Source organism: Heterodontus francisci, chromosome 17 (assembly GCF_036365525.1).
Source record: "Heterodontus francisci isolate sHetFra1 chromosome 17, sHetFra1.hap1, whole genome shotgun sequence".
NCBI lineage: Eukaryota > Metazoa > Chordata > Chondrichthyes > Heterodontiformes > Heterodontidae > Heterodontus > Heterodontus francisci.
Window position 1 is genome coordinate 49,630,395 of NC_090387.1, and position 288,358 is coordinate 49,918,752.

Consider the following 288,358-nt stretch of genomic DNA (forward strand, 5'->3'; position numbering starts at 1 on the left):
TAACTCTTTGTGGGCGGCTTTCTTCAAGGTCAGTGGCTCTTCCTGCGCCGGTGACCACAAAATCTGGGCCATATAATCACAGGTCCTTGCCATGGATACGGACAACCACAGCGGATATATATTTCTTTGCCTTTTGGACCAAGTAAATTATTCTTATTCAGTATTTGTGGTCTAAGATCCATCTCTGCTGCCAGATGGACCTATTAACTCATCGCTGTGGTTCCTTATCAAAACTGTTTCACAATCAAAGTAAACAGCAGAATTTTCTCATGATCCTCCTGTTTATTCATGATGTAACTGTGAGGCTACATTAGGAGTGTGAATAATTCTCTTACTTGATTCTATATAATGATGTGTTACCTCACATAAAGCAATCACCAATATCAATGCTGAAAAACAAAAAAAAACTTCACATTGTTACAAAACTCAAATAATCTTTGTATGAAGTGCCCATATGAACTTGTTCAATTTACTGGGATTACAATCAGTTTAACAGTGCTTATGGCTGATCAGGGTGCAATTACTTTTGTCACAATCTTTCAAAATTCACTATTAAACTGGTACCCTGATCTTTTAATTTGCTTAAAATGTTGCTGGTGCTATTTTTTGACTATATACTGAGTACAAAAAAATAACATATGCATGGTCAGCATCTTGTGCATTAAAGTGGGAAGCAAAGTATTGCTTTCTAAACTTATGTCTGCACCTTCATAAGCAGCTCATTTGAATGGCAATGATTTACAAATAAAGGCCGGAATTTTACACCCCCCGCACGAGAGGGCTGGAGGCGGGGGGGGGGAGGGGGGGAGGGAAGAACGTAAAATTGCGCCGGAGCCGAGAGGCCGGGGGTGCCGTTCCCGTCGCCTTCCCACCCCTGCTGCAATTTTACGAACGCCAGTGGCAGCGAGAAATGGCCCGCCCGTCCCAGGCCAATTAAGGCCCTTAAGTGTCCAATTCATTGCCACTTAAGGGATTCCTCCCGACACTGGTATATTACCAGTGATGGGCAGGCAGCTCAAGACCTCAGGAAGCTGCCCAGTAAGACCTGACGGCCTCCTTGCGAGCTGGGGGAGGCCATCCTGTGCCCCACAGAGGGGGCCCCACAGCATAACCAGTGCAGCACATTGCCTCAAACACCACCCACCCCCCAACCGACCCCCCTTGCCTCACTGGGGCCTGGCCGATTGTCCCCGGCGAGGCCCCACACACTTACCTTCATTCCGGGCCCTCCTCCATTGCTGCTCCGCTCCCTGGGTGCATCCCAGCAATGGCCACCCCTCCTGTTGGTACTACTGGGACTGAGAGCTGCCAGCCTGCTGATTGGCCGGCAGCTCTTGAGGGTGGACTTCCTGCCTCAAAGGGGTGTAAGGCCCACCCGAGGCCAATTAAGGGCCTGAGCCACGTAAAATGACTGCATGGCTTCCAGGCTGGGCGGAGGCGGGCTCGCCCCCGATTTTTCGGCTGGTGGGTGGGGCCTCCAGCCCAGCGTAAAATTCCAGCCAAAGTGCCTTTTGAACATAAATCACATCTTGAAATGATGCAAGTTTCTAGATGCTGGTCAAGATTTAGGAAAATTAATTGGAAGCTTCTTCCTTTCTTAAGCATGGCTCAGCCTCTTCAGTTGCCCAAGACACCATTAGTCAATTTACATTTTTTATTCCATCTTGTGGGCCCACTTCATACCATCAGTCCTTGGTTTGTGTCCAGTTAGATTTGTTACGAGATACTCAATGTTCTGCCAAAATCCAATCTTTTCCAGAAGGTAATTCAGCCATCCTGAGTACAACAAAGAAGATTTACACACATCAGATTGTGCAGTCTCATACATGTCACAAACCTTTAGACCTTCCATGAAACCGCACTTCAGTGCCTGGGACAAATGCAGTTTATTTTCCTCATTCAAGCCTGTTCTGTTCTGTTATCAACTTATATACCATTAATGTGATCTTTTTGCGAATTCAATTTACTTAACCTTTTGTTTTTTCATCCACTTACATTTTCAGGATCAGCTTCATTAACATAGAGTAGTACAAAAGACAAGTTCATGTGAGTAGTTCTTATTTCAACTTCCTGTGATTGACCAAAAGCCCAAACACTGTCAGTTTTAGATTACGTGCTCAAACATCAGCCTGATAGTTCCAGCTGGAAATGTGGACAAGACAATGTCGGTTAGCAAGGATAGGGACAATGGTTATTGCAGCACAGGCTACAAGCAGGTGCGTTTTGAAGAAGATGGAATTGCTGGTTATTGTGCATACTTCGTAGGCCTTACACTGACTTTAGGGAGTTCTAAACATAGTATGCCTAGAGTCTGATACTTAACAGTGGAACAGTCAGTTTCTTATGAAGCAGCTGACTAAGAAGTCAGAATACCAGGCTTGAGCAAAACTGAACAGAAAGATACCAATATGAACTTGGAGGGTCATAGAAGAGTATGGCCTCAATTTTAACTCAGGGCAGGATCGATGAACTAACTGTGGCTCAGAGAAATTTTACATATGCATGTTTGAACTCCCATCTAACCTTGGCATGACTCAATGCCTGCGTGGTGGGCGTGATTGGAAATTTGGGCGGCAGGAAACTACAACTGGGCATCATTGGAGAGTAAATCACTAGAGCACTCCGGACGAGAATAATCGTTGCGGGGGGGGGGGGGGGGGGGGGCTGGGGAGGGGGGGTCGCGGGTGGAATGGGTAGAGTAGCCCCAGGTCTCCTGTTCTTCCAGGAAACTATATGTATTTAAAAACAAAATCTTACTTCCGCTGGGCTTCTTCTGGCCCTGGCTGCTGTGGCCTAGGGAGGCACTGTCTCCCGCTCAGGCCTCAGGTTAAAATGACAGACCATCATGATGGTGTCATTGGCGTCCAGCCTGCCTATTTAAAAGGGGCTTTGCATGGGTAAGGTTTTGGGGCAATGGGGCATAAAAGGTGTGGCTGCTCCATTCTAACTGCCCTCCTGGTTCTGCCAGGTAGTGAGAGTTAATAGTGAGGCCAGTGTCTCTGTGAAAGGCTTGGGAGTTGGATGGGTTGCAAGTTTGAAGAGGATACAGTGAACTGGGGCAATGGAGCACTGGATGTCAGAGAGTGACTCACTTCCATGCTACAATTCATTGACTCACTTCCATGCCATAATTCATTGACTAATTGCTGTGCTTTGTCCTCCTCAATTTAAAGTGCAGTGAGACACCTTGCTGTGCACAGGGAGCACTATAGAATTACAAGTTATGTTCTTTACTTTTAATGTTTTTGTATTAAGAACGTTCTATTATTTGTCTGTTTCAATTGCACACCATTATTATCTCAGTAAGTTATGCCACCAGCATACAAGTCAGTCTGTTGTGTTATACTCACTACACATCATCTTCTAAAGATGCAAACACCAACAGTCAAGTGACTCGTAACAACTACTTTTTAGATTTAAATATTGTAGAATAATGTATGGTTTCAAATGCTGAGTCAGAGTACACTTCAAAATACTGGAAAATACACCAAAAATGCATCAAAACTCTAACTTTGCTGGGATGGATCATGACACCAGATCCTCCTAGGAAGTAAATTGCGCACCAACAGAACTTATTTTCCCATTGTAAAAAATTCTAAATTCACCACTGAAAAAATTGCACTCGTGTGCTTCACTGTTTTTCCCCTATAACAATACAGTTGATAAAATGTTGGGTATAACTGTAGCTTGAGTCATGACAGGTTCAAGACCCACTGCAGTCCCATTGTAACTACTTTTCATATGTCTAATGTAAAGCCATTGGATTTCAGTTTTCACAGAAAAACAACAGTGAATTGTGGAATATTATCCCAAAACACGAACAAAAAGGAATGTAACTCATTCAGTGCTTGAGCTGTAATCTTGCCATTGACTTTTATTCAGGTTGTTTTCTGAACTGTCAACGTTTTTGAAGTTGTTCATTGGCTTTTCCAAGTTTCGTTGTTTCCAAGTGTGGGAAAGAAAGAGAGAACAAGAATTGGCTGTAACATAAGTCCCAGGCCTTGAAACAGGACAGGAACAGGGAGTCACATGGAGGGAGGTTCTGATGATGCCAGGACATAAAAAACATGCAATTCCCCATAACCAGTATGTGAGGGATGCTTGAATGATAAGGAAGCATGGATCAATATTGTACCTTTCTAAGACGCAGTGCACTGATGTTCCAAAGTACTGTCCTACCATGCAGCCTAACAACTCATGTCAATTGGGAGTATCATTCACATATTAAATGTATAAGCAGTAAGAAAAGAGAAATAGAAATTTGACTAAATTACAACTATTATGGAAAATACAAGAAATAATATCATCCAAGTGTAATTTGCCTCAATCCAGTCTTGGGGGAGGGAAATATATAATGTTAAGCGAGATTCAAAAAATGGATTCCATAAAACACAAAGGATAATAAACAGTGATAAAACCTTAAATTTCATAAGTGTTGTCACCACAGAAAAAGCACATCCATAATTATGACCAGAGTTTCATTGAGATTCAACATCTGGTAAGAAGGACCTTAAGTAGAGAGCTCCAATACCTCAGAGCCTTCTCAATTAAATTCCAAGAGCTAAAGATACTTTGTTTTTCAATGGATGGAATCCTCAACAGCACCATGTGCCCCTCCCTTACTGTATCATCAGTTTTCTTCGGAGGTGAAGTTATTTGGAAAAATATAGGTAGTCTTATGAATGATGAAATCTGCAAATGCTACCGTTTAAGTAAAGCAACTTAAAAATGAAGGAAGATGAATTTGTCGAAACAGTGGAAATGAAAGGCTTTGATACTCAATGGTCAAGTTAATGATTCTGCTATGGTGTACCTCATTTAGAATCATAAATGAATAAGCTTAACCTGTACTTTAAATTGGGCTCTGGTAATCATCCATTCTTGTGTATTGTAGAATATTACAATCCAATTTTAAACTGAATTTCAACATGTTGCAGCTGAACAAAAGACCTGTGTAAAACATGTCCTTTTTTACAAATGGTCATTTTAAAATGCTGTAACGAAGAAACAGTATTTCAAGTCTCCCTCAAATCCCTGATAGATCCCTGTGCAGCCAATTTTTCTTGTTTTCTGCTGGTTCTGTTGTATTCAGGTCTATTTGTTACTACTGACAGCAGGTTATTAATAATTCGATGTGGAGAGTGTTGCTTACTGAGAACTGAGAACATATCATTCCTGAGAGAAAAGAGGGCTGTTAGGCCACATTCTCGCTTGAAACAGATGCTCTCCCCTGTGGATTGTTCGTAAATACACCCATCGTTGGTGTCCTACAAAACAACTCATCATTTTTTCCAATGGCTGTTCGTGAACCTGGCTTCTTCAACAAGGAGGATGTTGGATTTGATTGCATCTGGATGTAAAACATGGGCCTGGCTTTCTTGTCCCAGTTTGAAAAAGTACTATAACCAAAAGTAAGAATTCTGCAGTTAGCTTAAAGACAGCTCAGTCCTGAATGAGATGATTGGCTATGAACATTTTTATACTCTTCACTGGTTGTGCAGTGCAATTGGTGTTGAACATATTGTTTTATATTCGTTCAGGGATGTGGGCGTCGCTGGCGAGGCCAGCATTCATAGCCCATCCCTAATTGCCCTTGAGAAGGTGGTGGTGAGCTGCCTTCTTGAACCGCTGCAGTCCATGTGGGGTAGGTACACCCACAGTGCTGTTAGGAAGGGAGTTCCAGGATTTTGACCCAGCGACAGTGAAGGAACGGCGATATAGTTCCAAGTCAGGATGGTGTGTGACTTGGAGGGGAACTTGCAGGTGGTGGTGTTCCCATGTATTTGCTGGCCTTGTCCTTCTAGTTGGTAGAGGTCGCATGTTTGGAAGGTGCTGTCTAAGGAGCCTTGGTGCATTGCTGCAGTGCATCTTGTAGATGGTACACACTGCTGCCACTGTGCGTCGGTGGTGGAGGGAGTGAATGTTTGTAGATGGGGTGCCAATCAAGCAAGCTGCTTTGTCCTGGATGGTGTCGAGCTTCTTGAGTCTTGTTGGAGCTGCACCCATCCAGGCAAAAGGAGAATATTCCATCACACTCCTGACTTGTGCCTTGTAGATGGTGGACAGGCTTTGGGGAGTCAGGAGGTGAGTTACTCGCCTCAGGATTCCTAGCCTCTGACCTGCTCTTGTAGCCACAGTATTTATTTAGATGGCTACTCCAGTTCAGTTTCTGGTCAATGGTAGCCCCCAGGATGTTGATAGTGGGGGATTCAGCGATGGTAATGCCGTTGAATGTCAAGGGGAGATGGTTAGATTCTCTCTTGTTGGAGATGGTCATTGCCTGGCACTTGTGTGGCGCGAATGTTACTTGCCACTTATCAGCCCAAGCCTGGATATTGTCCAGGTCTTGCTGCATTTCTACACGGACTGCTTCAGTATCTGAGGAGTCACGAATGGTGCTGAACATTGTGCAAGCATCAGCGAACATCCCCAATTCTGACCTTATGATTGATAGTAGGTCATTGATGAAGCAGCTGAAGATGGTTGGGCCTAGGACACTACCCTGAGGAACTCCTGCAGTGATGTCCTGGAGCTCAGATGATTGACCTCCAACAACCACTACCATCTTCCTTTGCGCTAGGTATGACTCCAGCCAGCAGAGGGTTTCCCCCTGATTCCCATTGACCTCAGTTTTGCTCGGGCTCCTTGATGCCATACTCGGTCAAATGCTGCCTTGATGTCAAGGGCAGTCACTCTCACCTCACCTCTTGAGTTCAGCTCTTTTGTCCATGTTTGAACCACGGCTGTAATGAGGTCAGGCGGAACCCAAACTGAGCGTCACTGAGCAGGTTATTGCTAAGCAAGTGCCGCTTGATGGCACTGTTGATGACACCTTCCATCACTTTACTGATGATTGAGAGTAGGCTGATGGGGCGGTAACTGGCCAGGTTGGACTTGTCCTGCTTTTTGTGCACAGGACATACCTGGGCAATTGCAGGGTAGATGCCAGTATTATAGCTGTACTGGAACAGCTTGGCTAGGAACACGGCAAGTTCTGGAGCACAGGTCTTCAGTACTATTGCTGGAATATTGTCAGGGCCCATAGCTTTTTCAGTATCCAGTGCCTTCAGTCGTTTCTTGATATCACGCGGAGTGAATCGAATTGGCTGAAGTCTGGCATCTGTGATGCTGGGGACTTCAGGAGGAGGTCGAGATGGATTATCAACTCGGCACTTCTGGCCGAAGATTGTTGCAAATGCTTCAGTCTTATCTTTCGCAATGATGTGCTGGGCTCTCCCATCATTGAGGATGGGGATATTTGTGGAGCCACCTCCTCCAGTTAGTTGTTTAATTGTCCACCACCATTCATGGCTGGATGTGGCAGGACTGCAGAGCTTAGATCTGATCCGTTGGTTATGGGATCGCTTAGCTCTGCCTATCGCATGCTGCTTACGCAGTTTGGCATGCAGATAGTCCTGTGTTGTAGCTTCACCAGGTTGACACCTCATTTTGAGGTATGCCTGGTGCTGTTCCTGGCATGCCCTCCTGCACTCTTCATTGAACCAGGGTTGGTCTGCTGGCTTGATGGTAATGGTAGAGGGGTGATATCCCGGCCCATGAGGTTACCGATTGTGGTTGAGTACAATTCTGCTGCTGCTGATGACCCACAGCGCCTCATGGATGCCCAGTTTTGCATTACTAGATCTGTTCGAAATCTATCCCATTTAGCACGGTGGTAGTGCCACACAACACGATGGATGGTATCCTCAATGTGAAGGCGGGACTTCGTCTCCACAAGGACTGTGCCGTGGTCACTCCTACTAATACAGTCATGGACAGAAGCATCTGTAGCAGGCAGATTGGTGAGGATGAGGTCAAGTATGTTTTTCCCTCGTGTTGGTTCCCTCACCACCTGCCGCAGACCCAGTCTCGCTGCTATGTCCTTTAGGACTCGGTCAGCTCGGTCAGTAGTGGTGCTACCGAGCCACTCTTGGTGATGGACATTGAAGTCCCCCACCCAGAGTACATTCTGTGCCCTTGGCACCCTCAGTGCTTCCTCCAAGTGGTGTTCAACATGGAGGAGTACTGACTCATCTGCTGAGGGAGGGCAGTAGGTGGTAATCAGTAGGAGGTTACCTTGCCCAAGTTTGACCTGATGCCATGAGACTTCATGGGGTCCGGAGCTGATGTTGAGGACTCCCAGGGCAACTCCCTCCCTACTGTGCCGCCACCTCTGCTGGGTCTGTCCTGCCGGTGGGACAGGACATACCCGGGGATGGTGTTGGCAGTGACTGTAAGGTATGATTCCGTGAGTATGACTATGTCAGGCTGTTACTTGACTAGTCTGTGGGACAGCTCTCCCAACTTTGGCACAAGCCCTCAGATGTTAGTAAGGAGGACTTTGCAGGGTCGACAGGGCTGGGTTTGCCATTGTCGTTTCCGGTGCCTAGGTCGATGCTGGGTGGTCCGTCCGGTTTCATTCCTTTTTATTGACTTCGTAGAGGTTAGGTACAATTGAGTGGCTTGCTAGGCCATTTCAGAGGGCATGTAAGAGTTAACCACATTGCTGTGGGTCTGGAGTCACATGTAGTCCAGACCAGGTAAGGACAGCAGATTTCCTTCCCTAAAGGACATTAGTGAAGGGTTTTTACAACAATCGACAATGGTTTCATGGCCATCATGAGACTAGCTTTTAATTCCAGGTTTATTAATTAAATTCAAATTCCACCTTCTGCTGTGGTGGGATTCGAACCCATGTCCTCAGAGAAATACCCTGGGTCTCTGGGTTACTAGTCCAGTGATAATACCACTACGATAATACCACTACGCCACTGCCTACCCTAACATATGCACAGAACATCTCCTTTGTTGTAGATTAGGATATACCAAAATGGCCTTATCCTTCAAATCTGATGCTGTAACTGCTAACTGGATCAAGGTCTGGAGATAACCCAGGATATTGCACTGCATCACTCAGGTGAGCCATGTCTTGTCCTAAACAAAACAAAATTCAGTAACAGCTCCATCTCGCTTGGATTATGAAAGATTGTTTCATACAGGAAGATGACAAATGATCGGTCCCATTTTGGGCCACTTTACCCCAGGTGGGAACTAATCAGCATTATTACTCACTTTTCGGATGAAAACAGTCTCTTTTCATTTATGTAGTTGTAAGCCTCAGGCTGGTAACTACTTTTGGAAGGGAATTTCCACCACAAATGATAAAGACATCATCAGCACCTAAATTCTCCCACTAATATTTCACAGTCAGACATGAATACAAAAAAAAATCACAATATAGAGTAGGCAACTATTCATATCTCTCCAGAGTGGGATAGGGTTGATTTCCCTTTTACAGCCATTGCTAACAGGTAAAGTGCCGTGAGTGAATTTTCTAATTCGTCCTACAGGTCTCCTATCAACATCAGTGTTTGGCAGAATGAGCATTTACATTAGCAATGCAGTGTGACTTTTGGGCAAGATTACATTTATAGATTAAACTTGCTACTTTCGAAGTGTTCATAAGCAAATTACTGAATACTAAAAGTAATATAACGAAGGCTCGCTATTTTAATTAAACTGGTTCTAGTTCAAGGAAAAAGGTTTGAAGTAGTTTGTTGACAGTACAATATTCTGCCTGTGTTCCTGGGTTCTGAAATAGCATTTACAACTCTGACCCCCACCTGTGGTAATGCAGAAGTAAGTTTCGTGAGGGGCAATATGATGGATTCGGTGATGCTTTCTGGGCAGGATGATGTGAAGATCCTGCAGGATGACGACCCAGCGAGGCAGACCAAAGTATGTGTGAGACCATTTGTGAATCTGATTGGTCATTGTCACAAATATGCCTAAACAGAAAACATAGGAGTCCCAGGCATAAGCTTGATAGACAGCTTCTGCAAGAGAAAATAAAAAAAGGAATCAAATGAAGCTCCGTCTTACAGCAATCATACTAGCCACTTAAATATTTTCCAATATTGGTGTAATATATTTCCTTTTGACTAAAAATCTGAAAAAAGCTTTCTCTTTGTATTAACTTTCATGAGTTAGGCATGAACTTCAAACCTAGCTACTACATTTTATGATGATTTATGGAATTATATTGTGATGGGAAATGGGGCAGAAGCACACGGTCTAGTAAAATCTTATTAAAAAAACACTAACAGAATCCCAAGGACAATTTTTAATCCCACAGGATTTCCTGCTAAGCTAATGGAACACGAGAACAGAATTTCAAATTTTATCGAAGTGTTCAGTATGAGTAACAGGAGGACTGCTATATTCAAATAAAATTCCAGACAGGCACAATCAACATGGACTGGCTTCCATTTTAAAATGAGGTAGAAATGTCCACCAGTAATTCCTTTTACTTTCTAAGCATGAATTTTCTGTTATGTAATTATGCATTTCTCTCTTCAGACATCTGAACAGTCTTCTCCTTCTTCCTGTTCTCCACTCAGACGTCAAGCATTTTTAAAAACTGCAATTGCAAAAAAAAAGGATGCCTATAAAATCCATACTATTCACATTGGTTAGAAAGTCTTGCATTACTGTCTTGGAGTTCAGTCCGTAAATTTAAGTTTCAATGCCGCATTGCCACATTCTTTGTTCTGTCAGTGATGTTGAATCTAACAATTCAAAATCTGCTCTTCAATCCAGAAATTAAGGATTTCTGGTCAAAAAATTAGAACTATAGGTTTTAAATCAACCTGTCACTAGCGTCGTAGTAATGAATATTCGATGTATTTAATGTTTGATCCATTGAATGACCGATCTCAAAATACATGGTTGTATGATGGCATGCATTACTATTACCAAACGTGATGAATGCCTTTCTTAGCACCAGCACTTTCCCTGTCAGGAGAGTCTATATGAGGAGAAGAAAGAGGTTGCTGACCTGCACAGTGTTTTGGGATGAAAGCACAGTTTGGTTTCAAAGGCCTACTTCATCAACTCTTTATATGGTTAACCTACTGAGTACTGCACGTCCTTTGTAGCCTTCAAGATTCACAAATTTTTTTTGGCCAGGCAGCAGCTGTGAAAGAGTCACTGCAATTTTCTAACATTTGATATTAAAACAAGTGAGCTGTAAAAATCTTCAGAAATATGTAATTTTTAGAATCTAACCAAAACAACTCTTTAGGTTGTAGATGGAGTCAAAATCCTAATTTGGTATTTAATGAGTTAAAATATCAGTGAACATGGTACATATTCTTGTTGGAAACTCTGGAATTGCACACTTCAGGATAATCGTTCCTCATTAAAACCTCCAGCGGTTGCCACACAAATCTGTGGTTAAAACATAGTGATATCTCAATATTTGAAGTACTTTAGTCTTCAGGGAAAGGATTTAACACCCCTTGAAATATCATAGTATTACAAATGGATGGGCTGAGATAATCATTTCAAAGCATCCTATTCAGTAGATTGGACAAATGGAAACTTCAGTAACTTATAGCATACTTAGTCAGGTAACAATATTTAGCATGTGGTGAGTGGGGGTGAGCAGAGATGAGAGAACGCATAAGATGGACCAATATTATCATTTAGGGCTAAGGTGGCACTTCTGCAGAAAGCTATAATTATAACAAGATTATGATGCATTATTTAGCAATACTATTTTCTTCACATTTACATTTCTCAAACTTTACTTTAGAATACACAGTAGTCAACATTTGTAGAAACAGTTCCATTTAACTGGATCTAACAGAAATCATATATCCAATATAATAGCTACACAGAACATTTAGTAGTAAAGGGTTAATAATTCAAGGCCATTAAGAAAGTTTGACTGAAACCCTACTTTCTGAATAGTGTTTCACTGCAAAATATCTGAAAATGAGACTAGTAACAAGCTGGGAAGATATAGAACACTTAATAGAATACTGGTAACTTCCTAAAAATAATTAGAATCTGCTAAGAGTTTAGATTTTAACATATATTTTGGAATGTTTAACCAAACACTCTCATTTTTGACAACTCAGTTATCCTGTCCCCACATCTTCTTGAACAAGTCTCAATGAGCTGAATATTGATGCCCAGTGGCTGTAAAAGACTTAACATTATCAATTTATAAAGTGCATATGATAGATCAGAACCAATTCTATAAAAAGTCAGCCTTTTAAGCAGACTTTTAAAAAGTTACTTTCATTTCAACTCTGCTCTCATCAAATGTCTCCCCATCAAAAATCTCAAATATCACCTTTTTGGGTTAATAAATGGCTGGTATAGACGCAGTAAAAATAAATCCTTTACAAAGATAAATAATCATTGATAGTAAAAATGACAAGCAATTAAATTTAGTGCCAGCCAGAACTTGGACAATTGATGGGGCTTGACTGAAAAGAAATGTTGTTACATCGCCACTAGATGGTGCTATAAAAGAACAATTTGAACCTTCTTGGAGCCGATGAGAAAGTCGGCTAAGTATAGAAATAACTAAATGGATAGATAAATAAAATTATTTCTATTTAATAGTCTGCTTATGATGGAATTCAAAATAACAAGAAGCCAAGCCTGCAAGCATGTTCCCCTCTGCAGGCAAATTACCTACTGAGGCACATTTGCACAGATCAGACAAAAGAGTTATACTCTCGAATTTAGCCCTGAATTAACAAAAACCAGAATTGATTTTGAAATATTTCTAGTAAATATATCAGTGTTACTACTGTAATTAGTTGCAAACCAGTATCAATACATGCTTCCGGATGCTTGCAATGCATCTTCTAATACTGGGGATGTACTGGATATGAAAAGATAATATTGTAACAGGTTTATTGAAAGATTACTGAGAAAGTTTTAAACTCTGAAACCAGTAGTAGTTTTACAGATGCAGTTCATGGCCATGTTTTTTGGAACTCTACTGTTGTGTTACAGAACAAGAGTGAACAAACTGTCATCTTGGATAGTACATGGATAGAAGGTTAGATTCTTCACTTTCTACACACTAATCAGGAGTTATGAAGTTCAGCTCTATAACAGGTTCCATCCACCAGATACTGATAAATTACTTAGAATGTGTCTTGAAAACCGAAAAGGTTAACAGACGTTTTGAGTTCCAAGATTCAGCGAACTGAACAGTCTTCGCTGAATATTACACACTTGTCTGCATTTGGAAGCTTTTCTCCAGTTTTCTTTCCAGATCTCCAACTTTTTGTATTCATCTATTTCCATGCATCCCTTCAATTAAGTGTTGGAATTTCACTCAGCTGTTTGTTTTAATAGGTGACATTTTGCCCACATCTGCAAGTATTCCACCGAAGAATCAGGACAACTCATTACAGACATCAGTTTGAGTATCTTGCTCCGCAGAGTTCATAGAGTCATAGAGTTATACAGCACAGAAACAGGCCCTTCAGCCCATCATGTCTATGCCGGCCATCAAGCACCTAACTATTCTAATCCCATTTTCCAGCACTTGGCCCATAGCCTTGTATGCTATGGCGTTTAAAGTGCTCATCTAAATACATCTTAAATGTTGTGAGGGTTCCTGCCTCCATCACCTCTTCAGGCAGTGCGTTCCAGATTCCAACCACCTTCTGAGTGAAAAAATATTTCCTCAAATCCCTCTAAACCTCCTGCCCCTTACCTTAAATCTATGCCCCCTGGTTATTGACCCCTCCGCTAAGGGAAAAACTTTCTTCCTATCTAACCTATCAATGCCCCTCATAATTTTGTATACCTCAATCATGTTCCCCCTCAGTCTTCTCTGCTCTAAGAAAAACAACTCTAGCCTTTTCAGTCTCTCTTCATAGCTGAAATGCTCCAGCCCAGGCAACATCCTGGTGAATCTCCTCTGCACCCTCTCCATTGCAATCACATCCTTCCTATAGTGTGGTGCCCAGAACTGTACACAATACTCCAGCTGTGCCTGAACTAGCGTTTTATACAGCTCCACCATAGCCTCCCTGCTCTTATATTCTACGCCTCGACTAAGAAAGGCAAGTATCCCATATGCCTTCCTAATCACCTTATCTACCTGTGCTGCTGCCTTTAGTGATCTATGGACAAGTACACCAAGGTCCCCCTGACCCTCTGTACTTCCTAGAGTCCTACCATCCATTGTATATTCCCTTGCCTTGTTAGTCCTCCCAAAATGCATCACCTCACACTTCTCAGGATTAAATTCCATTTGCCACAGCTCCACCCATCTTACCAGCCCATCTATATCGTCCTGTAATCTAAGGCTTTCCTCCTCACTATTTATGACACCACCAATTTTCGTGTCATCTGCAAACTTACTGATCATACCTCTTGTATTCATGAGTTCACCTTATGGCCATGACGGTTTGATTAAGTATTGGGCAGTGAACAGCTGCTTCACATTTCCAAGAGAAAAGCTAAGTTATTGTTCCCTAACATTTCACTGTATCAGAACCTAGTGTTGGTACTAACCATTAATCTGAAAGCGACAATATAATTAAGATTCAGCACCCATATGTGCAGATTGCATTGCTCAGTATTCTTAATGCTGCATTAGTTTGCATTTAAGTGCAACATCTTACTGAATTTGTTCCCTTTTCATTTTGAATGTAAACCTTAAAGTTATTATTCAACTTTAATGATGCTGTCTGTTCCATGATTCAGAAACGCTATGCAGACTAAAGTGTTTTCGTAAACCTGCATCTCATCAGTTTCATAAAAGGGCAACATTCTGTTGTCACGTTTCCTTCATTTAATTTAATCTCTCTCTCTCTCTTTCAGGTATTTCCATGTCACATATCACTCAAAGCCCAATGGGTTGAACCAGCAACCTGAACCCAATACCTCCAGAAATGCAGTTGGGAAGTGTCCAAGAGCAGTCCAAGATAATTACTCCTCCCTGAGCTTCTTCTCACCCTCATCGTTTTGCCAAGACTCTAAACTCAGTTTATGTGGAATGATAACACAAGTACATTCCTACTACTTTGTGTGCACTGCAACACTACATTCATCCGCAGTGCAGCTGTGCTTACCATAATCATTGTTTTTTTCTATTTTAAGAATTTATTTCCAATTTTACTACTATTTACGACAACATCTTGCACTTATCTAACACCTTTAATATAGTAATGCGTCACAAAGCACTTCAGAGGAGCACAGTCAGATAAAAAATTACACCAAGCCAAAGGAGGAGACGGTAGGACACGTGACCAAAAACTTGATCAAAGAGGTAGGTTTTGAAGAGTGTGTTAAAGGAGGAGAGAAAGGTCAAGAGATGGGGAGCTTTAGGGAGGGAATTTGAGAGCTTAGGGTCCAAATGGCTGAATACATGACCACAAATTGGTGAGGCAAAGTAAGGAGGGATACACAAGAGGCCAGAGCTGCAAGAATGCAGAGTTGTAGGGCCAGACATAGGAAGTGGGTGAGGCCATAGAGGGATTTGAACACGAGGTTGAGAATTTTAAAACTGAGGCAACATTGGACCGCGAGCCAATGCAGGTCAGTGAGCACAGGGGTGATGGATGAATGGGACTTGGTGCAAGTTAAGATTCAGGCAGCAGAATTTTTGTTTGAGCTTCAGTTTGTGGAGGGTGGATGGGAGGTTGGCCAATTGGAATATTTGAGTCTGCAGGTAATGAAAGCATGGATGAGGGTTTCAGTAACAGATAGGCTGGCCAGGGGTGAAAACAAATGATAGTATGTAGGAAGGAGTAGGCAGTCTTTGTGGTAGAGTGAACAGGGAGTCAGAAGCTCATTTTGGGGCAAAATAGGCTGTTGAGCCTGGTTCAGCCTGAGACACCAGCCAGGGAGGGGATGGATTTGGTGGCTAAGGAATGTAGTTTGTGGCTGGGATCGAAGACAAAGGCTGGAATTCTACGTGGCGGCAGAGGCCCCGCCCACCAACCAAAAAATTAAGGACGAGCCGGGCCTGGAAACCACGTAGTGATTTTACATGGCCCAGGCCCTAAATTGGCCGCGGGCTGGACTTCTGCCCCTCTGAGACAGGAAGTCCTACCTCCGAGCTACAGGCCAGTCAGCGGGCCGGCAGCTCAGTCCAAGCAGTGGTGTGGTGGTCACTGCTGGGACTGCACCCAGCATGAGGAGCAGTAATGGAGGAGGCCCCAATTCAGAAGTAAGTGTGTGGGACTCGCCAGGGACAATCAGCCAGGTCCCGGCGAGGCAAGGGGGGATTGACTGAGGGTTTCGGGGGAGGGGGCTAGGTGTTACAGTGGGGACGGCTTGTGCCATGGAGGGGGGCCTACGTGGGGCACAGGGCGCTGGATCAGGAGGGCCCACCCCCACCCTGCCAGCCCGCAAGGAAGCCGCCAGGTTTACTGAGCGGCCTCCTGAGGTGCTGAGTCGCCTGCCCTTCGCTGGCAGCAGGAAGAGGCCCTTAAGTGGCAATTATTTGACCAGTTAAGGGCTCTAATTGGCCTGGGGCAGGCTGGCCATTCATCACCACCGCTGCTGCTGCCCATAAAAGCGACAGAAACGGCACCCCCCACCTCCCACTCAATTTTACACCCCACACCAGCCTGCTCCCGCTGGAGTGTAAAATTCCAGCCAATCACTTTGGTCTTCACAATGTTTAACTAGAGGAAATTTTGGCTCATGTAGGACTGGATGTCAGATAAACAGTCTGATGACAGAGAAGCAGTGGAGGGATTGAGAGAGGTGGTGAGGCAGAGCTGCGTGTCATCAGTGTGCATGTGTAAACCAGGCTATCACCGAGGACAGCATGCAGATGAAAAGTAGGAGAGATCCAGGGTAGATCCTTGGGCAACTCCAGAGGTAACGGTGTGGTGACAGGATGACAAGCCAATGGAGGAAGTTTCCTGGTGGAGAAGGGAAGAGAAGCCATTGGAGGAAATTCTCCAGCAATGACTGTATAGGTGAGAATGGAAGCAGGTGAGGGCAGTCCCACTCAGCTGGACAAGACAGAAGAGACACTGGAGGAGGATGGTGCAGTCAACCATGTTGAAGGCTGCAGAGAGGTCATGCTGGATGTAACCAGTTGAATACCATTGTATAGGAAAACCGCTCTACAACTGAAAGAGCTACACCAAGATACTCAGCACAGTGCTGCTCTACAGCCAGACAAACGGGGGCATAACTGTCCCTCACAGTCAGCTAAGCAAGGGGTACACTGCAGCTTCAGAGCAGAATGCTGTCCTGTATTGTGGCAGGCACAGTGCTGTTCAAGAACCTAGATCACCCCAGCAGTAGACAATTCAAACAGGGAAGGTTGGCATATTTTTTCACTTCCCCATGGCAAAAATCGTTCTTGTAATACCTCCCATCTAGCAGCTCACCTGAGGAGAATGAAGATTCACTCTCCAAGGCAAATACATTTGACTGACTGGCATCCCTTGGAATCAGACTTGCATTGTTGTAGTTTGCAGCTGAGCACTAAACCACTGGAGCTATCATCCTGTTTCTGAGTTACTGCATTTCCTAATGAGCACCAAAGGATGCCAGATCCCAGTCAGCAAAGACTATAGAAGCTTCTTCTTCATCTCTTCATTCCCTTACTGGTTGCCAGCTTTTGCTTTATCCCACGCTATATCCCACTGACAGTTCATGTCGCATCTGACTGTGTTACCCCTACCTAATTCCACCAATCAATATCAAGTATGTCAAAATTGATTACCTATTTCAGCAGAGTAGTAGATGAGTCTTGACACACATTCACATTAGGTAGTGAACCTATATTATATTTTCATACATCCTAGTCAATAGTCCAGAGTTATGTCTTTCTCACAGACATTTTCTCTGAACCTTTGCTTGTTCACACACACATACACACACAAAATCAGAGGTTGATCCGATCCTGGTCGGCTCGGATGTTTACAGTTATTTTTGAACATTACACAGTTCTACTTCTCCAAACTTGCTGTGTTAATTACATTCTTGACCTTTCTCACAATACATTCCACTGTCAGGGTTTGGTCATCAACTGTGATCGTGCAAGACTGCAGCAGACTGCAAATTAAATACCTCCCACAACTCATTACAGGGTGAAAAAAGGCAGAGAGCTGAAAAATGTGCAGGTTATACATACATTTGCTCCACACTGTGCTGAAACACACTATTCTCAAATGTACAATTTACAAGTAAAATAGAATCAATTTGTAAAGACATTGTTCAGAATTGAAAAGAGAATACATTCATACCACAATTGCCCTTTGTTAGTTTATCTGGATTGAAGGAAACATAAAAGAAAACTGAATATACAGTGAATCTATATTGTCACTAGGCTATCTTGCACTTGGGTCTTAAATAATTTGATCCAAACACCTATAAATGGAGTTGAGGATTTGATCAGCCATGAACTAATGGAGGAAAAGCTGGAGTAGCTGAATAGCTCATTCCTATGTGTCACTTTTGGATTGCAGTTATCTGCAAGTCCCTTCGTAAGCTGCTACATTACTTCTTTATAATGTTAACAGATTGTTGAAGGAATAAATGAAAAGATCAGTACAGTAGGTGTGAACAGATGTCTGAATCTCTGTGCACAGGAAAGATGATCAGACAGATAAGGTGAGAGTTTGGTGCAGCCTGTAAAAGATTAACATTCAAACGCAAGTACATATTTTTAATCACTACAGATCATAGGTGCCTGATTATCTTTGTAGCTTTCTGGTATTTAAAAAACTGAGTCAAACAGGATAGTTGCAATAATTCATTAATCAATTGCTTTTTTTTTTAATGTGTCTGCATTCAAAAATAGTATTTTTGGCAGATATTTGCCTGGACTTTGTGGTCGTAATGACAGCGAAAAGTGTCAATGTTCATCAATTTTCCTCTCAAACTGACAGCAACTTCTGGAGTATGCACATGTGCAGAATAATGTGGAATTCCAGAAGTTGTTGTCAGTGATTCTACATCTTCTCCAGAGGGCGCGCTGTTGAGGTTCCCCCAAGACTGCAATCAATTGAAATCATCTGAATTGATGAAAACTTCAAATCTTATGCTGGTAGTCTCGCTGTAAACATACTTGGAAAAAGTTACACCTTGTTGCATGAGGAGCAATGAGGTTTTTAAACAGCGTACTAACTTCATAATTCCTACAAACACCCTCACTGATTCTGTGAACTGTCAAATTTCTTCATAATGATAAAAAAAATTCACTTTTTTAAAATAATCACTGCTTTTTTTTTAAAAAGTTGATTTATCTTTATTTTAGTTTCTCTCTTAATCCAATCATATTCATTTATTTTGGTACCTGATCATTTAAATTATATTAAGTGCTTTTAACTTCCTGGTTTGCTGTGTGAATACTTCAATGCAATTGGCTACTTACTGACATCAGTGTTGCTACACACCAAGACATCCTCTTGACGTGACATCAGATTTAAATGGTCATTAGGAGAGGGGTAACCATGCCAAAGAGGTCGTGAGATCTCTGTGGGCAGCTTTCTTTGATGTCAATGAGTGTCCTTGCTTCACTGCTGATAGCGAGATCTGAGTCAATACTGAATATGTGGTAGATCATTGAACCTTCCCTGAAAGTTAACATGCATCACTCCTGAGTCAGATAACAGTTAGCAATTTACTCCCAGGTCCATGTCAATGTCACTTGCCATCAGAAGGTGTATAAAATCAGACTAGGGTGGCCTATTCTCCCATTCACTGTGGGGAGAGGGGCACGAGCTTTGCTTTAGTCTGTCACTGTCTGAACTGAACTCTCCCTCTTAAATCATGCTCATTTTTACCCAGTTGATGCATGGATTTTTTCCACTCGGGATTACTTCCTCTAATAATTGGACAAGGAGCTTCCCAAAGGACTCTGCTGTTTAAGGTAGTAAATGGCTAAACCGACAGATCAGGGAGGTCCCAGGTTTGATCTCCAATCTCTTGGTTAGTTAGTCTCAATTGGGCTAGTGGTAAGAGCTCTGCATTGGGTTTCAGCAACCCAAGATTGGAGGAGTGGGGTGGTGTGGTGGAATGAACAGGATTCTTGCTCCTGGTTGTGTTCCAGCTGGAAGGGTGCATGTATGGACATGGAATGAGGAAATGATTTGTCCCCTTAAGTAAAATATCCTGTCAACACTAACTTCTATGAGCACACCATGAGAATGGTCACTCGGATCATTGGTTTATCTCAAGGTCAGAATAACTCATATACTGAGTACTGAAATGCTGTACTCTTAATATTAGCATTGCCCCCAACTGTTTTGCAAATTGACTGACCCATTCTAATTTTCTTTGACAAAACTATAAACAAACAAGTCAGATCACAGTACATGGTTTTCTTAACACTGCACATCCTCAGCAAATGCTCTCATCAGTTTCACTGTCAGACAATGTTACAAATATACAACCAGTGTTCTAGCAACATCCAGTACACACTGCTCAGATCAGCACTGCCTGTAGAATATTAAGCATGGTGTTACTCAAATACAGAATGCAAACAAGGAGGAAACGTAAGCACAGTTCCCAACAAGAGTACTAACAGCTTTAAAAATTATACCAGTAGATCTCCCTTGACATTGCTCATGGTGACTGAAAATACATCGTTTTATCCCACAGAACATACAATATATCAGTGCCTTGTCCAATTATTACTCAATAACAATGTCAAATCACATTTTTATTACAGAATATTGTAGATATTGTAAATTTATTTTGGCTCAAAGTCTATGACTATATGATAATTCACATGGAAATACAAACATACGAATTAGGAGCAGTAGACCATTCGGCCCCTCGAACCTGCTCCACCATTTGATAAGATCATGGCTGATCTGAATGTGGCCTCAACTCCAGAGTTAGTTTCACCAAGTAGTTAATCGCCTCTCTTTCAAACAAAAAGCAGGATTCAGAGAAAACTGATAGGGAAAATGTTCCAGAATGAGGGGTAGGCTGCAGACATTGTATGTAGCAGTGGTGGGGTCGCTCGCACTGAGATAGCGATCCTGCAGTTTTAAGGCACGAGTCAAGAGGGTGATGGACACTGGAATTTTTGGGTCACAAAAAGCAACAGAGAGGTGTTAAGGGATGCAGAGCAATAGGGTGGGTAGCAGCGATGGCTGCAGGCACTTGGAAAATCCTGTGTTGTGGGAGCACTGGAAGGGAGGGATATGGATATGGCAGCAGTGGAATAATGGTGATGGATTCCAGCAGTAGTGGGAGAAGAGTGGTAGGTGTTAGGTGGATCAGTAATGGGAAAGGCATTGATAGTGTGTGTGGGGGAATGAGGGGTAGCACCAAGAGGTGACAGCAGTGAGTTGGGAAGTAGAAACGCCCAGGTGCTCAGGGTGGCACTGTCCAATGGTAGCAGGTGAAACTACTTGTAGGGTTTTCCCAGCAGTGACTTGTAAATGTTGAATAAATCTACCCTCCTATGCTGCTGCACCTCTGTCCTGTAACCAAACCACAAGTGCGATGGTATCTCCTGTCAGTGCCAAATGCCACGTTCACAACCATCACCAGGATGCAGCTTTAAATGTTCTTAAAATCAATAGAGCCAACATGGATTTATGAAAGGGAAATCATATTTTACAAACCTGTTGCAGTTTTTTGAGGCTGTAACTAGCAGAATAGATAAGGCGGAAACCCGTGGATGTGGTAGATTTAGATTTTCAGAAAGCTTTTGATAAGGTTCCACACAAGAGGGTAGTAAACAAAATTAGAACACATGGGATTGGGGAGAGTATGCCGGCATGGATTGAGAACTGGTTAACTGACAAAAAACAGAGAGTAGGGCTGGAATTTTACCACCCCCCCCCCTACCCCCACACTACCATCCCCACCCGCCCCGCAGGAGCAGGCTGGAGGCGGGGGCTTGTAAAATTGGGTGGGAGGTGGGGGGTGGGTGCCGTTCCCACTGCTTTCCCGCCCCCGCTGCAATTTTACAAGTGGCAGCAGTGAGAAACAGCCCACATGCCCCAGGCCAATTAAGGTCCTTACGTGGCCAATTAACTGCCACTTAAGGCCTCCTCCCGCCGCCACTGGTATATCACCAGTGGCGGGCAGGCAGCTCAGGACCTCCAGGAGGCTGCCCAGTAAAACCTGGTGGCCTCCTTGCTAACTGGGGTGGGGGGGCCCTCCTGATCAGGCACCCAACGAAAGGGTCCCCCATGGCCCAACCACCCAGATTGAACTACATTCCCCCCCACTTCCAAACCAACCCCACTTGCCTTGCCAGGACCTGGCCAATAGACCCCAGCAAGGCCCCACAAACTTACCTTTTTTCCGGGGCCGGTGTCCCTCTTGCTCCTCTTGCTGCATGCAGTCCCAGCAGTGGCCACTGTTCATGGTGGTGCTGCTGGGACTGAAAACAACCGGCCCGCTGATTGACCGACAGCTCTTGGAGGTGGGACTTCTTGCCTCAGAGGGGTGGACGTCCCACCCCAAGGCCAATTAAGGGCCTGGGCCACGTAAAATCAATGCGTGGGTCCCAGGTCTTGTGGAGGCGGGCTCGCCCCAACTTTTTGGCTGGTGGGCAGGGCCTCCCGCCCAACATAAAATTCTAGCCCAGGAATAAATGGATCATTTTCAGGTTGGCAGGCTGTGACTAGTGGGGTACTGCAAGGATTAGTGCTTGGGCCCCAGCTATTCACAATATATGTGAATGATTTGGATGTGGGGATTAAATGTAATATTTCCAAGTTTGCAGATGACACAAAATTAGGTGGAACTGTGAGTTGTGAGGAGGATGCAAAGACGCTTCAAGGGGATTTGGAGAGGCTAAGCAAATGGGCAAAAGTGTGGCAGATGGAATACAATGTGGAGAAATGTGAGGTTATCCACTTTGGTAGGAAAAACAGAAATACAGAGTATTTTTTAAATGGTGAGAGGCTGGGAAGTGTTGAACTTCAAAGGGACTTGGGTGTCCTTGTTCATGAATCACTGAAAGCTAACGTGCAGGTACAGCAAGCAATTAAGAAGGCAAATGGCATGTTGGCTGTTATAGGAGTAAAGATGTCTTACTGCAATTATATAAAGCTATGGTGAGATCGCACCTGGAGTATTATGTGCAGTTTTGGTCTCCTTACCCAAGGAAAGATATACTTGCCATAGAGGAAGTCTAACCAAGGTTCACCAAACTAATTTCTGGGATGGAGGGATTGTCCTATGAGGAAAGATTAAATAGGCTGGGCCTTTATTGTCTGGCCTGTAGAAGAATGAGAGGTGATCTCATTCAAACATACAAATTTCTTACAGGGCTCGACAGGGTAGATGCAGGAAGGATGTTTCCCCTGGCTGGGAAGTCTGGAACCAGGGGACACAGTCCCAGAATAAGGGGTAGGCCATTTAGGACTGAGACAAGGAGGAATTTCTTCACTCAGAGAGTGGTGAATCTTTGGAATTCTCTACCCCAGAGGGCTGTGGAGGCTCAGTTGTCGAGTACGTTCAAGGCTCAGATCGATATATTTCTACATATTAAAAACTTCAAGGGATACAGGGATAGTGCAGGAAAATGGTGATGAAGTAGATCGGCCATGATCTCACTGAATGGCAGAATGGGCTCGAAGGGCCGAATGGCCTACTCCTGCTCCTATTTCTTATGTTCTAATGTCATTTTCACTTTTAACATTTGGGCAGTAAACTTGGCAAGCAGATTGCCCTTCCAGCATAAAGCCCACCTGATTTTCATTTCCACTGATATCTTGGAAGTATGAAAATCAGGCGATGTCCTCCCCAAATCTGCCAAGGCGAAAGTGAAAATTACCCCATTGTGTAGATTTTAATGGGGCTGATTTTCCGAGTTTGCATCAAGAATTAAATTAAAATGGATGGTGAATTTGGGGCAGCATATGACTTTGATACAAATTGAAGCACTTAACAGAATCAGAGATGTCCTAAGTGACCAGAAGTTAATGCAATTCAATTCTCACCGCTGAGAAATATTTGTGAACAGTTACCAAATTAGAAGCATCTTCTGAGTTGTAGGGTACACACCATTTAGCTTAGCACATACAAGCCAGTTAAAATCTGACTAAAATCTTATTGAATGCACTAGATTTGTGCATTCTACAGATTTAGCAAAACATAGTCAGTGTTTTCAATACCAATTCGGAAAAATAAATTCTACTAAACTCTTTCCCTCCCAGATTCAAAGAATCCTGATCAAAATATCACCCAGCAACTGCAGCTTTTATTTTGCACGACCTGCTGACCCATTCCCCTTTCAGGAGCAAGGAGATTTTCTCAGCAGGTGCCCCCATTGATTATCTGAATGCTTTGGAATGACCAAACAGTAGGAATTTGGAAGGCTGAAATCTCTGTGCTTATCAAGCCTATCCAGAATTTCAAGTACTTCTCCTAAGCTGGAAGAGGAGTCTGCTGCCTGCTGAGCTGTTGGCCCTCAATTGAAAAAGCATCAATTCATTCCATGCAAAGAAGATACACTGTGTAATTCAAAGCACCCCTTGGTAGTTAGTTAGTTTGCAGATATTGCTGAAGATGATGATGCTCCTCTTAATTTTTAAATCAAAGCAGACCTGGCTCTGAAAATAAAGTTTATCCTCTGGGGGATGTAGCTGTAAAATTCAGTAAAAATCTGACAGCCGTTTCAATTCTGTAATGTCAGCACAGAAAGATGAAGGAACAGGACCAATATTATACCCACTTTCCCATCTGGGAGCTGGATAAAAGAATTCCATAACACGGCAGGCAAAACAGTACCGACTTTTTATATAGACTTTGCTTACTGGGCGGTCCTGATAATGTTTCCTGCAAAGAGTAGTGGGAGACAGAAGGGGATCAGATCAAAAGTCCATTTGAAACTAGAGGGGAGGAATAACATGTGGTGAATCAGTTTTCCAAGCACATACGGGATTATCCCTGGGGAACAGAATTCAAACAACACCATCTGGATGCTTGTCTCCTGGGAAAAAGGCCTTAGCAGCTGGACATCTGATTGAGAATGCATCCCCTGTTGGTTGTTAATGGGCCAATGGATATGACCCGGCGCTTCTTGCAGGAAATGGCTTCAAGACTCACCCCAATTTTCCTGTGCAACCTGAAATACATTATATAGTCGCATGTGCCGTTCTGAACTGCAAGGAAGACTGTTAGAAAGTGTTTAAGGGTGCAACTGAGCAGTAGCGGATTACTTTGAATCATTCAGATATTAGTTAAAAATAAAGAGGGAAATATCACACACTGCTTGCAATTCGCAGGCAGCCGCATCAAACTATCAGAGCTTTTAAAATCCTCTATCAGCTGACATCATCTGCTGGCACAATGGGTCTATTTGAACTGCTGTTACTCAGCTGACCTGATTGTGCAAGTACAGTATTTCCACAGCAACCTCTCTGAACACAGTATGCTGATAGAAGTGCCAGCTTCATTACCACTACCCATTCCCTTCGGTGGGAGATGCTTTCACCAAAGGACCGCTATTTAAATGGACTTCTGTAGGGAGGACAAAAAGGTTCAATGACACACTACATACTGTAGAGGAGAACAATGGTAAATCAAATAACCTTTCAAAATTAAACAGCTTGGTCCTTCTTTAGAAGGAGTACGATAGCATTTGGTAAATACAAAGCATAAAAAGAATTCATACTTTTAAAACTGCATGCCTTAGATTCTCTTAAATACTTGAAATGCATTAGAATAATAAAACAAGCAGCTACTGTTAGCAAGACCCATCCCTGCAGGGGTGGCTTACATTATAGCTGCTTTTATATTGCTGTTATGTCACGTTACTGCTGCTGGCTCCCAATGCATGGGTCTTACACAGCCTGCAGCAACCCTAAAGCCACTGCGTCAGATTTTCTGAGGCCTGTGAGAGGAAAGAGCTGGTTAAAGAACTGGCCTTGGTGAATTCAACAAGTTTATTTTGGGGCTGCCGCCAGATCTGTGCGCATACACTTGGTTCCCTAACACAGTATCACAACAATGCAAAAGCAACAAAAGTTTGTGTATCTTTCAAAAAGACAAGATTTGTAAGAAGGCCCATCTTACCCTACGTCTTTCAACAAATAAACAAACAAACTAGAGCAGTGCCAGGTCATTTCCATGCTCCAGTTTACATTCTGATTCTTTCTACTGAATAAACAAGCTGAACCAGTGCCAATCTCTAATAAGGCCCATCTCCATGGATCCAATTTACATATCTCTAACAAACAAATTAGACTAATGCCAGCCGATTTTACGACAAACTCCCAGCCTTTGTCATTCTGTCATGTCTATAAAGATAAGGTTATTTTCCTATGTGATATGTGGTTTACTTGGTTGTTTTTCCATTGTTTCATATGCTTCTAATTACATTTTTGATATCAGGATGCAATGCAATGACACCCCATGTTGGAACACCAACATACAATATCACTGAGTGGGAAATGCAGGTTAAATCTCCCATTTCACTAAATTCCAATCTCCCGCGCAGAGTCTTTCGGAGAAGAGTTCTGCATTAAAGAGGCCATTTCAGACACACATCAGGCAGAGAGAAGTGAAAGTTGGTGCGAAATTGCAGGTGACCAAATGTTTTACAACCTATGTGATGTAAGATGGAAAAAAAGCACAGTTTCTAATAGCCCATCAAGGATGAGTGCACAGAATGAAGTCACGTAAACACCAATAGGTAGACAACTTCCATTTATATAGAGCCTTCAATAAAGCAAATCATGCAAGGGTAGTTAGGCATCAGATCCAAGCAGGAAGAAGAGGGGGTTGGTGGCCAAAGGTGCAAACAAAGAGGTGAATTTTATGGAAGATTTGGAAAGTGGAACCGAGCTCCAGAGTGTGGAGGTAGGATAAGTAAAATCTCTGTCACAGAGGGCAAACGAAAGAGAGGGGGCAGTGAGTAGCAGACCAGAGTTGAAAGAAGAGAGAGCATGAGCAGGGACAGCGAGCTGGAGAATGCTGTGACGGTAGGATGGAGTGAGGCAGTGGATGGATTTAAAGATAGGGATGAGGAGTTTGAAAGATATGCTGAGAATGGGAAGCTGATTGAGTTTGGCAAGAATTGTGGTAATGGGTGAGTGAGTTAGGATGAGTTATAGTGGTGGAAGGAAAAACAAATAAGGCCACAGTGATAACACCATGAGCCATTTGCAAAAGTAGTTGTTTCTTTCCCACATTGCTGTGTGGGTCTATACAAAAAGAAACTCCTCCAGGTATCTCTCAAGTTATCCTTTCAAACAGGGCTGAAGTGTCATTTTACAACAGATGGATACATCAGGAAACAAACAGCTCCACTGAGACAGCAAGAAATGGCTCCATAGTAAGTGACCATTAGTTTCTTTCACACCAAGCTCTCACATTTCAAAAATGTGTCGTATCCACAGAATTTATTTCTTAATTATTCATTCAGCTTAGACACTCTGTTGGTTAATAGTATTCATCTATTGCTTATGCATACTGTATAGTCCTGGTGACAGTAACCATGTAAACACCCAAAGTCACTGGTAGAAGAAAACTCTTTAGGATGCAAGTATTTGTCATGCTAGCTATGTTTAAGCAAGGGATGCTCTTTGTTTAAGATAGATTGGTAGACAATAGAGCTTTGGATAAGTGGGGCCTTACAAAGCTGGAATTCGGAAGGGCTAGTGAGGGAAGCATTCGAAAAGCGAATTCTGGAGCTGACAATGACATGGATGAGGTTCCATCCAGCAACAGCAGAGGTGAGGTAGGGGCAGCAATGAAAGATGCTTTGGAGGTGTAGGTATGGAGTCTTGGTGATGTAGATATGAGGTTTGGAGTTTAACTCACGGACATGTAACATGCAGAGATTGGAAATAGTTAGGTTGAGCTTCAGCAGCCATTCTGAGAGGGCGATGAGATCAGAGAATTGGTTGCACAATAGCTGGTGGATTAGACAAGCAAGATGGCTTCAGTCTTGCCAAAATTGAACTGCAAGAAATTCTGGTAGATCCACAACGTGATGCTGGATGGGCAGTCTAGCAGCACAGTAACTAACACAGAGTCAAAATTGGGGGTAGTGAAGAGGCAGAGCTAGGCACCATTGTCATACATATGAAATCTGACTCCATGCTTGTTACTGAAGGGCAATATATTGATGAAGGATGGAGAGGGGACACCAATGAAAGCTTGGGGCACACTGGAGTTGACCACATGGGCGCTGGAGGAGAAATTATTGCAAGAAATGTACTAACTACATTGGGACTGTAGCAATGGAACTATGAGAATGCAACATCATGGTGATGGACAGGCTGTTCCAGAGAATGTCATGGTCGACTCTGTCAAAGATGTAAAGATTGGGGGCAGGGTGGTAGGATTTATAGTGGAGGAAGGAAAAACAAATTATTCTTCCAATTTTTGTTGAGTTTCAATTTCTGCCACATATTTTTGTGGTATTTATATGTTCATATTTCATCTAAGGGCAGAGTTTACATTTAAAAATGTCAATTTATATTGTGATCTGGAAACTGGAGTGCTTATCTTCAGTACAATCTGGTTTCCAAAGGACAATATAACTGGTTGTGATTCTTCCTGATGTGGTGTGAACCAGTTCTTGATGATAACACCACAGTGATAAAACCACGAGCCAGCTGCAAACGTAGTGGTTTCTTTCCCACACTGCTGTGTGGGTCTATACAAAAACAAACTCCTCTAGGTATCTCTCAATTTATCCTTCCATACAGGGCTGAAGTGTCATTTTACAACAGATGGATACATCAGGAAGCAAACAGCTCCACTCTGAGACAGCAAGAAATGGCTCCATAGTAAGTGATCACTAGCTTCTTTCACACCAAGCTCTCACATTACAAAAATGTATGTCGTAGCCACAGAATTTATTTCTTAATTATTCATTCTGCTTAGACACTCTGTTGGTTAACAGTGTTCATCTATTGCTTATGCATACTGTATATTCCTGGTGACAGTAACCATGTAAACACCCAAAGTTACTGGCAGAAGAAAACTCTTTAGGATGCAAGTATTTGTCATGCTAGCTATGTTTAAGCAAGGGATGCTCTTTGTTTAAGATAGATTGGTCCTGTATACCTGTTCCTCCCTCCCCATGAAGGTCACATCTGGGCAAAAACTATTTTTGAATCCTATTGTAATCTCTGGTGGAGGCACTCTTAACCCGAAGAAACCAGGTGCAACTTTTACCTGTATAATAAAAGGAAATATACACGGAAGAAAGGAGGATCAATAATACTTAATGGAGATGAAAAAAACAGGAATAAGACAATTAATGGGGTGATAGTAAAAGTTAATTTGAGAAAAAGACAAGAAAATCAAGTAAAAGAAAAGGAAGAATATTCTATGAGAGATGAGGATGTCTCATTGTATTATAGTGACCCATGTCCATACACATACTATATGATTTTGACAATCAGACCACTTCAAATGAGCTCACTGTTCATGGGCTGCATAATTGTGTACATCACTCCAAGTAGATTTGGAACAGAACCAGAATTGTTCAGGATCATCCTCACTCTCAGCCAGCAAAAATATAACATTGCTTGTTTGAAGTCTGATTACATATAAATGAAAGGTTTTACAAACAATCTGGTATGGCTGTGAGCACAAACAATCTGGAATGATGGCAGCATGATGGTCCTCCTGTTGAGCATTTGGATGGGGTGTGAGTATCACTGCAATGACGGCAGCATGATAACCCCCACTGAGTAGTTGGAATGAATTGTGAATGGCTTTTATGTCTCTCTTTGCCTTTTCTTTCAAGCAGATGGTGATGCAGGGAACCCCAGCTACGCAACACTTTATAAATTAACATGGATGCAGTGGAATAAAATTAAATAAAATGTAATCTGACATTCTTCATATTTACTGACAATATTGTATAGCTTTGCATTCCACTGATTATTTAATGAAGTTAAACCACTGCCCCACCAGAGATGGCACAGGGTGAAAGAACACACAGAAATTTCAAATCCAGCAGCGGTCAAGCACAGGCTATAGCATCCTAGCATGTTAGGTGATCAAGATGAGCTTTATAATTTCCTGGGCCACTACACATAGCCATTACTCAACAATAACTGCATTTGCATAGTGTCTTTAATGTAGAATAACATCCCAAGGTGCTTCCCCAAGCGACAAAACAATATCGAGCTAAAGGAGGAAATATTAGGAGGGATGACGCAAAGATTGATCAAAGAGGCATGCTTTAACATCTTAAAGGAGGAAAGGGAAGCAATTTCAGGGTGCAGAGACTAGACAGCTGAAGGCCACCAAAGGTCCAATAAAGGAATCAGAGGAACAGTGAGTTCTTGGAAGGCTATGGGCCCGGAGCACATTACAGAAATAGGGAAAGGCAAGACCGTAAAAAGATTTAAATATGAGAATAGGAATTTTAAATTTGAGGTGCTGGGGTATCGGGAACCAATGAAGGGCAGGGGAGATGTGAGCAGAACTTAGTGTGGGATAGGACACAGGCAGCTGAGTTTTGAAAGTTTATGGAGGATGGAAGAAAGGAGGCCAGGCAGAAGAGCATGGGAATAGTCTAGGGGTGACAAAGGATGAGGGTTTCAGCAGAAGACTGCCTGTGGTGAGCATGAAGCGTGGAGGTAGATCTTTGTGATGGAGCGTATATGGGATCAGAAGCCCACCTCAGGTCAAATAGGGCACCAAGATTGTAAACAGTCTGTTTCAACATGAGGCAGCAGGCAGGAAGGGGATAAGTTCAGTGGAATAGGTACAGAACGTGTGATGGGAACTGAATATGACCACTTTGGTCTTCCCAATGTTTAAATGGAGGAAACTGTAGCTCAACCAGAACTGGCTTTTGGACAAGCAGTCTGACAATACAGCCAGTACAGGGGCCAAAGGAGATGGTGGAAACCCAGAGCTGAATGTTGCCAGCATACATGTGAAAGCTGATGCAATGTCTTCAAAAATAAATGGAGAACAAAAACTGTATTTCACAATATATAGAGCATCACTGAACCCATTTAAAACCACATTCTGAGTGCCTTGTTTATATTTTAAAGGCAACAGATGATCCAAGTTTTACAGGCCAACTTTCTTATCATTGGAGGGATACATCTCAATCCTGCTCATTCCAAAGAAAGCTGCCTCTCTTTAAAGGAGTAATAATAACTACAGTTGAGCCATCTCGTATTCTTGATGCAGTGTGATGGAATACTCTCCACTTGCCTGGATGGGTGCAGCACCAACAGCACTCAAGAAGCTCGACACCATCCAGGACAAAGCAGCCCGCTTGATGAGCACCCCACCCACCACCTTCAACATTCATTCCCTTCACCACCAACACACAGTGGAAACAGCCTTCCATATTCAAGATGCACTGCAGCAACTCAACTTCAACAGCACCTTCCAAACCCGCGACCTCTACCACCTATAAGGACAAGGGCAGCAGATGCATGGGAACACCACCACCTGCAAGTTTCCCTTGAGGACACACACCATCCTGACTTGGAAATATATTGCCATTCCTTCACTGTCGCTGGGTCAAAATCCTGGAATTCCCTTCCTAACAGCACTGTTAGTGTACCTACACCCCAAGGCCGTCAGCGGCTCACCACCACCTTCTCAAGGGCAATTAGGAATGGGCAATAAATGCTGGCCTAGCCAGCGACACCCACACCCATGAACAAAAAAAAAGGTTTTGGTACTTTGAAACAAAACAGCCTTTTCTTTCAAACATCTAGCAAGTAGTCTCTACTCAGTAAGTTCCCTTTGGAATACCAGTGGTATGAAGAGAACCAGACTACATTGTCTGCAGCTTAAAGCTTTTACCCTGACATACTTTAAGAATCACAATTTTAGTAGAAATAAAAATTGATGGAACTTAGAACATGGTAAGATAGCTTTAAAAATAAAAGATTCCAAAGAACAGGCTTTACTAATAGTGAAAATTGAACAAGGTTGGTTTAATAAAACAGGTCTGTTGCAGCTTCTAAAGCAATAATACAAAATATTAGCCCTCATCTTGGTTGACAGACAGTCATCGCCAACTATTAGCTGTGGCTTAATTCTCATGATTTTGAAAGCAAGCAGACTCTTATCCAAAGATGCAGGCACTCCCAGTTGAGACTCTGGCCCAGAGATTGCAGTATATTTGCCTGGTGCTACAAATACTGCGTAGTTTTTTTTTGGCAACATCAGAATTTTTAGATGTTTTAGTAGCTAAACTATTATGAGCTCGACAGCTGCTGCCAAGTGTTACATACCATATTAGGATAGTAGTCAAAAATACAGCTACATCTGTTACAAAGCTTCACAAATGAATTCTGACCTTTAAAGTCGTCTGGAGGTTAAAGTTTACCTGGACTTCTAGTGGAGTCATGATCTGGCCAGCTGCCCAATTAGGAGGCTCTGGACCCCAGCATCAATGTTTGCAAATTTATTATCCCCAAAGAACGAGGACTTGGTGAAAAAAAAACACCCACAGCTTCTCTATCAGGTGCTTCCAAAAGGGCTCTCTAGCACAATGGAAAAAAGTCCTTTTAACAAAGAAACAACTATAATGTCAAAAGCATTGCACTTCTCTCCTGCTTCCCCAAAACGTATCCACGGGGCCCATGCTGAGCCCTACCTTAATATCTAAAGTTCAATCTAACCTCCACAGCCAGGGACATGGGAGAAAAAGCAGTTGGCTAAATTGGAGCAGTGCTCAATCAATACTGCACCCCTCAAAATTATCAATGCTCACTGACAGTAGACCAGCTGGCTTCAAACAAACTAACAAACACACACACATCCCTATGTCCAGCTGCCAAACCTGAACTGGATCCACTTATGCCAACTCTCTACGCTAGCCCAAAGGATAACAGCAGCTACCCAAGCTAAGATGATGAGCGCAAAAATCTCCATGTGCTCACCTCTTGTCACTTGGTCGACATCTCCAGTGATCACAGTGAAGTTGCCAATTTGCGAAAAGGAAGTAATCCATCCCCAATAACGCTGGAAACTAGATTTGGTTACTTCACCCCCTGCACCTGGAGAGGACCCCTTGTTCCTTGACTCAACTGAACCCCAGAAATCCATGAACATACTACTTAAATGCACAGTGCTCTCAGTGAAAACATCACCACCACCATGCCAAAAAACTTTCTGCATCAATGCACTCCTCTTGTACTGTATAATCAAAATGTATGATGGCTTCATAAAATGGAAATGTGATTATAAAGTCCACAAAATATGCTAAAAAGTTTACCTCAACAATAACCCAGTTTTATTTGCTACTTCAAGCAGTCCCAGCTCATCATAAATTATTGTACTGAATGTCTAGCCAGCATAGATCACAACCACACACAACGTCCTCCAACATGCACACATATACACTTCTTGAGTAAAAACAAGAAATGCTGGAAATACTCAGCAGGTCTGGCAGCATCTGTGGAGAAAGAAGCAGAGTTAACATTTCAGGTCAGTGACCCTTCTTCAGAACTAGCAAATATTAGAAATGTAAAAGGTTATAAGCAAGTAAAGCGGGGGTGGGGCAAGAGATAACAAAGGAGAAGGTGTAAATAGGACAAGGTCACAGAATAGCTGACCGGAAGGTCATGGAGCAAAGGCAAACAATATGTTAATGATGTGTTGAAAGACAAAGCATTAGTACAGATAGGGTGTTAACGGACTGAAAACTGAACAGCCGCAAGTATAAACATGAAAAAAAAAAATTGGGTAAGCGAACTGAACAAACTAAGATGAAATAAAATAAAATAAACACAAAATATATTTTAAAAAAGGGAAAAAGAAAAAATAACTAAAAATAAAAGTAGAATGGGGGGGCCCATCATGCTCTGAAATTATTGAACTCAGTGTTCAGTCCGACAGGCTGTAGTGTGCCAAATCGGTAAATGAGGTGCCATTCCTCGAGCTTGCGTTGATGTTCACTGGAACACTGCAGCAATCCCAGTACAGAGATGTGGGCATGAGAGCAGGGGGGAGTGTTGAAATGGCAAGCAACCGGAAACTCGGGGTCATGCTTGCGGACTGAGCGGAGGTGTTCCGCAAAGCAGTCACCCAGTCTGTGTTTGGTCTCCCCAAAGTAGAGGAGACCACATTGTGAGCAGCGAATACAGTATACTACATTGAAAGAAGTACAAGTAAATCGCTGCCTCACCTGAAAGGAATGTTTGGGGCCTGGGATAGTGAGGAGGTAAATGGGCAGGTATTACACCTCCTGCGATTGCAGGGGAAGGTGCCATGGGAAGGGGACAAGGTGGTGGGGGTAATGAAGGAGTGGACCAGGTGTTACAGAGGGAACGATCCCTTTGGAATGCTGACAGGGGAAGGGAGGGAAAGATGCGTTTGGTAGTGGCATCACGCTGGAGGTGGCGGAAATGGCGGAGGATGATCCTTTGGATGTGGAGGCTGATGGGGTGGAAAGTGAAGACAAGGGGAACCCTGTCACGGTTCTGGGAGGGAGGGGAAGGGGTGAGGGTGGAGGTGCGGGAAATGGGCCGCACACAGTTGAGGGCCCTGTCAACCACAGTGGGGGGGGAGAATCCTCGGTTGAGGAAAAAGGAAGACATATCAGAAGCGCTGTCATGGAAGGTAGCATCATCAGAGCAGATGCGTCGGAGACGGAGAAACTGGGAGAATGGAATGGAGGCTTTACAGGAGACAAGTTGTGAAGAAGTCTTCTTGAGTACTGCTCTAAGGTATTAGCCTATATTGCGTTAGCCTATATTATGTGCTCATGTCTGTGCAGTAGGGCTTGAATTCACAAACTATTCCCGAGCATGGGGCTGAGGCAGCTGAAAGCACTTCCACCAATGAGGTGAAGGGAGAAGAATGCACAAGAAGCCAGAATCAGAGAAAAGAAGCTTTCAAGACTAGCTTTCAAAGCGCCCCCTAGCCAAGCTGTTCCAGTACAGCTAAAACACTGGCATCTACAATGTGGAAAATTGCCCAGGTGTGTCCTGTACACAAAAAGCAGGACAATTCCAACCCGGCCAATGACCCCACCGTCAGTCTACTCTCAACCATCTGTAAAGTGATGAAAGGTGTCGTCAACAGTGCTATCAAGCGGCTCAATGACGCTCAGTTTGGGTTCCAACAGGGCCACTCAGCTCCAGACCTCAAACTTGGCTCAAACATGGACAAAAGAGCTGAACTCAAGAGGTGAGGTGAGAGTGACTGCCCTTGACATCAAGGCAGCATTTGACCGAGTATGGTATCGAGGAGCCCTAGCAAAACTGGACTCAATAGGAATTAGGGGGAAAACTCTACGCTGGTTGGAGTCTTACCTAGCGCAAAGGAAGATGGTTTTGGTTGTTGGAGGTCAATCATCTCAGCTCCAAGACATACAAACATACAAATTAGGAGCACTCGACCCCTCAAGCCTGCTCCGCCATTCAGTAAGTTCATGGCTGAACTGATTACTCCACATTTCCACCTACCCCCGATAACCTTTCACCCCCGTGCTTATCAAGAATCTATCTATCTCTGCCTTAAAAATATTCAAAGACTCTGCTTCCACCACCTTTTGAGGAAGAGAATTCCAAAGACTCACAACCCTCTGGGAGAAAAAATTTCTCCTCATTTCTGTCTTAAATGGGCGACCCCTTATTTTTAAACAGTTCAAGATTCTCCCACAAGGGCAAACATCCTTTCCACATCCACCCTGTCAAGACCCCTCAGGGTCTTGTATGTTTCCATCAGGTCGCCTCTTACTCATCTAAATTCCAGCAGATATAAGCCTAGCCTGTCCAATTTTTCCTCGTAAGACAGCCCATCCATTCCAGGTATTAGTCTAGTAAACCTTCTCTGTACTGCCTCCAACACATTTACATCCTTCCTTAAATAAGGAGACCAGTACTCCAGATGTGGTCTCACCAATGACCTGTGTAGCTGAAGCATAACCTCCCTACTTTTGTATTTAATTCCCCTTGCAATAAACGATAACATTCTATTAGTTTTCCTAATTACATGCTGTACCTGCATACTAACCTTTTGCAATTCATGCACTAACCGACACCCAGATCCTCTGCATCTCAGAGCATCGCAGTCTCTCAATATGATAATATGCTTCTTTTTTATTTTTCTTCCTTAGGGTAGTGTCCTAGGCCCAACCTTCTTCAGCTGCTTCATCAATGACCTTCCTTCAATCATAAGGTCAGAAGTGGGGATGTTTGCTGATGATTGCACAATATACAGCACCATTCGCGACTCCTCAGATACTGAAGCAGTCCGTGTAGAAATGCAGCAAGACCTGGACAATATCCAAACTTGGGCTGAAAAGTGGCAAGTAACATTCGCGCCACACAAGTGCCAGACAATGACCATCTCCAACAAGAGAGAATCTAACAATCTCCCCTTGACAATCAATGCCATTACGATCACCGAATCTCCCACTAACAACATCCTAGGGGCTACCATTGACCAGAAACTGGATTGGAGTAGCCATATAAATACTACATATATAACTACAAGAGCAGGCCAGAGGCTAGGAATCCTGTGGTGAGTAACTCACCTCCTGACTCTCCAAAGCCTGTCCACCATCCAAAAGGCACAAGTCAGGAGTGTGATGGAATACTCTCCACTTACATAGATGGGTGCAGCTCCAACAACACTCAAGAAGCTCGACACCATCCAGGACAAAGCAGCCCACTTGATTGGCACTCCCACCACCACCACACAGTGGCAGCAGTGTGTACCATCTACAAGATGCACTGCAGCAGCGCACCAAGGCTCCTTCGACAACACCTTCCAAACCCGCAACCTCTACTACCTAGAAAGGCAAGGGGAGCAGATGCATGGGAACACCAACACCAGCAACTTCCCCTCCAAGTCAAAGCTGAAGAGATGCGGAGAAGGGAAAATGATACACAGTCACAGAGAATGTTGTTCATGTTGAAGGATTTTGAACTTCTCAGCATGGAATTTTCACTTGCTAAAGAAACAGAGCTTGGTTCAACAAAGGATGGAGCACAGAACTTTTGGACCTGACTGTTCAAGACAGGATTCTGGGAAATTTGACCAAGTCCAAAATTTGTTATTATTGCTTCAGACTGCTTAGAATGCAAACTGAGACAATGTAATTTCGCGGGGTTAAGGGACAAGTTTAAAGGTAAAGTCTATCTAGGCCCTGAACGTCCATGAGAAAGTTTCATCGATATCAGTGGCTGTAGCATCAGCTTGTTTGAACTGTGGGAAAGAGAAAGAAAAGTATCAGCAGTGTGACGGAAATCACACCTGCCAAATGGAAACATATTAATTTTGTCATATAGGACACTACTTGAAACCTTTTTACTAGATATTGCAAATAACTTGTTTAAAAAAAGCAGAGCTGAGCGGCTGAAAACGTAGTTGCACATTTGCATTCCGAGAGACATGAATAGAGAGACAATGGGAGTGCTCACTGATTCAATTAGCGAGATGGGTTTTGTCAATAGTGGTGATCAACATCCACTGTGTAAGAGCCAGAACTCCACTCCCCACTGAGGGTGTCTGGAAAGCTTTGAAATCCAACAACCCTCCAAGAAACTGCTGTTTCAAACAAAGAGATGGTCACATGACCTACCTGCTGATAAGGAAGAGGCTTTTTGAATTGTGCCTCACAGAAAGAAAAAGAGACCGCAATTTGAACACCGAGGAGAAGATCTCTTGCTCTCTGTCTCTCTCCAGCAAAGTCCCAGGGAACCCATGGTGGCAGCGTAAACCTCAAGACTACAGACAAAGTCCCTCTTTGGCTTCTGGTACCAGAGAAGCAAGTCTGAAATTGTGCACCAGACCCCAGCGAGAACGTCAAGACCTTTACTTCAATAAAGGACACTGCTGCAAGGACACTAATAACCATATCTGTATTCCATTTATTACGAACTCTACTTCAACGGCCCCCCCCCACTTAATTCTTTCTCCCCTCTGTATTTATTTGTGTGTGTGTATGCCTCTCGTATGCATACAAGCGTGGTTGTGTCGCATATTTTAGTAATTTTAACGGGTTAGAGTGATAAGGCTAATAAACTTACATCCTTCTTGTTTAAACTCAAGAAAACCAATCTGATTAATTGTAATTGCAAATGAACCAGAGTGCAGTGAGCAAGGGCTTACTGAGGTAGAAAGCTAAAACCACTGACGGGGCAAGAGGGGAGCCTGAGACCCCATCTGGTTGTAACAGCAGCTTGTTTTTTCTGGTGCGATTGGTATATTTAGAATGCCATACCAAAATGAAAGGAGGAGGCAGTCCAGGAAACAGACCAGAAGCTACACCAAGAAAGATGTCAACAAAGAATTAACAGTCTCTCAAAGCAGAAGAAATTAACCATTTTGAGTTTCAAGTTGTATTACTAATTTAAGCTTACATACACCTGTAAACTTAATGTGCTTTGTTAATAAAACTAATTGCTGGGAAAGTTTGATCGTGCCTGATCTTACCTCTGATGGCCCTAAAGAGTGTGTAGGTGGGATGTGAAAACCCAATTGAAGGGGTTCAAATAGGGTGCTCTGGGAAGAGATGGGCATGGATTTGGGAGGTGGTAAAACCTTCAAGAACTTTGGAGAGGAAAGGAGATTGGAGATGGGGCACCAGTTAATGAGGGCAGAGGGGATAAGGGTGCACTTTCTTGGTGACGGGTGATGATTGCAGTTTTGAAAGGGGGTGGAATGGTGCCGGACAGGAGGGAACCCCTTAGAATCACAGAATGGCTACAGCACAGAAGGAGGCAGTTTGGCCTGCTGTGTCTGTACTGGATCTCTGCAAGAGCGACTCATCTAGTCCCACTCCCCCGCCTTTTCTCTGTAGCCCTGCAAATTCTTTTCTCTTCAGATAATTGGCCTATTCTTTTTTAAAAGCCACAATTGAATCTGCCTCCATTACACGCTCAGTCATTGCATTCCAGATCCTAACCACTAACCAACATCAACTGACATGGGGGCCAGAAAGGGAATTTGGGCGGTCAGCAGTTGAGTAGACGTGGGTTCAGGGGAGCAGACAAGATGAACTTGGAGAGGGCATGGAGGTGGGGGGCAGGAAAGGAGAGGGAGGTGAATAATCAGGGAAGAAACAAGAGAGAGGCCGGAAGATAGGGCTCTGGCCCGGGGATATTTGGCATGGTGAGCAAGCAACAGAGACAGTTGAATGGATAGCCGCTTTCTTAGTGACATAGTAATTCACAAGCTCCTCATATAGGTCAAGGATAAACCTGGGAACTTATTGTTCTGACAAAAACCATTCTAACTGTTGTGCCAACAAGTTTCTTGCAGTTTCTTGTAATTGGGTCAGTGGGACTCCTTTAGCCCTAATTCCAGAAATCAAAACATCAGTGTTCAAGAAGTTAAAGACTTTTTTGTCCAATTAAATGACAGATCACAATAAAGAACAACATAATCTCACCTGGACTGTTAGTGATAAACTTGTAGGTCATGTGAGCCAGTGGAATAATGGTAAACATACAGTTATCTCCATTAGTCTCAATTAAGTCATGCCTGGTTATTGCAGTTGGGTCAATATGATGTTCTCGAAAGGGTCTTATAAATGCCTGTACACAAGCAAAAAAAAAGTTTCATCAGAATGCTTGACTTTTATGTATATTCATTGTAAGTAAATTAATCAAGGACACGTACATTTGAACTGCGTCTAAATCACTTGTTCCAATGATACGCTGCTTGGAAGGAAAGGCAAGCTGCTCGTCACAATAATAAAGTAGTTTTGGAAGCATTTTTTGTAAATATGATGCAAATTAGGGTAATATGAAATACAATATTTTACAATTATATGCCCAGTGCCTCTGGACAGCAATATGTTCTGAGAGGCCCCACACTCCACAGCTCCAACCACCCAGCACAATACTTCCAGTTGACACAATTTCGTGCTGGAGGTGGGTCTTCCGGCACCGGGCTGAAAAGGTGGGGGGAACCCCGCCTCTGCCTTTTCACGCACCCCCCCAACCCCGCCGCCACCAACCCCAACCCTCCCAAGCCAATCAAAGGGCCGGCCACTGAACGATATCAGCAATGCCCACTGCCGATACTGCAGAGGCCTCGGACGCAGGCCCAGTGCTGGAACCCCAGACAAGAGGTAGGTGAGGTATGCTCGTCAGGGCCAGTCCAGAAGGCACAGGCAAGTGGGGCCTAGGGGCGGGTCTTGCAGTCCAGGGGGAGGGGTGTCCCAGAGGGTGAACTGGTCCACAGTGGGGATCTTCTGTGGGCCACAAATTTCCCACGGAGGAGGGACCAACCAGCCCCTCCCACCAAGCCCACAGGGAGGGCGCCTCATGTTACAAGGCAACCTCCCTGCGTGATGGAGGCCACCCCACCACTGGTAAGATCTGGCTATGTTCCTTCATTTACATTCTTACATGCATTCACCCCACTAAAAACCTCACTTGGAATGGGGGAGGCGGTGGCGCAGTGGTATTGTCACTGGACTAGTAACCCAGAGACCCAGGGTATTGCTCTGGGGACATGGGTTCAAATCCCACCACAGCAGAGGGTGGAATTTAAATACGATTAATAAATCTGGAATTTTAAAAAAAGCTAGTCTAATGATGGCCATGAAACCATTGTCGATTGTTGTAAAAACCCATCTGGTTCACTCATGTCCTAGCAAGCCACTTAGTTGTACCTAACCACGACGAAGTCAATAAAAAGGAATGAAACCGGACGTACCACCCAGCATCGACCTAGGCACCAGAAATGACAACGACAAACCCAGCCCTGTCGACCTCGCAAAGTCCTCCTTACTAACATCTGGGGGCTTGTGCCAAAGTTGGGAGAGCTGTCCCACAGACTAGTCAAGCAACAGCCTAACATAGTTATACTCACGGAATCATACCTTACAGACAATGTCCCAGACACTGCCATCACCATACCTGCAGAGGTGGCGGTACAGTGGTATACAGTCGGGAGTTGCACTGGGAGTCCTCAACATCGACTCTGGACCCCATGAAGTCTCATGGCATCAGATCCAGCATGGGCAAGGAAACCGCCTGCTGATTACCACCTACTGCTCTCCCTCAGCTGATGACTCAGTATTCCTCCATGTTGAACAGCACTTGGAGGAAGCATTGAGGGTAGCAAGGGCACAGAATGTACTCTGGGTGGGGAACTTCAATGTCCATCACCAAGAGTGGCTCGGTAGCACCACTACTGACCGAGCTGGCCGAGCCCGAAAGGAAATATCTGCTAGAATGGGCGGCAGGTGGTGAGGGAACCAACAAGAGGGGAAAACATACTTGACCTCGTCCTCACCAACCTGCCTGCCACAGATGCAACCGTCCATGGCAGTATTGGTAGGAGTGACGACTGCACAGTCGTTGGTGGAGACGAAGTCCTACCTTCACATTGGGGATACCCTCCTTTGTGTTGTGTGGCACTCTTCTTCTTCTTTGGCCTCCTTGTCTCGAGAAACAATGGGTAAGCGCCTGGAGGTGGTCAGTGGTTTGTGAAGCAGCGCCTGGAATGGCTATAAAGGCCAATTCTAGAGTGACAGACTTTTCCACAGTCGCTGCAGATAAAATTGGTTGACAGGGCTGTTACACAGTTGGCTCTCTGCTTGCGCTTCTGACTTTTTTCCTGCCAACTGCTAAGACTCTTCGACTCGCCACGCTTTAGCCCCACCTTTATGGTTGCCCGCCAGCTCTGGCGATCGCTGGCAACTGACTCCCACGACTTGTGATCAATGTCACAGGACTTCATGTCGTGTTTGCAGACGTCTTTAAAGCGGAGACAAGGACAGCCGGTGGGTCTGATACCAGTGACAAGCTCGCTGTACAATGTGTCTTTGGGGATCCTGCCATCTTCCATGCGGCTCACATGGCCAAGACATCTCAGGCGCCGCTGGCTCAGTAGGGTGTATATGCTGGGGATGTTGGCCGCCTCGAGGACTTCAGTGTTGGAGATACGGTCCTGCCACCTGATGCCAAGGATTCTCCGGAGGCAGCGAAGATGGAATGAATTGAGACTTCGCTCTTGGCTGACATACGTTGTCCAGGCCTCGCTGCCGTAGAGCAAGGTACTGAGGACACAGGCTTGATACACTTGGACTTTTGTGTTCTGTGTCAGTGTGCCACTTTCCCACACTCTCTTGGCCTGTCTGGACATAGCAGTGGAAGCCTTTCCCATGCGCTTGTTGCTTTCTGCATCGAGAGACAGGTTACTGGTGATAGTTGAGCCTTGGTAGGTAAACTCTTGAACCACTTCCAGAGGGTGGTAGCCGATATTGATGGAAGGGGCATTTGTGACGTCCTGCCCAATGATGTACGTTTTCTTGAAGCTGATGGTTAGGCACACAGGCAGCCGCAAACCTGTCGATCAGTCTCTGCAGACACTCTTCAGTGTGAGATGTTAATGCAGCATCGTCAGCAAAGAGGAGTTCTCTGATGAGGACTTTCCATACTTTGGTCTTCGCTTTTAGACGGGCAAGGTTGAACAACCTGCCACCTGATCTTGTGTGGAGGAAAATTCCTTCTTCTGAAGACTTGAACGTATGTGAGAGCAGCAGGAAGAAGAAGATCCCAAACAGTGTAGGTGCGAGAACACAGCCCTGTTTCACGCCACTCAGGATAGGAAAGGGCTCTGATGAGGAGCCACCATGTTGAATTGTGCCTTTCATATTGTCATGGAATGAGGTGATGATACTTAGTAGCTTTGGTGGGCATCCAATCTTTTCTAGTAGTCTGAAGAGACCACGTCTGCTGGCAAGGTCAAAGGCTTTGGTGAGATCAATGAAAGCAACGTAGAGGGGCATCTGTTGTTCACGGCATTTCTCCTGTAGCTGTCGAAGGGAGAACAGCATGTCAATGGTGGATCTCTCTGCTCGAAAGCCACACTGTGCCTCAAGGTAGACATGCTCAGCCAGCTTCTGGAGTCTGTTTAAAGTGACTCGAGCGAAGACTTTCCCCACTATGCTGAGCAGGGAGATTCCACAGTAGTTGTTGCAGTCACCGCGGTCACCCTTGTTCTTATAGAGGGTGATGATATTGGCATCACGCATGTCCTGTGGTACTGCTCCCTCGTCCCAGCACAGGCAAAGCAGTTTGTACAGTGCTGAAAGTATAGCAGGCTTGGCACTCTTGATGATTTCAGGGGAAATGCCGTCCTTCCCAGGGGCTTTTCCGCTGGCTAGAGAATCAATAGCATCACTGAGTTCCGATTTTGTTGGCTGTACGTCCAGCTCATCCATGACTGGCAGAGACTGGGCTGCATTGAGGGCAGTCTCAGTGACAATATTTTCCCTGGAGTACAGTTCTAGGTAGTGTTCCACCCAGTGGTCCAATTGCTTGCGTTGGTCAGTGATCGTGTCGCCTGATTTAGAGTTGAGGGGGGCAATCTTATGATGGTTGGCCCAAAAGCACTCTTAATGCCATCATACATTCCTCTGATATTTCCGGTGTCAGAGGCCAGCTGAATATGACTGCATTGGTGTTGCCAGTAGTCATTTGCGCAGCGCCTGGCTGTTCTTTGTGCAGTGCTTCTGGCTGCTACGGATGGTAACTCGCTGGGGGCTTTCTTGTAGTTCAGCAGTGCAATGCGCTTAGTGGCTATGACAGGTTCCAGCTCTTCAATGTGAGATTGAAACCAGTCTGCATTCCGCTTCACACATTTGCCATAGGTGGTCATTGCTGAGTCATAGAGGCGTCTCTGATGTGGGCCCACTTGATCTCTGCATCCCCTGTGGGAGTGTTCTGAAGGGCTTTTTCAAGTGAATTTAGAAATTTACGTAACAGCTGTGGATGAGAAAATCTGCTAGTGTTGATGCGCGGGCGGCCCTTCCGCTTGGAGTGATGCAGCTTCTTTGGTTTGAGGCTAAACTTGCTGCACACCAGGGAGTGGTCGGTGTCGCAGTCCGCACTGTGGAAGCTGCGTCTGATTTGAACACTGTTTAAGGCGGCTCGCCTTGTGACGATGAGGTCCAGCTGGTGGCAACGGCGTGATCTTGGGTGCCTCCAAGAAACCTGGTGACAGGGTTTAGCGTGAAAGAATGAGTTGGTGATGCAGAGGTTATGATAGGTACATAACAGAAGCAGTCTCTGACCATTCTCATTCATCCTACCAGTGCCATAGCGCCCAAGGCAGGAGGGCCATGAGTCATGGTCGGCCCCAACCCTGGCATGTGTGGCACGACCACTGTGCTAAATGGGATAGATTTCGAACAGATCTGGAAATGCAAAACTGGGCATCCATGAGGCGCTGTGGGCCATCAGCAGCAGCAGAATTGTACTCAACCACAATCTGTAACCTCATGGCCCAGCATATCCCCCACTTTACTATTACCATCAAGCCAGGAGACCAACCCTGGTTCAATGAAGAGTGCAGGAGGGCATGCCAGGAGCAACACCATGCATACCTCAAAATGAGGTGTCAACCTGGTGAAGCTACAACACAGGACTATCTGCGTGCAAAACTGCGTAAGCAGCATGCGATAGACAGAGCTCAGCGATCCCATAACCAACGGATCAGATCTAAGCTCTGCAATCCTGCCACATCCAGCCGTGAATGGTGGTGGACAATTAAACAACTGACTGGAGAAGGTGGCTCCACAAATATCCCCATCCTCAATGATGGGGGAGCCCAGCACATCAGTGCGAAAGATAAGGCTGAAGCATTTGCAACAATCTTCAGCCAGAAGTGCCGGGTTGATGATCCGTCTCGGCCTCCTCCTGAAGTCCCCAGCATCACAGATGCTAGACTTCAGCCAATTCGATTCACTCCGCATGATATCAAGAAACAACTGAAGGCACTGGATACTACAAAGGCTAGGTGCCCTGACAATATTCCGGCAATAGTACTGAAGACCTGTGCTCCAGAACTTGCCGCGCCCTAGCCAAGCTGTTCCAGTACAGCTACAACACCGGCATCTACCCTGCAATGTGGAAAATTGCCCAGGTATGTCCTGTACACAAAAAGCAGGACAAGTCCAACCCGGCCAATTACTGCCCCATCAGCCTCCTCTCAATCATCAGTAAAGTGATGGAAGGTGTCATCAACAATGCCATCAAGCAGCACTTGCTTAGCAATAACCTGCTCAGTGACGCTGAGTTTGGTTTCCGCCAGGGCCACTCAGCTCCTGACCTCATTACAGCCTTGGTTCAAACATGGACAAAAGAGCTGAACTCAAGAGGTGAGGTGAGAGTGACTGCCCTTGACATCAAGGCAGCATTTGACCGAGTATGGCATCAAGGAGCCCTAGCAAAACTGAGGTCAATGGGAATCAGAGGGAAACCCTCCGCTGGCTGGAGTCATACCTAGCGCAAAGGAAGATGGTTGTGGTTGTTGGAGGCCAATCATCTGAGCTCCAGGACATCACTGCAGGAGTTCCTCAGGGTAGTGTCCTAGGCCCAACCATCTTCAGCTGCTTCATCAATGACCTTCCTTCAATCATAAGGTCAGAAGTGGGGATGTTCACTGATGATTGCACAATGTTCAGCACCATTTGTGACTCCTCAGGTACTGAAGCAGTCCGTGCAGAAATGCAGCAAGACTTGGACAATATCCAGGCTTGGGCTGATAGGCGGCAAGTAACATTTGCGCCACACAAGTGCCAGGCAATGACCATCTCCAACAAGAGAGAATCTAACCATCTCCCCTTGACATTGAATGGCATTACCATCGCTGAATCCCCCACTATCAATATCTTGGGGGCTACTATTGACCAGAAACTGAACTGGAGTAGCCATATAAATACCGTGGCGACAAGAGCAGGTCAGAGGCTAGGAATCCTGCAGTGAGTAACTCACCTGCTGACTCGCCAAAGACCGTCCACCATCTACAAGGCACAAGTCAGGAGTGTGATGGAATACTCTCCACTTGCATGGATGGGTGCAGCTCCAACAACACTCAAGAAGCTCGACACCATCCAGGACAAAGCAGCCCGCTTGATTGGCACTCCATCTACAAACATTCACTTTCTCCACCACCGACACACAGTGGCAGCAGTGTGTACCATCTACAAGATGCACTGCAGCAACGCACCAAGGCTCCTTCGACAGCACCTTCCAAACCCGCGACCTCTACCAACTAGAAGGACAAGGGCAACAAATGCATGGGAATACCACCACCTGCAAGTTCCTCTCCAAGCCACACACCATCCTGACTTGGAACTCTCTCTCCGTTCCTTCACTGTTGCTGGGTCAAAATCCTGGAACTTCCTTGCTAACAGCACTGTGGGTGTACCTACCCCACATGGACTGCAGCGGTTCAAGAAGACAGCTCACCACCACCTTCTCAAGGGCAATTAGGGATGGGTAATAAATGCCGGACTGGCCAGCGACACCCACATCCCATTAATGAAATTTTAAAAAACTCTATCATCACAGACATTATCAGTTGCATGCTAACCTAGGTTGTACTGCACATCATGGAAACAAAAGAAAATTCTTATTTTTTGCATCCTTTTTTCAGGGCAAGTTATGCCCATAAAAATCAAAGAGCGATTGCTGTAGCAGTTGATAGACACCCAAATTCTGCACTCTGACCTCCTATGAGGAGGAAGCTCTTCTAAGCCTGGGGAGGGAAGCTGCAGTGGGAGTCAAAAACTGGGTGGTAAGAGGGTTTGTGCCAGCTGTAACATCCTGATGACATCCTGCTTCCTTTTCATCCGGCTGCACTCTGCATTACCAGTCTGCAAACTACATAATGAAACCTTACTATTTCAACTGAAAGAGACACGTAAACTTTGTGTCTCTTGTCCTCTTCCAGAGGTACACAAAGAAGATGAACTACACCTCGCCTATCTGGCCCTGCCAGCACTTCAGAGCATGGGCCATCACTCACTCAGATACACACCAACTCAGAGACATCCATCCCCGCAGAATTAAGACATAGAAGTGTGCAATGGGTGACACACAGGAGCAGCTGTTGGTGACACATGAACAAAATCACTGCTGACCAGAGAATCAGGATATGCTACCACTTGACTGAAGTTGCTTTTAAAAGGATGTTTACAGAGCAGCAAATGTATCTGCAGGCATGAAAAAGCCAAAGCAGATAGTATCCTGAAGATGACTGATTGACTAGTGTTCACTACCTGCATATGTCTGGGAACACACTTCACTATGTCTCTGCCTCCCTGCTTTTTTCCATGGGCTGGTACTATCACGACAAACTGCACCTGCCCATGTTTCCTGCCATTTGCAATTCAACACCAACTTGCATTTATATAGCAACTATAATGTAAAACATTCCAAGGCATTTCACACAAGTGTAATCAGATAAAAACTGACACTAAGCCAAAGGAGGAGACATTAAGTTTTGTCAAAGAGGTACTCTTGGCAAGGCGAGATGAAGCTTCAAGTGGAAGGAGGTGTGGCACATAATCACCAACAAAGGCCAGATGGCCCAAATGGCTCATACCTTGCTGTAAGATTCTATGTTTTAAGGAGCATCTTAATGGAGGAGAGAATGGTGGAGAGCTTTACGGCAAACATTCCAGAGCTTAGGGCCCAATCCACTGATGGCATGCCCGCTAATGGTGGTGTGAAGGAAGGGGTGGGGGGTGAATGGCCAAGAGGCCAGAGTTGAAGGAACACTGAGCTTTCAGAAGGTTGTAGAGCTGGAGAAGGTTACAGAGGTTTTTTTATTCGTTCGAGGAATGTGAGCGACGCTGGCTAGGCCAGAATTTATTGCCCATCCCTAATTGCCTTTGAGAAGGTGGTGGTGAGCTGCCTTCTTGAACCGCTACAGTCCTTATTGTACAAATACACCAACAGTGCTGTTAGGAAGGGAATTCCAGGATTTTGACCCAGTGACAGTGAAGGAACGGCAATCTAGTTCCAAGGGTCAGGATGGTGTGTTGTTTGGAGGGGAACTTGCAGGTGGTGGTGTTTCCAAGCATCTGTTGCCCTTGTCCTTCTAGGTGGTAGAGGTCATGGGTTCAGAAGGTGCTGTCAAAGGAGCCTTGGTGAGCTGCTGCAGTGCATCTTGGAGATGGTACCCATTGCTGCCACTGTGCGTCGGTGGTGAAGGGAATGAATGTTGAAGGTGGTGGATGGGGTGCCCATCAAGCGTGCTGCTTTGTCCTGGATGGTGTCGAGCTTATTCAGCGTTGTTGGAGCTGCACTCATCCAGGAAGTGAATTCTCAGCCTCTGACCCATCCTTGTGGCCACAGCATTTATGTGGCTGGTCCAGTTCAGTTTCTGGTCAATGGGAACACCCAGGATGTTGATAGTGGGGGATTCAGCGATGGTAATGCTATTAAACATCAAGGGGAGATGGCTAGATTCTCTCTTGTTGGAGATGGTTATTGCCTGGCACTTATCAGCGCAAGCCTGGATGTTGTCCAGGTCTTGCTGCATATGTACATGGCTGCTTCAGTATCTGAGGAGTTGTGAATGGTGCTGAACATTGTGCAATCATCAGCGAACATCCCTACTTCTGACCTTATGATAGAGAGGTGGTCATTGATGAAGCAGCTGAAGATGGTTGGGCCTAGGACACTACCCTGAGGAACTCCTGCAGTGATGCCCTGGGACTGAGGTGCTTGACCTCCAACAACCATAACCATCTTCCTTTGTGCTAGGTATGACTCCAACCAGCGGAGTATTTTCCCCCTGATTCTCATTGACTCCAGTTTTGCTAGGGCTGCTTGATGCCATACTCGGTCAAATGCTGCCTTGATGTCAAGACCAGTCACTCTCTGACTGATTCCCTATAAAGCAGCTAGATTTAATTTTGAGTAAATTACATTTTAACAAGCAATCCATTCGGGGAGGATATGATGTTGTTAGCGTTTTAGGGAAGGGGAAGCCACAGAGGAGTTTGAACATGAGGATGAGAATTTCAAAATGGTTACACCAATCATGGGCCAATGTAGGTCAGCAAGTACAGAGTGAAAGAGACATGGTTCACGACTGGATACAGGCAGCAAAGTTTTGGATGAGCTTAAGTTTGCAGAGAGTGGAAGGTGGGAACCAGCCAGAATAACATTGGAATAGTTAAGTATACAGGCAACAAAAGCATGAATGAATGGTTCAGCAGCAGAGGGGTGAGGGATGGGTGGAGTCAGTGATATAATACAGATGGATGTAGATGGTCTTAGTGATGGGGTTGGAAGCTCAGCTCAGGGTCACATAGAACACTGAGTTTGTCAACGGTATGGTTCAACCCAAGGTAAAATTACAGGGGTAGGAAGACAAGCCATTGCAGGAGATTTTCTGGTTTTGACTGGATAGGCAAGAGTAGAACCAGGTGAGGGCAGTCTCACTCAACTGGTCAATGCAGGAGAGGTGTTGGAGGAGGATGGTGTAGTCAACTGTATCAAAGACTAGAGACAGTTCAAGAAGGTTAAGTTGGAATAGTGCACCACAGTCACAGGTACATAGGATGTCATTGGTGACTTTAATTATGGCTGTTTCAGTGTTGTGGCTGAGGCAGAAACCTGATTGGAGAGGTTCAAACATGGAGTTGCGGCAAGATGGGCATGGATTTGGGAGATGACAGCATGTTAAAGGATTTGAGAGGAGAGGGAGGTTGGACTTATGGAATACTGGACAGCATCTTCCAGTATTCAGAGATCAGCAGGATGGGTCCCAGGGCAGAAAATAGAGGATCTGTGCAACACGTGCACAATCCACATTAATAAGATGAGAAATTCTGTCCTTTTTCCCCCAAGTCCAAATCATCAAATATACACACAAAGAACAAAAACGTTCCCAGCACTGACTCCTGGAGGATAATGCTTTACGGATGTCAAGGGGTGGGCCACAACTGATGTCAGACTAACTGATTTATAGAGATTATGCTTCTCTCCCTTCTTAAACAAATAGTGATTACTCTCCCATTCTCTTCACTTGGTGTATAGGGTTATTATTTTTCATTTGGTATACATTGATGTTATTGCTGTAATTTTCATATCTTTGCATTCTTCCCTTGGGTAATAGCATGAAGTAATGGAATGATTTACAGGCTGATTAACAGTCTGAGGCCACAACAAGAACAGTCCTCCCATGGTTGCAACCATCTTTATACCAGCCAATAGGATGATTAGTCCTATAAGGCGGGCCTGTATGAAGAGGTGGGAATGCTACCACTCAGCCAAAGGCTTACTCCTATTATTAACCTAATTGCTTTCATTATCAACCTAAAGTGCCAATTGTACTGAATTTTTGCACCACTTCTCCACTGGATCTCAAATTCACACATTTACCCATATTTAAACTACTGCTTTTTTGGAGGTGATTGATTCCCTATAAAAGTAGCTAGATTTCGTTTTGAGTAAATTAAATTTTAATAAGCAATCCATTCTGGGAGGATATGATGCTGTTCGCTTGTATCTCAAGTAGAATTAACTAGAGTATTTTTTTCATGCACTTTCGTGAATTGGTGATGAATCTTCCAATAGTATCAGTGAATCTCTTAAATGCTTGGCTGAACTGAAAATGAATCCAAATCATACTTTTGAATGTGGTGGGGGAAGGCAGAGAGGAGGAAGATAGAGTTGTTTCCATGCAGGCACTACAAAATATTCACATAAAATGCAAACGATTGGCATGTATGATTCTACAACCATTGAAAATGTCTGTATAAAACATTCCTGAACTAAGTCAGCGCTCTTACAATAAGCAGCAACTTTTACATTAAAATGTAAGTCACTCCAATTACTTGCTACAGGCCTGTGGTATACACAACAGTGTGTAGATCTATTTGATGAGTAAAATAATTCACAATCCTGCTACTGCTCACAGATATGATTTACTATTTCTATATTTATCGTACATCCTTTTTTTATAGTATTGAGACCTGAAAGAGTCATGGCATAGCAAATGCATAAAGTAACCTGCATTAGTGGGGAATGAAATATTGAGTGAAATTGTACCTGTACTCGATACACATGAGAAAATTGGGCTCACATTGTCACTTTCGTACGGGGACACTTGCGCCACATTCCTCACTTCAACAGACATGAGCCTGGGCAGTGGCTTCTCAAATGGTAGTGAAAAGATTCAGCAGAAATATGGGATCAGGAGGCACATCGATAAGGATAACAAATGATTAATGGAGTAAAGGGAGTAAGCAAATTGGTGGAGTATGGAGGTCATGTGGTACTCCTGCACAAAAAAGTTCAAGTCACCTTCTCCCTCACCTTCCTGCTTTGAAATGGAGCATATCCCTCTTGCAACAATTCTATTTTAATGAATGTATTTACTTTTTAAATGTCACTATGACAAAGAGGTGGCGTTCTCCAAGGAAGTTTTCAGCTAGCCCCTTAAGAAAATATAGAATATAAAAAATGATCTATCAGAGCACAAAGGGCAAGCTAAAAGCAGAAGCACATTGGAGTCTGCAGAACAAATAAAATCAAATGTGGTGAAAGACAAACTAAAAATTAGAATGTCAAAAGTACCAAAGAATAAAGAGGCCACAACAGAACAGCTCATAGACCTAGTTTGGTCTGTTCCAACTATTCAGCAAACTTACAATAAGAAAACATTTCTCAAGCCAGTTTCTGCTTTCAGCCCAATTGAGACCGTATTCAGTTTGTGTCAAGACAAATGCCCCAGAGTTTATGCAGAAGTCTGCCCCCAGTCAGTATGTGCATTCATCCGTCCAATAAGCATGTCCAAGGTCAAATACTAAAAGTTGTTATTCCAAATCCCAAAGCAAGTAATAAGTGCAGCATTTAGATAATTGAAAAAGTTACAAGAGGCCAGAAAGCCTCTTTTGCCACTCCCATGCATTATGTGCATTTTGCTTTCCCATTGAATCTATGCCAACCATTAAATCTCTTCAGGGAGCTAGCTTACCACAGATAAAGTATGGAAGAAAATAAAGTTCTTAAGTCTACCAACCCTCAAAAGATATAGAGTCAAAACATAAAGATATCAGTTCAATATTATTACTCAGCCATCCAACTCTAGCCAGTTGCATTCCACAGATGCCTTCATCATTCCTGCAGGTTAGTTGCATAATTTCATTATCCATCTCTATCCTTATCATTATCTTTAAAACCTTCAATGCTATTCTGAAGCAGATATTTATCCAGCATTTTGTTGAGAGTCCATTTTACATGTTCACGACTCCGCCAGTTGAAAAAATTTTAATCTGCAGTCTTGCATGAGGCTCATTACTTTTATGCTCACAATCTATTAAATAAGTTGATCACATTTACATGAGCCATCACTCTGTGTTGAAGCCTCCAATTTTCTCCAATGAAACAAGCTCAGCTTTGCACTGTGAACTCTATCCAATACATCAATATCTCTTCGAAGATGCCTACAATTTCACACAATATTCAAACTTTGACATTACTGATGAATTGTAAATCAGGGGTAAAAAAACCTATTTTGACTCACAATTAATTGTTCTCAAGATGCGTTCCAGTGCATGCTGAGCCTTGTTGATAACCCTGCACACTGACTGGCTACTTTCAGTGCATGGGCAATAATCAGACCAAAAACCCTTTTCAACTTTAGACCAGTTATGACTCTGTTCCAAATTTGTAACTAATACCAACTTGCATATAATTGTAAGTTGAGTCTAATTACTTGATGGTTGGACCCTAAAGTGTGACTCTAATGAATGTAAGAACTGCTGGTGCAGCTCTTCTGAGGCAAGTAGGGATCACATCAAGTCCCAGCTGTGTTAATCTAATGTGCTGGGAGGCTCCAGTGAATTTAGTGCATAGATAGACTGCAACCTCATTACTCAATGTACACTGTACAGACAAGTGGTTTACATACAAAGGGAGCACTTGCAAGAATCCTCTACTGATATAACACAGGCGTTTTACCTAAAACAGAGTGTTACATTCCAACTATCTTTATGGTACCAGTGATCTAGATTTGCTAAAACCTGCTCCCTGCTCTGGTGTCACAATTGATTTTATTCTCCTGCAGCTTAGCAGTTATAGTTTGCAGCAATAAAATTCTACATCTCCACAGTCCCCAAATAGAGTCCAGTAAAAAAAAAACCTCTCCAGAATATGGCAATTTAGAGAGATACAGCACTGAAACAGGCCCTTCAGGCCACCAAGTCTGTGCCAACCAACAACCACCCATTTATACTAATCCTACATTAATCCCATATTCCCTACCACATCCCCACCATTCTCCTACCACCTACCTACACTCGGGGCAATTTACAATGGCCAATTTACCTATCAACCTGCAAGTCTTTGGCTGTGGGAGGAAACCAGAGCACCCGGCAGAAATCCGCATGGTCATAGGGAGAACTTGCAAACTCTGTACCCAGAACCGAACCCAGGTCGCTGGAGCTGTGAGGCTGCGCTGCTAGCCATGGCGCCCTTGAGTTCAGCACCCAAATTATTTTCAGTTTAAAAACATTTACTTACTTGAACTAATTTGTAGAACAAGCTGAAATAAGTGACAGTAGTATTTTTAATGCTACCCTGCTCTTCAGTTCAAATTTTAGCATTTACATTTTGGTTTGAAGATTGAGGAAAAGTACTGTATAATAAAGGGTACAATTCTAAAAAGGGTGCAGGAGCAGAGGGACCTGGGAGTATCTGTGGACAAATCATTGAAGGTGGCAGGGCAAGCTGAGAAAGTGGTTCATAAGGCATATGGGATCCTGAGCTTTATAAATAGAGGCATAAAGTACAAAAGCAAGGACATTATGGTGAATCTTTATAAAACACTGGTTCAGCCTCAACTAGAGTATTGTATCCAATTCTGGGCATCGCACTTTAGGAAGGATGTGATGACACTGGAGAGGATGCAAAAAAAGATTTACGATAATGGTTCTGGGGATGAGAGACATCAGTTACGTGGATAGAGTGAAGAAGCTGGGGCTGTATACCTTAGAGGAGATTTGATAGAAGTATTCAAAATCATGAGGGGTATGGACAGAATCGATGGGGAGAAATTGTTCCCATTGGCAGAAGGCTTGAGAACCAGAGGACACCGATTTAAGGTGATTCACAAAAAAAAAAACATGGTGAGTGGTTAGGATCTGGAATGCACTGAGAGTGTGGTGGAGGCAGATTCAAAAGAGAATTGGATAATTATCTGAAGAGAAAAGGGCGGCACAGTGGCGCAGTGGTTAGCACCGCAGCCTCACAGCTCCAACAACCCGGATTCAATTCTGGGTACTGCCTGTGTGGAGTTTGCAAGTTCTCCCTGTGTCTGCGTGGGTTTTCTCCGGGTGCTCCGGTTTCCTCCCACCACCAAAAGACTTGCAGGTTGGTAGGTAAATTGGCCATTATAAATTGCCCCTAGTATAGGTAGGTGGTAGGGAAATATAGGGACAGGTGGGGATGTGGTAGGAATATGGGATTAGTGTAGGATTAGTATAAATGGGTGGTTGATGGTCGGCACAGACTCAGTGGGCCGAAGGGCCTGTTTCAGTGCTGTATCTCTAAAAAAAAAATGTGCAGGGCAATGGAGAAAGGGCATGGGACAAGCTGAATAGCTCTGAGAGAGCCAGCACGGACACGGCAGGTCGACTGGCCTCCTTCTGTGCTGTAACTATTCTATGATTCTATAGAGAATATCTTTATAATATCTATGCTGGAGATGTGCAAATAAGATGTAAGACAGATATGATAAGCTAGTAAAATTCCTGTTCCAGATTGGATCACACATAAATATATCTATATTAAAAGATTAGTTTATGCACATTTCCTGTTTAGTCACTCATTGTCACATTGGGCTGGATTCTATGTGGCTACCACCGAGTGCGGTGGCGGCAGTAAAAGATGGTGGCCTGCACGCGCGGCATTCCCTCCACGGAGCTGCCGCAATCTTAAACTCGGCGGCTCATTAACATGCCCGGGGCAGCCACCACCACCACCACCCCCCACCCCCCCTCCCGATGATGTGGAGGGAACAGGCGAGCCATCCCCAGCAATGGCATCTGGCGCCAATGCGCAGGCGCCATTTTTAAAGGCCTTAGAGCCCTAAATGGCAGCTTGATTTTTTTTAAAGAGGCAGTGCATTTCAAGAAATTAAAAATAATGTAAAAATTCTTTCCATCCCCTCTCCCACCTCCCCCCCATTAGCCTTACATTTAATTCCTTGCCCGCTCGCACCCCCCCCAAAAATACTTATCTTGACTATGTGACCTTCCCCTGCAAAGTTCATAAACTCTAAACTTTCACCCCTTCTCACCATCCCCCCAACCAATCCAAAGGGTTTGACCCTGCTCCCCCACTCCCGCATTGAGAAAAGTACCTCCTTCCCCCCTCCCCACAGGAGTTGCGCCTCATCTCCCCGGACAGGGATCCAAAGGCACGTTGATGCCGGCCGCTAGGATGAAGATTTCAACCTGCTGTCTGAATCGCAGCGGCCAGCATGCTAATGAATGGTAAGTGCCCATCTGCATATTGTATTGCGGGTCTCATCGCCGAGCAGTGGGGTGGCTGACATGAGGCCTCGCCGCCGCCACTAAGATCAGGATGGGCCTGCCGGCGTAGAGGTCGGTGGCGAGCCTCATCCGGAGTGATCTTCATGTTCCCCCGCCACCGTTCCTGACGTCGAGGTCTCTATAAAATTCAGCCCATTATTTCCCAATGAATCCTCCCAGTTCCACCTTGATTTTTTTCCAAAAATATACTTTATTCATAAAAATCTGTAAAAAATAGATTACAAAACAGTTCAAAACAGCACCAAGTGTTGACATTCCAAAAAGTGCAAAGGAATCAGTTTTCTTCAATACAGGAGTGAGTTGCCTCACAACCCTTCCATTCCATTTTTTATGTCATGTACATTTTACAGCAAACCCATATTTGGTGTATACAGCCCGAGGGGTCTCCCATGGGTCCAGCCCCTCAGTTCACTATGGCAGGAGGACCTGACACTGTGGTCTTTCCCCATTGAGCCTTTGCTGCGGCTGCCCCCAGCTTTAGTGAGTCCCTCAGCACATAGTCCTGGACTTTGGAATGTGCCAGTATGCAACACCTGGTCGTGGACAACTCTTTGCACTGGAAGACCAGCAAATTTCGGGCTGACCGAACAGCGTCTTTCACCAAAATGATGTTCCTCCAGCAGCAGTTGATGTTTATCTCGGTGTATGGCCCTGCAAACAGCCTGTAGAGCACAGACTCCTGTGTTACAAAGCTGCTTGGGATGAACCTCGACAAAAACCACTGCATCTCTTTCCACACCTGCTTTGCAAAGACACATTCCAGAAGGAGGTGGGCAACAGTCTCTTCCCCATCACAGACACCTCGAGGGCAGCGTGCGGAGGGGGTGAGACTCCGGGTGTGCAGCAAAGATCTGACGGGGAGGGCCCTTCTCACCACCAGCCAAGCTACGTCTTGGTGCTTGTTTGAAAGTTCTGGTGATGAGGCATTCCGCCAAATGACTTTGGTAGTCTGCTCGGGGAACCATCTGACAGAATCCACCATCTCCTTATCCCATAGGGCCTTGACGACATTCCGTGCAGAACACTGCCTGATGGATTGGTAGTCAAAGGTGCTTTTCCGCAGCAACTTTTCCACGAAGGATAGGTGGTACGGCACGGTCCAAGTGGATGGAATGTTCCACGGCAATGTGACCAGACCCATCCTTCGCAACACCGGGGACAGATAGAACCTCGGCACATAGTGACACTTAGAGTTTGCGTACTGGGGCTCTATGCACAGCTTGGTGCAGCCGCACACGAAGGTGGTCATCAGGATGAAGGCGGCGTTGGATATATTTTTGTCGCCTTTATCCAGAGGTTTGAACATTGTGTCCCTCCGGACCCAGTCCATTTTGCATCTGCAGATAAAACAGAAAATGGCTCGGGTGACCGCCACAGCGCAGGAGTGGGGTATGGGCCAGACCTGCGCCACATACAGCAACAACGTGAGCGCCTCACACCTGATGACCAGGTTCTTACCCACAATGGAGAGAGATTGCTGCTCCCACATGCTCAGCTTATGGTGTACCCTGGCTGCTCACTCCTTCCAGGTTTTGGCGCATGCCCCAGCCCTTCCAAACCATATCCCCAGCACCTTCAGGTAGTCTAACCTGACGGTGAAGGGGACAAAGGGTCGGTCAGCCCAGTTCTCAAAGAACATGGCCTCGCTCTTGCCGTGGTTAACTTTGGCTCCCGAGGCCGGTTCGAACTGGTCGCAGCTGCTCATCAGTCTGCGAACAACAGCGGATCCGAGCAGAAGACGGTGCCGCTGTTCATGTACAGGGAGATTTTTACCTGAGTACCTCCGCTACCTAGATTTTTTTTTATTCCCAAAATATACTTTATTCATAAAAATATGTAAAAATTACATTCCTACCTAGATGTCATTGTGCTCTACAGGCTACCCACCCGAGTCTAACCAACAATGCACTATCACCCAAAGATTCTTCCCCTGCTGCATCTCCTTCACTCTCAATCTGCCCCAACTGTGCCCATTGGCCCAGGTAGCCTTTTGCTCACCATAACCCACAAAGAGGCCATTTTTCCGCTATCTCCAACTTGACAGCTACAGTTGCAAGTCTGATTCTGGCCCAGTAGAAGTGCTAAAATCACACACTTAACCAGAGGCATTAGATGGTACCATAAACTCTTTGTTGTTGAAAGAAGTATTGATCATTCTGCAAAGAAACGAGCCATAGAAAGGCTTTGCCGAGGCACTGTTTTAAACAGCTAAAGCTGGAGACTTGTACCGGTGTAATGAATTAACAATACCAGTACTTACCCCAGGCCATTAATGTTTTTAAATAAGCAAATATTGTTTTAAAATAAATCCCAGATATAGGCCTCCTCCTTGGAGCAGTGTCCCCATCCATTTCAGTGCAGCCTGCACACTGGATTAAATAACGGCAATCACCTTCAAGTAGTTGAGAATTGTCAGTCTCCACCTAGTATTTTGCACAACTGGGAAGACTCAGAAGGGAAAACACAGTCTCCAAACAATGTCTGAGACAGTTATTGGTTTTAACTTGTTGCAGTTTTAGATGCACCACAAAACACTCAAGGAGCTGATGCTGCCAGTTGTGCTGCAGAAATAGGTAAAGATATTCACTAAATAAGATCCCCCAGTCAAAATATTCACTGCACAGAGTAATTAGATTTACTTTCTATTCAATGAGATGGTGTCAAGTTCTGTTCAAATCAATGGCATTCCAGCCTGTAACGAATACCAGGCTCTAGGAATGAGGCATTGCATTGGGGACTATTCTGCAGTCCAGTCAGAAAAAAAGAACAGTTCAGTGTTGAACTTTAGTCCATTTTTCCTTCATTCCTTCAAACACAAAAAGCTTTGCTTTGGGGCCTGTATTTCTGGCTTTTCTGACATTTTTCTGAAAATTAATCAGCCCCTTCTGCTGCATTATGAACATTTTATTCCCCTCGATTACCAGATTGAGAGAATGAGTGGGTAACATGATCATACCCTTTTAGAAAAAACATGCTGGGTTATCCTGCTAGGGGGTGCACTGAGTCCATGTGGCCATGCCCTCTGTCTCAGCTGTCACTTTTTGAAGGAAGGACTCCTTTTTAAAACTATTTGATTCCCCTTCCCTGCTTGGGCCTCCTTGCTATACAACATCCCTGGAAAAGAGAGTGGGGGAGGGGCAAACAACCTGTTCCGAGGCCTTTATCAACACTACTTTGAAACCAGCCCATAGTAGGTGTACAAGGATGGTCCAATGTCCAATTACAGTTAATTTTCCATCCCTGTGGGGCTTTTACTCAGTACCTCCCCTAATGGTACAACTGAGATTAATTAGTGCCTGTTTACTACCCAATTAGATTATTGGATCTATAACTATACACAAAACAATTCAAAGAGATCATCAGAAGCACAATGCAAGACAAAAATTCCACAAACCAAATTTAAGACATCAAACATTGGAAAGGTTAAAATCGCAATTTTCAAATAATTTCAGAAATGCAAAATAATCACATCTTCAAAAACAGAATTATTACAAAAACAATGCTATATAAAAACCAAATGTTACAATGTTGACCCATTAAGCATAGCTTGCAAGATAACAGCTGTTTTAAAAGCTTCATCCTAACTTCACTACATTCTAATACTGCCTCTATTCAGCAGCTCTCAGCTGTGCCATTAAGCCATAAGTTGATTTCAATTAATCTGATTCAAATAAAATCTTTGGGTCATTTAAAATACTCTTTTAAGAAAGATCCTCTCAGTGCAGGACCTTCCTCTGTATAGTGCAATTCTCCATGGATTCCAATGTTAGCTCACTTGGAGTCACCTGTATATTTGGTTTACATTACTTCATGCCCAATTTACAATGAAGCTCTCTGAATTAGCGTTCAAGTGTAAATACTGGATCAGAAACATTTGCAGTGTGTGTGTGTGTGTGAGAAGAGAAAGTAACATTGTGAATGGGTCACAGAAACAAAGCACTTATTTTTAGACACAATTTTTAATTGTGGCCCAGATGTCAGCATGCTCACAAGACAATGCACACATTAAATGCTATTCATCCAGTCGGCCCTCACCTTGCCAATGACAGGGATATCAACAGAACCCCAGGTGTCTGCTCCCCAGTGAACCAGGCCGGAGGCAAAATCCGCAGTAACAATCCCAGCAACTGGAAAATATGGAAAGGATTGGAAGATCCATAATGAGCTCACAGACTGAAGCTATGACTGTTTAGATAGAATTATTTTATCCAAAGTACTGTACCTGAATTCAAATTTTAAAAACTAGCAAATTACTTTCGGTTATTGTATTTATTCTTAATACCACAACAAAAACAAACTTAATTTTCATTTTAAAAAAACAAGACATTGAATTCATAAAAACAGTAACTAGACATTGAAATCTTGAAACATACACTAAAATTATTTTTTTAAACTAGAACATATTTACATTTTTCAAGTTAATGGAGTCACATTAACAATGGACACACATTCCAACAAAGGAAACAAAGCTTTAATGCAACTAAACAAAAAAACTGAAAAAAAATGAAGACTTTTTGCTGTAATTGGTTAGCTTGGCAGCACAACACGATCAGTTCACTGAAGAACTGACACGTTGAAAGACATGGGTTTTTAGTCAACCTTGTCACCTACCCTAGTTGTCTACAAACACATATTATCATAACCCGTCTTGTAGTTTCAGATGCTGACTGATCTGCTGCTTTTTTTCCAGGATTTTGTGTTTTTATTTCTCTTCTTTGAGAATTCTTGATCTCAGGTAGAGAGCAAGTGGAGCCCTCCAGAGTGCAAAGCTGCAGAACGGGAGAGCGATCAATCAAGCACTGCATAAAGGGTGCAACTACACAGCATTGTCATTGGCTGGGCATCAGAAACCCACTATTCCATTGTTAGTATAAAGTGGAAGGATAGAAGAGGTAGTGGGAAATCTTTAAAAAAAGAACTTTTGTTAATCAAATTTGTAAATAAATGACAAAGCGCCTTATTATTATTTAATTGAACAGTGTGACTGCTTGATCTGTAAAGAACTGCACCATTCTTAAACAGCCTCAGCTGTTTACAGGTTTTAAACAACGTATAAAGGCACTTCTCCATTTGCAGCTCTGTGGCTCAAATCAAAGAATGATAACCTTTCTGCCTACCTGCTGTCTGCAGTAACAAGTCCCCTTACCTCCACGGCAAATAGCAGTCCTCCCTTCCCAGTTCCATCATTAGTATAAGGGAGCGTGTCCAAAATATAGAGGTTGCACTGGAATGGCCCACACAATTCAATGTTTGACTTTTCCTTCTCCTCCTTCTAAGGAAGCATCCAGTCTTTGCTCAATGCCTCAATACAGCTAAGATCAGACATTTCCCATGGAAGGGAAGTCATAAGTAAAAATCTATAGCCAACGTCAACGTGTGCTGTGGCACCTTAACACCTAACACTCATTGAAACACAACTGTGCAGCAGAAGACCATCCCTCCAGCATAGGCACCAATGTTCACTGTGAAATATTCATGTCAGAACTCACTGAAATACTTTGCAGTAGTATTTCTAAAAATGGAGAACAAGGTCCCAGCCAGATCATGCCTGATGTAAGTTAGTGAAGTCCATTGTGAGGACTCATTTGATGAATTTAAACACAATGCCAGCCACTTAAAGCTATGTGGCCACTCAATTGGAACCTTTTCTTTCAGATGCCCTGATTAAAATACTTAGTGTTTATTTGGAATTTTTTTTGAAGACATCTTTATTGTATTAAAAGTTTTGTGTAGGTACACAACCTGTCCACAAACTTCTCTTCCTGTTGGCACAACTGTTGGCCGCACTTTTTATTCCAATATTCAACATTATAATTGTCTATGTAATCAGGTTTAATGCAAATTCCCTACGTAAACAGGTCCTGGTGGCACTGTTGTTGCAGATTACAGGGCACCAGGTGGTGTTGTAGTCCCACTATATCATGTACCACATGATCCTCTGATGTGCCATAAGCAGTACCACAGGAAATCTACTAGCATTTCACAATAATCATGGGTTGATTGATTATGCTCCTCCTGGCAAAAGAGGGGAGGAATCCATGATGTTTTTTTTAAACCACATAGCAGCTCCAAGGTAAGGCGATTTCAGCTAGGCTTTCCAACGTACAACCATAGTCCACTCAATTTATAAATCAAAGACAAATGCACTTCATAATACTACTATTTATAGATCGTTAAAAGCAAACCAATATTTGTTATTATTTCTAAAATAGCTCATTATTTTAATGAGGTCTTCTGAAATAAAAAATGTCAGTTGTAGGGTTATGTGGATTTAAAATAATGAGACATGCAACTGTGTGGGAATCGTGGGTGCCAACCTGCATCCTACATCTCCGTGTCACCACAACATCCCTGCTGCTACACCGGCATACTCGTTCTGCCATGCTGCTTCGACTCTTATCATTTTCATTAAAATGATTCAGCTGTGCATAGCTCTGTGTCTGGTCCCAATTCATCTGTTTATTTTTTTCAAAATGCATTTCAATATTCTCTATTTTAGTAGCAATGAAGGTAAACACTGCTAGATTTAGCCAAAAAGTCCATAAAATATTTTATTTCAGGATTTAAAAATTTAATTGCAACCAAAGGAAAATATAATTCTTACTGACATCTTTTTTGATTGAGTGGAACAATGTAAGATAACCATCACTTAGACCTATATCACACAACCAACAAACTGGTGATCAGCATCAGGAATTGACAGTATGAAAGTGGAACAACTTCTTTTTAAAAATGAAAAGACAAAAAAATAAATCAGATTTCTTGCCCATATTTGGAAGTTTTAAAGAAACCTGCTAAAATCTCTAAGCCCCATACTGTGGCAATTTCCTATAAATATAAAATGCAATGACCATTATACATTCAGACTCATTTACAGCTCTAACCACAAGCACAGGACATATTTCCACTTCTGTTCAGCAGGCAGGTTGGAGACTTGTAAGTGATGGTTCCATTAGTGTATGGATAAAAGTTGCTGAAATCATGGTTATACATGCTGGACATACAGCCAACCAAATCGGAACTCAGTGATGCCATTGATTCTCTAGCCAGCGGAAAAGCCCCTGGGAAGGACAGCATTACCCCTGAAATAATCAAGAGTGCCAAGCCTGCTATACTCTCAGCACTACATGAACTGCTATGCCTGTGCTGGGACGAGGGAGCAGTACCACAGGACATGCGCGATGCCAATATCATCACCCTCTATAAAAACAAAGGTGACCACGGTGACTGCAACAACTACCGTGGAATCTCCCTGCTCAGCATAGTGGGGAAAGTCTTTGCTCGAGTCGCTCTGAACAGGCTCCAGAAGCTGGCCGAGCGCGTCTACCCTGAGGCACAGTGTGGCTTTCGTGCAGAGAGATCGACCATTGACATGCTGTTCTCCCTTCGTCAGATACAGGAGAAATGCCGTGAACAACAGATGCCCCTCTACATTGCTTTCATTGATCTCACCAAAGCCTTTGACCTCGTCAGCAGACGTGGTCTCTTCAGACAACTAGAAAAGATCGGATGTCCACCAAAGCTACTAAGTATCATCACCTCATTCCATGACAATATGAAAGGCACAATTCAACATGGTGGCTCCTCATCAGAGCCCTTTCCTATCCTGAGTGGTGTGAAACAGGGCTGTGTTCTCGCACCCACACTTTTTGGGATTTTCTTCTCCCTGCTGCTTTCACATGCGTTCAAATCCTCTGAAGAAGGAATTTTCCTCCACACAAGATCAGGGGGCAGGTTGTTCAACCTTGCCCGTCTAAGAGCGAAGTCCAAAGTACGGAAAGTCCTCATCAGAGAACTCCTCTTTGCTGACGATGCTGCTTTAACATCTCACACTGAAGAGTGCCTGCAGAGTCTCATCGACAGGTTTGCGGCTGCCTGCAATGAATTTGGCCTAACCATCAGCCTCAAGAAAACGAACATCATGGGGCAGGACGTCAGAAATGCTCCATCCATCAATATTGGCGAGCACGCTCTGCAAGTGGTTCAAGAGTTCACCTACCTCGGCTCAACTATCACCAGTAACCTGTCTCTAGATGCAGAAATCAACAAGCGCATGGGTAAGGCTTCCACTGCTATGTCCAGACTGGCCAAGAGAGTGTGGGAAAATGGCGCACTGACACGGAACACAAAAGTCTGAGTGTATCAGGCCTGTGTCCTCAGTACCTTGCTCTACGGCAGCGAGGCCTGGACAACATATGTCAGCCAAGAGCGACGTCTCAATTCATTCCATCTTCGCTGCCTTCAGAGAATACTTGGCATCAGGTGGCAGGACTATATCTCCAACACAGAAGTCCTTGAAGCGGCCAACACCCCCAGCTTATACACACTACTGAGTCAGCGGCGCTTGAGATGGCTTGGCCATGTGAGCCGCATGGAAGATGGCAGGATCCCCAAAGACACATTGTACAGCGAGCTCGCCACTGGTATCAGACCCACCGGCCGTCCATGTCTCCGCTATAAAGACGTCTGCAAACACGACATGAAATCGTGTGACATTGATCACAAGTCGCGGGAGTCAGTTGCCAGCATTCGCCAGAGCTGGCGGGCAGCCATAAAGACAGGGCTAAATTGTGGCGAGTCGAAGAGACTTAGTAGTTGGCAGGAAAAAAGACAGAGGCGCAAGGGGAGAGCCAACTGTGCAACAGCCCCGACAAACAAATTTCTCTGCAGCACCTGTGGAAGAGCCTGTCACTCCAGAATTGGCCTTTATAGCCACTCCAGGCGCTGCTTCACAAACCACTGACCACCTCCAGGCGCTTAACCATTGTCTCTCGAGATAAGGAGGCCCAAAAGAAAAGAACAAAAGAATATAAAAGAAAGGCTGAACATAAGCAAATTTCACTCAGACAACACAATTCCTCAGTAATTTTTCTAAAACTGCGACCCTCTCCCCAAGCTTTTATATTCTCCCTTGGACAATAGTTTTGTGAAAGGCATAAAAGTGAAGCAGTTCAGATGTTTTCTGCAAATTCCAGTTCAGGAAAAGGTTATCAAATCTCCTGATTTGGAATGGTTCTCCAGTGGTGTAGGCCTTATTAGGGCATGTTTATACAACAGCACAGTATTACAGTATTGAAATGCATTTTGAAAAAAATAAACAAATGAATTACAGGTGTGCTTTTCCGGTTGATGTGATGCGTTGAGCGTGTTAGCGTAGTGGATGCTGCATAGCGGTTAGTCTGCTTGTCACCTCTCGCTTTCAGCCCTCACCGCTGGCTAGCAGTACAGGTACAAGTATTGTGAAACAGAGAGCCGAGTGCATATGTCTCTCCCTGCCAGTACACAGCCTTTCCATAAGCAAGCCCTATGTAGTGCCTCCCCATGGCGACATACTTAAACTGGGTACCCCTCAGTCCCAGGCTAAAATACAAGGGACTCAGAGGAAGCGCAGTGGTTAGCACCGCAGCCTCACAGTTCCAGTGAGTTGGGTTCAATTCTGGGTACTGCTTGTGTGGAATTTGCAAGTTCTCCCTGTGACCGTGTGGGTTTCCGCCGGGTGCTCTGGTTTCCTCCCACAGCCAAAGACTTGTGGGTTGATAGGTAAGTTGCCCCTAGTGTAGGTAGGTGGTAGGAGAATGGTAGAAAATATGGGAATAATATAGGATTAGTATAAATGGGTGGTTGTTGGTCAGCACAGACTCGGTGGGCCGAAGGGCCTGTTTCTCTCTATGAGGCCTGGCCCCCAAACATGTGCATGCAGGCCCACTGGCATGTGGTTCCGCCCTGGTGCCCATGAACCAGACCCCAGCTATGGGTAAATAGCCTCATTGCCTTGTGGGTGTCTTGGGAGAGAAGAAGGCTAAGGGAGTAAACCCCAACAGAAAATCCAGAATGGAGTCCCGCAGGTAGTAATGTCATTTATCAGAGAACTTTCCGGCAACTCCTGCAATAGAGCTGGTACCAAACGGTACTGATTTCTTCCTTTCCTTTAGACATTACTAGTAAAACTGAGAGGGGTGTCCTGATGGTTGGGTAAGTCAGGGTCTCCAGACTATTTGCCCAGCCTGCGCCCTGGAAAGGACACTCCAGCCTTGTGGTTTACGTTGGCACAACACGGGAAGCAACAGTTACTGGTTATAAGCTCTTGCTTGATTGATGTAGAGCATGAGCACCAGGGGTTACTTCCGACAGTGGGAGAGATCATCGCGTCTCATTGGAGTTACCGCCTGCACCAAGCTGGGCATTCCCCATCAGTTTGGTGCTGTCCTGCCACAACCTGCTTGCTTGGAGCTTAGAGAGTCATCTCTCGACTGGCGGGTCGATAATCTATGCACCAGGCAAGACAAACTCAACAAAGAAGACACCAGTCTTTCGCATCACAAGCTGGAACATAAGGACTGGCCTTACCAACAACCTTCTGCAGGTCAATGACACATGCAAGACAGCTGTGATCAACAAACAACTTACAAAGCTCAATGTGGACCCTTAAAGAGAAACATTACATGTTCTTCTGGCAGGGGAAAGCCCATGAGGAAAGACTTGAGCATGGAGTGGGTTTCGCAGTAAAAAAAACACGACTTGCGATGATTAAACCCCCACAGAAGGCTCAGAGAGAATTCTTACTCTTTGCTTGTCATGGGCCCAGTTAACCTCATGTGCATCTATACCCTGACACTCACCTCCACCCTAGATGTCAAGGATCAGTTCTATGAGACATACGACGCTGCCATCAGCAGAATTCCCAGAACCGAGGGACTGTACTTTCTAGGGGACTTCAACACAAGGGTGGGTACTGACTACACAGCTTGGCCAATGTGCACAGGGCACCAGTGAATCGGCGAGATGAACGAAAATGGACACAGGTTGCTGGAGCTATGCGGTTACCATGGGCTCTGTGTGATGAACAGCTACTTCAAAACCAGACTGTGCCACAAGGTGCCCTGGAGACATCAGAAATCACTCCACAGGCACCAACTAGATGTCATTATCACCAGACCTACCACCCTCAACAGTGTCCTCATCACTCATAGCTGTCACAGCGCTAACTGTGACACTGACCACACCCTGGTGTGTAGCAAGGTCGGGTTTCAGCCAAGGAAGTTATACCACTCCAAGAAGAAAGGTTTCCCTTGGATCAACACTTACCATACTACTGAACCAGCAAGGACCCAGGAGTTCCTCAATATCTTTGATCAGGCTCTTTCAGACAACAATGCCCAAGGCCAGAGTGCAGTGTCAAAGTGGAATCATCTGCACGTCACCATCTATAACTCTGCATCACTGCGTACGGGAAGAGAGATTGGAGGAATGCTGACTGGTTTGAGACTTATTGGACTGAAATGCAGTCAGTTACTGCAACCAACTCATGAACTACAAGCAAGTCCCCAGCAAACAAAACTAGATGCTCCTAGAGCTTCCAGAATCAGACTGCTCAGCACTGCGCCAATCATTACTGGTTGGAAGTCTGCAACGGCATACAATCAGCTGGTGAATCCAGGGATGCTAGAGGGATGTATGAAGGAATTAAGAAAGCAACGGGCCCAACAGAAACCAAATCAGCTCCCTGAAGACAAAGACAGGGGTGATCGTCGATCATCACTGAACCTAGCGAGCAGATGGGAAGGTGGGTGGAGCATTACCTCGAACTCTATGCGACAGAGAACATTGTCACTGAAGAAGATCTCAGCGCCATTCCAGACTTTCCTCTCATGGATGAGTTGGACAGTGAGCCCACCATACTGGAGCTCAACAAGGTCATTGACCAGTGGTAAAACTCTGGGAAATGACAGCATCCCACCTGAAATCAGCAAAAGTGGAAAACCGGCACTGCGACAGCATCTCGACGACTTTAGATTAGATTTGATTAGAGATACAGCACTGAAACAGGCCCTTCAGCCCACCAAGTCTGTGCCGACCATCAACCACCCATTTATACTAATCCTGCACTAATCCCATATTCCTACCAAACATCCCCACCTGTCCCTATATTTCCCTACCACCTACCTATACTAGTGACAATTTATAATGGTCAATTTACCTACCAACCTGCAAGTCTTTTGGCTTGTGGGAGGAAACCAGAGCACCCGGAGAAAACCCACGCAGACACAGGGAGAACTTGCAAACTCCACACAGGCAGTACCCAGAATTGAACCCGGGTCCCTGGAGCTGTGAGGCTGCAGTGCTAACCACTGCGCCACTGTGCCGCCCTGTGTCTCTGTTGGAAGGAAAGATCTGTGCCTCAAGACATGCATGAGGCAAACATAGTCCCTTAGACAGAAATAAGGGGGATTGTAGTGACTGCAACAATTACCAAGCCACCCCTTGATAAGTATTGTGGGGAAGGTCTTTGCTCATGTTGCTCTGATCAGATTGCAGACCCTGGTGTCACGCATCTATCCTGAGTCGAAGTGTGGCTTCAGAACAGGCAGATCGACAGTTGACATGATCTTCTCACTTCAGCAGTTACAGGAGAAGTGCCATGAACAGCACAGACCACTCTGCATTGTCTTCACAGACCTCCTTACCAAGGCCTTCGATCTCTTCAAACTGCTGCGGAAAACAGGCTGTCCTCCAGGAGAACATGCACAGTACCATCAGTTACAATGGAGCAACATCAGACTCTTTGAAGATCAGCAGCGGGGTAAAGCAGGGCTACCATAGAACCAAACCACAGAAAAGCTATCGCACAGAAAGAGGCCATTCAGCCCATCAGGTCTGCGTCAGCTGAAAAAACTAGTCACCCATTCTAATCCCACCTTCCACCACCTGGTCTGAAGCCTTGCAAGTTACTGCACTTCAGGTGCAGGTCCAGGTACCTTTTAAATGGATTGAGGGTTTCTGCCTCCACCACCGATCCAGGCAGTAAATTCCAGACACCCACCACCCTCTGGGTGAAAAAGATTTTCCTCATATCCCCTCTAATCCTTCTCCCAATCACCTTAAATATGTGCCCCTGGTAATTGACCTCTCTGCTGGGGGAAACAGGTCCTTCCTGTCTACTCTATCTAGGCCCCTCATAATTTTGTACACCTCAATTAAGCCACCCCTCAGCCTCCTCTGTTCTAAGGAAAACAACCTTAGCCGATCCAATCTTTCCTCATAGCTGCAATTTTCCAGCCCTGACTACATTCTTGTAAATCTCCTCTCTACTCTCTCCAAAGCAATTATGTACTTCCTGTAAAGTAGTGACCAGAACTGTACGCAGTACTCCAGCTGTGGCCTAACCAGCATTTTATATAGTTCCAGCATTACATCCCTGCTTTTGTATTCTATACCTCGGCCAATAAAGGAAAGCATTCCATATGCCTTCTTCACCACTCTATCTACCTGTCCTGCCACCTTCAGGGACCTGTGGACATGCACTCCAAGGTTTCTCACTTCCTCTACCCCTCTCAATATCCTCCCGTTTATTTGTGGATTATTATTCCGTCCTGTCACCAACTCTCTTGCAGATTTTTCTCCATGCTGCTATTCTACCCTTTCAGCGACTCAAATGAGGGAGTTTACCTACATACCAGAGCTGATGGCAAGCTGTTCAACTTGGCAAGACTGCGCACCAAGACCAAAGTGCATAAAGTCCTAGTCCATGAGTTGCTGTTTGCTGATGACGCCATACTAGCATCCTACACTGAAGTTCACTTGTAGATCGGTTCTCCCGGGCCTGCAGGGAGTTTGGACTGAAAATCAGTGTCAGGAAGACCAAAGTTATGGGCCAGGACGTACAGACTCCACCTTTCAACAACACTGACAACCTCACTCTGGAGGTCGTTGACAGCTTCACATACTTTGGATCAACTATCACCAGCAACCTGTCCCTTAATGCCGAAATCAGCACCAGGAGATGAGCAGTCGGAAAGGCTGTGGAAAAAGCAGAGAACAAAAGAAACGACCAGATGGCGCAAAAGAGAGCCCAGCGGAAGGAAACATTCGACCTCAGGCCAACGTTATTCATCTGAGCCAGCTGAAGAAGGAATCGCCAGTCACAAGTCAGCCTCGACAGCCACAATAGACATTGTTCAATCCAGAAGTGAGATACACCCCAGGCACAGTCCATCATCTCCTGAGACAGACAGATGCCATCATCAGTACTACAGATGCCGGAAAACTGAAATAGGGTTTTTTTTTTTCCTGTTTTTATTTATTTAGAGATACAGCACTGAAACAGGCCCTTCGGCCCATCGAGTCTGTGCCGACCATCAACCACCCATTTATACTAATCCTACACTAATCCCATATTCCTACCACATCCCCACCTATCCCTATATTCCCCTACCACCTACCTGTACTAGGGGCAATTTATAATGGACAATTTACCTATCAACCTGCAAGTCTTTGGCTGTGGGAGGAAACCGGAGCACCCGGAGAAAACCCACGCAGACACAGGGAGAGCTTGCAAACTCCACACAGGCAGTACCCAGAATTGAACCCGGGTCGCTGGAGCTGTGAGGCTGCAGTGCAAACCACTGCGCCACTGTGCCGCCCTTTGCAAGATCTGTAACCAATATCTTCATCTTCCCATAATGTGACTAGAGTGAAGCAAATAGTTTACACTTAACCCCGGTGACATTATGGAAGCTGAACCAAGCATCAAAAGATGCCCATAAAATCTTCAAAACTGCAATAGAATTGCATTGTTATGTGCAAGTAATACTTGAATACACTGTGATGGTAACAGTAGTTGCATCCTGTGTTAAGTTTCCCAGCTAATTCTTATGCAAAGTTACATTTGCAACTATAGTTTTAACATGACATATGTATATTAAAATTAATTGGGAAACATTTTCAGGTGCATTTTTGCTTCCTCTCACAAGAGTGCAATTGCGAGAAAATAACATACATTTTAAACAAAAATGGTGCCAAACAACAATGAATTACACTAGTTTATGCTACTAATCAGATATGCAACAGAGAGTCAATAAATGTGGGTAAAAATTAAAAGGATTTAATCAGGAAAAATGATTAGGTAGCTGGCAGTTGCAAATCACATTCCTTAAGCACATCAGCATTACCTTGGGAGAGCTCAAGTAAATATACTTGCATGTAACTGTTGTTCTGAAGTGATGATTTTGCCAATCTAAATGAGTCTATAAACCTTCAGAGTCCTGAATGTAAGTAAAATCTTTCCCTGATCTACACTATATCATGTTAAATAATACCTGTAAATATTCCATGTCTAAGAATTATCCTCAACTGAGGCAATTAGCTCAAGACACAATCACGATTACTATCACACTGTATATTTTTTAGGTTTTGCATTTAAATGGCTAATATAGGAGTGCTACACAGCAGTATTAGGCTATTTATTGCAGGTTTTAAAGCATTTAAAATCAACAGAAATGACATGCCATAAATGAAAGGAATTGATAAACTTCCTGGGAACCATTCATAAGATAGTGAAAAAGAAACCATTTTTGTCTTGGTAAGGTAGGAATTACCAAGGTTTTTATTTATATCTCTCTATCACATATGGAAACAATTAGGTAGAGATCAAGTATCAAACCTCACTTAAAATAACGGACTGGGGAATGAAAATCTTGCAAAGATGCACTTGGCTTTTCATTTTGCAACTTAATACTTAACACTGAAGTCGGACAACAATTCTGAATAAGAGATCCCTCGCAGGATTAGCGATAATGTTATGTTAGAATAAATGCGGTTTCATAGAATTTTTGCCACCGTACAAAAAGAAATTGGGCAGGGATTTTAGCCTCTTCCAGGTCCAGGTACAAGGCGGCCAGGTCCTAAAAATAGTACCGTCAGCCTGTGTTCTGGTTCCCCGCAGGTGTTGGGTAGCCAATTGAACTAATTAAAGGCCTAAAGTTGGTCGGAGGCCAATTGGGATTTTCCAGTTTGTCACCAGATCCCCTCAGGAGGCAGGGGACAAGTTAGCTGCCTAGAGGCAGCCTCCCAGCAGCAGAACAGGGGGCCAGCACTCCAGGCAGACTTAGAGGCCCTCCCTGCCTGCCTAGGTTCAGCAGCAGCCAGAAGCCGCCCTATGGGGACCCACAGAGGGGGACCGGCTGCAAAGATCTTCTTTATTTCAAATTTCAAAAAGTTGGAGAGATGGTGCCCTCTTTCTCTCTCACTTACCTGCCATGGCATCTGGCCATTACTTCCATGCTGGAGGGCCTCCTATAGGGGCTACTGCTGGATCCAGGAGCTAAGTGCCTTTCCATTTACCTACTGGATCCAGGATATCCTGCTTCACTAACTCCCCCAAATCAAACACCCATCCCCACCATCATTCTGATCTTCCCCCACTGCCCTGACTCTTATGATCTCCTTCATGGGGCCTCTGATCTCTCAACAAGGTCCTTCTGATCTCATTCCTGTCTCTGTCCTCCAATGTTACCTGGTTATGGACCCTGATGACCCTCTGCTTTTGCGTCCCTGATCTTCCCTGGCTCCAGCCTCCCCGATCTCCCTCTCACATGGTCCACTACTACCACCACCCGCCCAACCCCAATCTTCCCAGACTCCCATCTTCCTACCCCCGCTCTCCCCCATATGCAATCTTTCTCGCAGCTAGCCTAGCAGTAACCTGGCTGGGTGCATCTGGGAATCTGAAACAAAAAAAATGTAATCTGGTTGTAACGTTAAATTGGGCAGGACTGCGGGAAACCCGTTTTTCCAGGTTTCGCAACCTCACAACAGGGATCCCCTTCCCTCCCCAACTCTGAGTTAATACCCAGCCAATATTTCGGAGTGCGAGAAGCCAATCAGTAGAGCAAATCCCACGGGAGAAAGTGGAATCTGTTAGTATCGATTCATTCAAATTGTCAAGAAAACCCCATATGCCAAATGAGAAATATTAATTTCATCGGCTGAAAACTTACATTACTCTTTTAATGAAAAAATCCTACAATAACGTATAAAAAACTAGCAGCCAAAATGTCCACTGCAATTAACATCTGAAATACCAGGAGACTGAACTGGAGACAAAAGTCTAACAAGACGCCCAGCCAGGGCAATGACTTGCTCTAAGTGACTGAATTACCTAAAATGGCTTCATTAGCACGATAGTCAAGGTAATCCTGACATACTCACTTTGAAAGAGCAAACCCCCTTCAAGTGTAAATTGGCATCCTGGGGCATGTGGAGCCAATTTCTAACCTCAAATTTCATTAGAAGGTTCCAGAAAACCTGAAGCAGCCATGTGACCGTCTGTCCATCTCGGGGGGAGCTGGTTTTGTCGCCTTTAGGCAAACAGACAAGCAGAAACAAAGACTGCAGCAGCAGAGAAAGCTGTGGGCTTCCCTTTCTCTCTATTTCTCTTTCCCCAGGAAACACCAAGTTTGAAAACCGTCTGTGACTGTGGACCCTCCAAGCCTACAGACTGCCCTGAGCAAAGCAGGCCAGCCACAAAGTACACTTTGAATCATCCAACCTCAGACTGTGTATTTAACATTTATTTATTCTGGACTTTAATTCAAGCACCAAATCTGTTTTTCCCTCTGTGATCTATTTGTGTGTCTGTGTGATTCTTGTGTGAATGTGTGCGTGAATGTGTAGCTTTTTTTAGCATTTTTAAAATCAGGTTAGAATGTTAAGTATAATAAACTTACCTCTTTCTTGTTTAAACTCAAGAAAACCTGCGTAATTGGTTCTTTCACAATCACAGTAAAGGTAAAAAGGTAAAACACTCATGGAGGTGGTAAGCACATTCACTGTTTAAAAGGAATAAACCCTGTTGCGGTCAAATAAGAGGAAGGGCAAGAAAGGAACCTGAGACCCCCTCCTCACCTGGCTGAAACAAAATGCAAATTAGATATATTTATTTCAGAAAATAACATTTTGGGATCTAGTGTGTGTAATTTGAGACATGACATGCTAAGTGTGGCATGCTTTGGAGGAACAGCTGGCTTTGAACCTTTAGTTCCCAAAGCTCGTCACCACTTGGGTTTTTTTTTGTGTCGTGTCTGGGTCTGTTTTGGATTAATTGAGATTGATTGCTATGATTAGTGCAATATCATTGTATATCATTTGATGAACAGGATGGTAGAAGCTGAACTAGATGGACCTCGGTCTTTGTTGATCTAACAATTCCTATGTTCCTAAATTAAATTTCATTTAAAATTCCAAAGTTAGTATGTAATTTTATTGTTGCTGCTTTGAATTCGTCAAGGCAACTGATAACAATGCTGGGAAATGCAATTTTTTAAAATTTTGTATCAAGATAGGACAGTGTCAGGAACCCTCGAGGCTGCAACCATGACAACATTGATGAATGCTGCATTGAAACCCCTCACCCGGGTTAAAACTTTTCCCCCAAAAAAGCTATTAGCTGAAGTTGTGCATGAACCTCGTTCATTCATTGTCTCCAGGCAGAAAGTAAGTTTTTGAGTCAACAGCAAGTCAGCAGGGAAGAGCTGACTGTACAATATTAAGGTTATATTAAAACTAGGACCTTGATTGGAATTCTCAAAAAAATGAAACATGCTGACTGGGAAAGTTACAGAAAATGAATGAAAAGCAGTGGAGGAGGAGGAAACACCTCTGGACGTGTAATTATCATTTTGATATTAAACAGGAACGATTGTCAGATTACAAAAGCGTTTGTATTTCCTTTGACAAAATGCATCATTTGTGCCATTTTAAGTGGGAGGGGCTGCTAACTGTGAAAATCTACGACATCTGTGTGATGAATTAGAGATCAGACTTGTTGTTAAATCATGAAAGACTTTTAAAAATCTATTTCCTTATGAAATCTTGGTAGCTGGCCAGCTTTTGGCCACTTTTGTTTATTTACCGCTTGCAGTGTGTGTGTCTCCCAAACAGTGTGTCAATGTCACTTCAAATGGAGGAAATAAATCACCTCTATCCATGTGAACTGCCTAACGAATGTCAATTGCCAAGTCCACATAGTTGGCATAAATAACTATTATGACCGAACTGCAAGGAGTCAAAGCTAATAAATTTTGAATACTTGCCCACCTGGAGGGAAATCTAACCTTGCTCTATATGATGTTAAGACAGCGGCGGGAGCAAAGCACTGTTAATTCAGTCCCGTTACTCCACAGGTCGCAGCATATTATTAAGCACACCCAATCGGAAAACAGCCAAATTAAACACTCTAGTAACCCCCAGAATGAAACATAGAAATATAGAAAATAGGAGCAGGAGTAGGCCATTCGGCCCTTCGGGCCTGCTCTGCCATTCAAAAAGGATCATGGCTGATTGCCTAATTCAGCACCCTGCTATTTCCCCATATCCCTTGATCCCTTTGGTATTAAGAAATATATCTATCTGCTTCTTGAATATATTTAATGATTTGGCCTCCGCTGCCTTCTGCGGTAGAGAATTCACATGAGAAACAGACCAAACCAGGTATCTTTAGACAACAACAAATTAACTATTTATTTAAAAAAAACAAAATCTTAAACATTAAGATAAACCCATGTCTAAAGATCTTATAACTTCTCAACTTAATCTAACTCCCGCATTCACACACATACATTCAAAAACTAACAGTTAAGTGGTTTTAAAAGTGGAGTTTTTAAGAATTAGCTGTCTCTTAAGAATAAATAAAATAAGAAAGTCTTCCCTGTTACGTTCCTGGTGAATGAGGTCTTCTAATGTGAAAATAGTCCTTCAGAAGATAGGCATTCAGATCTTCGGCTTCAGTAGGCATTAAACAGTTCTTTGAATGATGAGCACAACAATACAAATAATTTCTTGAGAAAGAACAAAGAACAAAGAAAATTACAGCACAGGAACAGGCCCTTCGGCCCTCCAAGCCTGCGCCAATCCAGATCCTCTATCTAAACATGTCGCCTATTTTCTTAGGGTCTGTATCTCTTTGCTTCATGCCCATTCATGTATCTGTCCAGATACATCTTAAAAGACGCTATCGTGCCCGCGTCTACCACCTCCGCTGGCAACGCGTTCCAGGCACCCACCACCCTCTGCGTAAAGAACTTTCCACGCATATCCCCCCTAAACTTTTCCCCTCGCACTTTGAACTCGTGACCCCTAGTAATTGAATCCCCCACTCTGGGAAAAAGCTTCTTGCTATCCACCCTGTCTATACCTCTCATGATTTTGTACACCTCAATCAGGTCCCCCCTCAACCTCCGTCTTTCTAATGAAAATAATCCTAATCTGCTCAACCTCTCTTCATAGCTAGCGCCCTCCATACCAGGCAACATCCTGGTGAACCTCCTCTGCACCCTCTCCAAAGCATCTACATCCTTTTGGTAATGTGGCGACCAGAACTGCACGCAGTATTCCAAATGTGGCCGAACCAAAGTCCTATACAACTGTAACATGACCTGCCAACCCTTGTACTCAATACCCCGTCCGATGAAGGAAAGCATGCCGTTTGCCTTCTTGACCACTCTATTGACCTGCGTTGCCACCTTCAGGGAACAATGGACCTGAACACCCAAGTCTCTCTGTACATCAATTTTCCCCAGGACTTTTCCATTTACTGTATAATTCACTCTTGAATTGGATCTTCCAAAATGCATCACCTCGCATTTGCCCTGATTGAACTCCATCTGCTATTTTTCTGCCCAACTCTCCAATCTATTTATATTCTGCTGTATTCTCTAACAGTCCCCTTCACTATCTGCTACTCCAGAAAAGCTTTTCTTCTTTACTCAGGGAATTAACTTGACTTGTATCTCCTTGTAGAATTTTCTGAGAGAGAATAAACCAGCTCCTTTCTTCAGTACACCTTGCTGGAAAGTCTCTCCGAACTAACTGGTTTCAGCCAGTGCAATACACAAAGTGGAAACATCATACCATGTGATTGCTCTCTCCTGCTGTTGCCCAGGATAACAAGAAATGCAGCTGTGACACACTGTGTCTCAGAAATTCCAGAAGTTTCTCTCCCTTAAAGATGCATTGTTTTTAACAGAGTCTTAAAAGGCACACATACTGTTTTTAATCTGAGGAGAAAAATAAATACAGGTCCATGACAATGAGAAAAGTAGCTTTGTCTTACAGGTGTAAATATTCTACCAGGGAATCCTGACAGGTCAACTGCTGCTTTGGAATCCTATTTTGCTTGGCCTCTTTGACTATTGTGAAGTTAGCCCTTTTGATCTTCCTTTACTCCAATTTAGGCTTCAAAGCCATAAGGGATATAAATGGGGACCCAAATCAAGGTTTCTTTAGTGAACATCTGGTTCACAAGGCAACTGATGAACTCAGACAAATGGAAACACATGTCTGTTCCTAATTGTGAGAATGAGTGAAGTTTTGAGATGTTGTGTGAAGCAAGTTTTTAAGATAAATAAATTACTGCACATTAACTTTGTCCTGTTAATTGACTTTTGCTTCTGCTAATTTCCTATCTTAACAAATGTGATTTGCAGCCTGAGATACTTGGTCTGTCAAACCTTGCGTTACTTGTCTCTCTTTCAGAGGAACCAGAAGAATAGGAGGTATCTCATATTACTTCTGGTTAGCCTATCAGCAGAGTAAGGGGTTTATTGCTCACTTTGAACATGCAACACTATTGGAGGTAAATTGTGCACAAGAGCATGCTTTAGTTCATACCAAGAGTTAGCTTTTGGAAATGGTCCATACGGGAAAAATATCTTGCGGGAGCCTGAATCATAAACTAACAACCTTTGCACAATGCCTAATGAATTAAATCAGCATTCGCATAACAAGTCTCCTTCAGGTTTTATTTTATGAAAAAAAAAATTCAGTGTTTGATGAAAGAACATTACTTGCAAGTTTAGTTAAAAATCTATTTGAGGCATTGATTTATTTAAGTGACATTCTGTATTTCCAGTGACAACGGCTTAAGCAAATTGTTTCGAGCATTTCTAATATAAAATGAATGAAGGGTTTGATTTTTTAAAATTGGTAAGTGAAGTTAAAAAAAAAATTCTTCCTGTTCTCCATTCCAATATATGTTATTTGCACCCTAGCCACATTTTTTCCCCAGCTAAGACAATGGATCTCGAACTGGTCATTGGGAGGTGATAGAGAGTTGATTCAGCAACAGATGCTTCCTCACTTCCTGTGGAGAAGCAGTAGCCTCTGCTCAGCACTTCCTCCGGATGACATGGCCAAGATCAATAATTTGATATGTGAGGAATCACAGCACAGAACTAGAGAATCACTGCATGGGACTAAGCACTGCAGAACCAATGATTAATCATTAAGGCAGTAAGTTAATATTCAAACGTAAAATGTTTCCAGATACATCATTCAACTCACTGATTTTTCTGTTAGGTGTTTAAAAGAAATTACTTATGATGATCTAAACAGGAGTTTTTAAAACTTACGAAGCAATATATTTTCTTGACCTTTATTACTAATGACCTAGACTTGGGTGTACAAGGCACAATTTCAAAATTTGCAGAACACAAAAAATTTGGAAGCATTGTGAACTACAAGGAGAGGATAGTGATAGACTTCATTAGGACATAGGCAGGCTGGTACGTATGTGAGAGCAGCAGTGAGAAGACGATCTCAAGCAGTGTAGGTGCTAGAACACAGCCCTGTTTCACGCCACTCAGGATAGGAAAGGGGTTTGATGAGGTACCGCTATGCTGAATTGTGCCTTTCATATTGTCATGGAATGAGGTGATGATACTTAGTAGCTTTGGTGGGCATCCGATCTTTTCTAATAGTCTGAAGAGACGACGTCTGCTGACGAGGTCAAAGGCTTTGGTGAGATCTATGAAACCAACGTCGAGGGGCATCTGTTGTTCGCGGCATTTCTCCTGTAGCTGGGGAAGCATGTCAATGGTGGATCTCTCTACTCGAAAGTCGGACTGTGCCGCAGGGTAGACACCCTCAGCCATCTTCTGGAGTCTGTTTAAAACGACTCAAGCGAAGACTTTCCCCGCTACGCTGAGCAGGGAGATTCCACGGTAGTTGTTGCAGTCACCGCGGTCACCCTTGTTCTTATAGAGGGTGATGATATTGGCATCACGCATGTCCTGTGGTACTGCTCCCTCATCCTAGCACAGCAAAGCAGTTCATGGAGTGCTGAGCGTATAGCAGACTTGGCACACTTAATTATTTCAGGAGTATTGACAACATTTTCCCAGGAGTACAGTTCTAGGTAGTGCTCCACCCATCAGTCCATTTGCTTGCGTTGGTCAGTGATCGTTTCCCCTGATTTAGACTTGAGGGGGGCGATCTTCTTGAAGGTTGGCCCAAAAGCTCTCTTAATGCCATCATACATTCTTCTGATGTTTCCAGTGTCGGAGGCCAGCTGAATACGACTGCATAGGTGTTGCCAGTAGTCATTTGCACAGCGCCTGGCTGTTCTTTGTGCAGCGCTTCTGGCTACTTTAAGTGCTACGGCTATTAGCTTACTGGGGGTTTTCTTGTAGTTCAGCAGTGCAGTGCGCTTAGCGGCTATGACAGGTTCCCGCTCTTCAAAGTGGTCTTTAACTTCAGGTGGTGAGCAGAGTGTTGCAGCATAGATGCTGAGTAGGTGTACTGGACCAGAGGCGGTGAGCAGTCGGATGGACAGTATGCATTCCCAGCCATTTGAAGGTGGCTCTATCATGCTGAGCAAAGAGTTTCTGATGGCGAAGTCCACTCCATGCTGTCTTGGTTCTTCAGGATCCCTACCCTGCCAGTAGAAGGTGTAGTCTTGCTCTCTTAGCGATCCGCTCACAGGGAGGCGTGTCTCCTGAGTGCTGCAATGTCCACATTGAATCTACTGAGCTCATTGTTAATGATGGCGGTCTTCCGAGAGTCGTTGATTTGTATAAGGTCTTCCGATAGGCTAGGACACATCGTTCTGACGTTCCAGCTTGCAAAACGAAGGGCTGGTACCTTCTTTCCTTTTTTTGTCATGCTGTTGGGTGCGGTGTTACAGTCCACTTGTCAGGCAATGACCCTGAGCTCCAAGCACCCACTGAAGCAGGTGGACTGTGGCGGGACAGAACCTTTCTGACCGGTTTGAGGCGGGCAGTAGCTGTCCAGTGAGGTGCGATGACCTCTCCCACCAACAAAGGCAACCCGTGGCGCCCAATCTCTACGCCAATTGAGCTGGACTTCTAACCCGTAACTGCTGCCTTCCGTGTTGTTTTGGCCGCTGTGAGGCGTCTATGGAGTGACCTCTCCGTGGCGCATGCCTGGGCGGAATGTGTGGAGGTTGTGTGTTGCCCAAGCGTCAAAACCCCCCTCTCGGCCTTCCTAGTGGGGTCCAAATGAGTGCAGAGCACGATGCTTGGCACCGGTATTGGCTGCAGGAACTGCCGGAAACATGCCAAAGGTGACACATCCGCCTTAGGGATTCTGCTCTGGATTTTCTGTTAGGGTTTACTCCCTTAGCCTTGGTCACAAGGCAGTGGGGTTGTTAGCTCCTATCCCTAAACAGGGGCCCTAACAAGTAAACTGCACGATTTCATGGTGGGAGAGGGAAGGGGGGAGGGGGTTCGAGGAGGGAGGGGTGTGGGGGAGGGGGGGAGGGGGTGCGGGGGGGGAAGAGTGTGCGGGGGAAAGGGGTGCGTTGGGGGAAGGGGGAGCAGGAAAGGGGTGCGAGGAGGGAGAGGGTGAGGGGAAGGGGGTGCAGGGGGTGCAGGGGGAAGGGGCTGGAGGGGAAGGGGGTGTGAGTGGACAGGGTGCGGGGGGTGGGGGATGAGGGAGGGGGGAGGTGTCCGGCGGGGGTCGTGGCCCTGGCGAGTGGGCCAGCCCACAACCTGCACAGCCACCTCGATGGCGGCGTCCTCCAGGTCCTCCAGGCTGATGCTGCGCTCGTGGTCGTCATCCAGCTCACCGTGAAACTTCTTTCCCGGCTCCTAGCTGTGACGGCAGAAGGGCGACCGAGGCCGGATTGACGCCCTGAGCCTCGACAACCGCCTCATGGGCACTCGGGCCACCTGCTCCTCCCCCGTCGAGCTCCAGAAAAAGGAATTTTTCTCCACACAAGATAAGATGGCAGGTTGTTCAACCTTACCCTTACGAAGACCAAAGTACGGAAAGTCCTCATCAGGGAACTCCTCTTTGCTGACGATGCTGCATTAACATCCCACACTGAAGAGTGGCTGCAGAGACTCATCGACAGGATTACAGCTGCCTGCAACGAATTTGGCCTAACCATCAGCCTCAAGAAAACGAACATCATGGGACAGGACGTCAGAAATGCTCCATCCATCAATATTGGCAACCACGCTCTGGAAGTGGTTCAAGAGTTCACCTACCTAGGCTCAACTATCACCAGTAACCTGTCTCTAGATGCAGAAATCAACAAGCGCATGGGAAAGGCGTCCGCTGCTATGTCCAGACTGGCCAAGAGAGTGTGGGAAAATGGCGCACTGACACGGAACACAAAAGTCCGAGTGTTTCAAGCCTGTGTCCTCAGTACCTTGCTCTATGGCAACAAGGCCTGGACAACATACGTCAGCCAAAAGCAACGTCTCAACTCATTCCATCTTCGCTGCCTCTGGAGAATCCTTGGCATCAGGTGGCAGGACCGTATCTCCAACACAGAAGTCCTCGAGGCGGCCAACATCCCCAGCATATACACCCTACTGAGTCAGCGGCGCATGAGATGGCTTGGCCATGTGAGCTGCATGGAAGATGGCAGGATCCCCAAGGATGCATTGTACAGTGAGCTCGTTACTGGTATCAGACCCACTAGCCGTTCATGTCTCTGCTTTAAAGGCGTCTGCAAACGCAACAAGAAGTCCTGTGACATTGACCAGAAGTCGTGGGAGTCAGCTGCCAGTGATCGCCAGAGCTGGCGGACAGCCATAAAGGCGGGGCTAAAGAATGGCGAGTCGAAGAGATTTAGCAGTGGGCAGGAAAAAAGACAGAAGTGCAAGGAGAGAGCCAACTGTGTAACAGCCCCGACAACCAATTTTATCTGCAGCGCCTGCGGAAGAGTCTATCGCTCTAGAACTGGCCGTTATAGCCACTCCAGGCGCTGCTCCACAAACCACTGACCACCTTGAGCTCTCTCGAGACAAGGAGGCCAAAGAAGAAGACAGGCTGGTGGAATGGGTGGGCATATTGCTGATGAAATTTAATGAAGAGAAGTGTGAACTGATACATTTTGGCAGGAAGAATGAGGAGAGGCAATATGAAATAAAGTATACAATCCTATAAGTGGTACAGGAGCAGAGGGACCTGGGGGTATATGTGCACAAATCGTTGGAAGGTAGCTGGTTGAAAAAGTGGATAATTAGGCATACGGGACCCAGGCCTTTATAAATACAGGCACAGAGTATAAAACATGGAAGTTAAGGTGAACCTTTATAAAACACTGGTTTGGCCTCAACTGGTCTCTAATTCTGGACACCACACATTAGGAAGGTTGTAAAGGCATTACCGAGGGTGCAGAAAAAATTTACAAGAATGGTTTCCTCAATGAGACATCTGTTATGTGGATAGATTGGAGAAACTGGGGCTGTTCAGCTTAGAGAAGAGAAGGTTGAGAGGAGATTTGATAGAGGTGTTCAAAATCAAGAGGTGTCTAGGCAGAGTAGATAGAGAAAAACTGTTCCCATTGGCAGAAGGGTCGAGAACCACAGGACACCAATTTAACTCTAGCCAGACAGATTCTGTACCTGATTCCTCCAAGACATTCTCTGTCTCCAGCACTATAATATTCTCCTTAATCAATACTGCCACCCTCCTCCTTTCTTTCCTTCCCTATCTTTCCTGAGCTCCTTGTAAACATGAATATTTAGTACCCAGTTCCACACCTTTTTGAGCCAGGTTTCCATTAACACCACAACATCATATTCCCATGTGGTTATCTGCACCTGCAGCTCACCAACTTTATTTACCATGCTTCGAGTGTTTATATCTATGCTCTGTAAATCTGAATTGGGTCTTATTGTATTTGCACTTAGTCTGACCCTATGTCAGACACTGGTTCGGCTTGAACTGGCAAATTATGTCCAATTTTGGACACCATACTTTAGGAAGGATGTGAAGGCTTTAGAGAGGGTGCAGAAAAGATTTATGAGACTTCACGTACATGGATAGATTGGAGGAGCTGGGGTTGTTCTCCTAAGAGAAGGTTGGGAGAAGATGTGATAGAGGTGTTCAAAATCAGGAGGAGTCTAGACAGAGTAGGTAGGGAGAAACTGGTCCCATTGCCAGAGAGGTCGAGAGCCAGGGGACACCAATTTAAGGTGAATGGCAAACGAACCAAAGGCGACATGACAAAAAACTTTCTTACTCAGCAAGTGGTTGTGATCTGGCACGCACTACCTGAAAGTGACGGAGGAAGATTCAATCGGGGCTTGGATAAGCACCTGAAGAGAAAAGATTTGCAGGGCTACGGGGAAAGTACATTGGAGTGGGACTAGCTAAACTGCTCTTGCAGAGAGCCGGTACAGACTTGACAGGCCTAATGACTTCCTTCTGTGCTGTGACCATTCTATGATCCTGGCCAATATTGCTCCCTCAACTACCATCAAAAACAGATGAAACAGTCTTTCATCTAATGGCTGCTGCACTTTTGCTGGTGCCACCTTTTGGATTTAAACTGAGGCCATCTACCCTATCAGGTGGGCATAAAAAAATCCACGAGAGCAGAGGAGTTGTTCCAGTGTTCTAGCCAATATTTATCCCTCAATCAACAGCAGTAACTTCCAGCAATCAAAAATCAGGAAGTTGTTATCCAAGATGCCCTGCCCTCCAGAAGTTGCACTGGAGCAGCCAGAATACACTTTGTGTTCAGGCACAAGGTCCAGAGAAACAGTGAATTATTATTCTGTGCATTAGATATGAATCTATTAGTATAGGATTAACTCAGTGGCTTTTAGGAGAGGAAAATGTGGTGGGTATGCACGTGGTCTTAGATGGAATAATATGACAAATGAGGAGTAATTATTAATTCCATTCACAGCATGGATAAAGGCACAGGTTTCAGTTTATGGAAAAATTAGCCTGCTTAATGAAACTGCCTTTCTGTTGTGAACAGAACATAAAAACGAACAGTAATAGGGATTGATGAACAAGATACTTAATGGGATAGAGAACATGAACCCTAAACAATACAATTAGCTACACCAGGACAAGAGAGCACAGACACAGAGTCACAAAGAGAAAGTTTCAAACTACTAAATGAGTGCCAGATAGAGTGGTTGTGACCAGAATACAGGATTCATTTAATAGTTAGATGCTGGAATGGGAAGACAGCATAACTGGTATTCTGGAAAAGGGGAATCAAAAGGGCTGAAGGGCCCACTTCATCTGAACCTATCCTGTGTGACATCACTTTGATGGACAATTTCTTCCTGCATAAAACATGCAGAGTGCCGGAATTTGCTGGAGTGGCCATCTCACGATGTGGCCAGCAAGGATTTGAATTTTTTTTCCCTCACCCTTCAGCTCGAAAGTGCAAGCCGATAACAACATAGCAACGTCAACAGGGCATCTGGGACCCGGATGTACAATTGGTTCAGGAGATAGACTGTTGGACCTATGAAATTTTAGGAAGTAAAAAGAAACATGACGAATGGAGCTGAATTATAGTCAAATCAGATACAAAAAGAGAGGGAAAGAAAGATTGGATGAGAGAAAGAGGCAGCAAGGAAAATAAAGAAAAAATAAATGAAATCCTCTGGGAATAATTTACGACTTGTAGGAGTGAGACTGCACAGTTTCATTGCTCCCTTGCAGAAATTGAGTTCAATGGGGAGGCAGTGGCCGAGTGGTAATGTCCCCAGTCTAGCAGTCCAGAGCCCAGGCAAATCCTCTGGTGACAAGGGTTCAAATCCCACCATAACAGATGATGAAATATGAATTTAATTTTAAAAAATCTGGAATTTAAAAAAAAGCTAGTCTAATGGTGACTATGAAACCATTTTCAATTTTTAGAATCATAGCACTATACAGCACAGAAACAGCCCCTTCAGCATGCCGTGACCATGCCATCAGGACTATCTATTCTAATCCCATTTTCCAGCACTTGGCCTGTAGCCTTGTATGCTATGGCGTTTCAAGTGCTCACTTCTTAAATGTTGTGAGGGTTCCTGCCTCTGCCACCCCTTCAGGTAGTGTGTTCCAGTTTCCAACCACCATCTGTGTGAAAAAAAAATTCCTCAAATCCCCCCTAAACCTCCTGCCCCTTACCTTAAATCTATGCCCCCTGGTTATTGGCAAAAAGTTTCTTCCTATCTATGCCCTCATAATTTTGTATACCTCAATCAGGTCCCCCCTCAGCCTTCTCTGCTCAAAGGAAAATAACCCTAGCCTTTTCAGTCTCTCTTCATAGCTGAAATGCTCCAACTCAGGCAACATCCTGGTGAATCTCCTCTGCACCCTCTCCAGTGCAATCACATCCTTCCTATAGTGTAGTGCCCAGAACTGTACACAGTACTCCAGCTGTGGCCTAACTAGCGTTTTGTACAGCTCCATCATAACCTCCCTGCTCTTATATTCTATGCCTCGGCTAATAAAGGAAAGTATCCCATATGTCTTCCTAACCACCTTATCTACCTGTGCTGCTGCCTCCAGTGATCTATGGACAAATACACCAAGGTCCCTCTGACCTTCTGTACTTCCTAGGGTCCTACCATCCATTGTATAGTCCCTTGACTTGTTAGTCCTCCCAAAATGCATCACCTCACACTTCTCAGGATTAAATACCATATGCCACTGCTCTGCCCATCTTACCAGCCCATCTATATTGTCCTGTAATCTAAGGCTTTCCTCCTCACTATTTAGCACACCACCAATTTTCATGTCATCTGCGAACTTACTGATCATACCTCCTATATTCTCATATAAATCATTAATGTACACTACAAACAGCAAGGGTCCCAGCACCGATCCCTGCGGTACACCACTGGTCACAGGCTTCCAATCGCAAAAACAACCCTCGACCATCACCCTCTGCCTCTAAGCCAATTTTGGATCCAATTTGCCACGCTGCCCTGGATCCCTTGGGCTCTTACCTTCTTGACCAATCTCCCATGCGGGGCCTTATCAAAAGCCTTACTAAAGTCTATGTAGACTACATCAATGGCTTTACCCTCATCTACACACCTAGTCACCTCCTCGAAAAATTCAATCAAACTGATTAGACATGATCGCCCCCTGACAAAGCCATGCTGACTATCCCTGATTAATCCCTGCCTCCCCAAGTGGAGATTAATCCTGTCCATCAGAATTTTTTCCCATTGTTTCCCAACCACTGATGTTAGACTCACTGCCCTGTAATTACCTGGTTTATCCCTACTACCCTTCTTGAATAATGGTACCACCTTTACTGTCCTCCAGTCCTCTGGCAATGCTCCTGTGGCCAGAGAGGATTTGAAAATTTGTGTCAGAGCCCCTGCAATCTCCTCCCTTGCCTCACATAGCAGCCTGGGTTACATCTCATCTGGGCCTGGGGATTTATCCACTTTTAAGCCCGCTAAAACTACTAATACCTCCTCCCTTTCAATGCTAATTTGTTCAAGTATATCACAATACCCCTTCGTGATCTCTACACCTACATCATCCTTCTCCATAGTGAACACAGATGAAAAGTAATCATTTAAAACCTCACCTACGTCCTCCGGCTCCACACACTGATTGCCACTTTGGTCCTTAATGGGCCCTACTATTTCCTTTGTTATCCTCTTGCCCTAAATATACTGATAAAACGCCTTAGGATTTTCCTTTATCTTGCCCGCCAGTGTTTTTTCATGTCCCCTCTTCGCTCCCCTAATTACTTTTTTTAGGTACCAACCCCGCACCCCCCCCCCCACCCCCACACTTTCTATACTCCTCTAGGGCCTCCGCTATTTTCAGCCCTTTGAATCTGCTTGTTGTAAAGACCCACCTGGTTCACTAATGTCCTTTAGGGAAGCAAATTTGCCGTCCTTACCTTGTCTGGCCTACATGTCACTCCAGACCAACAGAAATGTGGTTGACTCTTAAATACCCTCTAAAATGGCCGAGCAAGCCACGCAGTTTGAGGGTGATTAGGGATGGGCAGTAAATGCTGGCCTAGCCAGCAACGTCCACATACCACAAACAAATTTTTTTTTTAAATCATTGTTCAAAGGGTCCTCAAGTAGTTCAATACCAGCCCTAACTTTCAGTGGTGAGTTTAATTTGTTTTATCAGTGAAAATTCAGCAACACAGAGGATGACTGATGGTGAGCTCCAGTTTTCACGAGGCTAATGGCAGAGCAGTCCAAATCATACAGAAGGTTCTGGTGATTTGCAGCTCATGGGAAATCGCTTCCTCACCACAAACTGCCGGCTTTCTTTAAAAATCACTAATAACTGCATGTGCATTTAATTGGCCATTATTTTCCAAGCAAGTTCTGGGCCAATATGCTGTCACAGTTGTGAGTCCTTATCAGAAAAGAAGAGGCAAATGTAAAATGATTGTAGCTAGGGTTGCATTGCACTGCCATAATGAAAAAAGTGGGTTTTTTTATACAGCAAAATCCAGTGGCAGGTATGTTAACTAATCCTTTTGCAACCTGACAGTAGATTAGCATATGAGAAGTTAGCAGGTTCTAATCTGTATGCCAACACCCTCTTTTATTTTCCTACTTTCAGCATGGATGTGCTATAAGAAGCTATAATCAGCTCATTGTATTTCAGTAGAAACTCTGACCGTGGCCACAGGTTGTGGTTATAATGAAAGATATATTTGAATTTGACTGGAGTTGTTGTACATCTCTTTCATGGCATTTAAAAGAAGCACACAATTCAGTGTCCATCTCTCCCACAATCACTGTCTGAATCCTGCCCCCATCCCTTCAAACCCCCACACCCAACCCAGGCATCTCTTCAAACCACAACCCCCACTCCCCCACCATGATCTCTCCCTCCCTCCCACCTCACTGATCCGCTCCCTGGCTGTGGCCTCACAGCCTTCCTCTCAATCTGGCTGGCTACCAACTGGGAAACACAGAAGAAAAATTCAATGAGGTCCTGCTGTTCAATTCTGCATATTACCCACATTTCCGCGATGACACAACACCACCCCCTGCAAATATTGGGGCCCTGCTTTCTGAAATCTGAATTAAATATAAAAGCATCTTCAGCTGTGTGATCTGTGGCATAAAATTTTACTGCATGTGATTTACTGGGGGGTGGGGGGGAGGGGGCTGCGATCTCTAGAAATCCTTGGTAATTTCAATGCTATTTGACTGACTGACTGTATTTACTTGAACCTGGACAGACATTACAACATAGACACTTGTTTCCACTCAGCCGATACAAGTCTTTGTGAATTTAATTGTACTCTGTGTGCACAATACACATGTAGCTAATTTGACATTACAGATTATGCTTCAAACTCATACTTCCAGGCCTCTGCAATGCAGCCCTTGAGCCAGTCACTGATCAATGTGCAAAAGCAGCTCATGGTTATTTACAATCAAATACAGTCCCCCCTTCTTGGTCTCTGCTCATTAACTCCATTTCAACCACCTATGTTGAATATAACAAGACCAAGATCAAAAACTCACCACATAAAGAACTATTGCAGCAAGCAAGCATCCTGCTACATTGCGACACCAATAGACCACACTATAATTCCAAATATAGAAGCCTTAGAACTAATAGAAGCCAGAAATCACTGACTAAAATGGCCAATGGAGTAAAAAGAAACTTCTGCATGAACACAGAGGGCCAGAGCAGGCACTTCTGTAACAGACAAGATGTTTCTCAACCTGACAGAGTGAGACATGGTCAATCGTGAGACAAAGAGACAAACTATGCAGATAGTGTGTTTGATCCAAAACTTTAACTTCATTAACTGCATTTATACAGAAAGTCAATACATACTCTGGCTAAAAAAGATCAGGAATAGTTTGAAAGGTTTAAGGGTTATGGGAAACCGTCTCGTGTGCAAAGTTTCAAGCAAATTTTATACATAACTTTTCATGGTATAAACTTCACTTTTCTCTGCCATCCTTCAGTATGTACAATCTTAGTACTGATCTGATGCAATGTCACCTCATTGCCCCTCCCATCACATCTGTCAGATAGAGTTAACCTGAATAAGGATAGATTAAGAAATTAGCTGAAGGGTACGGAGCAGAGATACTTGTTCGGAGTTATATTAGGATTGAGTGTGTGCCTCAACATTGCTATTGGGATCCTTATTTTACGAATTTACATAAACAAACTGGATTCAGAAGCTCAGTGGAAATTGATCAAATTCTCAGACCATAACCAGCAGGAGCAGGATAATATAGAGACAGCAGCTTGGGAATTACAAAATAAATTAGTCAGAATAGCAATGCAGGCAGAACAATGGCAGACGAAACTTAATGCAGACTAAACACAGGAAGAAAAATGGGTGGCATAATGACTACATGAACCTCATTGAAATGAAATTTAGGACTTTCAATAGACTTTACTGACATTCGATGTGTCCAATCAATTCACATCAAATAGAATGATGTTATGCAGCCAAAATAGTAGAATGCAAGTCAGAGGTGTCATCCTTAAACTGTATAGTGCTCTAGCCAGACTTTTCCATAAATTCTCTAGCATGTTCTGATTACCAAGACACAAAGGAGAAGTTCAGACTCTTGGAGACCATTCAGAAAAAAACAATTTTTTGAGCCTGAAGCCTAACATCAAAAGACCAATTGTGAGGCACGAATGAAGAATGTCAGGTTTTCATCCTTTTGGGTGATGGGGGCAGGGGGGGGGGGGGGTGGGTGGGAGGGGGGACGTTACTGAGAGTTGACCTTATAGAAATATTTAACTGCCACTTAAACTTCTATAGCTTTTCACATGTACAGAGAAACATCTCACAGCACTTTAAAGGGCATTGTATATTAAGCAGCAAAGAGAGAGAGGATGGTGAGCAGTGTAGGGGGCCAGCAAAGGTGAAAGTACAATCAAGGAGAGGACTCTTTACAAAGGTTTTGAAAGTGAAGAGGGCATTCTAAAGGATGTAGCATAGTGGCTCAATAAGCAGGCACAATCAGTAGAGCAGAGAATGAGGAGGAGGGAGACTAACAGAGCACTGAAAAAACTGAGTTGAAATATTAAAGGACTAAGGTTTCTGCAGTGGAACAGGATCAGTAAGTGCAGAAGCAGGTGACTTCTCAAAGGTGGTCATCTGATCGACAAACTGGATATCAGGGGATAAAACTGAGCTCATGATCCAGCGCTATATCTCTGGACTTAGCTTGGGAACAGTAAATAATAAATTTGAAACACTACTTCAAACTTACCACTGGTAGTAGGGCAAGGGACAAAGTTTCAAAATAGTACACAGCAAGTGTAGGATTGATGCCAGAAAGTCCTTCAAACAAAGCATGATCAACAGCTAGAATGGATTAAAGAAAGGATAGTGTAGTCAAAAACCTTGGCATTATTTAATAAGCAGTTAAATGATCTGATAGACATGCCACAGCTTCATCTATATCCAACTTTGATCTTGCAAAGTTAAATATTACAGTTGATTGATGTCCCAACCCATGTTTAATACATGAAATATCGCTCATCAACACTTTTTGGCAAACGTTTCTCTCCTTCTTCCCTAAAGATACTGACTCTTTGAGCTACAATGTCATAGGCAATGGCAGCCTGCAGTGTCTGGTCCTTGTGCCTAATCTTTACATGGGAGCTGAGACAGTGAATGTCAGCATCTTATTTGACCATGGAGGATATTGCAGCAAAGCCCATTCTTGTCATTATCCAAAGTCCACACATATAATAGTCAGGAGCAAGAAACGTAACTGATTATCCTCTTCCCAGTCCAGGACCACAAACTCCGAGGCCAGTTGTATTACTAAAATGCTAACCAATAGGAGGTCAGCTAACTCAGCACAGGTCAGGAATCAAACCAAGGAATTCAGGTCAAAATAAATCACCAATATTTAATTTCCTGTTCTGAATTCTAAAAGTTTTCACTGCACCGCACACCAAAGTACTGAAAAATTATAGAATTTCCCCATATTTGACTGGGAAAGGGTTAAAGGGCTTCATCTTTTAGATTAATCAAATAGATGCAAAGCATTTTGCTCCTTTGAATAAACAACAAGGGTAAGGTCATTGTAATTATGTCAGAAACATATGCACAGTATGCAATTATATCTTTCTGGGTACTTTAAACTGCCCAATTTAGGTCAACTTGCTATTTGTGGACGGTTTCCCGCAGATGTTCAGAAAATGTCGTCTTATAAGCTTCAGTTATTCAATACAGTGAATATATCAGACGAGTAAAGCTATTCTGACTACAAATGGAAGCAACGTTGAAATTATCTCCAGGCCGTCCTCCTAATTTCATTAACAACTTTACAGTTAAATGTGTTCTATGAACTGGAAAAAAAAAGGCATGGAAAGCAGTTTTTTAAAAAATCAAAGAAAATGATCCAGTTACATCTCTCAAGGATATAGGAATTTTTAGGAAGCACGAAACATCTGTGTCTAGAAGCTTAACTTTATAAAAGGAGTGATAGAAAGCAGAGGAAGCTCAATCATAATCAGCATTGCTAAATTGGTGACAAAAGAATCTGTTCACTGGTCAGAGACCTGCATATTAATCGGCTCAAGGCACTAGAACAATAAGGTTTAGGTGTGTTTCTATATTAACTCCAGTTACCTATGGCTACAGGAGCTATTTCACATGGAAACATTACAGCATTAAACGAACTGAATGATATGTAACCAAATAGGAAACTGTTAAGCATTCCAGGAGTTGAGTGTTAATGAATTATGACAGAACGCAGTATAAGAAGTGGATTGACAGCATTTTTTCTATTCATTCGCGGGATGTGCGTGTCGTGGGAAAAGCGAGCATTTATTGCCCATCCCGAATTGCATTTGAGAAGGTGGTGGTGAGCCACCATCGTGAACAGCTGCAGTCCATATGGCGTAGGTACACCAACAGTGCTGTTAGGGACCCAGTGACAGTGAAGGAACAGTGATATAGTTCCAAGTCAGGATGGTATGTGGCTTGGAGGAGAACTTGCAGGTGGTGGTGTTCCCATGCATCTGCTGCCCATGTCCTTCTAGGTGGTAGAAGTCACGGGTTTGGAAGGTACTGTCGAAGCAGCTTTGGTGAGTTACTGCAGTGCATCTTGTAGATGGTACACACTGCTGCCACTGTGCACTGGTGGTGGAAGGAATGAATGTTTAACACAGTGGATGGGTTTCTGATCAAGCAAGCTGCTTTGTCCTGGATGGTGGCGAGCTTCTTGAGTGTTGTTGGAGCTGCACCCATCCAGGCAAGTGGAAAGTATTCTATCTCACTCCTAGCTTCTGCCTTGTAGATGGTGGACAGGCTTTGGGGAGTCAGGATGTGAATTACTGGCTGCAGAATTCCCAGCCTCTGATCTACTCTTGTAGCCAAATTATTTAAATGGCTGGTCAAGTTCAGTTTCTGGTCAACAGTAACCCCCAGGATGTTGATGGTGGGGCGGAATCTGCAATGGTAATGCCGTTGAACACCAAGGGGAGATGGTTAGACTCTCTCATGTTGAAATGGTCATTGCCACTTATCAGCCCAAGCCTGGATATTGTCTAGGTCTTGCTGCATGCAGGCATGGACTGCTTCAGTATCTGAGGAGTTGGGAATGGTACTGAACATTCTTCAATCATCAGAGAACATCCCCAATTCTGACCTTATACTGGAGGGTAGGTCACTGATGAAGCAGCTGAAGATGGTTGGGCCGAGGACACTACCCTGAGGATTGCCTGCAGTGACATCCTCTAGATGAGATGATTGACCTCCAACAACCACAACCACCTTCTTTTGTGCTAGGAATGACTCCAGCCAGTGGTTGGAGAGTTTTCCCTCTCATTCCCATTGACTTCAATTTTACTAGGGCTCCTTGATGCCACACTTGGCCAAATGCTGCTTTGATGTCAAAGGCAGTCACTCTCACTTCTGGAATTCAGTGCTTGGTCCATGCTTAGACCAAGGCTGTAATGAGGTCAGGAGCCAAGTGGCCCTGGCAGAACCCAAACTGAGCATCAGTGAGCAGGTTGTTGCTGAGTAAGCGTCACTTGATAGTACTATCAATGACACCTCCAATTACTTTGTTGATGATTGAGAGTTGACTGATGGAGCGGTAATTGGCAGGATTGGATTTGTCCTGCTTTTTGTGGACAGGACAGATCTACGCAATTTTCCACTTTGTCTGGTAGATGCCAGTGTTGTAGCTGTTCTGAAACAGCTTGGCTAGGGGCACAGCTAGTTCTGCAGCACAAGTCTTCAGTACTACAGCTAGGATGTTGACGGAGCACATAGCCTTTGCTATATTCAGTGCGTTCAGCCATTTCTTGATGTCATGTGAAGTGAATTGAATTGGCTGAAGGCTGGCACCAGTGATGCTGAGAGCCTCAGGAGGAGGCCGAGATAAATCATCAACTCAGCACTTCTGGCTGTAGATAGGTGCAAATGTTTCAGCCTTGTCTTTCGCAGTGATGTGCTGATCTCCTCCATCATTGAGGATGGGGTTGTTTATATTGCAATGATATGACTATTTGGTGTCTCACAGTTCAGTAAGAACTAAATATTGAGGTCCAAATTTGATAATATCATTAAAGGTGCCAACAAGGAAGGGAAAACTGAAAGAGGAATTACCCTAACGGGTATCATCTACACCTCTGGTGACCCATCTCAGGACCATTTGCAGTGTCTTTAGGAGGAGGCCTAAAGTACTGGGTATGGTAAAGTGCACATTACGGAGAGAACTGAAAGAGGAGAGAATTTTTAAAAATATATTATCTGTAAATTATTTTACATTATTTTGTATTCCCTCTTGCTCTTTAGATCACCCTAAACAGCATACCAATCTGAGCTATAAAGATGGGTTCACTGCTCTGATCCCAGACCAGTTTCAAAGGCATTGAACCAGCCATTATTAAGAGCTGTACCACAGACATAATGAGCCAAATGGCCTCCTTCTATGCTGTAACAGTCTATGAACAAGAAAATTTCATTGTGGTGATAAAGCATCGTGTTTGTTTTTATATTTCTCTCATTTTCTCCCTCCTGGCACACTGAACTTATCTCTGTCCCTTGGCCACCAACATCAATACACAATTAGATTTTAAAAAAACTTTGAAGAGGAATGAGTCAGGTCATGTAATTGTATCCTTCTTCCTCACTGAGGATGTTGTGACATGCTCCATCTAGCAATAGCAGCCTGGTCAAAAACTGTCAAATTGCACATCAATGCCAGCAGGCCAAATTGATATTACAAAAGGAGGAACTGAAATCATTGGACTGCTGGCTCTCCTGTCTAAAGATATGTAAGCCTTGCATTCCTGTAGGCCACCAAGACCCCAAATTTTGTAGGCCACACATATCTTTATCAGTGCAAACTAAGCTTTGACAGAAAGGTCATTCCAAATTTGAATTTCCTGAAATAAGAAAAACAAATAATATTGGGGATAAAAAGAACAAATGTTGCAGCTGATAGCCATTAGCAAACTGAATGAAATAATTTGAAATTATGCTGATGATCTGCCAGGTGGTACAGCTCAGGTACATTTGCTGCTATGTTAACATTTGCTTCTCAAAGACCTCTGTAACTAGTGAATTGACGACATAGTTACAGCACTGTACTATATATAGAAATAAAAGACATTCTAATCTTACATTACGTTAGGTAACGAATGACACCTCACAAGGTCAACGAGGTACAGTATCAATATGCACACTCTTCATTAGTAATGGAATGAAGTTAGTATTGCAACTTGCACCAGGGACAGTGATACTGCAAATGGCATCACACTGTTAAAATTTTAAAAACTGTACAATATGCAACCTTTAAAAGGCTGAAATTCATTTACACTTTGTCTCCTCCTGTCAAAATGACAGACATCCCAGTTGCAAGTATTAAGTGGGATACTGCAGGTGATGTATCAAGAGAAGTAGGCTGTCAAAACCTCAGTCAATGAGTTAATGAGCAATGTGGAAATGCTTATCTCAATTGATGTTGGCAGGAGCAAACATCCAGATGGAGACTCGACAACTTTTTTTCCCCCCCCCACAGTATACCAACCAAATATATAGCAGCAACATCTGTAGGAGCCAGGAATACCGGATGCTACTTATTCATGTAATATAAGGACATGCAAGGGTTAATGTCGGAGACAGGATGAGCAACTCCTCCCACTGTAAGGGTGATGATGTAACAATCACTTGGTACTGGGCTTTGGAAGAAGTGAGTAGCGGCACGAAGCCTGCGAGCTAAGGAGGCTTGAGGAGAGTTTTTTTTATTCGTTCATGGGATGTGGGCGTCGCTGGCTAGGACAGCATTTATTGCCCATCCCTAATTTCCCTTGAGAAGGTGGTGGTGGTGAGCTGCCTTCTTGAACCGCTGCAGTCCATGCAGTCCTCCCGCCACCCTTTGGGAAGAGAACCTCCCCGGTTTCCCTCAGGGCCTCTAGCATTAGATCCAGGTGGACATTAATGAAGTATCTGGCGAGAGTGAGGAGCGTGTAAACAGTGTTGTATAAATAATAAAAGAATTAGTTGACCTTATCCAGACTCCAAGACTTTCTCTACAACATCCTTGCTACATTGCAACTACAACAACAACAACATGCAATATGGTGGCAGTGATTAAAACGAACAGAAAATAGTGAAAAGCACCTTACCTTGTGCAGTAGCGCCAGGAGAACAGCAGATCTCGTCGGGAGAATGCAACAAGCTCCAGAGCTGCTCTGCACCCGAAGAAGAGGCAGACAGCCAGTGAGTCAGCCTTGCAGGCTTTCAGACTGCACCACAGAAGCGTGGTGCTCTGCAACAAAACATCCAGATCACCAAGTCCAGGATTGAATAAGATAATTTCAAAGGGGCCATTCTTGGTTAATGGCACACTGGGTCATGAAAAAAACGGGGAGAGAGGTCGATCGGACAATGAGGTGATTTGGAAGTCAGGCACAGCTGGCAGCCATTACTCAACCAGACTGTGGAGAGAAAGCGCGTGAACTGTCAGAAAATGTGAGAACTGTCTGAAAGCACGGGAAATCCCTAGAAAGACAGTGAGCACCTCCTGCAAAACCTCAACCATTTAAAGAGACAGAGGAATACCCTAAAATAAAAATAAAGGAAATTAAAAGCCTAACCAAGCCTAGGGAGGAAAAATGGACCCGAAATTTGGAATGCCTGAATGCTTCCAGGATCGGGGGGACCAAATCAGGTACAAAATTGGTCCTTATGGAGAAAAAGATTTCTACAATTTAGGATTGCTACCCACCTCCATGCTAAGTCAAAAACGGAACAAGTAAATACCTTTTTATAGTCTATGGGTGCAATTGTGAACAACATGATCGTGAGGCAAGAGACAAGAAGGCTTCAGGGCTCGAGGGGTCGAATGACCTACTTCTGCTCCTATTTCATATACTCGTATTCAGATAAATTTTAGGATATACTTCAAGCCTTTGACAAATATTTCAATTTACGCAGCAACAAAATTATGGAAAGAGCAAAATTTAACAAGCGAGTCCAGAAGATAGGCAAATCTGTATATTCTTCTATAAATGATCTGTACCGAAAGGGACCAAGGGATGTGACTATCGAGTATTAAAGGCAGAACTGATAAGGGACCGAATAGCTGTCGGGATAACTGATGAATCCAGTTCTTGAAGCCAAAGACGGAGAGGCAATCTATAGAGAAGACGACACACACAGATGAGAAGGTGCATGGATACTGTGCCAGCACTGTGAAGCCAGGAAGACCCACAGACAGGAGCAGTGTCCTGCTCATATAGCGGAATACTTCAACTGTAAAAAGATTGGGCATTATGGGAAAATGTGCCAGAGCAAAACCTCTTCACTCAAAATTGCAAAGCAAAAGACCTTCACACAAAGAGCAGTGAATGAAGTGCATCAACTTCTGGAAGAAGAGGAACCAGGAGAGTTCCAAGGAGAAAATAAGAACCAAAGCAAAGATTTTGGGCATCTACGTAAACGGACACCGAATGAATTTCAAACTAGACACAGGCATTATGGTGTCACAGTCCTGTTAGACCAAGAGTAATGGTTGATGAGACATTGCCTACAATCGGCGGACATACAGTTGCATGGTCCAGGCGGGACCCAACTGAAAGTGAAAGGTAAACTTCAAGCAGCTCTCCAATATAGAGGGAGACAAATTATGGAAACCTTATACATCTTGCAAAACCAGGAATTTTCCCTCCAAAGCAGAAGAGAGTGCTTACTGCATCTGATCGAAAAGGTCGATGAAGGCAACAGCCACAGGTAAACAGTCGCTTTCAAGCAGACAATCCAAAACTTTTCACAGTTCTCAGAAGACTCAGGACAGAGTATAGAATCATAGAAAGTTTACGGCTCAAAGAGTGGCCACTTGGCCCATCGTGTCTCCGCTGGCCGAAAACAAGCCACCCAACCAAATCCCACTTTCCAAGATTGGGGGAATAGCCCTGCAGGTTACGACACTTGAGGTTTAAAGGAACATTTAAAGAAAATGCCAGGCCAGTGACTATCTTCACACCAAGAAAGATACCTCACTCATTGATGAGTTCAAGACCAGTTGGAAGAGATGACAAGAATAGAGTTCATTTCTCAGGTTACACAACTAACGGAGTCGGGTTCGGCCATGGTTCCTGTCCCAAAACAAAATGGAACTCTATGTATTTGTGTGGATTTGACACAGCTTAACAAAGCAGTAGCGCGTGAGATTCACCCCATGTCCACAGTTTAGCAAAACTCACTCAGAGCACCATGTTTACCAAACTCGACGCTAATTGTGGGTTTTGTCAGGTGCCCTTAGATGAGATCTCAAGATTACTAACCACATTTATAACATCCTTTGTGAGGTTTTGTTTCAATTGGTTACCATTTGGGATAACTTCCACCACCAGAGACCTTCCAAAGGTCTATGTCTAACATCTCAGAAGGGCTCAAATGAGTTATTTGTCACATTGAGGACATCCTGATACATGGGCAATCAGTAGAGGAACATGACCACAGAGTTCGAGCAGTTTTACAACGAATTCCAGAAGCAGGGCTAACTCTGAACGAGAAGTGTGAATTTTCCAAGACCTCAATTCAGTTCTAGCGACACAGTGTAAGCAGTAAAGGTATAATGGCAGACCCACAGAAGGCACGGGCCATTACAGAATCCCCTACTCCTATTTCCATTCAACAGCTCCAAAGATTCCTGGAAATTAGCCAAATTTCTACTAACTTGGCACAGGTAACAGAACCACTAAGACAACTTCTCAAAAAAGAGAAAGCGTGGTGTTGGAGTTCACACCAAGAACAAGCATTCCGGAAGATTAAAGATATGCTCATATCACCAGACATCTTGGCGCACTATAACCCTACACTACCAACGACAATAGAGGTAGATGCCTCCTCCACTAGGTTAGGGTTTGTGACAAGAATGGGATTTCAACATCTCACAAGCTCACCACGTTATCCACAGTCGAATGGTGAAGTGGAAAGAGGTGTAAGAACCATCAAGTCCTTATTGAAGAAGAATGAAGATTTTCCAACCTCACTTCTAATTTATTGATCTACACCATTGATGTGTGGACTATCACCTGCAGAGTTATTGATGGCCAGGAGGATAATAGCGCAACTTACAGTGTTGCCTAAACAAATTAAATTTTGGGACTACGAGAGAGTAAGGGACTGAGAAAACTCTTATAGAAGGCAACAAACCTGAAATTACAACAGAAGATTTTGTGCCAGAGACTTGCCAAAGCTGAACAACAGCCAGAGTGTATGGATACGTGACCTAGAAAGGGGAGGTACTGTCATCCACTGAGACAAAAACTACCAGAGATCGTATGTGGTACACACAACTGAAGGAAACATACTTAGAAATAGAAGAAACATTATCCCTAATCCCCAGAAGCCACAGTCAATCATTCATTTGGAGGACCCAGATGAAGATGAACGAACCCAAAGCAACAGAATACTACAACCCTTAGTAAACCAAGTCAGTGATCCAGGCTTAAAAGGAAGACTACTGATCGTCCCAGTCCAACTACAACCAGATTGAGAGAGTTGTGAAACCTCCGAACAGACTAAATTGGGGGAAGAAAGGGTAGTAGATAAAGTCAAGAATATATATATGTTTAAGAAAATGTTAGATAAAGACTTGGAGGGAGATGTAGTATAAGGACATGTAAGGGTTAATGCTGGAGACAAGGTTAACAACCCCTCCCAGGGTGATGATGTAACAGTCACTTGGTACTGGGCTTTGGAAGAAGCAAATAGTGGCACGAAAGGTGCTAGCTAAGGAAGCTTGATGAGAGTGTAAATAGTGTGTAAATAATAAGTTATTAGTTGGCCTTATCCAGACTCTGAGACTTTCTCTACAACATCCTTGCGACACTAGAACTACAACAACACGCAACAATTCCAGTCCACACAGGTGAACACTACGTGCCCATAGACATCTTTGCAACAATTTGCAGCATGTATTTGAATGGGTTTATGCTGGGTGATGACCAGTCAACCGTAAAATGAGTTTGATGTCTCCTGTGTGTATGTTGGGTCATGTTACTCTTGGTTTAATGTAAACAGATAGATAAAAATTGGAGTCTTTAGAAGAAAGCAGGCTGTCAGTACAATTTCTTATCCTTTCAAGATGATACTTTCTCCCCTTTTTTTTAAAGGAAATACTGGAATTGCAAATCCCAGACTCCCTAATAGTGGAAGAAGCAAAGAGGAAACAGGTAAAATTATTAGAGCAATAAATAAATAATGCTCTAAAAATGCATTATTCTTCATAAAAGAAATGGTATTTTTTTTTACTATTAGAAACCATGTAAGACAGGGTGATGCACTCGCGTGTATTGTTCCTAGCTAACAGCAAAGAGGAGCTCACAGAGCTGGGATTTATATAATGGATTTTTTTTCTACATTCTCACATCTCTTCTGAAAGTGTTGTTTTCTTGTCAGCTGCTGTCCCACAGGCACCAATTGCCCTTTGGAATCCCACCAAAGTGGCCATTCTTCATGTGTGAGCTTTGACAGTGAATGTGAAAGCTATAGGAACAGGAGAAGGCCATTCGGCCCCTCGAGCCTAAAATCTATTGATGTGTCTTGAACTGACCCTGCATCCACAGCCTTTGAGGGAAAGAGAGTTTGAGATTTCAACTACACTTTGTGAAAACGTGATTCCTGATTTCACTCCTAAATGGCCTAGTTCTAATTTTAAGATTATGTTCCCTTGTTCTAGATCCTGCTACCAGAGGAAATAATTTTTCTGTATCTACCTTCTGAAATTGTTTTAACAACTTCAGACCATGACTGCCATTTTGATTGTTTTTTTTACCATGTGCCAGTCTTAAATTTGTTTTTCATGTTTTTGCTTTCAGAGCTGTTCATTAATCTGCCATTAACACTCTCTCTGGATGAATGTTTACTAGGGCCTTTGCCTTTTATTCCATGGCATCTTTGTCATTTAATCTCTCCTGCCCTCTGCCCCATCACGACCTTCTCTTTTATTTTTCTTAACTCCTCCCCCCTTTTCACTTGCTCAAAGCCAATTACATTTCTAACCTTTGCCAGTTCTGATGAAAGGTCACAGACCTGAAATGTTAGCCTGATTGTTATGTGGAGATGGAGGCCCCGCCACGGACTTAAAGGTCGGGGGAGTGCCCGCCTCTGCTGGGCCTGGAAGCCACGCAGCAATTTTGCAAGGCCCAGGCCCTTAATTGGCCTTGGACGGGACTTCTGTCCTCTGAGTCAGGAAGTCCCGTCCAAGGGCTGCCGGCCATCAGCGGGCCGGCAGCTCTTCAGTCCCAGCAGCGCCATCGGGAGCGGTGGCCCTGTTAGGATTGTACCCAGTGTGAGGAGCAGCCTGGATGCCGGCCCCAAAAAAGGTAAGTGGAGTTTCAGGGCTTGCCGGGGACAATCAGCTGAGCCCACAGAGGGGGATGGGGGTCAATCAGGAGGGCGGGGGGGAGGTGCACTAGCGGGAGCGGCTTGTGCTGCTGGGAGGGTCCTTTTTGGTTACGGGGCGCCTGATCAGGTGGGTCCCTCGCCACTGGGCCTGCAAGAAGGCCGCTTAGTATTATTGGGCAGCCTGCTCAGCTGTCGAAGTGCCCAGCTGCCACTGGTAAATTGTCAGCGGCAACGGGAGGAGGTTCTTAATTGGCCTGGGGTGGGGGTCCATTTGCCACCTCCCCCGCTGCTGATAAAATGGCAGCAGGAGTGGGCAGGCAACATGGACGGCATTCCACACCCCATCCACTCGATTTGACGCCACCGTCCACCCCTCCCAACCCACTGCCTTCTGCCCGCTCCCAGGAGGGGTGTAAAATTCCGGCCGTTAACTCTGTTTCTCTCTCCACAGATGCTGTCAGATCTGCTGTGCCTTTTAAGCACTTTCTGTTTTTATTTCAGATTTCCAGAATCCATGGTATTTTGCTGTTATTATGTAACCTTTTCTTGTAATTTAACCCTTTCAGCCTTGGTACCATCTTGGTGAATCTGTGCTATACCCTCCAATGTGTGTGGCATCTCGGCTGTGTCCAATCCGATCCTCACATCTATACATTCATATTTCTAGCAGAGGTCAGTACAGCAATCAGTTCTGGAAATTCTAGCTAATTTTCTCCTCTTTAACCCGGGAGCACCAAGGCTGATTGCAGCCTCATTACTGTTGCCTCTGCTGAAGTCAGTTAAATTAGCACTGTTCTGGAACTTTGTGACTCAGTTCCTCACTGGATATAATTGCTGAGCCATGAAGGAAGCTTGTGGTTTAGATCTTACGACAATATATAACTTGCGAAATCTAACAGCACTCAGCAGCCACTTACTTTCTCCATACTTCACAGAGGTGGAAGTGAACAGATCATTGTTTGAAATCAGTGGCTGAAGTTTACCTATTCAGCACTTTCTACTGTCTGATCTCCAAGCAGCACTGTTGCTGCACTACCTGACCTCCAACACCTGAGGTAATAGCTCACAGAGATAATGGATTAAAACAAGGACAACATTAAGGAGGAGTCAAAAACTCATCCTAACACAAACTGGCATCTGCATTGCAACAACTTCCCCAAAAGAACTGGCTGCTGCCTTCGCATTTTTAAAAAGCTTTCAATACTTTTTTGTACTCAGGAGGATTTGATCTGCATGCACTTGACCTCAACCTAAAACAAGAAAGGAAAAACATAAAAAGTACAAAGATGCAGAAAGATTCTTTTGCTATATTCTAAAAATTTATAGCTATATGCAATATCAGCTTAAAACCTTCAAGATTAAAAAAACATTGCAATAAACTACAGTTCAAAGAAACTAATGGTTTCATATGCAGCCTGGATCTAATCCACACAGTAGAAGCTGCGTTGAGAAGAGCACAGACACTTTGCCTTCTGATGATTGATTGCAGTACTCCTGTGCTACTAGTCTGAAGGCATTACCTGCCGTCAGCTTCTGGCAAATAAACTTGTTTAACGCCTATTTACTCCATAGCGTTAATGTTATAATAAACAGTTCTCATAGTGCAGAGGTGCCATTCCCATCATGTTGCTGTCAGAATGGCACTGGATAAATGCCATATGTTATTCTGCAGCAGGGGATGCAAAATGAGAAGTATTGTCCTCGGACTGTTTTTGTGCCTCCTGGCACCTGGCTCATGACAGTCACTTGGCTGAGGTCTCAACTAGAGGAAATGCACGGCTCAGGGAGACCAGAGGGGAAGTTAAAGGGCAACTCAGCATAAATAACTGCTCATATATACAGCTATGAATTCTTGGGTTATGAATAGATTGCACAAACTGCATTTTGTTTGGCTGAATTTAACATAGTTTTTTCTGTGTTTGAGGGACTTTAATAGAAGCTGTTGCGAGTTGTGATGTAGAGTGGTTGTGGGCTTCAACTCTCTTGAAGCCTCAGGAATGTTCAAAATAAATAGAGAATCAAGAAATGCAGTTGCTAGGAGTCAAATAATTTCTAAAAACTAGATCATTCTATCCCTTTAGTAACGTATGCCATGACGTTCAGTATCATAGTAAAATTACCTTTAGGTAACACTTAGGTATATTATGCTATAGGAAGGAATGTTCAAGTAACATTCATTCCAGGGCCTAGATTTTCTTCTGTTACAATTTCAGGGTGCATTTCCAGTGCGGTGGGACATCAGCCCATCATAAAGATGCACCCCAGACCCCAGCTAATCATCTTGCTTCACAATGCCTCCGATGTTGTTTGTGGGTTCACTCAGCCTCCACAAGGGAATTAGCCCAGACAGTAGCTGGGAGGCAACAACACATTCAATGGCTGTGTAGAAAAAAGTTTGGAGATGGGGCAAGAATTAGCGACGGTAGAAGGGTGGGTTTTTGAAAAGGGAGTTGATGACAGTTGTTTTGAAAGTCAGTAAGACAGAGACTGAAGAGAGAGAAACATTTACAATATCAGCTATCATGGGACCCTGGAAGGAAAGTTGAGTGGTCAGTAATTTAGCAGGGATGTGCTGAGTGACCAAGATGTCAGTCATGAATGAGATGATCTTGGAGTAGGCTGGTAGGGGGAGAGTAGAAAGAGATGGGGGTTTAAAGTGAGAGTAGCGGGGTTAGTGGAAACAGCAGAGGTATCTGGACAGATGGTCTCTCTGAGGGACAAAGAAATCCTAAGCTTCTCAAAATTGTTGGTAGAGGTAATTCTAGAGGAACTTACAGTTTAATAAAAAGGGCTTCCATTTGTATAGCACACTTCACATGCTCAGGACATTTGGCACTTCAGAGGCAATAAGTATTTTTAAAGTGTAGCCACTGTTGTAATGCAAGGAAACACCACAGCCAATTTGCACAAAGCAAGATGCCACAAATAGGATTGAAATAATTGACTGGATAATCTGTTTTAATGATGTTGTCGAGGGATAAATGTTGTCCAGGGAACTGAAAGAACTCCCAAGCTCTTCTTTGACAAATACTATAATATATATTTACCTCTAATGAGAGAACATGCAGATTTGGTTTCATTTCTCATGTGAAAGATGGCATCTTTGAGTGCACTCCCTCATAATTGTACTGAACTGTCTGCCTGGATTAGTACCTTTAATGCAACAACATTTCTCAAAGTGCTTCACAGCATCTGGGGAGTAATTTCAGACAGTGAGCAGGTATTGGGAAGGTGACTGAAGGTGAGGTAGCAGTGATGGGTTTCCAGGAGGCTTTTGAAAATAGCTACAGATGAAGAAAGCTGAAGGGTTTTGCAAAGGAATTCCAGAGAATTTGGCATGTGTGCAGCAGGCTATGTCTTTGGTATTGGAGCAGGGAGAGGTTGAGACATACTGTAGCCCAGAGGTAGAACAACAGACCGTGTGAGGTGCAATAGAGGTATGGACATTACAGAAATAAGATGCAACAAGACCAAGAGTGGGGGAGTCCAAAATTAGGAGGTCATAAATATAAGATAGTTACCAATAAAACCAAATGGGTAAAGAGAATTCTTCCAAATTCCCTAAGAGTGGTAAAATGTGTAGCATGCTACCACAAGGAATAACTGAGGCAAATATCATAGATGCATTTAAGGAGAAGCTGGATGAGCACATGAGGGAGAAAGGAATGTAAGTATGTGCTGATAGGGTTAGATGAAGTCGAGTGGGAGGAGGCTCATGGGGAGCATAAACGCTGACATTCGCCGGTTGGGCCAAGTGGCCTGTGCTGTAGACTATATGGCCTGATATTGACAAGGGCAGTTTGCATAGGGGCGGAGTTTCAGACTGGAAACCCAGAAGTCCAGGTCTCCCTGCCTGGAAATTAGCCTGATTGATAATCATGGCTCCCAGTGGGGCAGGAAAGACTCTGGAGCAGGCCGCAGGGGCAGGTAGGTCAGGTCCCAATCCAGACATCTTTGTATGGGAGCAGCGAAGCACTTCTGCTCCTCCTGGCCCACAAACAGTGCTGTAAAGGCACTTTCCTGCTCGCCGAAGCAGTCCTCACTTTCCCCAAGGCCTTGGAAACCCAGCTGGCCACTGTTGAACCTGCAACGCAGGTTAAATCAGAGGCTGCCAGCCTCATTAAAATACTTAAATTGCCAACCAGCCTCCTGGGAGTGGGATGGCTGCTCACCCCTTGTCCAACCTCTGCTAAACCCAGAAATGGGCAAACTGGGAGTCTGGTTTGAGACTTTGTAAATTTTAACATCTGATCCAGCCCACCTATTTTTGAGGTGGGGTTAAAATCTACCCCATGTAACTCTATGCAATTTACTTCTTGGTGAACAGTGTTATGGAAGTGGTTTTCTGTAATTATAAAGGTGGAGGTGATCAAAAATAGCAGTTAGTGTTCTAAATGGAGAATAATAGATACCTGGGAGTGATTTTAAGGCAGTAGTCTAACCAAGGAATTCAGGTGACTTTATAAATCCATGACGAAAATGGTCTACTGTATCCAAAGATGGGATTCCAGCCTTCAACATACTTCAGCATATTAAGTTATCAGAATATGTGCTGTTAACTCCACAGGGTAGTTTTAGTTAGTTTTAAGTTTGTTTTTGTGATGACAACAGCTCGCATTGTGGCATCAATAAGGCAGGGCCCTCTATGGCATTCATGTGTGAAGACACCCACACATCTAATGACGGTGATGTAATCATGGCACGCTTAATCACAAAATAATTAACAGTTGATTGCAAAGTGAGAACTGCATATTATTATAGATAGTGGAAGGTCTCCTGTGGAATAACTCACAGCATGTCAGAGATTACACTGTTGCAAGGGGTGTGGGGAGCTAAATGTATGAGTTGGGAATGCACACTGGCTGGTGAAAAGATTTAGAAATTAGTTTCTGAGAGATGCACACAGAGACAGTGATCTAAGTGTTTCTAAGATTTGATATTTAAGCCAATCAATTTTTCCTTAGATCATGATAATAAAGAATAGCAGGGAGCATAGTGCAAGTATGCAGCAATCGAAGCATTTGCATGATATCATGAATCATGAATTACCCAAAGAATGGTAAAATGTGGAACAAGCTACCACAAGGAATAACTGAGGCAAATATCATAGATGCATTAAGGGGAAGCTAGATAAGCACATGATTGAAGTTTAGGCAGTTCATCACATGCCAAACACAAGAGCTAGTTTCACCTGTAAAAGCACTGCCTGTCATTCTTTGCTTTTCTAAATTTATACAGTTGAGCACGATTTGTCCAGTTGCCAGTTTTCCATTGAGCTTTAAATTCTGATAAACTCACTTAACTACCTGCATTGTGACAGTGTATTCTATGTGGCTCCACATTACACAACAAGAAGTGGGAATGTTAAGACAAGGTTTATATCTGGATTGTGTCATCAAGGGCTATGGGGATACAGTGGGAAAGTGGCGTTGAGGTGGATGAACAGCCATGATCTAATTGAATGGCAGAACAGGCTCGACGGGCTGAATGGCCTGTTCCTGCTCCTATGTTCCTATGTCCTTCCTAAGGTTTATTACCCAAGTCAGCCAAACGGAAAAAAGGGCATGTTTTACTTACAAATATTAGACTCAGTTTGACTGTATACACTTCCTCCCTTACTAAAACACTTGATCAACTCGGTCTTCAGAAACCACAATAAGGAAGCAGGAAAAGGAATGAGCCATTCAGCCCCTTGAACCTGTTCTGTTATTCAATCAGATCATGGCTGATCTGTACCACAACTTCATTTGCCTGCCTTTTATCCATATTCCCCAACATCCTTACCTGACAAAAATCCATCAATCTCAGGATTGAAGATTTCAATTGACCCAGCATCTACTTACTGTCTTTTGGGGGGGGCGGGGGTGGATGACAGAGTTCTAGATTTACACTACCTTTTGTGTGAAAAAGTGCTTCCTGATTTCACTCTAATTTTAAGACTATGTCGTCATGTTCTCGATTCCCCTACACAGAGGAAATAGTTTCTCTGCATCTACCCTATTGAATCCCTTTATTATTTTAAGTACCAACGTAAACCAGTGGTTCTCAAACTGGGGTCCGCAGAGACTCTCTAGAGGGTCCACAAAATAAGCAGTCATTAGCAGCACGTTCGTGAACCAGTGGGTTAAACAATTACAGCAGTGACTGCCTTTCGTCAATGAACCAAACCCAGCAGTACGTTCTGGTCATGTGGGACCAATTTGAACATGGCCCCACACCCTTTCTTGTGGGCATGAGCGTTTGCAAAAGAAAATAAACAAAAATATTTGGCTACGGCAGCTGATAAGAAAGTATCGTCTTTGTTATAGAACATCTAAAGTTTAGCCAGCCAGGGTCTTTGAACCAGATTGGAGCTATACCGCCTGCTGAGAGTTTAAATTGATGTTCTGCATCTGGAGAATTTACTGTGAAATAAAGCCAGCTGCTGTTGATCATCTGTAAAAGGAAGAGCGGTTAGTCTTCTGTGGGAGGCCATAGGCCAGGACCTTGTGGTACTCAGTAACTTCATAAGTTATGATAGTGTGTGACTAAATTATTCTAAAGGAAACATATTTGAAATGACCTCATACTGCCATTGCAAGTACTTCAACTGAAGCCATGGGCAGCACTGAGTCCAGTAGCAAGAAACAAAAGAAGGACAGAAAGTATGAGGAGAGTTATATAGAATTTGGATATATGGAGCTCAGTGATGGATCGCAGCAATGTGTTGTGTGTTTACAAATGTTATCCTGTGAAGCAATGAAACTTGCAAATCTCAAGCGATATCACACTACATGACATCCAGACTATAAAGATAAATTGAAAGAATCTTTGAATGATAAAAGGAATACAGTTGTCAGAAAACATAATCAACAAATATAACATTAGTTCTGGAAAAGGCCTTGATAGCGTCCTTAACAACATTTCGGATTGCTAAAAGCAAGAAAGCCCACACTATCGGAGAGGAGCTGATTCTTCCAGCTGCTGCAGAAATGGGCAAAGTGATGCTGAGCAAAGGCACAGAAGTTGAAGGCCATCCCATTTTCTAATGACAGTCAGTTTCAATTTCAGTTTTCATTTCAGAACTTTCAAGAGATATGAAATGCCAATTGACAGAAACGCTTTGTGAATGTCAGCAGTTTGCAATTCAGCTCGATGAGACAACTAAAAGATTTCCTTCTTTGTCTGGTATTATTAGAACAGGAAATGGGTGAGGAAATATTCAAGTTATTGGATAATTTCATGGAATTAGAATTGCTTAAGCAGTAGAACTGTGTTGCTATTTGCACACACAGCGATGCACTATGGCAGGAAATAGGAGTGGCGTTGTTGTAAGAATAAGAGCCATAAGCCCACAGGCAATCGCGATGCATTGTACATTACATCATCAAACGCTTGCTTCAAAAAGAATGGAACCTGAATTACGTGCTGTGTTAAATGCAGCTGTCACAGCTGTGAATTTTGTCAAGTCCAGACCTATAAATTCACGTTGTTGCAAAATCGTGTCCATAAATGGAGTGCAGGATACAAAACATTATTGTTTCATTCTGAATTATGTTGCGGCAGACTTCCCCACATTGAAGTCCACCTGCCACAGTTTTGCCCACACACTTAGTCTATGCACCTTTAAAAAATTCTTGCTCCTATATACACAACTTACTGTGCCTCCTTTCAATTGTATATCAATAGTGTTTGATTTTATGCAGGCAGAGGACCTTAATTGGGGTTTCACTTGAGCACATATAAAGAGACACTTACTGAAACTGTAGTGTGGTTGAGTTAGGAAGTGTAAACTTGCATTTATTTACAGAGTGAGACATTACAAGTCTGAGTAGAGTGGTTCCAGTATCATCAATCACCAGCTGGCTTTCTGGACTAGAGCACCTCATCAACAAACTTGGATATGCAACTCTCTAAGGCAAGAGTTTACAAAATGCCCTAAAGTTTGTTGCAGCTCATTACAAAGTCCTAATCATTTATGACTTATTATGACAAATACCCTTCAACTAGGGATTTCTAGAAAAAACATTGCAATTATTAACATTTTGTATACCAGATATATATTTTGAAGTAATTCTTGATTTCAAGACAACAGTGATACCAGTTGTGTATGCATGGATACCATAACTACACTTTTTAGGAAGCAAGTCATTCAGGTACCTTTACGAACTGACACAACTGTTAACTTTGCATTAAATGTGGTAACAAATTCAAGCCCTCGTCACAGCCTGACCCTCAAGTGCACCAGCTGCAAAGCAGGAATTCTATGTTTTCAGCAGGCAAAACTATATATGGAATCTACTCCTTGTGGTCTCATCACCCAGGGGAGGCAAAAATGGCAGTATGTTGATGGAAGAACAGAACTTGTGCCAGTGAATGTAGCGAAGTTGGTTCTCCCTATTGAATGAAGGCCAACGATGCCTAGGGCAGGGAGAAATCAGTAAAGCGTATTTATTCCTCTTATTAGAAATTAAGCATGCTGCAGTTCTGGCATCCTTCTCCAATTTTACTGCATTTAAATAAACACAACAATGAATGCCATTATCAGTTCTGTAGCTTTTGCCTGAAAGGAAAAGCGTTCTCCTTGAAAGCTGAAAAGATCTCCAATAACTTGAAGGCAGAAAAAGCAAAACAGTAGGTGGGGAACTGGGTGGATTACAACACTCCACCTTTGCTTCTGGAACAGAGTTCAAATCATGGCCAGATAAATATGATCAACCTTTACTTGTTAAAGATTCACTCTGAAACGACTTTGCCCAATTTGAATTAAATCCTCTGTAGGCATGAACCCATTAAATTACATTTTATGACTCACCAAAACCTAAAACCTAGCAGCAGAGTGCTACAAAAGAAAACATACCATACTGTCCCTTATGCATTTTATTTTACTTCTGTCCAATACTAAATATGATACAATTATTTACACTATTCAAGGGTACTCTCAGAGAATGGTAGAACACATACTGTGGAGAACAATTTCCTTAAAGTGCGTTTCCAACGTTAACCAGTGTATACGAGAGAGGTGCCAAAGGGAAGCAAGGTTCATTCACACGGGAAAAATGTGAGCAGCAATGCACCATGGCACTTCTCCCATACCTCAGGAGCAGCATCAGAGCAGCACTAGCAAGTCAAAAAGTGATGCATTGCACAGACAAGGTACCCATCCTCATTAACATGCCAGCAGTCCACTCCAGCCTGGAACGGGTGGGAAGTGTGTGGGAAGTGGCTGTCGGCCTCTGGAAAACTGGGCAGTCCATGGTCACATGCCGGTACTCAGGAGGGAGGGGGAGGCCTAAACATTGCTAGTGGGGCTCAGAGCATTACTCCCACTCCTCTTGGCCCAACAACTAAATGTAAAAAACATGAACTGTTTTGGGCCTTTTCATCTCCTTGGAGGATCCCAATTCTCTTCAGTGTGACGGGAAAGCCACTCAGTTAAAATTGCAATCGGAACCTGATGCCATAAGGACAGCCATGCTTCACATCATAAGAATTGTTCAGATGATTGTGCCTTATCAACACCACATTCCCACCATCGCTCCGTTACTGAAAATGGCATTTTCCCTGTCACAGTGTAATTTTCCAGAACACCAGAGAATAGATATCCTGCAGGCACCGCTGAATACAAAAACGTATTTACATGTAGGACTGGTCATGAGTTGACTATCTCATGTGTTTTCACGTGTGTAACTGTGTCCTGAAGGATATTCCATTTCTGCCATCTGTATTCTATTCAGTTGGGGATTTTTTTTCATATCAATGCTTTAATCATTTTGCTCTTTCTGTGAGAATAGACTCCTTACTGAGTCCTAGACATGTGTGCGCGATGGCAGCTCATTCCAAAAGCAATTTTATTTCAGGGCTAGAGAACAGATCAAGGAAGAGCTGTTGCTGAATGGCTGTGCTCCATAGGGAGGCCGAGGAGAAACTAGGGAGGAGCTGGAGGTTGTGAAGAAATCATGGTCAATAAGAGAAGAGAATCGGTTTCTTCCTGGGACTTGGGGTGGTGAAAGGCAGCAGAGGAAAGCCTTTGTAGCACGCAAAGGAAAGACTGTCATTTTTTTGCAATGATAAAACATCAGCTAAAATATTTAAGCTTTATCCATACATATTTTAATAAAGCTTGATATATGAAATGACAGCTTATTTAAAAATGAATTCATTTTTTTTTAATCACTTTGTTTATCAGAGCCAGTAGCCGTGAGGTGGCACCTTGAGGATGCAACACATGAGAAAGAGGTCAATGCAGAAAAACGTTCTGGAATCCAAAATGTATTCCATGAGTGGAAATCACATGGCCCATGAGCACCTGGCGATACAGTATACCATTTACATCATGAAAGTGATCAAGTTTTGTGACATACTGTTTTAAGACTTTTTTTAAATTATGTTTTACAAAGTTTCTTGGAGGATTTGAGTAAAGCACAATGTGGGGTGCTGGTACCCAGCATATGCAATTCTCACATTTTGTGGGAGAGGCCATTCCAAAATGTTGCCGCATAACTTCATTTTAACCATCTAAAAAATGATTACACAATTACTGGATTCTGAGTATATACCAAGATCAGCAGAGGTCTTGGAGCAGTTCTCAGCCAGTTGTCCTGATTCGTAAAGATAATTGTTGCAGTAAGAATCTAAAATCAAAAGTACTTCACACTGAAGCAGAGTGGGGGGTGGGGGAGAGGGTAGGTGCAGGGGGTGGGTGATGAGAGAATGGATGAGAGCCATACTGTCTGTGTCAAAGTTAGGTTCACAAAGGGGATAAATGCTGCAGCAAAACAGCACAGAAACAACCCAAAACAAACTTTCATTATGTACAGTTCATCAGCATTTATAAAATATTTCTTTACTGTGTCACTGCAGGACTTCATATTTCTCCCCCACCTGACCTCCGATTCAAAGAAACTATTTTATTAAATATTTCTTTTTAATGATAGAAAGCTACTAATAATTTATTCTACCGTCTTTTTCCACTAAGGAAGGAACATATACTCAGGACCAGTTGAGCAGATAAATCAATCTGCACTCCTACTGAAATTTTGAACAACATATTTGATCCAGAACTTAAGTGTAATTACTTCCTTATCATTACCAATGAGAGGAGGCTGATGTAGAGCGTCCCCCCAAACTAAAGACACTTCTACATTAGCATTGTTCAGTTCAGATTATAGGGAAGCGTGTCCAATTTGTCACCATCCTGTGCTAAAACTGGCTTCCTTTTCCCAATGATCGGATCACAGACACTCATTTTCACTGGTCTACTATTTTGATATCAGGACAAGAGATGCTAATACAGGGAGCTGTCCGACTGTTACCACTCTCCTATGAACCAAACAAAATAAATGCCAATCCAAGAAAATGTCTTAAAATTAATTGTGTGATGACACTGTAGTTTATAAGTAAATTGAAAGAAACTGAACAGTGAGGCCACTTCAGAGCAGAAACTGTTGCACGATAGTGAAGAATAAACCAGGTATGTTTAAGCAGCTTTGAAATACACATTTTACTCGTCAAGTATTCCTATTCTTTACTGCTAAAACCCAGGCATTTTAATAACTTCCTGTGTAAACTGAGGTTGGTTTCTTTAAGATCCTACCCCAATTGATCATAATTGCTTAAACAGTTTTGTGGAATCGTACATTTAGTGCAGTGGATCCTGACTCAGTCACAGCTATCAGAAGGGAACTGGAATACTTCCTGATTCAATGAAAAGCAGAGGTATATAGGATTGTGGTTGGGAAATGATGATAAATGGTAAGACTGGATACTAAAACAAGACTTGAAAGACCAGAGCTGGATCGATTAAATAGCTGCTTCTCCTTATTCATGGTTTTATTCTGATTACAGGAATCTGGGATTGTGAGAGACGGTAACCGTTTGATCCAACGGGGGTCACTCTGTGCCAATTAGAAACATAAAAGGCCAAAGCAGCTAGCAGTTAAATATGTTGGTGCCAAGAATTTCTTCCGTAATTGGTTAAAAACATGGAAGTACTGATTACCAGAGAAAAATGATCATCACAATTCTGCTGAAAGTGCCGCTAGAGGTAAAACACAAATACCAGTTTCCCAGAAACACCAGCATCTTGTAACAGTGCTGTTACACAACATGATGCAGCCCTCGGTGTAATTTATACAGCAGCAAACAATCGAGTGGTGGAGGAAATGTCTCGTGATTCACATTTACAGAGGGGAGGGGGACCAGGACTTCCACTTAAAGAGCTGCAGTCTTATCGAAGAGCTGCAAGTATAATCCTACTCTTAGCCTGTACTAATCCAGCACACATTCACACTACCTTCTGCAATTCACCAGTCGTAACGATTCATTCAAATGATTAACGTGCAATGCAACACAATGTTGCATGCACAATACTTACAAATGGCTATTATTAATTTGAAAAAGTGATCCATGGAAAAATGCAGCATCAGGAAAAAGAAGTTGATCGTCACCAAACATATACATAGGATGACGCAGATCCATTCTTGTAACCGTTTACCTGAGAACAAAGGGAAAAAAAATTGATTTTTGGAAATTACAGTAGGTAAAACAATGTTAAGAATTAACCATTTAAAACCTGTCAAGCCATAGTCAGATTCTCCTCATTACATTGCAGTAGCTTCCTTCATTGGGAGATGATTTTTTTTCTTACATTAAAAGTTTGATTTTAAATGATTTGAAACTTCCTGAAGTTTTATTTATTATACTAGGGTTTTAATTAAATTTGAAATCAAACACAATCTACTTTAAGCAATCTAAAAACACAATTTCCAAACACAAACAGCACATATTTGAAGAAATGAAATATAAAACCTTGCTGCCCCTGGAGTTTCTGGACCAACTGTTTCCCTGTATTCCCCTGCAGTGTCACTCCATTTAGTTTCCAAACTATGACAAAAAATACATCAAGCTTTTTTTAAATAAAAGATTTAGAAATCAAAAAAAAAAGCAAAAGCAAAACCCCATTTACATCTTTCATTTTCAGCTTTACTGCTTTTTCTGTCAATACAGAAACAGTAGATTTTTCCAGAATATTTTGAGTTAAGTCAAAGAAGCAAAACATTGTTCTTGTATTAGTGATTCCAGCTGTCAGAGTGGGCTGGTTGAACACAATGGATTTTTTTCTGCCTTTTCATGGTTACCAACCAAGTCCTTTTGTTTGGAGTAGGTTTGAACACAGCAGGAAAACTGCAGATAGCCAGATTTATTTTATTTATTTAAAAAAAAAATGTACTTTCACCCTCACGTTATGCTTTGTTATGCACAATCCCTGATTGAGAAGCAGGGCGTCATACTGCTTCCACACCTCCGCCAACACCATTCCAACCAGGCAAAAGGAGACTCGAGACGATGGTCCAGGTTAACTAATTGACCATTTTTTCTACAATGGATTGCCTCGACAGCACTCAATGCCTCCTGCTGAAGCCTCATTTGACACCATGAATCACAGATGCAAATATGCTGATATAACCAGGCTTAAAAAGAAATATGAAGCAAAGTCAATGACAAACCAGGTCAAATTGCCTCAGATTAGGCATTCTATGATGAGGCATTTCACCACAGTTATTGTTTATAGCTAATAAACCAGTCCTAGTCCTGTTAAGCTCTTCAATGAATTAACAGGGCACTTCAAACTTCAGATATTTTGTCCTCTTTCAATTTTTTTAGAACAAAAAACTGCCGGGGCCCAAAACCATTAGAAATTATACAGGAGTTAACCCAAAAGCTGTCTAACTAAAATGTTACTCAAGGACGTACAGCGTTGCCTCGATTTATCAGTTGTCTACAGATAAAAATTAGGAGGACTAATAGCCTCCAAATACAACACTTGCAAGCAAAGGATCAATATCATCTTGTAGACCTTATTATGGCGCCCTGAACACTGAAACAAAGATGCCAGTATTTTCTTTAAAGGGGAGCCTGGTCTGGCATTTCCCCCACTCTACCATTACCATCAAGGCAGTGGATCAACTCTGGTTCAATGAGGAGTGTAGAACAGTATGCCAGGAGCAACACCAGGCATACCTAAAAATGAAGTGCCAACATGGTGAAGCTACAACACAGGACAACAAGCATGCTAAACAGCAGAAGAAACATGTTATAGACAGAGTTAAACAATCCCACAACCAACAGATCACTCTAAGCACTGCTTTCTACCACATCCATTCTTGAATGGTGGTGGGCAATTAAACAATTAATGGGAGAAGGAGGCAGTTCCATGAATAGCCCATCGTCTATGATGGCAGAGCCTAGCATGTGAGTACAGAAGACAAGGCTGAAGGGTTTGCAACCATCTTCATCTGGAAGTGCAGAGTGGATGATCCATCGCACCCTCCTCCTGAGGGCACACCATCACAGAAGCCAATCTTCAGCCAATTCGATTCACTCCACATGATATCAAGAAACAGCTGCGCTCATTAGATACAACAAAGGTGATGGGCCCAACAACATCCCAGTTGTAGTGCTGAAAACTTGTGTTGCAGAACTAGCTGTGCCCTTGGCCAAGTTATTCCTGGACAGCTACATTGGCATCCACCCAACAAAAACCTGGTGAAGCTACAACACAGGACTACTTGCATGCGAAACAGCGGAAGCAACATGCAACAGACAGAGCTAACTGATCCCACAACCAACGGATTGGATCCGAGCTCTTCAGTCCTGCCACATCCAGTCGTGAATGGTGGTGGACAATTAAACAACTAACCAGAGGAGGAGGCTCCACAAATATCCCCATCCTCAATGATGGAAGAGCCCCACACCTCAGTGCAAAAGACAAGGCTGAAGCATTTGCAACCATCTTCAGTCAAAAATGCCAAGTGGATGATCCATCTCAGCCTCCTCTTGAGGTCCCCAGCATCACAGATGCCAGTCTTCAGCCAATTCGATTCATTCCACATGATATCAAGAAATGGCTGAAGGCACTAGATAGTGCGAATGGTATAAGTCCTGACAATATCCTGGCTGTAGTACCGAAGACATGCTGCAGAACTAGCCATGCCCCTAGCCAAGCTGTTCCAGTACAGCTACAACACTGGCATCTACCCGACAATACAGAAAATTGCTCAGGTATGTCCTGTCCACAAAAAGCAGGACAAATCCAATCCAGCCAACTACTGCCCCATCAGTCTACTCTTGATCATCAGCAAAGTGATGTAAGGTCTCGTTGACAGTGCTATCTAGCACCACCTAAACAGCAACAACCTGCTCACTGATGCTCAGTTTGGCTTCCGCCAAGGCCACTCGGTTCCTGACCTCATTACAGCCTTGGTCCAAACGTGGACAAAAGAGCTGAACTCAGAGGTGAGGTGAGAGAGATTGCCCTTGATATCAAGGCAGCATTTGACCATGTGCGGCATCAAGGAGCCCTAGCAATACTGGAGTCAATGGAATCGGGAGGAAATTTTCCGCTGGTTGGAGTCATACCTAGCACAAAGGAAGATGGTTGTGGTTGTTGGAGGCCAACCAGCTCAGCCCCAGGACATCACTGCAGGACTTCCCTCAGGATAGTGTCTTAGGCCAAAGCATCTCCAGCTGCTTCATCAATGATCTTCCCTCCATCATAAGGTCAGAGTGGGGATGTTTGCTGATGATTGTATAATGGTCAGCACCATTTGCAATGCCTCAGATACCAAAGCAGTCTGTGTCCATCTGCAGTAAGACCTGGACAACATTCAGGCTTGGGTTGATAAGTGGCAAATAACATTTGCACCACACAAGTGCCAGGCAATGACGATCTCCAATAAGAGAGAATCCAACCATCTTCCCTTGACATTAATGGTATTACCATTGCTGAATCCCCCACTATCAACATCCTGTTACCATTGACCAGAATCTGAACTGGACCAGCCATATAAATACTGTGGCTCCAACAGCAGAGGTTGGGAATTCTGCAACGAGTAACCCACCTCCTGACTCCGCAAAGTCCATCACCATCTACAAGGCACAAGTCGGGAGTGTGATGGTTTACTCTCTACTTGCCTGGATGAGTGCAGCTCCAACAACACTCACCAAGCTCAACGTCTTACGGGACAAAGCAGCCCGTGTGATCAGCACCCCATCCACCACCTTCAACATTCATTCCCTTCACCGCTGACGCACAGTGGCAGCAGTGTGTACCATATAAAAGATGCACTGCAGCAACTCACCATGCTTCCTTCGACAGCACCTTCCAAACCTGTAACCTCTTCTACCTAGAAGGACAAGGGCAGCAGATGTGTGGGACCACCATCTGCAAGTTCCCCTCCAAGCCACACACCATCAGGACCTGGAAATATAGCGCCATTCCATCATTGTCACTGAATCAAAATCCTGGAACCGCCTCCCTAACAGCACTGTGGGTGTACCCTCACCAGATGGACTGTAGCGGTTCAAGACAGCAGCTCATCACCACCTTCTCAATGGCAATTGGAAATTAGTAACAAATACTGGCCTTGCCAGCGATGCCCATATCCCATGAAACGAATAAAGAAAAAGTGGAAAATTGCCTAGTTAAGTCCTGTCCACGAAAAGGACAAATCCAATCCAGCCAATTCCCACCCAATTAACCACACTTAATTATCAACAAAATGACGAAAGTGGTCGTCAACAGTGCTATCAAGCGGCACTTACTCACCGATGCTCAGTTTGGGTTGTGCCAGGCCCACACGGCTCGAGACTTCATTACAGCTTTGGTGCAACATAGACAAAAGAGCTAAAACCCAGAGGTGAGATGAGCGTGACTGCTCCTAACATCAAGGCAGCATGCCATTAATGACTGCGTGTGGCACCATGGAGTCAATGGGACTGGGGGGAGACTCTCCACTGGCTGGAATCATACCGAGCACAAAGGAATATGGTTGGGTGTTTCTCGGAGACCCATCATCTCAGCCCCAGGATATCACTGCAGGGGTTCCTCAGGACAGTTGGCCCAGGCCCAACCATCTTCAGCTGCTTCATCATAGACCTGAGCCGGTCAGAGGCTGGGAATTCTATGACAAGTGACTCACCTCCTGACTCCCTAAAGCCTTTCCACCACCTACAAGGCACAAGTGAGGAGTGTGATGGAATATTCCCACTTTTCTGGATGAGGGCAGTTCTAACAACACCCAAGAAGCCAGACACCTTACAGGACAAAGCAGCCTGCTTGATTGTCACCCCATTCACCACCTTAAGTATTCACTCCCTCCACCACTGGTGCACCGTGGCTGTAGTGTGTACCACCTACCAGATGTACTGCAGCAATTCATCATGGTTTCTTTGACAGCATCTCCCAAACTCACAACATCTACCACTTAGAAGGACAAGGGCAGCAAGAGCATGGAAATACGACCATCTCCAAATCACACACCATCCTGACTTGGAAATATATTGCAGTTCCTTCATCACTGCTGGTTCAAAATCCTAGAAGCCCCTAACTAGCAGCACTGTGTGGGAGTACCTTCATGACACAGACTTGAGCAGATCAAGAATGTGACTCATCACCATCTTCCCAAGGGCAATTAGGGATGGGCAATAAATGCTGGTCGTGTCAATGTTGCCCATATCCTGTGAATGAGTTAAGAAGTAAGTTGGCAACCGTAGTTTTGCAACCTTAACTGTTCAAAACCTTAAACAAAAAGGGGGTTGTGTACATCACAGTTTCATTATGGCTGCTACTCGTGCTGGTAAACTACAAATTTACAGTGGAACCAGAACACTCAAGTAGGAGCATACAATTTTTCAAATTAGCCAAAGAGACATAATACTGTAGCTAAATCCAAATTCAACTGGAAAGCAGCTGATGAAATGCAAATTTCTTTTCTACCTGATGTGGACTTTTTTGGACATTTTCTTTTTAGTTTTTCTGTACAGCTGACTCTGGTCCTGACAGATACTGTCATGTCACAAGGTAGAACTGGATATATACAATCCTCAAGGGAACCAGGATTCCATCCTCACCATCAGACAAACAGTTCGCAAGCTCCAGAGAGATGACAGCCAAACTGATTTTAAAATGTTACCCAGCAAATCCTTGTTGTTATAACTTGAGACAAAATATAGCTTTCGACAATACAGTTCTTCACTTTCAAGCATTACATAAATTAGCTGAATCAGAAATATGAACCAAGAGTCTGCAAAACTTAAATTTTACAAAGATGTGGATCTCAGGCAAGGATGTTTTTAAATATCTTTTTGAATTTCAGAAGTTAAATACAACAGAATATTGGAGTTTTAACGTGCTCAACAGTCTCAACCAGTTGGCTCCAGCAAGGGGTGAAGAACAAGGCTTCAATGCAGGTTACCCATCAATCTATAAACCGCTGCCTTTTAAACGGATGCTCCTCTCCTACAGTTCCACTTACTCTGTGACCAAATCAATGTATGATTCAGTACAGGCTAGTAACTACTTCAGGTGGTCCAATCCAAATGGGATAAGTTTAGATTCCTTTGCCAATTTATTAATTCGAGAAGTTTTGTCTGCACAGCTCCATTTTCCAAAAGATTTCTGCTGTAACTGATTAGAATCCCCAAGATCATCTATCCGGCCTGGAGCCACAAGGACATGAATTTCACCTGCTCCAGAGTAGGTGGCAATGACACCCGCCCAAAGCTTAATATGAGCTATGTCAGGTCCCAATGTCATCAAAACCTGACTGCAATATTTACCAGGAGGCTTGAGTGGGGAACACTAGTCAATTCCTTGAGGTCACAGCACTAGATGTAGCCAAGATCCTCTAAACAGAAATGGACTAAAAACCAGTATTAACTTGTTGATTGCTTGTATTCGGTATAAATTTAACTAAAGATTTAGACAATGGGATAAGAAAATATTTTCTTTAAAATATTGCACTCTGCTCCAAAGGGTTACAACACTTGTTATATGAGTTTATTAATAGTAATGTATATAATATTCAGCAGTAAGTTGAAGAAATGCTGTTATAACAAAGCAATATTATCAGGTGATGCTGATTATGAATAATATCAACTGCTGTGATACTCTTATACCCCTTTTATTTCTGCACAAAGAATAGACTATTTCTATACCTGCCTTGGAAAATATGATGCAATTACATACAGCTTACTCTTTCTGTAGACTGTTTATGTTCACAGCCCAGTGTGAACCTATCCTCACCTGAAGAGCCAGCTGGGATCAGCACCTGCATGGAATATTAATGAGGGGAAAAGGGAAGAGATCTGGTGCCCAATGCTTACAGCTTCTGTCAGTGCGGCAGTAAAAGGAAATCTAAGAAGATTCATATGGACTTGAAATGGTTTGATGTGCCATCCATACACGAGGTCATGCAAACAGATCTTTTCAAAAGGCTTTGCATACACTGGCATGGATTTTGTGGTGAGAATAACAGTGAGGCTATCAGCCTCCCCATTAATTATCAAGCAAATTGGACAGCAAATTCCAGCATCCACACATGTACAGTTACATGTGGAAATCAGGAAGTTGTTAGGTGCTCCCCTGCACTTCCACAAGCTTTGCTCTACCGGTTCCTCATCATTCACAAACATGCAACATTGTGAAGTGGTGCTACTTACCCACTGAATACCCATTAAACATGGCAGAAAAAGTTAAGACATGTCCATTCAAGTATAAGTGAATTTTTAACAGCATGATAATTCTTAACTACTGCCAAATAATCGTTAATGCAACACTTTTTTTTACAAATGTGGAGTCTCATTCCTTCAGGTTTTAATTACAGTTGGAGACTTTTTTAAAAAAATTCTTACTTTTCTTTCTATCTCTTACCACTCTCCCTAATCCAATCCCTCTCTTTATTTTGGTTTCTGTACTTGATTTTACATTGAATTAAATATTCTAGCTCATACTTGCTGGTTTAGACTCCATGGGGGGAAAATCTGATTAAGCCTAATATCAGGCACGGGTATCACAATACTCGATTACCCCACTCCCGGTCCCACTGAGGCAGGCAACACAGCAACACGTGCTGCCTGCTCATCAATATGATCGGAACGTGCATCCCAGCACAAAACTGGCTCAGCAGGAGGCCCAGCAGTGTGCATGGCTAGCACGACGTACAGCTAGCCTGCATCCCTTAAAGGCAGACTGCCCCTTTTTAAGGGGAGGTGCATTCAGGCTAGAACTGTGTCAGCAAAGTTCTGGTGGAAGAAAGATGACTGGTAATGGAGCTACAGAGCAGAGGGCTCCCAAGTTCTGAGACAGGGCAGGAAGCCTTAGTAATGAAGATTGAAAGAAAGAGAAGAATATGACCCCAAGGGGCCAGGCGGCCCTCAAGGCACATCCTTTAAAGGAAATGGGAGTAGATGGGCAGGAAGTTCAACACCCAGAGTCTGGCCACAAGAATTGACTTCAGTGCTGGAAAAGTTCAAAGACCTCACAAGGAATGGTCAAGGTCAGTGAATGATCTTCAAATGACATCTACCCACTGCACCACCAACCTCTCAAATACCACAGCCCCATCACTCACCCAACAATAATCAGGTCTCATGCCTAACATTCAGATATTCCACCTCACCTTCACACACTTAATAATACTGTCAGCCTCACAACCACCTTGCCCAGCTTCTATATACCTCCAGCCATTCAGCTGTGGCAGTCACATCACGCAAACACATTGCAACACACTCAATGACATTCTTCCCACTCTCCTGCAGAACAAGGTCACATGTAACCACAGAGAGCAGCAGAGAACGGATGGGGGACAGGCACACCTGCATCAACTGAGCCCTTTGATGGAGACAGTGCTTCACATCATGGTGCCGGTTGTGACTGAAGACATTGGCGTTCTGAACATTCAGGATTAAGGTATGTTCCTCCGTTATGTCCCTTCTCAAATTCCACTTCACCCTTATCCTGCTGTCTTCATGAAGTGCAAGTTGCAGATGCTTGCTTTCCACCATGCCCCCACCACCCACATTCGCTCACCTCAACCCTCATGTTCCGCATTTTTGCTTTCAGATACCCAAGATTTTGCTACCTGGCCAGCCAGTGCAGCCTCACCAATGAATTGTGAGCGCAACACCAGACCTCTCTGGCTAGGGGTGTGGCGGTATCAGAGGACCATCATTTACAAAGGGAGAAAGGGGTAGACCAAGCAATTAAAGACTAGTCAGCCTAACCCCAGTGCTGGGCAAATTATTCAAAAAAATTCTGAGGCACAGTATAAATCATTATTTAGAAAGGCAAAAAATTATCAGAAACAGTCAGCATGGATTCATTAAGGGAAAGTCGTGTCTGACTAACTTGGTTGAACTTTTTAAGAAGCTGACAAGAAAGGTCGACGAGAGTAGCTTATTTGATATGGTCTACATGGATTTTAGTAAGGCTTTTGACAAGGTCCCACATGGCAGACTAGTCAGAAAATTAAAAGCCCGTGGGATCCAAGGGAAAGTAGCAAGTTGGATTCAAAATTGGCTCAGAAGCAGGAAGCAAAGGGTAATGAGTGATGGGTGTTTTTGGAAGGCTGTTTCCAGTGGGCTTCCACAGGCCTCAGAGGTACACCCCTTGTTTTTCGTGGTATATATCAATGATGTAGACTTAACTGTAGGGGCACGAAGTTTGCAGATGATACAAAAATTGGTCATGTGATTGACAGTGAGGAAGAAAGCTGTAGACTGCAGGAAAATATCAATGGACTGATCAAATGTGCAAAAAGGTGGCAAATGGAATTCAATCTGGAGAAGAGAAGTGTGAGGTAATGCTTTTGGAGAGGGCAAACACGACAAGGGAATACACAATAAATGGTAGGTTACTCAGAACTGTAGAGGAACAGGGGGCATTGGAGTGCATGTCCACAGATCCCTGAAGGTAGCAGGAAGGGTAGATAGGTGGTTAAGAAGACATACAGGATACTTTCCTCCATTAGCCAAGGCATAGAATATAAGAGCAGGAAGGTTATGCTAGAACTGTATTTAGGCCACAGCTAGAGTACTGCGTACAATTCTGGTCACTGCATTACAGGAAGGATGTGATCGCACTAGAGAGGGTATGGAGGAGATTTATAAGGAAGTGGCCAGGAATGGAGAATTTTAGCTATGAGTAAGATTGGATAAACTATGTTCTTTACTTTGGAACAGAGGAAGCTGAGGGCAAATTTAATTGAGGTGTATAAAATTATGAGGGGCCTAGACAGAGTAGATAGAAAGGACGTATTTCCTTTAGCAGACTGGTCAATAACCAAGGAGCAAAGATTTAAAATAATTGGTAGAAGAATTAGAGGAGTAGAGGAGAAATGTTTTCACCCAGTGGTGGGAGTCTTGAACTCACTGCCTGAAAGGGTGAAAGAGGCAGAAACATTCATCCTATTTTAAAAATACTTGGATATGCATTTGAAGTACAGTAACCCACAAGGCCTTGGACCAAGAGCTGGAAAGTGGGATTAGGCTGAATAACTGTTTTCTGGCCAGCGAATGTGCCATACATTTCCTATGCTTCCAAGCCCCATCACTGATCTGACACTCGCATACATCACACTGCGCATACCTTAGAGGATAGTGTAGAGTCGGGATCAGCATGTGATGCACCACCAGGCATTAGTGGCCTGCGGCAAGGCCAGAAGATAAGGATACCGCATGTGCCAACTCACTGGAAGGCAAGGTGGCAAAAAAGCAGAGGACTCCCAAGTACTTCGATGGGGCTGTGTAAAGGAGAACGCCGATGGACATGCACACCGAGATGTTTGGTGCATTGGCAGGTCTGCCACAGAGCCTCCTGTCACTGTCAAGGAGCATAAAGGAGTCTGGCTCCAACTTGGCACAGGGCTTTGAGCAGAGCTGGCGCCCATCCTTACCAGCATAAAAGCAGTGCCCAATTCCATGACAGCACTTGCAGATCCAGCCGTGATGCAGCGTCTGGTGACCGATGTCTCAGCTTCCATTGCAGCACAGGCAGATGCCACCCAACATCTCACTGCTGCAGTGGAAGCTCCGACTAACGTCATGAGAGCCATGCTTGTGGTCATGCAGGCTCCAACAGCTGCCATCATGGCTGTGGATATCAGTGCTTAAAGGGACATGCAGTTTCTCACAACTGTCCAGCAATCTGAACTCCAACAGATTATTAGGATTGCTAAGGCACTGCCCCTGGGAAGGGGCAGGGGCTCCCTGGTGCACAAACCTCTCCAGGATAACACTATTTTGCTCCCACCACTACCACTCCACTGGTGCTCCAGCTGAAGGCCTTCAGCCAGCCAGCCCAGGCTGCTGCCGCTCAGGCCAAAATGGTGCAGTCCAAAGTCGGGCGCTCAAGGCCCACAGCTGCTCAAGGGTATCCTGCAAGGCCATCGGCAGTCCCCCCCAGTGAAAATCAGCAGCCTTCCACCAGCCAAGCTGCTGCCACTGGGATATCACTGCATAAGAGCACTTGGTCAGGCAAAGGCACCAACAAGACAGGCACTAAGAGAATGCACAAGGTTGATTAATTCAGTTCTGTATACGGTATTGGAAGTGTTGTTGGATAAAGTTGTTATAGAATGCTTTTTTGGTGGTGGCTTTTATTTTTTAGGATTTTGGCCAAGAGGATGCTGTGATGGCCCGTAGCATATGGATCGAAAGGTGGGGAAGTCTGCAGTAACTGTGATGTGGGGATGAGGTCTCAATGAAACCAAGTGTGTGAGTATCCGCTTATGGACAGCCCGTCCAGAGTGAAGGGCTCCTGAATGCCTCCTCCTGAGGTGTGCCCCGAAGGCCTCGTGGCAAGGGCTATGCCCCCATGACAGCTTGGATGTGGAAGACTCATCAGACTACCACGAACTTGAAGACACACTCTGGGAAGCATGGAGGGCTCCTCCGAGGGGTCCAGGCAGCAGAATCATTGTTTCAGGACGCCGATGGCTTACTCCATGATATTCTTGGTAGGCGCGCTGTCCATACATGCTTGGGTGGGGGAGGGTAGTCACAAGCCACGTGTAGAGCAGGTTAAAGTTGTCACCCAGCAGCCAGCCTCTGGTCCTTTGTAGTGGCTCAAAGATGGCAGGTATAGCTGACTGGTGCAAGAATGAGTTGTGACTGCTGCTAGGATAGCAGGTATTCACCGACTAGATCTGCGCATGGGCACACACCAAATGCACATTCAGAAAATGGTATCCCGTGCGGTTGCAGTACATTTCCATGTTAATATGTGGAGCCACAGAGTCACATGCTTGGAGTCGATGGTACCCTGAACCCGTGGAAATCACACAAGTGTGGGATAGCCACATGACCACTCCTGCTGCTTTTCTCTTGGCTTGGTGATGAAGTTGCCTCTCCTTCTGTACAGGGCCTGGATAAGATGCCACATAAAAGGTTACTGAACAAGCTAAGGGCTTGTTTCAATGCGATGAAAAGGAATGAAAGATTGGAAAAGGGCTAGTTTCAATGCGATGAGAAGGCATCTAGCCAGGGTAATTTGGAACCAAAGACTGACAAGAAAAGCTGTATCAGAACAACAGGTTATCTTTAAGTTAGAGAAGCATCAGGTACAGGCTAGGTAGAATCCAACAAGGGCAAAAGGTAGGGGAACCAAAAACAGGGCTCCTTGGATGATGAGGGAGATAGAGATTATGATGAAACAAAAAAAAGAAAGAGGGTGTATGATGCATGTCAGGTGAATTCTTCAAGTGTGAACCAGGGGATATACAATGAGAGAGGAGGTGAATAGGAAAATAAGACTGGCAAAGAGAGAACATGAGAAAAGAATGGCAGTCAAACCCAAAAATCTTCTACTGGCATGTAAATAGTAAGCGAGTAGTAAGAGGTGGTGTGGAGCCGATTAGGGGCAAAGAGGTAATTATATGGTTAGAGACGCAGGGCAAGGCTAATATACTTAATGAGTACTTTGTATCATTGTTCACTAAGGAGATAAATCTGCCAAAATATTGATAGAAGCGGAGTAGAAGCAATGGATAGGGTAAAAATTGAGAAGGGGAAGGTACTAAAAAGCCTGGCTATGCATAGGGTAGATAAGTCACCTGGTCTGGATGGCTTGCATCCCAGGTTGCTCAAAGACGTGTGGGTGGAAGTAACGGATGGGCTTGCCATAATGTTCCAATCTTCCCTGGATACAGAGGTGTAGGTCCTAGAGGTTTGGAGATTGGCAAATGTGACACCCTTATTCAAGGAAGGGTCTAAGGACAGTACTAGTACAGGCCAGTTAGAGGTGGGTAAGGTTTTAGAAACAATAATCATGGAAAATTAACGGCAGACACTTGGACCAGGATTTTATTCTGGCAGCAGCGGGTCTCAAAAGCAACGCCGAGATCCCCGCACTGCCTCTTCTCCAGAAGGCCAGCCAAATCTAGTGCCAATCAGGCACTTCAGTGGACAGCAGTGGGCCTTCCACAAGATCAAGGACTCCGGTGCTGTTGGTCCTGCCCTTGGAAAGCTGCCAACCAATAAGAGGCGTAGGCGGTGGCTGCTGCTGGAGGAGCACCTACTGGAGACCAATGAGCATCGCTGGATCCAGGCTTCAGGTAGGTCAGGGTGGGAGGGGTCTCATGGGGTGGGGGTCACAGGGAAGGGGATGTAGGGGGGTGTCAGCAACAAGGGCAGATGCCAGGTCCCTCATTCAGGCACTAAGTGCCTTTCAATGAGGGGACGCCACCCCCGCAACGCGAGCTGTGAAGCAGCCCACAGTTTTTCGTACCGTGCTTCCTGTGCAGCGAGAAGGCTGCCTGCCGCAAGGCTAATTGTGGCTGCGGTAGGAAATGACTTTAATTGGAGCCCATTCTGCACACTTCCGAAGCACGCACAGCCTGCTCGCGCTAACGCCCATACAATCAGGGTGCACCACATTGGCCACACCAGAAGTGGTTAGAAGCATTCCAGCCGACATTTTTGCAGTTTTGGGCTTCTGTAGCACCGGCACTAAGGGCAATACAGAGGCAAATTTTGTATCCCACAGGTCTCAGTAAAGATTCTTCAATCTGATTGGTTGAGGAGACACGCCATTGCTTGCTCTGTTCACAAAGGTTCCCGATCCCCTATAGAGGGCGCCGCACTTTTTTGGCTCTCCAATGACTGCAAACTGCCATGTGGAAGTCCTTGGAAGGTCTATGGGCGAGTGTAAGTAAAATGAACAGTGAGCAGCATTTGTTCGCCACTGACTGCAAAATCCAGGCCTTAAAACATTCGGATTATGAGGTCACAAAATAGTCTAAGCAATGCTACTCGCACCGTATAAAACTGAAATATGGTTCAGTGGTTGAAGCCAGACTTCTACACTGGAGTTCTGATGAAAGATCATTGACCTGAAACATTAACTCTGCATTTCTCTCCACAGATGCTGCCTGACTTGCTTAGTATTTCCAGCATTTTCTGCTTGCGTTTCACCTTCAAACTAAACTGCTCAAATTACTACGGAAAGAGTAATTAATTTTATTTATTTTTTATTTAGAGATACAGCACTGAAACAGGCCCTTCGGCCCACCGAGTCTGTGCCGACCAACAACCACCCATTTATACTAACCCTACAGTAATCCCATATTCCCTACCACAAACCTATACCAGGGGCAATTTATAATGGCCAATTTACCTATCAACCTGCAAGTCTTTGGCTGTGGGAAGAAACCGGAGCACCCAGCGAAAACCCACGCAGTCACAGGGAGAACTTGCAAACTCCGCACAGTAATCATCAGAGCAATTGTTTGCTCCTTAAGATGGAAGCTAGTATTGACACAAAATTATCACAACACTCAGGAATTTCATCAGCCTACACAGCCAACTTAAAGCAGAGTGTCAAACAAGCCAGCAAGGTGTACATGTTGCAGCTATAAGCATAACACAATGCTATAATTATTGCACGCTTTCTGCTAGGATGGGCAGATGTCATCTAACCTCAAGTTATTTTAACAAACCCATTGCTTTACACTGAAGCTTCAACACCTTCTGCAGATATTTTGATTTTCCACAAGCTTCTCAATTAGATAAGGGTAGATTAGAGTCTGCTGGACTTCCACACCTCCACTACAACAACACCTGCAGCTGAGATATAAAGATGACGGACATCGACACAGACAACTAAAAGACAGCTGCCGATGGCCAGGATCTCTGGAGCCTGACTATTTGGAAGGGCATCGGAAGAGGCAAGGAGAAATGGAAAACCCAGCTGGCTGAGAAGAGGACCCAGAGAAAACAAAGGCCAGCGAATCCTGCACCTTCTCAGCCCACTGCCTTCATCTGCAACAAATGCAGTAGAAACTTCCATGCCAAAGTAGGGCTCCTGAACCACACCAGGTAACGTTTAACACAGAGTTGACCACCAACGCGCAAACCACCATCTCACGAGACAGAAGGCTGCCAAGGATTAGATTCTAGCAACATCTTGAGGAAGCTGATGGAAGAGATTTACAATCAGCTGTCCCCTAATTTTCATAAGAAAAAAGAAATTCTTGCATTTATATAGCACTTTACAGCCAATGAAGTACTTATAAAGTAATAAAAACTCAGCAGGTCTGGCAGCATCTGTGGAGAGAGAAGCAGAGTTAACGTTTCAGGTCAGTGACCCTTCTTCTGTTCTGACCTACCTTTGGAAGCTTTTCTACCACAAAGGTGCTATATAACTGCAAATTGTTGCACCATCTTGTTGCTCTAAGGACGGCTGGCATAGACTTGATGGGCCAAATGGCTTCCTTCTGTGCCATAAGTGTCTTTATCTCCAAGAAATTCATCATTTGACTGATAATGTGAGAAGTCTACTCAACGTGGGTCATAAAGAGGAAAGCACAGACATTGCCATTAGGCATAGTGCAGATATTTGAGAAGGTTGAATGCCAGACTTATGTTTAGTTTTTAAAGATTTATTAATGCAGTGCACCGTATTGCAGCAGGATTTATACTCAAATCTCTTCAATTTGTGGCAAGAACAATTTTACCTGGAAATGATTCCAATTCAGCAGAGGCACTGAGGAAACTTTACTCTGTGATTAACTAAATGCAACAAGAATGAGGTCAAAACTCAATATATTAGTTTGTTGGATCGATGCAATGACTTTCTTGACTTTACAGCCTGTGATTACCTTACCTAACGTATTCTCGGCAGTTCTGAAATACGGCTCTAATCAGGTTACAAATTTACTAAAAATCTGAATGAGATAGAAGGATCTTTTCAGTTAGTAAATACAATGGTATGAATTTATTTTTTATAAAGTGCCCATAAGGTATGGAGCAAGCCTCACTTACATCTGTATTTTTCAAGAACATTATCAGCAAAATTAAAATCTTCTGTCACAATCTATCTGATGCAATCTGATCAAGTGTTGCGTCCTGCTATGTACCCACTGCAGCTGACAGCTTTCCTAGCAAAGCATCAATGGCTTCCTACTACAAGGTGGGGGTTCTGTGGACTTTCTGAATAACAGAAATTGCCAAACTCCTGGTTACCTGGTTCAAGCTGAGATTAAGATAACTGCATTATACTCAGGAGAGCAAGACATTTGTTATTGTCTCCTCTGATTGACATCAAGTCTAATTCCATTCCCTATTCAAGTATAACATATCACAAAAAGAGGACATTCAGCCCATCGTGCCTTTGCCAGCTCTTTGTAAGAGTTATCGAATTAGTCCCATTCCTCTACCTTTTCCCCATAACCCTGCAAATCTTCCCTTCAATTATTTATCCAATTCCCTTTTGAAAGTTATTATTGAATTCAACACCCCTCTTAATTTTTTTTTGTTCTGCACAGCCTATTTATTTAGGTGCATGGGGCCTTTAAACTTTTTTATGTCATCGCACACGCACGATAATTTAGAGGAGCCAACCTGTGCTCAGCCTGCTTGGGAACTTCCGGGTTGCTGCGCGGTCGTGTAGTTTAGAAGGAACATTGACTGAATCTGCTTCTATCACCCTTTCAACCAGTGCATTCCAGATCATAACAAATTGCTGCATAAAAATAGATTCTCCTCATCTCGCCTCTGGTTCCCTTGCCAATTACCTTAAATATGTGTCCTCTAGCTAATAACTCTTCTGCCATTCGAAACAGTTTCTCTTTATTTACTCTTATCAAAACCTTTCATGATTTGGAAGACCTATATTAAATGTTCCCTTAAATCTGCTCTAAGGAAAATAATCCAGCTTCTCCAGTCTCGCCACATAATTTCCCTGGTACCATTCTATTAAATCCCCTCTGCACCCTCTCCAACACCCAGGCAACCTTCCTAAAATGTGTTGCCCAGAATTGGGCACAATACTCCAGTTGGAGTCTCACGAGTAATTTATGACATTTTAGCCAATATTTCTTGCTTTTGTACTTTATGCCTGTTTAGAAAGCCAATGATCCTGTTATTCAACTGTCTTCTCAACTTGTCCTACCGCCTGAAAAGATTTATGTACGTACATCCCAAGGTCTCTGTTCCTGCATCCCCTTAAAAATAGTACCAATTAGTTCATATTGTGTCACCATGGCTCAGTTGCTAGCACCTACATCTGAGTCAGGTGGTCGTGGGTTCAATGCTGACTCCAAAGACAATGCATAAATATTTAGGCTTACATTCCAGTGCAAAACTGAGGAGCGCTGCATTGTCAGAGGTGCCGGCTTCTGGATGAGGCGTTAAACCGAGGCCCCATTTGCTCTCTCAGGTGGACTTAAAAGATCCCATGGCACAATTTCGAAGAACAGTGGGGCAGTTATCACTGTTGTCCTGGCCAATATTTATTCCTCTATTAAAATCACTAAAAACATCACTATCTAGTCATCATCACATTGCTGTTTAGGGGAGCTTGCATTGCACAAATTGGCTACTATCTTTCCTTTATTACAACAGTGACTACATTTTACAAGTGCTTATTTGGCTCTAAAGCACTTCAGGAAGTCCTGAGGTCCTGAAAGACACGATACAAATGCAAGTCTTTCTTTCTTTTCTTGTCAGTCTTCCTACCAAAATGCATCACTTCACAATTCTCTGCATTAAGTTGCATCTGTAATTCCTGTGTACCTACTTCACTGGTCTACATCCTCCTCACTGTTTATTATATTTCCAAGTTTCACATAATCTGCAAACTTTGAAATTATGCCCTGTGTACCCAAGCCCTGTTCATCAATATATATCAAAAAGAGCAGTGATTTGATACTGACCCCTGGGGAACACCATTGTATACTTCCCTACAGTCTGAAAAAATGTTCCCCATTACTCTCTGCTTCCTGTCTCAATCAATTTCGTACCCATGCTGCCTCTGCCCCAGTAACCCCACGGATTTCAATTTCGCTAACAAGTCTATTATGTGGTATTTCATCAAATATCTTTTGAAAGTTCATATGCACATCAACCTTCATCGACCCTCTCCATTACTTTGTCAAAGAACTCAATCAAGTTAACCAATTAACCTTTAACAAGTTTGTGCTGGCTGTCATTGATCAACCTGCATTTTCAAGTGACAATTCATTTTTTTCTCAGAATATTGTCATTTAAAAGTTTCCCTACCACCTACATTAGGCTGATTGGTCTATAGTTGCTGGATTTATCTATCTCCCCTTTTTTGAACAGGGGTGTAACAGTAGCAATCCTCCAGTCCATTGGTAGCATTCCCATATCCAAGGAGGATTAGAGGATTTTGGCCGGAGCCTCTGCTATCTCCACCCTTACTTCCCTCGGCAACCTAGGATATATCCCACCTGGACCGGGTGACTTTTCTACTTTGAGCCCTGCTAACCTTTTAAGTACCTCCTCTATTTTTATCCTCTCCAATTTCTCTACATTACGTCCTCCTTTACTGTGACATTGACAGCATCCTTCCTTTGACTATCCTTTTACTATTTATATGTTTCTAAAAGACTTTGGGTTAGCTTTTATGTTGCCTGTTCTGACTCCTGGAGAACACCTTTTAAAATATTCTCAGTATCAGACAGATATATAAAGCATTAGTGCTAGTTCCTAAATAGTTTTTCCAAAGAAAATGTCACTTTCTAACCAACATAACCCTATCCGATTAACCAAAATAGCTGCCATTTTCTTTGGCTGATAGTGCTCCACTCTGCCTCTGCAGCCTAAATACATAAAGGGAGGAATCATCCCAGTCCCAGTCCCGGCAGCGGGGGGAAATTTTGAAATGACAACGTCAGGTCAGTAGTTGATGCATTCCCACCTCTGGGCAATCTTGCTGGAGGCGATTCATCAGAGACAACAGCTACCCCGAATATCCTGGCGTTGGAAAGGCCCTCAGTTGAGGCCAAAACCTGGCAGGTGTCTGGAGGCAGCTTGCCAACGGCTGGCCGGGGGGCATGTGAGGCTTCTTTCAACTGCCACCACTGCCCACTGCCCAACACCCCCCGCCCCAACTCAGACTGGAGATGCAGGGATAAGGGGGTTTCCCCTCCACAGGCATGGCCTGGCAGCTGTGACCACATTTTAATTTAAAAAAAGTAAATACCTCCTCAGAGGGCGCCTCAAGATGGAGGCACCCTCGTGTACACCACCCTGTAGCAGCAGTGCCACCTCTGCTGGTAGGGCTGCCGTCCTTCCAAAGCTACAGACTCTCTGATTGGGCCTGCAGCCTCAGGAACCCACCTGCCATCCTCAAATCAACAGCGGACGCGGAGGCAGCCTCCCAGAAGATCGCACCAGCGGGCTCATTGCCAGTAAATGCAGGGTCAGGACTTGAAAATGGTTCCACCCTGCAATTATTTTTAAAGGGGACAAGATTCTGCTCTATGTAACCAGCGTTAGCTTGAGCATCCAAACATCCTACTATCCTAAAGCCCAGAATCCCAGGTTCATGACTTCAAAAGGAATAAACACATCAATTGTGTAAAACTTCACAAATTCAATAATTTTAAAAAACAGCACATAACTTTGATTATAATACACCATCCCAATATGTTTATCAATCACAATTTTAAAAATTGTGTCATAAGTCCATCACATACTCAGCAGGTCCTATATAATTAGGCTGCTCACTTAATCGATCCTGTACTAAATAGGCAGCATCTTGTATTGAATTTCTGAAGCATTGGAGAAAAAGGAGGCAATTGCAAACTGGTAGGATGTCATTTGACACCCTTGTAGAACATGACGACTTAAGTGAAAGATACCTAAAGTTACATCTCCACACCACACAAAGCTTAAGATGCTTATGGTATGAGGTCATGCTTCAATAAATGACTTTCAGATTGCAACTGTTCAGTGCTTAGCTGAGCTCCACTCCTGAACCAGTCACTTGTTTTAATTAAACACAGAACTTCTGACTAGGACCTGGTTAATAGTTTTTTACTGACTACCAAAGGATGGGAACTGTAATAAACTCAGTCTACCTACAGCACACTGGATTTAGAAGCAAGTAATAAAGTTGGTCAAATCAATTTAATTGGTATAAAAATGTTTTTTTCTCATTTTTATGCAACTTGTCAGAAGTTTCCTCTAAATTCAGATTTAATACTTTAATCATGTAGGCTACCTGCTGTCACATTCTTGGGGTTTTTAATTGATAGTTTTTTGAATTCAGCATCACCAACTCCTCCTGTAAGCAGGATTCATGACTTCCACAATCAAGAGTTTTTCTGCCCAATGTCTGGGTAAACAATGGCATGACACCAGATTGCATTAGGAAACCCTTACTCTACACCAGCTTCTAAAAACAGTCAGTCGTGTGTCACCATGTGATCCTCCTCTCTTTGAAAACTGGGCTGAATATACAGTTTTATCAAACTGAGACTCAAGTTCTAAATCGAAACAATGGCATATTTGAATAAAACAGATAGACTGTATACAGGATACAGTGAATCATTCACTTCACTGTCCTTCTTGATACATAAAATAATAAAGACAGCACACTCTTCTCTATCGACCTTTGGAATGAAGATACTGGATGCAAAGTTATCCTGGTGTTAATTATTTTGCATGCAAGAACATAATATAAATAGTGGCTCATGTACAACACAATCATTGTGGCAATATGTGAACCCTAAAAATATCTTGAAAGCCTACATGAAAGTAATCACTGCATTGGGAAACAGCATATTAGTGTATCTTACATGAAGCTCATTTTAATTACTAACATGTAAGGTTCGATTCCTTACATACAGCACCAAACCAATACAAAGCCACTGAACGGCCTAATCAGTTTAGAAATACTAGGTAAAGGTTATTAATCTGTTACAGTGTTAGGGGGTTCATTTTATCTAGGTGTACATATGTGGTAGCTCCAATGGGAGGGCTATCTGCAGTCTACAAACACATTCAAGTATGCTTTATCCCAGTGTAAACTCAATTGTTGCACACCTGAAAATCTTCCAATTTACACAATATCTCACTCTGGCTTTCTCAGAATTAGTTTTTCTTTTGTTCCTTCAATTTTTTTCTCCTCTCTAAGGTGCTGATTCATACTGGTGTACAGTTCCACAGCTGTTCCACAGGTAATCTCTGGTACTTAACCTAGGCAACCAGTCTTCATGTGTAATGCAGCTCCTTGTACATGGAAAGGACAAGTGGCAAACGGGTATACCATGCTTGGCAAAGAATGTTGAGTGTGGTCTTTTGAGCGAGAAAGGAACTTAACATTATAGTATACAGGTCTCAGAAGGTGCATGACTAGGGCCGAGAGGCTATTGTGGAGGCAAGTACAGCAATAGGATATATAGCAAGGACAATCCAGTATAAAGTAAAAAGAAAGTGTCCCTGTACAAGACCGGGTTAGGCCTCATCTGGCACACTGGTTCCAATTTTGGGCCCCTCACAATGAGGGCGATAGAGATCCTAGAAAAAGTTCAAAGGTGGGCCACTAGAATGATCCAATAGGCGTAAGAGAGTTGGGTGATTTTACTCAGGAATAGCACAGACTTTGAGGTGATTTAATTCAAGTATTGAAAATGCTGAACATACGAGACTCTGTATGGACAGAGTATTTGAACTAGATGGATTAAGCAAAATGGGGAGGGAGTCGGGGTGGGGGGCGGGGGGGGGGGGGAGGTCTCATGCGTTAAAGCTGTGTAAGCACAGACCAGGTTACATATCAGAAGGTTCTTTTTCCAGAGGGTCATTGTTGTAGGGTATTCCCAAGCGCAGAGGCACCTGCCGTAAATATCATAATGTTTAAATATTATTTGAGTAACCAGTAACATATAATATTAGTGAACAGTGAGGAGGTTGCAAAACACCATGGGGCTCAGTTAACTTGACCACATTCCACAGGAGCTGAGTAATCCAATCTCAAATAGGCTAATTAAAATGAAAAGCAGACGCCCTTGTGGAATGCTAACAAAGGTGCTAGCCTGTAACGAGGTGAAGATAAGGGATATGGAAAACATCATGAGTAATCCCCTATCTGTGTATGGGCCGGTCATGCAGCCCCTTTATGCCTAGTAACCGCTTCTATTGGCTCTAATAATCAATGTATATAATCGATAATCGTTGTGATTGGACCATGTCCGGCCAGGATGGGCTGAGTAACTGTTTGAAAATGTATAAGTATGGATGATTTTCCTTTGTTCAGTGGAGAGGCATCTGGACAACCTAGTGACCTGCTCCCCGCTGGCGTAACTAAATGAACTGTTTGACATTGGAGCAGACCTGAGTGTCGAGTGATTCTTCTAGATTCATTCCCGCTAACAGTCATCAATCATTGGAACAAGTTGCAGGCTCACAGTGAGTGTGGATGCTCTGCAAGTACTGAACAGGGAGTTGGATTAGCTGCTTGCTGCGGGTGATATCACTGCGTACCGAAAGTCGGTGGGATATTGAGTGATGTACCTCATAATTACCGTGATCTCCTGGAACTTGTTTTGATCACCTTCAGGGTTCACAGACGAATTTCCCAAATACATTTTACACCCTGAATTGGCTTGTGTTTTTTTAAAATCTGTTTCTTTGCCTCTCCCAGGTGATTACATGACTGCTGACGGGGATCCTGATGTTTAGTTGCATCATGACTGTTTGTAACAGGCTCAATGGACTACCCAGTCTTTTCCTGTCCATCTTTTCATACACTCATATGCGTCACCTGAACAATGAGGGAGTTCAGTAAGTTATTTGACTGTATGAGGCATTACAGCCATGTCTGATCCTATTCTTGTCCGACATCCATACATGTGCTTTGTTCTGGGAGAGGCCCTGGAATTGCAATCAGGAACTAGATTAACTAGATTTTCCTCTCCCTAGCCAAAGGATGCTGAGGCCAATTATTGTGCCCCAACTATTACCCCAGCTGACATCATTGAATTCAGCACAGATTGGAAATTAAACGTGGTCTCTGTAGTCTCACTTCCACAGTGTGCATTGAATTAACTTAACGGCAACATTGGGTAGTAACCCTGTAATTAGTGACATCTTCAACTACATTTAAAATGCTAGATATCTAATCTTAGTTAAAAGGCAAAACAATTCTCATGCCTGTTGAAGAAGCCTAATTTAATCATTATAAGTAGTATTTGTCTTGCTCTATATTTAGGCTCTGTATTTAAATAAAATTGTTAGTTTTAATTTAGGTTCTTTAATTAGATAAAGTTTGCAGCTCTTAGTATTGAAATTTACAGTCAAAAGTCAGAGCCTAATAATTTAATACAGTGAAATTCTGTCAGCCTCGGATGCTTGATACACCAGCTGAGGGATGCTAGAAATCCTCCAACACAGCATAATTTGGGACAGAACTGCTCAAATCCAACTCAGAAAAGTATCTAGCTCAGCTACAATAGTAACTTCTAAAAGATTCAAAGCAGAAGGTAACTGCAGGGGTTACTCCGAGATGTGTAGCCAGTAGTTAGTTATTTCTTCAGATTATTTGTTTTATAAATAATCATGTTTATAGGACTCCTCTCTGGAGTCCCGCACCTGTACGCTCTCCATTTTCTCAGTAAAGTCAATGTATCCTGCAATAATAAAAAGTCACTCATTCACTTCCCACTCCTGGTGTTAATGCAAATTGACACCAAAGATAGAAAGGGACAGAATTCAAGGTTATTTCTTTACAGTTATGCCAATGGAGTGAATCTACCTCACACAAATGTACTGTGGGAAGGCAGAATATAGAGATATATATCTGTACAGGTTCAAATTCATATTCTAGATGACCAGAAACCCAATTTACACTATTCTTGCTCAACAGCACTGGCTGTGTCTATTTTTCCTCTTAGCATTCACTATACATTATCCACTGTGTTCATAAATTTATGATATAGTTCATTTTATTCATCATTTCAACAAAATATACAACAAGGTTTTAAGTAGGTAATCTTCGGTCCCTGCCACAAACTCCACTCCCTTGCCATGATTCCATCCCTCTCCCTTGCAACTATCCAAGGCTGAGCCAGACTGTCCACAACCTCAGTGTTAGATGTGACCCCAAGATAAGATTTCAATCACAAATCTGTGCCATCACTAAGATCGCCAATTTACCGAGGTCAGTAATATTGCCCGGCTCCATCCCTATCTGAGCTCATACGATGCTGAAACCCTCCTCCATGCCTTTGTCACCTCCAGTCTTGACTATTCTAACATACTCCCTGACCTGCCTCCCACATTCTACCCTCTGTATACTGGAGGTTATCCAAAACGTTCCTACCTTTGACCAAATGCCAAGCACCCAAGGTTCTTGCTGACCTACACAGGCTCCCGGTTAAACAATGCCTCGCTTTAAAATTTTAGTCCTTGTTTTCAAATCCCTCCATGGCCTGACCCCTCCCTAACTCTAATCTCCTCCTGTCCTACAACCCTCAGATATCTGCATTTCTCTAATTCTGGCCTCTTGAGCATCCCTGATTTTAATCTCTTCACCATTGGTGGTGGTGCCTTCAGCCGCCTAGGCCCTAAGGCTCTGGAATTTCCTCCATAAACCTCTCCGCCTCTCCACATCTCTTTTCACCTTTAAGACACTCCTTAAAACCTACATCTCTGACCAAGTTTTTGGTCATCTGCCCTAATATCTTCTGATATGGCTTGGAGTCATATTTTGTTTTATAGTGCATCTGTGAAGCACATTGGGTCATTTTATTACGTTAAAGGTGCTATATAAATGCAAGTTGTTATTGTTGTAATAGTCAAGGAGGTTACATGCCAGAACTATTCCATTAATGTTAATCAATAGCATGCTCAGGATCCGCTTTCTGTCAGCAACATTAAGAAAGACTTGCATTTATATAGAACCTTTCACAGTCTCAGGTCATCTCAAAGCCAAAGTACTTCTGTATTCACTGTTTTAATGCTGGAAACGCAGCTGCCAATTTGCTTACAGCAAGCTCCCACAAACAATGTGATAATGATAAGATCATCTATTACATACAAACATATGAAGTAGGAACAGGAGTAGGCCACTCGGCTTGAGCCTGATCTGCCTTTCAATAGTTCATGGCTGATCTGATTGTAACCTCAACTTCACATTCCCGCCTACCCCCATTAACCTTTCACCCCTTGCTAATCAAGAATCTACCTACCTCTGCCTGAAAAATATTCAAAGACTCTGCTTCCGCTGCCTTTTGAGGAAGAGAGTTCCAAAGACGCACGACCCTCAGAGAAAAAATTTCTCCTCATCTCTGGCTTAAATGGGCAACCCCTTATTTTTAAATTGTGAGCCCTAGTTCTAGATTCTCCCACATCCACCCTGTCAAGACCCCTCAGAATCTTATATGTTTCAATTAAGTCACCTCTTACTCTTCTAAACTTCAGCAGATTCAAGCCTAGCTTGTCCATCCTTTCCTCATAAGATAACTCACCCATTCCAGATATTAGTCTAGTAAACCTTCTCAGAACTGCTTCCAATACATTTACATCCTTCCTTAAATAAGGAGACCAAAACTGTACACAGTACTCCAAATGTGGTCTCACCAATGCCCTGTAAAGCTGAAGCATAACCTCCCTACTTTTGTATTCGATTCCCCGCGTGTTAAATGATAACATTCTATTAGCATTCCTAATTACTTGCTGTACCTGCATACTAACCTTTTGAGATTCGTGAACTAGGACACTCAGATCCCTCTGCATCTCAGAGCTCTTCAATGTCTCACCATTTAGATTATATGCTTCTTTTTTATTCTTCCTGCCAAAATGGACAATTTCACATTTTCCAAATTATACCCCATTTGCCAGATCTTTATTTCTATGATGTTGGTTGAAGAATAAATATTGGTCAGATCACCTTGGCGAACTCTCCTTCAAGATAGTGCCAGAGGATCATTTACACCCATCTGAGAGGGCAGATGGGACCTCAGTTTAATATCTCATCTAAAAGATGGTACCTTCGACAGTGCAGCACTCCCTCAATAGTACACTAGAGTGTCTACCTAAATTATGTGCTCAAGTCCATGGAGTGGGACTTGAACCCACAACCTTCTGACGCATACAAGTTGCTATAGAACCGACCAGAGTGCATATTGGGATAGCTTAGCTATGTGGAGTTCCAAAGCCAAATGTTTTATATGCAGCAGGGAGGGGCTGAGACATGGACCATTGCATCTTTTCGAGGAAAGTTGGATAAATATCTGAAGCAGAGAGAAGTACAAGGATATGGAGCAAAGAATGAGACAGTAGGGTTATTTTTGGTTTGCTCTAGCAAAGAGACAGCACAGCCAGATGGGCCAAATAACTTACTCCTCTGCTATAAACTTCCATAGAGTACCTGTTGTAATGGTGTTCTTGCACTGCACTGTTCTACGGTTAGCCAGGCTTTCCCAGCTTTGTAGCTATGTATCCCAAGTGGTACTTTTTGGGTGTGGTCCAGGCTCACCCAGCTATGTAGTGATGTGGCCAGACTCCCCTGTCTCTCTCCCAGCTCTGTGGATGTACCAGGTTCTGCTAGATGTTCCCAAGTGGGATTTTTGCCAATAGCCCAGGCTGGCTCTCCCAGTTCTGTGGATGTAGCCAGACTCTCCCTGGATGTACCCAGTGGTACCTTTACCGGGCTCTCCTGCTTACCCGGCGAGTAGAGCTGTGCCAGCTCCATGGCCCCAGCGTGCTGCGGTCCCCAGCGGGGCACTGTGCTGCTCCTCGCCCCGGCTCCGTGCTCGTTGCCGTTCGGGTCCTCCTCTGCCATGGAACGCCGCTCGATCTCCATCTCCGACAGCAAGGCAGTGGCCGTCTCCTCCATCCTGCAAAAAAAAACACACTGACGGGAAAGCCGGCAGCTCGACCGGGTTGCAGAGGCTCGAACCCCCGGGGCTGTGCTCCTGGTGAGCCGGGAGTTTGTGTCGAGCTGCGATCAGCTGGGGCTCAGAGCCCGCATCTGACAGACAGGCCGCGCCGCTCTCAAACCAATCGGCCGGGTGTGAGAAGGCAGCCGGGCAACAGGCTGAGGATCAAGGCAGGCAGCTCGGAGGAGACTCCCAGCCTCCTGGTACGGAAGGACGTGCAGCCCTGTACGTGCAGTCCAAGGGCGGAGTGTCTGCTACAGCAGTAATTGCGTGCATTCCTCACCCTGCCAGGTCACTGGGTTCCTCCACTCCAACTCCAAAACTTAAAAGATCATTAATCAGTAAATGCCTCCATTGTCTTTCCCATTGGATAAAGAGGTCGAGTTCACTGAAGTTTCTACCCAGTTTAATGTATTTGTACGTTTTCATTCTCCAACCCACCCATGACATTGCATACCAAATTAAATGCTGGTTTTGATTTCATAATATAATGTCACCTGATGTAAAAGGAATCAAAAAGGCTGATGGATTGTTGGCCTCAATGTCGGGATAGGTTGGACTAAAAGAACGAGGAATCGATACTTCAGTTGTAAAGTCTTGATCCGGTCCTATCTCAGGCTGCCGACCCTCTTGACTTGCCCAGGAGTCTCCCGGAATTGGGACACAGGTCTCTCGGGCGCTGCTCCCAGCAGCTCGGGAGATTTTCATGCTTTAAATTTCCTGCCGCTACAGCAGCCTTCCACCAGTCTGTGATGTCACCGACTGCCCAATAATGGGGTGAGGAATTCAGGCAGGGTGGTCAGGAGAATGGGACCGGAGGGATGGCATGAGGGATGTAGTATAAGGATGTAAAGGGTTAATATCGAAGTCAGTGAGAGATCCCTCCCACTGTACCAGTGATAGTCTAACAGTCACATGAGATAGGCTTGAGTAGAAGATATAGCAGCAGGAAGGATGCTAGCTTAGGTGGCTTGTGGAGAGTGTATATAGTAACTGTAAATACAAGAGTTGTTAGTTAACCTTTACCGGAGTCTTAAGACTTTCTCTGGAATGCCCTACAACACTAATAATATAAACTCGACAATACACTGGCGAATCAGGTGGGCATGGGGAGCAGTATTTTCTGCAGAGTTGGAGCAACCAGTATAAAGGTTGAGTGAAACCTGGGGACCTTATCGTGGGTAAACAGCAAAAATGTTTCATTTGGTGGGACAATGGGGATAAAGGGGACGGAGACTGAAGATTCTTACTCGAAGAACTGGGGGAAGGAGAAAGAAAGTGATTTAACTGGGGCTATTAGCTCATGGGGTGCTTCACTACATGGGTAAGGTGGCATACTGTTATTGGACTAGTAATCCAGAAGCCTGGACAAATGATCCAGGGGGCATGAGTTCAAATCCTTCCATGGCAGCTGGAATTAATTTCAATTAATTAAATAAATCTGGAATAAAATCCTAGTATCAGCAATTGTGACCATGAAATTAACAGACTACAGTAAATGTATATCTGGTTCAATAACGTCTTTAGGGAAGGAAATCTACTGTTCTGACCTGATCTGGCCTTTACGTGACTCCAAACCCACAGCAATGTGGTTGATTCTAAACTTCCCTCTGAAATAAAAACAAGAAATGCTGGAACCATTCAGCAGGCCTGGCAGCATCTGTGGAAAGAGAAGCAGAGTTAACGTTAAGGGTCACTGACCCGAAACGCTAACTCTGCTTCTCTTTCCACAGATGCTGCCATACCTGCTGAGTGGTTCCAGCATTTCTTGTTTTTATTTCAGATTTCCAGCATCCGCAGTATTTTGCTTTTATTCCCTCTGAAATATCCTAGCAAGCCATTCAGTTTTATCAAAACACAACGACAAAGTCTAATAAGAATAAAACTGGATGGACCACCCAGCATCAACCTAGGCAATGGACAGGACAAAAGCACACACAACTCAATCAACCACACAAAGTCCTGCTGACTACATCTGGGGACTTGTGCCAACCTTGGGAGAGTTGTCCCACAGAATAGTCAAGCAACAACCTGAGATAGTCTACTCACAGAATCATACCTTTCAGTCAACACCATCCCTGGGTATGTCCTGACCAACCTCCAGAAAAGACCCACCTGAACTGGTGGCACAGTCAGGAGGCAGTGGACCTGGGAATCCTCAATATTGATTCTTGACCCCATGAAGTCTCATGGCATCAAGTCAAACATGTACAAAGAAACCTCCTGCTGATTACCACCTACCGCCCTCCTTCAGCTGATGAATCATAGTTCCGCCATGTTGAACAACACTTGGAAGAAGCACAAAATATACTCTGGGTGGGAGACTTCAATGTCCATCAGCAAAAGTGGCTCAGTAGTACCACTACTGATCAAGCTGGCTGAGTCCTGAAGAACACAGCTGCCAGCTGTTGCTAATTGTGATGGATTCAGAACAGATCTAGCAGCTCAAAACTGGGCATTCATGACGCACCAGCAGCAGCAGCAAAATTGTATTCTACTACAATCTTTAACATCATGGCCCAACATATCCCTCACTCTACCATTACCATCATGCCAGGGGATCAATCCTGGTTCAAAGAAGAGTTCAGAAGAGCATACCAGGAGCAGTACCAGGCTTACTAAAATATTAAGTGCCAACCTGGTGAAACAACAACACATGCATGCTAAATAACAGAAGCAAAATGCTATAGACAGAGTTAAGTGATCCCACAACCAACAGATCAGCTCAAAGCTCTGCAGTTCTGCCACATCCAGTCACGAATGGTGGTGGATACTTAAACAACTAATGGGAAGTGAAGGCTCCATGAACATCTCCAGCCTCAACAATGGCGGCACGCAGCACTTATGTGCAAAAGACAAGGTTGAATTGTCTGCACCCAGCTTCAGCCAGAAGTGCCAAGTGAATGATTCATCTCAGCCTTCCTGAGGTGCCGACTATCACAGTTGTCAGTGTTCAGCCAGTTTGATTAATTCCACATGATATCAAGAAATGGCTGAGTGCACTGAATGCAGCAAAGGCTATGGGACCCGACAATAACCCAGCTGTAGTACTGAAGACTTGTGCTCCAGAACTAGCCATGCCAGGCCTCTAGCCAAGCTGTTCCAGTATTCCAAGCTGTTCCATTTACCAGACAAAGCGGAAAATTGTCTAAGTATGTCCTGTCCACAAAAAGCAGGACAAATCCAATTGGGCCAATTGCCATTCCAGCAGTCTACTCTCAATCATCAGCAAAGTAATAGAAAGTGTCATCAACAGTGCTATCAAACGGCACTTACTCACCAATAATGTGCTCAGTTTAGGTTCCGCCAGGACTACTTGGTTCCAGGCATTATAATAGCCTTGGTCCAAACATGGACAAAAGAGCTTAATTCCAGAGATAAGGTGAGAGTGACTGCCCTTGACATCAAGGCATCATTCAAATATATCTAGCACCAAGTAACCCTAGCAAAATTGAAGTCAATTGGGAATAAAAAGGAAAACACTCCACTGGCTGGAGTCATACCGAGCATAAAGGAAAATGGCTGTGGTTGTTAGAGGTCAATCGGCATAGTCCCAGGACATCACTGCAGGAGTTCCTCAGAGTAGTGCCCTAGGCCCAAGCATCTTTAGCTGCCAGATCAATAACCCTCCCTCCATCATAATGTCAGAACTGGGGATGTTCAGTGTTCAGTTCCATTTGCTACTTGTCCTATAATGAGGCAGTCCATGCTCGCATGCAGCAAGACCTGCACAACATTCAGGCCTGGGCTGCTAAGTGGCAAGTAACATATGTGCCACAGAAGTGTCAGGCAATGATTACCTCCAACAAGAGAGAATCTATCCACCTTTCCTTGACATTCGATGACATTACCATCGCTGAATCCCCCACTATCAGCATCCAGGGCAGGTGGGCTGAGATCACCATGCATTGACCAGACACTTAACTAGACCAGCCACATAAATACTGTGGCTACAAGAATAGTTCAGAGCTAGGTATTCTCTGGCAAGAAACTAACTTCCTGACTCCCCATAGCCTGTCCACCTTCTATAAGGCACAAGTCAAGAATGTGATGGAGTACCCTCTAATTGCCTAAGTACAGCTCCAACAATGCTCAGAAAGCTCGACACCATTTAGGACAAAGCAGCTTGCTTAATTGGCACCTCATGTACCACCTTAAACCTTCACTCCCTTGACCACTGTGTACAATCTACAAGACGGACTGCAGCAACTCGCCAAAGCTTCTTCGACAGCACCTTCCAAACCTGCGACCTCTACCACCTAGAAGAACAAGCGCAGCAGGTGCATTAGAACACTACCACTTGTAAGTTCCCCTCCAAGTCACACTGACTTGGAAATATATCACCATTCCTTCATCGTCGCTGGATCAAAATCCTGGAGTTCGAGCACTGTTGGGAGTAACTACACCACATGGACTCCAGCGGTTCAAGAAGCTGACTCACCATCACCTTCTCAAGGGCAATTAGAGATGGGCAATAGAATCACTGAATCACAGAACTGTTACAGCACAGAAGGAGGCCATTCAGCCCATCATGTCTGCACCGGCTCTCCGAGTGAGCAATTCACTTAGTGCCGTTCCCCTGCCTTCTCCACCTGTGCATTCTCCCTTTTCAGGTAACTATCTAATTCCCTTTTAAATGCCTCAAAAGAACCTGCCTCCACTGCACTTTCTGGCAGTACATTCCAGATCCTAACCACTCGCTGCATGAAAAAGATTTTCTTCATGTCGCCTTTGCTTCTTTTGCCAATTACCTTAAGTCTGTTCCCTCTCGTTCTTGATAATTTCACGAGTGGAAACAGTTTCTCCCTATCTACTCTCTCCGGACCCCTCATGATTTTGAATCGAATCACCTCTCAACCTTCTCTTCTCCAAGGAAAAGAGACCCAACTTCTCCAGTCTATCTTCATAAATAAAGTTCCTCGTCCCTGGAACCATTCTCCGGAACTTTTTCTGCACTCTCTCCAATGCCTTCACGTCTTTCCTTAAATGCAGTGCCCAGAACTAGATGCAATACTCCAGCTGAGGTCGAACGAGTGTCTTATACAAGTTCAACATAACCTCCTTGCTCTTGTACTCTATGTCCCTATTAATAAAGCACAGGATACTGTATGCTTTATTGACTGCTCTCTCAACCTGTCCAACCTTCAATGAGTTATGCACATATATACCCAGGTTCCTCTGTTCCTGCATTCCCTTTACAGTTGTACCCTTTATTTTATATTGTCTCTCCATGTTCTTCTTAACAAAATGAATGACTTCACATTTCTCCACATTGAACTTCATCTGCCACTTGTCAATAAATGTTGGCTTTGCCAGCATCGCCCACATCCCATGAATCAGCAAAAAAATTGATAGTTCAGGAAGAGACTAGAATAGCATTTGAAAGGAACTCGTATAAGTATTTACAAAGGAAGAATATAAAAGCATCTGGGGGAAATGGGGTTACAGGAGAGAGCTCCAACACCAGCACAAATGGCCTCCTCCTGTACTGTGATTTCTATCATGCTAGTTAAAATTCTCTATTGAGTTTGACCCCAAATGATTGTTTGCAGATGTTGGTGTAGAGCTGAGTTTAGAATGATATGCTCTGTGAGAAGAGCCCTAAACACTGCGTCTCTCAGTTTGGTTCACGTCGATCTGTGCTGGACAGTTTTGACATGTGAAATCCACATATAGATTGGCTCTGACAGAGGTTCCCAGATCAGAGTTGTCACCTTTACACGGAACCTGAGTCCAAAACAGACAAGCAACAACAGCAACAACAAATTGTATTTGTATGGCACCTTTAATATAGTAAATTGTCCCCAAGACACTTCATAGCAGCGTTATCAACTAAAACCTGACACTGAGCCACATAAGGAAATATTAGGGCAGTTGACCTTAGGCTTGGTCAAAGAGGTAGTGTTATCCAGGTGAGAAAGCTTTCTAGGGGTCCCTCTCAGCCTTCACCTGGTCTTACCGTAACAGGGTTTAATTTTAAACACATCGTGTTTTTAGCTCCCCCTTGGTGAATCCTTGTTCACCGCTTTCCAATTATAACGCAAAGAAACCAGCACAAACAGGTTTTCTTAGGTTTAAAGAAGAAAAGTTGAAATGTATTAAACTTAAACTTTAATTCAGTTGACGCCTACGGATGCACAACACGTCCACGTTAGCATGCGTACACGATACACACATGAAAATAGAGGCAGAAAAGAGCAGAAGAAAAAATAAAGTGAAAAGTTTGAGGCAATATCTGAAGAGTTTTTGTTATGGTTCGTCGAACTCACTGTAGAGTCCTTGATTGTAGGTAGATCTTGCTTTTTGTTGTGGCCCAGTATTCTTCATAAACCTTGTTCGCTGTAGGAGACTTTTCTCTCCTGCGGTTCATATGGTTTCAGTGGATTCAGAGGTATGTGAGAGAGAGATGGGAGCAGACAGGAGAGATCTTCTCAGTCCAGGAGCAAACAGACTTTCTGAGTTCAAACTCTCTGTGGCCAGTTCAAAAGAAAACTCTGGAACAGCCAGTTAGTCATCTGACCAGCTGGTCTAACCAGTCCTGTCCCTTGTGGATTGTATCCTCCTTAGCAGGCCCTGAAATATGCTTCCTCACCTTTGATGTCTGTTAGTATGTAAATGTTTTTTTCCAGCCATGGCTGATCTGTTTAACAAGTCATTTCCTCACTCCAACAACAGTTAAAAATCAATGTTCATGACAAAATTGATGTGCCTCATTCTTGGCAGGCGGGGGCCTAGCATGACACCTCCACACCCAGTGGAATGAAATGCGATTTGAGAAAAGCGCATTCATTAAAAGGATCAAGAGAAAATATAAGATACAAAACAAAACATGCATTTCTCTCATTCATTCACATTCATTCATAAATCCTAAAACTTATTACAACCTGTCTTTTCTTGGTGCCAGTGATGATTTAATTGCCCCCTTTTTGGCATCCCAGTAAACATGTGGTTCTTTGGGGAAGTCTTTTCACTTTGCTCATTTCCATGTCTGCCTAGGGTCTTTGAGATGGTTAGGTTTAATTAGCCCTGAGTTGGAATTTTTTTTCAGGAGAGTCAGTCGTGGACAGGTCTTTCCTGAACTCTCTTTCAGTGCTTTGCTGAGTCATGCAAAGGCTTTTGACTTCAGGGGATGGGTGGTTCCCTTTTTTTCTGACTGTGAGGAAGGATTCTTTGCTAATCTCCCCTTTGCCCTCTGGGACACTCCTGTCTGCAGGTATTTGTGCAGACTCTACTGCACTCCCCTGTGGCACCTCACCCTCATGGTTTCTCTGCCCCCTAGAGGTCTTTCTTTGTCTCTGCAGGTTCCTGTAAATGCTGTTAGCAACTCTGGCGGGGTGCTTCTTGTGTCTGCATTTATATAGGAGGATGTGGGGTCTAGCTTTTCACCTTTTTCGGGTTTGGTTGGCTGGACAGTAACGGTTTTCATCCAGGATTCCTCCCGGACTTCCTTTAACCTTCCCTCTTGGTCGCTTTTCCCCCTTCCCTTTCTAACCTTTTGCCACCCTGTCCCCTTTTGTTCTCGGCCGGGGTCCCTTACAATTCACCAGCCCTCTGTTGGAGGGTTCTCCTAACACCGGTACAGGACTTAGGGGTGCAGGTTTCACTGTAGGTTGGGGCTTCCCCTCAACCTGGCACACGTGACAACTCCTGCAGTACTCCACCACATTTCTGTGGCGTTTTGGCCAGTCAAACTGCTTTCTAATGTGGGCTTTGGTCTTTCGCATACCGGCAGGTACCGCCACTGTAATCTCGTGGGCCTTTCTTATTATTTCTCTCCGGTACCTCTGCGACACCACTAACTGGTGAACTACTGTTCACTCCTTGCTCTCAGGTCTCTGAGGAGAACTCCATTTCCTCATCAGTATCTCATTCTTTAAATAGTAGCAATCAGGGACTCCCTCCGCTTCAATTTCAGACTGGGCAGCCTGTGCTAACTCTTGTAAAACTGGAATAAAAACAAGAAATGCTGGAACCACTCAGCAGATCTGGCAGCATCTGTGGAAAGAGAAGCAGAGTTAACGTTTCGGGTCAGTGACCCTTCAGTTCCGAAGAAGGGTCACTGACCGAAACGTTAACTCTGCTTCTCTTTCCACAGATGCTGCCAGACCTGCTGAGTGGTTCCAGCATTTCTTGTTTTTATTTCAGATTTCCAGCATCCGCAGTATTTTGCTTTTATCTTGTAAAATTGGGTCACCTTGCTGAGCCTCAACTAGGGAAAATCCATTTAATTCATTCCCTGGGTCTCCTAACTTTCCAAAGAAAGTCTCACACAGACAGACCTCATGGTCATCTGCCTGTAGTGCCAATGCAGTCTCCTCTGGGGGGGCTGGTTTGATCATGGCCTGATCCACTACACATTCAGTGAAACCGCAGGGGTCCATCTTCTGCCACTGCCCTGTCTCTCTAACCTCCTACGGCCTTTCTTTCACCACTGGAGGGGCTACCACCTTCACCCCCGCCAGACCATTACTTAGGAGCAGGTCAACCCCGTCCACAGGCAAACAAGGGACAATTCCTATGGTCACCGGTCCCGATTACTCTCTCTTCAGATAACCGGCAGGAACCCTATTAAATTTCCTGCACTTGCAGCGGTAGACATCCTGGGTCTCACTCTTACTGCAGTTATAGCCACAGCTTGTTCTGCTGTGCTTTTCGTCAGGGTCCCTTCTTCAGTGAGCGGATGTGCCCTGATTAACCCTACCGGTCTTCCCTTTAATTTCCAGCAGTCAGCTTTTAGATGCCCTGCCTTATTGCAATGGAAGCACACAGGTCTCCGGGTCTCACTCCTGCTCACAGCACCTTCTTTTTTGCCTAGAATTAGTCGAGCTAGCTTTACCAATTCTGTACCCAGCACTGAATTTTGCTTCTCCATATTGGTCATGCTTTCACTGGGGTACTCTGTCGCCCCCTAGTTAACTCAAGTTGTCTCAGCTCTCTTTCTTCACATTCTTTCTGGAAGGTTCTTTCTCTTGCTCTCTCCTGCCTCTCTTCTTCTTCAGGTTTCTTCTGGAAGGCTCTTTCTTTCTCCCTCTCCTGTCTCTCTCTCTCTTTTTCCCCTTCCTCAAATTCAAGTTTCCTCTGTTCCAATTGTATCTTTGCTAACAATACCCTGTTGGAGTTGGTTTCTAACCATGTTTCTGCTTCTTCAGATTCAAGGCAAAAATGGTTGGCCACTAGTCTTAGGAGTTCAGACTTCCTTGCATGACAGGTAGGTTTTAAAAAATGCCTTAAAAGAGGAAATAGAGGAAGACAGGTGCAGATGTTTAGAAAGGGTATTCCAGAGCATAGGGCCTTGGCAACTGAAGGCACGGCCACCAATGGTGGATCGATTAAAACTGGGAATGCCCAAGAGACCAGAATTGATGCAGCACAGATACCAAGTTGGGTTGTAGGGCTGGAGAAATAGGGAGGGACGAGGCCATGGAGGGATTTGAAAACAAGGATGAAAATTGTAAAATCAAGGCATCGCTTAACCAGGTGCCAATGTCAGTCAGCAAGCACAGGGGTGATCAGTGAGTGGGACTTGCTACAAGGGACAGCAGAAGTTTGGAACAGTTCAAGTTTTGGGGAGTAGAAAATGGGCAGGAGTGCATTGGAATAGTCAAGTCTAGACGTAAAATGCATGGATGTGGATTTCAGCAGATAAATTGAGGCAGGGATGGTGTCAGGCAGTGCTGTAGGGGTGGAAATAGGTGGAGTTATTGATGGTGTGGGTATGTGGATCGAGGTTCATCTTGGGGTTAAATATGACATCAAGGCTGCAACCAGTCTGGTTCAGCCTCAGATAGTTGCCGGGGAGTAGGATGGAGTCAGTAACTAGGGAATAGAGTTGGCAATGCTTCGGTCTTTCCAATATTTAATCAAAGGAAATTTCTGTTCATCCAGTACTAGATATCAGCCAAGCAGTCTGACAATTTATTGACAGTGGAAGGGTTGAGACTGGTGGTGGTGAGGTAGAGCTGAGTATCACCAGTATATATGTGGAAACTGATGCTATGTTTTCGAATGATGTCACCAAGGGACAGCATGTAGATGAGAAATAGGAGGAGACCAAGGGGACACCAGAAGTAACAGCGTGGGAGTGGGAAGAGAAGCCATTGCAGATGATCCTCTGGCTATGTCTGTGTAAATAAGAATGGAAGCAGCTGAGTGCACTGCCACCCAGCTGGATGACAGTGGAAGGTGTTGGAGGAGCCTGAACCTGACTATGCCTTGTGCGATACAGGGAAATTGTGCAGTGTGCTTCAGCTAATGTGTCCCATTTGTTGTAGCCTGCTGCACCCTGCACAATTTTGACATAAAAATAAGACGTAGAATTGGACATTTCTAGGGAGGTGACCTATCTGCTATATAGGCAGAAGTATATGGGGGACAGCATCAAGATGACCATCATCGAAGTTAGTGAGCATTAAAGCAAGGACTGAATGCTAAGGATTTGAATGGGAACAAGGTTAAGGGAGCAGCAGCTGGGTCTCATGTAGATCAGCTGCTGACAACTAGGGGAAGGTTGGAGAAAAATTGAAGAATGATATGATATCAAGAATGGATGGAGAAAAGGCTGTACTCGGAAGTGGATAGAGAGAGGAAGAGGAGACGGTGAGTTGAGGCAAACAGTCTTGATTTTCCATGCAAGGAAGTCCCTAAGCTCCTTGCACCTGGTGCTGAAGGAGTGGATAAAAGGAGAAGAATTAAGGAGTCAAATTAGGTCATTGGTTGTTAGAGTATGGGATTGGCTTTACCCTCAACTATGATCCTGCAGTGGTAGAAAGTTTTGGCCATGGAAAGGAAAGTATGCTATTTCTTGAAGTGTTGAAGCCAGATCTGGTGGACTTCAGACTTGAAGGTACAGAGGTGGGAGCTGTACCAAGATGAACAGAAGAATGAGAGATTGGGAGAGAAGACAAGGACATCAAAAAAGTCAAGGGATCTGTTGGAAAGTCAACAGTGGTATCAGTGTCATGGAAAGTAGCGGGCCAGAGGACAGGGAGCTGTAGTTAGAGGGTGTATTGATGACGGAGCTGCGTAGAATTTCTTTCTGGGGGATTGGGGGGGTGGGGTGGGTGAGAGTGAAGGTACTGGGAATTGTTCAGTGGGCTTGGACATGTGGATAGAAAGAGAGACAAATGCAGAGGTCAGAGATGGCCAAACCAATACTCAAAACCTTAGATATGGAAAGGCTTGTCCCTCAATAGCATGGGTGTGGGTAGGGTGTATATTTGGAGGATATAGCTTAGTGAGTGCAGGAGGGAGAACAGTAAGTGGAAAAGGAACTAGGGGAGTTTAGATAAATGTTGAAGTCATGGAGCAGAAGTTGTTCAGTGCAGTGTCTAAGAGTAAAGAATAGCAGGGAGATCAGTGAAGAAATTGCAATAGAGCTCCAGAGGGTGGTAGATAACAAGGACTTAAAGTGGAGGCAGAAGGGTTGAAAGTGGGTAAAATGTAATGAAGCAAGAAAAAGGTGTCAAAACTTGAGAGGAAATGTCAAGATGGTGCTTTACAACGGCAGCTCAAGTAAATTTCATGCCACACATGCCAGGCACCGACCATCTCGAACAAGAGAATCTAACCATCTCCCCTTGACATTCAACGGCATTACCATCGCTGAATCACCCATCTTCTCTGGGGGTTACTATTAACCAGAAACTTAACTGGACTAGCTCTATAAATACTGTAGCTACAAGAGCAGGTCAGAGGCTGCAAATTCTGTGGTGAGTAACTCACCTCCTGACTCCCCAAAGACTGTCTACCATCTACAAGGTACATGTGAGGTGTGTGATGGAATACTCTCCACTTGCCTTAGCATCCCATCCCCCACCTTAAAAATTCATTCACTCCACCACCAGCAGACAGTGGTCGCAGCAACTCGCCAAACGTCCTTTGACAGCACCTTCCAAACCCACGACCTTTACCACCGAGCAAAACAAGGACAGCAGACAGTTGAAGTGTTTGCAGGGCACTTTAGCAGGTCACCATGCTCCTTTACTGAAGTGTTGCAACACAGAATTTATTCTAAGAATGAATTTGATGAAGGTTCAACCTTGAATGTTCCAGTGTGACTTTTGCTGGAGTCAAAGCCAGAGAACTGATTGAAGCAGAGCACATGGTGCAGAGACTAATGTGTAATACAATCACAAGTTCAGTTGGCATCATAAATCTATACTCTGAGATTAGACTACTGGCTTCTAAACATCTTCAATTTTTTGAGACTTCAATTCTCTCCATTACTGTGGACTCCCAAAGTTAAACTGCATTATTTAGTTAGTCCAAAATGGCACATAAGCACTGAAATCTTTTTTGTTTGCATTTGGAAACCTGTTTAACAGTAAATAAAGCTGTTGATTTCTAGCTGAGCTATAGCCTGATTTGGGTTATATGATTCTGCCTACTGAAGTCAAAGTAAATATGTAGTAGCTCACATTACTTTTCAGTAAATTGGAGCACAGTGCCTAAGGTTCTCTGCCTGATTCCTGGATCTCGGTCCATTTGCCTAGATATTTGACAAATAAAGGCTTGCAGGAGTCAGTGACTTGAACACATGTTCTGGTGTAAAAAAAGTCACATGCCCCTGCAAAGAGTTACAAGTTTAAATATAGTAGGCTCAGTGATATCACTGTAGATACAAGTACAGCATCCAAAAAATTATGAGACCTAGTTCAATCATGTGACAGTTGGCATGTTTTGGTTCCAATTTTTAAAATTATGATCTGCATTACACAGGCGTTTCCCACTTACTCTATTTCGCCAGTCTTATTCAGTCTCTGATATTCTGTGTCTCACAAATTGATTTCTTTTATGATCCAATCCTACATACGAACATATGAATTAGGAACAGGAGTAGGCCACTCCGCTCCTCGAGCCTGATCCGCCTTTCAATAAGATCATGGCTGATCTGATTGTAACCTAAACTCCACATTCCCGCCCACCCCCAATATCCTTTCACCCCCTTGCTAATCAAGAATATATCTACCTCTGCCTTAAAAATATTCGAAGACTCCACTTCCACCACCTTTTGAGGGAAAGAGTTCCAAAGACTCACAACCCTCAGAGAAAAAAAATTCTCCTCATCTCTGTCTTAAATGGGCAACCCCTTATTTTAAAATAGTGACCACTAGTTCTACATTCTCCCACAAGAGGAAAATTCCTTTCCACATCCACCCTGTCAAGACCCCTCAGAATCTTATATGCTTCAACCAAGTCGCCTCTTACTCTTCTAAATTCCAGCAGATACAAGCCTAGCATGTCCAACCTTTCCTCATAAGACAATCCGCCAATTCCAGGTATTAGTTTAGTAAACCTTCTCTGAACTGCTTGCAATGCATTTATATCCTTCCTTAGATAAGGAGACCAATACTGTACACAGTACATTCCAGTAGCTTTCCTAATTACTTACTGTACCTGCATACTAACCTTTTGCGATTCATGCACTAGAACGCCCAGATACTTCTGCATCTCAGAGCTCTGCAATTTCTCACCATTTAGATAATATGCTTTTTTTATTCTTCCTGCCAAAGTGGACAATTTCACATTTTTCCACATTATACTCCATTTGCCAGATCTTTGCCCACTCACTTATCCTATCTATATCCCTTTGTAGCCTCCTTATGTCCTCTTCACAACTTACTTTCCTACCTATCTTTGTGTTGTCAGCAAATTTAGCAACCATACCTTTGGTCCCTTCATCAAAGTTATTTATATAAATTTGTAAAAGGTTGAGGCCCGAGCACAGATCCCTGTGCCACACTACTCATTACATCTTGCCAACCAGAAAATTACCCTTTTATGTCTACTCTCTGTTTCCAGTTAGCCAGCCAATCTTCGATCCATGCCAAAATGTTACCCCCTACACCATGAGTTTTTTTTTTCAACTACTACCATCACCCCATGTGTATGTCCTAATTTTTTATTTTTTGCCCTGTGTAAAATTTTCAAAAAGTGATTTTATTGCCTTTGATGTGGCACCTTATCAAATGCCTTCTGAAAATCCAAGTACAGTACATCCACCAGTTTCCCTTTATCCACAGCATATGTTACTTCTTCAAAGAACTCCAATAAATCGGTTAAACATGATTTTCCTTTCACAAAACCATGTTGACTCCACCTGATTACCTTGAATTTTTCTAAGTGCACTGCTATAGCTTCATTAATAATAGCTAACATTTTCCCTATGACAGCTAACTGGCTTGTAGTTTCCTGCTTTCTGTCTCCCTCCCTTTTTGAATCAAGGAGTTACATTGGCTATTTTCCAATCCAATGGAACCTTCCTTGAATCTAGGGAATTTTGGAAAATTAAAACCAACAGATCAACTATCTCACTAGCCATTTCTTTTAAGACCCTCGGATGAAGTCCATCAGGACCCGGGACTTGTCAGCCCGCAGTTCCAACAATTTTCTCAGTACTACTTCCCTGGTGATTGTAATTTTCTGGAGTTCCTCCTTCCCTTCCATTTCCTGATTTACAGCTATTTCTGGGAGGTTACTTGTATCCTCTGCAGTCAAGACCGATGTAAAATATTTGTTAAATTCATCTGCCATCTCCCTATTTTCCCTTATTAATTCCCCAGACTCACTGTCTATAGGACCAATGCTCACTTTGTTAACTCTTTCCTTTCTTAAATATCTATAGAAAGTCTTACTATCTGGTTTTATATTTCTAGCTAGATTTCTCTTGTACTCTAATTTTTCCCTCCTTATTAATCTTTTAGTCGTTCTTTGCTGCTTTTTATATTCCGTCCAATCTTCTGATCTGCCACCTATCTTTGTGCAATTATAGGCTTTTTCTTTAAGTTTGATACTATCTTTAACTTTTTTAGTTAACCATGGATGGTGGGCCCTCCCCTTGGAATTTTTCTTTCTCGTTGGAATGTATCTACTGTATATTCTGAAATATCCCCTTAAATATCTGCCACTGCATCTCTATTGACCTATCCCTTAACCTTTGCTATCTCTGCTTTCATGCCCTCATAATTGCCCTTATTTAAGTTTAAAATATTTGTCTTAGACCCACTCTTCTCCCCCTCAAACTGAATGTAAAATTCAAGCATATTATGATCGCTGCTGCCTAGGGGTGCCTTGTATGGGGAATTAATAAGGGAAAATTAAGACATTAATTAATGAGGTCTAGTGTAGCCTGATCTCCAGAACATGCTGTTCTAAGAAACTATCCTGAAAACATGCTATGAACTCCTCATCTAGGCTACCTTTGCCCATCTGATTTTTCCAGTCTTTTTGTAGATTAAAATTCCCCATGACTATCGCTGTACCTTTCTGACAAGCACCCATCATTTCTTCCTTTACACCCCGTCCTACTGTGTGATTACTGTTAGGGGACCTGTACACCACTTCCACAAGTGACTTCTTGCCTTTATCATTTCACATCTCGACCTAAACTGCTTCTACATCCTGGCTTCCTGAACTTAGGCCATCTCTCTCTATTGTGCTAATGCCATCATTAATTAACAGAGCCACCCCTCCACCTTTTCCAAGGTTCCTGTCCTTCCTAAATGTCATGTACCCTTCAATATTCAGATCCCAATCTATGCTATCCTGCAGCCATATTTCTGTAATGGTTACCAGATCGTACTTATTTATTTCTATTGCATCATCAGATCATCTGTTTTGTTTGCAATGCTATGTGCATTCAGATGCAGAGCCTTTAGTTGTGTCCTTTTATTATTTTTGTTACCTCTAGCCTGGTCTGCTGATTTACTCTTAGATTTGTACTCACTGTCCCTCCTGTCACGATCTGTTTATCTTTTCCCATATTAATACCTTACTCTCTGACCTTGTCTCTACTCTGTGATTTACCACATCTTCCCAAACTTGATCCCTTTCCCCCACTATTTAGTTTAAAACCCTCTCTACTTCCCTAGTAATGCAGCTCACTAGAACATTGGTTCCAGCATGGTTCAGCTGTAGGCCGTCCCAAACATATAGCCCCCACTTTCCACAGTACTGGTGCCAGTGCCCCCCAAACTGGAACCCACTTCTACCACACCAGTCTTTGAGCCACGCATTCATTTCTCTAATCTTATTTGCCCTACTCCAATTTGTATGTGGCTCAGGTCATAATCAAAAGATTATTACTTTTGAGGTTCTGCTTCTTAATTTGGTGCCTAGCTCCTCATACTGACAATGCAGAACCTCTTTCCTTGCCCTGTCAATGTCGTTGGTACCTACATGGACCACAACAACTGGATCCTCCCCCTCCCACTGAATGTTCCTCTCCAGCCCTGAGCAGATGTCCTGAATCCTGCCACTGGGCAGGCAACACAGCCTTCTGGACTCTTGCTCTTTGCTGCAGAGAACAGTGTCAATCCCCCTCACTATACTATCCCCTACTGCCACTACCTTCCTTTTTGCTCCCCCCACTTGAACGGCTTCCTATACCATGGTTCCATGGTCAGTCTACTCATCCACACTACAGCCCTCCCTCTTGTACATACAAGCTGCATGAACCTCGAACTTGATGCTTATTTGTAATGGCTGAATCTCCTCCACTCCCATCTTTTCCATCCCCTTAGCTGCCTGACTTACAGTCACACCTTCCTGTCCCTGACCACTGACCAAAACAGACGACCCTATCCTCGGGGATGTGACTGCCTTCTGGAACAAAGTATCCAGGTAACTATTCCCCTCCCTGATGCATCACAGTGTCTGCAGCTCGGCCTCCAGCTCAATGACTCTAAGCCAAAACTCCTCAAGCCGCCGAAACTTACCACAGACATGGTTGCTATGGATTACCATGGCATCCAGGAGCTCCCACATACTGCAGCCACGACACATCACCTGTTGTCCTGCCATCTTTATTGTGTTAAATTTAATGAAATTTATTTTTTCTTGATTAACTTATTGTTCCCCTCCTTACCAAACTCCCTCACTTACCAAACTCCCTTCTTCACATGCTGTGCCCTCCAGCAGCACTCAGTGCAGACAAGCAGCAATGAGAGTCCCCTGAATTTATACTTTCTGAAAACACTGCTGTGTCAGCTTTGTTAGAGTTTAGAAACCAGTTTAAACTAGTTACCTAATTAACTAGCTAAGCTACTCTCAGAGAGCTTGGATATTCTTGTTTAAAACTGTAAGAAACTTAACTTGCCTCTTAACTAAAACAGTAATTTCAGTTAATTGTAAAATGTAAACAAAACAAACACTAGACTTTAGAGAGACTAACCTTTAAAATCGCCTCATTTCCCAAACTCCATTCTTCACACTCTGTGCCCTCCAGCAGCACTCAGTGCAGACAAACGGAACTGAGAGTCCCCTGAATTTATACTGTCTGAAAACAATGTGTCAGCTTTGCTAGAGCTCAGAAACCAGTTTAAGCTTGCTACCTAATTAACTAGCTACAGCTGCTCTCAGAGAGCTTGTATACTCCTGTTTAAAACTGTAAGAAACTTAACTTAACTATTCCATCTGTCTCTCTCTCATTCCCTCTTGCTTAATCTATTTTCCCCTCCTTGTCTCTGTCATTTCCTCTCTTTCGCCTCAATCTCCAATCTTTCTCTCACTTCCTCCCTTTACAATTGCCAGCATTGGCAGAGCACCTTTCACATCACTATCTGGCTTCTTTTCTCATGTACCAGCAGTGTTGTTCCATTTGGACCAAAATTAAATCAATCAAAAATGATTCTACAAATATTGAAAGAGAAACTAATTTATTTTATGGCAGGTGCATTATAGAATTGTTACTTAAAAAATAAAGCCATGCTTTGTGCACATGCACTGCCAAATGATCATTGTTTATGGTAAACAAGTTTCAACTGACAAGAACATTTTGAATAATATCACTGTTCAGTTTTTTATTTAAAACTCAAATTGTCCTGTGAAGGCCTTTTGGGGGCATAGATCTTAGGCATAGCAGAACTTCCATCCAGCTATGGGTGAGCCTCTAATTCCAGCCCATATTCCTGAACCGAGGCACTTACATGTTACCAACAGAGCAGCTGCCTCAAGTGGAGAAGGGAAGGATTATCATTACCACAGCATAAGTGAGTCCAAGGACCATTGAGAAGTCAACAAAATGTGATTAGATCTGCCAATCGAAAATAATGGGATTAATTGTGCTATGGATTGTCTGCATTGCTGAAACTAGTGTTTAAATTTAAATCCCTCAGAGTCCCTAGGCAGTTCTGGATGCAAGGGGCTGTCACAAAAACATGCTAGGTTGAAGGATGCATTTTTTAAATTCACCGGCTGGAAACTTGAATATCAAACTGATGGAAACAGACCACTCAAACCTTGCAAGCTTCGAACTCTGTCTGCTCACTGTGTTTACTTACTTAAGCCTGAGGAAGGAGCTAGACAGTTTAGCAAACTTTCTGGAAAGAACAAAGATCTCCCTCAAAGGAATTCAATCACATTGCTGTCTTCCGGAGAACCACCGAATCAGCGTCCAGCTCTTCAAACTGGAAGCCTCAGGACCACCAAATTCAGCCTGAAGCCAGTCAAGTCACCAACCTCCAAAGATTGTATACTCCTTTTATTTCTCTGGGCTCTAATTCGACCAATCTATCCTTTCCCACTCTGTCACTTATTTGTGTGTATTTGTGTGAGAGAAAGTTGGAGCGTATTTTATTTTACTTAGATTGGTTTAAGTACAACAAAGTCAATAAAGTTTGTTAAACTCAAGAAACCTGTCCGATTGGCTCTTTTTATGATCACAGTGCGTAAAGAAACTAAACGCTCACAGAATAGGCAAGTATGTCCACTTAAAAACGAAATAAATCAGTTGTGGTCAAACAAGGAGAGGGAAAAGGGGGGAGCCCTTCAACACCTGCTCATCTGACACACAGCCATTTCTGGTGCACAGCATTATTACAAGTGATAGAAAATACATTTTTTCTGTGACCAGATGTATTATGTGACTGCTCCAAATTCCAGCTGAGTTTTGGATGAGCAGGGGAAGGGGTACGACCCCAAATCTTGTCCCTGCCTGTTCACATAGCCTCTTCATCTACTGTAGCTTCATGAGATCCACAGCAAAGTGGTGCAGGGAATGGGAAAGTGCAGCGTTGTTTTAGCAGAATGATACCCGGAATCCAAGGGTTAAATTATGAGGAAAGATTACACAACCTAGATTTGTATTCCCTGGAATTTAGAAGGTTAGTGGTGATTTGATTGAAGTTTTCAATTATCTCAGTCCCAGAACATTGATGCAGTTGTTCCTGAGGGAGTGACCGAGGTCCAAACATCTTCAGTGCTTCATCAATGATCTTCCCTCTCTCATAAGGTCAGAAGTGGGGATGTTCGCTGATGATTGCACAGTGTTCAGTACCATTCACAACTCCTTAGATACTGAAGCAGTCCGTGCCCGCATGCAGCAAGTCTAGGACATTGCTGTTTCTACCACCCTTTCTGAGTAGAAGTGTTTCCTCATTTCTCTCCTGAAAGGTCTGGCTCTAATCTTTAAACTTTGCCCCCAAGTCCTAGATTCCACAACCAGCAGAAATAGTTTTTCCCAATCTACCGTATCAGTTCTCCTTCATATTTCTGCTGGTTGTGGAGTCTAGGACTTGGGGGCAAAGTTTAAAGATTAGAGCCAGACCTTTCAGGAGAGAAATGAGGAACGAGAAATGGGTAGTATAAGTTTGGAACTCTCTTCCGCAAACAGCAATTGATGTCAGATCAATTGTAAATTTTAAATCTGAGGTTGATAAATTTTTGTTAACCAAAGATATGGAGCAAAGGAGGTATGTGGAGTGAGGTTGCAGATCATCCATTATCTCATTGAATGGTGGTAGAACTGGCTCGAGGGACTAAATGGCCTCCTCCTGTTCTTATGCTCCTATGAAAGTAGGAAGCCTGGCCACAGTTCAGGGTTTGTACTAAAAGTCTACTCTTTTGTTCTTACTCAGTTACTTATTCGTAGATACTAAAGCACACACAGCAGGACTATTCCATGTTATTCTGCTGAAATCCAGGTCTGAAGAGTTCTCATCAAGGCACCATTGCAACCACACTCATCCTTCCTCATTTAGGTGAGCTGCATGAAGCTGAATTTGGGACCAGGAAGTCAGAAGAATTCAGCACTTCATAGCATGCAGTGTCCCTCACCAACAAAGTATCATTTGCTGATCCATCCTGGAGGATTTTTAGATTGAGGTCGAAGAGCATGCGGTAGGTAATACACGGCTAGTGCACTCTCCTCTACACTAGTGAAAGCATGAAGGAGCAGGTAGTGGTGAGAAAGGAGGAGCAGAAGATTCCTTCTGGAGGGTCAACTTTCATCCATTCTTAACTGAGGAGGACACAGATCCTGACTTCCAGACACTCACTCTTAAAGGAAGTACGATTTCTAAGCATCAAAGATTGTTACAGTCATTGAAGACAGTGCCAAAGCAACCTGAACAAGTGACAGCCAATTGGGAAGAATCTACTATCCACATCTATGCTATGCTGCACTGTGTGCTGTTCATCATGGAGTGTGCATAGCAACAACTGGAACTTCTGTAGTGCAGCCACACTAGTGAGATCCTAAAGCCAGTTACAGCATTTCCCATGAATGCTCAGACAGCAGTGCTGAAGGGTCAAGGGCCCCAGTGTGCAACAAGCTCTCTCATCTGCACTGGATAGTTTAAGACTATCCTGGAAAGAGCTATAGATGGGGACTTCAGCAACATCTGGTTTATTGCCATGCAGATCATTGGCCTTATGATGCAGTGTCTAGTAGCAGAAGAATGCCCAGATGATGTAACTCTGCCTCAGCATGATAACACGTCCTGATCCTCTTGCTTCCCCCTCTCCAATAATTTCACATAGATCAAAAAATGAGCAGGGGTTGACTACCTCACTCTTGTAAATGGGACAAAGCCTAAACTGTGCCATCCCAGCCTCCCATGTCCCTTGGAACAGAGTGTGATAGCATTCCAAGAGCCTTTCATGGACACTCAGTGTCATATATTTGATTCTTTATGCTGCCACCATATAGAGTCTAGCCAGAGAGTTTCTTAAACTGCAGTGTTTAAACATTAATCTTTATTGTATAGTACTCTATCCACTCCACACTAGCCTGTGTGTCTCCTTCAAAAGCTATGCTGTAACTGCTCTTGAGTCTCTCTTATGACCTCTTACCTCATCCTGGTGGGTGGTAATGATTACATTTTCTCAAGATTAACCCTTTGATGCCCTTATTCTACACTCAGCAGCCTATCAGCACATAATGCTGGCACTAGGAAGAATGTATAGAAGCACTATTAGATTAGGTTATAGAGTATATCAGTCATACATTGCAACCAAGAGGAAGCATTGGGTGAGGAAATATTAGTAATATACTGTCACATTACAGAATGTTTTTGCAAAATGTTACATAGGAGAGATCTGGGGGGAAATGTTGGTTTTAAATATTAGGTTTCAAAGCAAACTGGGATCACACACAAGTTTAAAATAAGGTACCTTGAGAAAGGGTCGTTAATATGTTAATGAAGATTGTTTATGCCAAAGACTAAACAATAAGTAACTTGTTAGTTTGTCTCAGTGTTACTAATTCTGGCACATAAAAGAAATTCTTTTATATGTATTATTTTATCATTTATAAACAGTGAATTCCTTTACACTTTCTATCAAACAGGAATTACAGAGTTATACTAAAATCTCAAGCTGGTCACTCATGCATGGTTTGTCAGAGTTGGTGATTTCATCAACCTTTCTTTTGGAGAAAGCCCTCCATCTACTGGGTGGTAAGATTCCCACAAGTGCAGGGCATAACTTATTCTTATCGTCATGTGTGCCCCTACCATGATGCACCTCTAAATATGAATAGAAAGGACTACACTCCATGAATGTGCAGGTGTTTGGGAATATGAGTAGAAAAGGGTTAATGGGTAGCTTAAAGAACAGAAGTTGTACATCAGATAATTTCATGCTTGGGAGACATGTTCAGCATTTTGAAATGGCTACATTATACAATGTCACGAAAGAAACAATACATTGTTAGGACCGAGGCGGGAGGAGTGCACTGTTAATTCAGTCCCCCTATTCCACAGTTAACAACATATCAATAAATGTTCCCACTTACCGAAAGTCAATTAGATACTCTATTTGTCCCCAGAATAAAGCACACCAACCAGGTTTCTGTAATAAACAACAAAATTATCCGTTGATTATTAACCAAGTCTTAACTAATAATGAAGTAAATATATACATGAATTGAGATATTAAAGCCCCTTATTTTGTATCCTAGTACTCACATACACAACTGGTTAACCGGGGGAAAAAAGGGAGTTTTGTTTTCAGTTGTTCCAAAGAAATGGAAGGAATACAAAAACTCAGACTGAAGAGAAGAGATGGAAGTCCTTTGTTTTGGCGAGGTGTCCCAATGTCAAATAGGTGGCTGCCACTAGGAATCTTTCCAGACGAGGTTGATGAACAGTTTGTTTGGGTAGGCATTCAAAGAAATTTAACTACAGAAGGCTTCACATAGGTCTTACAGCATGTGTGCAGCAACAAAGGTTTCAGTTCTCACACATTAAATGCAAAGTCCTTTTAAAGATGCAAGGTTTCTGCAAACATTCAGGATGTCTTCAAAATACAGGAGGCAACATTACAACTTTATACAGGCTTTTGCTTTTCAAGAGCAGGGATTCTACCAGGAGAGGTAACAGTTGTCTGGTTTTTCTTCTGATCTCCTGGTAGGTCAATATGCAGATCGCTAACTGCCTCTTTTGGTCCAAAAACCAACTGGCTTTTAACAGTTCAAAGTGAAACTAAAAACAGTTCAGTAACAATCCTGTGACAACCAAATGTCATGGTCTGACATTTCCTTGTAAACATCTGTCCCTTCAGGTTAGAACACCTGCTGTGTTTACTTGAAATCACATGTTTTCCAGTACTTGTTTACTGGTCAACCCCTTGCTGACCTTTCTTTTAAAGAAAAACACAAAATTCAGCAATCTCCAGATGATTCAATGTCCGTAAAATCTTTTTCAGTTTTTAAAAATATGGATTCTCAAGTTTTAACACAAAAATGGAAACTCTCGTAACAACATCCTTATGCATTTAGAAAGATGAACAGTTTGCATTATTCCTCTATGATGGTGTACCAAGTTTATAATGAACAGCAATAAAGTTGTTTTACAAGATTACCTATTTAGATGTTGACTCCTGCTTAGCAACTTTGTGTAGGCCAGAAAATGATTTGCTCATCTGTTCCCAGGTTTAGGCCATAGGTTAGACACGCTCCATCACCAACATCCACAATGCTCCAATGATCCTCTATTGCAAGGTGGTCCTTTCCTCCAAATGGGGTCATCACTTGCTGTAGGACTTCCTGCAACAACATTTGTAATGCCTGATTGCTTAACCAGGCTAAACTGCCCCCAACCATTTTTCACATATAGCAGAAGCACAGCTTTAAGAGATTCCAGCACTACCTAATACACCCTGATATAATAGGGCAAGCCCAACTTTTTCCCAATGCAGCAACAAACTGGACTGTACCATTGGCCCTGTTGACACTTAAGGCCACATCTGGTGGATGGAAAACATCTTCACTCAAAGAAACATCGAATGGAAACTTCAAACTGGCAGAAAACAAAACAACATCTTATCTTTGAATAGTGCCTTCATTGTAGAAAAAAGTCCCAATGCTCTTCAGAGATGAAAAAAATGAACACCAGAGAAAGGGAGGGGTGAAGGCATAAAGGGCTTTAAACACTAGAAAGAGAAATTTAAACTTGAGGCACTGAAAAATAAAAGAAAGATTTATGAGCAAAGTCCAACTTTCTGTGGGCAGAATTTACTGATACCTGGATATTAGCCTTCAAATAATGAAGCACAGTGGCCCTAAAAATCCATGGGCAGGTTGGGGGGTGTAAATGAATAGATGCACCTACTCGCAGCTTCCACTGCTGATCCCACCAAAGTCCACAGGATCAAGAGAAGGTCCCGTTTTAAATGGCATCAGCAAGCACTCATGCCACTAGGGGTGTGTCTGGAGTGTGCACTACAGAAACTAGGCCAGAGGTTTGAGGATGTTGACCAATTAAGGCAGGTTTCCTCCGCAATCCTCTTGCACAGTAAAGAAGTTGTAGCTGCCCCCTACAGCCCTCTTTGTAATGCGTGCTGTACAATTATTTTCCCTTCTTTAAGGGTTTTGACCTTAATCCTGGCCTGGATGTTGAGGTAGGGAGTATAGCTCCAATTGTCAGGGAGGTATTTTGGGTCCGATCAATGCCTCCACTGACTGTACACCAGGTTCCACTTAGGCCCAAGCTGCCTGGTGTAGACAGTCTCCGTTCCTTGACCTGGCCCTTGATTACGACCCTTGCCCATGGACAGAGCTCCTCCCCCAACAAGCCATTTCAGTTACTTCAGCACACAACTGGGAACCCAGTGTATCCAGGTCCTCGCCTACTTTTTGGTTGTTCTGATCTGCTGCTGTTGAAATTATGAGGGGAATATACCAGAATGGCTGTACATTTTTCAGGGCCAAAAATCCTGTGTTGTTTTTAATTGCACTGTTTTTCTATACTTTTTTTCCCCTTTTCCTCAAGGCTATGGCTCAGACAGGAGTATGGTTTCGCACATCCCAGCAGTCCTCCACTACTTCATCCAAGACACAACGCAACCTTGACAGTGAATGTTACCAGACTATTTGATCATGGGAATCCAAATTGTGTCTTGATCTGGTTTCCAATCATGCATACTGGATAGCAATCAGAAGAGTTAACATTGGTCATTTTTGTGAACTTCTAACAATGCTGAGGTCAATTATGCAAGCCCAGTGCCAACCTGCTTGAGCCCCGTTAAGTCTCAAGGCAAGCTATGAATTGAATTTGGGACCTTCCCTATCTGTAAAGCTTAGTACCACATTACGTGCTACATTTACTCAACATGGTAGACAGGCCTTCCGATTTAAATTTTATACCTAACTAAATATATCTCAAGATAGCAATGCACAACTTGCTAGGCTTGGAAATCTAATCAATTATAATATAATCGTTGACAGACAGCATTATGTTATTATAAATGTTGTTTTCTGCAGTTGTTTATGTATTTTTAAGCAAATATAAAGTATTATATAGCGGAGCCCACATTTGCACATAGGAAAATATAGTGAAAAAATTCCAATATACTAATTAACTTAGTTCATAATGGAATGGCACTCCTGTTGTAATTAAATTACTTTCCATTTACACTGAAAAATCAAACCATTGTTTGATCGACAAGGAACAGAAGAATTTGTTCATAGATCAGTAGAAATCAGTGCCTCCAGTTATGTAACACCTAATCTCTGTCTGCACACTGACTGATTCTCTTAATTGCACTTTTTTTCCAGTTCAACTACAGGAAACAATCAGTCTCGGGCTGTTTAACTTACTCTATCGACTCCTCACAGATTTTCTGCTCCCCCTGTGTCATCTCGAAACCCCGCAGCTAAATTATGACCAGTTTTACAGTCTCCTGATCCTTGCTTCCTAGTGATTCCTGTTATACTTCTGGCCCATTTCTCCATCTTTTCTCCTCTGAGCCTGATTTCACCTCTGCCCCTTTCTTTTTATATTATCTTACCAGCCATTTTCTTCTGCCCTAATTAGCAGAAAAGGGATAAAATGTTAAATATAGAGAAAGGGTATATGTCTGGTTCCATAGAGGGCCGTCTGTTCTCCACATGGCAAGTTTCTGATGTCCTGCCATTGCCATCAAAGATCTTTGGGTTAATTGTTCGTTAGTGTCTGTATATATCACTAAAATTTACAACTGCATTTGCTTCCTGTCTGCGCAATCTAATTTTCCATTATTACATCTCTGCCACATTTTTTTTAACTTTTTCCTGTTATAAATTCCAATGTGCATATTAAGAATGCATTTTGCCTATGTAAACTCATCACTTTGTCAGACACAGAACAAAGAGAGACAGAACAAGAAACACACAATATTTTTCCTTATTTAATTTGTTTTTGCAAATAAAAAAGAAACAAGCTGAATTTTGAAAGCTCTAATTGCTACCTGTGGTTTATTGATAGTTATTAATCAGAATGTCCACATTTTTTATAGCTGTCTGAGAGAGAGAGTGAGAGAGAAACAAACACAGAAATACATGTCTAGGAGCCAATCACAAAACACCAAATTCAATGCTTAAAAGTTACAAAACAGTGCCGCCCGTATGGGATACTAGGAGACCCATGCCCTGACAGACACCATGAATACAACAATACAATAATCAAAACCTCACTTCATAACCTCAGTTGTCCCAAACCTCAGTTTCTCTGACCATAATTCTGCCAAATCCCAGATTTCCTCTTCACAGTGATACCACAAAGAACCTACCCATGCTGCTGAACGGTAGCAGCCCGAAGACAAACTCCATGATCCCCATTCCAGTTCTGCTAAACCCTAGTACCATTCTCTAATGCTATGAAAGTCCAGGACAGCTCCCATTATTAGTAAAGCACAAGACTGCCACCAACTGCATTTAAAGCGCATTTTCCCCACACCCACCATCCCCCCATACTGCTAAACACCAGGGGTTAGAACTTCTGTGGGGCTTCACCCATTCTCCCACTATTTCCATAGTTTCTTAGGGGTTTTTACCAATCTTCCATCAAAGCTTTGGTGGGAGATTGGGAGAACTCCTACAGATATTTTGGGGTAGAAATTCATTTGCGCAGTATGGCTGCAGAATGACCCTGATTCCCGGCGACAGACAACATAGTAGACTGCTACCTATATGGCCCACATGGAGTTCTTCAATGAAATCAGTGAGGAACGCTGCATGGTCCACACAGGTTGCAGCCCATGGCACTGCCTGACCCTGGGAATTGAGGTAAGTCAGCAGCAGAGCTACACGAAAAGATTTCTCCCCCCTTATCTCTAGATACTTACCTCCAAATGGTGCATCTTGCATACCATCTTGCTATGTATTGACATATGGCAGAAATAAACAAACAATCGACTGACTCACCATGAGCAATCAGACCATAGGCTGCACCATATAAACCCTGGGATATTATTCATTAAATGTCAATTTCTCTTCCCTCTCTTCTTCTGTCTTGAAGGTATGGACTCTGGGCTGAGGCAGTGGGGGGAATTTTACCCCCCAAAATGTGTAGATTTGGGTTGGATGGGAAGTAAAAACATAAGTTTCACCCAAACCCAACCCACCTCAGATCCGCTATTATCCAGTTTTAACAGAGGTGAGGTTGCGGGGGAGGGGCAGGTGACGAAGCCATTCCCAGAAGGCAGGTCTCTCATTAAAATATTTTAATGAGGCTGCATGTCTCACACTTTCTTCTCTGTTCCAGCTTTAATCCTGGCTGGTTGTGTTTCCTGGGTCTCAGGGAGCCTGGCAGCTGAAGGGAAGTGAGAATTGCTGCATAGAACAGAAAATTGGTTTTCCAACATTGCTTGTGGGCCAGGAGGAGCAGGGTGCTTGCCCCTACTCCACCCTGGCCCCCAAGCAACCTGTAAACCTTCCCAGTGATCAGACCCCTTCCCCCCGCCACCGCAATCAGATACCCTCCTCATGTCCTCCATGGGCCTCCTCCACAATCATCTTCCCCAATATGTCCACTTCCCTCCTATCATCTTCTCCTCTCCTCCCTCCTCAATGCTTCCTCCATCTCCAGACCATTGATCTCTCGCTCCCTTCCCTACACTTCCCAGCCATGGCCTGGTACCATAGGCCTACCTGCCCGACAGCCAGTCAGCCTTTCAATCTAATAATAAAAGCAAAATACTGCGGATGCTGGAAATCTGAAACAAAAACAAGAAATGCTGGACTCACTCAGCAGGTCTGGCAGCATCTGTGGAAAGAGAAGCAGAGTTAACGTTTCGGGTCAGTGACCCTTCTTCGGAACCCCCTTTCGGAACCAGCCTTTCAATCTGGCTGGCTAGGGCGAGGATACAGATTCCAAAAAAGGTAATGGCTCCCGTAGGGGGAAACCCATTCTTCTTGGCTTCCTGACTGCAAAATTGCCTCCCTCTTACCTGTTGTATCTTCTTGGGAGGAAAAGTCTTTTCAAAGGTGCAGACTTGGAAGTTTGTAGTTGTGAATTTGCTAAGGTACTGAAGATTTCTGGTGGTTAAAATTTCAGACTGGAGGCAGTTGCCACTTTAAGTTCTCTGCTGCAGCAAGTTGAAGTGTAGAGTCAGCAGCAGGACTTAGTCCTTGTGCTAGTCTGGTTTCTCAGCCTTTGGCAGAACTGGCTTTCATTGTTTTTTTTCTCGCTCTCCCCTCTCTCTCCAGAGGGCTACCTTTTAAAGTAAAACTCCATCACCTTTGACTTCCTGTTCGGTAACACATATTCTCTCCCCTTGCGTGACCACATAATGGACCAGGATATGGAAACCATGGCTATCTGTTGATGTCTGAATGGGAACCTTACAGTTATAATGGTGCACGTCCTCACCTATTCATTTTGTTTTGGGCTGTGAGTCAGCTTGTCTCCAGAATCCTTTGTTAGTTCGTTCATGCAGGTAGGATCCATCAATATGCATTGGTGCTCCTTTCAATTTCAATGGATTCTCCCCAGAGCTATTCAGACACAGTTAATGAGTTTTGTCTTTGCAGACAGGTTTGTTGATTTCCAATACAGGAGGGGTCACGTGACCACTACTCCATTTTGACTGTGGTACAAGTGTCCATGCTCTTGTGGTTTAGTTTAACAGTTGACTTTTTATTTTCATAATTCCTCCAAATCATTGTTCATTTTACCACGACTCCTTCTGTGCGTGACAATATCTAATTCTCTTTTCAAAGTAACTATTGAATCTGCTTCCACCACCTTTTTAAGCAGTGCCTTCTAGATCATAACTACTCATAAATAAATTCTTCTCAACTCCCTTCTGGTTCTTTTATCAATTATATTAAATCTGTGTTTTTTGGTTAGAGACCCTCCTGCTGGTGGAAACAGCTTCACTTTGCTTATTCTATCAAAACCCTTCATTATTTTGGACACCTCTATTATATTTCCCCTTAACCTTCTCGACTGTAAGGAGAAAAATCCCAGTTTTCTCTAACCTCTCCATAAGGTCTTTCATGCCTTTTAATGGTTTTATCTATCTGCATTTGTATTTTAGTCCTTAGGACTGTCTGTTCGCCCAAATACCTCAGCATCTTTCTATTGAGTGAAGATACTTATCTGCAAGAAATGTTTTGTTTATCACTGCCTGAAAATTGTAACTTTCTTCCTTATTGTTTGCCAAACCCTTTAATTCTGTACTCATAAATTTCAAGGTGTTGCTCCCTGTGCCCAGGCACAAATTATCTAGATAACCAGGAATAAACATTGACTTAGCACTGATCCCTTGTGTGTACAACTTTCAACCAGTCCCTTCTTCCACTACATGCTTGACTATTTCTAACAAGCGTCATATAAAATACCTCATCAAACACTTGCCGTGTATACTAGCACAAGTATAAATGTGATTGAACATCCCTATCACTGTTTGTGAAAGCATGCACCCTATAAATAGAATTCCTTGAGGAAGTGACAAAGTTGATTGATGAGGGAAGGGCTGTAGATGTCATATACATGGACTTCAGTAAGGCGTTTGATAAGGTTCCCCATGGCAGGCTGATGGAGAAAGTGAAGGCGCTTGGGGTCCAAGGTGTACTAGCTAGATGGATAAAGAACTGGCTGGGCAACAGGAGACAGAGAGTAGCAGTCGAAGGGAGTTTCTCAAAATGGAGACGTGTGACCAGTGGTGTTCCACAGGGATCCGTGCTGGGACCACTGTTGTTTGTGATATACATTAATGATTTGGAGGAAAGTATAGGTGGACTGATTAGCAAGTTTGCAGACGACACTAAGATTGGTGGAGTAGCAGATAGTGAAGGGGACTGTCAGAGAATACAGCAGAATATAGATAGATTAGAGAGTTGGGCAGAGAAATGGCAGATGGAGTTCAATCAGGGCAAATGCGAGGTGATGCATTTTGGAAGATCCAATTCAAGAGTGAACTATACAGTAAATGGAAAAGTCCTGGGGAAAATTGATGTCCAGAGAGATTTGGGTGTTCAGGTCCACTGTTCCCTGAAGGTGGCAACGCAGGTAAATAGAGTGGTCAAGAAGGCATACGGCATGCTTTCCTTCATCGGACGGGGCATTGAGTACAAGAGTTGGCAGGTCATGTTACAGTTGGATAGGACTTTGGTTCGGCCACATTTGGAATACTGCGTACAGTTCTGGTCGCCACATTATCAAAAGGATGTGGATGCTTTGGAGAGGGTGCAGAGGAGGTTCACCAGGATGTTGCCTGGTATGGAGGGCGCTAGCTATGAAGAGAGGTTGAGTAGATTAGGATTATTTTCATTAGAAAGACGGAGGTTGAGGGGGGACCTGATTGAGGTGTACAAAATCATGAGAGGTATAGACAGGGTGGATAGCAAGAGGCTTTTTCCCAGAGTGGGGGTTTCAATTACTAGAGGACACGAGTTCAAAGTGAAAGGGGAAATGTTTAGGGGGGATATGCGTGGAAAGTTCTTTACGCAGAGGGTGGTGGGCACCTGGAACGCATTGCCAGCGGAGGTGGTAGATGCGGGCACGATGGAGTCTTTTAAGATGTATCTAGACAGATACATGAATGGGCAGGAAGAAAAGAGATACAGAACCTTAGAAAATAGGCGACATGTTTAGAGAGAGGATCTGGATCGGCGCAGGCTTGGAGGGCCGAAGGGCCTGTTCCTGTGCTGTAATTATCTTTGTTCTTTGTTCTTTGTTTATAACATTCTAAATGGCATTTTGCATCAGTAAAAATGTTACTGCTGCCTGTTGCTAGAGAACTGAAGTGCACTTAACTTGTATTCCTGAACAGACGTCAAGCAGAGGTTAGGGGAGGTTACTGGAGGTATGCTTGAAGAGCTTTGAAGAGGATTTTGCAGATGAAGGAAGATGTATCAAGGTGGAGAGTTCCAGAGAACAGGAGGATGATGCCTGCAGGACCAACTGTACAGTGTGGGGAGGGGACATATTATAGTCCAGCCTAGGAAAAGATGAGGAGCCGGTCTTAAGTTTGTTGCTGAAGTAAGGTGAGGTGGGACCAGGAAGGGATTTATAAGTAAAGACAGTTCCAAAACTCAATGGCTTGGAGATCAACAAGGTTAGAGGTGATGGGAAGGTTTTGGATGTTGGATTTTGTAAACGGTTGAGGTCCTGAATCAGGTGAGACATCAAAACTGGAGGCGATGAAGGGTGGATGATAGTTTCAGTTGAGAGGCAAGTGACAAGAGACAACGAGGTAATGTGTTTTTGACTGCTGTCTGGGAAATTTGAGACAATCAATTTTTTTGGTGATATAAAACACAAGTTTGATGAACCCATGCTAGACATAAATTATTTTCTTTTATTAAAACTTACTGGTAGTCCTTTGTTATGCTTTTTGCTACTGGTAGAAAGCCTACTTAAGGAAACATGTTTTGCATAGATATGACAGCACAGTTTAGATGAAACACTTCCCCTGTAGCTTTCAATATGCTTAAAAATAAAAGTTTACATAAAAGTGACATGCCTGACTGCAGTTTTACACAAGTGAACCTCATGATAATTTTGTCATTGTTTTATGGAATTTACAGGTTTAGAGTCCCAGCACAAAGGTTCGCTCACTGGATGAACTTACAGGACTGTAGTAAGCATATACTGCAGGATTTTCAGCACAAATTCATCAAACCTATCCTTCTACCTCCATTACTTATGAGTGGCTTTCTGAAAATTTACTTTCACATCAATGGAAAATCAACCCATAACTGTATGACTCAATAAAGTATGCAGTCACCAGTGAGGTCATCAGCTGAATGGTCATGTTACAGCTCAAAACACAAGCTATCTGTGGTGTTTTGCTGTGCTCTTCATATAGCCACAGGCTTTATATTCAGATTCAACACAAACACTACTTATTATCTTACTTACCTACATTGCATGATTTCAGGTCCAAGTATTTTCCTCACTGGTCTGCGTATGTTCTGTTTGCACACCATGTACTGAGTTTGTCTCTCAAAATGGTGTCTCCTTATATATATCTGATGATGTCATCAGTTGCATCAGTGGCCTGGTCTCCTAAAGGTACAGTTTCCAAAAGGTGAAGTCACCACTACATTATATTACACTGTCACAAGTAAATAGTAATACAATGGCTTTTTCAAATAAAGTTGCTGGCTGCTTGAATCTGCAGCAGTTCAACTGTGTGCTTGACCATGAGGGAGAGGGAGAGGGTGTAGTTTCAAAACAATAAAAAAATTCTTTGAAACATCAAAATGGTGCTAAACCACAAGATAAAAATGTGAGGAAAAGGCTGCATCGTCTGTGCTCTGAGAACTTTTCTGAGGCGTTTCTCTGGCCACAAACGAGACTCCAGGATGGTACGTTGCCTCCCTGGTGCTAGGGTCAAGGATGTCCCTGAGCAGCTGCAAGACATTCAGAAGAGGGAGGGTGAACAGTCAGAGGTCGTGATACACATTGGTACCAATGATATAGATAGAAAGAGGGATGAGGTCCTGCAACAAGAATTTAGGGAGCTAGGTAGCAGATTAAAAAGCAGGACCTCAAAGGTTGTAATCTCTGGATTACTCCCGGTGCCACGTGCTATAGGAATAGGAGGATGGAGCAGATGAATGCGTGGCTGAGGAGGTGATGCAGGAGGGAAGGCTTTAGTTTCCTGGATCACTGGGTCTGTTTCTGGCAAAGGTGGGACCTGTACAAGGTGGACAGGTTGCACCTGAACCGGAATAGGACCAACATCCTTGCAGGGAGGTTTGCTAGTGCTGTTGGGGGGGGGGGGGGGGGGTTTAAACTAATTTGGCAGGGGGATGGGATACAGAGTGGAGGTACAGTAGGGGGTGATATTCAGTCAAATAAGCGCAAATTTAGACCTGTTAAGGCACAAGTGAAAAATGCAAGGCTGGATTGCATCTATTTTAATGCAAGGAGACTTACGCGTAAGGCAGATGAATTGAGGGCATTGATTAGCACATGGAATTATGATATTATTGCTATCACAGAGACATGGTTGAGGGAGGGGCAGGATTGGCAGCTCAATATTCCAGGGTATAGAATCTTCAGGGGAGGGGGTAAAAGAGGAGGTGGCATTGCACTGTTGATCAAGGAGTCAATTACTGCAGTAAGGAGGAATGATATCTTAGAAGGTTCCTCAAATGAGGCCATTTGGGTAGAACTTAAAAACAAAAAGGGGGCAATCACTTGGCTGGGAGTGTACTACAGGCCTCCAAACAGTCAGGGAGAGATAGAAGAGCAGATAGTTTAGTTTAGAGATACAGCACTGAAACAGGCCCTTCGGCCCACCGAGTCTGTGCCGACCATCAACCACCCATTTATACTAATCCTACACTAATCCCATATTCCTACCACATCCCCACCTGTCCCGATATTTCCCTACCAGCAACCTACACTAGGGGCAATTTATAATGGCCAATTTACCTACCAACCTGCAAGTCTTTTGGCTGTGGGAGGAAACCGGAGCACCCGGAGAAAACCCACGCAGACACAGGGAGAACTTGCAAACTCCACACAGACAGTACCCAGAATTGAACCCAGGTCGCTGGAGCTGTGAGGCTGCGGTGCTAACCACTGCGCCACTGTGCCGCAGTGGTTAGCAATAGTGGTTAGCCGCAGTAGGTAGGCAAATCTCAGCGAGGTGTAAAAATAATAGGGTAATAATAGTAGGGGCTTTCAACTTCCCCAATATCAACTGGGATAGTCTTAGTGCAAAAGGTTTAAAGGGGGCGGAATTCTTAAAATGCATACAGGAGAGCTTTTTGAGCCAGTACATAGAAAGTCCGACAAGAAAAGGAGCGGTACTGGACCTAATCCTAGGGAATGAAGCCGGACAAGTAGTAGAAGTGTCAGTGGGGGAGCATTTTGGGGATAGTGACCATAACTCTGTAAGATTTAAGGTAGTTATGGAAAAGGACAAAGATGGACCGGAAATAAAGGTACTGAATTGGGAGAAGGCCGATTTTAATATGATAAAACAGGATCTGACCAAAGTGGACTGGGAGCAGCTACTTGTAGGAAAGTCTCCATCAGACCAGTGGGAGTCATTCAAAGTGGAAATAGTGAGAGTTCAGAGCCAACATGTACCCGTTAAGGTGAAGGGTAGGACCAACAAGTCCAGGGAACCCTGGAGGTCAAGGGATATAGAGGATTGGATCAGGAAAATAAAGGAGGCTTATGGCAGATTCAGAGGCACTAGAGGAGTATAGAAAGTGCAGGGGGGTACTTATAAAAGTAATTAGGAGAGCGAAGAGGGAACATGAAAAAACACTGGCAGGCAAGATTAAGGAAAATCCTAAGGCATTTCATGAGTATATTAAGGGCAAGAGGATAACGAGGGAGAGTAGGGCCCATTAGGGACCAAAGTGGCAATCTGTGTGTGGAGCCGGAGGACATAAGTGAGGTTTTAAATCATTATTTTTCATCTGTGTTCACTATGGAGAAGGACGATGTAGGTGTATACACCAGGGAGGGGGATTGTGATATACTTGAACATATTAGGCTTGAAAGGGAGGAAGTATTAGCTGTTTTAGCAGGCTTAAAAGTGGATAAATCCCTAGGCCCAGGTGAGATGTATCCCAGGCTGTTATGTGAGGCAAGGCAGGAGATTGCAGGGGCTCTGACACAAATTTTGAAATCCTCTCTGGCCACAGGAGAGGTATCAGAGGACTGGAGGACAGCGAATGTGGTACCATTATTCAAGAAGGGTATCAGGGATAAACCAGGTAATTACAGGCCAGTGAGTCGAACATCAGTGGTTGAGAAATTATTGGAAAAAATTCTGAGGGACAGGATTAATCTCCACTAGGAGAGGCAGGGATTAATCAAGGACAGTCAGCATGGCTTTGTCAGGGGGAGATCGTGTCTAACTAACTTGATTGAATTTTTCGAGGAAGTGACTAGCTGAGTGACTAAATGAGGGTAAAGCAGTTGATGTAGTCCACATGGACTTCAGTAAGGGTTTTGATAAGGTCCCGCATAGGAGATTGGTTAAGAAGGTAAGAGCCCATGGGATCCAGGGCAATTTGGCAAATTGGATCCAAAATTGGCTTAGTGGCTGGAAACAGAGGGTGATGGGCGAGGGTTGTTTTTGCGAGTGGAAGCCTGTGACCAGTGGTGTACCACTGGTATACCACTGAATACAGGAGGTATGATCAGTAAGTTCGCAGATGATACGAAAATTGGTGGTGTCGTAACTAGTGAGGAGGAAAGCCTGAGATTACAGGACGTTATAGATGGGCTGGTAAGGTGGGCGGATCTGTGGCAAATGGAATTTAATCCTGAGAAGTGTGAGGTGATGCATTTTGGGAGGACTAACAAGGCAAGGGAATGTACAATGGATGGTAGGACCCTAAGAAGTACAGAAGGTCAGAGGGATCTTGGTGTACTTGTCCATAAATCACTGAAGGCAGCAGCACAGGTAGATAAGGTGGTTAGGAAGGCATAGAGTAGCTTGGTAGCACCACTACTGACCGAGCTGGCCGAGTCCTAAAGGACATAGCTGCTACACAGGGTCTGCGGCAGGTGGTGGGGGAACCAACACAAGGGAAAAACATACTTGACCTCGTCCTCACCAATCTGCCTGCCGCAGATGCTTCTGTCCAAGACTGTATTGGTAGGAGTGACCACCGCACAGTCCTTGTGGAGACGAAGTCCTGCCTTCACATTGAGGATACCGTCCATCGTGTTGTGTGGCACTATCACCGTGCTAAATGGGATAGGTTTCAAACAGATCTGGCACTGCAAAACTGGGCATCCATGAGGCACTGTGGACCATCAGCAGCAGCAGAATTGTACTCAACCACAATCTGTAACCTCATGGCCCGGCATATCTCACACTCTACCATTACCATCAAGCCAGGAGACCAACCCTGGTTCAATGAAGAGTGCAGGAGGGCATGCCAGGAGCAGCACCAGGCATACCTCAAAATGAGGTGTCAACCTGGTGAGGCTACAACACAGAACTATCTGCATGCCAAACTGCATAAGCAGCATGTGATAGACAGAGCTAAGCGATCCATCACCAACGGATCAGATCGAAGCTCTGCAGTCTTGCCACATCCAGCCGTGAATGGTGGTGGACAATTAAACAACTAACTGGAGGAGGTGGCTCCATAAATATCCCCATCCTCAATGATGGGGGAGCCCAGCACATCAGTGAGAAAGATAAGGCTGAAGCATTTGCAACAATTTTCAGCCAGAAGTGCCGAGTTGATAATCCATCTCGGCCTCCTCCTGAAGTCCCCAGCATCACAGATGCCAGACTTTAGACAATTCGATTCACTCCGCATGATATCAAGAAACAACTGAAGGCACTGGATACTGCAAAAGCTTGGGCCCTGACAATATTCCAGCAATAGTACTGAAGACCTGTGCTCCAGAACATGCCGCACCCCTAGCCAAGCTGTTCCAGTACAGCTACAACACTGGCATCTACCCTGCAATGTGGAAAATTGCCCAGGTATGTCCTGTATACAAAAAGCAGGACAAGACCAACCCGGCCAATTACCGCCCCATCAGCCTACTCTCAATCATCAGTAAAGTGAAGGAAGGTGTCATCAACAGTGCCATCAAGAGCACTTGCTTCGCAATAACCTGCTCAGTGACGCTGAGTTTGGATTCCGCCAGGGCCACTCAGCTCCTGACCTCATTACAGCCTTGGTTCAAACATGGACAAAAGAGCTGAACTCAAGAGGTGAGGTGAGAGTGAATGCCCTTGACATCAAGGCAGCATTTGACCGGGTATGGCATTAAGGAGCCCTAGCAAAATTGAGGTCAATGGGAATCAGGGGGCAAACCCTCAACTGGCTGGTGTCATACCTAGCGCAAAGGAAGATGGCTGCGGTTGTTGGAGGTCAATCATCTGAGCTCCAGGACATCACTGCAGGAGTTCCTCAGGGTATTGTCCTGGGCCCAACCATCTTCAGCTGCTTCATCAATGACCTTCCTTCAATCATAAGGTCAGAAGTGGGGATGTTCGCTGATGATTGCACAATGTTCAGTACCATTCGTGACTCCTCAGATACTGAAGCAGTCCGTGTAGAAATGCAGCAAGACCTGGACAATATCCAGGCTTGGGCTGATAAGTGGCAAGTAACATTCGCGCCAAACAAGTGCCAGGCAATGACCATCTCCAACAAGACAGAATCTAACCATCTCCCTTTGACATTGAACGGCATTACCATCGCTGAATCCCCCACTATCAACATCCTGGGGGCTACCATTGACCAGAAACTGAACTGGAGTAGCCATATAAGTACCGTGGCTACAAGAGCAGGTCAGAGGCTAGGAATCCTGAGGCGAGTAACTCACCTCCTGACTCCCCAAAGCCTGTCCACTATCTACAAGGCACAAGTCAGGAGTGTGATGGAATACTCTCCACTTGCCTGGATGGGTGCAGCTCCAACAACACTCAAGAAGCTTGACACCATCCAGGACAAAGCAACCCGCTTGATTGGCAACCCATCTACAAAATGCACTGCAGCAATGCACCAAGGCTCCTTAGACAGCACCTTCCAAACCTGCGACCTCTACCAACTAGAAGGACAAGGGCAGCAAATACATGGGAACACCACCATCTGCAAGTTCCTCTCCAAGTCACACACCATCCTGACTTGGAACTATATCGCCGTTCCTTCACTGTCGCTGGGTCAAAATCCTGGAACTCCCTTCCTAACAGCACTGTGGGTGTACCTACCCCAAATGGACTGCAGCGGTTCAGGAAGGCAGCTCACCAACACTTTCTCAAGGGCAATTAGGGATGGGCAATAAATGCTGGCCTGGCCAGCGTCGCCCACATCCCATGAATGAATTTTTAAAAAATATGGGATACTTAACTTTATTAGCCAAGGCATGGAATATAAGAGCAGGGAGGTTATGATGGAGCTATATAAAATGCTAGTTAGGCCACAGCTGGAGTACTGTGTACAGTTCTGGGCACCACATTGTAGGAAGGATGTGATTGCACCGGAGAGGGTGCAGAGGAGATTCACCAGGATGTTGCCTGGGCTGGAGCATTTCAGCTATTAACAGAGACTGAAAAGGCTTGGGTTGTTTTCCTTATAGAAGACAAGGCTGAGGGGAGGTATGATTGAAGTATACAAAATTATGAGGGGCATTGATCGGTTAGATTTTTTTTTCAGAGATACAGCACTGAAACAGGCCCTTCGGCCCACCAAGTCTGTGCCGACCATCAACCACCCATTTATACTAATCCAATACTAATTCCATATTCCTACCACATCCCCACCAGTCCCTATATTTCCCTACCACCTACTTATCCTACGGGTAATTTATAATGGCCAATTTGCCTATCAACCTGCAAGTCTTTGGCATGTGGAAGGAAACCGGAGCACCCGGAGGAAACCCACGCAGACACAGGGAGAACTTGCAAATTCCACACAGGCAGTACCCGGAATTGAACCCGGGTCGCTGGAGCTGTGAGGCTGCGGTGCTAACCACTGCGCCACTGTAGGAAGAAACTTTTTTCCTTAGTGGAGGGGTCAATAACCAGGGGGCATAGATTTCAGGTAAGGGGCAGGAAGTTTAGAGGGGATTTGAGGAAAAAGAATTTTCTCCCAGAGGGTGGTTGAAATCTGGAATACACTGCCTGAAGAGGTGGTAGAGGCAGGAACCCTCACAACATTTAAGAAGTCTGTAGATGAGCATTTGAAACACCATAGCATACAAGGCTACGTGCCAAGTGCTGGAAAATGGGATTAGAATAGTTAGATGCTTGATGGCCAGCACAGACACAATGGGCCAAAGGGTCTGTTTCTGTGCTGTATAACTCTATGACTCTATGACTCTAACTAATTTTCAAAGAGCAGAAAATACTGCAGTGAAAATTCATCAGTGCCCGGTTTTGAGCATGAATGCAACAATGTTCACAATGTGTGCCTAAATCGGGAGGCCCATGGCCAGCCAAAAATGGACCTCAGACTACATTTAAACAATATGGACAAGCTGCACCTCCACAGGCAGCTTTCCCTCCTGCTGGTTCTAATTTCAGACCACCTGCCTTGCAGTTAAGTACCGGGGTGGGAGAAAGAGAACGTGAGGTGGCGAAGGGAGGCTGGGGGTGGGGCAGATCACAGGCCCCAGGACCTCAGGAAAGTTATGGAATCAGAAGCACTCCTGCATCTCCTGGCTCTGCAAGAGGATTTAAAAATAATTTTCCTCACCTTTTGTTGCTCAGGCCATGAAGAATCCTGAACGGGGCAGGCCCCACAGCTGCCCCTCTCGTTGCAGATCCATTTTGGCAAGGTGGCTTATAAGAGGCATGTGTCACATTATTAACAGAGGTAAGGGGCCCATTGTCTGTTTCAATAATTGTTAAAGAAGCACTCATTTTATGCTGTAGACGTACAAGGGCTGATTCTAACTGCCCACGCCTACCCCCTCCCCCCACCCCCGTTCTTATCAGTGGGAGGCCCGAGCCATTCAGAAGCTGGCGTCTCACTTACATTATTCTGGCAAGCTGTGAGCACCAAAATAGCACCACACTGCAGATTGCCACCAAAAAAATAGACTTTCCCTTGGCCCTTTTGTGAGTGTCCTCCAGCAGTCCTTTTAAGGAATGCTGGTTAGGCCATTCACTCACCCAGCCAGCCTGGAGACTTTTGTACCTCTAAATTGTAATTGGAGTCCTCTGTATGTCATATTCCCTGATTTTCAAGCTTTAGCATGTCTCCTGCCTGCTTCAGGCATGTGTTTGGACCAGACTGGTGAAGGGCCCAGCTAGTGGCGGCAGACGATATCAGAGCAGGAATGTGGTGGTAAGTGCAGCCCTAAAATGTTACCGCCAATATGTCCCCATTTCTTCCAGGTGGACCAATTTAAAATCAGTCCTAAAATGTCTCATTCTGTCCAACATAGAAACTGAGGCCCTGATCTCGGAGGTGGGGAGGCATGGATAGGAGGCAGTTTTGCAGTTGGGAAATCTGCATTAATGGGTTTCCCCCAGGCCCTGCCAAATTTAATGGCAGGACCTGATTGTCATTTTTTGTCTATTTCTTGGCCGCAGCCAGCCAGATTGAGAGGCTGCTGTTGTGAGGTCAGGGGGAGGTGGGTAGGCCTTCAGCACCAGGCAGGGAGCAGAGAGGAGGGAGGGAGGGATCAGAAAGGCTGGGGGTGGGGGGTGGGGAAGATTGGAGGCCAGAGGAGAGATCAGAGCCCAGGGTCAGATAGTCAGGGTCTGGAGCAGAGAGGAGCTTGGAGACTGGGGATGGGGTATATTGGGGTCTGGAGTAATGGGGAGATTAGAGGCCAGAGGGGAGATTGGAAGAGTGGGAGGCAGTTTGGAAAGGTCAGGAAAGAAAGATCGATAGGGCCAAGTCGAAGTCAGAAGGGTTGGTGGAGAGTGCAAGGGGAGATCGGAAGAGTTGGGGGGAGAGCAGAAGGGTTGGAAGTAAACAGAAGGGTCGGTGAGAGGGAGATTGGAAGGATCGGGGTAGATCGGAAGGGTAGGTGTAGATTGGAAGGGTTGGGTAGATTGGAAAGGGCGGGTTGGGCAGGACGATCAGAAGGATCGGGGTTGATTGGAATAGTCGGGGTAGATTGGAAGGGTCGGGGTGATCGAAAGGGTCGGTGGGAGATTGAAAGAGTCGTTGGGGGTGTCTGATCATGAGGATAGGTGAAGCTGGTAAACAGGGACACAGCAGGTAAGTGAAAAAGCACTTACCTGCTGGATTCAGCAGCCCTCACCTCCCTTTATCTGCTGGGTTTCTCAGGGTTAAAATTCCCCTAACATTGTATGGAATGTGTGTTGTGTGAACTATGTTGCACCTTCACCTTTGCTCTCTAGAGAACCGCCAGCACGACAACAAGCCAAAATGGGCAGACACCACCATGAGGCCAAGTACTCCTCCCCCAACAAGTCCTCAAACTTGGGTCCCAAGCCTTCAGATGCAGAGGATGAGGAGAGGCGAAGGAAACACGATTCCCTGAGGAGGCAGAGGAGGAATGAATTGAAGCATTGCCTGTTGGTTCTTCGAGATGAGGTGCTGGAACTTTCCAAGAATGACAAGGCTCCAAAAGTGGTCATCTTGAAAAAGGTAACAGAGTATGTTAGCAGACTGAAGGCAGAACAACAGAGACTGAATGCAGAGAGGAAGAAACTTCAGAAAGAACAGTAATAGATGAGACACAAATTCCCCAAGCAAGAGTTGTCAAACCACCGAGACGATACAGGGTCTTTTGAACCTCTGTATCTGTAAACTTCACAATCTCTTTCCATGTGTAACTAATTTTGATGTTATCTAATTTTATATGTTTTTGCTTTTAGCATATGCGATATATATTTGGAAAGAAAGGGGAAGTTGTGTGATTGTCTATAAGAGTGATATCCCTTTAAAATCTTAGTATGCTAATGAGCCAAGTACCAGGATGCAGTCATGTGACTCGAAGCCAGAGGCACTCTGTAACTGTAACACCAAGAGGCAGGTCCTGTAAATAGATTACTCTGCACTGTATATACTTGTTAGCTGTTTAATAAACCTGTTTTGAGATCTTCAATCAATTGAAGTCCATGCATCTCATTTATGTTGCATCAGACAACATAAAAAGCTTTTCATTACAATGTGCTGAATCATATTAATATAAAGATTTTGGAAAAGAAAACTGAGATCAAAAACTTGCAAATGAATTAAAATTTTATAAAGACTGCAAACCTGTTCGACAGAGCTATTCAATCCAACTACTGTTGACCTACATACAGGAGCTCATCAAGGCTGAGTCAACAGGGAGAAACAACTTCTGTTTGAAAGTCATGGGATGGATGCTTATAAAATTGGAACTTTTATTAATTAAAATAGATTTAGGTAGTGTTTAGCTTGCCACATTTGGAAGACAGACATGCCAATTAAAACACAAGCATGGGCATGGCAAAGACACAGAGACACAGAAATTTAGTTGTGCCGCTCGGTTGTTAGAGAACTAATCGGGCACATAAGCCTCCAACATAGCAGGCAGAAAACTCACCCTTATTTCGAGCTGGAAATGTGGCGCCTGCCTAATTGGATCAGGCCTCTACATAGGCTTCAAAAGCTCTTGGCAGAATTACAGAAAACAACACTAAATAACTTATTCAAATTAGGGTCCTGTGCTTTCGAACAGAATAGTCTATGCTCTGTGCGAAGCCTTAACACAAGTTGGAGCCCACCGATTGCATGATTATTTTTGCGTGAGAATGAATTTCTCGGCCAGAGGTTTTGCAATGGATATTTTGCAGGATTTTCTGGAATAATTCTTACTTTTGGATTTGTTACCTTGCATCTTCATTTAAGAACTGAGAGAGCTTGATAGAATCCATAAAGGACTATGAGCAAGAAGAAGCAGTGGAGACTGCTTTGCAGCTGCTGAGGTTTTACCTGGATGAAATTAAGATTGACAATCCCATATCCTGGATGTGGCTCTTTCATAGTCTTCACTTTCTTGCTCTCATCTCGCATCAAAAAATGCCCTGGCATACCATCTTGCTGTCCAGTGGAGGCAGAGGCTAACAACGGAAGGCTCTCTATTTGGGTATCTTACCTTAGACCATTGGGGATCTCAATTTTACAGTGTTACACAGAGCAGTAGCATCTGACATAGTACTGAGCCACTTTAATGAAATTAATTTCTGTGGCCTGGAAGAAATGGCAATCCACTTGTCTGAGAATTTTACAGGTTGCATTCCCCTATTTTGCTACTTAAGGGTGCTGCTCCTCAACTTCTTGTTCCATTTTAGTCCCACACTCCTGATGTTCGGCTACACAGTTTAGTGGTTCGGTAAGTAGGAGGACATTCCTATAGGTCTGCTCACAGGCGTGGTCAAAATAACCATCCACAGGTGTAAAATGTGAGGACCCCACAGAGAGGGTCACTCTGGCTGTCTTCCACATTTTTGTCCACGGGCAGGTGGCCCCAGAGAGGGAACTTCTGGTGGCCACTTGTTTCCTCAAGGACTTTACGACCACTGAGCACCACAGGATGTTCATTGTATAATTATCAATATAATAAAATACTGATTTGTTACATATTCAACTTCTACAGTGTCCTGGTGTCCTCCTACAGCAACACTTGTCGCATTAATTTCTGTCTGGTGACATTGCGGTTTCCAGTGCCACCTCTTCTGGTTCAATTTATTTGGCATCACTTGAATGTGTAGAGCTTCAATGCACAGATCCATCACTTGGCAGACAGCCAATGGCACCATGCACACATTACTTTTTAGATCAGTCATGTGGATCATGAAGATACAGAAGTGGAGTATCTGAAAGCCATCAAAGTTGGGGTCACCTTAACTGGGAAGTTGTGTTCTCTGTTACTGACAAAGTTCTTTTAAAATACATGGCTCATGCCCAGTTGAACACACTACTTCTCATGATTGTTAATGGACCTTCTGTCAGGCAATATGCTGTGTGGATTCTATTGTCATGAACGCCCTCATTACAAAATATAGGGATAGCCTTACATATCTCCTTGGTATAATCGAAATGCTGTACAACCAATTGTAGTCAATTGTTCAGCTGCACGTGCAGTGTCACTTTTTATCTTCATTCTGACTTCAAGGAATGGCCCAATGACTTGTCCCTTCTCCTTATGTACCCTATTTTGTTTATTGAGTACATTAGTAAATATTATTGAGAGATAATACACTAGCCACAATCTCAATTAAATATTTTTGAATGACTAAGTTACCATAGGCTGCCAGTCCTGAGCTGTCAGTCTTAATAAGTCCTTGTAGTTTTACACTTGGCTTCCAATCAGCTCTGCAACACCCATTCTAGGGGAACCCACATGTACTTGCACAATATAAAAGCACCTTTAGTAGATTTTAATTCTGCTTTTATATTGCAAAAGGTCCATTGGGGAGATGGTGGCGTAGTGGTGATGTCACTGTACTAGTAATCCAAAGGCTCAGGCTAATGCCCTTGGGACACAAGTTCAAATCCCATCAGGGCAGCTGGTGGAATTTAAATTCAATTAAAACCATAAAACTCTGGAATTGAAAGCTAGTATAAGTAATGGTGCCATAAAACTCAGCAATTGTCATAAAAACCCATCTGGTTCACTAATGCCGTTTAGGAAGGAAATCTGCTGTCCTTACCTGGTCTGGTCTACATGTGAGTCCAGATCCACTGCAATGTGGTTGACTACTAACTGCCCTCTGAAATGGCCTAGCAAGCTACGCAGTTGTTACGACCAGGTGAGACAGGGGTCTAGGGCTCTCCTCTCAGCCTTTTCCTGGTTTGGCCATAACAGGGTTTAATTTTTAAAACCCCATGTTCTTCACTTCCCCTCAGTGAGTCCTTGCTCACTGCTGTCTAATTGTGTTTGTCAAAGAAATCAACCAGACAGATTTTCTCAGATTTCAACAAGAAAGGTGTAAGATTATTAACCTTAAAACTCTAATTCAGTTAAAACTGCTAAATATACGCAACTCGACCACGCTAGCATGCATATGTGATAAACACACACGCAAATTGATACAGAGGAGGAGAAAGAATTAAAAGGTGGGGGGAGGAAGGTTTAAAGTAGTAGATGGAATTTAGTTACTGATTTTGGATTGGATGTAAAGTCTTTGATTGAAGGTAAGTCTTATAGTTCTCGTTGGGGCCCAGTGCACACTTTCAAATTTGTTTCGCTGGTCTTCTGTCTTGAGGCTTAAGTTACTTCCATGGATCCCTAGAACTTTGCATGAGAGAGAGGGAGAGAGAGACAGAGATTCTCTCTTCTTGATGTTTAGTTGCAGTCTCTCCCAAAACTGTTTGTGTCAGGCACAATTCAAAAAAACCCCAGGTTGGCTTGCAGATTAGTCATGTGACTAGCTCCTTGTATGGAGCAGCCTTGCCTGTGAGTTTTGTGGATTCCTCCAAGCTTACCGGACACTCTCAGTGAGGTGGGGGGGGGGGGGGGGGTGCTGCTGTGGAATGCTGGCTCAAATACTCTCAATGTCTCTTGATCATCACTATTAACAATTTAATCTGGCTAATTTAATCAGGGAGTATTCCCATTGTCTTCTTCATGCAACTGTCTTTTAGAATGCAGATATGCAGCCATGTTTTCAGCCACTGTTGTGGTCTTTTTAAACAAGTTATTTCGATGTCCAGTAACAGTTCAAAATAATGTTCCATATGACAAAATTAATATGTCTCATTTTGGCAGGTGTGGTTTCCGTCACACCTCCACATCCAGCAGAATGAAATGCAACATTCGGGGAGCATTTCATTATAAATTAGAAAGAAGAGAAAGTACAGGAAAACACACATGCATTTCTCTCATTCATTCTCCTTCATTCAGAAAACTTAAAAATTGTTACAGCCTCTCTTTCCTTTGTAGCAGTGTTGCTTTAAATTGCCCCTTTTCCCTTGATGGGTCTGAGATAATTATGTATTGCCCAAAGGGAATTGAAATTTCTTCACAATCAGCCTGCAATACGTTGGGAACGGGCATCCCAGTAAACGTGATTTTTTTGGGAGGATTGAAGTTTGCACATTTCCATGCTGCCTAGGGTGCCTTTGCTCCTGTTGATGTCTGCAAGAGGAGGGTTAGATTTAATTAGCCCCGGTTTGGAGTTCTGCTCATGAGAGTCAGCAATGGGTGAATCCATTCTGATCTCTCTTTAGTGGTCTGATGAGTCATGCAAAGGTTTTTCACTTTACGGTGGGGCTGGTTCCCTTTTCTCTTGACTGTGGGGAGGATTCTTTGCTAATCTTCCCTTTGTCCTCTGGGACATTCCTGCTTTCAGGTATTTGTCCAGATTCTACTGCACTCCTATGCGGCAATTTGACTAGGTGAAGCATCACCCTCACAGTTTCTCTGCCATCTTGAGGACTCTCTTTGTCTCTGCAGGTTTCTGTAAATGCTGTTAGCAACTCTGGTGAGGTGCTCCTAGTGTCTGTATTTACATAGGAGGATGTGGGGTCTAATGTTTCCAACATTTCGGGGTTGGCTGACCAGACAGTAGGGGTTTCCATTTGGGAATCCTCTCGGATCTCCTTTAACCTGTCCCTTTTGTCCCTTTTTCCCCTTTCCTCTTGAACATTTTGCCAGCTCTGTGCCTGTCTGTCCCCTTTTGTTCTCGGTAATGGTCCCTTACAATTCACCAGCGTTCTGCTGGAGGGTGCTCTAAACACCATTACAGGACTTATGGGTGCAGATTTCACTGTAGGTTGGGTTTCCCCTCAACCTGACACATATGGCAACTCCTACAATACTTCACCACATCCTTGTGGAGTTTTGGCCAGTCAAACTGCTGTCTTGTACGGGCTTTGGTTTTTCGTATACTGACATGTACAGCCACTGTAATCTCATGGGTCATTCTTAGTATTTCTCTCCAGTACCTCTGCAGCACCATTAACTGGTGAACCACTGTCCACTCTTTGTCCTCAGGTCTGTGAGGATAGCTCCATTTCCTCATCAGTACCTCATTCTTTAAATAGTAGCAATCAGGAACTCCCTCTGCTTCAATTTCAGACTGGGCAGCCTGTGCTAACTCTTGCAATACTGGGTCGGCTTGCTTAGCCTCAGCTAGGGAAAATTCATTTAATTCATTCCCTGGGTCCACTAACTTTTCAAAGAAAGTCTCAGACAGGTAGACCTCATGGTCATCTGTCTGCAGTGCCAATTCAATCTGTTCTGGGGAAGCTGGTTTGATCATGTCCCGATTCACTACACATTCAGGGAAACTGCAGGGGACCATCTCCTGCCACTGCCTTGTCTCCCGACCTCCTGCGAGCTTTCTATCACTACTGCAGCAGCTATCACCTTCACCTGCACCAGATCATTACCTAGGAGCAGGTCAACCTCATCCACAGGCAAACTAGGGACAATCCCTACGGTCATTGGTCCCGAAACTAGGTCGCACTCCAATATGAATATGGAGCAGCCTTGCCTGTGAGATTTGTGGATTCCTCCAAGTTTACCGGACACTCTCAGTGGGTGGGGTGGAATGCTGGCTCAATAACTCTCAATGTATCTTTACCATCTCTATTGACAAAACCCATCTGGCTAATTTAATCAGGGAGTACTCCCATTGTCTTCTTCATGCAAATGTCTTTTAGAATGCAAATGTGCAGCCATGTTTTTAGCCACTGTTGTGGTCTTTTTAAACAAGTTATTTCGAAGTCCAGTAACAGCTCAAAATAATGTTCCATATGACAAAATTAATATGTCTCATTCTGACAGGTGTGGTTTGCGTCACAAGAGCAATTAGGGATGGGTAACAAATGTCAGCCTTGCCAGCGACGCCCACATCCTTTGAAAGGATAAAAACAATTCTAGTGCTGCTGGCTGCTAATCTGTCAGTCTTGTGTGGCTGCTGGCAATTCCACAGTAAATTTAGCAGATTTCAGGAAGTTTACTTTGGGAATGGGTGCTGGCTGCATCAAAGCTGAGCTTCCAGGAACCAATAGCATCAGAACCAGTCTCAGGCATCATAGAAGTAGCTTTTGCGAAGATTGTTGCTTCCGAAGGAGATAAGCTGAAGAGAAATTGGCTCTTAAGTGAGCATTCTCGATGTATGTTAAAAATAAATGCTGCCTTATGCTGTATAGTATGTTGCCAAGTTCTGATGCTGCATTGTTTAATTCATAAATAAATATTGTACATGTGTGATTTGATTTGATATTTTCAGGACTGAACAGATACAGTGAGAAACCTGTGTAAATTCTGGTGTGCAGTGTTACTTACCAATTTCCAAAAGTTAACCAAAGCCTATATAACTGTAAACTATATACACCCAGATTACATAAGGAACATGATTCACTCAAAGGTACAAGTCTTCAAAGAAAAGGCAGCGTTTTAAAGCCTGTGCAGTATCATTCCTCACCCTGATGAGTACAAAATTCACAAAAAGAAAGTGGAAAACCACTGAGAATGGTAAATTTTTGTATCACAATCACACAGCTATTGTAGCAATTAACAAGAAAAATGGCACTTGGTTCTGGGAGTGGAAACGTCAAACTGCACTTGAGACCCTAAAGAACCAATTAATAAAGAACACAGTGATTTTGATGGAGTCCAAATGACTGAAATTAAATGGATGCAAGTCCACATGGAGAACAGGTTTGTTTAAACATGCCCATTTCAAGATAGAGAACTTAAGCTACTTTGTATTGTTCTTTCTCCGCCAGCTGCCAATGTAAGTGGCTTGTGCAATTGACAACAACCAAAGTTAAACACACAAGACATTTTTAAAACTGGTAGACTGGAAGACCCTTTTTTTGACTGAGCCACCCTGACTGCCAATAATCTTTCTTTGGCCAGGAACCAGGTGTTTTCCACAACAGGATGATCATGTCATGACACAACTTCACTAGAGCAGCACCATAAGATCACTTGTTGCTGATGTCAAAAAGACAGTACTTGTGCAGTTAAGGCATAAATGAAGGAGAGTGATACAGCTAGGTTTTTTTTTGCAAGGGGTGACCTGCAACATTAAAGCAACTGAAGGCAATTAAAGCGTGCTACTCACAAACAGAAAGTAAAGTTTGAACCATTATGCGGAACTAGACACACTTGCATTTATACCTATCTGGTGCTCTGCTTATAATGCTCACTGATCACTCACACAAAGGGCTGCATTTTACCAGCCCCCCAATGTTGGGGGAGTGTGGCAGAGGGACCCAGAAAATCCTTCCGGGAGAGGTACGCCATGGGCCACGACGCCGAGAAGGCCCTGCCCCATTTTACCGGCGGCGAGGCCTTGTGGTGGCCTCCGCCCCCACCCCACCACTCCGCGCCGGAACCATAATTTCAATATTTAAATAAATATAAATCATACTGAATACTTACTTACCTTTCCACGACGGCCGTCCCACACTGATATTCCGGCCGGTTACTGGAAGCCCCATGCCTTCGGATCTTTGGAGATCCGAGGCGGAATGCTGGTGGGGTGGGGGAAGGAGTGAAGTTTTCAGGGCGGGGGGCTGGGGGGGAGCAGGCTGAGGGGAAGATGGGAAGGGGTTAAAGGTCAAAGATATTAAAGTTTAGGGGTGAAAGTTCGGGACCGGCAAAAATGTTTTTTCGGGGGTCGGGGAGAGAGGGAAATAAATAACTTGTTTGATTATTTTAGGGGTGGAAGAGGGGCTTCAATCTTTTATTGAATGTTTAAATTTAAATGCAACTTGCAGCTCTCTTTAAGAACTTAAATGACTTGTAAAGGCTTGAAGCCCTTTGAAAATGGTGCTGGCGCCTACGCGGTGATGACAGATGCCATTGCCAGGAACAGAGCACCCGTCCCCTCAATGTCATCAGCGGCAGGCATTCCGCTCCCTTCATGTTAATGAGCTGCCACATGAAATATCGCGGCAGCTCCCGTCTCGCATGTGCGCCGCGCAGTTTTTGAAGCTCGCCGCCGATCTTGGCGGCGAACTGTAAAAATTCAGCCCAAAGGGGGAATTTTATGTTGTCCCCTGCAGCAGGTTTGGAGGCAGGGAGAGCATAAAACCGGGTGGGATGGTGGTGGGTGGGGGCAGGGTTCCCACCACCATCCCACCTGCACCAAAATTTATTCTGAAGCAGGAAGGCCTGAGAGCAGCCTTCCTGCCCCACCACCAATTAAGGACCTTAACTGGGCAACTAACCTCCAATTAAGGGCCTCTTCCCACTGCAGTCACAATTGGCTGTGCGGTGGGCAGCCATGTTGCCGAGTGGAAAGCGTAGCACAGAAAACCGTGCGGGATGTTTCCTGGCTCCGGGTTAGGGGGGACCCTCGGTAAAAGACACTTAATGCCTGAATGAGGGACCCGGCATCGGGAAGGGGTGGGGCTCTCTGAGAGACACCTCCCTACTCTTTCTGCCGACATCCGCCTCTCCCGCGACCCCCACCCTGCGAGACTCCTCCTGCCCTGACCTACCTGTGGCCTGGGATCAGTGATGTTTCTCGACCTCTGCTAGGTGCTCCTTCAGCAGCAGCCACTGCCTCCGTGGTGGTGCTGCAGCTACCGGCTTCTGATTGGCTGGTAGTTCTCCAAGAGTGGGATTTCCAGTGACGAGGTCCTTGATCCTGTTGGAGGCCTGCCGCTGTCCACTTAAGTACCTGATTGGCACTAGATTCAGTGGGCCTTCCGGATAAGAGGCGATCCAAGGATCTTGCCATTGCTTCTTCCAGACATTGAGATCCCCGCTGCCGAAATAAAGTTCCCCCTAAAGTGTTAGAGCACATTTACAACAACCGAAACCAAAACTATCAGCTTGCATGGTTTCAAGGTTGTCAACAAAGCAGGTGAAAATACTGGACTGGGTTTTACTGGGCCCCCGACATTGGGCTCCATAGCGCAGGGTGCCGGCAGAGGCCCGCCATCAACCCAACGCTAGAAGGGCCTCTGTCACTGGGTGACGGGACCTGGATTTAAACATTTAAATGAATAAACTGAAATAAATTTAAATAAACTTACCTCCGATCTTACAGGCCCATGGCAACCTTCGGCATGGCAGCCGGCCCTCCCCCGCCTTCATTTCCCCATCTGGGGAAAGCAGGCATGACACTGGGTGGGGAGGGTGGGGGAGTTAAGAGTTTTAGTGCGGGGGGGTGGGAAAAGGGGTCAAATAATCATAATGAGTGTAGGGGATGGTGGGATGGGCTGAACTTTAAACTTTGTAAAGTCTGGTGGGGGGAAGGTCAGATTTCAAAGGTAAGTGTTTTGTGGGGGAAGGGCAAATACATAATGTCATTGGTATTGGGGCATGGGAAATGGGGCGATAGGATTTTTATTACAACAATGAGGGGGTGTTTCTTTAAAAATTTAAATTTACGGCCAGGGCTGACTGCTCTTTAAAAATGGTGCCAGTGCTTGTGCACAGGCAGCTGACAACATTCACCGGCGTCGGACAGCCCTTCTGCTCCACGTTATTTGGGGGGGGGGGGGATGGGCTTCCCCGGCTATTTAAATGAACCACCGTGCGGAGATTGCAGCAGCTCTGCGGCCTGTGGCCCGCACTTGCAGGCCTCTTTTTTTTTTGCCTGAATCCACCCCTGGAGGCCGGTTCTTAAAATCCAGCCCACTCTAACAGGCTTTATTTCAAGACATCATTCTGATCAAACCCTGCTGAACAGTGGAATTGAAAACATTCCATTCATATATTAATTTCATTGCCACCAATACAATCTGCTAAACAATGAGATGGAACTAAATCTAATGTGAGAAAATGAGTGATCCTATCGTGCAGTCCTTGATAGAATCAATCAAAACTAGGAACTGGTCTTAAACATTGGTTTAAAATGTGTCTACTTCAACGCCAGGAGCATCCGGAATAAGGTGGGTGAGCTTGCAGCATGGGTTGGTACCTGGGATCTCGATGTTGTGGCCATTTCAGAGACATGGGTAGAGCAGGGACAGGAATGGATGTTGTGGGTTCCGGGATTTAGATGTTTCACTAAGAACAGAGAAGATGGTAAAAGAGGGGGGGGTGTGGCATTGTTAATCAAGGAAAGTATTACAGCGGCAGAAAGGACGTTTGAGGACTCGTCTACTGAGGTAGTCTGGGCCGAGGTTAGAAACAGGAGAGGAGAGGTCACCCTGTTGGGAGTTTTCTATAGACCTCCAAATAGTTCCAGAGATGTAGAGGAAAGGATAGCAAAGATGATTCTTGACAGGAGCGAGAGTAACAGGGTAGTGGTTATGGGGGACTTTAACTTTCCAAATATTGACTGGAAATACTATAGTTCGAGTACTTTAGATGGGTCTGTTTTTGTCCAGTGTGTGCAGGAGGGTTTTCTGACACAGTATGTAGACAGGCCAACCAGGGGCGATGCCACATTGGATTTGGTACTGGGTAATGAACCCAGCCAGGTGTTAGATTTAGAAGTTGGTGAGCACTTTGGTGATAGTGATCACAATTCGGTTAGGTTTACCTTAGCGATGGGCAGGGACAGGCATATACAGCAGGGCAAGAATTATAGCTGGGGGAAAGGAAATTATGATGCGATTAGGCAAGATTTAGGATGCGTAGGATGGGGAAGGAAACTGCAGGGGGTGGGCACAATCGAAATGTGGAGCTTATTCAAGGAGCAGCTACTGCGTGTCCTTGATAAGTATGTACCTGTCAGGCAGGGAGGAAGTTGTCGAGCGAGGGAGCCGTGGTTTACTAAAGAAGTTGAAGAGCTTGTCAAGGGGAAGAAGAAGGCTTATGTTAGGATGAGACGTGAAGGCTCAGTTAGGGCGCTTGAGAGTTACAAGCTAGCCAGGAAGGATCTAAAGGGAGAGATAAGAAGAGCAAGGAGAGGACACGAGAAGTCATTGGCGGATAGGATCAAAGAAAACCCTAAGGCTTTCTATAGGTATATCAGGAATAAAAGAATGACTAGAGATAGGTTAGGGCCAATCACGGATAGTAGTGGGAAGTTGTGCGTGGAATCGGAGGAGATAGGGGAAGTGTTAAATGAATATTTTTCGTCAGTATATACAGTGGAGAAAGAAAATGTTGTCGAGGAGAATACTGAGATACAGACTACTAGGCTAGATGGGATTGAGGTTCACAAGGAGGAGGTGTTAGCAATTTTGGAAAGTGTGAAAATAGATAAGTCCCCTGGGCCAGATGGGATTTATCCTAGGATTCTCTGGGAAGCCAGGGAGGAGATTGCAGAGCCTTTCTCCTTGATTTTTATGACGTCATTGTCGACAGGAATAGTGCCGGAAGACTGGAGGATAGCAAATGTTGTCCCCTTGTTCAGGAAGGGGAGTAGAGACAGCCCTGGTAATTATAGACCTGTGAGCCTTACTTCGGTTGTGGGTAAAATGTTGGAAAAGGTTATAAGAGATAGGATTTATAATCATCTTGAAAAGAATAAGTCCATTAGAGATAGTCAGCACGGTTTTGTGAAGGGTAGGTCGTGCCTCACAAACCTTATTGAGTTTTTTGACAAGGTGACCAAACAGGTGGATGAGGGTAAAGCCGTGGATGTGGTCTATATGGATTTCAGTAAGGCGTTTGATAAAGTTCCCCACAGTAGGCTATTGCAGAAAATACAGAAGTATGGGATTGAAGGTGAATTAGTGCTTTGGATCAGAAATTGTCTAGCTGAAAGAAGACAGAGGGTGGTGGTTGATGGTAAATGTTCATCCTGGAGTATAGTTTCTAGTGGTGTACCGCAAGGATCTGTTTTGGGGCCACTGCTGTTTGTCATTTTTATAAATGACCTGGATGAGGGTGTAGAAGGGTGGGTTAGTAAATTTGCGGATGACACGAAGGTCGGTGGAGTTGTGGATAGTGCCGAAGGATGTTGTAGGTTACAGAGGGACATAGATAGGCTGCAGAGCTGGGCTGAGAGATGGCAAATGGAGTTTAATGCGGAAAAGTGTGAGGTGATTCACTTCGGAAGGAGTAACAGGATTGCAGAATACTGGGCTAATGGGAAGATTCTTGGTAGTGTAGATGAGCAGAGAGATCTTGGTGTCCAGGTACATAAATCCCTGAAAGTTGCCACCCAGGTTAATAGAGCTGTTAAGAAGGCATATGGTGTGTTAGCTTTTATTAGTAGGGGGATCGAGTTTAGGAGCCACGAGGTCATGCTGCAGCTGTACAGAACTCTGGTGCGGCCGCACCTGGAGTATTGCGTGCAGTTCTGGTCACCGCATTATAGGAAGGATGTGGAAGCTTTGGAAAAGGTGCAGAGGAGATTTACTAGGATGTTGCCTGGTATGGAGGGAAGGTCTTACGAGGAAAGGCTGAGGGACTTGAGGTTGTTTTCGTTAGAGAGAAGGAGGAGAAGAGGTGACTTAATAGAGACATATAAGATAATCAGAGGGTTGGACAGGGTGGATAGTGAGAGCCTTTTTCCTCGGATGGTGATGGCAAACACGAGGGGACATAGCTTTAAGTTGAGGGGTGATAGATATAGGACAGATGTCAGAGGTAGTTTCTTTACACAGAGAGTAGTAGGGGCGTGGAACGCCCTGCCTGCAACAGTAGTAGACTCACCAACTTTAAGGGCATTTAAGTGGTCATTGGATAGACATATGGATGAAAATGGAATAGTGTAGGTCAGATGGTTTCACAGGTCGGCGCAACATCGAGGGCTGAAGGGCCTGTGCTGTTCTCCCTTCGTCAGATACAGGAGAAATGCCGTGAACAACAGATGCCCCTCTACATTGCTTTCATTGATCTCACCAAAGCCTTTGACCTCGTCAGCAGACGTGGTCTCTTCAGACTACTAGAAAAGATCGGATGTCCACCAAAGCTACTAAGTATCATCACCTCATTCCATGACAATATGAAAGGCACAATTCAACATGGTGGCTCCTCATCAGAGCCCTTTCCTATCCTGAGTGGTGTGAAACAGGGCTGTGTTCTCGCACCCACACTTTTTGGGATTTTCTTCTCCCTGCTGCTTTCACATGCGTTCAAATCCTCTGAAGAAGGAATTTTCCTCCACACAAGATCAGGGGGCAGGTTGTTCAACCTTGCCCGTCTAAGAGCGAAGTCCAAAGTACGGAAAGTCCTCATCAGAGAACTCCTCTTTGCTGACGATGCTGCTTTAACATCTCACACTGAAGAATGCCTGCAGAGTCTCATCGACAGGTTTGCGTCTGCCTGCAATGAATTTGGCCTAACCATCAGCCTCAAGAAAACGAACATCATGGGGCAGGATGTCAGAAATGCTCCATCCATCAATATTGGCGACCACGCTCTGGAAGTGGTTCAAGAGTTCACCTACCTAGGCTCAACTATCACCAGTAACCTGTCTCTAGATGCAGAAATCAACAAGCGCATGGGTAAGGCTTCCACTGCTATGTTCAGACTGGCCAAGAGAGTGTGGGAAAATGGCGCACTGACACGGAACACAAAAGTCCGAGTGTATCAGGCCTGTGTCCTCAGTACCTTGCTCTACGGCAGCGAGGCCTGGACAACGTATGCCAGCCAAGAGCGACGTCTCAATTCATTCCATCTTCGCTGCCTTCGGAGAATACTTGGCATCAGGTGGCAGGACTATATCTCCAACACAGAAGTCCTTGAAGCGGCCAACATCCCCAGCTTATACACACTACTGAGTCAGCGGCGCTTGAGATGGCTTGGCCATGTGAGCCGCATGGAAGATGGCAGGATCCCCAAAGACACATTGTACAGCGAGCTCGCCACTGGTATCAGACCCACTGGCCGTCCATGTCTCCGTTATAAAGACGTCTGCAAACGCGACATGAAATCGTGTGACATTGATCACAAGTCGTGGGAGTCAGTTGCCAGCATTCGCCAGAGCTGGCGGGCAGCCATAAAGACAGGGCTAAATTGTGGCGAGTCGAAGAGACTTAGTAGTTGGCAGGAAAAAAGACAGAGGCGCAAGGGGAGAGCCAACTGTGCAACAGCCCCAACAAACAAATTTCTCTGCAGCACCTGTGGAAGAGCCTGTCACTCCAGAATTGGCCTTTATAGCCACTCCAGGCGCTGCTTCACAAACCACTGACCACCTCCAGGCGCGTATCCATTGTCTCTCGAGATAAGGAGGCCCAAAAGAAAGGGATAGACATATGGATGAAAATGGAATAGTGTAGGTCAGATGGTTTCACAGGTCGGCGCAACATCGAGGGCTGAAGGGCCTGTACTGCGCTGTTATGTTCTATGTTCTATCACTGATAGCAAAAGAGTCCATGTAGAAGTGAGTATTTTTTAATTAATGCCAGGATTTAATAACTTTACCAAATAATAATATTCTTTCTAAGGGGATCTGGATTCTAAATTTTTCAGGCAGACGTGAGCATTAGTCTTAATGCCATAGGAAACCAATGCAAAATAAAAACAAAATAATTATTTAGGTATAGGTCATATGTTAGTGCTTTTTCTACTCTTCTTATTCTCGTTTTTTGGCTGACATATTCCAGGTCACTGTCAAAGTTGAGTCCCACCTCCTTTGGACATGCATTTACAGATAAAACATTTCACATTTCAGAGCATCCCAATGTAACACCTCCACAGTAGCTTCACCAAACTTGATATCTTGAAAAGCTTGCAGTAAAATGCCCAGGATAATAAATTTCCATCAATTACTTCATCATTGAAATTATCCGGTGCATCCCTGGGATAATTTCTCCCATCTATGAAAAGCATTGTTTTGCTGAAATCGCCGATTACATTAAAAGTCTGTTACCTTCATTTTGCCAAGCTACACTTCATGATAATAAGTGCCCATGACTACAGATGTCATTATTATCTGAAGGAGAAAGGCAAAAAATAGATTGAAGGATAATTGGATAAAGTTTGCTTGACATAAAAAGAAAGAACCTTAACACAGAAAATCACAGGTGGCCACTATGAATTGCTTTATCAGTAAGAAGCTAACAGCAGCATGAGGTCACCATCAGATAAGGAAATGGTGGACCTGAGGGTTAGCTGAAAGAACGGAGATAACAGAACATGGACAAGAGATGGCACTCACCACACTAAGAGTCTGGGCTATGAATAAGACACTTCATAATTTACTACTCCAAACAAGGTTAGGGCAACACCACAATCTATGCAAGTGAATAAGAGTTTAGGATTAGAGAAGAACATACAAGTGTTCATGCATTGAGCATGCAGTCAAAAGTGAATATAACAAAACTGTTTGACCCCTCCTCGAGTCTGCAGTCAACAGTAAGAAACGACTGCTTAAAAAGACAGAAGGCGTCAGGAAGCAAACCATTCAAAAACCCTGGGTCCAATCAACTCTCTGTCTTCAGCGCTGAAACTCTCCATACAAAGGTTGTATGATGATTAACTGTTTGTTACTCAAAATGAACATTAATAAAAACATTGCTCAGTTTACCAAGAGAATTAGCTTGTGTCTATGACTTATAGTCCCTCCATGTCTGACCCTAAATAGATTGAGGAAAAAATGTACAAGGCATAGACTTTATTGGGCCCTTTTACTCTAACAACTGGTTTGAAGCTGAGCTCTGGGTTAAACAGCCTGAGTGAGCAAACAGGGAGGGAATGGATCTAAGGAAAGGGGGCAGAGGTTTTGACATGAGCTGTAAACAATGGTCTTCCTAATGTTCAATTGGAAGAAATCCTGGCTCATCCATAACTTAATGTCAGACTGATAGCGCAGAGTTGGTTGTAGGATTGAGGGAAGTGGTGGAGTGGCAGAGTTGGGTGTCATCCACATACATGACAAAGCTGACTTTGTGCATTCAGAAAAGTAGCATTTAGATGAGGACGAGGAGGGACTGGCATCAGGAAGGGGGGTGCCTGCTGAGGGCCCCTCCCTGCGACCCCCACCCTGTGAGACCCCTCCCACCCTGGCCTACCTTAAGCCTGGTTCCAGCGCCACTCCTTGGTGTCCGATAGCTACAGCTACAGCAGCAGCCATCGGTTCCGTGTTGGCGCTGCAGTTGCCGGCTGCTGATTGGCCGGCAGCTCTGCAAGGCTGAGACTTCCGGCGACGGGGCCCTATATCCTCCACAAGGCACACCACTGTCCAGTTAAGTGCCTGATTGGCACTAAATTCGGCGGTCCTTCCGTAGAAGAGGGGACGCAGGGATCTCTGCATTGGTTTTCTCGACGTTGAGACCCCCCCCACCCCCCGCTGCTTACATAAAATTCCCCCCAATGACACGTTCAAGGACTTTAGCGAGGGAAGGAAGGTTACGAATGGAATGGTAATTGGATGTGACAGACAAATCGAAGGTGATCTTTTTGAAGAAGGGGTTGTTGAGTTTTGATATGGAAATCAATAACACCTGAGCATAGGGAACTGTTAACAATGTTAATCAGCACTGGTACCAGGAAAAGTAATTGAGTTCATAGCACAAAAGGAAAACAAGATGATATGGTCCTGAATTAATAATGCTAGAGAATTCCTTAAGTTATTCAATACAGAACCATAGTTAACCGGATCTCCAGTTGCATTGTTTTATAGCAATAGAGAAGTTATGAACCGTGTAATAGGGGAAGTACCACAAGGAGCAAGTTACAGGAAATGCACCCAATATACAAAGGCATATATTTTTAAAACATATTATCGAAAGTTCATATCAAAGGTTTCACAGCCATTGCAAATAAGCAGTTTTATCTGTAGTTGTAAAATTCACCATAGGATAGAAATGCACAATTACCCCCAAAAATAAATTAAATGACGAAAGCACTCTCTGCTTCAAGATGTACAAATCATCACCTCTGAATGACATTGTCTTACAATGGTGTAAAAGAAAAATATTGGGCTGGATTTTACATTTCGGTGTCGGACGTGAACCATGGTGGTCTGCTCATCTGGACCGCACGTTGCAGAGCCGCCGTGATATTAAACACAGCGGTTCATTTAAATGATCGGGACAGACTGGCCCCCCCCCCCCCCCCACCACCCACCACCGATGACATGGAGGGGGCGGGAAGTCCGTCCCTGGCCATGGCGTCAGACGCCACTGCGCAGGCGCTACCACCATTTTTAAAGGGCTTCGAGCCCTACATTGTAATTAAAATGTTTAAAGGAATAATCATTTTAAATAAATACATAAACAGATCCTGACCCTATCCCCCTCCAATAAGCATAGAAGCCCTCTCATTCCCCCTCAAAAAAACACTTATCTTGTGCTGCTGACCTTCCTCCCCAAAGTCCATCAACTTTAAACTTTACCCCTTCCACCGCCCCCTAGACCAATGAAATTAATCTGACCTCATTCCCCCCATCCCTGCACTGAAAAACTTACCTGCTTTTCCGTCCCCATCAGTGTCCCGCCTTGGATCTCCAGACAGAGATCTGAAGGCCCAAGAGTGCCTGCCACTGGCACCAATATTGCGCCAGAAAGGATGGCGGGAGTGGATAGGTCATTTATTCATTCATTTACATTTTTAAAATATGCAGATTTGGCTCCCGTCACCATGTGGCATGGGGTCCACCACGAGGCCTTGCCGCCGCCGCCGCCAATATCAGGCCGGGCCTCCGCTGGCCGCACTCCCCCACCACGACCCCCGATGTCGGGGGGGTCTGTAAAGTCATGCCACTCCAACATTTACAGGATTAGCAAGGCACAGATGAAAATTTAGCATTTTAATAAAGGAGTTGTAATGTTAATATATTGTAGGTAGTTTTGGGGTGGTTACAATTAGCATTACTTAATCCTTAAATCTGATACTAACACATTAGTTAAAGGATATTTTATATTTTACACTACTGTATTAAAAGTGATCTATTAGTCACAATTAACCCAAAAATCTTGATTGAGTTATATAAGTTTTAAATATATTAAATTGTGCATGTCTTAATTCTGTAGCTTTGATAATGAATGTATGATGGCATTAAGAGAGCTCTTGGGCCAACCATCAAGAAGATTACCCCCCTCAAATCTAAGTCAGGGGTCATAATCACTAACCAACGCAAACAAATGGACCGCTGGGTTGAGCACTACCTAGAACTGTACTCCAGGGAGAATGTTGTCACTGAGACCGCCTTCAATGCAGCCCAGCCTCTACAGTCATGGATGAGCTGGACATACAGCCAACCAAATCGGAACTCAGTGATGCCATTGATTCTCTAGCCAGCGGAAAAGCCCCTGGGAAGGACAGCATTACCCCTGAAATAATCAAGAGTGCCAAGCCTGCTATACTCTCAGCACTCAATGAATGCTTTGCCTGTGCTGGGACGAGGGAGCAGTACCCCAGGACACGCGCGATGCCAATATCATCACCCTCTATAAAAACAAAGGTGACCGCGGTGACTGCAACAACTACCGTGGAATCTCCCTGCTCAGCATAGTGGGGAAAGTCTTTGCGCGAGTCGCTCTAAACAGGCTCCAGAAGCTGGCCGAGCGCATCTACCCTGAGGCACAATGTGGCTTTCGTGCAGAGAGATCGACCGTTGACATGCTGTGTTCTCCCTTCGTCAGATACAGGAGAAATGCCGTGAACAACAGATGCCCCTCTACATTGCTTTCATTGAGCTCACCAAAGCCTTTGACCTCGTCAGCAGACGTGGTCTCTTCAGACTACTGGAAAAGATTGGATGCCCACCAAAGCTACTAAGTATCATCACCTCATTCCATGACAATATGAAAGGCACAATTCAACATGGTGGCTCCTCATCAGAGCCCTTTCCTATCCTGAGTGGCGTGAAACAGGGCTGTGTTCTCGCACCCACACTTTTTGGGATTTTATTCTCCCTGCTGCTTTCACATGCATTCAAGTCCTCTGAAGAAGGAATTTTCCTCCACACAAGATCAGGGGGCAGGTTGTTCAACCTTGCCCGTCTAAGAGCAAAGTCCAAAGTATGGAAAGTCCTCATCAGGGAACTCCGCTTTGCTGACGATGCTGCTTTAACATCTCACACTGAAGAGTGCCTGCAGAGCCTCATCGACAGGTTTGCGGCTGCCTGCAATGACTTTGGCCTAACCATCAGCCTCAAGAAAATGAACATCATGGGACAGGACGTCAGAAATGCTCCATCCATCAATATTGGCGACCACGCTCTGGAAGTGGTTCAAGAGTTCACCTACCTAGGCTTAACTATCACCAGTAACCTGTCTCTAGATGCAGAAATCAACAAGCGCATGGGAAAGGCTTCCACTGCTATGTCCAGACTGGCCAAGAGAGTGTGGGAAAATGGCGCACTGACACGGAACACAAAAGTCTGAGTGTATCAGGCCTGTGTCCTCAGTACCTTGCTCTATGGCAGCGAGGCCTGGACAACGTATGTCTGCCAAGAGCGACGTCTCAATTCATTCCATCTTCGCTGCCTCCGGAGAATACTTGGCATCAGGTGGCAGGACCGTATCTCCAACACAGAAGTCCTCGAGGCAGCCAACATCCCCAGCTTATACACACTACTGAGTCAGCGGCGCTTGAGATGGTTTGGCCATGTGAGCCGCATGGAAGATGGCAGGATCCCCAAAGACACATTGTACAGCGAGCTCGCCACTGGTATCAGACCCACCGGCCGTCCATGTCTCCGCTTTAAAGACGTCTGCAAACGCGACATGAAATCCTGTGACATTGATCACAAGTCTTGGGAGTCGGTTGCCAGCGTCCGCCAGAGCTGGCGGGCAGCCATAAAGACAGGGCTAAAATGTGGCGAGTCGAAGAGACTTAGTAGTTGGCAGGAAAAAAGACAGAGGCGTAAGGGGAGAGCCAACTGTGTAACAGCCCCGACAAACAAATTTCTCTGCAGCACCTGTGGAAGAGCCTGTCACTCTAGAATCGGCCTTTATAGCCACTCCAGGCGCTGCTTCACAAACCACTGACCACCTCCAGGCGCTTATCCATTGTCTCTCGAGATAAGGAGGCCAAAGAAGAATAATGAAAATGTTTTAAATGGTTTAAAGAATGTTTAAAATGTTAGAAGAACCATTTTCTGTTACGCACTGTAATACAAATATTAGCAGAATGGCATTGTGAGCCCTGATAATATTCATCAGTTTAAAACTAACAATGCATACAGTTTCTGTACAAATGTCATGCCGTCTATATCAGCATGAGGAGATAATAACTGAATAGAGCTCCTCATAGTGTTTTTTATGATTACTGGGAGGTATCCTATCACTTAAGTTCCAAATAGAGTAGGCTAGCAACCGACATCACAGGATCTGAACCAACCATCAGGCTAAGCACAGGGTGGTTTGATGGCCTAGAAGGGTTTAAAGCCAGGGTCCACAATGCTTTGTTATGCAGATTTCAAAGATGAACTCCAGCACATGAAAAACCATCAACTCCAGCACATGGCAAAGGGAGGACAGAAGAACTAAAGACGTCTTCATATCATCTGTGACCTAACCCCTATGAGAAAGTGCAACCACGACAGCTGTAAAGTCACAACCTGAATTTTGTTAAGTATAACTCATTATTTCTTAAAGTTTTCCTGAATTACTACACCAGGTATCAGTTAACTTATTGGTCATAGTCTGTCGAGACAAGAATTAAAAGTAAGGAGGATTCGACAAAAAGAGAAATCTCACTTATAGGGCTGAAATTTATAGACCTGCCGCCGAACAATGGCAGTCCACCCGTGTGCACTGCACGTCACGATATTAAGTGCCACAAAGCCTCTCCACTGCCGACAATATTGGGCGGGCCTTCCCAGCATTGAGGTACATGGTGGGCCTCTCCCGGAGGCATTTTCCGCACATCCCCCCGCCACGACCCCCCGACGTCAGGGGGATCTGTAAAGTTCAGCCCATAATATTCCAACTCCAGTTCATCTTGCACTCTGCTGCTTATATCCTATTCCATGCTAAGTCCACACGACGAACCACAACCACCATTGGTTTTCTGCCTCCCATTAAATCAATTTAAAAATTCTTAACCTTATTTTTAAAGCCCTCCATCGACTTGCTGCCCCTACCTCTGCAATCTTCATCCGTTCTTTTTCTATGAAGCACTGCCTTCTTGAGAGGTGAAAGAATACTTTTAAAAAAATGGAAGAGAGAACAAAGGTGAGGCTGATTAGCATCAGAGTTATGAGAAAAGGATAAAAATCTTGAACTCTTTACCCTTGAAAGGAAAACTTATAGAGGTATATGCTACTAAGTGGAACAAAACAGGTTAACCGGAAGAAATACTTCAAGTTAAATCATGACTGCATAACAAGGAGATGGACATAGGCACAAACTAACAAAAGACGAGTTCAGGGTTGATGTCAGAAAGAAAGTGATCAATACCTGAAATAGTCTTCTGGATAGGGAAGTAGAAGCAAAAACTCTGGAGTCATTCAAGGGGTAATTGAATGCTGTAATAAGGGAAATACTCTAGGTTTCAACAGATGATGAACTAGATGAGCTCCCTCATCTGTACTTAACTTTGTGATTTTCAGGTGTTACCATTTATAGCACTTATATAAATATAGATAAAAAATGGCAGCAATCTTCGCCTCAAACAAGCACTGTGATCAAAACTTCATTGTGAGAAATACAGAGGAAGGAATTGGCTCGTGTCCGTTCCCAATTTCTGGGCACTAAACATATCCAGGGGATGAATTTTGGGTTGTGGTATCATATGCCCTGGCCCATCAAACACACCCCTCTACCAACCAATCCAGGAGTGCACAAGCTGCCAAATTAGAAACTGGTGACATCTGAGAGTCCAGAGCACCCATCTAAAACAAACTCCTTCAATGTACCAATCAGGGGCCCAATGCCTGTTTAGGACCCAGCTCCCAAATTCAGTGGAAGCTGGGCAGAGTTACTGATGGCAAGTTTTTTTCAACGTAGAGGCAGGAGGAGAAACAGTGATCCTGTGAATTGGCTTGGAGGCTGAGCCAGCCAATTGTACAAAGACCCAGACCAGCAAGCTACATTAAGAGGACGGATTGGCGTTTGCAGCTTGCCGGTTTTATGGAAATGAGTCCCAGAGCTCAATTTGGAGCAAGCTTCAGGTCAACGTCTTTGGATGAGCGTTACTTCTGTGCCACATTTCAGTGCAAAACCAATTTCACAGCCACTCTTTCTTCTTTAGAAAGGCATAGATTTCTGCCCTGTGTTCTATCAATATAGAATACAGGATAATAACCAATATATAGGTCTCTCTGACTCTGCAAGAAGTGTGTACAAGTTTTGTGGTGAGCTTAGGTTTGACAGCAATCCAATTCAGACAATACTGTCACGCCAACTTGCTTTGTTGAATGATAATTTACTTTAATCCGTTGACTGGAGATCTGAATTTATATCTTTTTAAAGTCATTTTAAAAAGAATGGATAAAAGATGACTTTGCTAACAGCTTAAGATGACAACCTAATTTGCAACACTGTATCCTACATTTCAAGGCCTGTGAGGAGGGAGACAAAATGTCAGCTCATCCCAGCAAGAACCAAGACCCAGGAAGTTTAAGGGAACTGCTTGTTCTTTTTCTTTTAGTAAGAAGAAATACTGCTAACTACTATGCTTGAATCACTGAGTGACTGTCATGTGACAAGCCCCTCTCCATTTGTGGTTTTAAGCTTGTATTTCTCTGCAGCAGCTAGGAGAAGCATCTGGTCTCTGACACATGCAGACCCAAGTGGGCGTTTCTTTCTCCCTCTCTCTGTCTCTCCATTCCAGCTTGAAAGCTTCAAATCCTGCCTATTTACTGACCACCTTTGCATACTTCGCTACAATCAGAAACCATCCGCATCGCTGTCTCCAAGAGTCCCACCGAACCAGACATCTACCTCTTCAAACTAAAAGCATCAAGACCACCAAATTTAGCTAGAAGCCAGCCGAATCACCAAACCCCATTGACTGTATATCCCATTTTCCTATGGACTCTAACTCAACCAATCTACCTTTCCCCACTCTGTAACCTATTTGTGTGCGTGTAACCTCTAGTGTGTGTGTGCGTGTGTGTGTGTGAGTGAAAGTTGGTGTGTAGTTTATTATTTTAATTAGTTTGGCTTTGGTACCATAAAGTTAACCTCTTTCTTTGTTAAACTCAAGAAAACCTTCTTGCTATGATCATAGCAAGTAAGTTTTAGTTTAGTTTTTAGTTTTTAGAGATACAGCACTGAAACAGGCCCTTCGGCCCACCGAGTCTGTGCCGACCATCAACCACCCATTTATACTAATCCTACACTAATCCCATATTCCTACCACATCCCCACCTATCCCTATATTTCCCTACCACCTACCTATACTAGGGGCAATTTATAATGGCCAATTAACCTATCAACCTGCAAGTCTTTGGCATGTGGGAGAAAACCGGAGCACCCGGAGGAAACCCACGCAGACACAGGGAGAACTTGCAAACTCCACACAGGCAGTACCCGGAATTGAACCCAGGTCGCTGGAGCTGTGAGGCTGCGGTGCTAACCACTGCGCCACTGTGTCGCCCCTACTGAATACCTACCGAATTGGCCAAGACGTCCACTTTAAGAAAGAATTAAACCTGTTGTAGTCAAACAAGGAGGGGGAAAAGAGAGAAGCCCTTTCGCCCCTCCTCATTTGACCATAACAATATCAAGAACGATCTGAACACCCAGATTACAAGCAGACAAAGCAAGGCCATCGCAGTAAATAAAGGTATGCTTGCTTTATATTAGTAAGACTAAAATTTGCTTTCTTTACAGTCATTAGTGCTCAATCACCTGATATTTTGCAGTGCTTCGATTTCTGTTTTCACATCTAATAAAGTATAAACTGAGTTAGTCGTTGCGACAATTCCTCCTCATCCTGGAAAGAATATCGGAAGCTCTTTAATTTCCAGTTATTCACATGAATATGATAATTGAACTCAATTGATACTAATGCAATATAAAGTGCATCACATACACAGATTAATCATTAGTTAATACCAAAAAAATTACTGAAACAATTACTACTCTGTAGAGAAAAAAAAGTGACTAATTATATCATTACCTGTTCATTGCTCCAATCAAAGCTGAAGATTGGAGCAGAGCTTGTAACATTAAACACTGAAAACAGTAAAACACAACAAAATATCTCAATTCCAAAGTAATATTACAGATGCAATCTAAATAATGCCACATTAATCCTATATATTATAGATGACATGATTTGCCCACAGATAGCAGTTTAATGGGATGTTTTAGGTTTTGGTTGTTGAATTGCAAAGTGCCTTCAGTTACCTCTGTACTTTCTTGTCTAATTCATCCTGCTACATCTCCCCTTTATAAATCATTAAAATAATAAAAGTCTTCCCCTCTGCACCTGTCTATCTGCTATTATATTAAGAAAAGATCTTGGTAATATATTCTGCATTGTAGGAAAATGTTTCTCACTTCTTGGTGAAGGACAGAACTTCAGGAGTCTCAAGAAGTGGATTTTGGAGTTCTTCCAGATTGCCCTAAAATTACTAAAAACAAACACTCAACCCTTATATTACTAACAATAGCATGTTTAAAACAAGCGTTAACTTTTTCACAGAGCCATAAGAGTACTCACGGACACGAGCAAAGCCATTATAGTGATTTGTTTTCACCAAAGTCATCCTTAATATAACAATTGCTATTTTTAACAGGATCTGGTTTTGTACAGAGGATTGTATCTCAATTACTGTATCATTGTTTAAATCATCAGTAAGAAGACTCAAATCATTTGAGTGACTCAGAAATTAAGGAAAACACCTAATATCTGATGGCCTGACCGTTTAACTTAATGGTTTAAATTTCTATTATGTAACTAATAGCAGGATAATTAGATCCTATACTTGGTGTTGCATTAATCTACTGATATTGGGGAATAGAATGTACAAAAAAAGGAGTCGGAATTTTCTGATCTTTATTTAGCATCTTTCAAAGCATTTCGAGATTAGAAATACATCACAACAATGTTTTATGCTTTTTGTAAGCAGGAGGTGATGCTAGTTAAATTGTATATTATGGTTTTAAATAAGAGTGTTTTTCATCCTGAGGTGTGCGAGGAGAACTTTGTCACCTTATAATGTTTTCTTCTTATAATGTTGTCAAATGTGAAATTTAACATTACTCTTGATGGTATTTGTTTCATTGAACTGTGCGACTAATAAAATAAAGTGCATACCACAGCCAAGTTTAAAAAATCTTAAACCTAACATCTGTTTATTCTATTGTCTTATCATCATTTTTTAAAGAAAACTATTGTTTTAGTAAAGGGACTGGAAGCCAAAATCCCTGATTATTGTTGTGTACTTAAAATGATTCTCATCAGGGAACTCTGGCTGAGTTAATCAAGGAGACAGAATAAGGAGGTCAGAACTCCTGCCTTCAGATTAGCCTCTTGAATCACTTTTACTGCCTGTAATATGTCCTAGCATCTGAGACGACCAACTGTCCTACTTTAGAATGCTTTTAAATAATTGGTGCTTATGGCATAGTCGTCTTTCCTCCCACTTGGTAGATTTAGTGAAGCATGAGAGCTTATCAAATGAGAAAAGGGTGGTGATCATTTGGTGACTTGTCCTGATTATTGTGTAGTCTTTGATGCTGTTATGAATAACAAGACAGCAAGAAATTTATTTCTCCTATGCATAGTGTTCATTGGACGCTAACTGTATGAAGATGGCAGACAGTGAGGCAGGGGATCTGGGTAAGGAGTAAGTGCAAATAATGTTAATGTCCTTTCAAGAAAGTCATGCTCTCTTCTCAGGGAAAGGAGATTTTCCAGCACTCTCGTTATCGTCACCATTGCCTATGGCACTGGCAGAACTACATTACATCCGAGCAATAGGTTTACAGTCTTGAACAGTTGACATCAATGAGATGAATCATGTGATTAGTTGATGACTTTTCTATTAATGAGGGTGAAAAACCACAAAATGGGCATGAACGAATTGACAACCTGTTTTACACTTTGCCTGATTTTTTTCAATTGTTTCAATGAAGAGTAAAACAGGCTGCTGATCCACTATCGCTGTTTTGCTCTAACATCCATAGCCCTTCAGTTTCTGCAATGTGATTTGCTCATTGTTTCAAACATATCTCAATTGGATTTCCAGCAGAATTTCCATGTTCTACCAAATGCATGTTGCTTACATCCAAAACATGATTATTTTGCCTTCCATTGTAGTTTTTGATTTATTTTTTACAGAGTATTGAAAATCTGCCGCTGCTCCATGTTATTTAATTGGGGATGCAGCCTTTCCCATCACTGACATAGTCAGTCACCACCCTGCTGCTGGCCATCTCGTCCATCTGCTGTTTTCAACAGTGTGTCTGATATGGGAGGGCGGAGAAATTACAACAGAGTAAGTACATCATGTGTGTCAGCTGCAACTGCTTTTAAAAAAGCACAAAATAAAACAGGAGAAAAAATATGTATGTTGGATAAACTTTACACAGTATCAATTGTTAATGCCAGATTATTCCACATTATTTCTGTCCACGTAATTTTAGTGAAGAATACCAAATAATCACCTCATGTTGCTGAACTGAAAAAAATCTTCTTTAGATAATGTCACCAATATTTAGCTTTTAACAGTAACAAAATATAAACAGCCCTAATATGTGCAAAGACAACACATTTAAAATGGGGCCTAATTTCTATTCAGTTTTGATAAACTTAAATTCAAGATTTCTTTCTCCAAAAAGGAAAAGAGCAGGAACATAAAAGCCAAATAAAGGTATAGCCACATTATAAATGTATAAAATTTTCTGTCGGGGAAAGGGTAAGGCAGCTAATGTGTCCTAATCAAAGTCTAACTAAAGGCATCCCTGGCATCTCTGGGTTAGCTCACGAAGGAAACCAGGAAGCCCCTGGGGGGAAAAAAAGAAAGAAAAGGAATAAAGGCCACAGGGAAATGAGTTGCCTAAATAGTGTGGTAGATGGAGAAATCTTTAAAGAGAGGGTGAAGAAAGGATACCTTGGTAACCTTTAAATAGTTGCACTGCGATGACTCAATGAGATGACATGATGGCGGTGGGGGGGGGGGGGGGGGGTGGGGGGGGCTGGTGGTAATAGTATCAAACTGCTGCCATTATTCCAGGAAAAGAGGCTATGTTGTTATTTGCTTGCCTTGGTCAACAGAATTATGGGACAAAGCACACTCAAAGACAATCTTACCTTGGATTTTAAATACACAAAAATGGAACTGAAATATATTTTGGTCTTCAGTCTCATTCTGATGAAAATTCTGCATGGTCCTAAAGTTTCCTAAAATAAAATTTTTTTAAAGCTTTTTCATAATGATGAAGCCTTTCATTTGCTTCAGCCTGACAATATTATGTTACTTGGATCAAGCGCAGCTGGGTTATTCTGTAAACATTGGTAAAATCAGTAGGGTGTCATAAAATAGCATTATTTGTATTTAATTGATAGCAAACGGTATTTTAATTTTTTATTTCTGGACAAACCATTTCCATTATGGTCAATGTGCTTTAAAAATGAATAAGCTGCATTTCATTAACTGTTCTGCAAATTAACTGTATTCATAATTGTACATATCACAGCAATTGTACATACAGTTCATAATGCAGCCCTCTGCTGCTAGACCTTATTTTATTACCTCCATCGTAATATTCATACCACCAAACATAAAAACATAGAAACATAAAAAATAGGAGCAGGAGTAGGCCATTCAGCCCTTCGAGGCTGCTTCGCCATTCATTATGATCATGGTTGATCATCCAACTCAGTAACCTGTTCCCGCTTTCCCCCCATATCCTTTGATCCCTTTCACTCCAAGAGCTATATCTAACTCCTTCTTGAAAACATACAATGTTTTGGCCTCAACTGCTTTCTGTGGTAGCGAATTCCACAGGCTCACCACTCTCTGGGTGAAGAAATTTCTCCTCATCTCCATCCTGAGAGGTTTACCCCATATCCTTAGACTATGACCCCTGGTTCTCGACTCCCCCACCATCAGGAACATCCTTTCTGCAACTACCCTGTCAAGTCCTGTTAGAATTTTATAGGTTTCTATGAGATCCCCCCTCACACTTCTGAACTCCAGTGAATACAATCCTAACCGACTCACTCTCTCCTCATACGTCAGTCCCGCCATCCCAGGAATCAGTCTGGTAAACCTTCGTTGCATTCCATCTATAGCAAGAACATCCTTCCTCAGATAAGGTGACCAAAACTGCACACAATATTCCAGATGTGGCCTCACCAAGGCCCTGTAGAATTGCTGCAAGACATTCCTGCTCCTGTACTCGAATCCTCTCGCTATGAAGGCCAACATACCATTTGCCCTTTTTACCGCCTATTGCACCTGCATGCTTACCTTCAACGACTGGTGTACGAGAACACCCAGGTCTCCTTGCATATTCCCCTCTCTCAATTTATAGCTGTTCAGATAATAATCTGCCTTCCTGTTTTTGCCACCAAAGTGGAGAACCTCGCATTTATCCACATTATACTGCATCTGCCATGCGTTTGCCCATTCACTCAACTTGTCCAAATCACCCTGAAGCCTCTCTGCATCCTCTTCACAACTCACCCTCCCACCCAGTTTTGTGTCATCTGCAAATTTGGAGATATTACATTTAGTTCCCTCATCTAAATCATTAATATATATTGTGAATAGCTGGGGTCCTAGCACCGATCCCTGCGGTACCCCACTAGTCACTCCCTACCATTCGGAAAAAGACCCATTTATTCCTACTCTTTGTTTCCTGTCTGTCAACCAATTTTCTATCCATCACAATACACTACCCCCAATCCCATGCACTTTAATTTTACACACTAATCTCTTGTCGAAAGCCTTCTTAAAGTCCAATTAAACCACATTCACTGGCTGCCCCTCATCAACTCTACTAGTTACATCCTCGAAGAATTCTAATAGATTTGTCAAGAATTATTTCCCTTTCGTAAATCCATGCTGACTCTGTCCAGTTCTACCACTGTTCTCCAAGTGCTCTGCTATAAAATCTTTGATAATGCACTCTAGAATTTTCCCCACTACTGACGTCAGGCTGATTGGTCTATAATTCCCTGCTTTCTCTCTACCTCACTTTTTAAATAGTGGGGTTCCATTAGCTACCCTCCATTCTGTAGGAACTGTTCCAGAGTCTATAGAATCTTGGAAGGTGACCACCAATGCATCCACTATTTCTAGGGCCACTTGCTTAAGTACTCTGGGATGCATACCATCAGGCCCTGGGGATTTATCAGCCTTCAACCCCATCAATTTCCCAACACCATTTCTCTACTAATACTGATTTCCTTTAGTTCCTCCCTCTCAGTAAACCCTGTGTTCCCCAACATTTCTGGTATGATATTTGTGTCCTCCTTTGTGAAGACAGAACCAAAGTATGCATTTAGTTGGTCAGCCACTTCTTTGTTCCCCATAATAAATTCCCCTGTTTCTGACTGTAAGGGACCTACATTTGTCTTCACCAATCTTTTTCCCTTCACATACCTATAAAAACTTTTACAGTCAGTTTTTATGTTCCTTGCAAGCTAATTCTCGTACTCTATTTTCCCCTTCTTAATCAATCCCTTGGTTCCCCCTTTGCTCCCAATCCTCAGGTCTGTTGTTCTTTCTGGTGAATTTATATGCCTCTTCCTTGGATCTAATGCTATCTCTAATTTCCCTTGTAAGCCATGGTTTGGCTACCTTTCCCGTTTTACTTTTGCGCCAGACAGGAATAAACAATTGTTACAGTTCATCAATGCGCTCTTTAAAAGTTTGCCATTGCCTATCCACTGTCATCCCTTTAAGTAAAGTTTCCCAATCCATCATAGCCAACTCGAGCCTCATGCCTTCGTAGTTTCCTTTATTAAGATTCAAGACCCAAGTGTCAGAATCAACTACGTCACTCTCCATCTTGATGAAGAATTCTTTCATATTAAACAGTTATGTTATGACTTTCAGCTACCCATCTACTTAGTCCTGCGCCCTCAGGATCTGCTCTTGGGACTTAACATGGTAATAGTTTTTTTTAAAGAAATAACAAATTGCTCAAAAATGTAACATTGACAACAGGAGCATTGCATTAAACATTGAAACAGTATTGTGAAGTACTTCTCAGTAGTACAGGTTTTGGTGTTTTGCTGCATGCAGTGTAAGACACCTTCTCTCCTCAGTTCAAAAACTGAGCTAACTGGAATATGGCGCCACCCACAGTCCTTTATTAAAAGGGTTTGTAAAACTCCCAGTATCAGTGGACAAGTGAAATAAAAATCATACTTTCACATGTATGACCCAACAAGGACACCGGGACATCACTAGTTGGCTTTTGGCCAATTTCCTTAAGCTAGGGGCAAATAAGCCACATGGTTCACATTAATGGAATAATCCACATTCTGTCGTAAAAACAGAAAATGATGGAAACACTCAGTAGGTCTAGAAGCATATACGGAGAGAGGAAAGTAGGCTTAATGTTTCAGGCTTATGACCCTACATCAGAACCTTATCCTTTAGCTGCCTTAGCTCAGGTGGTAGCATTCTTGCCCCTACGTCTGAATATTGTGGGTTCAAGCCCCTCTTGAGCACATAATCCAGGCTGACATTTCAGTGCAGTTCTGTATTTTGAGAGATACTGTTTTTCAGATGCGAAATTAAACTGGAGCCCCTCAGGTGGACCTAAAAGATGACATAGAATTATTCGAAAAAGAGCACGGCAGTTATCCAAATGCCTTGGCCAATATTTATCTCTCAACCAACACCATTAAAATAGATTAGCGGTTATTTATCTCAATGTTGAGATGCTGCGTGCAAATTGACAGCCACATATTTCACAGTGACCACGGGCTGGATTTTATTCCAGCCACATGCGTCCCTGCAGCAGGCCAGAAGATGGGGGGGGAGGGGGGAGACCCACCATTGGACCCCCATTGCAATTTCACAGTAGGAAGCAATTAACTGCCCGCCATCAAGGATGCTGCCCCTTTAAGAGACGAGCTCCTTACTCCAGAGCTGCTGGCCAATCGGAGGGTTGGCAGCACTGCAGTACCGGCAGCGCTACCGGGAGTGGTGGCAACTGTTGATACTGCAGGAGGCCTGCAGTCCCAAAGATGAAGGAGACACCCGGAATGCGCCCAGAATGGGGTCGGGGTCGGGATCGCCGGGGCCAGTCAGGCAGGCCCCAGTGGTGGAGTGTGTAGTGGGGGGTGGTGGTTGTTGAGGGTGGGACGGGTGGGGTTTTGCTGGAGTGGCGGCCATTCCCACTTAAGGAGCCCCTAGGGGCCATGGATTGCCACTCCGAGCTCACTAGGAGGCAGCCAGGTCTCACCTGGTGGCATTTCCATGCAGCGGTAGGCCCCTTTATCTTCCATAAAATCATTAATTGACCACTTAAGGGCCTCAATTGGCCTGAGGTGGGCAGGCTGTCCTCGGACTTCCCCGCCCCAGACAAAATGGCAGTGGGCCCGGACAATGTCGGGCACACTACCCCTTGTCATCCTGCCCAATGTGTCAAAACGTCAAAAGTACTTAATTGGCTGTGAAATGCCTTAGCACGTCCTGGGGTTGTGAAAAGTGCTATATGAATTTAATCTTTTCATTGTCTTTTTGAATACATGTCTGTCCCATACAGCATGAGTTAATTTTCTAGTCACCACTTTGAACTGGAGAAACTGCATGAATTTGGGTTGAAATTCTGTAAGTGATCTTTGCATAACCTTCGCATTGCGTACATACCTTGTTCAGCACTGCAGCTTCTCAGTTATGTTTCAATTAAGATGGCAGGTGGTCCTTACCTTGCTCAACTAATGAATAAATACTAACAGCATTGACACATAAAAATGCAACTTGAGCAATTGTGATATAGTTTGTGGCTTCTGGTTATAGGGAAACAAAGACATGAAAAAGATATGAAAGTAGCTGGGGCAATCACGTTAATCCAGAGGAGACCTTGAAAATTAAGAAAAATTAATAAAGTTTTCCTTTTCTTTTTCATTTTTAGATCTCCTTCACATACATAACTGACCTTTGGCTCAGCTAAGTATTAAGAATAGAGATTACATTTTATTATCAACCTGTTTAGCCTATTTGAGAATTGGGCACTGAAGACTGTGAGCTCTATAAGAAATATTAGCCATTTTTGAGCCTAACAAGATAAAAACATTGCTCAACATAGAGAAGCCTACATTCCACCTTTGACTGATAAGGGTGATCTTGTTCTTGGAAATCTGGAAGAAGTGTGGTCTTGCTGCTTGAACAAGAACTGACTCACTGTCCGAGCTGAGACCAGTGGCCGCAGAGGGTCTGTTTGCCAGCAGAGTCACAACTATTCGTGTGCTCAAAACCAGGACTGTGAATTGTTAAAATATTGGTCCAGTCTCCACGTGGAGCAGAGTTTGAGAAGATGTGATGGGCCCGACTTATTGCATAAGCTGTAGTAAGGGATTGAACATGCAGGAATCTTCCAGCTTTTATAATTTCTATCACCTTCTCTTGCATTCAACAGTGCAGTCAACAAGTTTCTTATGCAAGAAATGTTGAAAATGGTGACTCTGCTCACCATCATTCAGGCAGTGTGCCTAAAATATTGGCCATGAGCCACAGAACTCAAACCTGCATCCTTTCCCCACATAACCATCAGGGAAAGCCACAGGACATTCCTCAGAATCCAGGTGGTGAGTACCAGGGATGCCAACTGTATGATCAGAAAAACAGAGACTGAACTGCTGACCAGGGTGAGGGAGTGGTTTTTGCATTAACTAATATAGTAAATTGTCAAATACCAGCTTCAGTTGAGTAAATTATTTGGCGTGTTTTCATTCTTCTATTGTTTTCTATTTTTGCAATTTTTGAAGTTATTTTCACTTTTCTTCATACAATTTACAGTTTCTTGGTAATTCAATGAATTTACAGTACATTTCACTTCTAGTGAGGATAACAGATATATAAATCATAACTACAGTGGCAGCATCAAAGTACCTGTTTATAAAGGAAAAACTCAGAAACTATAAAAATGACCATGTCTCTGGTTGAATACAAAATACAGCCTGACTATTAATTTCCAGCATCATCTCAGTCTCTCGTTGACAAAGCTGTTCCTCGACTCTTTCAGTATTTCTTTGTGACTAAATAATTACCAGTTGGTCACAAAGGAATGATGATCCTTAATATTTAAATCCTCCTCAGGCTCTTGATGTCAATAAACCTCAAATTTACAGTAGTGCCAGTCTTTCCTGAACTATTACCCACCATGGTAATGTCCCTGTAAGTGCCTTGAGATGTTTTTACTAATTAAAGGCACGGTACAAGTGCAAGTTGTTGTTGTATTCCATTGCCAACTGCTCTAGTCTTCAATCTTTGCATCAAAGGACAAGTGTATGTGTTTTTGTGGTCCAATTGTATCGAATTGACAATTATTGCTAGTTTTTACACATAAACAAATCTTTCCCAGTGTCAATTTTCTAAACATAGGTATACTACATGTTTACAAATGATAGCATTTCTAAATTATACGCAAATAATTCACTAGGAGGCTTGTACATGCATAATACAACACAGAAGTACAACTTCATTTCAAACCAATAATGACAGAATTCAATCCCCCAAATGTAGTTAATTATGCCACCATCATCAGGTTGGCATCCCTGGAACACCTGTTAATAATGCATAGTGTTCCCCTTTGCTCTAGCCTCAACACAAAAGATCTCTTGTCTTGCCAGTAATGGTAGCCCATTTACATCTTTAAAGATGCCATGTGTTTATACATGATCCGAGATTAATTTAGAAGGTGCTTAATCACCCTAATAGTGATTTCTCAATCCACTGTTTCCAGTGATTACTCTTAACTGGCCAGTGAGACACCCCTTCCCCCTTCTAGAGGTGGCGAGAAGACTAATAACACACAGGGTACTTTAGTAGATAGGTTACTGTGCAGGAATCGTAACCCACCAGTTGTGAGTTAAAACCCTACAATGGTACGTAAAGCAGGATTATTGTAAAAATCCATTTGAACAACATGCTGCCCCTACTTGGTTGATGCTTAATGCTCTCTGAGTAGCCTAAGAGAGGGTAAAACAGCCCAAGAACAAATTATTTGAAAAAAAGTCTCACACGCAATAATCTCAGACCAGGAAACTGGCCAAATGACCTGTCCACATAAATGTTTCCTTGCCAGATAGGCAGAAATAGGTAGGATTACAACATCGGCACAAGGGCTTCATAAGTGAAAGCTCCTGTCAGCTATTTTTGTGGCCGAGCACACAAACTTGTTCACAATGGGCGGCACAGTGGCACAGTGGTTGGGTGGCACAGTGGCCCAGTGGTTAGCACCGCAGCCTCACAGCTCCAGCGACCCGGTTTCAGTTCTGAGTACTGCCTGTGCGGAGTTTGCAAGTTCTCCCTGTGTCTGCGTGGGTTTCCGCCGGGTGCTCCGGTTTCCTCCCACAGCCAAAGACTTGCAGGTTGATAGGTAAATTGGCCATTGGAAATTGCCCTTAGTGTAGGTAGGTGGTAGAAGAATGGTGGGGATGTGGTAGAGAATGTGGGGTTAATGTAGGATTAGTATAAATGGGTGGTTGTTGGTCGGCACAGACTCGGTGGGCCGAAGGGCCTGTTTCAGTGCTGTATCTCTAAATAAATAAATGTTACTTCAATCTAGGTCCACAACCATCTCTTCTCTCCCAGCTGCCAGACAAGACCGAAGAAAGGTTTAATCCAAGTCTCCCTCAGGTGAATGCCGAGAACTAAAAACAAGTGATACCATACATCAATCATTACCTTCTTTGACATTTACTGCAAATGCTTCCTTTACTGTATGCAAAGCACATCCATAAACCAATTGTGTGCAAGTGACTTCTTAGGAAATAAAGTAGCATGTTAAGAGACTGGAGTTGACAGCACTCGAGCTACCCCTTGAGCACTTCCACTCCCATTCCCACTGTCAGACAATTCAGCCCTTCAGTGGATGGGTAAAACAGGTAAGTAAAGGGAGTGCCAAGGCACTGATGGAAGAAACAGAGCAATTAGCAGACCATCTTTCTCCAAAGCGTCTCCTTCGTTGACAAGCTGAGTGGGACTGTCCTTGCCTGGTTCCACTCTTACCTATTTAGTTGTAGCCAGAGAATCTGCAATGGTTACTCTTCCTGTCCCCTCAGCATTACCTTGGGAGGCCCCCAAGGATCTATTCTTGGTTCCCTCTAATTCTTTCTGCATGCTGCTGATTGGCAATATCAGTCAAAGATATGATGCCAGGTTCCATATGTATGCTGATGACACCATACTGTACTCCACCACCTCTAGCAACCTCTCCACAGCCTGAGAGTCCTGGATGAGGCACACTTTGCTCCAATGAAATGTTGGGAAAAGGGAAGCTATGTGGTACAAAATTTGGATGTGTAACCTTAGAGTGGCCTTAGAGATCCAAAATGGCATCCTTGGGGCATGTGCACATTCTGGTGTGACTCACACTGAAGCCATATTGGTCAGGATGTTAGAGCATGTGCAGATTAGGCAGATCATGACGTCAATCATTATGTAACGCTGATCTGGCGGCGCTGCCATTTTGAAGCTCAATGCTCCAGCTAACACAGTCTCTTAGTCACACAATTAATCTCAATCTCATTTTCTATTTTCTCTAATGCCTTGATTTCTCTGTTCGGCATTCTCAACCTTCTACATATCTCAAAATTTTGCTTGCGTAGGCCAGAGAGTTGCAGATGCTGTGTTCAGCGCTATTTAAAGGAATCATCAACTACTTTTTACTACAGAAATTTCTTCCAATTAAATATTGGGAAGACTGAAGCCATTGTTTTCAGTCCTTCTCCAAACTCTGTTCTATATCTACTGACTCCATCCCTCTCCCTAGCAACAATCTGAGACGAAACAAGTCTGTTCGCAATCTTGGTGTCATATTTGACCCCGAGATGAGCTTCTGACCACTAATTTGCGCTATCACTAAGATCACTTATTTCCATCTTTGTAATATCACCCTTGTCTCAGCTCATCTGCTGCTAAAACCCGATTTCAGGCCTTTGTTACCTCTAGTCTTGATTATTCTAACATACTCCTAGCTGATCTCCCACATTCTACCTTTGTAAACTAGAGCTCATCCAAAATTCTGCAGCCCATGCCCTAACTTGCACCAATCACCCCCGTGCTTGCTGACCTACATTGGCTCCCAGTCAAGCAACATTTTGATTTTAAAATTCACATCCTTGTTTTCAAATCCCTCCATGGCCTCTCCCATCCCTATCTCTGTAATCTCCTCCAGCCCCACAACCCCTCGAGATAACTGCGTTCATCTAATTCTGACCATTGGTGACCGGGCCTACAGTTGCCCTGCCCGGACGCTCTGAAATCTATTGTGATATTGCTTTAACTGCTTTAATACTAGATATTATACTACTGAATATGGAAATAGTTTAGTATACATCATCACAGGAAGTGATGCAAGCCAGCATGTAATACAAACATTGGAGCAGTGTTAGTCAGCAGGCAGCACATATATCTCAGAGCACTCCTGTGACTTTGTTATTCAATAATAAAGAACCCTTCATTTAGCTTACCAATCATTCTCATAGTGTTTGGTATGTTTGTGTTGAGAACCAATAACACAATATGTTGGCAGTGGAACATAATACGGTAGCAGCGATGAAGAGGAACGCAATGTGTTAGTAGTGGTGTTCGACACTGTGATGGTGATCACAAGTGCAACATTGTGGACAATGGCTTCTCCTATATAAAGCCATAAAAGCTTTGGACAATACTGAGAATAGCTGGAAGAAGCAGCGGCAGTGTGACATCGGACCACTCTTGAGAATCAGTACTCCGAGAGAGTGTGAATAATCAAAAGGAGAAGTTTTGTCGAATGGAGTCAGCCAGAAAGGAAGTATTCCGGTGGGATCGGGCACAAAAAGGGAAAAAAGAATCGATCTGAATGGAGACTGCGAGACTGCACTGCCATTAAGCGTCATGCTTTTCCTGTCAAAAACAGCTTCGTGGGCAGAGTTTCCCTATGCAGAGGCTGAAAGCCTGCGCTGCAACCACAGAGATCAAGGCATGACAGAGGTTCAATGCTGCAGGCACAGTAAACTGCACTGTTTTTTCCTTGAAGGAAAGCTGTTAGAAAGGAAATAATTTAAGAGGCATGCTCTGGCAAACAATTCCTTCAAGCAAGAAGTTTTGACACCATGAACACAAAATACACAGTGATGAATTGGAAGGTTCTGAATCTCCTTCACAAATTCCAAGAACTCGACAAGCAAGCAATAAAAATACTCCATAGCGTATGGAGCTATGCCTTTTAGATCTTGCGGTCAAAGAACTCGACAAGCAAGCAATAAAAATAAAAATGGCGATTGGCAATGAAGGTCTGCAATTGCATCAACACTTCTGAGCTGTCAGAAGCAGACCAGAAAGACCCATCTAAACTCTGGACCATGCTGGGAAGACCAATTGAAAGGCAAGATCAATTTCAGAATCCATTGACTCGAAGTGATGGCCTACAGACAACAGCCCAAAGAAACTATTGACCAGTTTGTCAGTAGATATTGGAAAAAGGCAAAAATTGTGATTTCTCAGATGCAGGACCCTCCAAGAGGATAATGGAGCTGGTAATCCCATCAACTCCAATAGAGGCATCACATCAGGATCTGCTTGATAATGAAAAAAGGATACGACATTGACAGTCTCCTCAAAGATGGCAGAAAATACAAAGCCATAGCTGCAAGCAGGCAATATATCCAAGCACTTGAAGCAGCAACAACCATAGGTGAGGTAGCTAAAGCACCTCGACAGAGCAAGGACAGTGTAATGCATCATCCACGTAACTGTCCTGCATTCAGAGATACCTGGAAGGCGAGTGGTCTAAAGGGACACTGGGCAAGACTGTGTAGAAAATCTGGCAGCGAAGAAGTGGTCAGACCTCATCAAGCCACAGTGCAATAAAAAAGACAGATGCCACCTAGTGGCAAGAATAAAAAAGAATTCACCAAGTACCAGTTTAGGCACAGGCATGTCCATCAGGTAAGCAAAGACCTGGTCAGCAAAGAAAGCACTGAAGGTGAACAAGCTTTCCACATGGTGACAGTCACACAGCACATGGATGCAATCACACAGTTAGAAGCCTTCACCACAGTTGGAATTCTACTTCCTAACAAAAGTGGCAAGCACAAGTTACAACTGAAGATAGATACGTGGGCAAGCACCAACATTTTACCACTGCATGTACTCAAAGACATATACCAAGCAAAGTGGGAGTCTATGTTACAGCCAACAAGAGCTAGGTTCACCGCATATATCAGTTCACCAATCTACTTTGTGGGAGCATTTATGTTGAAGTGCAGAAATGGAAGTTCTGCATGGGTACCACAAGTCTTCTATGTTGTTGACATCAGTGGTCCAGCGGTAGCCAGACTACCAGCACGCAGTGAACTCAGGATAGTGACGATTTATGAGATCAGTAAAGCGCCAATGCTAGGCAATCAAGGCAAGTGTGACCCATTGAGTCTATTCAAGATCAATAGCAGAAATACCCGGATAGATTTGATACCATGGGCAGTTTGATAGGAGATGGTGTTCTTCATCAGAAAGACGAAGCAGTTCCCTCTATAGATCCACCACAGAAGTGCGGTGTCCATGTAAAGGACAAGCTAAAAGCTGAGCTTGACATGATGGATCGACAAGGGATGATTCACTGTGTTCAGCAACACACCAATTGGTGTAGCTCTATAACCACTGTAATTAAGAAAGATGGTATCATTAGAATATGCTTAGATTCCAGAAGATTAAATGGAACACTCAAAAGATGTCCTCACAAGATTCCTACTTTAGAAGAGCTCAACCCAAGATTTGTGAGAGCCAAGTTCTTCTCAAACTTGAACATGAAACATGGATACTGGTCGGTCCACCTTTTTGAAGATTCACAGGAATTAACAACTTTCAGAACACCATTTTGGAGGTATGTGCTTTCTTCAATTACCATTCAGTCTGTCAGTGAGTCAAGACCTGTTCCAACAGCATATGGATCGCATTACTGAGAGTGTTCCTGGCTGTGTTTGCAGTGTGGACAACATAGCGGTCATGGAAATTACCAAGGAAGAGCATGACAATAATCTACACATTCTAATGGAGACGGCTAGAAGAGAAGGTCTCGTGTTTAATAGCAAAAAATGCGTTATCAATGTGAGCCATATTAATTTCAATCCATTTTGACACTGGAATACGACCAGATCATAGTAAAGTTGAGGATGTACAATCAATGTCTACTCCTCAAGACAATGAACATTTACAAGTGTGTGTGGGCCTGTTTAACTTTTTAGCAGCATATATCTCAAACTTCTCTGAGAAAGCATCATCACTGCATGAACTTATCAAGAAAGACACACCATTCTTGCAGCACGAAGATCATCAGCACGCGTTCGATCCGTTGAAATAATCACTTTCTGCTGAAGCATGTTTGCAATATTATGACCCAAGGAAAGAAACTACACTCAAAGTAGGTGCTTCATAAAAATGTCTCGGAGCATGTCTGTTACAGAAAGTTAGACCAATTGCATTTGGTTCTAAAAGTCTGTCATCCACTCAGCGGAACTATTCAAAAATAGAACAAGAAACATTGGCATTAGTGTTTGGTAACACCAGATTCCATATGTACCTATTTGGCAAATAATTTGCTGTCAAGACTGATCACAAGCCATTGGCAGTGATCTGGCAAAAACACTCACCAGTGCGCCACCTCGACTCCAAAGACTATTAATCAAGGTATGATTGTGAGGTTCAATAGAAGCCTGGAAAACCTCATGGTTACGCAGGGGGCAGCAGCGTGTCTGTACACAGATACCAGTGTCTGTGATAAAAAAATGTTGAGGTCCATGACTGGTAATTTCAAGGGTGAGAAATTTCCCATTGGTTGCTTCTTTCTGACCAGACAGGCTTTACAAAAAAAAATCGCAAGTGTCAATTTCACGGCTGACAGGTGCTGGGAGCAGGAATGGTGGCTTCTGAACTTCAGACAGCTTCAGGGTTTTCTGGCAAGTTCCGATTTTTTTTTTAAAAGCCTGCCGGAAAACCCCGAAGCTGTCCAAAGATTGGAAACCACTGTTCCTGCTCTCAGCAATGGTCAGAGGGAGGGGGGTGGACAGAGAGAAAGAGAGACAGAGAGAGAAAGGGGGCAGAGAAAGAGAGTGGACAGAAATAGAGAGTGGGCAGAGAGAGAGAGGGGGGGGCGCAGAGAGAGACAGAGAAAGGGGGAAGAGAGAGGGAGGGGGCGGGGGTGACAGAGAAAGGACACAGAGAGAGAGAACACAGAGAGAGAGGGGGCAGAGAGAGAGAGACGGGACAGAGAGAGAGAGTGAGAGAGAAAGGGTGGCAGAGAGAGAGGGACACAGAGTGAGAGGGGCAGAGAGAGAAGGCAGAGAGAAAAAGAGAGGAGGGGACAGAGAGAGAGGGGGGAACAGAGAGAGAGAGATGAACAGATAAAGAGAGGGACGGGGGGGGGACACAGAGAGAGCGGGCATGACAAAGATGGGGGAAGACACAGAGAGGGGGGATGACACAGAGAGGGAGAAAACACAGAGAGAGGAGGTAACAATACAGAGAGGGGGGAACAATACTGAAGGGATGAACACGGAGAGAAGGGAACATGGGGGAGTCACAGAGTGGGAGGGAGAGGAAGACAGATAGAGAGAGAGAGAGAGAGAGAGAGAGGAGGGAGAGACAGCAATCAAGATCACTCCTGACAGATGGACATCTATCCTGAATACGCCACATTGCTACAACAGTGTGCCGCCAGACATTGACTACTTGTACATGCAAAAGAAATGCCAGGTATCTCTCTAAATCATTGTCGAACATAACGACGAGAAAATAAGTCAATAAATTAGTCTTCTCATTTAAAGCTCCTTCACAAAAATGCACATTTGTTGTTTTGATTAACAGTAAGACAAATTTTTAATGTCTTTATCTTTCCAAAATGTTCTCACCCCTACGTAAGACAAAAGTTATAATGTGAACCCCTACGCGAAAAAGTTGGACATCCCTGCTCCAAGCCTTTAACCTTGTGTGTTAAAGTAACCTAGTAGCTAGGTTATTTTAAGACACATGCTTAAAGGCTTGTGTTGTGTAAACTCATTTTAAAATGGCAAAAGTCATTTCAGGAATGTCTCGATTTCTAGACTCTAGCACGCATTACTTTTAGTTGGGACACAAGCTCAGTGACATGTTGAAAGTTGCTAGACTTTTACTTCTATATAAATGTTGCAATTCCCTTGCTATCCATTTGGAATCACATTGCTTCAGAACTTGTATTGAGAGGACAACAGGCAAGACAACATGCGAACATACAAATTAGGAGCAGGAGTAGGTCACTCAGCCCCTCAAGCCTGCTCCGCCATTCAACAAGATCATAGATGATCTGATTGTAACCTCAACTCCACATTCCAGGCTACCCACAATAAACTTTCACCCCCTTACTTATCAAGAATCTATCTACCTCTGCCTTAAAAATATTCAAAGACTCTGCTTCCACTGCCTTTTGAGGAAGACAGTTCCAAAGACTCACAACCCTCAGAGAAAAAAATTCTCCTTATCTCTGTCTTAAATGGGCGACCCCTTATTTTTAAACAGTGACCCTAGTTCTAGTTTCTGACACAAGAGGAAACATCCTTTCCACATCCACCCTGTCAAGACCCCTCAGAATCTTATAATTTTCAACCAAGTCGACTCTTACTTTTCGAAACTCCAGCAGATACAAGCCTAGCCTGTCCAACCTTTCCTCATAAGACAACCTGTCCATTCCAGGTATTAGTCCAGTAAACCTTCTTTGAAGTGCTTCCAATACATTTATATATTTCCTTAAATAAGGAGACCAATATTGTACACAGTACTCCAGATGTGGTCTCACCAATGCCCTGTATAGCTGAAGCATAACCTCCCTACGTTTGCATTCAATTTCTCTTGCAATAAATGATAACATTCCATTAGCTTTCCTAGTTACTTGCTGTACCTGAATACTAACCTTTTGCGATTCATGCAGGAGGACATCTCAGAGCTCTGCAATCTCTCACCATTTAGATAACATGCTTCTTTTTTATTCTTCCTGCCAAAATGGACAATTTCACATTTTCCCATGTTTGCCAGATCTTTTCCCACTCACTTAACCTATCTATATCCCTTTGTAGCCTCCTTAGGCCCTCTTCACAACTTACTTTCCTACCTATCATTGTGTCATCAGCAAATTTAGCAACGATACCTTTGGTCCCTTCATCCAAGTCATTTATATAAATTGTAAAAAGTTGAGCACACCACTCGTTACATCTTGCCAACCACAAAATGACTCATATATGCCTACTCAGTTTCCTGTTAGCTAGCCAATCTTCTATCCGTGCCAATATGTTTCTCCATACATCATGAGCTTTATTTTCCACAATAAGAGACAAAAGACAATCCAAGGCATATCCAGAAGTCAGAACTGTAAGTTTCTCATGAATACAAGAGTATGGTGTAATGGGACTGAGTGATATTAGCAAAACAGGATGCTGCTGACCCAAATACAATAGTTAGTAAATACAATGTAACAGATAGCTTGAATAAATCTTAATTTATGATGAACTGTCTACGATTCCTTAACAAAATCCATGCTGCATTTGCAGTTTTAAAGGCTGTTGGGGAAGACATAGTAAAAATTTATTATGTTTCAATGACCATGTTAGAACAGTCATTAACTTTTTTTTTTGCTTTGAATTGGATTAAAGGACAAGTTTTACAAGTATGTCAAAGATCAGTAACTGCAATGTGCATTATTTATTATCCAGTTTGAGGGCAGATAACCTGAGTGGCCAATGTCATTTGAAAGTTATCTCTATCATATAATCACATGACGTTAAAAGTGCATCTTTGACAACAGGTAAGAGATTTGGCTTGGACATAAATTGGTTAGTCTGGAGTACCATCTTACAGATAGTGACTAAACATTTTGTAACTGAACAATGTATGCAGTAACAACTGCTCAACGTTTTGCAGAAAAGTATTTTGTTAATAGTTATCTTGTCAGAGATGAATCAAAATCGACAGTGATAAACTGAGATATAAACATGTGAATTTAAGAGAATCGCTTTATTGCAGGAACTGAAGGGCAGTCTTTATTTGTAATTGTGCTTATCTAATTTTGTCACTAGCTTTGATGAGCAAACAATATTTTGTCCATGAGAGATGCTGTTGTTTCTGTATTTAGAATCCAGGACCAGGTTTAACAGCCTGTCAAGATGTGTAAACTAGTCTTGGCTACCTAGCATTAATCTCTCTGTCCCTTTTTTCCCCACTCTGCTTTTCTGTTTTACATGAATCTTCTGAAGTACTATCTGCTCCAACCTATCAAATTCTCCTGATTTGGAAATCACTGCCCTTTTGTTGGTCGACCTGTCTTCTGAGACATTTTACAAGCAGGTGGAGAAGTTGCACAAACATTGATCATCATGGGTTAAATTGTCTTGTGACAATAGCAGTGTGAGAAATGGTCCATATTCCTATTGCTGATTTTTCGATTGCCTCACCTCAATAACCACAATGACAATCCTCTCCTTGAATTTCATGGTTTATTGGATGAATTTGCACTCCTAACAGTGTGAATCCACAGAGGTAATCCAATAAGAACCCTCGACCAACCTGTGACATAGTGTAGCTAGCTCTATTCTGTCAACAAAAGTAATTCGCATTGGCATTGCATACTATTTTGCTTGATAGCTAGCTAATACAGTTGTGCTGCTCTCCATTGATGTTTGTATGCTTAGCTACTCTATTTATAGGGAGAAATGTGTTTTAAATCAGATTGTGTTTTGATGGCATTAGATTGGTTATACACTTTATATACAGATTAATTGCCCCCATGTCCATGGCTGAATCAATAATTTTGTCAAATGTACATGATGAGACATGTCAGTACTTATCCCTGTTACATCTGACACATTGAGAAGGCTATCTAACCCCAAGAAATATGGAGATATACTGTTGGATGTCCAAGTGGATGAAGTGGATGTGGAACTAGAAGATGCGTACAATATTGACCTAATGCAATATGGGCAAAAGAAACACAAAGAGATCCAATAAGAGACTTCCAGAGATCCTGTCCTAAGGGCATTATGGCATCTCATCAGTAGTAGATGGTCAGATACAATGCATGAGGTTCCCACAGACCTCAGTATCCTTTGGCCATATTGTGACGAATTAGGGATATCTAGTGGTGTCATTTTTCAAGGGCAGACAAGCGCTGATACCAAAAGTGCTGCATTAAGATATCCTTACACAATTACATCATTGCAATGAAAGTTCAAGATGACTTGCACGTGAAACAGTTTATTGGCCGGGGATCAATAACGACATTGAACAAGCAGAGAAGATGTGCGATGCATGTCAAGAGTATCAGCTGAGTCAGCACAGAGAGCCATTCCATTCTCATGATGTTCTATCACATCCATGGTCAAGAATAGCTACTGACTTATTTACTGTCAGAGGTGATGACTTCTTACTTATTTATTTATTTATTTTTTATTTAGAGATACAGCACTGAAACAGGCCCTTCAGCCCACCGAGTCTGTGCCGACCATTAACCACCCATTTATACTAATCCTACATTAACCCCATATTCCTACCACATCCTCACCTGTCCCTATATTCCCCTACCACCTACCTATTCTAGGGGCAATTTAGGTGGTAGGGTTATTACCGGCTACTTTTCCAAATTTCCTATCATTCACCAACTGACAGCTACATCAAGTACCTCGGTAGCAAACACGATGAGTGCAGTTTTCAATCTTTTCAATTCCCCTGAGGAGATAGTGGCAGGTAATGGTCCACAGTACACCGGTAAGCTACTTCAAGACAAGTGCGTAAAGTAGGCTAAAAATCACATTATGTCATCTCCACATTATCCGAGGTCAAATGGACTAGCAGAAAGGATGGTGCGGACGGTAAAATCACCATCTTGAAATGCAAGGAGACTAAATCAAGACATTCAAATCACAGACCTGAGACGGTAACTCTGCTTCTCTCTCCAGAAATGCTGACTGACCTGCTGAGTATTTCCCAGCAGAGACGAGATGCAACAAACTTTTACCTTAAAAGGCAGCCCTAGAGAGAGAGAGACGCACTAGAAAGAAGCATCACCATACAGCTTTTCCAGCTAAGGGGCTGAGAGGAATCGGCAAGCCAGAATGGATGCACCCTGCTGTAGAATTGTACATCTATACTTATACAGCAGTGAATTAGAAGTGATCCACTGTCTTCAACTGAACTTTCAACCAAGAGAGAAACCTACAAACACCTCAGGCCTGCAGCCAAAGAGAAGTTGACTTGCGAGAGAATTCAACAGGTTTACCCTGATCCCCGAAAACTACCCCCCACTTACAACCGCTTACCATTTTCTTCTCTATCTGTCTCTTCTTGTATGTGTGTGTGTGTGTGTGCGTGCACTTGTGCGAACTAATGCGTGAGTGGATGCGGTTGTGAAAATTTTGGGTTAAGTCATATTGATCAATAAATAATTGATTTTCTGTTTTAAACCTACAAGAAAACCTGTCGCTGTCTGTTTATTTGACAAGTAAAACACAAAGAGGTTAAACCCTAATAACATAAAACACTTGCTGTAGTCAGGTGGGAATTGAATAGTGGGGAACCACCCAAACCCTCACAACGTGTGTAACAGTACCCCTGCTGAGGCATGGAACCACTCAACAACAGGGTTAGTGCTGGTTACATGCTGCAATCATGTAAATTAGCAGGCAGCACAAAGTTGGCTCGCTGTTTGCATTGGAAGCAACAGGCTTTGGTTAATCCTGCATTCCAACCCCTCCCTGATTGTCGAAGGCTATCAGATTTAGCCTGTGTTATCTTTGGCCCTAGCCACAAACTCGATTCCCTCACTAGCATTCCTGCTTTCTTTCTGGCCACTGTCTCAGGCTGAACCAGACTATTCACAACCTTGGTGCCCTATAATGAGTGTCCTACCCTTTATCCTCTCCATCACAAAGACTGCCTACCTCCACCTCCGAAACATTGCTCATCTTTGTCTCTACCTCAGCGATCTGTTGTTGAAATACTCATCCACACTTTTGTTACCTCCAGACTCAACTCTTCTCAGCTCTCCTGGCCGGCCTCAAACTCAAATTCATCCAAAACTCTACGGCTCGTATCCCAACCTTCCATCCTTCCATCCAGTTCTGAACGGTCACTGACCTGAAACGTTAACTCTGCTTCTCTCTCCACAGATGCTGCCAGACCTGCTGAGTATTTCCCGCATTTCTTGTTTTTATTCCATCCTTTGTGTGTAGAATTGTTTACTTATTTCACTCCTACAAGGTCTGGCTCTAGTTTTTAGAACATACCTCCTAGTCTTAGACTTCCCTTAGATGAATCCCTTGAGGAATATAAAGACAGTAGGAAGGAACTTAAGCAAGGAGTCAGGAGGGCTAAAAGGGGTCATGAAAAGTCATTGGCAAACAGGATTAAGGAAAATCCCAAGGCTTTTTATACATATATAAAGAGCAAGAAGGTAACTAGGGAAAGGGTTGGCCCACTCGAGGACAGAGAAGGGAATCTATGTGTGGAGCCAGAGGAAATGGGCGAGGTACTAAATGAGTACTTTGCATCAGTATTCACCAAAGAGAAGGACTTGGTGGATGATGAGCCTAGGGAAGGGAGTGTACAGAGTCTCAGTCATCTCATTATCAAAAAGGAGGAGGTGTTGGGTGTCTTGCAAAGCATTAAGGTAGATAAGTCCCCAGGGCCTGATGGGATCTACCCCAGAATACTGAGGGAGGCAAGGGAAGAAATTGCTGGGGCCTTGACAGAAATCAATGGCTACAGGTGAGGTCCCAGAGGACTGGAGAATAGCCAATGTTGTTCCTTTGTTTAAGAAGGGTGGCAAGGATAATCCAGGAAATTATAGGCCGGTGAGCCTTACGTCAGTGGTGGGGAAATTATTAGAGAGGATTCTTCGGGACAGGATTTACTCCCATTTGGAAACAAACTAACTTATTAGCAAGAGGCAGCATGGTTTTGTGAAGGGGAGGTCGTGTCTCACTAATTTGATTGAGTTTTTTGAGGAAGTGACGAAGATGATTGATGAAGGAAGGGCAGTGGATGTTATCTATATGGACTTCAGTAAAGCCTTTGACAAGGTCCCTCATGGCAGACTGGTACAAAAGGTGAAGTCACACGGGATCAGAGGTGAGCTGGCAAGATGGATACAGAACTGGCTCTGTCATAGAAGACAGAGGGTAGCAGTGGAAGGGTACTTTTCTGAATGGAGGGATGTGACTAGTGGTGTTCTGCAGGGATCAGTGCTGGGACCTTTGCTGTTTGTAGTATATATAAATGATTTGGAGGAAAATGTAGCTGGTCTGATTTGTGGATAACACAAAGGTTGGTGGAGTTGCGGATAGTGATGAGGATTGTCAGAGGATACAGCAGGATATAGATCGGTTGGAGACTTGGGCGGAGAAATGGCAGATGGAGTTTAATCCGGACAAATGTGAGGTAATGCATTTTGGAAGGTCTAATGCAGGTGGGAAGTATACAGTAAATGGCAGAACCCTTAGGAGTATTGACAGGCAGAGAGATCTGGGCGTACAGGTCCACAGGTCACTGAAAGTGGCAACGCAGGTGGATAAGATAGTCAAGAAGGCATTCGGCATGCTTGCCTTCATCGGTCGGGGCATAGAGTATAAAAATTGGCAAGTCAGGCTGCAGCTGTACAAAACTTTAGTTAGGCCACACTTAGAATATTGCGTGCTATTCTGGTCGCCACACTACCAGAAGGACGTGAAGGCTTTGGAGAAGGTACAGAAGAGGTTTACCAGGATGTTGCCTGGTCTGGAGGGCATTAGCTATGAGGAGAGGTTGGATAAACTCGGATTGTTTTCACTGGAACGACGGAGGTGGAGGGGCGACATGATAGAGGTTTACAAAGTTATGAGCGGCATGAACAGAGTGTATAGTCAGAAGCTTTTTCCCAGGGTGGAAGAGTCAGTTACTAGGGGACATAGGTTTAAGGTGAGAGGGGCAACGTTTAGAGGAGATGTGCGAGGTAAATTCTTTACACAGAGGGTGGTGAGTGCCTGGAACTTGCTGCCGGGGTAGGTGGTGGAAGCAGGTACGATAGCGACGTTTAGAGACATCTTGACAAATACATGAATAGGATGGGAATAGAGGGATACGGACCCCGGAAATGCAGAAGGTTTTAGTTTAGGCAGGCATCAGGATCGGCGCAGGCTTGGAGGGCCGAATGGCCTGTTCCTGTGCTGTACTGTTCTTTGTTCTTTGTTCCCAACCAGCGGAAATAGCTTCTCTCTATCTGTTCCCCAAATATCTTGGAAAAATTGATCATATCACCCCTTAACCTTCTAAATTCCAGGGAATACAACCTTAGTTTGTGTAATCTCTCCTTGTAATTTAACCCTTGGAATCCAGTATCATTCTGGTAAATCTACATTCCAAGGCCAACATATACTTCCTAAGGTGTGGTGCCCAGAACAGCTGACAGTACTCCAGCTGTGATCTAACCAAGGCTTTGTATAACTGTAGCATGACTTCTACCCCCCTGTATTCTAGTCCTCCAAAAGGCCAGCATTCCATTAGCCTGTTCATCACATTTTAATGATCTACGTATGTACTTGGAACAAAGGAACATGGGAAATAGGAGCATGAGTAGGCCATTTCGGCCCCTCGAGCCTGCTCCACCATTCAGCTGATCTTCTACCTCATGCTGTTTTCCCACACTATCCCCATATCCCTTGATATCTTTAATATCTAAAAATCTATCGATCTCTGTCCTGAATATACACAATGACACCCCCCCTTCACCCCCATAAGTTTCTTTGTACCACCACTGTTTCTAGCTTTTCACCATTTAGAAAATACTCTGTTCTAGCTTTTTAGGTCCAAAGTGGATGACCTCACATTTGCCTACATAGAAATCTATTTGCCACCATTTTACCCATTCATTTAATCCACCAATGTCTCTTTGTAATTTTACGTTTCCATCTACACTACTTTCAATCTTTATCTCATCAGCACATTTGAATATGTGGCTTTCTAACTGCCCCAATACAGATCCTTGTGGGACACCGCTGGTCATATCCTGGCAATTAGAGTCCCTTCCCATTATCCCTATTGTCTTCTGCTGCTCAACCAATTTTCTCACCAGGTCAATAGTTTGCCTTCAATTCCATGAGTTAAATTTTAACTAACAGTCTCTTATCAAATGCCTTCTGGAAGTCCATATAAATAACATCCATTGACATTTCGCTGCCCATTACTTCAGTCATCGCTACAAAAAAAATCAATCAAATTAATCAGGCATGATCTACCCTTTACAAATCCATGCTGGTTCTCTCTGATCAGCTGAAGAATTTCAAGGTTTTCAGACATTCTATCCTTAATTACAGATTCTCATAATTTCCCGCCAATAGATATTAGCTAATTGGTCTGTAATTCCCTGGTTTCCCGCTCTCATCTTTCTTAAATAGTGGAGTGACATGCAATTTTCCAATCTAAAGGAACAGTTCCTGAATCGGGAGAATTTTAGAAGATCTTATTTAGGACATCTGCAATGTGCTCACCTATTTCTTTTAAAACCCTGGGATGGAAACCATCTGGTTCTGGGGATATCATTCTTTAGTGTGATTATTTTCTTCATTAATGTTGTTTTGCTTATGTTAATTTTGGTGAGTGCCAGTCCCTGATGCAATATTAGTTTCCTTGGGATGTCCAGCATGTTGACCTCTTTCTCTACTGTAAATGCTGAAGCAAAGTAATCATTCAACATGTCCGCCATTTCCTTATTTTCATTGACAATATCATTGTTACCAATTTCCAAGGAGCCCACATTGCTGCTGACCCACTTTTTCCTAATATGATTGTAAAAAAAGTGTGAATTTTGATATTGCTTTCAAGTTCTTTTCATACTTCCTTTTAGTAGCTCTTACAATCTGTTTGGTCATCCATTACTGTTCTTTGTATCTTCCCCATTTGCCAGGATCTGTCCTATTTTTTGTATGTTTTTGCTTTTGGTTTTATGGTGTCTCCTTTAATCATCCATGGCAGCTTTATTTGACAAGTATAGTTCTTGCCCCTTAGGTGTTTAAACTGGTTCTTTATGACATTAAATTAATTTTTGAACATCTCCCACTGATGTCCTGTCATTTAATCCATTAACAGATTTGCCCGGTTTATTGTCAAGTCTTTGTCTCATCATATTGAAGTCAACCTTACCTACTTTGAAAATTTTAGTAGCTGTGCCATGTTTCTCCTTTTCCAACACTACATTGAACTGAAACATGTAATGATCTCTATTAGATAAACGTACATGCTCTGTTAGGCTGTTAACTAAATCTGGCTCATTACTGAATCTAATATGGCATGCCTCCTTGTTGGCTCTGCAACATATTGTTACAGAAAACTATACTGGACACACTCAAGAAATTCAGAGATATGCTAGACTGCTCATCCCAATCTGTATGAAAGTTACATTTCCCCATTAAAAGCACTCTGCCTTTTCTACATGTTTATCTAATCTCTGGATTTATACAATCTACTACTTCACAGCTGCTACCAGGGGACCAATACACAACTCCCATCACTGTCTTAAATCGTTCCTTAATTCTACCCATAAAGTCTTCACTGCCTTGCTTGCCTCGTTATATCGTCTCTTATCATTGAAGTGATTTCATCCTTAATCACTAAGGTGACTCCTACAATTTTCCCTATCTTTCCTATAGACTATATATAATCTGGTATGTTTAGTTTCCGGTCCTGACCATCTTGCAGCCATGTCTCAGTAATATCTACCATGTCATACCCTCCAAGTTGAATTTGCTTCTGCAATTCATTTAATTTGTTCTTTACACTTTGTATAAAGAACTCCTGTGCTTGCATTGGCTCCTGGTCCACCAATAAACCCTCAGCCTTGTGTTCAATTCTGCTATAGCTTGGCAACTTCCCTATCTCTATAACCTCCTCCAACCTTACAAAGCTCCAACAACACTGCATATCTCAAGCTCTGGCCTCGTGCATTCCTCGCTTCCTTCGCCCATCATTGGCAGTTCCACCTTCGGCTATCTAGGCCTCAAACTCTGGAATACTTTCCCTCAACTCTCTGCCTCAACCTGTTCCTTTAAGACACTCCTTAAAACCTACTCATTGACCAAGCTTTAGCCAGCCCTCCGAATATCTCCTTCTTTGGCTTGGTGTCAATTTATGCCTAATTATACTCCTGTGATCACTTTTGGCTCTTTTGGGAATGGTAGCATAGTGGTAATGTTACCAGATTAGTAATCCAGAGGCCCAGACAAATATTCCAGAGACAGAAGTTCAAATCTCACTATGGATGCTGATGGAATTTAAATTCAACTAACTAATAAATCTGGAATAAAAAGCTAGTCTCAGTAATGGTAACCATAAAACTACTGGATTGTCGTAAAAACCCATCTGGTTTAGCAATGTCCTTTAGGAAGAAAACCTGCCGTCCTTAGCTGGTCTAGCCGACATGCGACTTGAGATCCACCGCAATGTGGTTGACTCTTAACTGCCCTCTGAAATGGTCACTCAGTTGTATCAAACCGCTACTTTGAAATATTTTACTACATTAAAGGCACTATATGAGTGCTAGTTGTTTTTATTCTTCAGAGTCCAACATATTGTAGGGGAAAAAAGCACGATCATAGATATCCTGATTTGCAGTAGAATGCAACCACTTCAAAAGGAGACAAGCAATCTATTATAACATTGTTTGCCCTAATAGCCTATTTTGGAAGCAGCAATTGCAGAATTCCCACCATGAATGGTCTGACAAATATTTGACAAGGAAAGTTATTGTATACATTTCCCCAGCGCTCTGGAATTTTCAGAAGTCAGGAGGGCCACTGACAATCCTTATCTTCTTCTTCTCTTCTTTGGCCTCCTTATCTCGAGAGACAATGGATAAGCGCCTGGAGGTGGTCAGTGGTTTGTGAAGCAGCGCCTGGAGTGACTATAAAGGCCGATTCTAGAGTGACAGGCTCTTCCACAGGTGCTGCAGAGAAATTTGTTTGTCGGGGCTGTTACACAGTTGGCTCTCCCCTTGCGCCTCTGTCTTTTTTCCTGCCAACTACTAAGTCTCTTCGACTCGCCACGCTTTAGCCCTGTCTTTATGGCTGCCCGCCAGCTCTGGCGAACGCTGGCAACTGACTCCCACGACTTGTGATCAATGTCACAGGATTTCATGTCGCGTTTGCAGACGTCTTTAAAGCGGAGACATGGACGGCCGGTGGGTCTGATACCAGTGGCGAGCTCGCTGTACAATGTGTCTTTGGGGATCCTGCCATCTTCCATGCGGCTCACATGGCCAAGCCATCTCAAGCGCCGCTGACTCAGTAGTGTGTATAAGCTGGGGATTTTGGCTGCCTCGAGGACTTCTGTGTTGGAGATACGGTCCTGCCACCTGATGCCAAGTATTCTCCGGAGGCAGCGAAGATGGAATGAATTGAGACGTCGCTCTTGGCAGACATACGTTGTCCAGGCCTCGCTGCCATAGAGCAAGGTACTGAGGGCACAGGCTTGATACACTCGGACCTTTGTGTTCCGTGTCAGTGCGTCATTTTCCCACACTCTCTTGGCCAGTCTGGACATAGCAGTGGAAGCCTTTCCCATGCGCTTGTTGATTTCTGCATCTAGAGACGGGTTGATAATTGAGCCTAGGTAGGTGAACTCTTGAACCACTTCCAGAGCATGGTCACCAATATTGATGGACAGAGCATTTCTGACGTCCTGCCCCATGATGTTCGTTTTCTTAAGGCTGATGGTTAGGCCAAATTCATTGCAGGCAGCCGCAAACTTCTTCAGGCACTCTTCAGTGTGAGATGTTAAAGCAGCATCGTCAGCAAAGAGGAGTTCCCTGATGAGGACTTTCCGTACTTTGGACTTCGCTCTTAGACGGGCAAGGTTGAACAACCTGCCCCCTGATCTTGTGTGGAGGAAGATTCCTTCTTCAGAGGACTTGAACGCATGTGAAAGCAGCAGGGAGAAGAAAATCCCAAAAAGTGTGGGTGCGAGAACACAGCCCTGTTTCATGCCACTCAGGATAGGGAAGGGCTCTGATGAGGAGCCACCATGTTGAATTGTGCCTTTCATATTGTCATGGAATGAGGTGATGATACTTAGTAGCTTTGGTGGGCATCCAATCTTTTCTAGTAGTCTGAAGAGACCACGTCTGCTGACGAGGTAAAAGGCTTTGGTGAGATCAATGAAAGCAATGTAGAGGGGCATCTGTTGTTCACGGCATTTCTCCTGTATCTGACGAAGGGAGAACAGCATGTCAACGGTCGATCTCTCTGCACGAAAGCCACACTGTGCCTCAGGGTAGACGCGCTCGGCCAGCTTCTGGAGCCTGTTTAGAGCGACTCGAGCAAAGACGTTCCCCACTATGCTGAGCAGGGATATTCCACGGTAGTTGTTGCAGTCACCGCGGTCACCTTTGTTTTTATAGAGGGTGATGATATTGGCATCGCATGTCCTGGGATACTGCTCCCTCGTCCCAGCACAGGCATAGCAGTTCATGTAGTGCTGAGAGTATAGCAGGCTTGGCACTCTTGATTATTTCAGGGGTAATGCTGTCCTTCCCAGGGGGCTTTTCTGCTGGCTAGAGAATCAATGGCATCACTGAGTTCCAATTTGGTTGGCTGTATGTCGAGCTCATCAATGACTGGTAGAGGCTGGGCTGCATTGAGGGCAGTCTCAGTGACAACATTCTCCCTGGAGTACAGTTCTAGGTAGTGCTCAACCTAGCGGTCCATTTGTTTGCGTTGGTCAGTGATTATGTCCCCTGATTTAGATTTGAGGGGGCGATCTTCTTGATGGTTGGCCCAAAAGCTCTCTTAATGCCATCATACATTCCTCTGATGTTTCTGGTGTCTGAGGCCAGCTGAGACAATCCTTATAAACATTCATTATCTATGTAGATCTTTATTTTCAGATCTGTTGTACTTTACATTCTAGACAAAAATTATTTGAATTATTCTGGTATCTTGCACCAAAAATGTTCAATGGATATTCTAGTCACTGATCGTCAAAGACCGAGATTTAAATGTATAAGGGGAAGGGTTAAAGAAAACTATTCCAGCCATCATATTCCTAACACATGTTATGTGCAGCAGTAAGTAAAACACCCTTGCGTGAGTAGAAACTTCTCGAAATGTTCCATCACTAAAGCTCACTATGCTCAACTCTCAATCTTAGCTCCATAAGGCTGTGTGTATTGGTCACAGCTTCATCCCAGTCTCCCAATAACTATGCCTTTTGTTATCTAGATTAATTATAAAGGTATGGACACCAGAGTTCTTCAGAGAGATATTTTCATGCCTGAGATGAACACAATATAATTACAAATACGAGTATCTTTCTGAGTGTTCTCCCTGGCATAAAGTTCTTGACTTGGGAACCCTTTTCAGTGGCTGTATTCATAGCTAGATGAGTCACGAATGTGTCATTTACTCATTGCTACTTGATAGAGGATTAGGTTAGAACAGTATTTGGACCCCATTCGAGGGATCTTATCAAAAGTATTATTTGAGTTTAAGAGCTCTTTTAAACTGAACTAAACTTCAGAAGTTCCATTTAACAAATACAACGCAATCCTGTGCAAATTTTTTACAAAATAAAGAATGGATAAGTGACTGCAACTATAATTACTTGGCAAAGATAAAGGGCCCTGAACAAGAACTGTACCCACAACATGGAAAACATATTGCCTTAATCGGCATTGAAAGACAACCCTCAGGGTCAAATCATTGGATTTTCACCAAACATCATTGTTCAATTTAGTTGCAACTGAAGTCATGCAGTTTTATATTTTCTATGGAAACTAAATGAAAGGATTTTCCATTATGTGCACCTAGATTTTGCAAGACAACAAAAAGGATCCTGTGGAAGAATCAGAAGTAAGAAACATTGTTGGTAAAACAGAGCTCTGTAAAAATTGAAAATGTGTACAAAATATTTGCAAAAAATTAGTACTAGAAAAAAGCAGCAACAATGTTATATACTGCAAAGACTTTATTGGGGTAATTTTCTGACTTTACAATGCTAGTGATCATGCCTACCAGTAATGGTGCAGGAATTCACATGCTGCACATAATATTCACTCCATGACTGGAAAATTGTGGGTCGCATGCATGTATTGGCCTGTGGGACTCTGGTCCCACAGGGTTGACTCTTAACTGACCCCAGATGCCGAGCAAGCTTTACAGTTGTAACGAACAGCTAGCAGTTCAAGCAAGTCCACTAACATCTGCACAGGGCATAACATGGTCTGGCCAGCGACGCCCACATCCAGAGAATGAATAAATAAAAGAGAATCATAATCTCTTAAAAAATGTTCCCCAGTAGAATTCACTGGGTTTGTATCATTATCCATGGAGAATAAAGTAATTTGAAGAATAAAGGTAAGTATTCTGGCTGGCATTTTCCCTTTCTGCACTCCCTTGCCTTTAAATTTTCACCCATTCATTTTAATAGCTGAAAAATTGCAGGCTGTGGAGCACGGAATCAAAATCAAGTTGTCTACCAACACAATTAATGAATTTGATTTAAATACATGACGGAGAAGGGAATAGAGGGATATGAAGGAAAGGTTGAAATCAGTAATTAGAGTGAGAGGAGGCTCATGTAACGTATAAACACCAGCATAGAGCAGTTGGACCAATTGGCCTCTTTCTGTAGCGTAGATTAAATGTATGTAATTCTACATATGATGACAACTTAATAAGCCAACACCAGCAAAAGGTAACTAATTTAGTAACCGTCCCTGACCTGCTTAACTTTGTTCATGTTGTTATGACAGTGCCACTGTATTTTTTGTTAAGTTTTTTTTTGAGGATTCGTATTTTAGAATTATGGACATTGTTTTATTTGGGAAAACTGTAAAAGATTCCATGGATGGTTCTTCACTGGGGCCATTGAAAAGACACATTTACTGGAGTCATCTGTCTTCAGATAAATACCCAGCAGGGGCTTTTTGACTTGGGGGAGATATTTACAGAGCAGTGACAGTTCAAGATTTATAGGGGTCAGGAGGCTTGACTCTTTAGATTGTTTTTGGTTTCGCTTTGGACAGTCAGTAGGTGTTTGCACAGTATTTTGTAAAGGCGTCTAAGAATCAACTTGCCAAGGACAAAATCCCAGCTCAGCTTTTTCCATCTCTTTGAAAAGCCTGCCAGCTTTTCCATCTCTTTGGGAAGCTCTTAGAAGCAAGTGTAAGAAATAGAGAAATTGCACTCCTCCTGAAATGCCTGCCAGAAACCCCTGTTGCCATATTTCTCCTATAAAACCTGTGTTACGACCAGGTGAGAAAGGTATCTAGGGGTCTTTTACTGTCTTCATCTGATCTTATTGTAACAGGGCTTAATTTTAAAACACACTGTATTTTGAGCTCCCCCTTGGTGAATCCTTGTTCATCACTTTCCAATCATAAGGAAAAGAAATGAGCACACCAGGTTTTCTTAGGTTTAAAGAAGAAAAGTGAAATTTATTAAACTTACTTAAACTCTAATTCGGTTAACGCCTACGGATATATGACACACCCACACCAGCATGCACACGCGATACACACATGCAAATAGGGACAGAAAAGAGCAGAAGAAAAATAAAGTCGGGAGGTTTGAGGCAGTCTCTGAAGGAGTTTCTTGTTACTGTTTCTGTGTTTCCAGCTGGCCATAGAGTCTTTGATTGTAGACAACTCTTACTTTTCGTTGGGGCCCAGTTCTCTTCTTAAACCTTGTTCACGTAGGAGACTTTTCTCTCTTTGAGTTCACGTGTCTTCGATGGTTTTTCCGTTCCCTGAGAAAGAGATGAGAGCAGACAGGAGAGTGGTCTTTTCCAATCCAGGAGCAAACAGCTTTCTGAGTTTTAACCCTGTGGCCAGTTCAAATTCAAAAAACTCCAACAGTCAGCCAGTCATGTGACTAAACTGGTCTGACCATGTCTGTTTGTGTGTTCGGCCACCTTTGTAGTTAACCTGGAATGCTTCAACGTCTGGTAATCAAAAGTCCATTGTGGATTAAATTGGAGTAGGGAGTGGCCTCTTTGTCCTTTGAAGTACTGTCTGTTGATATGTTAATGTCTCTCTCCAGCCAAAGTCTCCAATTGTTTTTTTAAAGCAAGTTCTTTCTTCACCAACAATTTAAAATCAATGTTCATATGGCAAAATTAAATTTCCTCATTCTTGGCAGGTGGGTGAGGTTTGCCTGATACCTCCACACCAGGGGCATGAAATGCGATTTGAAAAAAAAAATGGTGCATTTCATTTCAGGGTTTGAGAGAAAAATAAGATATAGAAAGAAAAACCATGCATTTCTCTCATTCATTTCCACTCACTCATCAATCTCAAAGCCTATTAAAATTGTCTTTTCTGGGTGCCAGTGCTGCTTTGATTTCAAATTTTTTTTCTCAGGCGAGTTAATAGTGGACAGGTCTATCCTGAACTCTCTGAGTCATGCAAAAACTTTTGACCTCAGGGGATGGGTGGTTCCCTTTTCTCTGACTGTGGGGAAGGATTCTTTGTTAATCTCCCCTTTGTTCTCTGGGACACTCCTACCTGCAGGTATTTGTGCAGACTTGACTGCACTCTCCTGTGACACTTCAACTAGGTGAGGCATCAACCTCACAGTTTCTCTGCCCCCTAGAGGTCTCTCTTTGTCTCTGCAGGTTCCTGTAAATGCTGCTAGCAACTCTGGTCGGGTGCTTCTAGAGTCTGCATTTGAGTAGGAGGATGTAGGGTCTAACTTTCACATTTTCTGGGGTTGGCTGACTGAACAGTAGGGGTTTTCATCCGGGATTCCTCCTGGACTTCCTTTAACCTTCCCTCTTGGTCACTTTTTCACCTTCTCTTTCTAAACTTTTGCCAGCCATGTGCCTGCCTGTCCCCTTTTTTTCTCGGCGGGGGTCCCTTACAGTTCACCAGCTTTCTGCTGCAGGGCCCTCCTAACACCGGTACAGGACTTAGGGGTACAGGTTTCACTGTAGGTTGGGGTTTCACCTCAACCTGGCACATCAGGCAACTCCTGCAGTACTCCACCACATCTTTGTGGAGTTTTGGCCTGTCAAACTGCTGTCTTATGCGGGCTTTGGTCTTTCGTAAACCAGCATGTACAACCACTGTAGTCTCGTGGGCCCTTCTTAATATTTCTCCCCAGTACCTCTGTGGCACCACTAACTGGTGAACTACTGTCCACTCCTTTCCTTCAGGTCTGTGAGGAGAACTCCATTTCCTCATCAGTACCTCATTCTTTAAATAGTAGCAATCAGGAACTCCCTCTGCTTCACTTTCAGTCTGGACAGTCTGTGCTAACTCTCGCAATACTGGGTTGGCTCGCTGAGCCTCAGCTAGGGAAAATCCATTTAATTAATTCCCTGGGTTTCCTAACTTTCCAAAGAAAGTCTCGGCCAGGCAGACCTCATGGTCATCTGCCTACAGTGCCAATGCAGTCTCCTCTGGGGGAGCTGGTTTGATCATGGGTTTATCCACTACACATTCAGGGAAACTGCAGGGGACCGTCTCCTGCCACTGCCTTGTCTCTCTGACCTCCCATGGATTTCTTTCACTACTGGGGGGGGCTACCACCTTCACTCCCGCCAGACCATTACCCAGGAGCAGGTCAACCCAGTCCACAGGCAAACTAGGGGCAATCCCTACAGTCACTGGTCCTGAAATTAGGTCGCATTCCAGGTGCACCCGGTGTGCAGGTACAGTCATAGAGAGCCCTCCAATACCATCCACCACCATTTTGGTTCTCACTGCAATTTCTGGGGAAAAGGTCAGGCCTTTTCCCAGTAAAAGGGATCTAATCACCCCTGTGTCCCTGAGAATCACTATGGACTTGTTTGCCCCACTCGAGGGGTATGGGGTTACTTTCCCTGTAAACACAAAACCCTGATAACTATCAGGAATCCTATTAAAATTTTCTGCACTGGCCGTGATAAACTTCCTGGGTTGCACTGTTACTGCAATTAAAGCCACAGCTTGCTCTGTGTTTTCCATCAGCGTCCCAGCTTCACTGAGTGGGTGTGCCCTGATTAATCCTACCGATTTTCCCTTTAGTTTCCAGCAGTCATCTTTTAAATGCCGTGCCTTATTACAATGGAAGCATACAGGTCTTCGGGTTTCACTCTTGCTCACAGCACCTTCCTTTTTGGCTGCAGGAGGGCCTCCTGTGTCTCATTTCTCTCTCAGGACTCCCTGGGCTCCTGTCACCCTCCCACCCTTTGTTCTTTTCAGATTTGTGGGGGTGATTAGGAAAGGTTCTCCCCTGGGAAACTGAATTATAAATTAAAGCAAACTCATTGGCCAGAATGGCTGCTTGCCAGGCTCCCTGAACCCGCTGCTCCTCTACATGGGTCTTTATTGAGAATGGGAGAGAGTTTTTAAATTCCTCTAACAGAATTACATCTCTGAGAGTCTCATAGCTCAGCTGTATTTTTAAAGCTCTCAGCCACTGGTCAAAAGCCACTTGCTTACTTCTTTCAAACTCCAGATAAGTTTTATTAGCTTGCTTTTTGAGGGTTCTGAACTTTTGGTGATAGGCTTCAGTTACTAATTCATATGCCCCAAGGATAGGATTTTTGTTCAGTTCTTAATTTGATGAACTCTCATCTGGCATCAAGGAATAAATCTCATGGGCTTTTCCAATTAGCTTGCTTTGTATTAAAAGAGACTCAACTGGCCATTTTAGCTGCCTTGCCAGTTTCTCAAAAGACACAAAAAACGCTTCCTCGTTGAATTTTGGAATTAATTGAGCGAGTTTTCGCAATCTTGCACCCAGCCCTGAATTCTGCTCCTCCAGCTTTGGCCATGCTTTCACTGGAGTTACTCAGTCGCCCCCTAGTTAACTCTAGCTGCTTCAGCACTCTTGGATTTTTTCTCAAATATTCTCTCTCTCTCTCTCGATCCTGCCTTTCATTCTCTTCACATTCCTTTTGGAAGGCTCTCTCTTTCTCCCTCTCCTGCCTCTCTCTCTCTTTCTCTTTCCTGTCTCTCCCTTTCTCTTTCCCTGTCTTCTAATTCAAGTTTCCTCTGTTCCAATTGTATCTTTGCTAGCAGTACCCTCTCTGGGTCTACTTCTAACACTGCTTCTACTTCTTCAGATTCAAGGGAAAAATGGTTGGCCCCTAGCCTTAGGAGTTCAGACTTCCTAGCCTTGCCACATACAGTGATCCCACACTGCTCAGCCATTTTTCTCAGCTCCTCTATAGACTGCGCTTTTAACTTATCCCAAGTTACTTCACCCTGGCTTGGAGAGCTACTCGCTTCAGTTGCAGACATGTTATTATTCAATCACACACAACCACAAGAAAACCTGTATTAATCTTGCTTCTTTTTGATTAGGAACAATTTGGCTTCCCACTTCCAATTTCTTGTTCATCTATGGGTAAAATTCCAGATACTAGCACCCAAATTTCTGTTACGACCAGGTGAGAAAGGTGTCTTGGGGTCTTTCACTGTCTTCACCTGGTCTTATTCTAACAGGGTTTAATTTTAAAACACACTGTGTTTTGAGCTCCCTCTTGGTGAATCCTTGTTCACCGCTTTTCAATTAGAAGGCAAAGAAATGAGCACACCAGGTTTTCTTAGGTTCAAAGAAAAAAAATGAAATTGATTAAACTTACTTAAACTCTAATTCGGTTAACGCCTACAGATATACGACACGCCCACACTAGCATGCACATGCGATACACACATGTAAATAGGGACAGAAAAGAGAAGAAAAATAGAGAGGTTTGAGGCAGTCTCTGAAGGGGTTTCTTGTTACTGTTTCTGTGCTTCCAGCTCACCGTAGAGTCTTTGATTGTAGACAGCTCTTACTTTTAGCTGGGGCCCAGTACTCTTCTTAAACCTTGTTCACGTAGGAGACTTTTCTCTCTTTGAGTTCACGTGTCTTCAATGATTTTTCCGTTCCCTGAGAAAGAGATGAGAGCAGACAGGAGAGTGGTCTTTTCCAATCCAGGAGCAAACAGCTTTCTGAGTTTTAACCCTGTGGCCAGTTCAAATTCAAAAAACTCCAACAGTCAGCCAGTCATGTGACTAAACTGGTCTGACCATGTCTGTTTGTGTATTCGGCCATCTTTGTAGTTAACCTGAAATGCTTCAATGTCTGGTAATCAAAAGTCCATTGTGGATTAAATTCAAGCAGGGAATAGCCCCTTTGTCCTTTGAAGTACTGTCTATTGATATGCTAATGTCTCTCCCCAGCCAAGGTCTCCAATTGTCTTTTTTAAAGCAAGTTCTTTCTTCACCAACAACAATTTAAAATCAATGTTTATATGGCAAAATTAATTTTCCTCATTCTTGGCAGGTGGGAGGCTTGCCTGATACCTGCCAAACTGATCTTCAACGACACCTGAAAAAATCCCAGTGACAGCCGTCTACGCGTATTTGAGATGCTAAACCAAAAAGGGACAACTGACACCTTTGCATATCTTCTCTTTTTTTCTTCAAGAATTAGCAAGCATTTGGCCAAAGTATTCTTTTTTGTCTTTTTTTTGTAACATACATACGAACATACGAATTAGGAGCAGGAGTAGGCCACTCAGCCCTTCGAGCCATTCCGCCATTCAATAAGTTCATGGCTGAACTGATTACTCCACATTTCCACCTGCCCCCGATAACCTTTCACCCCCTTGCTTATCAAGAATCTATCTACCTCTGCCTTAAAAATATTCAAAGACTCTGCTTCCACCGCCTTTTGAGAAAGAGAATTCCAAAGGCTCACGACTGTCTGAGGGAAAAAACTTCTCATCTCTGTCTTAAATGGGCGAACCTTTATTTTCAAACAGTGACCCCTAGTTCTAGATTCTCCCACCAGGGGAAACATCTTTCCACATCCACCCTGTCAAGACCCCTCAGGGTCTTACATGTTTCTTATATGTAACAGAGCTCTAAAGAGAAATCTCTATTTTTTTCGATGTGTGTGAGGGGCTAAGGTAAAAGGGAACTTTCATATTTCACTCTGTGTGTTAATGCTTTGCTTCGTTACTGGTTCTGTCTTGTTTTATAATAAACTGATAATTTTGTTGTTTATTAACTGGCGCCACCGTGCAGGGGCCATTTCAGTAATTGTTATATTTAAAGGTGCCACTGCAATTAAAAGTGGAAATGAAATGTAAATGTAACTTTGAAACCCCTCTCCCACCCGCCCCCACTGAGCAAACAGTAAATGACCTATCCAGCCAAAAAAACACCTTTTGCTATGCTGAACTTTCACCCCCCAACTTCAGCACCTTTGACCCTCAACTGCTTCCCACCCTCTCCACGACCAATTGGAATGATTTTCAGTGCTCTCCCCCCACCATCGACCTGAAAATTTCAGTCCTCCCCCCTTCCCACCAGTGTCACGCCTCGGAACTCCGTACGGAGATCCAAAGGCACTGGAGGTCCGGCCACCGGCTGGAAATTTGGCCTGGGACGGCCATCAGGTTAAGGTAAGGTAATTTGCAATAAGTTGATTTTCATGTTAAAATGAAGGCCTTGCTGGGCTGCACCACTGCCGGTAAAACGTGGCAGGGCTTTCCCGCAGTCGGGGGTCGTGGCGGGCCTCTCCCAGAAGAATTTTCCGAGCCCCCCCCCCCGCCGTCAGAGGATTGGTAAAATTCAGCCTGCCATTTCCCCCAAAGGAATTGTGGACATCAGATACTAATCCCAAATTTTCTCATTCACAAAATCTTGGCTCTGTCACTGTGCTTTTTGAAAAATTCCAAAATTATAACAATAAACTAATTTTAACACATGAATATTCTATTTTCCTATTTCTTACCTGAAGGAAGAATTTCCCTTTTGCATCTCCACAGAAGGATTTTTTTTTTTAAAAGCACTGAAACCTTTAATAGCGTCCAAGAGGTCACCAGTCAAATAATTTGTTTTGTGCAGATCAGCTTTTCTTTCCTGAGAACTGCCATTGTGTCTGGTGACTTTTTCCACATTCAATTTTAAATAATAGTTTTTCAACATACCAGAATCTGGAAAGGGTAGTTAAGTATAAATAAAAACTTTAAGGGGCCAAAGTTTAATAGCCCCCGAAAACAAGATACAGGGATCACAATGTGTGATTAACCTGCACTGGTTGCTTCTGATGCAGGTAACACACCAACTTCGTGCTGCCTGCTCATTACCAAGATTGGTGTGTGCAGCCAACACTAAAAGCCGCCTCCCTCCCTCTTGCTCCTCAGCTGCTTGCTGTATAGCTGTGGCAAGGGCTGTTCCCTCATGATGGCAAGGTTGTGCAGACCACCAAAATTCTTAATACCCACACTGCCAAGAACTGCAGGGCTCCTCGAGAACGGTCCAGGGAGCAGAAGTGTTGTTTCAGCACACCAATGGTCTGCTCGATCACATTTCGTGTGGCAGCACATCTTTCCCTTTATGCATCCTGCCTGTGGGTGCATGGATTGTGCACCGGAGTCATGAGCTATGTTGTCAAAGGACAACCCTTGTCACACACCCTGGTTTGTCATGGTGGCTCAAATGCAAATGCAAACTGCCAAAGAATGGAGGCATCATGATTGCTGCCAGGATACTGGGCTTTTACCAGTACGATTTTGTGTGTGGGGTCACACAACAGCTGGATGTTGAGGGAGTACGATCCCTTTTAGTTGTGGGACATCTCAGAGTTGACATGCAGCACCCGCAAAGCGATGTGTGTGCAGTCAATGGCACCCTGTACTATGGAGATCCCTGCAACATTTGTGAAGCCATGTGCTTGCTCTGCCTGCTTCTCTCTGGCAAGACAGAAGGAAATGTATTCAGCTGTCTTGGAACAGAGCCTCAGCGACCTCCCGTATGTAACAGTGGATGGCAAATATCACCTGCTCTAGTCTGGAAGAAGCCCAAAGCATATAAGTTTGTGGCCACAGTCATCTTCACTGGCACTGACAATGCCATCCTCACCCTATCTGTGGCTGCAGTAGGTGGCAGATTTCAGAGTTAACATCCTTACTAAAGCGCAGACGTCAGGCACACTGTTACACGCTGAAGTTCAGGTAGGAGAACTGATCCCTGAACAGCCAGCTCGGATATGGCCTCCTGAGAGCACTTCTCCCCCCTTCCAGCAGCTTGTCCTGCTCTGTGTTGCCTCTCCTCGTTCTCACTGCCTGCTCTAGCCCAAGGAAAATGTATATTACTGCACCCATGACTGGGAGCATGTGGCTTGTGCAGAATCTTTGAAGTCAGGACAAAGTACTTCAGCACTTGCCACTCCCTGTAGGCTATAGCAACTTTAGACAACTCTGGAAACCACCAAACACTTCTCCAGTTGCAGCATCAGTCAGTAGAAATCAATCAGCAACTAATCTGTAAGTAGTTAATGACCCCTTTAAATAGCGCTAGTGGTGGGGGTTGGGGGGGGGGGGGGGGTGGTCCTTCCTGCTGCTGAATGCGTGCTCAGCTGTGCACGCTTATGAGATGGCATTAGCTGAAGTGTTCTGCTTCAAAATAGCAGCATTGGCATCAAATCAGACATCACGAACTGCCTACTCTGCATACTTCTGGCAGACGCTCCCTCTGTGTGCACTAACGCTCTCACCAAAATGGCACTCATAGTGCCAAAATAAGGGCACTAAGAAGTCAAATTTTGTGGTCTAACTTTAGTGGGATGAGTTCACATGCAACTTAGGCTAGACTGGAAAACGGACAGCAATGATTAGTGGTTTAGCGGCTGATATACTAACTGCAATTAAGTTCTGTTGACAAAATACACTTAGTTATCATGACACCTATTGCTTCAACAACTTTAAGTATTTCCTTCATAACATACTGTTCCACTGAGTAACTAAGCACAGGTTTATACCCCAGTGTCCCAATATCAGCTCAACTACAGGAAATGAAGAATAGGAATATGACTCAACATGGACCCCGATACATCATCTAGCAGTCAGCTCACAAGTAGCATTGGCAGAGTCCTGAAAGCTGACTACCTGACTGCTTTGTAGAGGGATATTGAGTGGTGTGGAAGGTTTCTGATGGAGGAGAAAAATTACTAGGGATGTTTTTAAAAGTCTGACAGAAATTGAAAAGTTCTAGTTAACAATGGAAAACAAAGTCAGTAGCTTTGGGAAGAGTTCAACATTTTCAGAGCAATAAGCTCGTAATTTAAAGCTTTGATCTGCTGTGTGTAAGAAAGTTGAGGCATTGTTTGCGTGCCGTATATTGAATGTACTCTCATACCACACAGCACCAGGCTGAATTTTACAGACCTCCCCCACAACAGGAGTCATTACCGGAGGGGGGGGGGGAGGGGCCAGAAAATATCTCTGGGAAAGACCTGCCACAGACCTCAATGCCGGGAAGGCCTGGCCCGATATTGCCGGTGGTGATGAGGCTTCGTGGCAGCCCACCCGCTGCTTGGCGATAGGAGCCCAAATAAATATTGAAATTAATTTAAATAAATGAATTAAATACCTTCGTGCTCCCGCCGTCTGTCCCGGTGCGATATTGGTGCTGGTGCCAGCACTCATGCGCCTTCGCGGGGATCCGAGGCAGAACATTGGTGGGGAAGGGGGAGCAGGTAAGTTTCTCAGTGCGGGGGGAACGGCGTCAAAGTCATTTCATTGGTGTAGGGGATGGTGGGAAGGGTTATAGCGTAAAGTTTATGCACTTTGTGGGGGGGGGCAGGGGGAAGGTCAGGTGTACTAGGTAAATGTTTTGTGGGGGGGGGAAGCAATTAATTCTATTGTAATTGGGGGACTGGGAGACGATCAGGATCAATTTATTTAATTTTTAAAAATCAATGCTTCTTTAAATATTTAAATTGAACGGCAGAGCTCAAAGCCCTTTAAAAATGGCGACAGCGCCTGCAAAAGGCAGCTGACACCATTGCCAGGGACAGACCGCCCACCCCCTCCACGTCATCAGGGGCTGGGGGTGGGGGGGTCCGCCCCAGCTATTTAAATGAGCCGCTGCACGTAATATCGCAGCGGCTCCGCGACGTGTGGGTTGCCATTGTATGTTTTCAAGGAGTTAGATATAGCTCTTGGGTTTAAAGGGATCAAAGGATATGGGGCGAAAGCAGATTACTGAGTTGGATGATCAGCCATGATTGTAATGAATGGCGGAGCAGGCTTGAAGGGCCAAATGGCCTATTCCTGCTCCTATTTTCTATGTTTACAACCGCCGCTGATTTCGGCAGCAGGACCATAAATTTCAGCCCACTCTTTTTGAAGGCTAGGTGCTGTATATATTTGATTATTCTGAAAGTACTGTGTTCAAATGTTGATTGGGAGAAAGTCTGGAAAAACAATTCTGTTCATTAACCATGTGAGGTCTGTTGGGGCATCTCTGCCCAATCGCAACACTGCACAGTTCAAATAATAAACTAGCTAGCCTACCAATATAAACTTGCCACAGAAAATACAATACAGTTCACCTGTATGCTGTCCTACTACCTCAAATTCAACACTTCCTCCTCCTTCACTTCTAAGGGTGTTGCAGTGTTTCAGGTTGAAGCAATACCCTGTCAAACAATGCAAATTGAGAGTAATGGAAACAACTTACATTTATATAGTGCCTTTAACATAGTAAAATGAGGTTACAGTGAGCCATTATTGAAGAAAATTGGAGATGATCCTGACCTCAATTTCACTGAATATCTCTGGAGTGAATTAAAAAGCACAAGGGGGTTCTGGTACAGTATAAGGGAGAGTGGAGTCATATTATATTGGAAGTGTGCAAGGAGTTTATGTCCTCCATGACATGCAGAGTGCTGTCAGACACCAAAGCTGATGGAAATTATACAGTTACTCATGACTGTGTAGTCTCTGCATGCCTACTATCATATCAAGCTACTGTGTAAAACCGAAATGTGTTGTATTATGTGTGTTGATGGTTTAATACTCTCTAATGTGGTCAAAACCTTCTGGTAGGATGTACAGAGAAAAATAACTAACATGCTTTATCGCACAAATACAACGAGAAATTTTAAGTGCGTGGTTTCCCTTTATTATACTGTCCTAGTTATTGCAATCAGGTAAATCACATTTTATAAGCAAACACCATCCAGTTGCACTGTTATCATTGTTTTTCTTTACATAGTTTTTCGTTGTACTGTGAACTGGTCAATTCAATTAAAACATTCTTCTTTGACAAAAAAGAAAAAAATATTCTGACAATGGCAAGCTAGCGCATCACAGTTATCACAACTGGCTAATTCTGCACTTAAAAGCAAGTATTAACAAAATACATCTAGTTATCTTGACACCTATTAGCTTGCTACATTAAGCAACAAAGGACAACAGCAACAAAGCTGATGTTTCTAACACACTATAACTCTGATTAGAAGCAAAAGCTGTGAACTCACTGGTTAAAAGCAGGACAGAAAAATACTGAGCATAGAATACTTTTAATCTGTTACATTAATATTCATTTCAAACTGCTTATAATAGCAGTGCCTCATGGCCAAATCATTAGTTTTACATCTGGGTTTCAAATGACACTTTGATTGGATGTAATGTTCAAAAGTTCTCTCCCACTGTGTCTCTGTCGAGTCTTCTGCAGAGAATATGTCTCGCAGTGCTGACACCTTACTGCGCGTGCTGACTCATCATGTGGTTCTGGAAAGACAAAAAAAACCCATAAGGGATAAATAACACGTGTCCATATCCACCCAGGGTTCACTGCAGATAACATATAAACTTGTACAATTTAGCTTTATGCATAGACACACCAGCAACTGTTAGCTGCACTAGGTTCCATTTTCATTAGTTTAACAAGTGCAAGATTGAACTCATAATAATAATTCTGTATAAGGGAACCCCAGTTGGGTCTGACACACATACCTTTGTTCTATTATATGAGCATTAAGTACATTACCATTAATGTTATATGTGAATAATAATGACCTTACAATTGCTGGAGCTTTAGCATTGCTTAAACCCTAAAGACAGTATAGGTGGTGAGATTTGAGATTTAAAATGCATTTTAATGCAAATGATTCATCTGTTTGAATATATGATAAAGATATACATTGATACTTTTGATTCAATTGTGCAACGAATTGGTAGTCATGTGGAGGTTAAGTCTACAGACCTGGAGTAATTTATCAAATTATTGTTTCAAATGCCCAAATGGAAGAATAACACCTTCCCTCGCATTATCTTTAATATGATGGTTTTTGTCAATATTCGGCAAATTCTTTTTCTACCAGCAGAGGGAAGCACAATACCTGTGGTTTTTTTTTCTGGTCAGCTTTCCTTAGTTTAAATATCTTTTCCAAATGAAGAGTCCAAAATTCCCCAATGCTTTTCAATTCTGTGAGATTTCTCACAATGAAACCAACTTTGATTCACGTATTTGCATTTCCAGCCTGTATACAGCTGACAACATGCATTTTAAAACGAGGTTAACAGTCTCCAATCTCATTTTAACAAATGTTAATTTATTCAAATAAAAGTACTGGCTGAACACCTCAGACTTCACCGTTTGCACTTGTAATATGACCCAGTCTCAGGACTCAAATTAATGACACTGTGTGCAACTGATTCCTCCATTTGTACGGCTTCCTTACATTGGGCTGCTTACCTAGGCAATTAAATACAAGAATAAATGTTCAAGGACGCAAGAACACACACGATGATGTCCGAACTGAAAAAGTAGAGGCTGAAGGGACAAATGATTCTACAGCAAATCCACCTGATGTGTGGTGGAATCAATATTGGCAGGAGACCTACTCCTGAGGTGAGCTTACTTAAAAACAGCACCGGTTTGACATTCATAATTCACGAGATTTGTATTGTCAAATGGAGGTCATGTTTTGGGCTCATTCTAACCTCCAAGTGTCAATATGAAAAGGTTATTAAGAGGTTGACCAGTGTAAATGTTCAATTTTGTATCCCTATGTTATACTACCATGCTCTTGTAAATGGCATATTTTTAAGATTAACTTCTGGATATTTGGTAATTAATTTTATTGTTGGGTAACAACAGTAAATATTTAAAAATAAATCATGAGCTCATTTTTTTTAAGCTATTGTGCAGTATCACTCTCATTAAACAGTCTTAGATAAAGAGTGAACAGAAAAAAAGAACAAATTATTGAATGTTGACATTATGGAAATACATTATGTTGATTCAGTAAGGTGAGCATGAGAATGACAATTGTAGATATATTGGAATTTTGATTAGGAGTAATTAAAGGATTACCTCAAAGGTCAGGATCATTTACACGCTGGCCTGGAGTTTCCGCTAAATTGCGTTGCTTTTTCAGCACAATTTGCCCGAATTTGGCCAGTCTACCACATAAGATTGCAAATTATCAAGCACAAATGATGTCCAGCACAAATCAAGTTTCTATGAACTTCTGCGCTAGTTTGAAAACTGTCATGCTAGAAGCTGTCCCTGCCCACAAATCGAAGTAAGCTCCAATGCGAATTTCCATTAATTGTGTCCATTTGTGGGCCTTCAAGGAGGCTCTTAAAATTTAGCTTTTTTTTGAGGCTTGAGGACACCAATAGCACACTTTAAAAGCTTTTGATTTTTAAAAAATTTACTACAAAACTGCCTATTGTACACTAATGAAACTAGCAAATGAATCTGTATAGTTTTTTAAAGTCATTTTCAGTTATTTAAAATTAGGTTACTCACAGAAGGTGGACTAGACACTCTTATTAAAATAAGTTTTTTTGTAATAAACCCATTTTCAGCTGTATTAATCAATAGACACCAAGTTACCACTCAAATATAAATCAAGGAATTTTTTTTTAAAACAAGATTTTTTTGAAAAAGAATGATGTTCTGAAACGCAGCCGAATTGCACTAGTTCATGGCAAATTTTACGTTCAGCGGTATGAAAATGAGTTTGAGTGGAAATTTAAGAGAGAGAAAAAACTTCTCAAAACTAGCACAATTTTTGGCACAATTTGCACCTGGATTACCGATTGTGCTCAAAGCAGAAACTCTGGGCCATATCCTTTCCACATAACAAGGTAAATAAGAACAGGAGCTGTTTATCTGGATGATGTAAAAGGTTTCTCTATGCTTGTACATTAAATGCATGTCAGCTGTGGCAAGCTCAAGTACCCACGAGATAATATTCATTCTGGATCTAAATCAAACCAAGTCTATTTTGCATCCAAGATCAATGGAATTTTTGAACTTCAAAACCAGTGTAAATTCACTTCAGCCCTTGATCTCAGAACATTCAGACATTGTGAGAGAAAATGAGTGTTATGGATTGCACTAACACTTTGTCCTATGCTGCTTATTGCCACCTGAAGTGCCTTATTCAACCTTCTGAGCAGCCTTTTCCTTACCTTACTTGCTATTTCTGCAGAAATTCCAAATTAAAATAAGTGGCGAGAAAAGTATACTTGCATTGTGCTTTTGCACTGTTATAGAATTTTGGCATTTTTATCTTTTTTTTAAAAATTGAAACATACACAAGCAGCAAATAAGATAATGGGGCAAACCCTTACAAAAAGCCAAAAACAATGAAGACAGATGCAACCATGTTTGTTATATTCATTTCATAGAACTGCAGCAAACAGACCTAGGGTTCATGTACCTATTCATATGTATCTGACATTTTCTTTTACTATATGAGGCAAAATACTAGTTACAAACCTCCACTTGGTACATAAAAGTATAAAAGGCAAAAAAAAAAATCTACGGTATTCGAGAACAAAGCAGAACTTTCTATACCAATTATAATAGTTTTAAAAGCCACTTTTATCAGCCTACTATAAACAGTCAGGTGGTGTGAAACAGATATTGGTGTTAAGTACTTTTAGTTCTATCTGTCCTATTCAAACATGATAATTATAGCAATTAAAACAACTCTCTGTACCAAACAAGAATTCAACATGGAAATAATCCAGCATTTGTATAGGTAATAACATATAAAAAGAAACAGCAGTTGTCATAAACTTTACTTTTCAGAAAAAAAGATCTACAGAGACTATTAGATTGCTGCTTGTCCCCATTGCAAACCCACCATCTTGGAAGTGAGCCAGTTTGGGGAACGGCAGCTGTGCCCTCTCTTCTGCTGCTTGACCCGGTTTTCCTGGTAGTGCATTGTATAGAGACAGATGTGCGAGACTCATCACTACCACATCTGTCCCAGTACCTGACACTGGGCAAATGCAGTATCCAGCGGGACTGGATAAGATAAGAAAGCCTACCTTAAAAAAGATAAATGCTATTTTGGACTAAAATTCTCAGGATAGCTCCTTGAAGTGATGACAGGTTACATCAGTCTTTGAAGGCCACAATGAAAAGCTATTTAAATGCTCAAAGTTACTGTCAACCTGGTGACACTGTGCCATATAATTAATGACAAGTTGTTCCAGATGACAACCAGCATCAGAATTTCTTTTGTAAATTTTACCAGCCTTTGAAGTCAACTATTAAAAATTGGATTTCCTGGTTTTGATCTGAGTTGTACATTTACAAATAAATGAGACATGAATGTTATTCATTGCTTTTATCATATTGGCGGTGTGAACTCAGAACTGGCATAGCACACTGGGCTACCCACAGACTGTGTTAATGGAGTGGCAGGATAGAGACTCATGGTCTGCAATTCCACACACAAAGAGTTTTCAATCTTGGCTACGACTCTGGGAAACGCCTCTTTTCTGCACTTTTCCAGTCGTAGGAAACAAAAGTCAGAGAGTGAGTTCCTCTCCCACGGTTTCTTGTGGCAGTTGCTGATTTGTACCAGGAACACCATGGGAGTAGATATATTGCCCATACCTTTAGTTAGGAAAGAAAATATTTTAAATGAAAGAAGCATAATAATAATTTTTTTTATTCTCACTGAAGCTTTCTTACTGGTGGAAACAACATACTTGAATCCAGAAATAGATGAATTTGAAAGAATGAACAATCGTGCATTTTTATATAAGAACTAGGAGCTGGAATAGGCAATTCAGCCCCTTGAGCCTGCTCCGCTATTCAATACGATCACGGCCGATCTAATCTTGGCCTCAACTCCACTTACCTGCTCGTTCTCCATAACCCTTCAACCCTATAAGAACATAAGAACTAGGAGTAGGTGTAGGCAACTTTCACCTCAGAATATCTCTAAGTGATTTACAATCAAGTACTTTTGAAATATAATCACTTTTGTAATGTAGGGAAATGCAGCAGCCAATTTGCGCACAGCAAGCTCCCACAAAGAGCAATGACAAACTGCTAATTAGGGCAGCCTGGGAACATACATCTTGTACAGGAAGCCACTATGTAACCACTTGACATCCCATTCCAGTGATGATATGAATAGTAACAGTGGCTGAAGCCAGAATATTGTCCATTCGTGACGTCACAGAAGCAGATCTTAATGACATCACGTAAGGATGGGTTCCATACAAAATGTCTGTCCCCAGATTGTCTTTAACTAGAGTTCAACAAGGGCGACTGAAGGACACCAGTAATCGTACAGACATTTCTCTTTATGAGACTGAGGGATTATTAAAAAATTCAGTTCAATGCACGACTCCTTTAACATAATATTTTACTGTTTTCTGGGAAATGGCATAATTTTGGTGCCAGCTGTGTGTAGATATCCTTGTGCCAGAAATTGGTGTTTTGTCAGTTTCTGTAGTGCAGAGTTGGACCTGTGCCACATGCAAATGATATGATAATGTGACCTACTGCACTTTTCATCATTGGTAAATTAAGGGGTTATTCCCATGATTAATCGTTTTTTTTTTAAAAAAGAGTAACTACATTAACTCAATATAAGGCACTTGTTTTGTTTGGGAAATAAATTTTTTTTTGGAATACAGTATTTACAAAAAACAATTATTTGCAGTTTAATATTTTCTTTCATATTCACAGCAATACAACAATATTTAATGTACTTCAAGCATATCCAATGTAGAGTTAGAAGAGAGAACTACTAACAGTTCAAAGCAACCAAATTCAGTGGTATGGTAATTATTTTCACTACATTACTTTACCCTTTCTAATTACTTCAGAATCTTTTTCAATCCTGCCTCTTTTCTCAGGTCAGCATACTGTGTATTAAATAAGATAAGCTACCTGAATTATCATGAAACCTTTGTTCTGTTAAGAATAATAGACACATTTCATAATTGAAAACTTATACAGCCCAACATCCCAGTCTTTGCTAATTTTAGCAAAAACAACTTGCATTTAAACAACATTTTTAATGTAGGATAATAGCCAAAGACACTTTACAGAAGTGCAATAAGACAAAGGGCTAGATTTTAAGGGATCTCAAAAAATGTGAGCTGCACGTCAAAGAGCCATCACGATCTTAAGCATGGCAGCTCATTGAAATGGTCAGGCGACCCGCAACCCCCACCTCTCCCCCCCAAACACATGGAGGGGGTGGGCTGTCCGTCCCTGTCAATGGTGTCAGCTGCCTGTGCGAAGGCGTGGTGCCATTTTTGAAGGGCATTCAGCCCTTCTGGCATATTTAAATTTTTAAAGAAAGATCTCCCAAAATTAAATAAATTTCTTGTGCCCCTTTCCCACCCCCACTTACAATTACAATAACTATTTGCCCTTTAGCTCCCCCTCCAAAACATACCTTTTACATCTGATCTTCCCCACAGCACAAAGTTTAAGATTCAACCCTTCTCACCATCCCCTACACCCAATACATGTATTTGACCCTGTCCACATTCCCCGCACTGACAAACATACCTCCTCCTCCCTCCCCACCTGTGTGGTGCCGCATTTCTCCGGATAGAGATCTGAAGGCGCGGGGGTGCCAGCTGCCATGCCGAAGATCATGTTGGGCCTTCAAGATTGGAGGTGAGGATATATAAATTTATTAATTTTATTGATTTGCATATTTAAATTGTGGTCAGGTCGCTCAGCGGCGGGGGGCCGCCACGGAGCCTCGCCACCACCAGGAGGATCGGGCCAGGCTTTCCCGGCGTCGAGGTCCATAGCAGACCTCATCCGGAGCCATCTTCAGGCCCAGCACCCCGCACCACGGATCACAACATCGAGAGCTTCTTAAAATTCAGCCCAAAGATTGACACTGAGCCAGAGATGAAGGGGTGACTAAAAAGTTGGCCAAAGAGGTATGTATTAAGAAGGATCTAAAAGGACGAGAGAGGTGGAAAGCAGAGAGGTTTAGGGAGGAGATTCCAGAGTTCTGGGCCAGGATGGTTGGGCAGAGAGTTTTTTTAATTCATTCATGGGATGTGGGCGTCGCTGGCCAGGCCAGCATTTATTGCCCATCCCTAATTGCCCTTGAGAAGGTGGTGGTGAGATGACTTCTTGAACCGCTGCAGTCCATGTGGGGTAAGTACACCCACAGTGCTGTTAGGAAGGGAGTTCCAGGATTTTGACCCAGCGACAATGAAGGAACGGCGATATAGTTCCAAGTCAGGATGGTGTGTGATTTGGAGGGGAACTTGTAGGTGGTGGTGTTCCCATATATTTTCTGCCCTTGTCCTTCCAGTTGGTAGAGGTCGTGGGTTTGGAAGGTGCTGTCTAAGGAACCTTGGTGCATTGCTGCAGTGCATCTTGTAGATGGTACACACTGCTGCCACTGTGCATCGGTGGTGGAGGGAGTGAATGTTTGTAGATGGGGTGCCAATCAAGTTGGCTGCTTTGTCCTGGATGGTGTCGAGCTTCTTAAGTGTTGTTGGAGCTGCACCCATCCAGGCAAGTGGAGAGTATTCCATCACACTCCTGACTTGTGCCTTGTAGATGGTGGACAGGCTTTTGGGAGTCAGGAGGTGAGTTACTCGCCTCAGGACTCCTAGCCTCTGACCTGCCCTTGTACTTGGGGATGCACAACAGGCCATTTGGAGGAACACAGTTCTTTGGGAGTTGCAGGATTGAAGAAGAATAGGGAGGTGGGTGTGGTGTGGGGAGGTGGGTGGCATTTGCGAGGACTTTAAGGGGTGTGAACACAAGGAAAATTTTAAATTGGTAGCATTATGGGAGCCATAGGCTGGGATTTTGTGAGGCTCGCTAAGGCGGGGGGGGTGGGACATGGAGTATCATGACAGGTGACTGGGGGTGGTGGCAGGGCAGAGGGCCTGTCGCCTCCCCATCACCCAGCGATCTTCCTGAGGACAGAATAGGCTGACGACAGACTTCCGGCCCGAGGCCAATTGAGGCCCTTACGTGGCCTATTAACAGCCAAATGAGGACATCTTCCCACTGCTGCTGGGATCTTACCAGCGGTGGGGCAGGGGCCTCCGCTGCGCGGGGAGGACGCCTTGTAAAATGAGGCACCATCCCTGTGGCCTGGGTGGGGGAGGGGCCCTCCTTCGTGAGCAACTTGTGGCCCACGGAGGACCCCCACCAGGAACAACTTTATCTCTCACGTGCAAACCCCCCCCACCCACCTCGCCGGGGCCTTCCGGACTGGCCTAGGTGAGCCCACCTCACCTACCTCTATTCCGGGGTTCCAATGCTGGGCCTGGATCTGAGGCCTCTGCAGTACTGGCAGTTGCCATCATTCCTGGTGGTGCTGCTGATACTGCTGATTAGCCAGCAGCTCTTGGAGGTGGGATCCCTGCCTTTAAAGACTTAGTTTTTAGTTTTTTAGTTTTAGAGATACATCACTGAAACAGGCCCTTCGGCCCACCGAGTCTGTGCCGACCATCAACCACCCATTTATACTAATCCTACACTAATCCCATATTCCTACCACATCCCCACCTGTCCCTATATTCCCCTACCACCTACCTATACTAGGGACAATTTATAATGGCCAATTTACCTATCAACCTGCAAGTCTTTTGGCTGTGGGAGGAAACCGGAGCACCCGGAGAAAACCCACGCAGACACAGGGAGAACTTGCAAACTCCACACAGGCAGTACCCAGAATTGAACCCAGGTCGCTGGAGCTGTGAGGCTGCGGTGCTAACCACTGCGCCACTGTGCAGCCCTAATTTGAAAGGGCTGGGGATCCTGCCGCCTGAAACTTTGATTTAAAAAGACTGGAGGATTGTTCCGGTGGAGGGGGTGGGCACAAAAGGGCAGTGGCGGGGTCCCCCCAACCTTTCGGCCCTTGCCAGGAGCCCTGCCCCTCCAGTGTGAAATCCAGTCCATAGAGTCATTTACGGCACAGAAGGAGGCCATTGAATTCATGCCAGAGTGGTGATGAGTGAGTGGAACTTGCTGTAGTTGAGGCTGCAGAGTTTTGGATGGGCTGAAGTTCATAGAGTGTGAAGGATGGGAGGCCAGCCAGCCTGCAAAGTTTGTGCTGCCTGTTAATTATAACGATAGTAACGTACATCCCAGTGCTGAACAAAGTGTTGAGTGGCTGCTTGCCTCATCAGGGGGCCTACGTTCATGCAAGGTTACCACCTTTAACACTAGCCTGCACTACTTAAAGCCAGCCTGCACTTTTTAAAGGGGAGATTCATTCTGGCTGCAGCAGGGGTTGAAACTGGGTTAAGGTTAAGAAGAGTTGAAGACCAAAAAGAACATACTAAAACAGCGCAACTGAGCACAGACAGTGTGCCCCAAGCTTCGTGGATGCCGCACTGGAAGGCTTTAATGCAGGATGTGCGCAGGTGGAGAGAGGCCCACTTCCCTCAGGGGCCAGGAGGCCCTCCAGGCAGTTACTAAGAAGGCAGTGGGAGCAGGAAGCAATTGCAGGCAATCCCAGCAGTCTAGCCCTGTGGACCAGAATGCAGTGCCAAAAGAAGTTTAATGACTTCACACGAGTGGTCAAGGTCAGTGAATGCATCTTCACAGTGCCATATCCTAACAAGTGCAGGACTAGCCTCACACATTGCTCCATTCATCACAGCCCCTTCATGCACCTACCAACAATCTCAATCAACCACGACTCATACCTCACATTCATTGCCTCACCTCACCCTCACACACTTGACACTGCTGCAAATCACACACTCACATCTCACAACTTGCACATACTGACAGCTATTCAACTGTGGCAAGCATATCACCCAAACACATTGTACCGCACTCACTGAGATACATTCCTCTCTCTTGGAGGACGAGGTGGCCCATAATGGGTGGCAGCAGCAGTTAACTGACCGGGGGGTGGGGGGGTGCTGGGGGGGGGGGGTGGAACAGGCACGGCTGCACATGCTCACCCCCATGGAGGAGATGATGCTGGCCATCATTGGAGTGGCCATCACTGAGGCTGTGGTCAGCCGCAGGACTGAATCCATCCAGGATGACGGTATGTTCCTTCCTAATCCACCCTCTCACATCCCACTTTACTCTCATCCCACAATCTGTTATGATTTACAATCTGCAGATGGTGCAACCATGCACCTCTTGCTTTCCCTGCCTTTCCTCACCATAATCCTGCTCTTTCGTCTTTATGTTTTCAGATACCCAAGAACTTCCTACTGACCAGGAGTTCTGCGGGAGTCTGAAAGCCTAGATAAAGAGACTGAAAATGATGAAATGCCGTCACTCGATCTGACACTTGCAGCCACCAGCTCAGATACTGGCATTGTATGTACTTCAGAAGGTAGCATTCAGGTGGAATCTACACATGGTGAATCACTGGACACGGGTGGGCTGTAGCCAGGGCTACCTGAGGCACTGTCCTGGGGGACAGGCAGTGGCTCTATGAAGCACAAAGCTGCTGTTCTCTCTTGGGATGACAGCATTCGTGCTCCCACCACTGCCATTCTGCTAGTGGTCTTGCTGTTGCCTCAGCCAGCCAGTCCAGACTGCTGCTGCCAATGCCAAGGTGGTGCAATTTTGCAAGGCCAGCTGCAGTCTCCCCAACTGAAAGTCAGAAGTCTTCCATCAGCCATGCTACAGCCACCGGGGTAGCACTGTGTAGAAACACTTGGCCAGGCAAAGGCACCTGCAAGACAGGCACCAAGAGAATGATTAGTTGAGTTTTGTATGGATTATTGGATGCTTTGTTGGATAAAGTCAGTATGGAATGGTTGTTTTGTGGTGGCTTTTACTTCAAGAATAAGGTCAAGGATGCTGTGATGATCTGCAACAGAGGGATGGTCGGGTGTGGGACTGTTGGATAACGCAGATCTCGGTTGCATTCATGGAAACCAGAGTCAAATTAGGCACTCATGGGTAGCCCATCCTCCTCCTCCTGAGGTCGCCATTGAATCCATGGTGACAAGGGCTGCACCCTCACGATTGCCAGGTTGTGGAGAATGCAGTACACCCGCTCCAGCGAGTACCTGAGGGATCCTCCATAGTAATTGAGGCAGAAAAGCCTTTGCTTCAGCACCCTAATTGTCTGCTCAATGACGTTTCTCATGACAGCATGGCTGTCATTATATGAATGCTAGCCATATGTGGTTGGATTGCAGAGGGGTGTCATCAGCCAGGTATACCCTTGTTGCCCAGCAGCCATTGTCAGGTTTGACCTGGTGGTGGGGGGGTTGCTAAAAGATTGCTGGAACAGTAGACTGATTCAAGACGAATGCATCATGGCTGCAGCCAGGATAGCAGGTATTTACCAACATGATGTGCTGTGCATGGTTGCACACTAACTGCACACTGAGCAAGTAGTGACCTTTGCGGCTGTGGTACATCCTAGCATTGAGATGAGGCGCCTGGGAAGCCACGTGTGTACAGCTGATGGCACCCCGCACCATTGGGAAGCCCACTATCCTGGCAAAGCAACGTGCACGTTCTGCCTGCTTCTCTCTATTCAGAGAGCACAATGAATTCCCCTCTCCTGGTATGCAAAGCTTCTGTCATGTCTCTGATGCAGCAATGGATAGTGAACTGGGAAATGTTAGCTATGTTGCCTGTTCAAGCCTGGTTGGACCCTGATGCATAGAGGGTGAGGCCATGGTCACCTTCACTGCCACTGGCTGTGCCATCCTTGCATGACTCTGAGGTTGAAGGTCTGGCTCTAGACAGAGTTCTGTATGCATCTCCTTCCTGAATCACAGATGGCGAACATACAGCTCTTGGCTAAGGTGGAGGTAAGAAAAGTGCTCCCGGAAAACTCTAGTGGATAAGGTCTCCTGCTGAGAACCTTCCTCCACCTACTCCCTCTGCTAGCAGCTTGTCTTCCTCTTTGCTGCTCTGCACCATCTCCCTCTCATGCTACAGCCCCAGGGGTCTGCTACTATGGCACCTATGACTGGTAGCAAGTGGTGTGCCCAGAGCCCTTGCATTAACAACCAACTCCTTCTCCACATCCAGCACCACTCCCTGCAATCTTCACCAACATTAGGCAACTTCACCAAACACCCAGTACTTCCACAAACTCAAACAGACCCATTAGAAAGTAATAAGCAATTAATCTGTAAGCTGGGTGATGATGCCATTAAATAGTGCTGGGGGAGAGGGGGGCCTCATGCTGCTGAACTCATGTTCAACTGTGCATATTTAAGAGAGGGTGTGAACTAGAGTGACGAGCTCCAGGTGGCGAGTTCCAAAATGGCATTGTTGACATCAAATCAGTGTTAGATTCTGACTGATCTCACTATCTGCCTGCTCTGCACACTTCCAATGCACACTCGTAATGCCCACACTAATGTCCTCAACAAGATGGTGAATGACGCGGGCCACGCAGGGTGTACTGAAGCAGTGTGGACACCATCTTTCTTCTAAACCAGCACCTGTAGCGCCAAAACTACCTGTGCAATGGAGCCACGTTTTGCGGCCCACGTCTGCAGGTATTGCCAAGGGGAAGATGAGAAAGAAGGGCACACCTTAGGTGACGATGCGGGGATGGGAAGATAAGCCACTACTAGAGATGATCTGGCTATGATGGAGAGGCAAGAGTGGACAGCAGCAAAAAGAATAATGTGCTTTACTGTGTCACAGGCTGCACAGAGGATGAGAACAAAAAAGGATAATGTGTCATGTTCTACCATAGAGAATGTCATTCATGACTTTGCTTAGGCTGTAGGAAGGGCAGAAGCCTTATTGCAGGAATCAAACAGGGAGTTACTGGAAAGACAGGTACTGAATTGGCAGGTGACAACACATTCAAGCATTTATAGAGGAAAAGGAGTTTGCAAGTAGGCTGGTAGTTTCCAAGGACAGAAGTGGGGTTTTGAAATAGAGTGGAACATTGTCTGAAAGGGGGACATTACAATGTAAACTAACCAGGATGGGAAACTGGATCATCAGCAGGTAAGCTACTTCAGTGGTATAGTTGGCATAATGTGTAGCCTTCATATAGAAAATCTAATAACATCATTTCCCCCTACTAATTTACAGTGCAAATAGTTGAAAGACATTCACAGTAATTACTGAGAGAAATGGTTAATGTAAATAAAAAAATCTCTTTGGGACTCGTTTATTTTCCTTTCACAGGTTGGCAATTTATGTTAAGCCAGTCAACAATGAATTAAAAAGATCCATTTAATCACAAGCAGATTGGTTTTCTAATATAGCTAGAGATTAATAAAAAGTCTGTTTTCTCTTGAATTGCAAACCATTTATTTTACAATATAAACATTAAAAATAGTGTTAAGATCGGTTGTGATAATGTTTATTATTTACTGAAATCCGATCAAAAGTTCAGCTGGTATATATACATAGATATAAGTGTGTATATAATTTGGAGCATGTGACTATCAATAGACAAAGAAAAGTTGTTCCCATTAGTTGATGGTACAAGTACGAGGGGACACAGATTGAGGGTTTTGGGCAAGAGATATGAGGAGGTGAGGGGAATGTGAAGACAACCGTATTTACGCAGCAAGTGATAATGACCTGGAACTCGCTGCCTATGAGGCAGTGAAAGCGGAGAAATTGGTTGGGCACTAGAGGGAAATAAACTTGCAGAACTACAGGGATAGAGTAGGGGATAGGGACTGACTGGATTGTTCTCCAGAGGGCCAGTGTGGGCTTGATGGACCAAACGGCCTCCTATGCCGTAATGAAGTTATAAGACTTTCAGAAGGTTGTTGCAAGCCTGGTCTCTCAGGTAATCATGTGACTCCACAGTTAACCAGTCAGTACATTCTTATTCTGACTGTCCACCAGATGTCACAATTGTTATTACTCCTCCATCCTACGGCAATACTCCAGACTGCAAATAAATACAAAATTGTGGGATTCACAGACATTTCAAAAACTTCCTGCCCAACTTCAACCAACAGTTTATTGAATAAACAAATGCCTACTTTACATTGTAGAATGCATGCCCCACCACACTGTATGTTATTACTAAAAACCTCTTAGCATGAACAGCCTCCTATATTCAGCTTGAAAGCAAAGAAGCAATTGTAACCTGATGACATCACAAACCAATAAAAAAGACACCGAAAGTCAAGCTGGCAAATCCATATTCTTGTTGGAATCCATCTCTTTGGAGACAATGCAAGATCAGCATTGGATGCTGCAAACATGGACCCAAATAAAGTAACATTTCTTCTGTTAGTGACTGCTGACTGATTACATAGGAAGGATCAATAAACTGAATAGTCTATGGGACTGGATCTGATAATGAACCTTTCAATGTCAAATCACATCACACATTACTTTATGTCTTTGAAGCAGCACACTAAAGAAATGAACCTTTTGGCCTTGTCATACTTAAGTCTGTTCACCACTTTAGACATCGTGACACTACCCCATAGAAATAGCTGAATTTTCTGTGGGACTTAACAGTTGGCCCACTGAATACTAAACACAAAGGGGTGGAATTTCTGTGGGGGTTCTCCTGATTTCCTCCTGTGACTATGGCAGAAATAGATACCATTTCTCCAGGATTTCCACTGATCTTCCATCGAAATTATGGCAGGAGATCGAGAGAAACTGCATGAAAATTTTATCGCAAGGTCCAAACAAGTACAGTTAAAAATCATGTGGGTTCTGCTGGTGTCCTGCCATAACTGCACTGCAAAACAGTGAAACCCATTGGAAAATGACAAGAACTAAATTGCAACAGGTTCCTGCCTTATTCAGGATTTTTTGACATGCCAAGCAAGGTAAAAAACTTCCACTTGCCCCTTAATAGGCAAATATCGTTGGGTGTGAAGCCAGTGGCAGGGGCTCCGTGTGTCTACTACACTGGCTCAATCAGAACTTGGCATGGTACTGCAGGCAAGTCATGGCCTCCAGACTGGCAAAAATGAACCCCAGAGAAAGGTACAGTTTTTGAGAAAACAATTGAAGCAGACAGGACTGCAGTAATAGAGTGGGGGAATGGGCCTGATTGGATTACTCTACAGAGAGTTGGCATTGACTTGATGGGCCGAATGGCCCCCTTATGTGCCATAATGACTCTATGGCTGGAATGTTATGTCCCTCTCAGGAGCAGGCTGGGAGGTGGGAGGCAGATCGGTGTTAAATTGGGTGGGATGGCAGGGCATCATGCCCTTTTTAAAAAATTCTTTCATGGGATGTGGGCATTGCTGGCAAGGCCAGCATTTGTTGCCCATCCCTAATTGCCTTTGAGAAGATGGTAGTAAGCTGCCTTCTTGAACCGCTGCAGTCCATCTGGTGCGGATACACTCACTGTGATGTTAGGGAGGGAGTTTTTTTGACCTAGCGACAGTGAAGGAATGGCAATATATTTCCAAGTCAGGATGGTGTGTGACTTGGAGGGGAATTTGCAGGTGGTGGTGTTCCCAAGCGTCTGCTTCCTTCTCCTTCTAGGACAAGGAAGAGGTTGCGGGTTTGGAAGGTGCTGTCAAAGAAGGTGTGGTGAGTTGCTGCAGTGCATCTTGTATATGGTATACACTGCGCGTTGGTGGTGGAGGGTGTGAATGTTTAAGGTGATGGATGGGGTGCCCATCATGTGGGCTGCTTTGTCCTGGATGGTGTTGAGCTTCCTGAGTGTTGCTGGAGCTGCACTCATCCAGACAAGTGCAGAGTAGTCTATCACACTCCTGATTTGTGTCTTATATATGGTGGACAGCCTTTGGGAGTCAGGAGGTGAGTTACTCGCCACGGAATTCCCAGCCTCTGACCTGCTCTTGTAGCCACAATATCCATGTAGGTGCTCCAGTTCAGTTCCTGATCAATGGTAACCTCCAGGATGTTGATAGTGGGGGATTCAGTGATGGTAATGCCACTGAATGTTAAGGGGAGATGGTTAGATTATCTCTTATTGGAGATTGTCATTGCCTGACACATGTGTGGTGCAAATGTTACTTGCCATTTATCAGCCCAAAACTGAATTTCGTTCAGGTCTTGCTGCTTATGGATGCAGACTGTTTCAGTATCTGAGGAGTTGCAAATGGTACTTAATATCGTACAATCATCAGCAAACATCCCCACTTCTGACCTTATGCTGGAGAAAAGGTCATTGATGAAGCAGCTGAAGATGGTTGGGCCTAGGACACTACCCTGAGGAACTCCTGCAGCAATGTACTGGCGCTGAGATGAATGACCTCCAACAACCACAACCATCTTCCTTTGTGTCCATGCCAACTCTCTGTAGAGTCTCTCACCTACCCACCGCCACTGGTATTTTGCAGCGTTGTGGCAGATGGTGGGCATCTCACCCACCCTTGGATTGATTGAAGCCCTTAAGTGGCTAATTATTGGCCACTTAACGGCCTCTTCCTGCTGTTGCCTATATTTTACCAGCAGCGGATGGGCACTTCACCACCTGGGGAGGCTGCCCATTAAAAGAACTGGCAGACTCCCTGTGGTCATGGTGGGTGGGGGGGGCGGTCCTGATCAGGAACCCTGTGCCATACAGAGTGTCCCCCCAGCAGCAACTGCCATCCCCGCTGGAAGACCCCCCACTCTTGCGATTGACCCCTTTCAACCTGTTGCTGGGGCCTGCCTGATCAACCCTGGCAATCCCTGACCCCACTTACCTGCACTCCAGGCTTCCTTAATGACTGCTGCTCTGGGCTGTGTAGTGGCCACTGCTCCCGGTGACGCTGCTAGGACTGAAGAGCTGCTGGCCCATCCTGGTGGAACATCCTGCCTTAGAAGGGCAGAAGCCATGACCTCAGGCAAGTAACTGCTTGATGACTGTAAAATACGGTCGTGGCTTCCAGGGCCGGCGGAGGCAGGCTTGCCCCCTACTTTCCAGCTGGTGGGCGGAGCCACTGTCTTCTTGTTAAATCTTGGCCTGACTGCATTAGAGTGGAGAGGGCCTGGGCAATTACCCCATGCCAGGCACTGGGGATGCACTCATGGGAACTCTTGTGCTCAAGTGCCCGTACAAATTAGGTGTCTAGGACAGGTTTAACACTGAAGAACACCAATAAGCGTGGCCCCTGCATAACTGCCAAGACTGTATCTTTGTGAACAATTAATTTAAATCAACTGTGTAATTTATTTGTATTTATCTTGTCATAAACCGATATTTAATCTTACCTTTTGTGCACCCCAAGACAATACTAAACATTTCTGTAAGTTTATAGTCCTCACAATGCAACTTAAAACCTATCACAGACACAGCATCCTCACCAGCTGAGCGATAAAACTTAGCAGAATCCCAACTCCTCTTGCCAGCATTATTCTCATCAAGCTATCAACATACTCAAAAGTTATAAATATATATATTTAATTTGCACAGTACTTTTCAGCAGCCGGCACAAATTCCTGGTAATTTGAGTCAGAGCCATGGTCACAGTTGTATTGCACTTTTACAAACCTCTTTCATGTCATGTTTGTAATTTCAGCATTATTCCAAATCTTAGCATCTGATATTTTGGACTTCGGGACCCCAACGTCAGGCCAAAAAAAAGGTCCTAAACCTCCACTTGCCAGCAGCGTGACTGGCTTGAGATTTTAAGAGGGTTGGCAAGTCTGAAGCCTCAGCAGCTCCACTGGGAGAGGTGGGTGCTGCTGAGGCAGGTTGGGGACCTTGGGGCACTTCAAAATGGAGGGACCCTCAGACATCCAGGAACAAATTAAAATTTTGGGCACCGAGGGCAGTAGGCCCCACAGGACAAAGGGCCAACGCCTCTGGGGAGATCACTGGGGCTGCCTTCCCTGCCAGATGCCCCCTCCCCCGCCCCTCTACAAGGCTGCCACAGAGAGGCCACCTCCATGATGCTGGCAGCCTTCCCATGTGGCGGGGGTGAGAGTTGTCCCGCCATCAGCAAAATGTTGGCCCTTAATTGGGCTTAATGTTATCATTAACAGAGTCAAGCCGATGTAATCTTTTTAATAATGTAAGCCCACTAAACCATCCCTCCCATTCCCAGTGGAAACAGAGATGAAGCTCCCTGTCCCTACAGTAGGTTTTCGCTCCCAATCTCTTCCTTTGCCACCTGGCCTTAGTTCAATATTGTCCCATTTGATCTTCACCTTTACAGGGTCCCTGGTCGCCAAATGGATCTATAATATCTCCCCCCCACCACACTTTGCTTTGCCCTCCCTAAATAAAGTCTGCCTCCCTTTCTTTTCCCTGCACCAGTGCCTTTGTTTTTTCTCTTTCCTCCTCTTGTTCCCTAAGCCATGGTGCTCAAACACTCAGAAGTTCATTCATCAGCGAACATTCTTCAATGCATTCCCTCATTCATTTTTTTTTGCTTCTCTCTGCTACATTTTTCTTCTGTTTCATGTTTTCACTTTCTGGCTTAATTGCGGCACAGTGGTTAGCACCACAACCGCACAGTGGCGCAGTGGTTAGCACTGCAGCCTCACAGCTCCAGCGACCCGGGTTCGATTCTGGGTACTGCCTGTGTGGAGTTTGCAAATTCTCCCTGTGTCTATGTGGGTTTCCTCTGGATGCTCCGGTTTCCTCCCACATGCCAAAGACTTGCAGGTTGATAGGTAAATTGACCATTATAAATTGCCCCTAGTATAGGTAGGTGGTAGGGGAATATAGGAACAGGTGAGGATGTGGTAGGAATATGGGATTAGTGTAGGATTAGTATAAATGGGTGGTTAATGGTCAGCACAGACTCGGTGGGCCGAAGGGCCTGTTTCAGTGTTGTATCTCTAAATCAAATCAAATAGGTAAATCAACTGCCCATCTCCAAGCAGCAGGTAGTCAATCCGACTCGCAGCCCTCCATTAGGGACGTGTCTGGCATCTGTCCTGACATGGCTCCCCACTATTTTACTGGCCCCTCTGCCTCTGTTCCTGCCACCTAGGGGGTGGTAAAATTCAGGCCTTCAGTTAAGTTCATAGTTGGGGAAACAATGTACAACTCACTTAAGATCAATTCTAACAATTGTATTCAGGTGCATTTTTGCTCCAATATGTAAAACAAAGCAGTTAAAATTAAATTAGGATTTATTTTTAGGACTAGAATTTCAGTCCAACCAGTTAGGCCAATCTCAATCACCCACATCTCAGTGGCTTTTATTCAATTGTTGCCTAAACAAATCTGCTGTGACTCCATTAAAGCCAGTCAGCTCAACATTAGTAAAACAAGATCAGTGTTGGCAATTGATTTTGCTGATATGTTGTTGAGATTTAACATGTTTCGTAGTTAATCTGTCGCAATAAAGACATTTTCCACCCCCACATGCTCTTCACACTGACTCAGTAGAGTCTGTCTGGTTTAAATCTGCAATACTTAACTGCAGCATTGTCTAGTGCTAGAAAATGAGTGCTAAGCCATTACTTAACATATTGTACTGCCACTGATCCCAAGCGTGCTCCATTTTACAATTATATCCAAAATGATATAGCTACGGATATATGTGACCATCAAGAAAGTCAAAACGAGCACTGTGTAAATAACACGCACCTTAAATTTTCAGGACAGCTGATTTTAAACAACCAAAACTTTTGCTGGCCCAATATCATATATTCAGCTCATTAACTAACAATGGAATCTCATGCAGCTAAAAAGATTTTCACGCTTCATTACATGCTACCACGAAGCCAAACTTTATTTACACCTTTTCCAAATAATAAAACAAAGCTTTTAATTGTCTTTTTTCAGTGTATTTTTATCTGCTTATTTTTAGACTAGTTTGACAATCTTCCAATGATCCAGGACTAACAGATGGCCTGTCTTAAAGCCTCATATGTTCTGTAGTTTGCACTCCTGACAAACAGTAAACGCACTCAACGGGTGTGCAGTGAATCGTGTGCAGCAAAGGGGGTTATAAAAATACACAACTGAATTTGGTTGGTTCGGCTGAACATTTAGGCCAAATGCTGGCTTGGCAACATAGAGTGTGGTAATAGCAAACTACAATTACTGGTGGCAAAAGCAGCAGCAGGCAGTATTCCATTGCTGTATATGTACATATCTGTACATGCCCTGGAAGTGACATCACACAAAATAGGTATTTTCTTCACACACTGTATTCCTTATCAAACCAACATTATGATCAATTTTTTTTTTACACTGTTTATCAGATAAGGTTGGATGGTCACATTAAAAGGTGCCATGTTATCATTAACAGAGTCAAGCCGATGTAGTCTTTTTAATAATGTGAGCCCACTAAACCATCCCTCCCATTCCCAGTGGAAACAGAGATGAAGCTCCCTGTCCCTACAGTAGGTTTTCGCTCCCAATCTCTTCCTTTGCCACCTGGCCTTAGTTCAATATTGTCCCATTTGATCTTCACCTTTACAGGGTCCCTGGTCGCCAAATGGATCTATAATATCTTCCCCCTCCTCCCCCCCCCCACACTTTGCTTTGCCCTCCCTAAATAAAGTCTGCCTCCCTTTTTTTTCTCTGCACCAGTGCCTTTGTGTTTTCTCTTTCCTCCTCTTGTTCCCTAAGCCATGGTGCTCAAACACTCAGAAGTTCATTCATCAGTGAACATTCTTCAATGCATTCCCTCATTCATTTTTTTTTGCTTCTCTCTGCTACATTTTTCTTCTGTTTCATGTTTTCACTTTCTGTTTTCTCATTCTGTATATGGCTACATGGTGATTTAAAAAAAAAAACAAACAGGTTTACTTTGCAGAGTTTAGAGTGAGGTGGATGAGAAGCTATCTTGCAGATTTTTTTGGCATGAATAAGAATTGAAATTGAATTATGTGCAAAAAACCAACCTGCTGTCACATATATTATGTGAAAGAGAAAATATTGTTTCTTCTACGTGAAGCAGGTTTGTAGCCAAGAAAACATTATTGAATGGTATGATTCCAGTTTGAGAAGTGAAGTTATAAATTTTGCCAACATCATCCTAATACATCCCATATCAGCACACACTAATATTGCAATAATAACCCTTGCAGTTATTTTGCACCTTCCATGACAATATGGCTCTAAATGCTTCATACAATGAACTGTTTTTCTACAAAAGAAAGTGAGGAGTTTGTACGTAGCCATAGCAGCCATCTTGTGACAGCAATGTGTCACAAACTGGCAAGAAGTAAATGACCAGTAAACCTCATTTTTAAGTAGTATGTGTAAGAGAAGAATGTTGTCAAGGATAGCATGAGAACTCCTAGCTTTTGTTTAGACAGCACCTTGAAACCTTTAACATTCATGGAGCAGGCTAATGGTCTTTGGTTTAAGCATGCATGAATGTTATGAGTTTGTATAACAAGACACATTTTTAATAAACTGTTAGCATAGCTTTATTACAGCATCCTGCCTACTACAACCCCTCCAACTAGAAAACTCCAGTAAATCAAAAAAAAAGGAAAGAATAAAGGCTTGCATTTATATAGCGCCTTTCACAACCACCAGATGTATCAAAGCAGTTCACAGCCAATGAAGTACTTTTGAAGTGTAGTCACTGTTGTAATGTAGGAAATGTGGCAGCCAATTTGCACACAGCAAACTCCCACAAACAGCAATGTGATAATGACCAGATAATCTGTTTTTGCGATGCTGATTGAGGGATAAACATTGCTCAAGACACCGGGGATAACTCCCTGGCTCTCCTTCGAAATAGTGCCATTGGATCCTTTATGTCCGTCTGAGAGGGCAGATGCCGCCTCAGTTTAACGTCTTATCTGAAAGATGACACCTCCGACTGTGCAGCACTCCCTCAGTACTGCATTGGAGTCAGCCTCGATTTTTGACCTGAACCTGGAACCTTTTAACTCAGAGACAAGAGTGCTATCAATTGAGCCACGGCTGACATGGCAACCACATGGGGGTTAAATTTGATAGCCCCGAAAATGGGTGCAGAGATCACGATGCATGATTAACCCACACCAGCTGATTGCACTGCAGGCACAATGCCAACTTCATGCTGCCTACTCATTTCCACAATTTTGCATGCAGCCAGCACTTCGTGCACAGTTCATTGGCAGCAGGGCATCAGTAGGGGGTCCAGTATTGTTAGCGCTAGCGCGCCTTAAAGCTAGCGCGCCTTAAAGCTAGCCTGCATCTCTTAAAGGGGAGGTGCATGGTGGCTTATGGTGATGTTGAGATCATTCTGAATATTATGCTGTGGAAGAATCAACAATGGCTGACCATGGGAGAGAGTGCACACAAAGGTTTTCAGATGCTGCATTGGAGATTTTGGTGGAAAAGGTGGCAGAAAGGAGAGACGTTCCATTTCCTCACGGGAGACGGCCCTCCAGAGAAAAGCTCAGAATACAGTGACAAGAGATAGTGGTGGAGGTCAATACCAGAACTGTAGACCCAAGAACCTGGACGCAGTGCAGGAAGATGTTGAATGATCTCACATGGGTTGTCAAAGTCAGTGAGTGCATCATCTGAAGACATATCCTATCAGCTGCACCACTAGCCTCATTCACTGTTCAATTCACTACAGTCCCATCACTCATAAACAATCTCAATCAATCAGGACTCACATCTAACATTCCTATGCTTTATCTCACCCTCACACGCAGCAGTGTTGCAAGCCTTGCACCCACATCTCAAAGCCTGCACATGCTGGCAGCTATTCAAGCATGACAGCCACATCACCCAAATATATTGCATGACACTCACTGACACATTTCCCTCTTCCTTGCAGGAGAAGGTGGTGCACAACAGGAGGCTGCAGGAATTAACGGGAGGAGGATAGGCGTGCCTGAATGTTTTAAATCTAATGGAAGAAACAGTGCTAGCCTTTAGGACAAGGGCCCTTGCTGAGGCCATGGCCATTGGCAGGTCTGAAGCCACTGCAGATGACAGTATCTGCATTGCTGATCCTCCTTTTCTAATCCCATTCCTGCCTCATGCCTCAATCTCTTCTGATGTGCAAGCTGCAGTTGGTGTATGCATGCACTTCTTACTTTCATCTCTCCTCCAACCACAACCAAACCCTTGTTCCCTTTTCATTTCAGATACTCAAGAACTGGAAACTGCCCAGTCAGTAAAGAAGTAAGAAGTGAAGAAAAAGGGACACCATCACATGATTTCACAGTCGTAGCCACCAATTCCGATAGTGACACTCTGCATGGCCTCTGCTCATTCTCAAAGTCATGCTTAATGCAAGAGGAAGCCCTACTAGGCCATCCATGTCTGAAAGCAACAGGTTTGTGCATAAGTCTTTACATCACCAAAGAAGTACTTCAGGACCAGCCAGACCACTCCCTGAAACTTTAAAGAAATATGGAAAAGCATCCAAAACATGTAGAACTGCAGCACAGCAAGGGGAAATAATCCAGCAACTAACCTGTAACTAGTTAATGATTCCTTCTTATAGCACAGAGGGCAGCGTCCATCATGCCATTTAATGTTGTGTTTAGCTGTGCAAGATTGAGAGAGGCCGTAGGCTGGAACATGGAGCTCCAAAATGGCACCACTAGTTCCAAACTGATTGACGTCAAGATCTGCCTGCTCTCCATGCTGCCGGAAGTCATTGGGTGTGTGTGCACGCAAACCCCTTTACAAATGTGGTATCCGCTGCACTTTCCACTTTAAGTGTGTGTGTATGTCGCGGACGCCATTTTTGCATTTTAAGAGATCTTGTAGCTACCGGGCCCAACGTTGCCCCCTATGCCTCTATCTAAGCAAGTCTGAGAATCAGTAGTGGCCAAAACGTGAACTCATTTACCAATATGGGTTGATCTTGGCCAGCATTTATTTGATGGATGTGGAATGGTCCATTACTGAGAAAACTGGAGTCCTTGCCCATCTCACCCTGATTCACTGTGCCTGCGATGGATCAATTCATAGAATCGCAGCAACATTCACGTGCTTCTTGGAAGCTTTATTCATTTACAGGATCAAATATGAATGATCTATGTACATTACAAAGATAAACAGAAAGATGTGGGAGTAACAATATTACAAAATGGATTCTGGCATTTTAACCCCAAACTTATTTTTTAAAAGTACAATCTTTTGATGGATTTCCAGTTATTAATAGATCATCCGTTCACACTTTTACAAATGACCAGGGACATGGGGTTTCTTATTTTAATTCTGTTCTCGTCTGCCAAAACTGCTCCCTATTACAGGTTCATCCTGGAGTGCAGTGCAAAGGTGACATCTGGCTTCTTTTCTCTACTGCAAACCATCTTCTTAAGCTCTTTCCCTTGTTTCCTCCAACCTCACATTCAACAACAATTGCGAGGTGTTCATGGACTTCTTTATCACTAAGATTGAGACTATCCTATCAGCTGCCTCTGCTGCTTCCCTCCCTTGCACTAGCTCTGAGATCATGAGAACATAGGAAATAGAAGCAGGAGTAGACCATTCGGCCTCTCGAGCCTGCTCCACCATTCAATATGATCAAGGCTAATCTTCCATCTCAACTCCTCTTTCCTGCCCGCTCCCCATATCCCTTGATTCTCTGAGAGATCAAAAATCTATCAATCTCAGTCTTGAATATGATGGAGCATCCACAGCCCTCTGGAGTAGACAATTCCAAAGATTCACAACTTTCTGAGTGAAGAAATTTCTCCTCATTTCAGTCCTAAATAATCAATCCCCTATCTAAGGCTGTGCCCCGATATTCTAGATTTCCCATCGAGGGGAAACAACCTCTCAATGTCTACCCTGTCAAGCCTCTTTGGAAACTTGTATGTTTGATCACCTCTCATTCTTCTAAACTCCAGACAGTATAGACCCAATATACTTAGCCTCTCATCCCAGGAACCAATCTAGTGAACCTTCGCTGTACCGCCACCAGGGCAAGTATATCCTTCCATAGATACAGAGGCCAAAACTGCACACAGTACTCCAGGTGTGGTCTCACCAAAGCCCTGTACAATTGTAGCAATATTTCCTTATTTTTGTACTCAAATCCCCTTGCAATAAAGGTCAACATGCCATTTGCCTTTCTAATTGCTTGCTGTACCTACATTCTAACTTTCTGTTTCATGTATGAGTACACTCAAGTCTCTCTGAACATCAACATTTAAAAGTTTCACACTTTCTAAGGCTCCCCGAGCCTAGCCCTGAACTCGGATCTTTTTCTAGTTTCTCACCATTCTCCCTTCATGCCCTCTCCGAGCTTATCTTATCCACGAGATCCAACTCCTCCTCCCTCGATCCTATTGCCATTAAACTGCCAACCACCCAAATTCCCTTCTTGACTCCCATGTCATCTGATATTGTTAATGATTCTCTCTCCTGGGGTACTTTTCCACTCTCGTTTAAATCTTCCGTCATCAACCCTCTCCTCAAAAAAAAACCTTGCTCCCTTCGCCCTTGCAAACTACTGCACAATATGCAACCTTTCTTTCCTTGCCAAGTTCCTTGAACATGATGTTGTCTCCCAAATTCATGCCCAGCTTTCCTGGAACTCCCTCCAATCCCTTCCACCCCAGCCACAGTACTAAAATGGCTCTCATCAAAGTCACAAATGACAGCCTATGTGACTGTGACAAAGGTCTTATTGATCTGTCTGTATCACTTGACACGTTTGATCACTGTCCACTGTCACTGGTGGGACTCCACTCACCTGGTTCCATTCTTATCTATCTAATCGTAGTCAGAGTATCACTTGCAATGGCTTCTCTTCCCACTCCCGCACTGTTACCTTTCTCATCTACATGTTGGCCCTTGGCAACATCATCCGAAAACACATAGTCAGTTTCCATCTCTTTCAGCTCCTCTACTGTCTTTAAGTTGTCAGACTGCTTGGCCATTATCCAGTACTGGAGGAGCAGAAATTTCCCTTCAACTAAATATTGGAAGGACCAAAGTCATTGTTTTGGTGCATATCACAAACTCTATTCCCTAGCCACAGGTTCCATCTCTTTCCCTGGCAACTGTCTGAGGCTGAACCAGACTGTTTGCAACCTTAATGCTATACTTGACCATGGGATTCTGACCACCTCTCTGCTCCATCACGAAGACCAACTACTTCCACCTTTGTAAGATCCACTCTGCCTCAGTTCATCTGTGCTGAAACCCTCATTCATGACTTTGTTACCTTTAGACTTGATTATTCCAATGCAACTCTGGTTGGCCTCCCACACTAGATCCCAGTTAAGCAATGACTTGATTTTAAAAGATTCCCATGCTTGTTTTCAAATCCTTCCATAGCCTTGCCCCTCCCTATCTTTGTAATCTCCTCCAATCCTATAACCCTCCAAGATATCTGTGCTCCTCCAATTCTGGCCTCGAGCATCCCCAATTTTAAGCACTCCATCACTGGTGGCCATGGGTTCAGCTGCCAAGGCCCTAAGCTCTGTAATTCCCTCCCTAAACCTCTCTGCCTCTCTTTCCTCCTTCAAGACACTCCTTAAAACCTAACTTTTTGGCCCAGCTTTTGATCATCTGCCCTGTCTCCTTCTGTGGTTCAATGTGTCTTGGGATGTTTTACTACATTTAAGGCAATATACAAATGTAAATGGGTGGTTGATGTTCGGCACAGACTCGGTGGGCCAAAGGGCCAGTTTCAGTGCTGTATCTCTAATCTAAATTGTTGTTCTTAATTCCAGTAATGAGGAGATAGATTGTTTTTGTCCTCCCTAACATTATTTAACAAAAGGGTTTTTGTGAGAATAATAGAAAAAAAATTACCCAGCTCCCTATGTATTAAATTAGACATAGGCTCTGATGTTAACCCACGTTAAGCACTCAAAGTTGGCAAACCAGCTAGATGCTATAAAACCATTTTGTTTAAATGAATATCGTGACATATATTCTTATTTTCTAGATGATATACAACAAATAAAGAAAAATTACCAAAATGAAATGCTTAACTCTTTGTTCAGTACACTGCAATGACATGGGGCAATGAAAAGCCAACAGACTTCACTCTTTGGTATTGCTAAATAACACCATGGGGGAATTTTATGCTCTCCAGCGGTGACTTTGGAGGCTGGGGGAGCGTCTAATCAGGTGGGATGGTGGCCTTCCCACCTCCACCCAAATTAAGTCCGGGGCGGGAAGGCCTGTGAACTGCCTTCACAGCCCACTGCCAATTGAGGCCCTTAATTGGGCAATTAATGCAAATAATTAGTATCAATAAAGAGGGAGTACTCGAAAAATTGGATTGAAAGTTGATAAATCCCCTGGACCAGATGAGCTACATCCCAGAGTGTTGAAGGAGGTGGCTATAGAGATAGTGGATGCATTGGTGGTTATCTTTCAAAATTCTATAGATTCTGGAAGAGTTCCTGCAGACCGGAAAGTAGCAAATGTAACCCTACTATTTAAGAAGTGAGCGAGAGCGAAAACGGAGAACTACTGACCTGTTAGCTTGATGTCATTAGTAGGGAAAATGTTAGAATCTATTATAAAGGATGAGATAACTGGACACTTGGAAAATAATAACATTATTGCGGAGAGTCAACATGGACTTGTGAAAGGGAAATCATGTTTGACAAACCTGTTGGAGTTTTTTGAGGATGTTACTTGTGGCATAGATAAAGAAGAACCAGTGGATGTGGTGTATTTGGATTTTCAGAAGGCTTTTGATAAAGTCCCATGCAGGAGATTAGTAAACAAAATTAGAGCACATAGGATTGGTGGTAACATACTGCAATGGATTAAGAATTGGTTAACAGACAGAAAGCAGAGAATAAGAATAAATGGGTCATTCTCAGGATGGCAGGCTGTTACTAGTGGAGTACCGCAAGGATCAGTGCTTGGGCCACAGCTGTTTATAATCTATATAAATGATTTGGATATGGGGACTAATTGTAATATTTCCAAATTTGCTGATGACACAAAACTAGGTGGGAATGCAAGTTATGAGGAGGATGCAAGGAGGCTTCAAGGGGGTTTGGACAGACTAAGTGAATGGGCAAGAACATGGCAGATGGAATGTAGTGTAAATAAGTGTGAAGTGATCCACTTTGGTGAGAGGTTGAGAAATGTTGATGTTCAAAGAGACCTGGGTATCCTTGTTCAGGAGTCACTAAAAGCTAGTGCGCAGGTGCAGCCAGCAATTAGGAATGCAAATGGTATGTTGGCCTTCATTGCAAGGGGATTTGAGTACAGGAGTAAAGATGCTGTGCTGCAATAGTATAAAGCCTTGGTGAGACTGCACCTGGAGTATTGGGTACAGTTTTTGTCTCCTTATCTAAGGAAGGATATACTTCCCATAGAGGGAGTGCAATGGAGGTTCATCCCATTAATCCCTGAGATAGTGGGATTGTCTTATGAGGAGAGATTGCAGAAACTGGGCCTGCATTCTCTAGCGTTTCGAAGAATGAGAAGTGATCTCATTGAAACTTACAAAATTTTTACAGGGTACGACAGGGTAGATGTGCATAGGATGTTTCCTCTGGCTGGGGAGTCTAGAACCGGGGCGGCACAGTGGCGCAGTGTTTAGCACCGCAGCCTCACAGCTCCAGCAACCTGGGTTCAGTTCTGGGTACTGCCTGTGTGGAGTTTGCAAGTTCTCCCTGTGACGTGGGTTTCCTCCAGGTGCTCCAGTTACCTCCCACATGTCAAAGACCTGTGGGTTGATAGGTAAATTGGCCATTGTAAATTGCCCCTAGTGTAGGTAGGTGGTAGGAGAATTGAGGGAAAGTGGGGATGGGAGGGAAATGGGATGAATGTAGGATTGGTATAAATGGGTGGTCGATGGTCGGCAAGGACTCAGTAGGCCGAAGGGCCTGTTTTGGTGCTGTATCTCTCTGTGACTCTAACCAGGGAACACAATCTCAGAATAAGGGGAAGGCCATTTAACACTGAGATGAGGAGGAATTTCTTTACTCAGAGGTTGGTGAATCTGTGGAATTCTCTACCCCAGAGGGCTGTGGAAGCTCAATCATTGAGCATGTTCAAGACAGAAATCGATAGATTTCTGGATACTAATGACATCAAGAGATATGGGGACAGTGGGGAAAAAAATGGCATAGAGGTAGATGATCAGCCATGATCTGTTTGAATGGTGGAGCAGTCTCGACGAGCCGAATAGTACTCCTGCTCCTATTTCCTATGATTGGCTGACAACTCCCAGAGGGCGGGAATTGCTTCGCCGGGGTCCTTGATCTGGGTGAAGGCCTGCTGCTGTCCACTTAAGTGCCTAATTGGCACTTGATTTGGCAGGCCTTCCCTAGAGGTGGTGACACGGGGCTTTTATCCGCACTTTAGATGGTGGTCGAGACCCCCGGTGCCCAGATAAAATCCCGGCCCATGTGTATTTTATACTGTATTAAAGTTGTGTATGCTGTTAGATCATAGATGTTGTCACAGCATTTATGTTCTGACAACACTCAACACTGGGCTGACAAGAATTATAAATAATGCAATGGTTTGTGGGAGTTCAGGCCTCCTCCTTCCCCTCTAGCAATGTGGAAATAATAAGGTGGTAATATTTTATAAGGAAAATGTAAAGCTTTGGGGAATTTATTTTTTCAGACTTAGTTGTAGACATGTTCTTTCTTTAAGCATTTAAGTAGCAGAAGAGGATTAACAAAAGAATATGAGAACAAGATTATTGTGTTTTAGTTTATTTCATGAACACTTGTGAAGGAAGTGATAGCGGTTTTCTAAATTTCTCTAATTCTGCTTTATAATATCCAGCACAAGAGATGTACAGCAAATTATATTTGCAGAAATTGTGACTAAAGTAATGTGGACATTAGGAAAGGTACTCCAAAGAATTAATGCTTATTCATTGTATGACTGCTGTAATGTTGGCAGTTAAATAAAAGGAGTCCTGTAGTGAAAAATATATTGTGTTAAGGGAAAAATCTACAAAAAGTAAAATCTTACTCAATGCAATGAATAATTACACAACAAAAGCAGCATAACAAAATAGAACAGAAATTAAATTACCAATTTTAAAGAGATTAATTTATCTCGAGAACCTTTAGTCAAGAAACAATAAGGCTCATTCTATAGGTCCAACAAACAAGATGCGTTAAAAAGTACAATTATCTAAACACATGCCGGGAATATGTGACAAGTATGAGGGCTTGGTGTTAAAATATTTGTCACTAAAGCATTAACCATTTAGGCTTACATATCTCTTAACAATAGACAAGATACGCTAAATAAATAAATAATGTATGCAGACAGAGATCTTATCAGTGGCCCCATAGTTTTCAAACACAGACATTGGAACAAAAGAATGTGTATATTTGCCGCAGAAATAAATTTAATTTGCCTAATATTTCAGAAACATTTTAACAGAAACAATGATTTTGCCCATACATTTTTGTATTGGCATTTTTCTTAAAGAATCTAAAATGCTCGGAGACACTTACGTTTCTTAGATGTACCTAATTTGCTATGATGAATTGAGTGCAAGCTTCAGTGATCATAACTGCAGCTGAGACCTATTATATTTAATGATCTAGACTTTTTTTTTCTGAAAACACCCAGGCATGTATTGTTGTGTTAAAATGGAGGAGGCACTTCTGCTGTAAGGGCAAAAGAGAAGAAAATAAACTTCAGAAAATGCCAAGTTAATGCCAATAGATAACATAATATGAGCTTTATGCTGCATACTGTTTGGTACCTACACTCAAAAGAATCAGAGTGGAATGATTGGAGCAGGTATATAGCAGAAGTAAATGAGTTTAAAAACTAAGAAATACAAATGCAATTATAGATGCCATTTTTAAAAAGGCTAGACTTCACTTTTGTTGTAAGATGAACTTATATGTAAAGAGGATGTAACTAAGTCGTGAAATGCAACCTCTTATGCTCAAACACATCTTGTATATCTCACGAGATCTGCGTACTGTTTGGCTTTCAAAACCCTGATGGACAAAGTTGTGAGTGGGCTTTGCAGGCCCCATCACTTCATGCAGTATTCTATTTATGTAAGTAATGGTATTTTGGATCACTAACTTCAATCTGTGAAAACATTTTGAAAAATTTAAATTTTTTGATTTGTGCATGTATGTGGGTGCTAGCTTCTGGGAGGTATCAGTTGATAGGATCAGGCATGTGTTGTTATGGCGTGTCACTTGGCTATAATATTCCTGGAGCAGTATGGCAAATTCTCAGTGATACAAAATCGCATATGGTGGGATTTGTGCCTGTTGCATCTTCCAAAGTCAAGTCTATTTAAAACATTGCAGTGAGCTGCTGGCACGAGTAACGCCAGTCATCAGGAGCTCAGTTTGGGGAGAGGGTACAGCGGAGGGTGAGCCAGACATCCGGTGCTACTGCAGAGGACCTGGCAGGTAGTGCAGGAGTCCCGAGTGCATCTCGCTCTCCAACCAGTATTCAGTTTTGAATACTGGTGACAGTGACAGCTCTTCTGGGGTTTGCAGCCAGAGTCTAGTCCACAGCACCATAGGTGACTCAGCTGTACAGAAGAGAAGGAAAATTGGGAAAGCAATAGTGATAGGGCATATTATAGTTAGAGGAACAGACAGGTGTTTCTGCAGCCACAGACATGAATCTAGAATGTTGCCTACCTGGTGCTAGGGTCAAGGATGTCACTGAGTGGCTACAGAGCACTCTGAGGGGAGAGGGTGAACAGCCAGAGGTCATGGTCCATATCAGTACCAACGATATAGGTTGAAAGAGGGTTGAGGCCCTGCAGGCAGATTTTAGGGAGCTAGGAAATAGACTAGCAAGCCAGACCTCAAAGGTAGTAATCGTTGGCTTACTCCCGGATGGCACGTGCTAGTGAGTATAGAAATAGGAGGATAGAGCAGCTGAATGCGTGGCTGGAGAGATGGTGCAGGAGGGAGGGCTTTAGATTCCTGGGACATTGGGACTAGTTTTAGGCGTGGTGAGACCTGTACAGGTTACACCTAAAAAGAACCAGGACCAATGTCCTTGCAGGGCAGTTTGCTAGTACTGTTGGGGAGGGTTTAAACTAACGTGGCAAGGAGATGGGCACCAAGATGTAGCATTAGAAAGGAGAAACAAGGTACATGAAGGACTGGGAGAGACAGACTGCACTAGAGTAAGAAATAGTAAGGTATTAGGTGGCACCAGAGTAAGAGGAAATACAATTTGGTCGAAATTAGGTTGACAGTGCATGCATGTAAACACACCAACCACGGTAAATAAGGCTGGTGAATTGCAGGTTCAGTTAGCCACATGAGAATGTGATGTCATGGTGATAACGGAGACCTGGCTCAAAAAAAGGGCAGTAATACAAAATCAAAATACTGCAGATGCTGGAAATCTGAAATAAAAACAGAAAATGCTGGAAATATCAGCAAGTCTGGCAGCGTCTGAGAAGAGAGAAACAGAATTAATGGTTCAGGTTGATGACCATTCATCAACTGGGAAAGGTTAGAAATGTAATAGGTTTTGAGCAAGTACAAGTGGGGAGGGTAGGAAGAAGTGCAAAAGGGAAGGTCTGTGATAGGGCAGAAGATGGGAGACATTAAATGACAAACGAGTCGGTAGGACAGAGTCAAAAGGAGTAATAATGGGACAAGTCGGGATACAAAAATGTGTGGTGTGAATGGCAGAACAATGAACAGCTGCCATCCAAAAGTAAAACAAGAGAAAACAAGATAAGTCCGAAATATGCACAGAAAAGGAAACGAAATGGGGGGGCAGAGATTACGGTCTGAAATTGTTGAACTGAATGTTGAGTCCATAAGGCTGTAAAGTGCCTAATTGAAATTTGAGGTGCTGTTCCTTCAGCTTGCGTTGACTGGAACACTGCGGTACCCTGAGGATAGGGATATCAGTGTGACAGCAAGGTGGAGAATGAAAATGGCATAACACTGGAAGCTGGTGGTCATGCTTACGGACTGACGGGAGGTGTTTCGCAAAGTAATCACCCAGTCTGCATTTGGTCTCCCCAGTGTACAGCAGACTGCATTGTGAGCAGCTAATACAGTATACTAAATTGAGAAGTACATGTAAATTGTTGTTTCACCAGGAAGGAGTGTTTGGGGCCTTGGACGGTGAGGAGAGAGGAGGTAAAGGGCAGGTGTTGCATCTCCTGCAGTTGCATGGAAAGGGTTCTCAATCACCTCCAACAACCTGTCCACTTACAGCCTTTTGGACCTAACACTGAGTTCAACAATTTCAGACCGTAATTTCTGCACCCCCTTTTGTTTCCTCTTCTTTGCGTATTTCCGTCTTAATCTTGTTTTCTCTTGTTTTGCTTTCAGACGGCAGCTGCCATTCACACCTCCTCTGGACACATCTTCTGTCTCTTTAGTCATCCCATTATTACTCCCATTGGCTCTGCCCCACCAACTCTTTTGTCATTTAATGTCTCCTGTCTTCCGCCCTAACACAGACATTCCCTTTTGTTCTTTTTCCACCCTCCCCAATTTGACTTACTTAAAATATATTACATTTCTAACTTTTCCCAATTCTGATGAAGGTGATTGAACTGAACTGGAAATTCTGTTTCTGACTTCACAGATGCTGCAAGACCTGCTGAGTATTTCCAGCATTTTCTGTTTTTATTTCAAAAAAGGGCAGGTCTGGGCACTAAATATTCCTGCATACAAGGTGTGTCGGAAAGAAAGGAGGAGGGGTGGCAGTATTGATTAAGGAGAATATTACAGTGCTGGGGACAGAGGATGTTCTGGAGGGATCAAGGGCAGAATCTATTTGGTTAGAGTTAAGAAACATTCGCGGTGTCATTACACTACTGGCATATTCTATCGGCCAGCAAATAGTCAGGAAGATATCGAAGAGCAAATGTGCAAGGAAATTACAGAGGTGCAAAAACTATAGTGATAATTGAACACTTTAATTATCCTAATATTGACTGGGGTAATAATAGTGCAAAGGGCAGAGAGGGTAAGAGTTTCTGAAGTGCATTCAAGGAGAATTTTATTAATCAGTATGCTTCCAGCCCAATGAGGAAGGATGCATTGCTGGATCTGGTTCTGGGGAATGAGGTGGGTCAAGTGAATCATCTGTTAGTAGAGGAACATTCAAGGAACAGTGATCATAGTATCATAAGGTTTAAGTTATTTAGGGAAAAGGACGAGGAGCAATCTAGAGTAAAAATACTTAATTGGAAGAGGGCCAATTTCAGTGCGATGAGAATGGATCTGTCCCGGATAAATTGGAATCAAACATTGAAGGACAAAACGGTAAAGGAATAATGGGCTGCCTTTGAAGAGGAGATGGTTTAGGTACACTCTCACTAGGCGGAAAGGTAGGGCAACCAAAACCAGAGCTTCCTGGATGAAGAGATAGAGATTAAGATGAAGCAGTAGAAGTATGACAGATGTCAGGTTGATAATACTAGTGAGAACCAGGTTGAATATACAAAGGGGAAGTGAAAAAGATAATAAAGAGAGGCAAAGAGGGAATATGAGAAAAGACTGACAGCCAACATAAAAGGGAATCCAAAAGTCTTCTATAGGCATATAAATAGCAAAACAGTAGCAACAGAAGAGGTGGGGATGATGAGGGACCAAAATGGGGACATATACATGGAGGCAAAGAGCATGGCTGAGGTATTAAATGAGTACTTTGCATCTGTCTTTACCAAGGAAGAAGATACTGCCCAAATCATAGTGAAAGAGGAAGTGGTTGAAATACTGGATGGGCTAAAAATGGATAAAGAGGAGGTATTAAAAAGGCTTGCTGTACTTAAAGTTGTTTAGTCATTAGGACCAAATGGGATGCATCCGAGGATGCTGAGGGAAGTAAGAGTGGAAATTATGGAGATACTGGCCATAATCTTCCAATCCTCTTTAAATATGGGGATTGTGCCAGAGAACTGGAGAATTGCAAATGTTAGACACTTGTTCAAAAAAGGGTGTAAGGATAAACCCAGCAACTACAGGCCAGTCAGTTTAAATTCGGTGGTGGGAAAGCTTTTAGAAACTATAATCCAAGACAAAATCAACAGTCACTTGGGCAACTGCGGACTAATTAAGGAAAGGCAGCACAGATACCTTAAAGGCAAATTGTGTTAACTAACTTGATTGAGTTTTTTAATGAGATAACAGGGTAATGAGGAGGATAATGTGGTTGATGCGGTGTACATGGACTTCCAGAAGGCATTTGCTAAAGTGCCACATAATAGACCTGTGAGCAAAGCTGAAACCCATGAAATAAAAGGGACAGCGATAGCATGGATACCAAGTTGGCAGAGTGAGAGGAAAGAGAGAGTACTGGTGAACTGTAGTTTTTCTGACTGGAGGAAGGTATACAGTGGGGTTTCCCAGGGGTCAGTACCAGGACCACTCTTTTCTTGATATAGATTAATGACCAAGAATTGTGTGTACAGGACAATTTCAAAATTTGCAGATAACACAAAACTTGTAATTATTGTGAACTGTGAAGAAAGTATCAATAGACATCAAGAGGATAGAGGCTGGTTGGTAGAATAGGCAGACATGTGGTAGATGAAATTTAATGCAGGGAAGTGTGAAGTGATACATTTTGGTAGGAAGAAACAAAGACAGGCAATATAATCTGAAGGATACAATTCTAAAGGGGGTGCAGGAAGAGAGAGACCTGGGTGTATGTGTGCACAAATCATTGAAGGTGGCAAGACAGATTCAGAAAGTGGCTAAAATGCATATGGGATCCTGGGCTTTATAAATAGAGGCATAGAGTACAAAATGAAGGAAGTTATTATGAGCCTTATAAAATGCTGGTTCAGCCTCAACAGGATTACTGTGTCCAATTCTGGACACTGCAGTTTAGGAAGTACATGAAGGCTTTAAAGTGTGTTGTCATGCAGGCCCCCACCTGCCAAGAATGAGGCACATATTTTGCCACATGGACATTAAACGTAAAATTGTTGCTGGGAAGAAAAGGGGGCCTATCACAAGGAATTGCCAGGCCCCTTGCCGGAAAGATCTTTTTTGCATACTAGCAGACTGTGTTGGAACAAAGGACCCAGTCCCTGCTTCCCCAATACTCAGAAGACGTGGTCAGACCAGTTTAGTCACATGACTGAATGGCTGTTGGAGTTTTTTGAATTTGAACTTGCCACAGAGAATTTAAACTCAGAAAGCTGTTTGCTCCTGGACTGAAAAGACCTCTCTCCTGTCTGCTCTCATCTCTTTCTCACGGAACTGACGACCCATTGAAGACACATGAAGCCCAAGAGAGAAAAGTCTCCTACAGTGAGCAAGGTTTAAGAAGAATACTGGGCCCCAACGAAAAGCAACAATTACCTACAAGCAAGAACTACCTACAAAAGGACTACAGTGAGCTTGAAGCACAGTAACAAGAAAATCTTCTGATTTTGCCTCAAACCTCTCCACTTTATTTTTTTTCTGCTCCTTTCTGTCTCTATTTGCATGTGCATATCGCGAATGCATGCTAGCGTGGGGCGCAGCGTGTATCCACAAGTGTTAACTGAATTAGAGTTTATGTTTAAGTTTTTATAAATTTCACTTTTCTTCTTTAAACCTAAGAAGTCCTGTTCGTGCTCATTTATTTGCCTTATAATTGGAAAGCGGTGAACAAGGATTCATCAAGGGGAGCTCAAAACACAGTGTGTTTAAAATTAAACCCTGTTACAATGAGACCAGGTGAAGGCTGAGAAGGACCGCTAGACACCTTTCGCACCTGGTCGTAACAGCGTGCAGAAAAGATTTCCGAGAATAGGTCCAGGTTTGAGAGACTTCAGTTACGAGGATAGGTTGGAGAAGTTGAAGAGACAGTTGAGAGGAGATTTGATAGAGTTGTTCAAAATCATGAGAGGTCTACACAGAATAGATAGGGAGAAATTGTTCCTCTTGACAGAATGGTTGAGAACATTGATTTAAGGTGATTGGCAAAAGAAACAACAGCAACATGAAGGGAACCAGCAAGTGATTAGGATCTGGAATGCACTGCATGAGAATGTAGTGGACGCAGATTCAATTGTACCTTTCAAAAGGGAATTGGATAAGCACCCAAAGAGAAAAAGATTCTGGACTACCGGGAAAGGTCAGGTGAGTTGGACTAGTTGAGTTGCGCTTGCAGAGAGCCAGCATGGACATGATGGGCTGAATAGCTTCCTTCTGTTGTAACCATTCTATGTATTTTAAGGGGAGGGAGTTTTGCTGAATGAACTGTTTCTGCTACCAACTAAGCTTGGGAACAATGAATCAGAGACATACCAGAGCACCAAGCTTCATTGGTGATGTTGGATGAAGGATACCAGAGATTGGCAGCATTGTTTGGTTACAAAAAGCCTTGCCCACATGGCTGCATAGCAGCAATTTGTTCGGCACAGTGGTGCAGTGGTTAGCACCACAGCCTCACAGCTACAGTGACCCGGGTTCAATTCTGGGTACTGCCTGTGTGGAGTTTGCAATTTCTCCCTGTGACCGCGTGGGTTTCCGCCGGGTGCTCTGGTTTCCTCCCACAGCCAAAGACTTGCAGGTTGATAGGTAAATTGGCCATTGTAAATTGACCCTAGTGTAGGTAGGTGGTAGGAGAATGGTGGTGATCTGGGATTAATGTAGGATTAGTATAAATGGGTGGTTGTTGGTTGGCACAGACTCAGTGGACCGAAGGGCCTGTTTCAGTGCTGTATCTCTAAAATACATTAAAAAAAAATCACTCACCTTGTGGATGTGAATACAATTGAGAAAAGAGTTCAGTGATCTCAGCCGAACAGCTAAGGTATCCATCATTAGCTTATGGGCTTCCACATATACACTAATGACAACCAACTCTACCACTCCACCTCCTCTCTTGTCCACACCACTGCCTATGTTGTCAGATGCTTGTCTTGGATAATCTGCAAATATTCCAACTAAACATTGGAAAGACTAAAACCACTATCGTCAAAGCTCATAACAAACTCTCAATCCCTCAATACCAATTTCATTCCCCTCTCAGACCACCATTTCAGACTGAGCTAGACTGCTTACAACCTTGAGATCAACCTCAGCAGAGGTTCCTAATCTATATCATCTACGTCATAATAAATGCTTACTTCTACCTCTGTAACACCACTCCCTTTTGCCTCTGCCTCAGCTCATCTGCTGCTGAAACCTCATCCAAGTCTTTGTCAGCTCCAGACTCGGTTTTAACCTTGCCCACCTGGCAGGAAGGGGGCTGGAGAGGACTTACTGTTCTTTTCCCGCTGACCACCACTTTAAAACACTATTTTTAGTCATCTAAGGCACACACCAGAAACAGCCAGTGGAGAATGAATGAATTTAAACGAGGTCCTATGGCGCAAATAGGACTCCAATGCCATTTTAACTTGAAAGTGCATAAGTTCCACTAGCACCCCACCCGTCAGAAAAACCCTGTTGCGATTATTCTCTCAGAGCCACCGATGCAGTATTTAAAGAGACATTCAGCTCCAGGTAATTGGATCAGAGGATCACTGTGCCATTATGCTGTTTGCATTGCAAAGAGAGTTTCCAGCAATCAGGAAAGAACAAAAAGAACAAGTATCTAAATACTTCCAACCTGCTAGTGCAGTGGAGACAGAGTATAACATAATGAATTGCTTCTTTCTGATTTTTTTTTTTGCCATGTTTACACTCTGTAAGCTCTATCTGCTGATCGTGTGTCTCATTATTGCCAGTTTCATTCAGATGGAGGAATAGTTCAAGGAAGAGAAGCAGCCGCAGCCTCAGTAACCAGCATGAACAGCAGCTGGGCCTATTAGAAGACAGCTGGTGGGGGGTGGGCTGTTCGTAGTAGGGAACCACCAGTCAAAAAGTCCCCCCTAGTGTGTTGCTAGATTGCAAGTAGACTCACAGTCAATAGATATTATCAAGTAGTTTGTGGGATCACTTTCACAGCAAAAATAATTAACAGCCTTTCTTTCCTTTCCTCTCTGAAGTTTTGTGCTGAGCAACACAAAGGATACTTGTGCTGGGGAACAGGATACTTTCCAACTTGGATACACAATGTCAGCATCAAGCACTCGCATAGTTCTTAAAAATATATACTCCTTAACAAGAATGATTGAATCCTACCTCCCATTCAGAATTATATTGGAGCAAGAATCATGGCATCATTGCAGGGTAAATTTTACTCCTACAGACTACCTCTAACACACCAGTTTTAAAGAAACTATCAGAAAAAGGGACCATTTAATATTAAACATTGTATGGTAATACAATTTCTTTTTCATAAATATTAACTGCCAGTGAGTGAGACATCAATACTTGGGAGTTCTTGCTTGGAAGAATGTAAAGTATCTGGTCCAGAAAATTGCTTGAGTGCTAATAAACATCAGCTTCTTCCTTAAGTACATAAAGAGTTCATGCTTTCAGAAACAGCCTGTGAGAAAGCCAGATGCCTTCAAAGATAGCACCAAAGGCTGATTCTCTTTTTAATTGGCCACCTAAGCAATGAATGATCCTCTTAAATGAGACTACCTTTTATCCTTTCTAACAAGGAAGGAAATATAGCAATATTGTAAATTCTCTGTCACACATTGATTATTAATTTTAAAAATAATAATTCAATCTGTATTTGCTACTTTTTGTGTTTCCATGCTGTCCTATTCCAATTGGAAGAACAGGGTAGATGCAGCTATAAACTTCTCCACAACAGCAATCGATGCAGTTCCTTATTGAGCAACAGTGAATATATTTCACAAAGCTGCATAGGTTCTCTGTTAATCTGTACATATCCCAAAAGACTAAGTACTCCATCATGGCAGCAAACTCCATCTTGTAGCATAACCAAGAACTAGTGCAACTTTCTCAGACAGGCAGACAAATTTGAATGACCATCTTTGAACTTGGGCCCTCAAAATGGAAGCTGACCTTTTTCAGTATAAGAAATGAAACCAAGAACTTGATGTCTTGTTCCTAGGTAGATGAATGTTAAGGATAATGTAACACTATTTGAAGAAAAGTAAGTTGTTTTGCTGTTCAGGGAACATCCTTCATTCAATTACTTATCTCATGAGTATTTTTTGGATCTTATTGTAGACTGAATTTCCACCCACTAACTATGAATGGGCAGTGATCTAACACTGCACTCAAAGTAATTTGTTGTATGTGAAGTGCTTTCAAGCATTTCTGTGATATAATGAGGCACTACGTAAGCATATATTTTTGTTTCTCTGCTACTTTTGTAGACCTGAATGGCTTACTCCTATTCCTGTGGTCCTATGTTCACTGAGCTGTCCTTGTCCATATATATTCATTTCTTTTGTTTGTTGCCTCAGAGGATTTGAAAAGAAATCTCAAATAGAGTTTATCCACCAAATGTTAATCTGGATTATTTACTTGTTTTAACACTTGTGAAATAAAGCTAATTTACAAACAAATTTGCAGTAGACAGACCACTTGCTTCATAGTTATTTTTACTGTAACTTGCTTAGTGTAATCAGTGATGAGTACAACACAAATTGAACCAGTGAAAAAAAAAGGATTTGGGTGCTTGTTTCCCTAAAACTGCTTCTATGTACAACTGGAACATATGGGGCTAAAAAATTCTTTGCCTCATGTTTTGGGTGCAGAGATCACAATTTGTGCCGTGCCCATGCCCATTCTGTTGGAGATGGACAGCATGTAAACTTGGTGCTCCCACATCATTTACCTGATTGTAGCATGGGGCCAAGCAGGCCCTCGTTGCTGACTGCTTCTGTGTTTTCCAGGCGGCCCATTACGTTTGTGTTTAGAGCACGTGGTGCAGCCATCACTTTGTTCTTAAAGGCAGTCTGTCATATAGCATGCTTTCCTTTATTAGACAAGGCACAGAATATAAAAGCAGGCAGGTTATGCTAGAACTGCATATAACACTAGTTAGACCTCAGTTTGTGTACTGCATACACTTCTGGTCACCACATTACAGGAAATATGTGTTTGCACTGGAGAGGATGCAGAGGAGATTTACGGAGATGTTGCCAGGACTGGCTGAGGGTTGACTTAATTGAGGTGCATAAAATTACGAGGGGTCCTAGATACAGTAAATAGGGAGGAACTATTTACCTTAGCAGAGGGGTTAAAAACCATGGGCATAGGCTTAATGTAATTAATAGAAGGATTAGAGGGGAAATGAGGAAACATTTTTTTCACCCAGAGAGTGGTAGGGATCTAGAATATACTTCCTGAAAGGGTGGTAGAGGCAAAAACTCACACCATATTTAAAAAGGACTTGGATGTCTACTTGAAGAACTGTGACCTGCAGTGTTACAAACCTAGTTCAGGAAGGTGGGATTAGGCTAGGGTGCTCTTCATTGACCGGCATGGCCACAATGGGCCAAATGGCCTCCTTTTGTGTCGTACATTTTCTATGATTTCTCTTAAAAGGAACCTGCACTGGATAATATTGCTGGAATTGAAAAGTTGGAAAATGGAACACCAGGGCAGAGAGAGAGTTCCAAGGTTATGGATGTGGTGCTGGAGGCATTAGTGGTGAAGGTGGGCAGAAGGAGAGATGCCATGGTACTGCAGGCGGCGAATAGCCCCTCAAGATTCACTCGCAGAAGAGACTGTGAATGGGTGGCCAGGGAGGTCACTTTCCAGAGTCTGGATCCAGACCTGGTGCCACAGGAAAACTAATGACCTCATGCGGGTGGTCAACATCAGTGAATGCATATTGTTATGAAAGTGCTTCCATTTTAAAAATATTTTTTGATGACTTGTGTTTAAAACTGAAAAGATTCCATGGATGTGTTTTTATTTTTACAAGGGGCACTGAGAGATCCTGTTTGAAAACAACCTTTACTGGAAGTCACATGCCTCAAGCTCAATAAACAATAGAAACCTTGGTGACTTGGGGAAGATGTTTACAAGAGAAGTGACATGTCAAGATTTATGATGGTCAAGAGGTCACATTTGGGATTTTGTTTTGACTTTCTGGTTGGGTTATG

The 288,358-nt window shown here is 43.6% G+C and overlaps 2 protein-coding genes across 13 annotated transcripts in view; both read right to left on the reverse strand.

Moving 5' to 3' along the window:
- Positions 1–262: 262 nt before the first annotated feature.
- Positions 263–139,063, reverse strand: si:ch211-212o1.2 (uncharacterized protein LOC492735 homolog). Of its 5 annotated transcripts, none has more exons than XM_068049394.1 (8): positions 138,348–138,417; positions 137,376–137,472; positions 111,973–112,092; positions 59,018–59,109; positions 39,056–39,200; positions 9,624–9,836; positions 1,684–1,776; positions 263–389 (listed from the first exon to the last, which is right to left on the reverse strand). In XM_068049394.1, the coding sequence occupies exons 3-8, from the start codon at positions 112,019–112,021 to the stop codon at positions 283–285; spliced, it is 699 nt and encodes a 232-aa protein (XP_067905495.1). In that variant the 5' UTR covers positions 112,022–112,092; positions 137,376–137,472; positions 138,348–138,417; the 3' UTR covers positions 263–282. The 5 variants fall into 5 exon arrangements, with proteins under 5 accessions (XP_067905495.1, XP_067905496.1, XP_067905492.1 ...); XM_068049395.1 differs by having other exon boundaries at positions 137,376–137,468; positions 138,348–138,414; XM_068049391.1 differs by lacking the exon at positions 137,376–137,472 and having other exon boundaries at positions 138,348–139,054.
- Positions 139,064–246,624: 107,561 nt separating this feature from the next.
- The window catches only part of znf423 (zinc finger protein 423), a 385,448-nt gene continuing 343,714 nt past the window's right edge, over positions 246,625–288,358 (reverse strand). For all 8 annotated transcript variants that reach the window (XM_068049400.1, XM_068049399.1, XM_068049398.1 and 5 more), the window contains one exon: positions 246,625–247,258. In XM_068049400.1, the coding sequence (XP_067905501.1) occupies positions 247,229–247,258 (30 nt within the window). In that variant the 3' untranslated portion in view covers positions 246,625–247,228. The remainder of the gene's footprint in view (positions 247,259–288,358) is intronic.

Bases quoted from the DNA above. Each gene is read 5' to 3' on its own strand.
- si:ch211-212o1.2 (XM_068049391.1), bottom strand. From the start codon at position 138,519: ATGGAGGAGACGGCCACTGCCTTGCTGTCGGAGATGGAGATCGAGCGG. The intron at 59,110-111,972 runs GTAAGTATTGTG...CATATTTTCCAG, and splicing joins CAAATTAATAATAGCCATTT to TTGCTGGGATTGTTACTGCG. The intron at 390-1,683 runs GTATGAAGTGGG...TTTGTTTTTCAG, and splicing joins ACACAAACCAAGGACTGATG to CATTGATATTGGTGATTGCT.